Genomic DNA, 243,793 nt, shown 5'->3' on the forward strand with positions numbered 1-243,793 from the left:
TCTGGGACTTGAAATAGAGCCACAGGTGGGCATGGACAAATTTGAGATTCTGGCTCTTTTCTCTGGTGAATTGGAAGTTCAGTTTGGCTTTTGAGTCACTTGAATACTCTGCAAAGAGAAAAAATAGGACATAAAAATCATGTCAGCACCAGTGAGGGCATTAGTTAAAGAACATAAGAGGACTGTAGGCAAACATTACTACACTTTATAATCAGAAATGCCAAGTTACCCAGTATGTAGGGGTACAAGGCCCCAGACTCCAGTATATCTGCTCTCCCTCATGAAGAGACAGTCCCTGCTCGACAGAGCTTACAATCTAATTAGGACAGACAAACAGGACAAACAAGAGAAAAGGGAATATTAAAATGAGGATGATAAAATAAGGGTTCTGAACAAGTGAATAAGGGTTAGGAGTTAAAAGCAGCATCAAAAAGGTGGGCTTTTAGCTCAGATTTGAAGACGACCAGAGATGGAGCTTGACGTACCGGCTCAGGAAGTGTATTCCAGGCATATGGTGCAGCAAGATAAAAGGAACAGAGTTTGGAGTTAGCAGTGGAGAAGAAGAGTGCAGATAAGAGAGATTTTGTAGGCAGTAAGGGCTCACACACTAATCATGTGTTAATTAGTTAGTGTGCGCCAATGTAGCTTCACTAACTGATTAGTGCAGACACACCACTTCTGCAAAAATATTGAAAAACTACTTTCACATACGCTTTGCATACGCACATTCAAAAACTGCCACAGTACACCAGTAAGCATACGTTAGTTAGTGCTTACCACAGCTTAGTAAAAGGACCCCATAGTATTCTATATGTTACATACATTTAAGTCCATGCTCCACTCAGAACCTGCCCATGTGAACACCCGCCTGTGAAATATTTGTTATCAAAAGTATGACCAGGGCTTTTTTTGAGGGGGTACTTGGGGGTACTGAGTACCGGCACCTTTTCCATTGTTTGCTAAAATTGACCCATGGTCTCCAAGTTTTAATGAAAGAGCTCAGGCTCTACACAACAATTCTGCCTTATCATAGGTTCTGTTACTGGTTGCAGGGGGCCTGGCTATTGTGGGGTGGCTCCCTCAGTGATCACTCCCACCCCTGAAGGGTGGCCTGCCATTTGAGTACCGACACCTTTTTCGCTAGAAAATATGCACTGGATATGACGGTTGGTTGAGAAAGATGCTAAGGGAACGCTGTTGCCAATATTTGGATTTTAATGACCAGTTTCTAAGTTTTTTTTATGGTTATTCATGCATATCCTATTTCAAGCACTGTGCTCTCCAGCAGGTGACACTCTAGCCTCACACATGAAATCTGACAATTAAACAATACCGCTGTTTAGAATCATGAACAGCACTACTTGATAGCACTATAAACCTGTCAGGATGCAATGTGTCCTTGCTCATTTTTTGCCCTATAAGACATAAGCATCGCCACACTGGGACAGGCCAAAGGTCCATCTAGCCCAGTACCCTGTCTCCAACAGTGGCCAATCCAGGTCACAATCACCCGACAAGATCCATGGAGCAAAGCATTTTGTACTGCTTGTCCCAGGAATAGTGGATATTTCCCTACGTTCCTTTAATAACATTCTATGGCCTTTTCCTTCAGGAAGCTGTCCAAACCTTTCTTAAACTCTGCTAAGCTAACCGCCTTAACCACATTCTCCGGCAACGAATTCCAGGATGAAATTTTGCTTTAATGCCATTACTAGGGGGTACCTGTTGGAAGATGATCAGCAGGTTGAAGGGCCCTGTGGGGCTCATTTTCAAAGCACTTAGACTTACAAAGTTCCATGGGTTACTAGTGCTTCCTGTATGAGATACCCAGGGCAATATTGGGGGGGGGGGGGGGGGGCATACACACCAGGCAGTAGCTTGAACTATGGCATAGTCAGCATTTCTCCCTTCCCCTCTCTTCTCTCTTCCCAAGCCAGTAACTTTCAGTCTTGGTGAATCACCTTCCCAGTCAGCAGGTTGTACTCTGTCTTGAGCCTTGACCTGGACATCAGATACAGAGGGCCTGACATAAATCTAAAGCAAGTCTAAAATTCATTGCTTTAAATTGCTGAAGGGTGAGTGCCAGCCTTTCACATGGGTACTTACAGGGTGCCAATCAGAGATTTTTAGCAGATTGGAAAGCAGATACCTTACATTGCCGGGGTGCCATGTAGCCAGCAAATGAGTGTGGGTGTGGGGAATTCTTCCTGATCTGCCACCTTTATGGTCAAGCCCAGAATGAAAAGATAATGCAGAAACACAGAGGAAGGATGCACAGATTTTGTTTTACTGCTAACTGACTTTTCTGTTCTACCAGGTCACAACCCTTCTGCTGTGCACTTTGATCTAAAAAAAAGTACCCAGTCCACTCAATCATACCAGAACCAGAATGGAGTGCAAGTCTGACCTTCATAATGACACAGAGATTCTTCGGAAAAGCCAGAAATATGTTCTATTCAGCTGAAGGCAAATCTCCTGGTCATGGCCAGACTTTCTTGCTCCCAGTCCTTATCCCCATACTATCTGATTCTGGTCCTGGTACCCATCTGATGTCTATGGTAGCCTATCACAGAACACTGTGCACAGTATCACACGGCTGTGCATGCTTCAATGTGAGCAATGCACACCATTGGAAAGGGAAAGAGGAGCAGGACTAAGAGGTGCAGAGAAAGGTACTTGTTCTTTCTGCTTCTTTGTACAACTCTGCTGCTGATGCCTCTGTCTATAATAGTAATGTTCTTTGGATACTAGGATAAGAACAGATGATCCGTAACCACAAAGAGGTAAAGGAAAGCCTGGGATCAACTGAGGTACAGATCATGCAGTGGGAATTAAACTGAACAGACTGGCATGGGCCCTGGAACTTTTATTTACCATCACATACTAGATAGCTGTGTATTGGTCAAGAGAGAGAAATATTTCCTTCCAAGGAGAGTCAGAAAGAGGAGAGGGCTGCCACATCAGCTCCTCTGCTATTCTGAATGAGAAATAAGAGGAAAACACCAACCTGATTCAGCAAAGCTGATAATTTCGAAGCTCTGCTGCTCCGAGTTAGGGTTCTCACCCTGGCTGTCCCAGTTGAAGGCTGCCCTCAGCCCCTCTAGCCTCGCCTTCGCCGGGTGCAACCTGCGCAGGGCATTGACCACAGCCAGTCTGGGGATGGGGTGAGTGATGTTCGGTCTCTCCGTCAATTGCAGTTTCTGCAGGATCTGTTGCTTTGCCAGCTCCAGCATGATCTGCCGCTCTGTACCGGGCTCCAAGGAGACAGAGGGTACCCCACATGACGGGCACCCGGCGTTCCTTTCCTCCGCCATGGACGAGGCAGCCCAGGTGGTAACCAGGGCAAGCAGGTAGAACCATGCCCACTCGTGCCAGTATGAAGCAGCCGCTGCCTGAGGATGCAGTGTCAAAGCCATCTGGAGTGATGGGGATTGAGGAAGAAAACTTTAGAGCAAAAAAAAAAGGGAAAAAGTTACAGGGAAGCAGGTAGACAGAGTAGCAAGGAAAGGGAAGTAGACTGTTGTTCTGCAGTGGTCTCTCCACAGATTCCTCTTTCCCCCTGTGTCAGAAGTCTTGCATCTTCCCCTTAAGTACAGGCAGCCTTGCATTAACTGTCATGTGTCAGAGACTGAGGACTTAAGCATGGAGAATTAGCACTAAGTATTCACCATCAGCTGCCAGAATCTTTGACTGAAGGTGGGGAAAGGAGGGGAATACTCCTTAGCTTTGGCAAAGAGAAAGAAAGCTAGTGAATCAGAAACTAGTGCTGTAGACCCAGGAAGCTGGTAGTCTGGGAGTAGCACTAGCAGTGGGTCAAGTTTAAAGTCAGCTCTCTCTGTCTCCGGTCTTATACTGGAGCCTCCTGTACGCTCAGGTGCTCCCAGGTCCCTCTTCAGTTCTGCTCTGTCCCTCCTCCTCTCCTTGTACACCAGCAGCCCGCCCCTGTTCTGTCTGGATTGGCCGTGCAGTTTTCCTTTGACTGATACCTGCACCTAAAAGATAGCAAAGCTCCAAACTCCAAATCCAGAGTGGGGGAGATAAAGAGGTGTCTGTAGGGAATAAATCTCCTAGTCCCAGGTCCTTGACTGGGTGACACTGGCACGGGGGGGGGGGGGGGGGGGGGGGGGGTGGGGGGAGGGGGGATACAAAGAAAAGAAAAGTTTATAAACTTGAGGCCAAGAGAATAATGTGATATTTGAGGACAAATGTCAAACAGTTGGGAACTGGTCTGCCCAGCTATTCATTGCCACGTACTATGCAGTGCCATGCACAAGGATCCTTCTATGAAATCTTCAGTTCCCTGAGTTATCTGGGGATGATGATGCTGTGAAGGTGGCATTCACTGCCCCTAGGGGCCGGGGGAGCTCAAGGGTGATGCTTGCTAGCTGGACTTAGAGCCCACAATTGCAGGATTCTGCATGGAGCCTTAATGCCTGCCCCCACCCTCTTCCCACCTTCACCAAGGACTGTCACCTCAACAACCAGAACAGGTGTGCTGTGAGATGGGATATACAGTAAAACTGATGAAAGTCTCCAGGGAGTTGTGAAAGCAGGCTCATGGCTCTAGATCCCAGCTCTGGGTCTTACTGAACTAAAAACCCAAAGGAGCAGGAGAAAAACGCCAGGTAAAAGAAAAAAAGCTGAGTGCTTTTTTCTTGGGGAAACTGAGGGATCTCTCCAGGGATAGGAAGGATAGCTATATTTGGGTGCCAGTAGTCAGTTGTTTGTGGTGTGTCATATGTTTTTATTTTATTTTATTTTTGACCCACGAGTTTCCTTCTCCTTTAGGGTTTAGCTCAGTCAAAACCATAGTTGGAAAACAGAATCATGAATCTTTTTTCCCATTTTGTATAGTAGTCCCTCCAAACTCAATTTAGTCATTGTAGTGGGCCAGGGACCAGGAATTAGGGCTCCTTCTGCAATCTTGGGTCTTACAGCCTGCCACTAGGTGTCACTGTGAACAACAGCCAGGACACCTGGAGTCTGTGCTGCCTCCACGATTTCACCAGCTTTAGCAGACCAACTGACTTAACTTCCACTCTTCTAATTTAGTAAGCAGCTGCATGCATACTCTGAAACTAATTAGATCAACTTGCCACCTTTTCAAACTCAGTGATCTTTATATTCTGATTTTTGCTTTCATAAGCAGCAGATTGGATTACAGTAATGCTCTGTTGCAAAGGAGTAATCTATTATAAATCATCTACTGTTGCTACACAACACATCTATAAAAAAATAGTTAAATAATTAAAAAAGATGAAACCATATAACACCTTTACTGAATGAGGAACACTGGCTTCCTATTATATATCATTTTAAATATAAGAACGCCTATCTTTCAACATAAATCGGAAGATGGCCGTCCTTCTCACCAGGTCGTCCAAATCGGTATAATTGAAAGCCAATTTTGGACGTCCCCAACTGCTTTCCATCGCAGGGACGGCCAAAGTTCAAGGGGGCGTACCGGAGGTGTAGCGAAGGCGGGACATGGGCGTGCCTAACACTTTGATGTCCTCGACCCATAATCGAAAGAAACAAGGATATCCCTGACAAACACTTGGACGACTTTACCTGGTCATGTTTTTCTTACAACCAAGGTACAAAAAGGTGCCCAAAATGACCGGATGTCCACCGGAGAGAATTGGGGATGACATCCCCTTACTCCTCTAGTGGTCACTAACCCCCTCCCACCAGCCTCTATGCCAGCCTCAGATGTCATACTCAGGTCCATGACAGCAGTATGCAGGTCCCTGGAGCAGTTTTACTGGGTACTGCAGTGCACTTCAGGCAGGTGGACCCAGGCCCACCCCCCCACCGACTGTTACGTTTGTGGAGGAAACAGTGAGCCCTCCAAAACCCACCACAAACCCACTGTACCCATACCTAGGTGCCCCCTTCACCCGTAAGGGCTAAGGTAGTGGTGTACAGTTGTGGGTAGTGAGTTTGGGGGGGGGGTTGGGGGGCTCAGCACACAAAGTAAGGGAGCTATGTACCTGGGAGCACTTTATGGAGTCCACTGCAGTGCCCCCTAGGGTGCCCGGTTGGTGTCCTGGCATATCAGGGGGACCAGTGCACTACAAATGCTGGCTCCGCCCACAACCAAATGGCTTGCATTTGGTCGTTTCTGAGATGGACGTCCTTGGTTTCAATTATCGCTGAAAATCAGAAACAACCAAGTCTAGGGACGACCAAATCTAGGGATGACCAAATTTAAGGATTTGTTTTCAAAACAAAAGATGGGCGTCCATCTTGTTTTGAAAATACGGGTTTCCCCGCCCCTAGATCAGGACGTTTTGCGAGGATGTCCATATCAAAACATGGACATTCCTTTTCAAAATGACCCTCCACGTCTACTACCATGGAGTCCTAACATTCCTGTTTTCATATCAACCATCTTGTCAGTTTTGGTCATCACAGACAAATATACTTATTCACATCACATATAGATTCGGCTGGCAAAAACACGATGTGCAACATTTTGTGTATTTGTTCCCACCTTATGGAACACCATCCTGTTAGATCCAACAGGAGGGTGTTCCATAAGTTTAGAAACATCATATTCATACTTTAAGAGTCGCATAAAAACTTGGGGCCCAATATTTAAAGGACTTAGAGCCCGAAGCACAAAGCTAACCATGCTTGGAACATTTGTTTGAGACTGGTTGTAGCCTGTCTAAAGCAAATGTTATTTACCGTGTAATGCACACAGGTGATTTGCGTCCCTTTTACCGTTCCTTGTAGCAGCTACCGAAAACCCTATGCAAATGCATTGCAACCAGTTCATTAGTATTAAAATGAGCATTCCAAGCAGTGCACAGACCTGAGCACCAACCTTTAACGTGGAAAGTTTTACGGCAGGTATGGACCTGTCCTTATAGTGAGCACTCTGCTTGCACTGTGTGGTGCAAGCAGACTGTTCCCTATAGTAGATGTTCATGAACCCCCGACCTCCTAACCCCGAGACCCCCTGACCTGACCCTCACACCCAAGACCTTTAAAAACTTCCCTGTTGGGCTGGTGGACCCTGACTCCTCCCCACTGCACTCCCTCCTGGACCCTCCCCAGCAAAATATCCCTGGTGGTCCAGTGGAACCCACCCCCACACTCCCTCCTGGACTCCCCTGAGCAAAATATCCCTGGTGGTCCAGTGGATCCTGACCCCACCGCAACCCTCAAGCAAAAAATACCCTGGTGGTCTAGTGACCCCCCTCCCCTCCCATATTCATACCTCTGTTGGAGGCAGGAGGGCAGGAGCAATACCTCCTCCTTTCTACCTCTGGGCCTGCCATCTCAAAATGGCAGCACCCAGTCCCTGTCTGATGCATTCTAGGAATGCACTAGGAGGGACTAAGCACCACATGAGGTTTTTTTCCTTATATGGTGCTTATACCCATCCCACTGCATCCCAGGATGCACCAGGATAGGCACCACCATTTTGAGAAGGCAGAGGCAGGAGGGAGAAGGCATTGCTTTTGCCCTCCTGCCTACAACAGAGGTATGTGTATAGGAGGGGAGGGGAGGGGTGGAGAGTCATTAGACCACCAGGGTAATTTTTGCTTGGGGGGGGGGGGTCAGGAGGGGTGCGGGGGAGTCATGGTCCAGTCGCCCACCAAGGATGTTTTGCTTGGGGAGGACCAGGAAGGGGTGCTGGGGAGGTCAGGGTCTACTGGACCACCAGGGATTTTCTGGAAGGGGGTGTCACTAGACCACCACAGAGTTTTTTGAGTTGTACGGGGGGGGGGGGGCTTGAGAGGGGGTATGCTGGACTCTGATGGACTCCCTCTCAAGACCCCTCCCTCAAAAAGGTTTGTGTTGCCTGCTGTCAATTGCAATTGACACCTTTGAGTCACAAACAGCATCTCATTTGCATGCCATTCCTTTTGTGCATCAGTCGTTGTTTGTGACTTGTTAATTTCTTGCAGGACTGCCATTTTTAATGGGGCCCTTTGTACATTGGCGCCTTCAGCTCCTAACTCAGCTCCCGATGAACAAAACCTAATATTGACTCTAGGAGCAATTAGTGTCGGAACTGCGCACAGGATGCACAAAAAGCTCCAGTGCGTGTGCTAACATGTGCGCTGAAGATTTTATTTATTTGTAGCATTTGTATCCCGCATTTTACCACCAATTTGAAGGCTCAATGTGACTTACATTTGCCGTAATGACGGTTGCCATTTCTGGGTACCAGAATTACAGATGTTATTGCATTGAAGTGGACTCAAAAGAGGTGATTAGGTATTCACTCCGAATGCTCAAAAGACAGCGCAGAAACTAATGCTAGCCTTAATGCCGAAAACACATCACCAGGTCAGGGATAGCATTTGGGTTTTGAGGAGAGGATTTCTTTGGCATTTTCTGTATTAAATTGCTGGCTTTTGGCTTCTTTTGAAAGGAAAAAGGATCCCATGTAGCCTATAGTGCTGAAAGTGAGAAAAAAATGTCTGGAAGTCCGAGCAAAGGCAAGGGTGAGGGCGGGCATTGGTGCCTGTTTTCCTGTGCTTTGGTGTGAGCCTCTCAAACTGCAAAAACATTTGGGGGGGGCTTTTTATATTTCATGGCGCAGGGGAAGGGCATCGATGTGTGCTTGCACTCTCCCAACCTTTGCCCCTATATAATTCCTTTCTGCATTGGAGCATTACGATTCTCAGAAAAGAAGTACTGAGGTGGATCCAGAGGCAAGGAATGTAATGCAATCCAAAGGACATCCCCAAAACAATGACAGATCAGCTCAAAGCAAAACATTCTTACTGCTAGGAAACTCCATTATAAATGGCATTAACTTAGGAACACAGTTCAAGAGTCCCAACCTAGTGAAATGCCTTCCAGGATCCACTGCTATCTAAAGTACCAACCAAATCCTGAATGAGATACCCATTCCCGCCTGAAGAAACTACAATCTTTACGGAATACTGCCATCAGACTTCTTTGCTCTGCCCTTTGATATGATTATATCTCTTCTCTCTTCCAATTACATCATTGGTTTCCAGTTGAACAACATTTAATATTTAAAATCCTTATGCTCACTTTTAAGTCTTTTAGAAAGGTCTCCTTCTATACCTAGAGTCTCTTAAAATTCCGTATTTGCCCTCTCGCTCTGCTCTTTAAATGAACACCGTCTCGTTTTACCAGGCCCTAAACAGGCCCATTTGGAATCCACTTGATGTTAGGCTTTCTTTTTTGTGGCTCATTTCCTATGGAATTCCTTGCCTCTTTCTCTTCAATCTGAATTGTCTTTAAAAAAAAATTTTAAATCTTCTGTAAAGACTTGGCTTGTCCGTCTTGCATTCATTCCTTCATAAGCTGATTGTGGTTCTGGCCTGTTGGATGTATTAACAATACCACTCAATTAGGGACACAATAGAGCTGCTGGAACACACCTACTATTAATTACAAACTCGCTCCAGTCTATTAATTACAAAATATCTTTATTGAACACATATGCTTCAAAACAGCGCACATGCATTTAAAACCACCTATAACAAAAATACTCACTCATACCTTCCATACACATTCGTTCTTTCATAGTACCTGTCTAGTGAATCTATATATATAATACTCATATTGGTCTTACTTATACTTATTGTGCATTTATAATTTATTACAATCTCAAATTATTGATGTTTTCCTAAATTGCTTAACACCACGTAGCACATAAATACTTGCTGTTTCACAAGTCACAGATAATCTCCACAGAATTGGAAAAAAAACCGTCTCCAACACAGTTCTCTATGATCTCTCAATTCCACTATGATTTTCAGGAAGTTGTTATAATAGTCTCTAACACAGTTCTCAAAATGAGTAAAATAACTTTCAGTCGTCTTCAGGTACTTGATGAGCAGAATGAGTATGTCACTCCCACATATACTGTTAACTTGGTCCTTATACAAAACGTCTGTTGGATGTATGCCAGTTTCCTTTACTTTGTTCCCTTCTCTTCTAACCCTCCAGTTCCTATAAATCTATGCTCTTTTTGCCTTGTCTATATTTGCTCTTTTCATTTTTTGTTTCCTCATTTTGCCTTTGCTCTTGACCTAATCTGTTTAGTATAAATGGAATTTTTGCACTTTCCTGGCATTTGTAGTTCTTTCCCTTAAATTGTTATGCATTTTGTTTTTAGATTATATACCAACCTGCTAGTTAGTAAAGACAGTATAGCAAATGTGAATAAACTATAAAACCATAAACTATAAGACAGAGGGTGGCAGTAAATGGAATCCACTCGGAGGAAAGGAAGGTGAGTAATGGAGTGCTTCAGGGGTCAGTACTGGGACCGATTCTGTTTAATATAATTGGGAGAGACATTGCTGAAGGGTTAGAAACAAACGTTTGCCTTTTTGCGGATGACACAAAGATAGCCAATAGAATGAATACCCCGGAGGGAGTAGAAACCATGAGAAGAGATCTCCAAAAACAAGAAGAATGGTCAAAGTCTGACAGTTGAAATTTAATATTAATTTTCGTGGGTGTCCTTTATATATCGGTTTCTCCAATTGCAATGCTCAAACTAGTACAAAAACTTTCTAGATACATACATGTATTTTCTTTATTATATCAACATTATAAAATTTTTATAGTGAATAATGTTCAGAACTGAGTGCATATCTAGATCTGGATCTGGAAACCAACTCTTTGGATAGCACTACTACCCACCATCATAGCACTACAGTCCACCTCCCTGCCTATATCTTTGTTCATGAGTTTCTCAATTATAGCAATAATCAAATAATCAAAGGTCCAACTATCTGCAGGTATAGATGTTCTTGGTGTCTTCTACTGTATATGGCACTCTTCAATATTTTTGGCAGTTGATCACAATCTCTATATTGCTCTCAGTTCATATTTATTTTTTATTTTATTTTATTTTTGTTACATTTGTACCCCACGCTTTCCCACTCATAGCAGGTTCAATGCGGTTTACATATTATATACAGGTACTTATTTGTACCTGGAGCATATCCTTCATGAAAGTGCTGTGCTCATTGTGTGAATTCTCCTCTTCTTCATTCTCTGCATTCTCTACATGCTGGCATGTTTCACCCAATATGGTATCTTCAGGAGAACGTTAACTAAAAGCATAAGCCAATAACTTTGTAAATCCTATGATAACACTACTTCTAGAAATCATCTACAATAAACATATGTTTGACTGGTTGTGAGCCCTTGAGCCCAGGCCGAGGCCTAGCGTAAAATCTTGGCCAAGGCCTAAAGTAGACTAAACAGACCATATGCACAACTCCAGTCACCAAGCCCCGCACACTCAGGACAAACAACTAGCACCACCAGAAAATGGGAGATAGAGCATTCAGGAGGACCTCATGGCTGATCGGGAACCCCCTCGTACAGAGTCCAAGTGTGCGGGCTTCACAGCCGAATGGGAACCCACTCATACACTGGGAAGGGAGAAAGAACAATGGAGGGTCCCCCAAGGGACTGGAACACAAGCAGCGCACACAGCGCTGGCAAGAGACACAAGGGAAAGGGTGAGAGACAGAAGCTTCTAAAGGAACACACAAGGCTGTGCCACAGGGCAGACAAGGATACAGGAAGCCCCACAAGGGAACACACTAGGCTGTACCATACAGCACACAAAGGTAAAGGGAAACCACCTATATAAATACACAAAGCTGGCCCCACAACACAAAAGGATAAAGGGAACTGCTTATAGGAATATACAAGGCTGTGCCACACAGCACTCAAGGTAAAGGGAATCCACACACAAGAATGCACAAGGATGACCCCACAACACACTAGGAAAAAGGGAACTGCTATAAAAATATACAAGGCTGTGCCACACAGCACTCAAGGTAAAGGGAAGAGTAAGCAAACAGAGAAAATTGCCTTAACATACACAGATCAGATAAGGAGCACTGTTCACTGGAATCAGGAGACAGACACAGCAAACAAAGGGAAAACAGGCTAAGGGAAAGGTTACTCCTGAAACACCGAACTGCAGGAAGCAGGGCTACACAGCAGACAAAGGTGAGGCAAACAAAGGGAAACTAAAACAAACAGGAGCAAATACAAGGACGGGGAGGTTGCCAAACAGAGGCAGAACCACAGGGAGCAGAGCCTAAGCTTAGCACAAAAAGGAACACAGAGAGAAAGGGAACTAAGGGCCAGATGCACTAAACTTAACGAGCCAGCAACGTGGTTTTTAAACCAGTTCTATTTATTTATTTATTGCATTTGTATCCCACATTTTCCCACCTCTTTGCAGGCTCAATGTGGCTTACAATACATCATGAATAATGGAAATGTGTTAGGAAATATACATTTAGTATTACAGTAGGATCTTGGGCAACATGATAATTAAGAAACATTATAGTAGTATAACAAGCATATTTTGTAATACAGTTCTGAATATATGTGTAGGAGTTATATATGTTCACATTTGTTAATTTTTGTGGTATGCCTTGTTGAAGAGATGGGTCTTCAGCAGTTTGCGAAAATTCGTTAATTCGTAAATCGTTTTTAGGTTGTGCGGCAATGCGTTCCATAGCTGTGTGCTCAAGTAGGTAAAGTTTGACGCGTGCATTAGTTTGTATTTTAGACCTTTGCAGTTAGGGAAGTGCAGATTGAGGAATGTGCAGGATGATCTCTTCGCATTCCTGGGTGGCAAGTCTATCAGGTCTGACATGTAGGCAGGTGCATCTCCGTGAATAATTTTGTGGACTAGGGAGCATATTTTGAACGTGATGTGTTCTTAAGTGGGAGCCATTGTAGTTTCTCTCGTAGAGGTTTAGCACTTTCATATTTTGTTTACCGAATATGAGTCTAGCTGAAGTGTTCTGGGCTGTCTGAAGTTTTTTGATTATTTGCTCTTTACAGCCGGCGTAGAGCGCGTTGCAGTAGTCTAGATGACTGAGCACCAATGATTGTACCAGGTTACGGAAAACAGTCTTTGGGAAGAAAAGTCTTATTCTTTTTAGTTTCCACATTGAGTGGAACATCTTCTTGGTTGTGTTTTTCACGTGGCTCTCTAGTGTTAGGTGTCGATCGATGGTGACTCCAAGAATTTTTAGGGTGTCTGAAATTGGAAGGTTCAGATTTGGTGTGTTGATGGCAGTGAATTTGTTCTTGTTATGATGAGAGGAGAGTATTAGGCATTGAGCTTTTTCTGCATTAAGTTTCAGCCGAAATGCATCCGCCCATGAATGCATGATCTGGAGACTTTGGTTGATGTCATTGGAAATTTCCTTTAGATCTTGATTAAATGGGATGTAGATCGTTACGTCTGGGTTGAGGTTTTGGTTTGATAGTAGTTTGGCTAAAGGTATCATCATTAGGTTGAATAGAGTCGGCGAGAGGGGGGATCCCTGTGGGACTCCACATTCAGGTGTCCATGTGGCTGAAGTAATCAAATTAGATGTCACTTGGTAAGGTCGTGTGGTTAGGAAACCTTTGAACCAATTGAGAACTTTACCTCCAATTCTAAAGTACTCAAGGATATGTAGTAGTATTCTATGATCAACCATGTTTAGCCAGTCTAGCGAGCAAGTAGTAAAACAAGACATGCACAAAAGGGTTCTCCGAGCCATTTTCCTGTCAACGGTAGCAGCTAACGAAAACAGAATGCAAATGAGCTAATTAGTATTATAATGTGCATGCAAGGCAGATGCACAGCCGTTTTCTGACCCCATGCACCGTGGAAAACCTAACAGGAGGTCTGCACCTCTCGTTGGGGCTGATGTGAGCGGGACCCATACAGAGGAGGATGTCCATCGCAAAAATCAGAAGAAAAAACGTCCAAGTGTTCGTCAAGGACATCCTTTCAAGTGCCTTATACTTGGACGTCCTTCACTCCAAAAAAAAAGGACGTCCCTGACGAGCACTTGGACATTTTTTTCTTCAGATTTTGCGATGGGTGTCCTTCTCTTGGACGTGTTTTTCTTACAACTAAGGTGCCCAAAATGACCACCATCAGAGAGAATCGGGGATCGGGACATGCGAGGACGTCCAAATCAAAAGTATTTGGACGCCCCTTTCGATTATGCCCCTCCAGGTCTCTCTCAGCTAATCACAGCGCGTTTAGCGTGCTAGGGGTGTGTTCAGGGCAGAATGTAGGCGTTCCCAAGACTTAGATGTTTTTCACCTATAATGGAACAAAACAAAACCACCCAGGACTAAAACTTAGACGTTTTGAGCTAGACTTGTTTTTATTAAGAATAAGGCACAAAAAGGTGCCCCAAATAACCAGATAACCACTGGAGGGAATCAGGAATGGCCTCCCCTTATTCCCCCAGTGGTCACTAACCCCCTCCCACCCCCAGAAAATGTGATGAAAACATTGCTTACCAACCTCTATGCCAGCCTCAGATGTTATACTCTGGTCCATTAGAACAGAATGCAGGTCCCTGGAGTAGTCTAGTGTTGGGTGCAGTGCACTGCAGACAGGTGGACCCAGGCTCCTACCTCTCCCTACCTGTTACACTTGTGGAGGAAACTGTGAGCCCCCCAAAACTCACCAGAAACTCACTGTACCCACATATAGGTGCCCCCTTCATCTGTAAGGGCTATGCTAGTGGTGTACAGTTGGGGGTAGTGGGTTTTGGGGGGCTCAGCACACAAGGTAAGGGAGCAATGGTCAGACTTGTACCTGGGAGCAGTTTATGAAGTCCACTGCAGTGGCCCCTAGGGTGCCCTATTACTGTCCAAGGATGTTGGGGGACCAGCCTACTAAAAATGCTGGCTCCTCCTACAAGCCAATGGCTTGATTTTGCAAAATGTCCAAAGTCAGACTTAGACGTCATATCGAAAATGCCCCTCCACGTTATTGTTTTGCCTGGTGCATGTACATGGGAGTTTCAAGGTAAGCGCAGCTCTTGCATATGCATCAGTCACGTTCCTCTCCCTTGCTTTCACTTTACTAGCATGTATAAAATTTGCATCCATTTGCTTTGGGCACCGGAGAGCTAGTTTTCAGTGTTGTTCTTGTGCAATCAGATTGTGCTCTTACCTTTAGCACTGGAGTTTTGAGCATTGGGCCCTTTGAGAGTTATGCCTTCTGAAAATTTGCTAGGGCTGAGTGTTTAATTTATACTCATAACTTCACTAAAGTGGAAAACGTGTCAAATTTAGGGTAAGAAAAAATTTGGAGCTTAGCACTAATTTTTAGCACTAGGCTTATAGATTAGGCTCATAAATCTAGACAAATAAATGGCAGGCCTAAATTTAGAAGTATAGGACTAGATTCTATATATCACGCCTAAAAAATTGGCACCAAAATGAAAAATGCCTAAGTTTAGTCTATAAAGTATGCCTAAATGTAGGCATACTTTATAGAATAAGCCTACAGTTCTATGCAGTTTATAGAATATGCTGAATGCCCATCCATGCGAATAAAGTTAGTCGCAGGCAGTTACGCCAAGTAAAATGTGGTGTAAATCCCGACATATAAACTATGCACAGACCAGGTGTATTCTATAACCATGCACACAGATTTTAGAAATACTCATGACCTGCCCATTCCGCACCACTTTTTCAACAATGCAACTTAGAATTTACACACATCTCTCTATAGAATACGCTTAGACAGTTCTGCGCATAAATTCTAATTAATGCCAATTCTTGTCAATAATTGCTTGTTAAGTAGCAATTATCGTGCTGATTGGCTTGTTAACTAATTAAGTTGCGTGCACAAATCTAGAATATGATTTGATTTGTGCGTGCAACTTAATTTGCGCTATATAGAATCTGGGGGATAAGTCTTATGCTCCTAAATTAAGATGAATTTTTAGATGATGCATGCTCCTATGTTTGGCTGAAAATAGGGTGCAAGTATAGGACCCTAAATTTAGGAATTCAGCCCTTGGTTATTCAGTATGGCCTCTAATATTGATCAGGCCTCTTAATCCTGTCAATTTTTTTTTTTGTTACATTTGTACCCTACACTTTTCCCACTCATGGCAGGCTCAATGCAGCTTACATGGAGCAATGGAGGGTTAAGTGACTTGCCCAGAGTCACAAGGAGCTGCCTGTGCCTGAAGTGGGAATCAAACTCAGTTCCTCAGGACCAAAGTCCACCACCCTAACCACTAGGCCACTCCTCCACTTAACATTTCTTTTGGCTTTGGCATTTTTGAGATTGGGTTACCCTCCTAGGTGTGGTTAGGGTCATGCTGGAGTACAAATATTCAGACTGTGTGGCTCTGTTTGCTTTTTATCTATTTGCTTCATGTTCATTATATAACCTATTTACATTACTTTTTTTGTCTATTTGCTTTATAATTATTGGATTGTCAAATAAGCTTTCTTTAAGTTTATAAGTTTTATATTAGCTCTTTCCTATATGTTATTTTATAATTTGTAAACCACTTAAAGATGTTTTATTATAGATGGTATGTCAAATGTAATACATCACGAACCTGAGCTGAGAATCGAACTGGGCTAGGCTGCAGTGCACTGTTTTAATGTTTCTTTTATAGTTCCCCCAATCCCACCCCATCTTTGTTACAGACAACCTCATCCATAGGGCTGGCCTTAAGCATGAGCATTTGTGCTTGTGGTACACCATACCCCCCCCCCCCCCCACCCACACACACACACACACCTTCTCCAGCTTTTTGGGCCTCATGTATCCATATGAAGCCCTACCATGAATCTCTGTGTAACCCTGGTCCTTGAGGAATGTTGGTTACATAAGTACATAAACATTGCCTTACTGGGGCAGACTGAAGGTCTATCAAGCCCAGCATTCTGTTTCAACATTGGCCAATCCAGTTTACAAGTACCCAGCAAGATCCCAAAACAGTACAATACATTTTATGCTGCTTATCCTAGAAATACTGTCAACCTAAATTGGCGATAATCTACTACCACTACAGTATACACAATATGCAAAAAGGTAGAGTTTAAAGCAAGAGAATCTAGTACTTCCAGATAGATTTAGTAAATAGTATATCGTTCTAAAGGGAGAATCTCATATGGTCACTGGGGCGATATATATAACACCAATGACGGTGAACCCCTATTTAGTGACAATTTAAATCATAGTCTGACCCCCTTCCTACCTCTATTTTTAATTTTTTTAATTTTTTCTCATTTTTCTTCCTTTTTGTATAGTTCAAATATTTTCCTTCAATTCTCATATATAAAGTCATATATCTGGCTGTATACAATTTTCATTAGTCAGACGGTATACACTATGCCGTGGCTGTGCTTAACATTTCATCCCAATGGAAATATTGTACCCAACACTTATCTGTATGTCCACATGCCAGTTCTACCCCAACAGGTGCCTGTTTCGCTCTGTATGGCTTTCTCAAGAGATAATCACACTCTGGACCTGTACAAGTTAAAAACACATCCATCAGCGAGTCTGTCTGGTGTAGTACTCTGGCATACATCGTCATAACTAATGGCTTACAGTCTAACACCTTCCTAGTCAGCACATAACCCTTGGGGTTGAGATGGCAGCAACTTCTTATAGATCAAAAGCGGTACCTACGACATCCGGTTTCCGGTACTGTCTTGAACTCAAAATGTGCCTCACATAAAACATCCCCAATGAATATATGTGTTCAGCCCCCTAGGTTCCAGGGTATCTAGGTGGTAAATCCAAAACGTCTCTTGTTGGAGAAGTTTTCTATTCCGATCCCCTCCCCTGGATATAGGTGTAACATGATCAATCACCATACATCTGAGGGTATCAACTGGATGATTGTATTGGATGCAGTGCTGGACCAACAGCGCTCCTACATTGTGCGCTGAAATCCAAGACCGATGTTCGGTCATCCTAGCATTCAATGATCTACTTGACTTGCCGATGTACACTTTGTCACACGGACAGATGATAATAAAATAAATGGAGTGCGGCAGGTGGTATGATGTCTAAGCTGATATGTTCTATCATTGTGCTTAAAGCTATCAGTTTCAATGGTTAGAATACACGTTCTGCAATTACTCTTATTACATTTCACATGGCCCGTAGTGGTCACCATAGACTGTGGGTCCCCATTGGGTAGTACAGCTGGACTTAATATCTCTTTTAAATTTCTAGCACGTGAGAAAGCAGTTCTTAACTTGTATTGCGCAAACAGTGGATGAGATGTCATAACGTCCCAATGTCTCCTGATGATCTGAGCTGCCCTTTCACCACCTGGGGCAATCCTCATGACAAAAGTCATGACTCGGTCAGCCATTGCATTTCGCTGACCCTGTTGTAAAAGCAATTCTCTGTTTTTGTATCGTGCCCGGATATATGCATTCCTCAATGTCTTCTGCGGATATTTTCGCTGTGTCAGTTTCCTATTGAAAGCATGAGCTTGGGATTTAAAGTCAATATCCGATGTACATATAAGTCTAAAGTGTAAAAGTTGTGAAAAGGGGAGACTATCCCGTAACGCTTTAGGGTGACAGCTATTGTACTCCAGTAGGGTATTCCTGTCAGTAGGTTTCGTGAATACTTTTGTGATGAAATTAAGTTGTGACAAATGTACCTCCACATCTAGAAAGTGGATACAGGTATCCGAGAAAGTCAGTGTGAATTGTATCCTGGAATGACAGACATTCAACCAACAGTGGAACACTTCAAGCTCTGCATTGCTCCCACTCCACAGCATAAAAACGTTGTCGATATAACAAAGCCACAGGTGAATTTTTGCACGAAGCGGGGACACTGCTACCTATTTGTCTTCAAATGCAGTAAGTAATATATATGTTAGCTAGTGTTGGGGTGAAGGTAGCGCCCATGGCAACCCCAGAGGTTTGTAAAAATAATTTATCCTGAAATTGAAAAAAGTTCTTACATAATGCAACCTCAGTAAGTCTCAGCAAAAACTCCGAGGGGACTTCATGTGGTCTAGGACGTTCATCCAATGCACACCTGATGATGTACAGTAACTCATCTTTACCACGTTCTCTGTCAACGAATTCCAGAGTTTAATTACACATTGAGTGAAGAAATATTTTCTCTGATTTGTTTTAAATGTACTACTTTGTAGCGTCATTGCGTGCCCCCTAGTCCTAGTATTTTTGGAAAGAGTAAATAAACGATTCACGTCTACCTGGATCCCTTTTTAAAAATAGGCTTTACATCAGCTACCCTCCAATCTTCAAGTACTATGGACAATTTTAGCAACAAGTTACACATTACTAAAAGCAGATCTGCAATTTCATATTTGAGTTTTTTCAGTACACTGGGGTATATACCATCTGGTCCAGGTGACTTACTACTGTTTCACTTGTCAATTTGGCTCAGTATATCTTCCTGGTTCACTGAGATTTATTTCAGTTCCTCTGCATCATCACCCTTGAAAACCAACTCTGGTACAGGTAGATCTTTTATATCTCCTTCAGTAAAGACCAAGGCAAAGAATTCATTCAGCCTCTCTGCCTTGGCCCTGTCCTCCCTGAGTGTCCCTTTTTCTCCTTGATGATCTTATGGTCCCATGGATTCCTCAAGGCTTTCTGCTTCTGATGTACCTGAAAAACGTTTATTACTATGAGTTTTTGCCTCCGAGACAAGTTTCTCTTTGTATTCTCTTTTGGCCTTCTTTATCAATGCTTTTCATGTAACTTGCCAGTACTTATATTGCTTCTTGTTTTTATTTATTTATTTAGACATTTATACCCCACATTATCCTGAACATACTCAAGTTCGATATGGCTAACAGTAAATAAACAGCAGACAAGGTTTATAAAGCTATAAACAAAATATCAAATATAGACCATTAATGGCCAGTTGCAATCTAAGATACTACATCAATGGATAGAAACCTCTCAAAGAGGAGAGTTTTCAGTCTTTTATGAAATACCAAGTAATCAGGCTGGCCCTTGATTGCTATTGGCAATGAGTTCCACCACTTAGCACCCTGGTATCTAAAGTCAGTAGAGTGAACTGACTTATAACGTACTCTCTTGCAATCTGGAAGATGAAGTCTACTGTAGTCCCTAGAACCAGATGTTACATTGCATAGGTGAATAGTTATTAAGGGTTGCATATAATCTGGTGTCATACCATATAATATTTGAAAGACAAAAAAACATAAGTTACAAATAATTCTGGTTTTAATGAGCAACCAGTACAGCTTGCATAATAATGGAGTGGCTCTATCAAAACATGATACCTTGAGGACAAGCCTAGCTGCAGTATTTTGTGTCATTTGTAGCCTTTTTAAGACACCCTCCTTACATCCAGCACAGATGGAATTGCAGTAATTGAACTGAGTTAAAACTAAGGATTGAACTAGTAGTCTAAAGATGTCTGGCGAGATATATGATCTGATTCTCCTCAGCTTCCAAAGAGACCTGAAGGATTTTTTTCACTACTGAGGAAACTTTGGGTTTGAACATGAGGTGACTGTCAATTAATACATCCAATTCTCTAAGCGTAGAGTCTAGGGGGTATGACACATCAATAGTAAAATTATTGTATGCGATACGGTCAAAGGGGTTGGTTACCCTTCCCTCCTAGGTAGAAACCCCTGGAGACACATCTTTGGACAGGTATTGGCTACAAGATCACTTCTTGCTTCTCCAAGGTGGTGCTCTCCCTTCAGGTGTCCTTTCACCTCCATGGCAGCACAGAGGTTGCCAAACTGGAGATGGTACTATGTCCCTGTAAGCCTCCTCTATTTACCTCTCTGTCTGCCTTAGCTCCTTCAAGTCAGCTAGCTACTCTAGCCTCCAGGGATTGGACCCATTCTCTGTGTACTAGGAGCTCTTTGCATTGAGTACACACATATGACCTCTCACCAACTGGGAGATAATCAAACATGTGACACTCAGTGCAAAAGACTGGATAGCCTCGTCTTGCTGCTGGGCTGCTATCTATATCTTATTATTGATAATCTCTTAATTAAGTTGCTAATAGAGTATAAATTTGTAGACTGAAGTCCCCTACAATTGTTAGTTACATTCTAGGCTATGCTAATATTTAGGGTTTTTTAAAATTATTTTTATTATTTGCATTGTTATTTGTAGATTCCCCTCATTAGACTTAAGTAGATTATTTCTAAGAGCTAATTACTGGCTGATAGAGATGCCCTAATTAGCTTTCTATCCTTCTAACTGGATCAAGGGCCTATAAATCAGAAATCAGACCAGGGGTAGGTGGGAAGGAATTAAACTCTAAACTGAAGTTTCCTGTGACTATCAGCTATGCTGTACACTGATGCTATGGAAAACTCTAGAATAGTCCCTTAACTAGCCTATGGAACTGTAATACATAAGTACACAACTGTGGAACGCACTGCCTAAAACCGTGAAATCAATTCATAACCATCTTAACTTCAGGAAGTCACTGAAAACCACCTTGTTTAAGAAGGCCTACCCCTAGGACCCAACTTAATTTTCTACTTCCTGTGATACAACAAAACTATGGACCGTATTGGACTTTTTATCATATCTTTGTTGCTTTATACTCATCTTATTTATAGGTTTACTACTATTTTGTGTATTTGTATTTTATCAAACCGGAGCCTGCCTCTACGGTATTATGTAAGCCACATTGAGCCTACAACAGTGGGAAAATGTGGGGTATAAATATGTTAAATAAATAAAAATAAATAAATAAATAATACAGACTTTAAATGCTAAACAAACAACCAAAAAATCCTTATTCTTTAAACTGCCTTCGCTTTGTAAGCAGAGTAACTTAAAAAGACACTGAGATTACCTATTTAACTCTTCAGTCTACCTTTCCCCAAGTTTAAAAGCAATTTCCCAGCAGTGAAGTTTTGTCCTGCTCTGGAAGTCCTCACAGCACCTCTTCTGGATATCTAATAGAGGTGTTGAAATTCTCACCTGAAGCTATGCCTCTATTAAATCGTATTTATTATATTCCTATGAAGAAATCTCCAGAAGAGAATTTAGAGATTAGGACTGGAAGCTCAAGAGCCAAAAAGTGAAGTGATGAACGTTTCAGATATACTTGAAACCTCGTTGTCAGCAACTTCTGAACGGGCTACTCTATTAGTTTAATTTGTTTTTGAGCAGGATATGAATGTGGTATTGAGACTCTTTTTCCATAATTCTCAGCTTTTTTCTGTGGTAAGAGGATTTGGATTTATTCTGATATATAACTAAGCAAACTCTAGAGACAAGAAAGTTGTTCCTCGCTATGTGGCAAGATACTGTGAGAACCAGAGAAGCCACAGAGCCCAGAATGCAGGGGGAAAGAGAGAAAAGCCAGAGTGGAAAAACTACAGATCCCAGAATGCATTGCGGGAGGGGAGGAGGCAGGAGCGTAGAAAACACAGATTTCAGACTGCCTGGAAGAATAGGAGAGAGGAGGACAAACGAGTACCTGAGCTGCAGGAGAGGAAAGGAGAGGGGGCTGATTGGGAGATGGAATCAGCTGAGGAGAGGGTGGAACACCTGAGAGAGGGGGTGGAGAATGAGGGGATGGAATGGGAGGAGTTGGAGCAGGTAGGAGGAGAAGGTGTGGAAGAGGAAATGGAGGTGGGAGAGGAAGTGGCTGGAGAAGAAGAGTGACTTCTAGAGGAGCCCAAAAGTATCAAGAAAAGAATAATAGTCAGGAGAGATCCAGCGGGTGGATGTCAAGAGGTATAAAGTGTTGACAAATGAGGGTGGTGGATCTTTAAAGCCTGGCTAAGCCGTGCCGTGTAAAAAGCCTAGCTAAGCTGAACTGTTTGAGGCCTTGCTGAAGAGGGCGGTGTTTGAAAGCTGGGCTAGCTGAACTTTGGAGAGAAAGCCTGGCTAAGCTGGGCTGTGTTTAAAGCCTAGCTAAGTTGAACTGTTTTGAGGCCTTGCTGAAGCGGGCGGTGGGGGAAAGCCTGGCTAGCCGAACTGTGTTGGAAGCCCGGCTAGCAGAACTGTGTTTAAAGCCTGACTAGCTGAACTTTGTTGGAAAGCCTGGCTAGTCGAACTGTGTTTGAAGCCTGGCTAGCAGAACTGTGTTTGAAAGCTGGGCTAGCTGAACTTTGGAGAGAAAGCCTGGCTAAGCTGGGCTGTGTTTAAAGCCTGACTAGCTGAACTTTGTTTAAAAGACTGGCAAGCTGAACTGTGTTGCCCCGCCTTGCTAGCGGAACTGTGTGGCAGTGAGAGCGAACTGCACGGACGAGTGTGGAGTCGGAAGCAGACAGCACGGATAAGGGAGAGAGACAATTACGCGGCCGAGAGGAGCGGCTGACAATACTTTAGCATTGGGAGTAACTTTCCTATTAGCGTATCCTTGCAAATGTATAGTAAAGTATCTGGGGTTAAATTATACATTTTTATCACCAGAACAGCAGAGAGCCTTTCTTGATATGAAGAAAACTGTGACTTGTAGAGTCTAACACCCCTGTTTACAAGGCCGCTCTAGCGGCTGCTGCATGGCAATGCCAACACAGCCCGTTCAAAGTGAATGGGCTGTGTTGGCATTACCACACTGGCAGCCACTAGTGCAGCTTTGTAATCAGGGGGGTACATTTTTAGTGGTTGCATTTGGAGACAGCAGGGGGTTAATCATGCTAAGGCTTTATTGATTTAATGTTTCCTTATTATGTATCTCCTTATCCTGACTGACCACCATCTCTCAAACTGTGATTGTGATCTAAGAAGGATTATGAATATATTACTTTATTGATTTCCTATTTTCTTTTTGTTTTTTATCCATGTTTCTGTTTACAAGCGTTATCTTTTGATTATTGCTTGAATTTATAAATAGAGTTTAAAAAACATTTTTTTAATGCTGACCGAATATTAACCCACTGGAAGACATACGATGGAATTGCTTTCTGAAAATTGATCTCTTGCCTGAAATTTAATTTAAAACAGCATCTGAAGCCTGCCTTTTTTGCAACAACCAGCGTAAAGCGTCTCACAACATGAAAGATTATAATCACTCAATATATCATCTTTAATGTTACAAACACGTTATTATTCTTGTACTAAATCCCCCCATCAGTAAAACTATCCCTAGGCATTACAAAGCAGCACCATTCACCTAAATGGGACTTTTGGTGACATGAAACTATCCAGAATGAAAGATCAGTAAAAATTATAAAACAGTTTCCAAGTTTTTTAGTTCTATTTCCAAAGGTGATCAAAAATAGAACTAAAAAAATAGCAGGAGTGAGTTCCAACAATCCACTGCTATCCCAGGAAAAGCTTTTGGCAGAGTCTGAATAAATATTGGAATGCTTCTTATTCTTCGACTTCAAAAAAAAAGTGTGCATGTCCACATCTATGTGCATGGATTGTTTTGATTTCCTACAAAAACAAATTGAAAAAAAATGCAGCTAAACATGTCTTTTACAGTGAACCACATGTACACAGCATGTGTGGTGCTTTCAAATCATCCTGCATGGATACTGCATCTATAGATTTGTGTAGGACAGAAGGTTGCTGGTTATCCTTGGAACCTGTTTGTGTTATTCGATGCACAAGCCTTGGAACAAAGGGTATTTTGGTTCCAGCATTCGTCAACTAGCTCCAATCTCTGAGTCACTGGAAAATCACACCCAGAGCAACACGCCAAGTGGGTTTTTCCAGTCTCTCTGATTTTCAGGTTAAGAAAGAAGTAGTCTGAGATTTATTAACCTACAAAGTGCCTCTATTGTTTGTCTCCTGTATTTCACAAGTGGTTTGGGGCTTCTGCTATAATGCTGCTTTATGGAGTACAGACCAAACTGTGCTACTATCCAGATGGTGAAGATGTCAAAGCATCAGGGAGCATACAGCCTGTGCTTCACATTCTATTTCCACCGTGCAGTGTTCCAGAGTTTATCAGGGGATTTCTAACTAGAGCACTGAAAAAGTATGACCTGCAAATCACACATATAATAGAATAATAGAGTAGTTGATAACAGAAGACGACTAATTGGTCTATCCAACTTGGCCAGTTATTTCATCTGCGCTTCTACTGGCTGCAGTATGAGCCTGCAAGGAGAGAGCTTCTTCATTTCTCTCATGTATACCCTACTATCTCAAGCAGATGATCATTCAAGATCCCTTACTTCATTCGCACCCAGCACCACATGTCCAGCTGCAAATATTTCTAAAAATCTACATAACCAATGGCAATAATGTGGCAGTTGGTCTAACATTTGGCTTTCTCTGTTCCCTGAGTAACCTGTCAAACAGACCCAGCTGATAAAGGAATCCAGACCTCTCTATTTCTTTACCTTCTCCTAAATCCCTTGATCAGCTTACTTAGAGTGCTGTTTTCAAACAGCCCATATTTTCCGCAAATTTGATAAGTGACACTACCCTGCATCTTTTATCTTTGAAAATTAACATGTGATTTAAAAGACGTGCACTTTGCTCATGATAAAAAAAAAGATATAAAGGAATTGGAGAAGGTGCAGAGAAGGGCTACAAAAATGATAAAAGGAATGGGATGACTACTCTATGAGGAGAGGTTAAGACGGCTAGGACTCTTTAGCCTGGAGAAAAGGCGACTGAGGGGTGATATGATAGAGGTCTACAAAATAATGAGTGGGGTAGAGCGGACGGATGTGAAGCGTTTGTTTACACTTTCTAACAATAATAGAACCAGGGGACACAAGATGAAATTAGAATGTGGTAGGTTTAAAACAAATCGGAGAAAATGTTTTTTTACTCAGCGCGTAGTTAGACTCTGGAACTCATTGCCGGAGAAGGTGGTGACGGCAGCTGGCCTTGCTGAGTTTAAAAGGGGTCTGTATAGATTCCTGAAGGAAAAGTCCATTGATCAATATTAAATTTGGGGTTTTTGCCAGGTTCTTGGGGCCTGGATTGGCCGCTGTCGGAGACGGAGTGCTGGGCTTGATGGACCTTTGGTCTTTTCCCAACGTGGCGGTGCTTATGTACTTATGATATATCTGCATATGGTGGAGGTTAGAGAAAGGAACAAACAAGCGTGCTTACATTGAAAATTGACTCTCTGTGTGTTTTTTAATTGCCCTGACCTACAAATGTGCATAGGAACACCTTTCTTTAATATGGATTAAATCACACATAGTATGGAAGCTAAATGGATATTTTAACTGCATTTGAAAAAGGCAGTTTTCATTTGGGTGAGTGCCTGTTAGTAGTGGCTGCTACATGTCCTTCTGATGAAAACTTGAACTAAAAGCAACATCAAAGGGCTGAGACTTGGTGCAGAGCAGCAAGCACTTCTGTGAGCAGCAGTGTTGCAGGTGACATCATCAGAAGGCCCTCTCTTCAGCCATAAGTAGCCTACCCTATCATGGAATGCGGTCACAGAGATGTGGCTGCAGGCAGGTGATCAAAGGGGTGTGACCAAAGGGTCAGGTTCTGCCCCTTTGGAGCAAATGAAGAGCAAGGAGCAAGGAATTATGCCGCTATTTAAAGGGTAAAAGTAAAGGAGGATGATCTAGAATTGTGAAGACATCATCAGTAAAGGGTCAAATGGACCATCATGTGTGTTCAGTGAGTGGGCTTGTTTCTTCAGGAACAGTAAATGTTATTCCTTCTCCTGAGGTCTTATCATCAGGTGATTGAATCCCACTCTACCCAACCTGCATTTTAAAGGGAGAAATTAGTCTCCTCCGGTAAAGAGAGCACTCTGACCCTAGTGAAGGATTTCCTTTTGGAGGTTCTCTTCCCAAATCTTTGGATTCTAGTGTTGGTGTTCAATTTCTGACTGTTTCTGATAAAATACCTTCACCCATTTCTCTGACATATGATTCTCTACTTGGTGCTCTTTCTCCACCTTCCACCGAAAAGATTGCTTTCAAGGATATATTATCACCAACTATGCGGATAGAGGAACCATTGCAGAGCAATCTCTCACAATTAAGTAAATATACTGAAGATACATCTGTGAAGCTAGAGACAGGATAAGAGAGTAGTAACTCTTGAACATCATATGGATAAAAGTGAAAACCAAATTGTTACCTTGCAATTAGTAGTTACATCAGCTGCTAAGGAGGGCTTGGTTTTACATTTGCAAATGGAAAGGTTGGAAAACGTGACCAGAGCTTGGAACTTAAGACTGCTGAATTTTCCTATGGCACACTTGTTCAAGCCTCTCAGGACTTGTTAGTCTACAAAGTCTTGATATCTTGAAAATATAACCTTGGCACACCAGTACACACCTGAAGTCTCTATTATTTTCTGAAGTTTCTTTATTGAATAAATCACAGATAATTTACTCACAGTCAGATGTACAGAAGTATTGCTCCAGGGCACAGAGACTCCGTAATCCTGAGAGCTGTTTCAGTGGTTGGAGGTGGAGATCTGAAGAGAGAGGTAGCTTTATTGCAGGTGAGACATAGTTGAGCAGATAGAAGTGGTTCAAAGCTGGGTGACTGCAGAGTGCGATATCTCATTAGGGAGGAGATATTCTCAAGGTAAAAAACCAAGTTCATTCCAGGGAGTTGGAAGCAGGACAAGTGCTGGTCTGAAGCAAGAAGGTGAATGCCTCATGGCCAGAGGGACAGGCAGGTCAAGAAGGCTCGCAGGCCCAGGGAGGAGGATGCAAAGACCAATCGGGACAGAGCCTGCCATAAGGTGGCAAGGGAGGTCCAAGAGGATGGCCCTCGATTGGAGGGAAAGGTCATACCTGGCTGATCTCTCAGGACAGAGATAGTAAGAATGACCAGGAAATGATAGCAGGTAGACAAAGGAGCCAAGCTTGGCTGAGAAAGAGAGGAGGTCTAGGCAGCAGCGCAATCAATGATAACAGTTCTTATATAGACAGGCAAGTGTGGCTGCATTTACCTACGAACTACATTACATACAGTGCATTGCTCATGTATCTTTGCAGTGAGAACTGCAGCCATGAAAGTCCTTAGAAATGAGAATAACAGTAAAGGCATTAAACACATTTTAGAATCACATTATAAACCAGTCCAAGGCTGTCAGAGGACAGAACAACACTATTTGGCTCCCCTCAAGCTATTTAAAATGTACTTAAAAGATATATTACAGATTTCTATTGAGAAATTGCAGATTGGGAGCATATGCAGCCCTATTTTAGAAAGGACATAGAAGCGGAAATTGAGACATCTAGGTCATGACATCTCCAGTGTCAGTAATCATTTAGAACAGAATCTAATGACATAGAGGCTGTTCTAAAATGCAGAAGAATAGACATTTATGGGCCAAATACAAGCAGTATAAATATTCATAAGTGTATAGAATATCGACATGTTCAAAGCCACACAAAGCCAGTTATCTGCTGACACATAACGGGTTATGTTGTATAATAGCAACTTAGCCAGTTATCTTTGTGACCTTGGAAACAAAACCAGTTATTATCCTGATGCTGTCACAATGACCAGTTTGCTTGCCAGTTTGGCATTCATGGATGACAAAAACCACTGGAGGATTAAGGGGCAACCCCCCTCCCCCAATCCCTCCAAAGGAGTGCTGCTCAAAAACAGATGTTTATTTATTTATTAGGATTTATTTACCACCTTTTTGAAGGAATTCATTCAAGATGGTTTACCAAATCCAAAACATGTTTGGTAGTCGTGTAACTCCTGACATTGATCTATTAGGACATAGATTTAGACCCTTTCTGAAATGAGGAATAATTGTTTATGAACTTGCTACACCCTTGACCTGTCCAAAACATGCCCAGCCCATGCTCCCTTGACATTTCTATGTACTAGTTTAATAAGTGTATATCCCAGCTTTATAAAATGAGGACTTAGACATTTATGCAAGACGTATGCACGTATCAAATGTGAATAGGGCTTGCAAAACTGAAGGCCTTATTATTTTCCTAGAGGCTCAAGGGTAATAAATCAAGGAGCATTGAATGTAATTAATTCAACGGATAGTTTGGACATTTCCAAATTCTAGAGACCTCATAAGACTTGATTGTCAAGAGAGAAACTTTGTTAATTACTTTGCAATCTGAGGAACAAAAGATGAATGTTCCCATTAGTGCACCATACCTGCAAACAATTAACATGGGAGCACTTACCGCCTCATATTTAGGAGACACTTAAGTGTTCCTGTGTTAACCCTGTGTTATCCAGTTTGCACGCGTTAATCTTAAAGTGCTTGCTGGATAACATAGGAATGCCCACACTCTGTCCGTGCCTCACTCCATCCTAAAAATATTTTTGAAAATAATCATTTTATTAAAGGTTAGGTTCATTCAATAACACAACACATAGATAAAAACAACAAATAGATAAAGTCATCAAAACACCATTACATAAATTTATGTATTTACGTACTTATTTATGATATTTATATCCCACATTTTCCCAGCAACCTGACTTCAATGTGGCTAACAAAACAGTGAAACCACATCATACAGAACACAAAGTGAACATGCTACTAGACTATAATACATAGTACATTGCAATAGAAAGAGAAAGTAAAAAAACAATACAGAGCAATGAAAACAAGATTCAGTAACCAAAAGTTTTTAACAAATTACCGAAGATCATGTAATGCACAGACCCCTAATTGACTTCGGCATGGAGTTCCAAAATTTTATGCCCTGATAAGCAAATCCTGCTGCAAAAACTGATTTGTAAACAATTTTCTTACAACTTGGATAGTGAAACACTAGATAATTTCCAGACCCAAGAACAGCATTAAGTGGTGGAAGATCAACAAGAGAGAACAATATTTGGTAGATAAATGCACAAAGTCTAAAAGTGACCCTTGCTTTTATTGGGAGCCAATGCAGCTTACATAGCAGCGGAGATGCCCTCTCAAAACGCAAAACTTTGCAGACAAGCCAAGCTGTGGTGTTTTGGGCTGTTTGTAATTTTCTTAGCAGCAGTTCCCTGCAACCAGCATAGATTGCATTGCAGTACTCTAATTGTGACAAAACGAGCATCTGCATAAACAGACTGATGATCAAAAGCAAACGCAAGTGCTAGAGGCCTTTAATGCCATACTAGTGCCTGCATGTACCTGTGCAGAATGAGCAGAGAGGTCTAGCATGGCAAACAATGAATACACCAGGTCTTAGCACAGATAGCATGCAAATGTAGTCAAGTTCATGTAAATGAGGTCATTTTGTATTCCTCCCCAATGCTCAGAAAAGAGCGCCTGAAACAAAATTACCTTACTGCTGTAAAAAATAATACCAGGTTGGAGCAGGCGTTAGGGTGTTGGAAGACAGGATTTCCCACGAGTCTAATGCTTCTCTCTTGATTCTTTCTGCAAAATCTGCCAGTTTTGATTGCTTTTGGAAGCAAAAGGAAGCTCATGCAAGCCCTTAAGCACTGGCCATGAGAAACAGCAGATCCAAGCAAAAGCACACATTGGCGTCATAGGCGCCCGGTATAAGAGGCTTGGGGAGGCTAAGCCTCTCCAGCCACAGCAGGATGGATCAGCTGTTTCTATAGAAATGCTAAATAGTAGTACTAGTAGTTCTCCCGCTGCTCTGGGGGGTTTAAATAGCAGCAGCTGCAGTGAAAGCCGTCTCTAGCCTTGTGTATAACCAGTTGTAATTTGATTACCTTACTGCTGGGAGAGCAGATCAGGGGGGTTGGCTGGAGGAGTCCTGGGTTGCCAGGGAGATATTTAACTAGGATGAATTCCTGCACATGAGCACTTCATACCAAAGAGACTTGCACTGACCCCTGAAATTTTAAAAGTGCTAAAAATAAGTTTTAAAAGTATTTGCATTAAATCTAATTGCAGAATTTAGGTGCTAGGAAGTGGGATTGGTGTACTCAAATTTGCTCAAGCCATATGCAAATTAGTCCATTTTTGGGAGGTTCTCATTTGCATATTTATGGGTAAAAATTGTTGGAAATGTTTACAGCCTTAATGTTAGGGCATGGCTCTGATAAAAAATGTGAGGTTTGATTCAAAAACGAAGGGTTTAGCTAGTGTTTTTGACTAAAAATTCCCATTAGAGTGTCTGTATGTTAATCTGCATTCAAATAGAGCTCTCTGATTGGATGAGCAGCTCCTGTTAGAAAATCTGCCCAGGAACAGAGAGGAGAGGAGAGAATCAATGGGTGGGTGGGTGTGGATGGCTGGAGGGGGGGTAGGGGAGAGGAGAGAATCAATGGGTGGGTATGGATGGCTGGAAGGGGGCAGGGGAGAGGAGAGTTGCTGGACATGGATGGAAGAGAGGGAAGGGAGAGAGAAGAAATGCTAGACATAGATGGAGGGGAGGGAAGAGTGAGGAAGGAGATGAGATGAGGGAAAAAGAAGAGAGAAAAACTGCACATGGATGAAGAAAATAGGCAGAAGCTGAATCCACTGGACAGTCAAGTCTGCGGAGGACCCAGCTTTTACTTACAGATGTAGGATAAGAAATGAAGAAGAAAGGCAGAAAGTAAAGAAATAAATGGAAAGGAAGTCCTGGAAATGGAGTTAAGAGGACAGATAGCAGCAGAATCGGATACTGGGCCAGCATGATCAGAAAAACAAAGTCACCAGACAACAAAGGTAGAAAAGATCATTTTATTTTCATTATAGTGTTTGGAATATGTCCACTTTCAGAATCAGGTGCTCAACATTAAAAGTTTATATTTATTTACTTATTTATGGCATTTTATCCCACATTAATCATGAATTAGGGTGTTTTGTGGCTCTACATGAGAATTGTGATGATATGATCCCTTGTTTCGTATTGTTGACGATCTGCATTTTCCATATGGGTGGTATATTGGTGTATTAGGCTCTGCCCAGTGTAATATTTATGGTACAGTAAGGTTCTGAGTGTGTTTTTGCACAAAGTTGTGCATAGTGTTTTGCAGTTGAGCGATTGTGGTTAGTATATGCTTTGAGCAACCACTTTATTCTTTGACATATGATACATATCTAATATCTAAATTTAATAAAAGGTATTAATTGTGACTTTTATTTTTATTTATTTTTTCTGTGTGTTATCAGACAATTATGGATTTAAGCTCCACCCCTGGCCCCACCCCTAACCTGCCCCCTTTAGCCTCCCCAAACAGTTGGGCCACCGACCGCCTATAATTGGCGTCTGTTTTCTGCGTCTAAATTTAAAGTGTCCATGTGAAAAAAATTTAAATGCCTAAAGTGAAAACACACATTGATGTCTGTTTCCTGTGTTTAAATATAAGCGTCCAAGCTAAAAAAAAAAAAAAAAACTTTAAAATGCTTATATTTAAGCCACAGAAAACAGATTCCAATGTGTGCTTCATGTTCAGATTTTACCAGGCGCATGTGCTCATGAGCCGAGCTTACCACAGAACTCTTCTGCGCATGCACTAAGCACAATCCTCCTGCTGAACTCCCTAATGCTCAACGCTATGAGCATGCCTATATTTACATCTCATTAGCTTTCAGCATTAGGGCATTGTTCTGCACAGTTCCAGCAGTGTTTTTACGGCGCTATTCAGAACAGTGCTGGAGTTTTGATCATCTTCCTGTAAGAGTCTGAAGGTCACAGCAGGGAAGAAGAATCTAATTCTCCTCAGTTTCCATAAAGTTTTAAAGGATTTGAACACAACATTGGATACTTGTGGCTCAGAGTTGCCTTTCTGATGACAAAAGATCAGTAACCAAATATCTAAATATTGTTAAGGAGTCTATTGCCTTTCCTGTAGCTCAAGTACTCCAAGACCACCATAAATTAATCTGGACAAATCCTTATTCTATAAGACCTACTCAGAGAGCTTTAGAAAATAAATATAAGGTACAGGACATTTTAGGTCATGGCAAGAATCAACTTCCTCACGCATCACTGGTAGTTAAGTCAGCAATGCGTCTAAATAAGATTCAAAAGGATATAACTAATCATCCTCCTCCAAAAGACTTAAAATGTATGAATACAATGGCAAGAAAGAGTTTTCAATCTGCTATGCTTTCAGTTTGTATTTCAGTTCACACTGTTCACCATGTAGAATATTTATATACAATTATGGATGATTTATCAAAATTGCAGTCCCTCTTGCCTCAGGAAAACATTCCTCTATTTGTATCTATTACGGCAAATTTAGAAGAATGTTCTAAACAAATGATCCGAACGACTCATGATCATTTTGATACCTCTATAAGAGGTGCAGCAACTGCAATAGCAGCAAGACGTTTATCCTGGTTGAGAGCTTCAGCTTTAGGAGAAGACATTCATGAAAAAGTAGCTGATGCTCCTTGTTCAGGTGATTCATTATTTTGGGACAGAGTTAAGGAGTTAATTGAAGGTCTCAAAGAAGATTGTACAACTCTTGATACCTTAGAACAGGATAAACATCAACCGTCCAAATCAAATTATAAAAGGTTACCTTACTACTCCTCTAGAAATAGATTTCAACATCGTAAATCATTTTCTAATCAGCGTACATCTTATAATTTTAAATCTCATAATAACCGTTACAATTTCCATAATAGAAGAGGAAGGGAGAGACGTGCTCAGAAACCAGTTACTACTCAACAACAACAAAAAGTATCTTCTAGTTTTTGACATCACATCTCAAATTCAGGATCCAGTGGAGGGCAGAATTCAGAAGTTTTTGGATGCTTGGAGTTCAATAACATCAGACAATTGGATTTTAGGGATAATTCAAAAAGGTTATTCCCTTCCCTTTACACATTCCCCAGCATTACGATCACCTACACATCTTCATGTCTCAAGGTCCCAAATTCCACAATTACAACAGGAAGTTCACAGATTACTTCAAGAGCATTGTATAGAGTTTGTTCCTGTTCAGGAGAGAAACAAGGGTTTTTATTCCCGATACTTCCTCGTCCCCAAAAAAGATGGTGGCTCGCAAGCAATATCTAAGAAGACTCAACAAATTTATTCCAAAACAAAAATTTCGAATCACTACATTGCCTGCAATACATCCACTGTTATAGCAAAATGTATGGTTCACAGCCCTAGACCTTCAAGATGCTTATCTCCATATTCCCATCCATCCATCCTCCAGAAGAATTATTTGATTTGTACTCCAAAGCCACCATTACCAGTTCAAGGTTCTGCCATTCGGTTTAACATCAGCCCCCAGAGTATTCACAAAGTGTGTTATAGCACCAGTAGCTCATTTACATCAGCAAGGGATCATGCTATTCCCATATCTCGACGATTGGCTAATAGTAGCTCCTTCTCCACAGCAAAATCTTCAGGCTTTACAGCTCATCATTCATCTTCTCAAAAGGTTAGGTTTTCTAATAAATTACAAAAAATCAAATATGATCCCAACGCAAAGATCAACATTCATAGGAGCAGACCTTATTTTTCAGGAATCTCTGGCAAAACTACAGTTATCTCGAGCCCAACTGTTGATACATTTAGTACACCATCTGCAATCAGTACAAATGACAACTGCTCACACTATTGTAACTCTTTTAGGACACGTGGAGGGGCATAATCGAACATCGCCAGCCAAATAGGTCGCCGGCGATCTATTGTGGCGACGGCGCTACAGCTGGCCGGAACCGTATTATTGAAAAAGATGGCCGGCCATTTTTTTTCGATAATACGGTTTAGCCTGGCCAAATGGCTTGGATTTTGCCGGGTTTGAGATGGCCAGGTTTGTTTTTCAGCGATAATGGAAAAAAATACCAGGGATCTCCAACCCGGCGAAATCCAAGCCATTTGGTCGTGGGAGGAGCCAGCATTTGTAGAGCACTGGTCCCCCTGACATGCCAGGACACCAACTGGGCACCCTAGACATGTGGGTACAGTGGGTTTTGGAAGGCTCCCATTACCAGCACAAGTGTTACAGGTAGGGGGGGATGGATCTGGGTCCGCCTGCCTTAAGTGCACTGTGGTACCCACTAAAAGTGCTCCAGGGACAGGACTTGTTGCTGCTGTATAAGCTTGCCACACCAGTTGACACCTGAAGACTAATCTCTTTGAAAAAGTCCTTTATTTGAATAAGCACATTTACTCACAGTTAACTGCAGATCAGAGGTTGTGCCCCACTGGCAAAGAGTCCCCCTGATACTGAGATTAGCAGTAGGTCAGAACTGGCAGAATGCTGGTACAATGCCCTCTTTCAGCCACATTCAAGGTAAGAACTAAGTTCTCTAACGTGGCTAACACATGAAAGGGATCTAAAACTGGCTTACAAACATGGCCACTACCTCATGGACTAATGGAAGTAAAACAGGGCACACTCTGACCCAGTTAGCAGGGGGAAAAGCAGCATGGGAGTACAGCCCAGTACCCTACACCCACCACAATGCATTGCTGATGTGACTCTGCAGTGCACCTAACAGAAAAGGTGTCACACTCACCCGAGAGCCACATCACAACCAGGGAAAGGCTGTCGGAGGATAGAACACATTCTGCTGTCATGGAGGTGGGTACAGCATTTGAGGCTGGCATACAGGCTGGCAAAAAAAGTTTTTAATTTTATTTTTTTAGTGTGGAAGGGGGTTGGTGACCACTGGGGGAGTATGGGGAGGTCATCCCCCATTCCCTCCGGTGGTCATCTGGTCAGTTGGGGCACCTTTTTGAGGTTTGGTCTTGAAAATAAAAGGACCAAGTAAACCCGGCGAAATACTGCTTATCGGCAAAAGCCGGCCATCTGGTAGCCACGCCCATGCCTGCCCACATCCCGCCTTCACTAAGCCGGCGACACGCCCCTTTGAACTTTTGCCGGTGAGGCGACGGGAAAGCGGCGATGCTGTCAAAAACGCAGCTTTCGATTATACCGATTTCGCCGCTTTTCCGAGCTCGCCGGCCATCTCCCAATTTATGTCGGGAAATGGTTGGCGATCACTTTCGATTATAAGCTGGATGGCCTCCACAGTCAGTATTCTTCCACTAGCATGTCTAAAGGTGCGCCCACTACAATGGTATTTAAAGAAAAGATGGATTCAATATCTACATCCTCTTTCTGTAAAGATTTTTATTTCCAATCATATAAAACTACAGCTTTTATGGTGGACACAACAGCAGAATCTGTTGGTGGGAGCTCCATTCCAGTCACCTCACCCTACCAAGATTATACCAACAGATGCCTCCAAAATAGGTTGGGGGGCATATCTGGACAATTACTCAACACAAGGACATTGGGCAGTTCAGGAGAGAACTTATTCCATCAATCTCCTAGAATTAAGAGCAATCAGATTAGCTGTTCAAACCTTTGAACATTTCCTTCACTCTCATGTTATACAAGTTCGAATGGACAATCAAGTAGCAATGTTCTACATAAACAAGCAGGGCGGCATGGGCCTGCATCACCTTTGTTGTGAAGCTGTCAAGTTATGGACTCTAGTTCTGTCTCTGGATTCCACAATTCAAGCGATTTACCTACCAGGATTCGACAATCAAATAGCAGATTCATTAAGCAGGAAATTACAACCGCACGAGTGGTCCATCAAGACCACAGTTATTCAAAACCTATTTCGTCTTTGGGGCATACCGCACATAGATCTCTTTGCATCCCCACAGAACAGCAAATGTCACAGATATTGTTCCAGGTGGTCCACTCAGAACAAGATAACCGCAGATGCCTTTGCTATCACTTGGACAAATGCCCTTTTTTACGCATTTCCTCCAATTCCTCTAATTCCAAGGTATTACAAAAGGTTATTCAGGACAGATCATCTCTAATTCTTATAGCACCATATTGGCCGAGGCAAACTTGGGTTCCAATACTCAAAACATTAGCTATCCTTCCACCATGGACTCTTCCTTTTATTCCAGACCTCATATCTCAAAACAAAGGTCTACTTCTGCATCCAAACCTAAGGAAGCTTCGTCTCACAGCTTGGTATCTTCAAGAGATACATTGGATACTTCAGTTTTTCACAATCAGTCATTAATGTATTGTTAGCTTCTAGAAAGCAGTCAACTAGAAGTTCTTATTCTTCCAAGTGGAACAGATTTCTGTTAGGGTGTAGACCGCGTAGCATTAATCCAATCTCTTGTTCAATTTCTCCATTATTAGATTATTTTCTATACCTTTCTAATTCTGGATTAGCTTGTTCATCAGTTAAAGTGCATGTTGCAGCTAAATCGGTTTTTCATGATCCTATTGATGACACAACAGTAATAAGACATCCTATCACCAAACATTTTCTGAAAGGATAACTTAATCTAAAACCTCCTTTTCAAACACCTCCAATAGTGTGGGACTTGAATTTAGTACTGGAGGCGTTAATGGGGCCTCCATTTGAACCTTTGCAGTCTGCCACCATCCAATTTCTTACCTGGAAGACATTATTCCTAATTTCCATTTCTTCAGCTCGAAGAATTGGAGAAATTCAAGCGTTGGTGTATTATGCTCCATATACTCAAATTCTGCATGATAAAGCAATACTGCGACCTCATCCAAAATGTTTGCCTAAGATAGTCTCCTTTTTTCATATTAATCAATCCATTATATTACCAGTCTTCTATCCACCTCCACATCAGGATACCCATCAAAATTGTCTTCACACTCTAGACTGTACCAGAGCATTATCAATTTACTTACAATGTACATCAAGGGATGATAGACCTTCTCAATTATTTCTTTCCTATAATTTGAAGCATCAACAACCAGCCTCTAAACGTACATTATCATCATATATTACAAATTGTATTAACTATTGCTATTCAACATCATCTCTTCACCATCAGCCATCAACGTCTCATGTCACAGCCCATAAACTACGTTCTATGGCTGCCTCAACTGCATATTTACATAGAGCACCTCTTATAGATATTTGCAGAGCAGAAAGATGGTCATAACTGCATACGTTTTCAAGACACTACTGTCTCGATGTGGCATCATGTGCAGATTCCAACTTTGGACTGACAATTCTTCAGGAGGCAATTTAAATGACAACTATCCTCCTCTTCGTATCACAGGTAACATTTTCATACTGAGTTCAGTTGATTGATTATGAATTTTATCACTCAGTGTATGTTACCTGTGTATGCTTGGGAGTCTTCAGAGGTGTGGCTAGAAGACCCTGTCCATGGAAAAATCTTAGTTTCTTACCTGTAACGGTAGTTTTCCATGGACAAAGGATCTTCTAGCCACACAATCCCTCCCTAAGTTGTCGCAGCTATTTTCATTAAACTGAGTTATCCGTAATGTCACTTTGTATATATACTATGGGTAAGGGCGGGAATCCTCTAATTTGCTCACTTTAACTTTTAGAACATTTTCTATTGCATAGCCGGGTTGGTCACGTCACCGTGATGTATATTCAGAGGTGTGGCTAGAAGATTCTTTGTCCACGAAAAACTACCATTACAGGTAAGAAACTAAGATTTCTGCCCCACTATGATGCAATTTCCTGCTTCCTCAGGCCAGGACAGGTCAGAGGGAGCCTCCGGAGAAGGTACGGGGGAGCCGGCAAGGGAGAGAAATGCAGTGGGGGGGGCATTTAATTTTATTAGTCGTGATACATTTTTTTAAATTGCGACATTAACCGTGGTTAATGTGCTGCCCTAAAAAAACACATGATGCGCAGGTTACCGGGTGCTAACATGCATAATACTGCAAAACAAACATGTTTTGCGGAAGGCCAGGGGTGTAGTCAGCAGTCCATTTTTTGAGGGCCCAAGGGTGGACTAGGGGTGCCACACATTTCCTCTCTGCTCTCCCTCCCCCACCATGTCACTTCCTGTTAATTGTCTTATGTGTTCCATGAATGAAAGTCTAATGAAAGTGAACCCTTTCCTAGTTAGTTTTTGTAGTTCCTTTCACCATATACCTTAGTTTGTCCACCACTAAAGCTGTATAGTAAGTCTCAAATAAATAACATAAAAATACTTTTGCTGGCGGGGATGCCCAAGCTCCACCAACCAAAGAAATTCACTGCCCAAATGCCCCCCCCCCCCCCCCGTGCTGCCTGAGCAGCAAGAAAGTTGGCGGCATGCTTTCCAGCCGGCAAAGCTTGCACTTACTTGCATGCTTAGTTCATGCGCAAGCTAAGTCTACATAGGGAGTGCCAGTGTCAGCAGCTAGAAAGCATGTTGCTGAGTCAGCACGGGGGGGGGGGGGGGGGTCAGTTCAGACAGTGGATCTCTTCGGCTGGCGGGGCTTGAGTGTCCTCGCCAGCCAGTCAAGAGCTGCAGTCTGCAGTCTGTTTGAGCACACTAACCCTGCATTAAGGCCTTTAGTAAAAGAGCTCCTTAGGTAGGTGGGTGTGTAACATGGGTTCTTTAAATTTGAATGTGCCTGATCAGTCATTATTTTGTGAAATTTTATTTGTGGTTATTTCCCTTTATTCTCAGTTTTCTTTGGCAAGCTCCTCTTGAAGTGGACTTGATGTATGATTTTGTTTTTATAACCTGTTTTTTTTTTTTAATCCTTTTTGCACTTCCCTTTATGTTTGGTAACATATGATTACAATTTTGAAATAAAGAGAAAGAGAGAGAGAAAGAGAACTTCAACTCATTTAGTCAATCACTATGTACTATTTAGAGTTAAGCAAGCAGTGGAGGATCATGAAAATGTTGCATCACCCTACACTCTAAAGTACATTCCTTTCTGCAGAGCAATAGTGATGAAACTGAACCTATAGCTTCATCTTTGTAGTCAAGGCAGGTGGCCATCAGCCAGGAACATTGTGGCATTTTGGTACAGAGCCAGATTTTATTTGTGCTTTTCCTTCCCAATACATCCCCACGTGCACAGGCTAATTTTCTTCCTTTTTATTTTAACCATGTGAGGGAAAGTCTCAAAAAATGCGCTTCTTGTATGCTTGTTTTATAAAGGCAACGAAAGTACTTCTGTGACTTTATAAACAGGCTCGTCGGGGAGATCACGTGATGCTTTGAGAGAGCAAGACGTGTCCACCTTGCGCTCCGGGACCTCTGTACACTTTATCACCTATAAGTAACCCGTTTTTACTACACACTAAGCTTTAATGCTGCTGCACTCATCTACTAAATGCACAAATACCTAGAAGCATTGCCGAGTAGTATGGTGGGTAAAGGAATCAAACGGGAAAAAGAGAAATAGAAGGCGTCCGGCAAAATGGAGGGGAAGCCGCAACAAGAAAACCAGCCCTTCTCTGCAGAGCAGTTGCAGCAACTGACATTAGCGGTAGTGGCAGCTTTGGAGCCGAAGCTGGGAAGATTATCGGATCAACTCTCCTCGTTTGAGACCCTTTTAGCTGATATGAATAAACGGGCAGGCGAGCTGGAGCAGAGAGTCTCGATGTTGGAAGACGCTTCCCCTCTGGCTGCAGAGAACATGGTGAAACTTACCAGTGCGGTGCAGGCGCTGTCTGAGAAGGTTGATGACCTCAAAAATCGCTCTCAGCAGTCCAACCTAAGAATCATCGGGATGCCAGAAACTGTCGGCAGTGTGGTCTTGTCGACCGTAGTAGAGCAATGGCTGAAAAAAGAGTTTGCCCTGTCGGACAGCGCGGGGCCTTTGTGTCTTGAAAGAGCACACTGCATGGGCAGGAAGCAAGATGGCCGACAGCCCTACTTTGCTGGTAGGGATGCTGAGCCCTGCCAGCCAAGTAAATAAACTGCTGCTGCTCCCTGCTCCTTGTTTCCAGCTCTGCGCAGCATGCTGGGACTTCTCGTGCATGCTAGAGAAGTCCCAGTATGCTGATCAGAGCTAGAAAAAGGCAGTGGGGAACAGTGGAAGTACATTTATTGGCCGGTGGGGCTTGGCATCCCTGCCAGCAAACATAGGTCTAGCGTGCCCGCATGGGGGGGGGGGAGAGAGGCATGTGCTGCCCCCCCAGTCCAACCTTGCCCCCCCCCCCCAAATTGCAGGGCTGGCAATGCCAGGAGAGAGAGTCCATTATTAAAAATTTACCAGCACACCCCTGCACGTAAGTGTATATTATATGAAGTACACGTGTACATTGCAAACTCCACCCCCAGGAATTCCTATATAGAGAGCACATAGAAATAGACACGCTCTTATTGGAATGTGTATATCCACCTGTGCAATTTTTACACGTGGAAAACACTTTATAAAATTACTTCCCCTTGTATTACTTTCTTAACACATGTAAAAATGATTGTGCCAATAAAGTTATTTGAATCCTGATTCAGTGTTGTAGAGTAGGCTGTTCTTCTACTCTTTTCCTTTTCTGGGACTCTAAAGCATTTAGAAATCCAGACTGCTGAGCAGATTCCACATGAACCTCAGGCAGCTGAGCACCTTGTGGCCTTGCTGTATACATTCCTGAGTCTCCAGTGGTAGCAGCCATGTGACCAAGGACACCTCACAGGGAGTAGCAGGCCCTTTGATACAAGACTTTGCAACTTTATCTCTTCACAGCTGTAGTAGGCGTGGGACATAAATCATCCTATAATGAACTCCAAGGCTAGTTTTCTGACACCTTAGAACTTTAGCCACTCAAGGATTCCATAGTGCAAATAATGGCTGACCAAGGACAGGATAAAGCAGAAATATCGACAGGTACAGCAAAGTACAGGCGTGATTGCCAAACATGCTCCATGCTCATGTCTTCTGCCCAGTGAGAGTTTCCCGTTTTCACCATGTCTCTGCATTTATTATCTTTATTGCTGTAGTAATGTGACAGAAATAGCATATTCCTGCCACCTACTTCCTTCCCTTTCCTTACATCATTCCTTAGCAGAGACAATTTGTTGGAGGATCTTTCCACGACATACATGGGTATAAAGGGCAAGAAACGAAACAATCATAAGCTGATTATTTTTTTTTACATAAATATTTATTATATATATAACTTGTTGGCCTTTATTTCTATGCATTCAAGCGGACTTCTAGGTTTTCACAATATGCTTTTTATTTATTTAGTTAGCTAGTTAGTTATTAGGATTTAACATTGCTTTTGACTTGTAACCACTTGTAACCACTCGCCTCCACCTACCCTCCTCTCCTCCTTCCTGTACACATTAATTGATTTGATTTGCTTACTTTATTTTTTGTCTATTAGATTGTAAGCTCTTTGAGCAGGGACAGTCTTTCTTCTATGTTTGTGCAGCGCTGCGTACGCCTTGTAGCGCTATAGAAATGCTAAATAGTAGTAGTAGTACAGCCTCTTTGAAGGAATTCACTCAAGGCGGTGTACAGCAAGAATAAGTCAGACATAAGCAATAGACAATTACATCAGGAAAAATATTCAAATAACAATACAAAGTATGGCATAGTATGCTATATTACATCAACACACTACGAAATAAAATATTTTAATAGACGGCATAAGGTGTAAGCAAAGATAGAACATATAGATAGGTAAGAGGAAATAGACAATAAGGAGACAAATTTAAAGAAAGTTGCATGTGAGCTCAGAAAGGTTCTTGAATATTATCTCAGCTAGGATAAGATATCCTGCTTTGATTATTGTAGTTCTCCCCTTCTTCCCTCTCTTTCTGTGCTGTTTTGGTTGCTCTTCTCATACTTTTCTGCTTCCTTTATTAGCCTGTAAGGTAACCCCGATAGGTGGGATAGTAATTCGTAAATAAACTTGAAACTAGTGGGCAGATGATCGAAAGCCCCGCGCTGTTCCAAACAGCGCTCTAAAAATAATGCTGGAACAGCACGGGGCTTTACCGCCCCTATGATCAGAGATAATAGCGTGCAAATTTATGCACGCTATTATCTCTGATCATAGAGTAAAGTGCGGGAGGATTGTGCCTGAGCATGTGCTCGGACACAATCCTCCCACACTTATTTGATAGGTCTGGGCTGTTTGACAGGTGATCATCTACACTTGCTTAATACGTATGCCTGCCCTGAACTTTCCAGACTCTCCAGATTCCTGGGAGATCCCATTCGGTAAACAGATTCAGTTTAGTGTGTTTTGCGATTTAAACATCTGAATATTCCAATGAATAAATCACTATTAGTAGCAAGTTCCTCGTTGAAGAAATTAAAGGACCAAAACAAAGCTACAAACCTCCAAAGCAACTAAAGCCAGAGACAAAAAATCTGGGTCCCATTTCTTCTCTGCATAATTGGATCCTGGTTCCATTTTATCTTAAGCAAAATTCCTGTCTGTTTCCAAAAAAAAACCCACTGGCCCCAGGTGCAAGCGAAGATCCCCATTCAGCTGGGAAACCCTATCATAGAATCCAGAGATACCTCCACAGTGTCCGTCCCCCCCCCCCCCTTGAAATCAGTCTGCTCATTAACTAGTTCTCTGTGCCCTACCTAAAATATTCTAATGCTATTACAAACTAAAATGAGACTTACATTACCAGTGTTTGGTACAGGATTTGGTGGGGGAAGGGCGGGAATTAACATACCTTTTTTTATAACCAATTTCACAACATCTAAAGAATATAGCCTTCTACTTTGCAGTGAATGCACTGCTGGCATAAATGCCAGCTCTCTCGGTGCGGTGGGTGCTTGAGCACTCCCAATATTGAGCAAATTCTTTATTGTGTCCAATGTGGGGAAATTTATTACCCCCAGTCATTTTGAAAAGTTGGCTTCTATGGCTGCTGGTATTAATATTAAAAGAAAGCAGGTTCTCTGAAAGCGTGAACAAGTGAACCGTAACATAAACAAAAGGAAATATGTTAGATGAAATTCACTGAGTGGATGTCTTTCTTTCACTCTTGCCTTTTAGACTGTCAGAGCTGCAGAACTGGACCAAAGCAGTTTCTCACTCCCCACCCTTGGACAGAGAGATACAGTAGCAGAAGGCCCTGGGTCAAAGGGATCTAAGTGGCAAGCAGCTGGCAGAGATCAATGAGTCCTTGCAGTTAACTGTCTGACATGGAGATTGGCGATGCAAAGTCCAAACATTCTTGGAAAGAACGTTGTTTGGTTTTGGCATGAGAATGAGGCAATGTGTACACAACTGCCTGTACAACTGGCTGTCTGGGAAAAATGGCCAGCACCGCTGAAGCAGGTGGAGGCATGAGGGCAATGTCCAGGCAGGCAGTCCACAGGCCTGCTGTCTGAGAGGAACACAGGGTATTGCAGCATGCAAGGCAATGGCTGTACTGGGACCAGAAAATCTTGATGCTCGGGCGCTGCAATCAGAAACTCCTTCGCCACAACGTGGCGCATGTAACTGTTATGCCTGCATTACGCATGCGCCCTGAATCCAGTGAAAATACTCACTGTTCACTGTGACACAATCCTAATGCGGTGATACAGTGACTGGCCACAGAGAAGATGACCCCATGATGCAACATGGAGGAGTAGCCTAGTGGTTAGTGCAGTGGACTTTGATCCTGAGGAAATGGGCTTGACTCCCATTGCAACTCCTTGTGACTCTGGGCAAGTCACTTAACCCTCCATTGCCCCAGGTACAAAAGAGTACCTGTATATAATGTGTAATAAACCACTTTGAATGTAGTTGCAAAAACCACAGAAAGGTGGTATATCAAGTCCCATTCCCTTCCCTGCATGGCGCATCCTTTATTTAAATGCAGAGAAGGGCCGACAAAGATGATAGAGGGGATGGGATGGCTTCCCTATCAGGATAGGCTGAAGAGGCTGGGGCTCTTCAGCTTGGAGAAAAGGCGGCTGAGGGGAGATGTTGAGGCAGTGGGCATAATTATACATATATAAGAAGCCATATTAATTGGTGTTTAAAAGTTTGGTTCAGTTCTGCAAGTGATGGAGGAATGTCATCTGGTTTAGATTATTTAGAAATTTTACGTTTGCCAAGCTAAAGGGTAGAAAGGTCAGAGAGAGCAACTTCTTTCACCCTTTGTGAGTGATGGATTGCTAAATGCTGGCACATCTGTATACTATTATGAATGAACAAAGCATGAGCCAGACATACTGTAGTTTAAAGCTGGTTAAATAATTTTAGAAGTTCTTGATATGTAGATTTTGTTATAAGGAATACTGATTCTGTGTATTTTAGAATATGTCTTATTTTAGAATATGTTTATTCTGTGTAGTTAATATGTAGAATACCTTTTTAAATCTAATGTTTGTTCAACTCTTTGCCTTATGTTCTGAGTAGGGCTGCAGTGAAAAGGTCAGCATATGGTTTGCGTTTTCTGCAGTCCTGGCTGGTTTAATGTATGGAACTGATAGGTGAAAAGGGTCAAGAAAAGTCTTGATTAATTATAGGTAAATGTAGGAATGGTCCTGAAAGTAATAACAAACTATAGCTGTATGCCATTAAGTAAGACTGGCCCTTGACCCCTTAATGAATGCCAGAGTTCAGTTAGCAGTTAGTATGGAGTTGACTAGGAATATGAGAAATTAATCATAATAAAAATGTAAGAGACTGGTGCCATATTGTCTGGTTTGAGGGGCCCCAGGTCATAGGTCAGTTTGAGAAATATCAAACCTATGTAACTGATATTTTTAAAGTAATGATTGGCTGAGGCAAGGTAACCAATCTATTCCTTACCATCTGGAGAGTAAGGGGGGCTAGGAGGGGCTTAGGACTGTATTTAAGAGGGAGCAGAAGCAGCTTACGTCAGAAGGAACAGACAGAAGAAAGAGAGCTGGGGGAAGACAGATAGCAGAAGAGAAGGAGCTGAGACAGAAGCCATAACATCCAGAGAGCTGAGAAAGAGAAGAAGAGACTTAATGCTGATGTCCTACTATGTTTGCTGGCAAATAAAGAAGATTTCTCCCTCATTCTGGTGTGTGCTGCTTGACTCCTGAAGTACCACAGATTCTGCTAACAATAGGGGTAATTCATGCATCAATTCCTGCAACAATTCTTGGTGTCAGAAGTGGGATCCTGAACCGGCACCCAACTGACTGAGGAACATTCGCCGGGTATGTATTCTGTATTCTGTATTGTAATCCTAGCTAGGAAACTGTAAACCAGCCCCTCACAAATTGAGGGAAGGGGAGTCTGATCAACTCTCAGCGAAGGCCTTAGTAGCTTTTAGTCTAGTGGAGATTAGAAGCGAAACCGCTTGAGCTTATCTGTATCTGAGAAATTTGAAATTGTTGGGTGGGATTTTCTGTATGGAATGTGTGATGCTTGAATGTTAAAGAGTGCGGACTTCTTATAGCTGCGTTTCCAATTAACGCGAGTTCAATTGGCCAGCGACAGAAGGAAGTGATTGTTGTCTGTCTACCTAGTGTCTCGAGAGTGTGGACCCCTTACTGCACTCTCAAAAACTCCCTCCCTTTTGTGTGTTGTAACTGTAAGCATTATGGGAGGGAAATCGTCTAGACAAATTGCTACCCCCCTAGATTGTATGCTTAAGAATTTCAAGAAAGGATTTTTAATTAATGATTATGGACAGACTTTAAGCTCAAGTACTCTAAGAACCTTGTGTGAAGTTGAGTGGCCATCTATGGGAGTGGGGTGGCCCCCTAGTGGTAGCTTAGATATTGAAGTAATCCGGAAGGTCTACAGCATAATTGTAGGAGAACCAGAATATTCTGAACAACTCCCCTATATAGATTCCTGGGACAGCCTTGTGACTGACCCTCCCTCTTGGTTGAAAACTTATATGGGATCCCCAGTAAAGTTCATGTTGGGCCGTGTTCAAAGAAAGATTAGAAAATCTAAATTGGAAGAGGGAAAGAGCCCTAGGAAGCCTACCACCCAATCGGTGGCTTCCGCCCCTACCCTGTCCGAGAAACCCATACTCTCTGATGACCCCTCAGATCTTGAGCCACCACCTTATGGCCCATTGTTGGGGTTCCGTGCCACCCCCAGAGATCCACGCCGCCCAGCCCAAGCTTCTCCAGCACAGGCTTCTCCGGATAGTTCCTCCCCCTCTGTGCAAAACCCGCCACATCCTAGGTTGGACTTTTCATCCGGCCTCTACCCTTCTGTGCCACATTCTCCCCTGTTAACCTCCGAAGACCCGCTTTGGGCTCCACTTCCTGACTCCTCAACTCCCGACAGCCCAGCCTTTCCCTCTAATACCCCTCCCCACTCATCAGGGGCCCGGCATCCTTTTCAATGGACTGAATCACCTGTGACCACCTCTCAGTCTATGAGTACCCCTCCCCATCCCTCAGGGGTTCAACACACCTCCACTGAATGGGTTAGACCTGTTGCAATCACCTTTGAGCATGATAGGAGGGTAGCTCCTAGCTCTACCTCAGGTTCCATTCCTACCTCCTCGAGAGTTCTGCCCCTGCGCCAGGTAACCACCACTCGACCGGATCCTAATAATGAGGGTCAGGTTATACAGGCACAGGCCTACCAGTATGTACCCTTCACAACCACCGATCTCCTGAATTGGAAGACGCATTACCCCTCTTATACTGAAAAGCCTCAGGCAGTGGTGGACCTAGTGGCTAGCATTATGGCCACCCATAACCCAACCTGGACTGATTGTCAACAACTTCTCCTGACCCTCTTCACAACTGAGGAGAGGCGGAAGATTTTACAAAATGCTGAGGCCATCACGCGAGCGCGTGCCCCCGAGAGGACACCGGACCTAGAGGAATGGGTTAGAACTCGGTTCCCTCGTGCAGCTCCAGCTTGGGATCCAAATAATGAGCAGCATTATGAACTGTTGTCTGGCTATTGCCAGGACTTGCTGGAAGGTATGAGGAAAGGCATAAAGAGGCCCATTAATCTGGCAAAGGTCTCTGAAATTCTCCAAGGGGCAACTGAATCCCCTGGGGCCTTTTTAGAGCGACTAATTGAAGCCTACAGAACATACACCCCATTTGACCCTGAAGCACTAGAAAACCAGAGAATGGTGAATAGCGCATTGGTGGCCCAGAGTATGCCAGATATCCGGAAGAAGTTGCAGCGTCAGGAGGGATTCGCAGGGATGAATACCACCCAGCTAATTGAGATCGCAACCAAGGTTTTCATTAATAGGGATCAGGAGGTGCGCCGAGAGGCAGACCGGAAGATGCAGAAGAAGGCCGACCTTTTAGCAGCAGCCATTACTAACTCCACCCTTAACCGAGGTCGACCTCTAGCTAATGGGAAGCCCAAGTGGGACCCCGGACCACCAGCCAGGCCCCGAGATTCTTTCAATCAATCCCGGCCAAGGGGGGAGAATCCCAGACCAAGATTGGAGAGGGACCAGTGTGCCTATTGCAAGGAAAGAGGGCACTGGAAAGATGAATGCCCCCAGAGGCGCCAGGGACTGAGAAGGGGACCAGGAGATCGAGGAAGCCGAGGCCGAGTTCGAGAGGGAAGGTATGAGCCTCCTGAATCTGACATCATTGGGATAGCCGAGATGGCAGAATGGGATGAATAGGACAGACCGGGTTCCTACAAACTGGGCTCCCAGGAACCTATGGTCAAGTTAACTATAGGGAGCCGCTCAATTCCATTCATGATTGATACAGGAGCTGAACATTCTGTTTTGACGGAGCGATTAGCGCCTGTGTCTGGAAAAACTGTCCGAGTGGTGGGAGCCACGGGGGTGCAGAACTGGAGGCCCTTTCTGACGACCCGTAGATGCCAATTAGGCTCACACACAGTCACTCATGAATTCCTGTATATGCCAGACTGTCCAATCCCTTTGTTAGGTCGAGACCTGCTGTCCAAGCTTAGGGCCCAAATTTCCTTTGACTCTGATGGCCAGACTTCAGTCTCCTTTCGGCCCCCGACATCCAGCCCTAAGGGTATATTGAGTTTCTGCTGCCCTCTTGAAGAAGAATGGCGGCTGCATCAGTCGCATGGCCAAGTTGACCTACCCCTGGCAGACAGCTTTCAGGTCAGTGGGGTATGGGCAGAAGATAATCCCCCAGGGTTGGCCCGAAATATTTCTCCTGTCCATGTAGACTTACTGTACTTCCAAGTGCCCGGCCAATCCATCTTCGCCAATACCCAATTCCCCGAAAGGCTCTGGAAGGGATTCAAGCACATCTGAATCGTTTGTTATCCCATGGAATTATTCGACCTTGTCAGTCTCCATGGAATATGCCACTGTTGCCAGTTCAGAAGCCAGGGACTGAGGACTACCGGCCAGTCCAAGACTTACGAGTGGTCAACAAATCCACTATCTCATTACACCCTGTAGTGCCTAATCCATATGTCTTGCTGGGACTGATACCTTCTGGAGCTACCCATTTCACGACACTAGACCTAAAAGATGCCTTCTTTTGTATTCGGGTGGCCCCCGCCAGTCAACTGCTTTTTGCCTTTCAATGGGAAAACCCAGTAACAGGAAGGAAGCTTCAGTATACATGGACCCGCCTGCCACAGGGGTTCAAGAACTCCCCCACCATTTTTGGGACAGCCCTAGGACAAGACCTTAAGACTTTTAAATCTGAGCCTTCCAGGCGAGTTTTACTCCAGTATGTAGATGACCTCATGATTGCAGCAGTGACTCAGGAAGAGTGTTCTGAGGCTACCAGAGAATTGCTGGAGCTACTCTTGGATGCAGGCTATAAGGTCTCACGCTCAAAGGCCCAACTTTGTCAGTCAGAAGTGAAGTATCTGGGCTTTTGCATTTCCCAGGGAAGTCGGAGACTGGATGTCAGTAGGAAGCAAGCGGTTGCTGCAATTCCCCAACCCAAGTCCAGAAGGGAAGTTAGGGAATTTCTGGGAGCAGCTGGATTCTGCAGAATTTGGATTCCAAATTTTGCACTGATGGCGAAACCCCTTTACCAGGCCACAAAGGGGGGTGAAAAGGAACCATTTGAATGGGGACCTACTGCTCAACAATCCTTCATTGCTATAAAGAAAGCCCTACTCCAAGCCCCTGCGTTAGGCCTTCCTGATGTGGAGAAACCTTTCTCATTGTATGTCCATGAACGACAGGGGGTTGCTCTGGGTGTGCTGACCCAGATGATGGGATCCTGGCAGAGGCCTGTTGCATACCTGTCTAAACAGCTGGATGGAGTGGCTAAAGGATGGCCAGCCTGCATGAGGGCCATTGCAGCAACAGCCTTACTGGTCCAGGAAGCTGATAAGTTGACCTTGGGGCAAGAACTGGTTGTTAAAGTCCCCCACGCAGTTCTCACCCTCATGGAGTATAAGGGTAATCATTGGTTTACAAATAACCGCATGGTTAAGTACCAAGCCAGCTTGTGTGAGAATCCACGGATACACCTGGAAACAGTGGCTACATTCAATCCTGCCACTCTTTTGCCAGCATCTGAGGGACCACCGGATCATGACTGTATCCAAACCATGGATGAAGTGTACTCCAGTCGACCAGATCTTAAAGATGTTCCTTGGAGGGACCCAGATGTAATTTATTTCACAGATGGAAGCAGTTATGTGGAGAACTCCAAGCGATTGGCAGGCTATGCTGTGGTGACAGAGGACAAGGTGATAGAAGCAAGAGCCCTGCCCCAAGGAACTTCAGCCCAGAAAGCAGAACTTGTGGCCCTCATACGAGCTCTGGAGCTAGCAGCAGGACTGGTAACCAACATTTATACTGATTCCAAGTATGCCTTCACAACTCTACATGCTCATGGAGCTTTGTATAAGGAAAAGGGACTCATAAATGCCGCAGGCCAACCTGTTAAGTATGGACCTGAAATACTTCAGCTGCTAGAGGCTGTTTGGGCCCCTAAGAAGGTAGCTGTCATTCACTGCAGGGGACACCAAAGGATAGATACTCCAGTGGCCCGAGGGAATCGCCATGCTGATCGGGTGGCCAAGGAAGCTGCTCGAGGACCCTTAGCAAGTACTGTGACTCCCCTGTTCCAAATTCGACTGCAAGAATGGACGCCTATGTATACCCAAACGGAAGAGAAATGGGCTCAAGAGGAAGGTGCAGTAAGGAGACCTGATGGCTGGTTACATCTCCCTGATACCAGAGTTCTGGTGCCACGCCACCTAGCTTGGCCTGTAGTGTCTCAAGCTCATGATCTGTCACACTTAGGGAAAACAGCACTAGCCCGCCTACTCAGTCGAGTAGTGGTGCTGGAAGGATTGGATAGTCTGGTTGCCACTGCCTCTGCCCGATGTACTCTCTGTGCCCAGAATAATGCTCGTCAGGGACCCCGTATTCCACCAGGAGTTCAGTCTAGAGGACTAACACCCTTTGAGTCTCTAGTTATAGACTTCACAGAAATGCCCAGGAGCGGTAGGCTCCGATACCTCTTGGTCATGGTCTGTACCTTTTCTGGGTGGGTGGAAGCATATCCTACAGTCACTGAGAAAGCCACAGAAGTAGCTCGAGCCCTCCTTAGGGATGTCATTCCCAGGTATGGACTGCCCCTTGCCATAGGTTCAGATAATGGTCCCGCCTTTGTTGAAGCTACACTTCAGGCCCTGTCCCGCGCATTGCACATTACCTGGAAATTGCATTGTGCCTACCGTCCCCAGAGTTCAGGGCAGGTTGAGCGGGCAAACAGAACCTTGAAAAATAGCCTAGAAAAGATTTGTCAGGAAACCCAACTGAAATGGCCACAGGCACTGCCATTAGCCCTCTTCCGCCTCCGATGCACCCCAACTAAAGGAACAGCCCTCTCTCCCTTTGAAATTGTGTATGGGAAGCCCCCAGCCATTCTGCAGGGAATTAAGGGAGACATAGGGATTTTAGGGTCTGCCCAGGTACAGGAGCAGGTAGCCCTCTTGGGCAAGATAATTTCTGAGCTTCAGTCTTATGTGAGAGAAATAAACCCTGTCCCCTTCCAGGCTCAGGTACATTCCTTCCTGCCAGGGGATAGAGTTTGGGTGAAAGACTGGAGGCTCCAGCCTTTGGGGCCCCGATGGAAAGGACCTTTTACTGTTTTGCTTTCTACCCCTACAGCTGTGAAGGTCGCAGGGATAACTCCATGGGTCCATTGGTCTCGAATCAAGTCTGCTGACCAGACTGAGCCCAGCACGGATCAGACGGAGCCTAAACAGTGGAGAGCAGAAAGTGATCCAGCGGAGCCATTGAAGTTGCGCTTGACCCGAAACAAAGAATCTACTAGCTGAAAAGAAGGGTCAACTGCATACTGCAGGAGTTGCTGAACTTCGGCTTCACACTGAGACTCTTTCTTGCCCTGATTCTGGCTTTCTTGGAATTTGAGAGCTTGATCCTTGTCAGTTGAGGGTCTATCCCAACTGGTATAAGAACTCAAAGACTGAGAACATTATATTAGAGTAATCTGTGATTAGCACAGACTGTTGAAATATTATTGCTTAATTAGTTTGCTGTATTTGTTTTAGATTAGGAAGAAAGAAAATGTTAGTAGTTTGGATGCTTTTGTTGTTTTCTACTCCTTGCCTCCTTTTTCCTAGTACCCCAACTCGCTCCAATCTTTGGTTACACTCTGTCCAGGAACTAATTAGCCAGGCAAAGATTACTTCCCCTTGTATTGTGTGTTCCCGATTTTCTCCTTATACTACAGATGTCCCAGCTGTACCTGTCCCTGTGCAGCTCCCAGCTCTTATACCTCCCTACTTTTCGAGTTCAGGCCCTTGGAGCCTGGATTATACTTGGTGGTCCTTTTATAATGCTACTTCCCCCTCTGAATCTTCTCTAAGGCCAGTCTTTACGTCTCCCTATCCAGCTTCTGGAGTGTTTTGTTTAACAAGAAGCATCTCAACTGTTCTTCCCATTCCCTGTAACTATACTAATGTTCTCCCAGAAAAAGGGGAATCTTTGTGGGTAGTCTCTCCAGGTACTCCTATGTGCCCTACTACCATACCTGCAGATTATGACCAGGGTGATTATCTGGCTCCTAACCTTACTACTGAGAAGACTATAGTGTCCCGGCCTATTTTCTACTTTCATAAGTCCCCGGGGTATGAAAGGGTTGCAACATATGAGCAGTCTGTCACAATTGGGGATTGGCACCTATGGTGTACAAAGTCTCCATTTCTTCTTAGTTCCCCCTGGGATAGGGGCTCGCATTATGGGCATCCTAATGTCCATCCTGTGCCAACATTTATTGGGAACTTTCCTCGCCCTCTCCTTGGTCATTACTGGCTCTGTGATAATGTCCTCCACATGATTCTTCCCCCCACATATGATTTTTGTGTATTGGTAACCTTGAATTATTTTCCTAAAGTTATTCCTCTCCTCAGGCCACCATCCCCGCACCGCTCTAAGCGAGAGGCCTTGTCCTTACCTTCCTCCGTTGCCACAGAGGATGAGGCGATTGAATTAGCCCTCCAGTATATTAACTCTACTTATCCTCTGACTAAAAAGAGACTTGTAGCCCTTTCTGCCACGGCCTGGATTCCAATTGGGGGTCCGGTAGCGGGTATTACTGAACTAGGCATGGCTACCCGGAGACTTCAGTCCCTACTCCATGTTTTAGTTCATGAGCTGAACGTGGTAGTCAATGCATTGCAGGATCAAATTAATGAATTAAGTATAGTTTTTCGGTATAACCGTATGGGTCTTGACTATCTCTTTGCAGCCCAGGGTGGCCTCTGCACAGTGCTAAATTCTTCAGAGTGCTGTACTATTGTCATAAATAGGACGCATGTAGTTAGGCATGCCATGGATAAAGTCCTACAGTTGGCCAGCCTTAATGTGGAGGATTACCGAGGAGGATTAGACCTTACCTCCTGGTGGTGGTCATTGACCTCATGGATACGTCCCTTGTTTATTTCCCTAATAGTCTTAGTTTTAGCAGGGTTGTTGTTTTGTTTCCTGGCCTCATGTGCTTCGGCAGTATGCCGTCGAACCTTAACAAGTAGGGTAATGGTGATTCACAAGCCTATTCTTAGTTAGGATCACTATAATCTCCAGAGTTTGAGTTGTGAGACTTATCTCTGCATAAGCTGATTTTAGTCTCAAAGGGGGGAATGAGGCAGTGGGCATAATTATACATATATAAGAAGCCATATTAATTGGTGTTTAAAAGTTTGGTTCAGTTCTGCAAGTGATGGAGGAATGTCATCTGGTTTAGATTATTTAGAAATTTTACGTTTGCCAAGCTAAAGGGTAGAAAGGTCAGAGAGAGCAACTTCTTTCACCCTTTGTGAGTGATGGATTGCTAAATGCTGGCACATCTGTATACTATTATGAATGAACAAAGCATGAGCCAGACATACTGTAGTTTAAAGCTGGTTAAATAATTTTAGAAGTTCTTGATATGTAGATTTTGTTATAAGGAATACTGATTCTGTGTATTTTAGAATATGTCTTATTTTAGAATATGTTTATTCTGTGTAGTTAATATGTAGAATACCTTTTTAAATCTAATGTTTGTTCAACTCTTTGCCTTACGTTCTGAGTAGGGCTGCAGTGAAAAGGTCAGCATATGGTTTGAGTTTTCTGCAGTCCTGGCTGGTTTAATGTATGGAACTGATAGGTGAAAAGGGTCAAGAAAAGTCTTGATTAATTATAGGTAAATGTAGGAATGGTCCTGAAAGTAATAACAAACTATAGCTGTATGCCATTAAGTAAGACTGGCCCTTGACCCCTTAATGAATGCCAGAGTTCAGTTAGCAGTTAGTATGGAGTTGACTAGGAATATGAGAAATTAATCATAATAAAAATGTAAGAGACTGGTGCCATATTGTCTGGTTTGAGGGGCCCCAGGTCATAGGTCAGTTTGAGAAATATCAAACCTATGTAACTGATATTTTTAAAGTAATGATTGGCTGAGGCAAGGTAACCAATCTATTCCTTACCATCTGGAGAGTAAGGGGGGCTAGGAGGGGCTTAGGACTGTATTTAAGAGGGAGCAGAAGCAGCTTACGTCAGAAGGAACAGACAGAAGAAAGAGAGCTGGGGGAAGACAGACAGCAGAAGAGAAGGAGCTGAGACAGAAGCCATAACATCCAGAGAGCTGAGAAAGAGAAGAAGAGACTTAATGCTGATGTCCTACTATGTTTGCTGGCAAATAAAGAAGATTTCTCCCTCATTCTGGTGTGTGCTGCTTGACTCCTGAAGTACCACAGATTCTGCTAACAATAGGGGTAATTCATGCATCAATTCCTGCAACAATGTGATAGAGGTCTATAAGATAATGAGTGGAATGGAACGGGTCGATGTGGAGCATCTGTTTACGCTTTCCAAAAATAGTAGGACAAGGGGGCATGCAATGAAGCTGCAGTGTGGTAAATTTAAAATGAATCGGAGGAAATTTTTCTTCACTCAACGCGTAAACTCCAGAATTCGCTGCTGGAAAAGGTGGTTAAGGCGGTTAAGTTAGCGGACTTCAAAAAAGGGTTGGACAGCTTCCTGGAGGAAAAAGCCATAGAATGTTATGGAATGAACAAGGGAATACAGTATTTCTAGGATGGGCGGGACAAATTGCTTGTTCTTTTGGCCGCTCTCGGTGACAGGGTGCTGGGCTCGATGGACCCTTGGTCTGTTCCAGCATGGCGATGCTTATGTACTTATGTAAATGTGGAGGTGTAGCCTAATGATTAGTGCAGCGGGCTTTGATCCTGGTAACCTGGATTCAATTCCCACTGCAGCTCCGTGTGACCCTGGGCAAATCACTTAACCCTCCACTGCCCCAGGTACAAAAAAAAGATTAGATTGTGAGCCCCCCTAGGGACAGAGAAAGTGCCTGTATATAATGTGTACAGTGCTGCATATGTCTAGTAGTGCTATAGAAATGATTAGTAGTAGTAACATTAAATGGAATTTCTGAAGGAAATATGGACACCCCCTCCCCCACACACATGCACCAGCTATCGCCAGCGGCAGCCTCTTCTAATGCAGCGTTAGTGTCAAGAAACTGATCCTGCATCACACACCATCTTTAGACAAAATACCACTGTTGGCTTGGAATGTGTTTCACATGAACAAATGAAGGCGAGGTTCTGTGTCCCTCCATGCAGTGGCGTAGCAAGGGCGGGGCGGTGGGGGTGGTCTGCCCCGGGTGCACGCTGCTGGAGGGTGCAGAGAGCAGCCGCGCGCCTGTCGGCTCCGCTGGTTCCCTGCTCCCTCTGTCCCGGAACAGGTTACTTCCTGTTCCGGGGCAGAGGGAGCAGGAAGCCAGTGGAGCCGACAGGCGTGCGGCTGCACTCTGCACCCTCCAGCAGTAACTCAAGGCAAGTTACAGTCAGGTGCAATAGCTATTTTTTTATCCCAGGAGGACTTACAGTCTAAGTCTGTATCTGAGGCGATGGAGGGTTAAGTGACTTGCCCAAGATCATAAGGAGATTTAATGGGATTTGAACCTTGCTTTTGCAGCCCACTGCTCTAACCATTAAGCTACTGCTGTACTGTAGTGCAAAAGGGAGTCGCATGCTTTTTGTACTGTTAATCACAATAAGTTGTTAGCCACATTGAACCTGATCTATTGGGATAATGTGGGATATAAATGAAATAAATAAATAAAATGTCACACAGGAGCCATCACTGCATGCTCATATAGCATACCCCAATCTGCCATTTCTTTTTTCAGGACATAGTTACAATTCGCAGTGGCAATACTGGAATAGCTACATGCTGACAATTCAGCAAGCACCATGCTAATGAGGGGGGAGGTTGCATTGCTATCAATATTAAATGGCTGAAGGTGCAAGCAGTTGGGACTACCTGCCCAAGGAAGCGATCCCAAAAGATTATACCTTATCAACATCCATTATCCTAATGAAATGTGAATTTTAGCTGAAATTGGGTGGCGGGGTGAAGAGGGGTTGGTGGTTGAGAGGCTAGGATAGAGGAGGGCAGACTTATACGGGGTCTGTGCCGGAGCCGGTGATGGGAGGCGGGACTGGTGGTTGGGAGGCGGGAAATACTGCTGGACAGACTTATACGGTCTGTGCCCTGAAAAAGACAGGTACAAATCAAGGTAAGGTATACACATATGAGTTTATCGTGGGCAGACTAGATGGACTGTGCAGGTCTTTTTCTGCCGTCATCTACTATGTTACTATGAATCCAGCATTTATTACCCCAATCAATATGAAGCCCAATTTATTATAGGTCACCTAAGATTCTGCTGTTAGTATTTAAGGTGATAACAAACAAAATTTCTCCGGTGAACTCAGCAAATTAGCATTTACAGCAGAGGGCCTGCATCCTCTAATCTGCTTGACGCTCCCTCTTTAAAGACTGTTTTTCTAGATAAATACAGGAATTCTATTTTCTATATTGCTGAACCTAGATTATGGAATCCCTTGCCTGACCAGCTCCAAGCCTTATGTAATTTAGGCATTTGAGAACCCTTTTAAGAGCAAACTTTGGACTGTTTGTACAGTGTTGATGCAGATTTGATTATGATGTGTGTCTGTAAAATATCTTTTTAGTACTGTGAATGTGTATTGTTCCCCGCTCAGGACTGTAGATGTGTAGGTTAGAAATCTTTTAAATAAATAAATAAGAAAAGGGATGTCCAAGTCAGCACATTCACAATTTACAGTGTAAGCCACATTGAGCCTGCAAAGAGGTGGGAAAGTGTGGGATACAAATGCAGCAAATAATAATAATAATAATAATTTTACAAAAAGCTCGTTGAGCATGAAGCCCTTTGTAAGATGCATATAAAATCGGGGGGGGGGGGGGACACTTGTATTTTGTGGTACGTACAGTAGGATCAGCTATTTTGTAAAATAATAATAATAAAAAAAGAGCTGCATCACTCCGGCCTTTCTACCAGTGGCGTAGCCATGGGTGGGCCTGGGTGGGCCAGGGCCCACCCTATTTGGACTCTGGCCCACCCAAAATTGTGCACGCTTGCTATGGCTTGCAGAGGTCCTCAAATCCCATCAGCTGAAGATTTCCTCCTTCTCAGGCAACCAAGTGCTCTTTCAAACGGCAGCTGGCAGCACTTGCCTCGAGCTGAAACCAACACTAGCCCCTCTTCACATGCTTAGTTTTCATGCATGCACAGCCTGCTGGCTGTGGCATCAGCTCAAGGAAAGTGCTGCTGGCTTGTTTGGAAGAGTGCTGACTGTCTGAATAGGAGGGGATCTATAAACCCTGCCAGCTGAAGATTTCCTCCTGCTCAGGTATTTAATATTGTGGGCTTGCAGGTTGAGGGAGGGATGAAGAGCAGAGCAGAGGGGGGCTAGGGACAGGGGGAGGGCATGAATTCCATGCCCACCCACCTTGGACTCAGGCCCACCCAAAATTGGCTGTCTGGCTACGCCCCTGCTTTCTACACGTAGGTGCCAGTATTTACACATGTGAGTATTGGACTTTGCAAAACTGAATAGTCAAGTCAATTAAGGCACCAAGCTCCAACAGTCTAATTTTTTGCCTTTTCAGGTGGTTTTTAACCTCAGAGAGAATAGGGCAATTCTTCCTCCTCAATGACTCCTCCAAACTCAGATCCAAATGAGCAGCTAGCTGGCAGTTATGAGGTGTAACGGTGTAAATGTCTATGTTTACATGTTTTGAAGTATTCGTGTATCTCCATTGTAAAAAGCAAATGCACATTTACTTCTAAGGCCTGCCGAAACCACACTATTTTCAAATCTGTGAACGCTACAGGTATACATGTCTGAGTAGTGTTTTTTCCCAAAATCACAACTTACATATATATGCCTACCCTTTCAAACATCAGGTCCATGGTCTCTTAACTAACTGCATTTCTTGATGAGTTATCTATTTTCTTAAATAAATATGTTGACATTTGCAGCCATGGAGTTCTTCACCTCAGACAGAAAGCGCCAACGCTATTGACACGCTGGAAACTGTGCTTGGACCAGTTCCAATGAAGAACAAGGTCAGAGCAAAGATGCAGAAGAGCGTTGCAGGTCAGTGGAGCTGCACCAACATTCCTTTAATGATACTTACAAGATATATAACCTCATCACTCTTTGACACAACCAGATTAGAGCTGTTCTATCAAGAATTGTAGTTCCTTTTAACTAAATTAGCCTGTAAACCACCTATTTATTTATTTATTTAGATTTTGCTCACACCTTTTTCAGTAGTAGCTCAAGGTGAGTTACATTCAGGTACTCTGGATATTTCTCTGTCCCAGGAGGGCTCACAATCTAATTTTGTACCTGAGGCAATGGAGGGTTAAGTGATTTGCCCAAGATCACAAGGAGCAGCAGTGGGATTTGGCCACCTCTGGATAGCAAGACCGGTGCTCTAACCACTAGGCCACTCCTCCTGCTTGGCTAAATAGAGCAGTATAGAAATTTTGAATACACTATAAACTATTAAAGATTTTCTCCTCCTACTCCATAGAGTCTCAACACCATTTTGTCTTGTCATTCCCTGAGAGCAGCGTCCATATACCTTTGTATATGGTACTCACTGCAGGTTATTTGACTGTAATGATTTCCAACATCCATCATTGTCTCTACGACCCCTGAGGCGGGTTTTCCCCGCCATAACACGGTTCAATGTTAGGTCCATACTGGTGCAAATAAAGGTTTTCTCCTGGACAATTACCTATGTGGGATTTTTTTGCGTATACTCCCAGAGCTGCTGCTCTTGTTCTTTCCTCACTTTGTTTTATTGCCTTTGTGTTCCCGTAGAGGTGGTTTCCTTTTCTCCTTGCTGCTGGATACAATGGGGTCACAATGTGAAGGTACTCAGCAAGACTTGGGGGATAAAACTTTATTCCCTCCCCCTCAGAGATGCACAGCAATCCACCAGTCTATATTGATAGATTTCCAGGGTGGTGAAAGTTTCATATTAGTTCATTCTCACCGCCAGTATAAAACCACTACCCGGTGATACAACTGTAGATTGAGGAGGGATGTACTGTCTCTATTCTTTGGCAGCCAAGGAAAAAGCAGGCATATTTAAGGAATTTTATATCCAGCAAAAAAGTTAGGAGTCCTTTTACAAGGGCGCACTGAAAAATGGCTTGCAGTAGTGTAGGCGCGGGTTTTGGGCAGGTACCGATCCATTTTTTAGTGTGCCTGTAAAAAAGGCCTCTTTTTTTGCCGAAAATGGATGAGCAGCAAAATCGAAATTGCCGCATGTCCATTTTGGGTTTGACCTAGCGGTAAAGAATTTGGGCAGTAATAACCTACGTTTGTCAAGTGCCACTTGGCATACGTCCATTACGCGCGCCCAAAACCAAAAAAATATATTTTTCAGACACACGTATTGGACGCGCACCAAAAATGAAGTTACCTCAAGAGCTACGCGGTAGTCGGGCAGTTACTCCATTTTGGCGTGCATTGGGCAAACGTAGATGCTTACGCGGCTTAGTAAAAGGGCCCCTACACAATCATGTTATTCAGCTCTTTGAAAATACCTGGTGAATTTATCACTGGTAGGTGCTGGAACATGTAAATAAGTGTAGCATAACATTCAGTTAAAGAATGTCAATTGTGCCCTGACAGGAAATTCATAATTTCTGCAATTCTTTAAGATCACGCTTGACTTGAAGAATTATGGGAAAATAATTCTTGGGGAACAAATGATCCAAATATCAGGTTTCTGAGCCCCCTTGGAGTAATTTGAACCTGGATAGATAGCCAGGTGTGACTGGACAGGAATGATTTCACATATGTCAATGTTAATTTTGTGTCCTGAATTTTTACCATAGTTTTCAAGCACCCCTAAAAATGAAGGGGCAGATTTCTTGGGAGTAGATATGAACAATAAAATGTCCTCAGCTTGTAAACACATTTTTGTTCAATTATGCCTATTCAAAAGCCTTGAATTAGATCAGAGATTCTTATAGTCTTTGCAAGCAGTTCTGTGACTAGATTAAACAGATATGGAAAGAGGAGATACCCTCATCTCATTCCTCTGCTGCTGAGATGGAAAACTGTTAATTACACAGGTTCTGAAGTTATGATAAAAAGCTTGAGTCCAGTTTAGAATGTTGACAGGAAAGCTGTATTTCTCCAGTACCTCCCACATGTAAGCCCAATTAACCCAGACAGACTCTTTTTAAGCATCCAGCAAGATGACAAATCCTAGCTGTTCTTTTGGCTTGCTAGTTCTATATGATGTAACATGGCAGCCTTTAATGAATGCTGTCTGGTCATCTTTAACCAACCACAGCATAACATTTTCTAGGTAAAACTTCAGGATTTTAGTTTAATTTTCATGTCAGTATTGATCAATGAAATGGGTCTATATAGGAATCATAATGTTGAGTAGGCATCTTTACCATTTTTATGGATCATAATTATATCTGTATCTAATAGTGATCCCAAGAGTACAGTTGATGACACAGTCAAGAAGGAGGAAAAAAAATAAAGTTTTTTTGGAACCACTCTGTTTGAAAGCCATCAAGCCCTGGACTTTTCCCATTTGGTAACACCTTGGTCGGTCACTGTACTTCCTGTGGTGTGACTGAGGAATCTAGAAAAGTCTCCTGGTCTACTTTTCTCATTGGCAGACCTGGTACATCCAGCTACTGCTTAATATCAGTTAGGGATTTCTTGCTGTCCCTTCTTATATAATTTCATATGTTGTTACCTAAACTCTTCCATGATATTTTTCATCAACAATGTTATGGAATTCTGAGGGTTCTTAATGTTTTCGTGCATTTTTCCAGAATATAAGACTGGCAATTTGCTGGTCCTGTCCCCATCTATATAATATTTTTGCCAAGTCTACATGAACAATTTCTCAATATCTGCAACCTAAAAGTTTTTAAGCTCTTGTTTAACCTTCAACAATTCTCTGTTTGTCCCACAGGAGCAGTTTGCGTAAGCTCTGCCTTTAATTAGGTTCAGGCATAGAAGATCTGTTCTCTGATATCTGGAGAAAAAAATGATCTTCCATCTGAGAACTACATTCAGCATCATCCAAAGTAGGGTAGGTGAAAAATCAGTTTCTGAATGTATAATTTGGAAGCCTCTCACAGCAATCTTTTGTTGAAACTTATCTTTTCCCAAGAGACAGAGAAATTTGATTGCCACAAACTGTTTAGAGAAAACTGTTGCAAGACATTCAGTATGGGTTGGTGATCAGATTTTATGCTGGCAGGCATGGGCGTGGACTGGGGGGGGCGAGGGGGGCAATGCCCCCCAAACGACGAGGCGCCGCCGCGCCAGTAGTTAAAAAAAAAAAAAAACAAGCAGGCACACGCTCCTCTCTGTCCACTTGGCTTCCCTGCCCTCTCTGTCTGCGTCCAGCCCGAAAGGAAATGATGTCAGAGGAAGGCGGGACGCAGACAGAGAGGGCAGGAAAGCCAAGCGGACAGAGAGGAGTGTGTCCGTCTACCCCTCTCTCTTCCTCCCTCCCTCCAGCGCAGGCAGCAGTGTTTTCCAGCGTTCCTGGCAGCGGTAGCGTTGTACACGCTGCCTTTGGCTCTGCCCCGAAGCCTTCTCTTCAAGTTCCTGTTCCCGCATAGGTGGGAACAGGAACTTGAAGAGAAGGCTTCCGGGGCAGACCGAAGGCAGCGTGTACAACGCTACCGCTGCCAGGAACGCTGGAAAAGACTGCTGCCTGCGCCGGAGGGAGGAAGAGAGGGGGTAGACGGAGTCACGATCTTGGACCTCGCGGGGGGGGGGAGGGCAGCAGATGGAAGATGGATGGGACTGGGAGGGGTGGGGAGCAGAGGGAAGGAGCAAGAGATGGATGGGACTGGGAGCGTTGGGAGCAGAGGGAAGGACCAGGAGATGGATGGGACTGGGAGGGGTGGGGAGCAGAGGGAAGGACCAGGAGATGGATGGGATTGGGACAGGTCAGGCACAGCAGAGGGAAGGAGCAGAAGATGGATGGGACGGAGGGATGGTGAGCAGAGGGAAGGAACAGAAGATGCGCTGTTCTTGCAACTAAAGTTTAGGCACACCCTTTTAAGCCACTTAAAACCAGGCCTAAATACTTGCGCCTAAGTTAGTCACACATCAGATGGATTCTATAATGGTGCACATAGCATTTTGAAATGCCCACAAACTGCCCATTCCACGCCCATGGCCACACCTTTTCAACTGTATGCATTACAATTTTGTTTACCGCTTTATAGAATACACCTAGAAATTTGTATGTGTAAATTTTAATTAAAGCTAATTAGTGCTGCTAAGTATTAACTACTAATTATCAGTGCTGATTGGCTTGTTAATTAATTTTCTTTGCGCAATTTGGCCATGTGGCCAAAATAGTGCACACAACTTAAGATGCCATATATAGAAATTGGGAGTGAGTGTGTGCGTAAGTTACAGAATCTGGTCAATTAGACATGTGACTGTTACAGTTAGGGGTAGATGCACTAAAACCATCGCTAAAGCCCTTCCCTTACCAATTCCTTAGTGAATCGGTAAGCAACGGGAATGCATCAAGGAAATCGCATGTAAATGAGCTGGTCGCTGCTAGCTCATTTGCATAGGATTTCCTTCCAAGCCAGTCGGCCAGCTGAGGAAAGGCTAAAGAGGTTAGAATTCTCTAGCTTGGAGGAGAATTGGCTAAAGGGAGATATGATAGAGGTCTACAAAACCCCAAGTGGAATGGATAAGTGTCTTGCAAAAAGTATGCAATAAAATTACTCAATAGCATGTTTAAAACAAATTGGAGAAAACATTTTTTTCACCCAATACAAAATTAAGCTCCAGAATATGTTGCTGGAGGATGAGGATGCGGCAAAAAACAGTGTAACTGAGTTTTAAAAAGGGTGGACAGTTCCTGCAGGAAAAGTCCATAAACCATTATTAACAAGGTGCACTGGGGATAAGCATCCCTGGGAGTCGGCAACATGTGATCTGTCTACATTCTGAGATCTTGCCAAGTACTTGTGACCTCAATTGGCTTCTATTGGAGACAGAATATTGAGCTAGATGGACCTTTGCACTGACCAGTATGGCAGTTCTTATGTTCTTATCATTAGACGAAGTCAAGCTGTAGCCATGTACATAAAAGACAGCCCCCCGTTCCACAAAGGATGCGATCAAGTTAAGAATAGAATAGCACAGGACTATGGATACTGTGTAGCAAGCCATTTCTGAGACTTGTGTGATGGTGAATACAAATCTCGGAGAGAGAGAAAGGATAGTTGGGTGAAGGAGGAGGGAGAAGGGGATAAGGCTTCTATTAAATCTATGTTTTGTACCTGGCTGATAATACATTTTTGTTGTCTGTTTACAAATGCCAGTTTGTTGTAAAGAAAATGTTTAAGAAAAAGATTTAAATATATGGATACTGTGTAGCTCAGTCTTCCCAAAGCAGCAGAATACTGCAGCACATGGAGCACCAATGCCAAGCAGCACAGAAATAAAATGAAAAAGAACCAGAGAATAATATAATGGAGATAACACAACAGTGAAAAGATTGACCCAAAAATTGTTCTACGATGAATTATTCTTAGAAAAAAATCTTGTTTATATAAGTATGTTATTATAAATATGTGAGAATCATAGAGAAGTTCTCAGAGTATAAACTCACCCAAGCGAGGCTACACCGAAGTGAATGACATCTCTAAGGGTGGACAAGTTTCTCGATCATAGAGCTTCTCTTAATTTTTAATTTTTAATCAAATGCACCCAAGTGCTATAAGTGATTCCCAAATAAAAAACAATGCAGCACAGAAGAGCAGGTGCAGATGGGAACAGAGTTGCAACTCAGTTACTAGCATGCCACAACCCTGAGTTTGGCAATTATCACAGGGCAATTCTATAATAACTGAACCTAATCTATAAAGGAGTAGACATCTACTTTCCTTTATAGAATACTAGTGTAACTGGATATATAAGCAGTTGACATATAGGTATAAGCTCTTATGGCTTATAAGTATAAGTATAAGTAATGCCATACTGGGAAAAGACCAAGGGTCCATCGAGCCCAGCATCCTGTCCACGACAGCAGCCAATCCAGGCCAAGGGCACCTGGCAAGCTTCCCAAACGTACAAACATTCTATACATGTTATTCCTGGAATTTTGGATTTTTCCAAGTCCGTTTAGTAGCGGTTTATGGACTTGTCCTTTAGGAAACCGTCCAACCCCTTTTTAAACTCTGCTAAGCTAACCGCCTTCACCACTTTCTCCGGCAATGAATTCCAGAGTTTAATTACACGTTGGGTGAAGAAAAATTTTCTCCGATTTGTTTTAAATTTACTACACTGTAGTTTCATCGCATGCCCCCTAGTCCTAGTATTTTTGGAAAGCGTGAACAGAAGCTTCAAATCCACCTGTTCCACTCCACTCATTATTTTATATACCTCTATCATGTCTCCCCTCAGCCGTCTCTTCTCCAAGCTGTATAGCCCTAGCCTCCTTAGTCTTTCTTCATAGGGAAGTAGTCCCATCCCCGCTATCATTTTAGTCGCCCTTCGCTGCACCTTTTCCAATTCTACTATATCTTTTTTGAGATGCGGCGACCAGAATTGAACACAATACTCAAGGTGCGGTCGCACCATGGAGCGATACAACGGCATTATAACATCCTCACACCTGTTTTCCATACCTTTCCTAATAATACCCAACATTCTATTCGCTTTCTTAGCCGCAGCAGCACACTGAGCAGAAGGTTTCAGTGTGTTATCGACGACGACACCCAGATCCCTTTCTTGGTCCGTAACTCCTAACGTGGAACCTTGCATGACGTAGCTATAATTCGGGTTCTTTTGTCCCACATGCATCACCTTGCACTTGCTCACATTAAACATCATCTGCCATTTAGCCGCCCAGTCTCCCAGTCTCGTAAGGTCCTCTTGTAATTTTCACAATCCTGTCGTGATTTAACGACTTTGAATAACTTTGTGTCATCAGCAAATTTAATTACCTCGCTAGTTACTCCCATCTCTAAATCATTTATAAATATATTAAAAAGCAGCGGTCCTAGCACGGACCCCTGAGGAACCCCACTAACTACCCTTCTCCATTGTGAATACTGCCCATTTAACCCCACTCTCTGTTTCCTATCCTTCAACCAGTTTTTAATCCACAATAGGACATTTCCTCCTATCCCATGACCCTCCAATTTCCTCTGTAGCCTTTCATGAGGTACCTTGTCAAACGCCTTTTGAAAATCCAGATACACAATATCAACCGACTCCCCTTTGTCCACATGTTTGTTCACTCCTTCAAAGAATTGAAGTAAATTGGTCAGGCAAGATTTCCCCACACAAAAGCCATGCTGACTTGGTCTCAGTAATCCATGTCCTCGGATGTGCTCTGTAATTTTGTTTTTAATAATAGCCTCTACCATTTTCCCAGGCACCGACGTCAGACTCACCGGTCTATAATTTCCCGGATCTCCCCTGGAGCCTTTTTTAAAAATGGGCGTTATGATTCATTTGACTGTATATACCGCCTTTCGTTTGGAAGTAGCGAATGAAAGAAGCAAATGCCAGAGTTGGTGCATTAGCACCTAAATGGTCGAGATAAGTGCATAAATTATAATATTCTATAATTTACATGTGTAAGTGTGAGCTGTGCCCATGGCCCACCCATGTGTATGCCTCTCTTGCATATGTGCTATGTAGGTAGGCATTTGCAGAATAGTGCTTAGGCAGAGTTTGGGCATTTATTCCAGTAAATGCCATTATTCTAAACACTGGAGAAAACAAAACACTTCCACAAATTGCAGCAAAACAATAGATTGAAAAGGTCTATTCCAGGAAAAGTGTCATTAAAAAAGTTTTATTGACACACAGTTCTCATAATCCAGTACACAAACTATGTGGATGGACCCAGATTCACAGATGTCAAAATCCAGTATATATGCTATATGGAGGCACCCCATCATGGCCCATGTTTCGGCTTTCAAGCCTTCATCAGGAGGTTAATCTGAAGCAACAATTAGTAAAAAGCAAACTTCTACCAGAAACTCAGAAAAGAAGAGAATGGCACAAGTCCCTGCAATATACCTTGCTGCAAACCGAGCCAGTACATGTCACAGAACCCACAGTTACCCTAGGGATAATAAAGGTTAACAAAACAAAAAAAATTGCACACAATGGCAATGGCACTCTTCACCAGTGTTTGGGAGCTAAAATCCCCTTCCTCAAGTCAGAACAGAATGAGGAAGAGACAGGACTATCTGAAAATAAGCAAGTGATAGTTTGAAGGGAAAAGCTGGTGCGGGAAAGGTAAGTTGATAGATGGCCAGTAGGTAGAAGCTAGAAAGTCCAAAGTCTCTTTTGTTGGGCACCTCGGTGTGCTGTGACCTAGGCAGTGCCTGGTTCACATACCCATTGCCCCAGCCCTATAAATAACACAAACTATCTGTAAAGCATTTTAGAAAGCGGTACTAGTCTCTGTTAAGTGTACAGTAATAATATCCTTTTAATGTTCACTCTTTGACACTGCAGTGGATTCAGATCTTCCTTTCCAGGAGATTCCAACTTTGCAAAAAAGTGTGGGAGCTGCAGAGTTCTACCGGAATATGTTTTGGTTGAAAGCCTATGCTGCCCCCTTGTGGACATAAGCTTTTGTTATCATATGTGTCCTTTTCCTTCTAAATACCTGGCGAATGGGAGGTTATGAAAAGTGGGTCACAATCACTAAGGGGCCCTTTTAGTAAGGTGTGCTGAAAAATGGCTTGCACTGTTGTATTGGACACGTGCAGGTCCATTTTTCAGCGTGCCTGCAAAAAAGGCCTTTTTGGGGGGGACGAAAATTGACGTGCGGCAAAATGAAAATTGGTGCGTGTCCATTTTGGACCTGAGACCTTACCACCACTCATTGACTTAGCGGTAAGGTCTAACCACCCAGTTAGTGATGTATGTCGGAAATTTTCTGGGGCACGTAAAAAATGAAATTACTGCCTGGGCCACATGGTAGCCGAGTGGTGGTTCCGAATTGGCGTGCATTGGGCGCACGTAGGCGCCTATGCAGTTTAGTAAAAGGGCCCCTAAATCTAGATCAGAACTACTTCATAATCTCAGAGTGACTTTGACTCCTTTGTTCACCTTGTTAATTTCCAAATCCAAGAGGTGCAGGTCACCTCAAAGCTGTCTGTTAGACAGACATTCAACTCAGTGTTTCTTAATCCCTACAAGCAATGGCAACTGGCTGTTCCAATTTACCAAGTCAATCCCAAGAGCTAGATGTGCACACAGCTGTGACAAATAGATGGTGGCAAATGCAAAACAATACCCCCCCCCCCCTTTTTTCTTTAAGAATTTAAAACTTCATGATGTTAAAAGTGTTTGGGAATTTTATAACAGCAACATTATATAAATATATTCCAGGGATTGTTTAGTGGCTTGCCGACCGATATTCCAAGCGATTTGAGCAGGAAGGAGAGGCTTCTGCCTGCTCAAATCGCCTTTTCACACCTAACCTTTGAAATTCAGTGGCACTAAAACAGACAATTTATTTATTTATCTCACATCTTTTTCAGTAGTAGCTGAAGGTGAGTTACATTCAGGTACACTGGGTATTTCTCTGCCCCAGGAGGGCTCACAATCTAAGTTTGTACCTGAGGCAATGAAGAGTTAAGTGACTTGCCCAAGATCACAAGGAGCAGCAGTGGGATTTGAATCAGCCACCTCTGGATTGCAAGACTAGTGCTCTAACCACTAGGCCACTCCTCCACTGAATTTCACCTATGACAGTACAGAAGGCAGTGTTAGGGAGCAGCCCTTCGTTATGCGGGTATTGAGAATATTCAGTGCCGACACCTGCATAACTTTGTTTGTTTAAAGAAAAATCCTGATTCCCCCTCCTGGCCCCCTCCTTCCTTCCCCTTTCCCCCAGCCTGCCACCAGAGATCGTGATAGCCATTTTTTCAGGGAAGCCGCAAGGGCCTTCGCTCTTGCCCTTATGGACCAGGAACATCAGGTAGGCTGGGGGGGGGGGGGGGCTATCTAGATAGCAGGAGTTCGGGCGGTTGGGCATTCCAGGGTCATCACTGCAATGAGTTTGGAGGAGGCTTTACCACAGAAGAGAAATCCCAAGGGAGCTGCAAATGAAGTCTTATGGTACCTGATTCCATTTGAGCTGGTGGCCCAAAAGAGCAGTAGGAAACTGCTAACTGAAAACAAAAATTACCATCATGCGGGTCTAACACAATGTTTACATATATCATATAGCTTTAACAAGTCCAGTCTCAACAGCAACTCCAAACCAGTCTATATTTCACAATGCTGTATACTAACACAATTACTATTTTGGTTGCTGTGTCTATTATAAATTTGTTTCCCAGGCTTTAGTTCAGTAAATAACATTAAGAACCAACTGTTAAATTGCCCAAAGTTCCTTCAGATTATGTTTTCATTCATTTGGATAAATAGGCAGCCTTTTTAATAAATGTACTGAACCGATCAGTCATCAGCGAAACCTTTAGAGTCAATGACTCAGAGACAACAATCCTCAGCACACAAAGGAATTATCCCATTAAATAAACCATTGTTCTGTTCTAGGTATACACTCAATAATTAGTTGTATTCCGTATATCATACACTTTCTTCAACAACCGTTGTCTTTTATTTATCAGTCTTTATTATATGCTTAACTCATTAATTAATGTCATTGCCGTTCACATATTTTAAAACTTTTCACACAAACCAACAAACACAACTCACTCTTACTCTCACTCACAGCTACTAACAGAATCACTTCTTATGCTAATTAGAAATTCTAAAAATTTCTAACACAATTGTCACTTTCATGTTCCTCGAAAGTCATTTTCAAAAAATAAAGTTCAGTAATTTCGCCTCTGAAAGAAACAGTCTGTTGCCCAGGAAATAGTTCACTTCAACTTGTAATCCACATTAATCTGTTGTTTAATGCTCTAATAACTCGGAATAAATAAAACTGCTCCTTTCCATCTAGTTGTCTTCAGTATTCAAGGACTTTAACACAATCTTCATGATCCACAAATGACCCGAAAATCACATGATTATTCTCACCACTTCAACTAATGGTGACTGACTCCAAACTGGTTTCTTCTTGTTGTAGCGGTATACCCATATCTACACCAAGACCCTACACGCACGTGTTTCGCTCTGTAGAGCATCTTCAGGGGTCATATATTCTAAATGAACAACAATGTAGTGTTATCTATCTTTCCCATCCTACATACATTATAAAAAATATATATATACAAATCTTATAATACTTACCAGCCACCAAAGGTTGTTGAGCACTCGATAAACCAGTTGCTCGTGAAGACGCCAAAAAGGACGCCCATGCATGCGTGTGGTTTGCAGCAAAGACCCAGTATTTAAACAGCATCACCTAAATAAACCATGAGAAAACCCTTAGTATTTCTGGTTTGAACTAATAACTTTTTAGACCATGAGACACCAGCACACAAGGCCAGTATGAAATGATGACATACCTCACCTCTATGGGCCATGTTTAGAAACTGACAATAGTGATAGCTAACAGGAGATTACACCTAACTAAGAAGAAGAGGGTCTCTGTCTCCCAAAGCCACTACACCTAAAGAGAGCAGGAGGGAAGTGCATCTAACAGAGCCAACAAAGCTGCTGCGTTGTACAAAGGAGAGCTGATAGGGCAGAGAAAGCTTGGTGCATCCTAACATTTCAGAAACATGGCCCTATATTACACAGCATAAAGAACATAAGAGTAACCATACTATGGTCCATCTAGCCCAGTGTCCTGTTTTCGAAACATTGGCCAAGCCAGGTCACAAGTACCTGGCAGAAACCCAGATCATGGCAACACTCCATGCTACAAATCCCAGGGCAAGCAGTTGCTTCCCATGTCTGTCTCAATAGCAGACTATGGACTTTTCCTCCAGGAATTTGTCCAAACCTTTTTTTAAACCCAGATACACTAACTATTGTTACCACATCCTCTAGCAAAGAATTCCAGAGCTTAACTATTCATTGAGTGACAAAATATTTCCTCCTATTTGTTTTAAAAGTATTTCCATGTAACTTCCTCGAGAGTCCCCTATTCTTTGTACTTTTGGAACGAGTGAAACATCGATTTACTTCTACTCGTTGTACACAACTCAGGATTTCATAAACCTCTATCATATCTCCCCTTATCCATCTCTTTTCCAAGCTGAAGATCCATAACTTCTTTAGCCTTTCCTGATACGATAGGAGTTCCATCCACTTTATCATTTTGGTCGCTTTTCTTCTAACCTTTTCTAATTCCACTATATCTTTGTTGAGATATGGCGACCAGATCTGAACACAATACTCAAGATGCGGACACACCATGGAGCGATACAAAGGCATTATAGTATTTTCGGTCTTATTCACCATCCCTTTCATAATAATTCCTAGCATTCTGTTTGCTTTCTTGGCCACCACCACACACTGAGCAGCAGATTTCAGCGTATTATCTACAACAACACTCAGATCTTTTTCTTGAGTGCTGACCCCCAAGGTGGACTCTAGCATCAGGTAACTGATTCAGATTATTCTTTCCAATGTGCATCACCTTGCATTTGTCCACATTAAATTTCATTTGCCATTTGAATGCCCAGTCTTCCAATTTCCTAATGTCTTCCTGCGATATTTCACAGTCCGCACATGTTTTAACAACTTTGAATAGTTTTGTATCATCTGCAAATTTGATCACCTCGCTCGTCGTTCTGATTTTCATATCATTTATAAATACGTTAAATAGCACTGGTCCCAGTAGAGATCCCTGTGGCGTGCCACTGTTCACCCTCCTCCATTGAGAGAAATGACCATTTAATCCTACCCTCTGTTTTCTGTCCAATTACCAATTCCTAATTCACCCCAGAACCTTGCCTCTATCTCATGATTGTTCAATTTTCTCAGGAGTCTCTCATGAGGAACTTTATTAAAAGCTTTCTGAAAATCTAGAAATACTACATCAACTGGCTCACCTTTACCCACATACATAGAGGGGCATAATCGAACATCGCCGGCGATCTATGTTGGCGGTGGAGCTACAGCTGGCCGGAACCGTATTATTGAAAAAGATGGCCGGCCATCTCTTTTGTCGATAATATGGTTTAGCCTGGCCAAATGCCTTGGAGTTTGCCGGGTTTGAGATGGCCGGGTTTGTTTTTCAGCGATAATGGAAAGTTATGTCGGCCATCTCAAACCCCGGCCAAATTCAAGGCATTTGGTCGTGGGAGGAGCCAGCATTTTTAGTGCACTGGTCCCCCTGACATGCCAGGACACCAACCAGCCACCCTAGGGGTCACTGCGGTGGACTTCAGAAAAGCTCCCATGTGCATAGCTCCCTTACTTTGGGAGCTGAGCCCCCCCAAAACCTCTACCCACAAATGTACTGCACCCACTAAATTTGCTCCAGGGACCTGCATACAGCCTCTAGGACTTATTGCTGCTGTATAACTTTGGCACACCAGTTCACACCTGAAGACTAATCTCTGTGAAAAAGTCCTTTCTTGAAACAAGCACATTTACTCACAGTTAACTGCAGATCAGAGGTTGTGCCCCACTGGCAAAGAGTCCCCTGGTACTAAGATTAGCAGTAGGTCAGAGCTGGCACAATGGTGTACAATGCCCTCTTTCAGCACCATTCAAGGTAAGAACTACGTTCTCTAACGTGGGTAACACAGGAAAGGGAACTAAAACTGGCTTACAAAAATGGCCACTACCGCATGGACTACAACAGGAAACAAAACAGGGCACACTCTGACCCAGTTAGCAGGGGGGAAAAGCACCATGGGAGTAGAGCCCAGTACCCTACACCCACCACAATGCATTGCTAATGTGATTCTGCAGGGCACCTAACAGAAAAGGTGTCACACTCACCCGAGAGCCACATCACAACCAGGGAAAGGCTGTCAGAGGATACAACACATTCTGCTGTCATGGAGGTGGGTACGGCATTTGAGGCTGGCATACAGGCTGGCAAAAAAGGTTTTTAGTTTTATTTTTTTAGTATGGAAGGGGGTTGGTGACCACTGGGGGAGTATGGGGAGGTCATCCCCCATTCCCTCCAGTGGTCATCTGGTCAGTTGGGGCACCTTTTTGAGGCTTGGTCGTGAAAATAAAAGGACCAAGTAAACCCGGTGAAATACTGCTTATCGCTGGGGGTTTTTTCCATTATCGGCGAAAGCCATCCATCTGTAGCCACGCCCATGCCCGCCCATGTCCCGCCTTCGCTAATCTACCGACACGCCCCCTTGAACTTTCGCCGGCGACGTGACGGGAAAGCGGCGATGCTGTCAAAAATGCCGCTTTCAATTATACCGATTTCGCCGCTTTTAAGAAATCGCCGGCCATCTCACGATTTGTGTCGGAAGATGGCCGGCGATGATTTTCGATTATAAGCTGGATAGTAACATAGTAGATGACGGCAGAAAAAGACCTGCATGGTCCACCCAGTCTGCCCAACAAGATAAACTCACATGTGCCATTTTTTGTGTATACCTTACCTTGATTTGTACCTGTCTTTTTCAGGGCACAGACCATATAAGTCTGCCCAGCACTATCCCCGCCTCCCACCATCGGCTCTTTTACAGACCGTATAAGTCTGCCCAGCACTATCCCCACCTGTTATGATTGGGGTCAGAACCCCTCTCAAACTTACCTCTTTCCTGGGGGTCAGCTTCTTAGCTGGCTTCTGTTTCTTTTGTCTGTCCTTTCTGAGCTAGCTCTGTCTCTCTATGATGGCAGCTTCCAGCAGCATGGCTCTAATTGTTTCACTATACTGCACCTGTGTGTGTGGACTGAGTTAGCTCTACCTCTCTTTGGGTGTACTGGCTTCAAGTGCTTCACGGTGCTGCATTGGTGTGGGTTGGGCCTCTCTGGGTCAGTGTGCTGTTGCCTGGGGCTAGGGAGTGTGACATCATCAGGGAGGGCCTTGATAAGGAAGTGGTGTTGTTTCCTTCAGAGCCTTTGCAACGGTGGTGTTTGCTTTAGGTAGGGTGGTGCAGTGTGCACTTCTGACTTTGTGTCTAGTTTCCCTGCTTGCTTTTGCTAAGGTCCAGGTTAGTGTTAGTGCAGTGTGCACTGGTGTCTGTGTGTTTAGCTTTCCTGCTTTTCCCTTGTGGTTCTCCTGCTTTTCCCTCTTGGTTTTGGAAGCATTGCTGTGTGTAGGGCTTTGGAAGCTCTGTTACTGTTAGAAGTACTTCAGGGTTTGGTGTTGTTAGGAACACTAAAGATTTTGCTGTTAGAAGTACTCCTGGTGTTTGTGCTATTGGGAGCATTGCAGTCTTTGCTGTTTGGGTTTTGGTGCTGTAGGAAGCACCTTGTTAGTTTGGTGTCTAGCTTGCCAGATTAATGCTTAGGAAGCACCTTGTTAGTTTTGTGTCTCGCTTGCTAGGGTAGGGCTTAGGAACTTCTTGTTAGTTTTGTATCTAGCTTGCTAGAGCAGTGCTTAGGTAGCTTGTTAGTTTTGTGTTTAGCTTGTTAGTGTAGAGCTCTGCTTGTAGCTTGGTGCTTAGTAGCACCTGTGTTAGCTTTGTGTTTAGTTCCCTGCTCTGTTAGTTTAGGGCTTAGGAAGTCCCTTTGTTGAGCAGGGCTTAGGAGCTCCTGTTTAGTATAGGGCTTAGGAAGTCCTTTTGTCAGTTTACTGTTAGGAACACTCCTGCTGGTTTAGGGCTTGGGAGCACGTAGATCAGTTTAAGTTTAGGAGTACTTCTGTTTGCAGTCCTGGTCCCTGTGTCATCCGGTATCCAGTAAGTCCTGCCGGCCACTCGAACCCAAGGGCTCAACCCTTAGGGGGTAGTGGCCAAGCGCAGGTGAAGCTGTACGGACCAGTCCAGTGTGTTCCGGTCCGATGTGTGTTCCCGTCTGGTGCGCTCCAGTCCAGTGTGTTCCGGTCCGGTGTGTGTTCCAGTCCTGTGTCCTCCAGTCCGGGGGATTGCAGTCCAGTGTTCCAGTCCTCTGTCCTCCAGTCCGGGGGATTCCAGTCCATGTGTTCTGGTTCACTGGGCAGTGCCTGCAGTCCCTGCCGGTGTGCTTGCCCAGTGTTGGTTGGTGGGTTTTGCCTGCTGCTGTCGCTCCTCGGCAGCAGCCCAAGGGCTCACGTTTGCTCCAGAGCCCGGCCCCGTGGGCTCTGAACCTGAGAACCTGACACCACCTCCCAACCACCAGCCCTGCCTCCCACCTGTTTATTCACGCCTTCAAAGAAATGAAGCAAATTGGTGAGGCAAGACTTCCCTCAGCTGAACCCATGCTGACTCTGTCCCATTAAGTCATGTTTGTCTACGTGTTCTGTAATTTTATTCTTTATAATAGTTTCCACTATTTTGCCCAGCACCGACATCAGGATTGCTGGTCTATAATTTCCTGGATCAACCCTAGAATTTTTTTTAAAAATTGGCATCACATTGGCCACCCTCCAATCTTCAGGTACTACAGACAATTTTTTTTTTAAATTATTTTATTTATACTTTTTTTCAAATTTACATTTATGCAATACAACATAAATCAATCAAGATGAAATTAAAGGAAATTGAATCAAAACGGAAATTATCCTACATTATATCGACCACAAATTATGATCCAAGATCTAGGAAAATAACCAAAATCAAAAAGCAATCAAATTAAGTGAACAGAGAGAGATGGCGGAGAATCGCAGCCGAATAGCGCTTAATACAGTGCCTATTACAACATTATTCTTTAGAGGTAATAAATTCTTGTAGTTTTCCTGGGTGAAAAAAAATATATGATGTAGATTCAATAGTAATAAACATTTACAAGGAAACCTCAATTGAAAAGTTCCACCTAAACGAAGAACTCTTTCTTTTAGTGACAGGAAAACTTTTCTTCTTCTCTGGGTGTCCTTGGAAAAGTCTGGAAAAATCTGTATTTTTGACCCAAGAAAAGTGGAGTTCATATGGCGAAAATAAAGTCTCAAGATGTTATTACGGTCTGTTTGCAGTGCAAATGTAGCAAGCAGTGTGGTTCTCTCAGTTATGACCTCCATAGAACTTTCCAGGAAGTCAGTCAAATTTAAAGCAGCTTGAGGATTTTGAGGAATATCACCCTTTCTTGCACCAGAAATATATTGTACTCTTATAATAGGAGGGAATCCCTCAGAGGGGACACCGAGTATCTCATGCACATATTTCCTCAACATTTCCAGTGCTGGGATGAGTGGGAATTTAGGAAAATTAAGAAAACGTAGATTATTTATGCGAATTTGGTTTTCAAGGAAATCTATTTTGCGCTGCTGAAAGTTGAAACTTTTCATCAACATTTCTGTTGAAGATTTCACTGCCTTAAAGTCATTGTCCAAAACATTAATTTTAGATGTATGCTCTGCAACTTTAAAAGATATATCTTTTTGAGTTTGCTTTACCTCTGCCAATTCTCCCGTTAGGATTTGGGCAATCTGTTGTACGTTGGAATTTAGGCCTTGTATCGCTTCCCATAAAACTTCTAGGGTAATAGCTGAAGGTTTTTTCAAATCTCCCAGCACAACAGAGGACGCATTCAGATTCACTGTAGGCAATACACTTGCCTGCATCGATGTTCCTTCTGGCGTTGAGGAAGCAGCGGGGTCTCCGCAAACAAGCGCAGGGGACCGACTCCCGGATACCACGCTCCGTTCCACCGCTGAATCCTGCCTCTCTCCTGGCCTTGGGGGTACAGCCATTGGGGGTGGGCTCAACGAGACTCCCTCAGCGCTCAGGTCTGTAAGATTTTCCAGACTGCCCGTAGCGAAACCGCCAGCTCCCGGCGTCAGCAATCCCATCTCTGCCAGAGTCATCTGCCGCAACGGGGCTGGTTCCACCCTGCGCGCGGAGACAAGTGCACTGGGTTTACCCTTTCGCTTGCCCATATCGGCAAGCGAATCTCCGTGTGCAGGTTTCAATGGAGGGAGGAGAGAGCTCGGCGCACATCCGTTCAGCTAGGCGCCATCTTGGATCTTTTCCGCTACAGACAATTTTAACAATAGGTTACATACTACTAATAGCAGATTCACAATTTCATGTTTGAGTTCTTTGAGTACCCTTGGATGTATGCCATCCAGTCCAGGTTATTTACTACTCTTTAATTTGTCAATTTGGCTCAGTACATCTTCTAGATTCACAGAGATTTCTTTCAGTTCCACCGCATCATCACCTCTGAAAACTATTTCCGGTACAGGCAGATCTCTTACATCTTCTTCTGTAAAGACAGAAGCAAAGAATTCATTCAGTTTCTCCGCTATGACCTTGTCCTCCCTCAGTGCCCCTTTTGCTCCATCATAATCTAACAGTCCCACGGATTCCCTCTCAGGCTTTCTGCTTCTGATGTACCTGAAGAAGTTGTTACTGTGAACTTTAGCCTCTGCAGCTAGTTTCTCTTCATATTCTCTTTTAGCCTTCTTTATTAATGCTTTGCTTATGTTGCTTCTTATTTTCTCCATTTGGGTCCCTTTTCCATTCTTTGAAGGACAATCTTTTGGCTGTAATGGCCTGTTTTAGTTCACCTTTTAACCATGCTGGCTGACATTTTCTCTTCTTTCCACCTTTGCAAATACGAGGAATACATCTGGACAGGGCTTCCAAGATGGCATTTTTGAATAACGTCCACGCCTGATTTAGTGTCCTAACCTTTGCAGCCGATCCTTTTAGTTTCTTTTTAACCATTTTTCTCGTTTTATTATAGTCGCCCTTTCGAAAATTAAATGCAGCTACAGTAGATTTCTTTTGCGGGTTCATCCCAGATAGTAGCTCAAACTTGATCATGTTATGTTCACTGTTTCCCAGGGGACCCAACACCACCACCTCTCACACTATGCCCTGCACACCACCAACGACTAGATCCAAAATGGTTCCCCCTCTTGTCAGTTCCTGGACCAGCTGCTCCAAGAAGCAGTCATTTATTACATCTAGAAATTTTATCTCCCTGGCACTCCCTGATGTAAAATTTATTCAGTCAATATTGGGATAATTGAAATCACCCATCATTATAGTGTTACCCAGTTTGTCAGCTTTCCTAATCTCTGTAAACATTTCTTCATCCGTCTGTTCGTTCTGTCCCGGTGGATGGTAGTACAGCCCTACAAGAATACTCCTTCCCTTCACACATGGAATTTCTATCCATAATACAACTTGAAGAGGAGAAACCAATCTGGCTGCTCATGGTATACAGGGCACCTCGTAACAACACAGTATCTGTACCAGAACTCCTAGACCTGATTACTCAAGTGACCCTGAATTACCCTAGGCTGGTGACCATGGAAGACTTCAATCTACAAATCAAAACCCCAGATACCACCACAGCTGCCTTCTTGGACACAATGACAGCACTAGGATTTACACAGGTGATCAATTCTCCAACCCACAAAAAGGGTCACATACTAGACCTGGTATTCTACTAAGGGGTGGATATCCCAGAATTCTGGGATAACAGTATTGAAATAACACCCCTATCCTCGTCAGAACACATTGCAAGGACATAGGGGTATTTGACAAGTTGGTGTACATATAGGCTGAGCCTGAATGCATCATGGGCACGACTCACACCCACTGGATACGCTCGTATCTCCAGCCCTATGGCTGGTGTATGTGCTTGCATCTAAATTGTATTCTATAAAGGAAAGTATGTGCCTATATTCTTTTAGAGAATATGCTTCTATAAGGCATACTCTGGGTTATAGGTGTGGGGTTTTTTCTGTGTGCTAAGGCCATTTTTACTGCAGCAGTAAAATGACTGATTTTCCATTTTATGCATTAATGGCCATGCGCTAATGTCACCATTAGCATGCAATCCACTGCTGGAACCAGGATCACTGCTACCTAATAGCAGTGATCCTGGTTCCAGCAGTGGATTATATTCTATTTATCTACCAGAGACTATTGGATATTTATTGTTTCGTACCATTAGCATGCAACCATTTACAAAAATTACTATTTTCCAACACCTATTTTGTAGGTGGTACGGGCTCACACTGTAATCCTGCACTAATCAGCACATGGTAATGTAGCTGTACTAACTGATCAGCACAGAAATGCCCGCTCTCTTCCCCCAGACATATAAAAAATATTTTATAGCGTGCGCCAATTTGGCATTTACCGCAGGACACTTGAGTTCGTCCCACAGTATGCCATTTAAGGTAACTAAGCACATGCTATCACTAACCGCAGAATAGTAATCTGCATATCCTCACAGCCTTCTCCGAGGTGACTCCCAGGTCCACCCCGTTCCACCCAGGGCTTTTGCTCTAGGTGCCTAGTGCTTCCAATAGCTGCCTTCCAGGTGCTGTGGAGGACTTGCAGCCCAAATGCATAGCCTCACAGCCTTCTCTGGGGTTACTCCCAGGTCCACCCCAATCCACCTAGGGCCTTCACTCCAGGTATTGCATGCCTATATCTTCTCTAAACTGTTTGTATTTTCTCTCTGCTATTTCTTATGGCTCCAATACAGTTCCTGTTCTTGGTACTTTCCCTTCCCAATCTCTTTCTTCATCTGAAACCACTGTATATTGCAGGAACACATTGTCCTTCTTCTGCTTTCATCATCTCACCATCTCACCATCTGTTTTGTCTTCTTCTCAGCTCTCAACCTTCAACGTTTCCTTCCTTTCATTCAACCATCTCCATTCTGTTTGAGTACATCCCATCTTCATCGCTGTCGTCATGCCTCTCCTACTGTTCTCTATATTCTCTTGCTCCTTCTCCTGCTCTCCGCTGGGGATATCAATCCCAATCCTGGTCCTCCACATCACCTCTAATCCTATTCATGCAGGTCACTCAGTGTTGTCTCCAGTCTAATATCTGTTCCTCTCCTCTCTCCTTCTTCTCTGCCTTTCTTATGTGATCTATGGAATACCCGTTTGGTTTGCAACGACCTCTTTATCTCTTCTACTCTCCATCTGCTTGCCCTAACAGAGACTTGGCTTTGTCCTGAAGACTCTGCTTCAGCTGCGGCCCTGTGTCATGGATGCTACCTTTTCTCCCATACTCCTCACCCGGTTGGCCATGGAAGTGGTGTCAGGCTACTACTCTCACTCTTTTGTAGATTTCAGCCTTTTTTTTTCCACCTCAGTCTCACTGCTTTTCTTTCTTCGAAGTCCACTCCATCCGTCTATTCACTCCTCTATCTCTCCAATTAGCTGTCATTTATCGACCCCCTGATAAGTCCCTTTCTTCCTTTCTCACCAACTTTGACTCCTGGCTTTCCTTCTTTCTTGAACCTTCATCTCCTTCCCTCATTCTTGGGGATTTTAACATTAATGCTGATGATCCCTTTGACTCTTATGCTTCTCAGTTTCTCACTTTAACATCCTCTTTCAATCTTCAACTGTGCTCCACTACCCCCACTCACCAGAATGGCCACTGTTTTGAACTTATCTTCTTCTTCAACTGCTCACTCTCCAGTTTCTGCGCCTCAGCTCTTCCCCTCTCTGACCATCATCTGATAACTTTCACATTTAAACACCCTCCCCCCCCCCCAAGTCCTATCCAATCTCAACCAATACATTTAGGAATCTTCAGGCTATTGACCCTTCTATGTCCTCCAGTGTTTCAAATCTCTTCTCAACCACTGTGTTATCCAAGTCTGTTAATGAGGCTGTCTCTTCCTATAATACTACTCTCTCCTCTGCTCTGGATAGGCTTGCTGCTCCCATTCTCTGTTCTGTAAGGCATACTAAACCCCAACCTTGGCTGATCTCTAGAATCTGCTACCTACGTTCCTATGCCCACTCTGCCGAACAACTTTGGCTGAAATCCCTTGCCCATGTTGACTTCATACATTTCAAATTCTTGCTGACCTCCTTCCAGTTGGCTTTTTCACTTGCCAAACAGGACTACTACATCCAGTTGACAAATTCTCTTGGCTCAAACCCTCAACATCTCCTTGCCACACTGAACTCTCTCCTCAAACTGCCTTCACCTCCAACTCCCCCTTCAGACTCTGGCTAAGTACTTTCATGTTAAGGTTCACAAGATTAAACTTGAATTCTCAACCAAGTCACCTCCACTTCTCCTTCCCTTTGTCCATTCTCTCAACTCTCCTTCAACCCTTGCCTCCTTTTTTTCCTTTTCTGAAATCACTGAGAGGAAACTACACATTTTGTTTTCTCCTCAAAACTAACTACCTGTTCCTCTGATCCTATTCCCACTCATCTACTTAGCACTATCTCTCAAACTGTCATCCCTTCTCTCTGTCATATCCTCAATCTTTCACTTTCCACTGCAACTATTCCTGATGCCTTCCAATATGCCATAGTCACACCATTCCTCAAAAAACCATCATTGGACCCTACCTGTCCTTCCAACTATCACCCCGTCTCCTTCCTCCCTTTCCTATCCAAGATACTTGAATGCGCTATTCACCGACGTTGTCTTCTTTCATCTCAAGCTATTCTTCATCCACTTCAATCTGGCTTTCGCCCTCTTCATTCAACTGAAACAGCGCTTGCTAAAGTCTCCAATGACCTGTTCCTGGCCACATCCAAAGGTTTCTATTCTGTCCTCATCCTTCTCACTGTTGATCACTGCCTATTCCTTGATACACTGTCCTCATTTGTACTTCTGAGCTCTGTTCTTTCCTGGTTTTCTTCTTATCTCTCCCATCATACTTTTAGTGTGTACTCTGGTGGATGCTCCTCTACTTCTATCCCCCTATCAGTTTGTGTACCTCAGGGATCTGTCTTGGGACCTCTTCTTTTCTCCATCTATACGTCTTCCCTTGGTTCTCTGATCTCATCCCATGGTGATGAATCCCAGATCTACCTCTCCACACCATAAATTTTAATTAATGCCAATTAACACCAATAATTGTTAGGGCCCAATTATCAGTGCTAATTGGATCATTATTCAATTAAATTGCACCCACACACAAATTTGCATGTGCAATTTTTTTGCACCATAGAATTTGGGGGATACTGTTCAAATTGACATGTCTGATGTTTAAAATGATAATACAGTTTAGCCCCAAAGGTTTAACTGACTTAATTCAATTTCTTCTACCTAGAGAAGAATCTAGGTTGAAAGATACTTACACAATGATTTTTCCTTCTTTTAAAGCTGTGAGATATATAGAAGATGTTAGAATCCTTATTCTCTTACAAGGCAGTTGAAATATGGAATAATCTTTCACTTGTAACAAAACTACAAACTACTTGCCTGGCATTCTGAAAGAGTCTTAAAACTGAACTATTTCTGAAGTGTTGGATTTAATGTTGATTTTTAGTCTTTAAGGAATTTCTTATATTACCAAACTATTTAGAGAGGAAAGGTCCCACTTAACTTTATTTCTGAGAAGTTCTGAGAGGAGAGGGCATTTCTGTGGGTAAGTGACATTATTTTATTCTGTGCTTGGTAACTTAAAGAATGGATTTAAAAGAGGAATTGTAGAATATTGATAAACACAATTAGAATTAAAAAAAAAAAAAAAAAAAAAAGAAGCAGCAAACATTATTAGCTAGTCTCCATACCCTTTTCTCCATAGTTTTAAAACAAATTTTCTGCCACAGCATTAACAGTCTCTAGAATGCACAGTAGGGCCTAGTTCAGTTTTAGAAAAAAAAATATAAAAATAAAAGAGGGAGAAGCAAGCATTATTAATTAGTTTCCATAGTGTATAACCCTTTCCCCCATAGTTTTAAACTGAAACATTCTCTAGAGGTAGAAATTTAACAGCCAAGAGTATAAAAAAAGATAGTAGCAAGGCTTAAACTGTCCTAAAAGAAAGTTATTTTCTGTTCTTGCCTGCTGAAGAGGTAGCAATGCTACTGACCTGAATTAGGTGTTAATAAAGGTGTCAGGAAGTAGAATATTTGCAAAGGTTACTAAGGGCAACCTGATTACTGGGCTAGCTTCAAAGGGTTTGTTTGAAACAGTCTCCTTAGAATCCAAACTATATAGAGAGGAAAGGTCCCACAACTTACTTTCTGAGAAGTTCTGAGAGGAGAGGACATTTCTGTGGGTAAGTGACATTATTTTATTCTGTGCTTGGTAACTTAAAGATTGGGTTTAAAAAAGGAATTTTAGGATATTGATAAACACAGAATTTAAAAAAAAAAAAAAAAGCAAATTATTTGCTAGTCTCCATACCCTTTCCCCCATAGTTTAAAACTTAAATTTTCTGCCACAGCATTAACAGATGGTCTCTAGAAGGCACAGTAGGGCCTAGTTCAGTCCCACCTCCAATCTGCAGCCCCTGTGCTGCCTTGGAGGAGTGAGGTCTTCTAAAAGGAGAGCATCAACCTGTATACAGGACCAGCACACCAAGGGATGCAATATTCTCTCACACTGAGGATGTGTCTCCAGGAGCTACTGCCCAGGAGGGAAGGGTTAAGACAGCTGCTGTTGTAGTTGATGATTCAATTATTAGGCATGTAGATAGCTGGATGGCTGGTGGACATGAGGATTGCCCGGTCACTTGCCTGCCTGTAGCGAAGGTGGTGGACCTCATGCATCACCTAGTTAGGATTTTAAATAGTGCTGGGGAGGAGCCAGCTATCTTGGTACATGTTCGTACCAATGACATAGGAAAATGTGGGAGAAAGGTTCTGGAAACCAAATTTAGGCTCTTAGATTGAAAGCTCAAATCCAGAAGTGCTACCCGTTCCATGCGCAGGGCCCAAGAGACAGGCAGAGCTTCAGAGTCTCAATGCATGGATGAGGCGGTGCTGCAGGAAGGAGGGTTTTAGATTTGAAAGGAACTGGGCAACATTCTGGGGAAGGGGGAGCCTATTCCAGAAGGATGGGCTCCACCTTAACTATGGTGGGACCAGGCTGCTGGCATTGGCATTTACAAGGGAGATAGAGCAGCTTTTAAACTAGAACCTGGTGAAAAGCCGACAGTCATTCAAAGACACATGGTTCAGAACAAGCTATCTTTCAAAGATATCACCAAAACAGGGAAGATAGGATATCCTGATAGTGAGGTTGCAAAAGAGACCATAGTAGATCAGGTGACCTTAAGTAAAAATCAGACAAAAGATTGCAAATTAACACTGTCAACTAATGAGCAAGATGTAAATAGGAACAACAAACATAGTTTGAAATGTCTATATGCAAATGCCAGAAGCCTAAGAAATAAGATGGGAGAGTTAGAATATATTGCACTAAATGAAAAATTAGATATAATAAGCATCTTTGAGACCTGGTGAAAGGAGGATAAGCAGTAGGACACTGTCATACCAGGGTACAAATTATATCGTAGTGATAGGGTGGATCGAATTGGTAGAGGGGTAGCTTTGTATGTTAAGGAGTGCCTTGAATCAAATAGATTGAAAATTCTGCAGGAAACAAAGCACATCTTGGAATCCCTATGGATTGAAATTCCACGTGTAAAGGGGAAAAGGACAGTGATAGGAGTGTACTACCATCCACCTGGCCAGGATGAACAGACAGATGTAGAAATGTTATCAGAAATTAGGGAGGCTAAAAAACTGTGGAACACAATAATAATGGGTGATTTCAAATACCTCAGTATTGACTGGATAAATGTAACATCAGGGCATGCTAGGGAGATAAAATTCCTTGACGAAATCAAGGACTGCTTTATGGAGCAGCTGGTACAGGATCCAACAAGAGAAGAAAAAAATTCTAGACCTAGTCCTTAATGGAGCACATGATCTGGTGCAGAAGGTAATGATGCTGGGGATGCTTGATATCAGTGATCATAATATGATCACATTTGATATCAGCTTTGCAGCAAGTACACACAGGAAATCCAATACGTTAGCATTTAACTTTCAAAAAGGAGACTATGATAAAATGAGAATGGTGAAAAAAAACTTAGAGGAACAGCTGCGAAGGTCAAAAATTTACATCAGACTTGGATGTTGTTCAAAAATACGATCCTAGAAACCCAGGCCAAATATATTCCATGTAATAAAAAAGGAGGAAGGAAGACCAAACAACAGCCAGCATGGTTAAAAAGTTAGGTAAAGGAAGTTATTAGAGCTAAAACAAAATCCTTCAGAAAATGAAAGAAGGAACTGACCGAAAATAATAAGAAACAGCATAAGGAATGTCAAGCAAAAGCAAAGCGCTGATAAGGAAGGCAAAGAGAGACTTTGAAAAAAAAAGATTGCGTTGGAGGCAAAAACATATAGTAAAATTTTTTTTAAGTATATTAAAAGCAAGAAGTTGAGAAAGGAATTGGTTGGACCGCTAGATGACTGAGGGGTAAAAAGGGTAATCAGGGAACAGAAAGCCATAGAGGTGAATTTAAATGAATTCTTTGCTTCGGTCTTCACTGAGGAAGATTTGGGAGAGATACCGGTGCCAGAAATGGTATTCAAAGCTGACGAGTCAGAGAAACTGAATGAAATCTCTATAAACCCGGAGGATGTAATGGCACAATTTGACAAATTAAAGAGTAGCAAATCTCCTGGACTGGATGGTATTCATCCCCAAGTACTGATAGAATTGAAAAATGAACTTGCGGAACTATTGTTAGTAATATGTCATTTATCTTTAAAATCAAGTGTGGTTCTGGAAGATTGGAGGGTGGCCAATGTAATGCCAATTTTTAAAAAAGGTTCCAGAGGTGATCCGTGAAATTATAGACCAGTGAGCCTGACATTGGTGCCAGGCAAAATGGTAGAGACTATTATAAAGAACAAAATTACTGGGCATATTCAAAATCATAGATTAATGAGACAAAACCAACATGGATTTAGTGAAGGGAAATCTTGCCTCACCAATCTACTACATTTCATTGAAGGGGTGAACGAACATGTGGATAAAGGTGAGCCGGTTGATATTGTGTATCTGGATTTTCAAAAGGCATTTGACAAAGTACCTCATGAAAGACTCCAGAGGAAATTGGAATGTCATTGGATAGGAGGTAGTGTCCTATTGTGGATTAAAAGCTGGTTAAAAGATAGAAAACAGGGAGTAGGGTTAAATGGTCAGTATTCTCATTGAAGAAGGGTAGATAGTGGGGTTCCCCAGGGATCTGTGCTGGGACGGCTGCTTTTTAACATATTTATAAATGATCTAGAGATGAGAGTAACTAGTGAGGTAGTTAAATTTGCTGACAACACAAAGTTATTCAAAGTTGTTAAATCGCAAGAGGAATTTGAAAAATTACAAGAGGACCTTACGAGACTGGGCATCTAAATGGCAGATGATGCTTAATGTGAGCAAGTGCAAAGTGATGCATGCGGGAAAGAGGAAACTGAATTATAGTTATATAATGCAAGGTTCTACATTAGGAGTCACCGACTGAGAAAGGGATCTAGGCGTCATCGTTGATGATATGTTGAAATCCTTTGCTCAGTGTGTAGCCGCCGCTAAGAAAGCAAATAGAATGTTAGGTATTATTAGGAAAGGAAAACAAAAATGAGGACGTTATAATGCCTTTGTATCGCTCCATGGTGCGACTGCACCTCGAATATTGTGTTCAATTCTGGTTACTGCATCTCAAAAAAGATATAGTGGAATTAGAAAAGGTACAGAGAAGGGCGACGAAAATGATAAAGGGGATGGAACGACCTCCCTATGAGGAAAGGCTAAAGCGGCTAGGGCTCTTCAGCTTGGAGAAAATACGGCTTAGGGGAGATATGATAGAGGTCTATAAAATAATGAGTGGAGTGGAATGGGTAGACATGAATCGCTTGTTTACTCTTTCCAAAAATACTAGGACTAGGGGGCACGCAATGAAACTATAAAGTAGTAAATTTAAAACGAATTGGAGAAAATAGTTCTTCAGTCAACGTGTAATCAAACTCTTGAATTAGTTGCCAGAGAATGTAGTAAAAACGGTTAGCTTAGTGGGGTTTAAAAAAGGTTTGGATGGCATCCTAAAGGAAAAGTCCATAGACCATTATTAAAATGGACTTGGGGAAAATCCACTGCTTATTTCTAGAAGTGCACAAAGTGGAACCATCTATAAAACGCAGCTATGAGCACATTACGAACATCCATAAAGTGGAAGCGAAGGCTGTAACACTGTGAGCCAGAAGTCGTGATGTTTTTGTACGCCAGAACTTTATTGGACGACAATGTTGATTGGTGTGTACTTTTCTGTTTCATTCCAGAACCAGCATGCGATTAATCCCTTGAAAAAGCCACGGTGAGCGAAACAGGCACCTGTCGGGGCGACACTAGCACCCGGATATATAAGTTAAGTTATAATCCTATATTTGTTATCGTTAAAACAAGTACAGGCTAGTTATATATATTTTTTCAACATCGTCCAACAGATGAATCTATAGTGTGCATACAGAGGTCTTGTATCAAATACCTCCACAATCAAACAAACGTATAACAGAAAAAAAGAAAAAAAAATGGATAAAAAAACCACAAAAACAGCGGTTGGAGGAGGGTTAGTCGATGATTATAACTGTCACAAAGTAGGGGTTCGCCACGATTGGTGTTATAACAACCCCGGTGACTTTATGAGACTTCCCTTAAACTAGAGTAATATCATATGCATAGTAACAAGACGTGAGATACGCCCACTATAATTTCTACCAGTTTTTGTATTGTGTATTTCTAGAATAAGCAGCATAAAATGTATTGTACTGTTTTGGGATCTTGCCAGGTACTTGTGACCTGGATTGGCCACTGTTGGAAACAGGATGCTGGGCTTGATGGACCTTCGGTCTGTCCCAGTATGGCAATACTTATGTACTTCTATGTATATAATATAACTTTTATAATTCTTATTTTAGTGTAAATTGCTCTGGACCCTTTGAGGATAAAGCAGTCTGGAAATGTCTGTTTAGAATAGAAGCTTTATTTGTCAGCTGGTCTTACATGAAAAAAAGCTGCAGCTATACCCCTGAAAACTATAAGCATGTACTTGTATACTCCTGGAGTACAGGGAGACGCTCAAGGATTAGAAAGGCTCTTGACATCCATTTCACTGCCCAGGCTAGCCCAATTAGAGCAATGTAATAGCCCATGCCAGGGACAAGGAAAAGACAGTCTCTCATTTTGGTTGTGTGGTCTGGAGTTGCATATTATCTCCACAATTAATCATACTGATTAATGTTTGGTTAAACATTCTCTCCTGGATAGCTGAAAAACTGCTGAATCCTGTAAGTTCCATGTCTCAGGCAATATGGTTTATTAATGGGAGAAATCTAAAAAAAACAGTAGTCCCTCTCTTTACTGAAGCTTACTTGGACAGCACATAATGTATAATTGCATAATCACATTGCTGCAAGCATAATTGTCCCCAATAGCCTTTAGGCAGAGTACCAGATTCTCAGTTCACACTATGACAAAGCAGCCGACTCTGGTTCCAGGGTCAAATGAGGCAGTATCACTCTCATGTCCTCTGACAAGTTGAACACATGTGTTTTTTCATTATGGGAGACTTGCAGGAATGAATCTGATTTTATTTGTAACCAGTTCTTTGCAAACCACTCTGAACTGCATCTGACTAGCAGCCACTTTCGCAGAGTAATCTTGGAATATAAGCATTCTGAGGTTCAGGTTCCATAGTGTTCACTGTTTTCAATATGCCTACATAATGGCTGTCTTATGCAAAAAAATTAAGAAGTAGTGCTATCACTATCAACTGGCTTAGGTATTTTTCTGCAAAGAGTTCAGAGGTCAGCCACCATTTGAGGAATCCAATCAATTCACTCTCTGCCAGCAACTCTTGGAGCCCTGTGAGCTTGCCGAGACTCAGCAAGCCTAATGACTACTATTATCCAAAGCTGATCATCCATGTTGGCACAAATGATTCTGCTAGATAGACCTCCAAACATGTCAAAAGTGATCTCATGCCTCTGAGAGAGAGAGAGAGAGAGAGAGAGAGAGTAAAGTGGACAGGTGCACAGGTGGTTGTCATGGTTCTGCTGTGCCTTTCACTCTGACGCAGTGACGTAGCCAGACCTGACATTTTGGGTGGGCCCAGAGCTAATATGGGTGGGCCCTATGGGCCTGATATTCAAAATTATTTAACCAGCTAGGAACAGCTTCTGGCCAGTTAAATAGCATTTTAGCACATAACCATGGATATTCAGCAGGAGATAACCTGTCGTCTCCTGCTGAATATCCACGTTTAGCGGCTAGACACTAACTGGCTATATCATGCAACATATCTGGCTAGGCACGAGTATTCAGTGCCAAACCAAGTATGTTTAGCGGTTAGGCCGCATAAATAGCAGGCCTGTCTTTAATCGCTAAGCACTTAATGGGTTAGCACTGAATATTGACTTAACTAGTTAAGTTGCCACAGTCAAAAATGAAACTGGATATTCTATGCCAGACGCCGGAAATGGCTGGAATTGAATATCTGGGTTTAACACTGAATATCAGGGGGTCTGTATATAGGTATGCTTCTTGGGATAGTACTAAATAATGCCTTAGAGTACACGTGATGACGGATTTCTAAATAAATAATCTGCCTAACAACTGTCCTGCATCAACATAAACCACATACATACTTAATGGAAACACTGACATTTTAAAATATAGTTACATTATCCCATAACTTAAACTTGACCAGTCTACTATAATGAAAATACCCTGCAAAATAATTATAGCAATGGCACATATCCTTCAAACTTTGCTTTATAGCAAATGTTCATGTTGATGGCACACTGAAATTTGCAGTCTGTGACAGAACTAAAAAAAAGCCCAAATATAATTTATTTTATTTTTTTAAAAGGGAAGCAAGGGAAATATAAACTGCTGTCAACAGAATTTACTTTCATTTCAATATCAATTCATTTACACACGTTAATACGTTTACATTTTTCACAAATGTTAACCTTAGTCTACACTTCAACACATCAAAAACTGCATGAAGCAAAGCCCAGCTTTCTCACTGATGAAATAAGCAAAATCACACTGTCAACATCAAGATTTTTTTTCCCCACCTATTGTGGAATCTGTACATACAAAATGTTTCCTCTTACAGCTTTCCATAGGAAAAATATATTCAAATTCTGGAGGCACCTCAATAATAGCAACACAAAGTTCCTTCACTACCAGATACTGAAGTAACACTAAATCCTGCGAAGAAGCTTCTCAGAGCCTATGCTGCAAACCTTAACAACAACAATTCTGAACTCACAAATACCAATGACAGTATCTTTAAAAAGGAAGCAGCGCCAGACAAGTCAGACTGATATAGATCCCGACACTAACCACATGCCAGTAGAATATATCAGTCACATGCAGAACACAGATCAACCCTGATCAATTACAGAATAAAGGACCAAAATTTTGAAATTATCCCTACCCCCGCCATTCATCCCTGTAGCCTAACATCAGCCCTACCCTTCCCTTACGCCCACGTCCATATAACCCAGAATCAGCTGTAACCTTTCCTACCCCCACCCCTCCCTGTAACTAGTGTCAGCCCTACCCTATCCCGTACCCCATTGTCTGGCATCAACCCTACTCTTCCCTACCCCCTCCCCCACCCAGAAGCACACTAGCATTAAACACTTTTTTTTTTTACATCCTGGATACTGCAGAGCCCACCTCCACCCAAAAACCCACAATGTATTAAATACAAAACTTTATTTTTTAACCTGGGCAATGCAGACAGAGCCCACCCCCACTCAAAAGCCCACCAGCATTACACAAAACAACTTTTACCTGGGTTTGAGCTTCCCTGCAGAGGTCTACCAATACCACCCCCCCCCCCCCCCCCCCAATGAGGCCCAAGATCACCTGGTGCAAAGTGCAGCCTGGAGAGGAGGCCCAAGATCACCAATCTAATTCCTACAGTGTGCCTGATTTCTCCAGCACTGCTTACCGCTCTGATTTTGCCCTTTGCAGCAGCAGGTTTTCACCAGCCCGCAGTCCTGGAGCTCAATGCTATGCTTAGTTATGATAGCATGGAGGGAGACCGGTTGATGCGGGCCGCGGGGTCACTGGGCAGGCATCGGCATCATCACACTGCACTGCAGAATTGACCGCGAGCTAGGGATGGCGGATTCTGAAGTACGCAGCGCCATGCGGCCGCGGCCACGTCATCTGCCGAAGCAGGTCCCAGTTGGCCCGCCCCAATGCCTGACTCCCAACGCCGACGGACTCCCAATAAAGAACAAAGATAGGACTCGGAGGCGCTGTGGGAGAGCTGCTGCTGTGCTGCTTGTTTGCTGGTGGACCGACTCCCGGAGGCTGCCTTGCACGTCTGCATGTGATGTGACTGCAGCTGTGATTGGTGGTCAAAGAAACTGGGTGGGCCTTAGCTGAGGTTGGGTGCACACGTAGCTACGCCCCTGCTCTGACGCACCTTTTCTCCTGGCAGGTCCTGTGGTGCAGCTGCCTCCGGCATCCTGTGGTGAGGAGATTCTGTGGTGAGGAGATTGCCAGCTTTCCTAGGGGGCTTATGTGAGCTGAAGGTTTGTCCTTATAGGGGCAGTGCACTGGAGTTCCGTGGACGCCTGCTGAAATCCACTTCCGCTCTTTGGGGTATTTGAGGATGGCTCTTGCTTCCCATAAATGCCTTTTCAATGAGGTTGCCAGACTTGTTCCTGCTCTAGTTTTGTTCCAGTTCCTGGTCCTGGTCTAGCTTGGTTCCTGCTCCAGCCTTTTTCCAGCTCCTGCCTTGTTCCTGGTCCTGTTCTAGCTCCTGCCTTGCCTTGCTTTTGGACCTTGCTCTGGACCCTGCATGCCTTATCTCCAAGTTCCTGTCAAGCTCTAAGTCCTACCTGATCTCCGAGTTCCTGCCAAGTTCCAAGCCCTGCCTTGTCTCTGAGTTCCTGCCAAGTTCCAAGCCCTGCCTTGCTTCAGTTTTGTCTGTCTTCCTTTTTGCCTTGCCCTGTTCTGTCTGGATCCAGTTCTTTCCTTGCCCTTGTCTTGCCTGTCTGGACCCAGTTCTAGCCTAGTTTCTTGTCTTGCCTTGTTCTGCCTGGGTTCCAGTTCTAGCCCTGTTGCCCTGCTTTTTCTTGCCTCATCTTGATCCAGTTTTTGTCTTGTCTGTCTTGTCTTGTCTAGCTGTGCCTAGCCTTGTCCTACCTTGTGTAGTCCTGTCTTGCTCACCCTGGTCCTGTCTAGTCTGTCTTGTCCTGCATAGCCTTGTTCAGTCCAGTCTTGACTTGCCTTGTCCTGCCTAGTCCTGTTTGCCCTTATTCCAGTCTTGCCTCAGTTCCTGCCTTGTGCCAGCCCAGGGGACTTCACAGACTCACACATGACAGACGCAAACTCGCACAGCAACTATAAAAGTAATATAGACATTTATTAGCAGATTAAGTATACATCATCAAGTCCAGCTTCATTCTAGGCCAACTTCAGCTGGAGAGTCCTTTTCAGTGATTTCCTAGAAGAGTTTGCTTGGGAACAAAGCTCACGTGTGTCCACGAATGACACCACTAGAGATCTCTCACGACGTATTTTTATAGTCCATTTCTAAATGGCACATGACTTAACAGTATATGGCTAAACAGCACATGACTCATAGTCAGGGACTTTGACTCCTCATGTGATACTCCTTCTTTGTCATTTTCCAGTCCCCAATTGTCATTAACCACAATAGAAGCTGCATTCTGTTTTTCTCTATTTTGTAAAGGTGCTGACCTCCAGGGTCTCTGCAAGAGCTGGATTAAGCTATATATTTTCTGCTTTTAGATAGAGGTCAGATTCCACACTGATCCTACCTTCATACTCCTTACATTACCCCCCCCCCCCCCACCCCATTTGTTACTAGAGAAATAGACCCTATTCCTTGATGCTGTGGGAATCTTTTGGGTCTCATCTTACCTCATGAAGGAAGAAGAAATTTCTATTCGTATGGGGTGAGTACCTGCAGAAAATATCTCCTGCATCCCGATTTCCTAGTATTTAATATGATTCATCTCCTGAGTCTTGAAACCCTTGAGAATGGGGCGGAGGGATTGGATACAGTGGGAAGGCTTTTGCTTCGGTTTTGGGCCTAAGAGTTATGGCCCAGACTGCTTGTTTCTCTAAGGGGATTTGTTATAGGGGAAGGGTTGGATAAGTGGTGTTTGTACTTGATGCTTCTTTATATATGAATAAAAAGAATTTTATAATAATAATTAAGCCACGGGTACAATTGTTGATTTGTAACTCTTATTTTAAATTGTGAATGTTGAGCAAATTAAAGACTTTATTGCCTAGACTTACTTTCACAAAGGTTTTGAGCAGGTTAGATTATTGTAACATCATCTATTTAGGAATGCCTGTCACTTGTGTTCAATCACTTCAGATTGTGCTGAATTAAACGGTAGAGCACAAATAGAGAGGGTACAACAACATACACAACAAGCATACAGAAAAAAGCAACACTGGGCCTTTAAGACTGGGACACTTGAAATTCTTTATTGATGACTCGACACGGGCCATGTTTTGGCGTTAGACAACGCCTGCCTCAGGGGTCAAAGAGAAGCTCGATAATATACACGTGGTATAACTTCAATGCTCGTTCTCCCACCTTAGCTTACGCCGTCTTCCATCCTTAAACAATTGAGTGGAATAAACTGCCCCTTAGAATAAAAAATCAGACTCAATTATCTTTGTTTAGGTGGCAGCTCAAAAAACATTTGCTGTGCTTTGTTTACTACATGCCAGATCTACAATAGGTCAAGGTGGTTTATTTAAAACAACCAAGAAAAGAAAGGAACTACAAATATAATAGGAAAGAATTAGTCTCAAATTCAACCAGATATATACAAATAGCTATATAGGCAGCAAGCAACATAGCTCAGTGGTTCCCCCAGCCAAATCCCCAAAAGCCCTCCTATACAAACATGCCTTCAACAATTACTTAAATTTCTTGGGCGAGATTTCTGCATAGATTTGAACTGGCAGTTTGTTACACATAAAAAATCTCCAAAGCAAAATATCTCAAGAGGAGGAATAGTGTACCCAAACCACCAGACTCCTCTGAAAAATGTCAGACTAAATCAAAATACACAAATTGTACTATATTGAAATAACACTAATAACAAGATTGAGAGACCCTAAGTGCTGAATTGTGTATAGCAGCCCTCATATGAAAATCACTGCTTAACCATCAGCTACTACGCCATTGCAAACATTGTCTGCTGTGGCATTAACCTTAGTCACTTTGCCATTGCAAACTCTACCTGCTGTGGCATTCCCAGGGTTGTAGGTTGATGACTATAGATCATGTAAAAGCAGGCATACACTTTCTGTGCATGCACTTTCTATGTGTGTATAGCCGTAAGCCTCACTTCAATTATTGGAAAAGTAATGGAAGTGATGGTGAAGGAAAGGATAGTGAATTTCCTGGAATCCAATAGACTACAAGATCCGAGACAACATGGTTTTACCAAAAGTAAATCGTGCCAAATTAATCTGATTGAATTCTTTGACTGGGTGACCAGAGAATTGAATTGAGGACATGCGCAAGATATAATCTACTTAGATTTCAGCAAAGCCTTTGAATGGTTTCTCATTGAAGGCTCTTGAATAAACTTGATAAGCTGAAGTTAGGAACCAAAGTGGTGGATTAGGAACTGGTTGACAGACAGATGCCAGAGGGTGGTGGTTAATGGAATTCACTCTGAGGAAGGAAAGGTGAGTAGTGGACTGCCTCAAGGATCAGTGCTGGGGCCGATTCTGTTCAATATATTTCTCAGCAACATTGCTGAAGGGTTAGAAGGTAAGGCTTGCCTTTTTGCAGATGATAACAAGATTTGTAACAGAGTGGACACACAGGAGCGAGTGGAAAGCATGAAAAAGGATCTGCAAAAGTTAGAAGAATGGTCTAATGTTTGGCAATTAAAATTCAATGCAAAGAAGTGCAGAGTGATGCACTTAGGGAGTCTAATCTGCAAAGAACTGTGAGTGGCATTGGCATTTGAGGTGAATGACAATTTTCAGAGGAGACCAAGAGCTAGTTCTCTGATGAAACTATTTGATTCTTTTTGCAACTATCTTTATGGACTAGTTGCCTTTTGTTTTTCATAATTTTTCTTTTGTATATACTTGAACATTGCTAGAGTGTCCATTAAAAAGGCATTTTTATTTTTTTAGTCATAATGGTCTCCAGTCTTTTTCTAATTTATTATGCCTAATTACTCTTCCACTTAATATATTAAGCTAAGTAGCAGGAAACCTTTTACCAGTCTGTGTGCCAAAAGAGAGAAAGTTGGGAGCACTGACGGACATTTTTGGCCTTACTATAATTATTATGTACCTGATTCTGGGGTAACCCTCAGCCCCAACATACAAGAGTTCCATTGCACATACAAACAAAGAATACATCTTTTTATTGCTTGGCATTCTCTTCCTCTCCCATTTCAAATCATTGCTGAACAAAGACCATGGAGGTGGTGGGCAAAACAAATGTTTAGTTTAAGTCAGAGGACATAAATTAAAAATTAGCTCCAACAAATCAAGGCAAAACGAGATATTTCTGGATCAATGAGGTATGAAAAAGAAAAATGCACACAGACCTTTGAATATTTTCTTATTGATATTGGCAAAGCATTCCTGGATACTGCTGATCAGTTAATTAAAAATCATTACTCAAGAAAATTTAAAAAGAGGCTTGCCATAGAGGAAAAAAACTAATACTGAAAACTTTTTCAAACACATTTGAAGCAAAAAGCCAGTGAATAAACCTATTGGAACACTAGACAACCAAAGGGTAAAAGGAGTGCTCAGAAAGGACAATAAATTTTTTTGTCTTGGTTTTTACTAAGGAAGATTATACACCATACCACTGCAGGGGCGTAGCCAGACTTCGTGGAAGGGGGGGTCCAGAGCCCGAGGTGAGGGGGCACATTTTAGCCCCCCCCGGCGCCGCTGACCCCCCCCCAGCCATTATCGATCCCCCTGCCATTGCCGACACCACCGACGCCTCTGCCGCTGCCGCCAACTTTGACGACCCCTGCCGATGACCCTCTCGACCCCCCTCCTGCTGCCAACCCTCCCCCACCGTCGCCTACCTTTGCTGGCGGGGGACCCCAATCCCCAGCAGCCGAGGAGGTCCTCTTCTTCCTGCAAAAGCTTCGTTCTGTTTCTGACGTCCTGCACGTTTACGTGCAAGACATCAGACTCACAGAAACAGAACAAAACTCTGCTGATCTGCAAGGCTTCATTCTGTTTCTGTGAGTCTGACGTCCTGCACATACAACGTGCAGGATATCAGAAACAGAACGAAGCCTTCGCGGGAAGAAGAGAACCTCCTCGGCTGGCAGGGATTGGGGTCCCCCGCCAGCAAAGGTAGCCCATGGCGACAGCGGGGGAGGGTTGGCGGCGGGAGGGGGGGTCGAGAGGGTCGTCGGCAGGGGGGTCCAGGGCCAAATCTACAGGGTCCCAGGCCCCCTGGCCCCAAGTAGTTACGCCACTGCACACCAGAAACATTCTTTGACAGTAATGATTCATTGCAACTAAAGCAAATCACTAAAAATCCAGAAGATGTAATAGAGAAATCACTAGGACTGGATGGCAGTCACCCCAGAATTCTGAAAAAGCTCAAAACTTAAAATTTGCTGATCTTTTATTAGTAATCTGTAACCTATCGTTTAAAATGGCCACATTACCTGAGGACAACTTGTTAAAATGGGCTCTTGGGTGATCTATGATATTGGTTCTGGGCAAAACAGTATAAGCTATTCTAAAATACAGAGGGGTTGAGATTCCATACTACTTAACCAGGCAGGAGAGGCTCCTACCAGTTCAGTAGTATGGCTCAAGTGCTGCTGAATATCAGCTCTGACTACCAAGGCACTATCCGGTTAGTGCTAGGGCAGTCCAGAGCAGAGTCAGGGCAGGCTCAGAAATTATCTGAAAACAACAAAGAGAGTCCAAAATCTCCCGCAAAAAAACAAGAAAACAACAAAACAAGCGGAAGATATCCAGAAGGACCAGACTGAAGCCGCAGATGTTGGAAACCAAAATATTACAAAACTATATATACATGCATTGTTTCCAGCCTGACCCACAATAAGCCCTCTTGAAAACTGTGCATGCTGTGGATGGCCATTTATATATGTAAGCACTGGTATTTAATGTGTTATAATTGGGCAAATCTAAAAATGGCCTTCTTCATCTTTCAAACAACACTACAACAAGAGGACACTCTATGAAAACTAAGGGGTCCTTTTACTAAGGTGAGCTAAATGCAGGGCTTTTTTTTTAGGGGTACTGAGTACCGGCACCTTTTCCATTGTCTGCTAAAATTGACCCTTGGACCCCAAGTTTTAATGAAAGAGCTCAGGTTCTACACACCAATTCTGCCTTTTCATAGATTCTGTGACTGATTGCAGGGGGCCTGGCCATTGTGGGGTGAGTCCCTCAGTGATCACCCCACCCCTGAAGGGTGGCCTAACATTTGAGTACCAGAACCTTTTTCACTAGAAAAAATGCACTGGCTAAATGATAAGATGCCCATTATATTCTTATAGGCAACTTATCATTTAGGGCGTAGTAATCTTTAGCAAGCGCTAAATCTGTTAGCTCACCTTAATTAAAGGACCCCTAAAACAGCAGACTGAAAACAAATTATAGAAAATATTTTTTTTCACATAGCGCACAATTAAATCTGTTGTTGGGAATGTGGTTAAGGCAACTAACATAGTATGGTTCATGGAGAAATTAGTTATTTTCTTTAGTATGAACAGATCAATCCAGGACTTGTAGGTTATGTTTGTATATCAGCAGGTGGAGACAGAGTACTCAGAACTGTGCTGAGCCCTAACAGGCCCTGAGTAGCTCAAACAGTTCAGTATTGCAATAACAAAGCAGAAAGATAGTATAAACTGGATACACTCCCAGAAAGGTCTCCTTCCTCTGTGAACAGCAACTTGTAAAGAAAACCATCAAACAGGCAATGAACCATGATAAAACATCCCCACAGAAAAGTCTTGGAGGAGAGAACTGGAATAAATTGAATAGACATAATAACAATAGGAGAAAACAGGGTGGGTTCCTGGATTGATCTGTTGAGACTAAAGGAGAAAAAATTAACAGGTAAGAACTAATTTCTCCTTCCTTGTTGTCATCACCAGAGCAATCCAGGACTTGTGGGCTGTATCAAAGCAGTCTTCAAGTAGGGTGGGAACTTGCTGCCCCTGCCAAGAGAACTGAAGTCCCAAAATCTTCACCCTTCCTGGCAGCAATATAGTGCTTGGAGAAGGTACACAAAGAGGACCATGTCGCAAATCAATAAATCTCATCCACAGGAGCTGCTTGAGACTCTGCCCAAGAGCTCGCAACTGCCCTTGTTGAGTGAGCTTGTCAGAGAGCCGGTGGCTGTTTCCCTGACAAAGCATATGTAGAAGAAATGGCTGTTTTCATCCTGCAAAATACTGTAGGCTTAGTCACAGTGAAACTCTGTTTTAGGTTCCGCAAAGAGAACAAAAAGATAGTCAGATCTCCTGAACTCATTTGTAACTTCCAGATACCTGAGAAGAACATGATGGATATCCAAAAATTTGAGAAAAGCATAGTCTTTGCCCAAATTCTCTCTATGAAAGGAAGGTGACTACAGGGGCTGATTAACATGAAATGAAAAGATCACCTTAGGAAGGAAAGAAGGAATGGTTGTAACAAAAACTCCAGCCATAGAAAATGACAAAGAAGGGTCCCTACAAGACAAAGTCTGCAGCTCCGATACTCACCTGGCTGATGTAATGGCCATCAAAAGCACAGTTTTTAGAGTAAGATCTTTTAAAGCAGCTCTTTTTAGAGTAAGATCTTTTAAAGTACCTGTTTTTAAAGGCTCGAAGGCCTTTAACACCAAGTTATGATTCCACTGAGGACATACCATAGTAACATAGTAACATAGTAGATGACGGCAGAAAAAGACCTGCATGGTCCATCCAGTCTGCCCAAGACAAACTCATATGTGTATACCTTACCTTGAATTGAATTTGTACCTGTCCTTTTCAGGGCACAGACCATATAAGTCTGCCCAGCAGTATTTCCCGCCTCCCAACCACCAGTCCCGCCTCCCATCACCGGCTCTGGTACAGACCGTATAAGTCTGCCCTCCCCTATCCTCGCCTCCCAACCACCACCCCCTCTTCCCCCCACCTGCTCCGCCACCCAATTTCAGCTAAGCTTCTGAGGATCCATTCCTTCTGCACAGGATTCCTCTATGCATATCCCATGCATGTTTGAACTCTGTTACCGTTTTCATCTCCACCACCTCCCGCGGGAGGGCATTCCAAGCGTCCACCACCCTCTCCGTGAAAAAATACTTCCTGACATCTTTCCTGAGTCTGCCCCCCTTCAATCTCATTTCATGTCCTCTCGTTCTACCGCCTTCCCATCTCCGGAAAAGATTCGTTTGCGGATTAATACCTTTCAAATATTTGAACGTCTGTATCATATCACCCCTGTTCCTCCTTTCCTCCAGGGTGTACATGTTCAGGTCAGCAAGCCTCTCTTCATACGTCTTGGAACGTAAATCCCATACCATCCTCGTAGCTTTTCTTTGCACCGCTTCCATTTTTTTAACATCCTTCGCAAGATACAGCCTCCAAAACTGAACACAATACTCCAGGTGGGGCCTCACCAATGTCTTATAAAGGGGCATTAAAACCTCCTTTCTTCTGCTGGTCACTCCTCTCTCTATACAGCCTAGCAATCTTCTAGCTACGGCCACCGCCTTGTCGCACTGTTTCGTCGCCTTCAGGTCCTCAGATACTATCACCCCAAGATCCCTCTCCCCGTCCGTGCCTATCAGACTCACCAGATAGATAGGAGGCTGCAACTGATTCACACTTCAAAGGAATCGTACCACATTCAGCTGAGCAGCCAACAAAGAATTGTTCAAACAACCCCTACGGCAAGTCAATGCTGCCACTTGAAGCTTGAGGGAATTTAGCAATATACATTTCTTAAAACTCTCTCTTGAAGAAGAGCAAGAATATGTGCCAATGAAGACTGAAAGGGAAACTGATAACAAATATCAGGAATGACATAAATACAATATAAATATAATTCATCACATAAGAAAGAAATTAAATCCCCTCAGTCCTAGTAAACAAATATGTTTTCAAAGCTTTCCCATTAAGCATAATTCATTTGGAAGATTTTCCAATAACGAACAGCTAAAAAGAAAAATGATTGAACATAACCAGCCTTAAACTGAATATTCTTAATAGAAGGAAAAACTAACAATAAATAATTACATCTTCTAGAGACCATCTTTGAATTTAATACAGTCACCAATTGAGACCCACTTTCAGAACACAAATCATTCAAAAATTTAAAAACTAAACAAAGTGCTTTTAAAATAACCCGATATTTCATGGGCAACCAATGCATTATTTCCAGCAAAGGACTTATGTGATCCAGCTGTGTTTTCCGAAATATTAGCATAACTGCTGAATTCTGAATCATCTGAATTCTAGATAGTTGCTTAGAAGAAAGACTCAGATATAATGAATTACCATAGTCCAGTAAAGATAAAATTGTTAACTGCACAATAATCTTAACATGATCTTCCAAAAAGTAAGATCTTAATAAACATACTTGTTTTGATTTAAAATATGCTTTTGTAATCAAACTATTAATCTGTGGTTCCAGCATCATAGATGAATCTAGCACCATTCCCAAAACTTTAGAAGTTCTTTCTACACTAAACCAAGATCCATCATCACCCTTAAGCAATGACCCTCTGGCTCATCCTGCATTCCTCTGCGCCCTAGATGTTATAAATACTCTCAGAAATCCTGACTTGGAAATCATACCAGTGTGTTTAACACTTGCCACCTAACTCACCACACCAGTCCTTGGCTCTGTTTTAGGAGATTCTCCAGTTTTGTCAGTGTTGGGTGTTTTGAGGGAGAGTTACCAACTGGTGAGAGGTCATTAAACAGAGACTGGGTCAGTTCTGATTTTAGCCCCATTGTATCTCTGAACTAGTAGTTATCCTGTTGTTCTTAAGTATGTGAGACCTACAAGTCCACAGAAGTAATAAATGGAACTAGCTGGTAATCCTGAGCTTTTCAGCAGAAGGATGTGGTAGTGCAATTTTCAGTGCCACTATTCAGATTAGTATCTACTTAACTCAGGACAGAAAAAGGCTGTCCTAACTCCTAGATGTATTTGGACTGGCCATCCAAATAGTAACATAGTAATATAGTAAGTGACGGCAGATAAAGACCTGAATGGTCCATTCAGTTTGCCCAACAGTCACATTCATTCTCAGTTCTAGATTAAATCAACAATGAATGTGATATTATATACTTTATCATGATCTTTCTTTGTTGTTTCTGGGACATAGACCATAGAAAATTCTGCTTGACTCTGTCCTTATGTTCCAACTACTGGAGTTGCCGTTAAATCCTATCTGAATCCGTCTTGTCATTTGCAAGACACAGACCTTAAAAGTCTGTCCAGGACTGTTCTCACATATCAAATTACTGGTGTTTCCGTTGAAGCTCTCTCCAGCCCATTCTAAACCAGATTGCTATATGCGGCACTCAGACCGTACAAGCCAGTCCAGCACCAGCCTTAGTTGATACAGCCAGAGTTGTCATCTGAGCACCACTTGATATGTAAACACATATGCAACCCTTTAAGTTTTGTGATTTTTTTATACCATTCATTTTCTAATTAGAGATCCTCTGTGTTCATCCTACTTCATTTTGAAATCCGCCACAGGTTTTTTTTTCTCCACCTGTGAAAAAGAATTTTCTCACATTACTACATATCATTGCTATCCAGATAGCTGCAATACTGACCACAAACTTGGATATTCAGCAGGAGCCACTGGTGTACTCAGCATCAGGTACTAACCATATAAGTCCTTTGTTTTAAAAAGTCTGTACTATCCAATGCAAAGCTTTTGGCTGAACAGCCATTAACCAGATAACTTTATCTATTTATGGAGACCGCACAAATAGCAATCCTACCTGAAATGGATAAGTCAATTTAGGACTGCATATTTGGCAGTCCTATCTAATTGGATAGGGAGAGCCATTGAATATCAGTCACAAAGATATGCAGATAGATCATCCAATTATCTTTATGTAGCAACCATAATTTTTAAATATTGCCTCCACAACTAAAAGATCAAGAAGATGCATCATTAAAAATAATTTCCTCTTATTAATTGAATCCCTTAAACAAAGCAGTGCTACCTGGTGGCATAGAGTAGATTGCACTTTAATATGGTAGACTAACTTTCTTTTTTTTTTTGTAAATATTTTTATTATTCCATGGATGCAGTTACAGACATCGTGAACAGTATCAATACAAAACAGAACATGTCCTCACAACTTTTACCAACAGTCCACTGACATCCATGTTTTATTCTTTTATTTTATTACGTCCCTCCCCCACCCAAACTCCCTCCCCCTACCTTCCCCCCTCCCTCCACCCCCCTGTCCCCTCTCCCTCCCCTCTGCTTCTTGTTGCTTAGACAGCACACAATCTAGATAGTCAGGTTCTTATTCAGGCACCGTGAGTAAGGCGCAAGTTCTCCTCCATAAATCACGATACTGGCGAGTACCCAGGGAAATCACAGATTTGTATCTCAGAGACACCCAGTTAGCCATCTCCATCATACTGTTCTTCCAGGCTGCCAGTACCGGGGGCTCTCTATGTACCCACTGCTTCAACACACATCTTTTAAGCAGGATCATGGCTAGCAATACAAATTTGCACTGTGAGGCTCTGAGCCCCTGCTCCTTAAGAGCCTGTCCACAACCCATTAACGTAATTGAATAATGCCACTCCACTGATCTCTGTAAGATCTCTTCCATGAAGTCTATCGCCCCAGACCACAGTTCCTGCAGGGTTGGGCATTCCATAAAAGAGTGTAGAAAAGTGCCTACCGCTCCCCCCACACTTGTCACACTTGTCACTGTCCCACATCCCCAGAGTTTTCCCCCTTGCTTTAGTGATATGCACCCTGTAAAGAACTCTGTACTGCGTATCTTGCAAGGACGCATTCGGAGTAAGTCTCCGCAAGCCCTGGAAGATTGCACTCAGTCTTTCCACTGATACCTCTTCTACCACATCTTTACTCCATGCTGCTGCTAGTGACGTCAAATGAGGTGCCCGCATTTGCTCCCTGATCATTTGACACCAGCCCGTCAACCTGTTATGAGGCGGGGTCGTTTGTAAAAAAGTATAATCAAGTCTTGTGAATCTCACTGTCGCCCCGCCCCGGCGCTCCACACTCAGTATATAATCTCTTGCCTGTTACTTTCTGATATAACCTGATCAGGTTTATGTAGTGGCTCGGGATGGTTATGCTCCCTAAGAGCATTCCTGAGATCATCAATGCCTCAGCAAAGCTGCTCGAGTTATATATCTGAACACCCCTTCTCAGCAGGCAAAGAGGTTAGAGCTCTAAATCCATTCTTTCCTTTCTTCATAATAATCCATCATGACTTCTACTTCCTAGTATATCCTTTCCTTTAATGTTTTTAGTCTCATGCATTACACCAATGGTCTCTAATGTTTCTCATACCTCACACTAACACTATCTACTTTTGTCTCACCTAGAATGTAAACGGCACTAAACCCTGGAAAGGCGATATTAGCAGTTTACAAGAACTGAATTGAATTCTAATTGATAGCATAGGCTGGTACCCTCCTGGTAGAAATTTTGTGAGTGTATTTGCTATTATATCCTTGGTAGGGTAGTGTTACAGTTCTATTAATCCTTCTTTCTGTGCATTTCTCAGGAGATAATATTTCAAATCTGTATATTTGGTTCTAAAGTTGACTTTTTCAGTTTGTGCAACTGCAATACAACACTGGTTTTCTTCCAGGTCTATGCAGATTTGTTCTGATCTTGGCTGAGGTGTGTGAGCAAATGTTGTAGCCAAATAACTTCTTGATCAGCTTGTACAGTGCTGTTTACTCTGACTCATACTGAAACGCATTATCAAACTCTGTTTTCTACGAGACCAATCGATAAGGCCTCCTCCAAAGCAGAAATAGGCAATGGTTGGTAGACTTTTTGTCGGGACTGTCCACATATTTGCTCAGGATGCATTCACAAGTTGCTGAAAGGGCTGGGTTCCCTTCAGAGAGTAGATTCCCTCTTCACCATATTTCAGTCTTTTTGGCTTAACATTGAGACCTTTCTGCATAAGGTCTCTATTGCTGCTGCAATTTCATAATCTTGTAGTGGTGGCAATATATAGTAGTGTTTCTATTGCCTTTCTAAGATTGATTATTTAGTTGCAATATGCCATGATCTCTGGTTTTGTCCTGGGTCAGCTCTAGAGTTCAGGGATGGGAATCCTAACCACTAGACCAGCTAGTAACCTACAACAAGCGTAGTCTACAGAGAAAACAAATATGTCAGATATCCATCAATCATACCCCTAGGATGGTTATCTGGAACTCAACTAAAAAGGGCTTCTGGGAAACAAGAAGCTGTTTATACCAATCTGGAATTTAACAAGCCAGTTCAGTTGAGCCTCCTGCAGGCAGAATCCATGTTGCCAAGTTACTCTGCTTTAGTTTTCTAATTGTAGTTAACTTTTAGTTCCTGCTGCAGGACACCAGTTCCAAGCCTATTGTTCCAGTTCACTTCCAGGCAATGAGAAGGTTAGGGCTCTTCAGCTTGGAGAAAAGGCGGCTGAGGGGTGATATGATAGAAGTCTACAAGATAATGAGCGGAGTAGAGCGGACAGATGTGAAGCGTTTGTTTACATTTTCAAACAACAATAGCACCAGGGGACACAAGATGAAGCTAGAATATGGTAGATTTAAAAGAAACAGGAGAATTATTATTGTGATGTACCATATTGAGGTGTCAATAAAACAGTTGAAACATAAAAGAAACAGGAGAAAGTTTTTCTTTACTCAGCGTGTAGTTGGACTCTGGAACTCGTTGCCGGAGAATGTAGTGACAGCAGCTGGCCTTACGGAGTTTAAAGGGGGTTTGGATAGATTCCTGAGAGAAAAGTCCATTGAACATTATAAATTTTTTTTTTTTTTTTTGGGGGGGGGGGGGGGGGTTGCCGGGTTCTTGAAGCCTGGATTGGCCGCTGTCGGAGGCAGGATGCTGGGCTTGATAGACCATTGGTCTTTTCCCAGTATGGCAGTGCTTATGTTCTTAATGTCCTTATTGTAGCCTTATGACCTGCGACCTGCTTACTAACACTAGCTCAAGATCTATAGTCCTGGTCTGACTCAAGTTCCATATCAGCTCTTATTATCTGCAAGTTCCAGTTCCAGGCCTCTGTTTAGTGAATGCAGTTCCTGACTCTTAAGAATTTCCCAGCCTATGCCCGGCCCAGCCTGAGCACCTGATTATGGAGCTCAGCCTTGTTTCAAATCCCATAAGAATCTTAAGGGTGGTAATCTGACATTTTTACTGTGAACTTTGTTTCACCTCCAGTGTGGAAGGGCCTAACCCAATTCTGCTGATGGAAACCCTATGGACAGTTTGCCATAATAGCTACAGCAGAACTTCACAGTAGTACAGTGATCTTTGTGGTATGTACTGGCTTTTCAAGATTGCCCAGATCTACCCACTGCCAAGGAACTTTCTGCAAGTATTCTGGCTCTCTGAACTTTCTGGCAGCAGGTTCCCCTTGATTTGTAGTCAGGAAAGTAAGAGGTTTGTAAAATGACTAGGATAGAGCACTGGTTCAAAAAACAACAACAGGGGAAATTATTTACTGTCGGTGGCTAGATTGGCTCTTGCAGCTAAACGGAAAAAAAGTGCATCCACCATTTCTTTTTTGACTGACTTGCCAAAGTGTGGCATACTAATGAGATGGGTTCAAATATTTGAAAAAAAGCACCAAGAGGCTTCAAATACGGAACAAAAGCTCCTTTAATCACACAGCTTAAACAACAATCTTCAAAAGAAGGATCCTGGCATGGGCCATGTTTCGGTGCACAGCGCCTGCGTCAGAGGTCTGCATCAAACACAAACATCAATTCAATTATATTGTTAACAAAGAAAACGTATGAATTAAGAAACCAATGATAAAAGATGATGAGACAAATTATATATATATATATATATATATATATATATATATATATATATATATATATATAAAACATTTAAAATAAAAGTAAAACATTAAAAGATATGTATAATAAAAAAAAAGACATGCATATATAGTATCAATTAAATAGAAAACGACATATGAAAGTTATCTGTCCAATACTTGAAGATGTGAAATTATATAGAAAACGGAGTGAATAAAATAAAAAGACTTACCATAGGAATTATAATATCGAATATGTGCAGTGGCAAGGCTGGCTCCTTAAAGGAATAAAAACAGAACATGCTGAATCTGAGCGGTACTGAGGGTGTGAATGCATGAGTACCTAAGGTGAATAGTCAAAGTAATGCACAAATCAACTGCATATCTCAGATTCCCTGTTTTCGGCGATTGAATGGGAAAAAGAAACCTATCTTGTTATTTAAAACATTAAAAAAGGCGCCAAACCGGCCAAGTATAAGAGACTCGTTAATGTCGGCATATGGATGTCTAGTCAAAAGTTAAAAGCATCAAACTTAAGGTTAATTATTATAGAGTATGTAAAAATGTTAAAATAAAACTTGCTGAGCAGAGCGCTGCTAACAGTAAAACGAAAATAAAAAGACTACTTATCAGCAGTATATAGATAGAACTGGACAGAGCTCTACTACAGACATTCCTTTTAAAATATATTAAAAAGGCGCCAAAGTAGCTACGTGTTGGCGGTATATAAATGAAGTGAAAATGAGTATATAAATAACTGCATGTCAGTGGTGTGTAGATACATTTAAAAGAATAAAAAAAGTACATAAAAATACGCTGTAAACGTGGTAAATTTAAAACCAAGGAAACAATGAGCTTACCTTTGCACATGTATTACAATGAAAGCGCTGTGCCTGAGTGTTAGGGTCAAACAGTGATCCAGCCGCCCGACCCAATATAAATATTAAAAGGACTGATGACATAAATGCAGACGTCCTCTACTACATATATTGGAAACAAAAATCAGCTGATTATCTGGCGTTGGGAAAAGACATTCGTATAAGTAAACAAAAAAGGACAGACGATTCAAAAAATACATCAGGCGCAGCTGAGCGCTGTAAAAAATCTATGTATTTTGTGAGTGGTCAAGGAACAAATAGCTTAAAATATACTTTATACATGTGTGTGAAAGTAAAAAATAGCAAAAAACTGAGAAAATATGTATGTGGAGAACTAAAAAAACAGGGGTGGGGGGTGAAACCTGCATATAACCCATATCCATAAGCATGTAATGTACAGGACTTGTGTGTGCTTGTATATTATCTGTGGAATGATTATTTATAAAAGTGATCCGTATGCACAGATATACATATATATTTAGACAGATAGCACGGGAGAAAAAATAAATATATAAAAAGACATTGATTAAAATGAACAATTTGCAAATCTGTGTGCACAATCACAACTAAATAGATATTAACATGCATGAATCAAAAATCTTACACATATGAAATGTGAGAAACTAAATTTTTCTCTCTGTATATACAAATCAAACAGAAAGAACCATATTCATCAAATATATTAGGAATGACAGTGCAACATAACTCAATTCAAAAATCTAGGATAATGCATGCTGTCACGGATTATATATATCATTCCATGTATATTACAACTGTCATAGCGTATGATAAGATAACAATATATATGAAAACAATCAATACAGATACAAATCTGAAAGAATGTTCTTATGTATAGGTGTGCTCAAAAACAGAAAACATTATGAACATAATTATGTAGAGACAATGGGCAAGACAATGTACTATTGTAAAAAAAAAAATGAGACAGATAAATCCATTGCGTTATTGAGACCAGCTGGTGCAACAGTGTCCATTTCAAAAATGCACCTCTGTTCTTTTTGTAGCAGTAACATGTCTATCAGGCTTATTTTCGAAAGTGATCTCCGGCCATCTTCCAACATAAATCGGGAGATGGCCGGCGATTTCGCAAAAGCGGCGAAATCGGTATAATCGAAAGCGGCGTTTTTACACCATCGCCACTTTCCCATTGCTGAGCCGGCGAAAGTGCAAGGGGGCATGTTGGCGGCGAAGCGAAGGTGGGACATGGGCGAGCATGGGCATGGCTACCAGATGGCCGGATTTCGCAGATAATGGAAAAAAATAAAGCGGCGTTAAGCAGTATTTCACCAGGTTTACTTGGTCCTTTTATGTTCACGACCAAGCCCCAAAAAGGTGTCCCAATTGACCAGATGACCACCGGAGGGAATGGGGGATGACCTCCCCATACTCCCCCAGTGGTCACCACCCCCCTCCCACACTAAAAAAATAAAAATAAAACACTTTTTTGCTAGCCTCTATGCCAGCCTCAAATGTCATGCCCAGCTCCCTGACAGCAGTATGCAGGTCCCTGGAGCAGTTTTTAATGGGTGCAGTACACTTCAGGCAGGCAGACCCAGGTCCATCCCCCCCTACCTGTTACACTTGTGGTGCTAAGTGTTGAGCCCTACAACCCCCCCCCCCCCAAAACCCACTGTATCCACATGTAGGTGCCCCCCTTCGCCCATAAGGGCTATGGTAATGGTGAAGAGTTGTGGGGAGTGGGTTTGGGGGGGGGATTTGGGGGGCTCAGCACCCAAGGTAAGGGAGCTATGGACCTGGGAGCTATTTGTATATATTTTTTTAATTTTTAGAAGTGCCCCCTAGGGTACCCGGTTGGTGTCCTGGCATGTCAGGGGGACCAGTGCACTACAAATGCTGCTATTGCAGATAATTTAACTGAGAGGAAGGGGACAACCAGCGGTCAGCCACCGATGGCCAGCGTTTTATCCCCTGAGCAGAAAGTGCGGGACCGCTGCGCGATGAACTGCCCACAGTTGAAAGGATTGGCGAGCCCTTTGATTAGCGCCGGCGAAGGAGCGTCGACGCTCTTGGACCTGGAAAAAACAATTCCATCGCTCTTGAATTATTGAACCACCATGCCCAAAGGAGTGGAGGAGTGAGTTAGAGGTATATGCTGAAATGGAGGACGTTTACAGCAGAACCCGAATCGGCGGAACCACTCCTAAACACCTATGAGAAATCAACTTGGAGTTTTTGGCTCCCGTGGAGGTTACATTGAATACCATCTGGAAGGCGCTTCGGGACCTAACGGTGGCAGCAAATAATTTTGTTTCAGATATAATTTTATTAGAGAGTTACATGGACAATTCAACTGAACCTTTTGAGAGTAAAACATTGATATAACAAATGATTCTACATGAGCAAGAAGTGGTTATGATTTTGAAAATGATAATAGACCAGAAATTTTGAATAATAAAATGAATATTATTATAGATTATTAATATCAAGATTATTGTTTTTCCCAGAGTTCCGGGTATGACTCCTAAAGTTTTCCTCAGAAATATTTCCTCAAATTATTACTTTAAAAGGAGTGAAGCCTGTGAAAACTGGGATTACTTTAATCAGTGGGATTTGAATTAGAGACTTAAGTATATGTATTGTTAAATAACTTCTGGTTTTTTAAAAGAGAAAGAATGTAATCAGATGTATTATTTCTAACTAATATTGGACAATAAGTATGTTTTCAATGAAATGATTTGACTATACACCGTATTGGCCTTGAAGAAGCCAACCAGATGATCAATGTGGAATAATGAATTAGACAAGTAATATCTGGGGATAATCAGGTTAATACCACGGGTTTTTTTTTCTGTTTACTCTTTAATTGATCTCCTTATCTTGATTCACTCTCCCTATTTAGTGGTCTAAGGAAGAGAATAGAATTACCTGACTGAAATAATTCCTACATATTACTTTCTCTGTATTTCCAGCAAGTTGTTTTATCGCTTGTAAAAATTTAAATGGTTATAAATAAAAAAAATTTTAAAAAAACAAACGCTGGCTCCTCCCACGACCAAATGCCTTGGATTTCGCCGGGTTTAAGATGGCCGGCATTTTTTTCCATTATCGCTGAAAAACCAAACCGGCGATCTCAAACCCGGCGAAATCCAAGGCATTTGGCCGGGCTAAACCGTATTATCAAAAAAAAAAGATGGCCGGCCATCTTTTTCGAAAATACGGTTCTGGCCAGCTATTGCGCCGCTGCCAAAATAGATCACTGGCGACCTATTTCGCCTGCGATGTTCGATTATGCCCCTCTACATCACCACCATGCCATGGAGTTTTCACAACCTGGAAAATGAAAAATCTGAGATCAGAAAAAGAATGTGATAAGTCCATACAATGTTGAACAAGTGGGGCAGTAAAGTTTTCTCTTTGTATGTTACTCCTATGTTCAATCATACATGTTTTGATTTTCCTTTTCATCTTGCCCATGTAGAGTAGTTAACATAGACAAATAATAATGTATACAACCTGCGCTGTATTACGATCTGTTATATTGTGTAGTGAATAAATCTTTCCAGTGCGCATGTGTTAAAAAAACAGTAATATCCAGTGAAGAGGGTCAATTAGAGCAGCCACCACATGGGTGATGGTCTGTCAGTGAGTTCTGCTGGTTCATAGTATCAGGTATTTATTTATTTATTGCATTTGTATCCCACATTATCCCACCTATTTGCAGGCTCAATGTGGCTTACATAGTTTTGATAACATTGTCATTGCAGGTGACATATACATTTATTATTGTGCAGAGGTTAGATGAGGATAGAAAGAAGGAGGAGAGGGGTGCTTAAGGTAGCTATAGTCAATGAGTTATCTTAATTGATTGGATTGTCGGGTGAATTATTGTGGCTATAGTGTTGATGGTGCTATAATTTCTTTGATGTTTCTTCCTTGGGTGAATGCAACAGTAACCTTCTTATTATGGAAACAATGATGATCTTCAAGAATGTGCCAATTTTTATAAATGATCTTCTTGATATCGCCAGAAAGGTTAGAGAACCTCAGACTGCATATGATGTCTAGAGAGTCCTTATTGACACGTGGTATAAGTAGTCCATCTTTATTTGCTGCCCTTGCTTTGAAAAGGCCTTTGTTGATACAATGCAGAGGGTAACCTCTATCTTGAAACCTTCTTGTTAAAGATTTGGAATGCGATTCGAATTCTTCATAATTGATGCACAATCTCCTCAAACGTAAAAATTGGGAGTAAGGGACATTTTCTTTAAGGCTTTGGTTGTGGAAACTGTTGAAGTGTAGAAATTGATTCTTATCTATTGGTTGGTTTTCTATAAATGGAAGTGTGAAAACCATATCTATATTTAGTAATGCAGATGTCTAAAAAAGGAATAAATTCTTGATGATGATGCATAGTGAATTTGAATTTGAGATTGGAATCCAATCTACTTAGATTTCAGCAAAGCTTTTGGCATGGTTCCCCACAGGAGGCTCTTGAATAAACTTGACAGGCTGAAGATAAGACCCGACGTGGTGAACCAGATTAGGAACTAGTTGACGGACAGATGCCAGAGGGTAGTAGTTAATGGAATTCGCTCAGATGAGGAAAAGGTGAGCAGTGGAGTGCCTCAGGGAGCGGTGCTGGGGCCGATTCTGTTCAATATATTTGTGAGTGACATTGCCGAAGGGTTAGAAGGTAAAGTTTGCCTTTTTGCGGATGATACTAAGATTTGTAACAGAGTGGACACCCAGGAGGGAGTGGAAAGCATGAAAAAGGTTCTGCAGAAACTAGAAGAATGGTCTAAGGTTTGGCAATTAAAATTCAATGCGAACAAATGCAAAGTGATGCATTTAGGGAATAGAAATCCACGGGAGACGTATGTGTTAGGCGGTGAGTGTCTGATATGTACAGATGGGGAGAGGGATCTTGGGGTGATAGTATCTGAGGATCTGAAGGCAACGAAAAAGTGTGTCAAGGTGGTGGCCATAGCTAGAAGGTTGCTAGGCTGTATAGAGAGAGGTGTGATCAGCAGAAGAAAGGAGGTGTTGATGCCCCTGTATAAGTCATTGGTGAGTATTGTGTTCAGTTTTGGAGGCCGTATCTTGCTTAGGATGTAAAAAGAATTGAAGCGGTGTAAAGAAAAGCTACAAAAATGGTATGGGATTTCCGTTACAAGACGTATGAGGAGATACTTGATGACCTGAACACGTATACCCTGGAGGAAAGGAGAAACAGGGGTGATATGATATAGACGTTTAAATATTTGAAATGTATTAATCCACAAACGAACTTTTTCCGTAGATGGGAAGGCGGTAGAACTAGAGGACATGAAATGAGATTGAAGGGGGGAAGACTCAGGACAAATATCAGGAAGTATTTTTTCATGGAGAAGAGTGGTGGATACTTGGAATGCCCTCCCGCGGGAGGTGTTGGAGATGAAAACGGTAACGGAATTCAAAAATGCATGGGATAAACATAAAAGAATCCTGTTCAGAAGGAATAGATCCTCAGAAGCATAGCGGAGATTGGGTGCAGAGCCAGTGGTGGGAGGCAGGGCTAGTGGTTGGGAGGCGGGGCTAGTGCTGGGCAGACTTCTACGGTCTGTGCCCTGAAAATGGCAGATACAAATCAAGGTCAGGTATACACATAAAGTAGCACATATGAGTTTATCTTGTTAGGCAGACTGGATGGACCGTACAGGTCCATCTACTATGTTACTATTGCGTGATTTCCACATTCTGCCTGCCGCTAAGCCAGAAACCTCCTTTCCACCATATCCCCCCCCCCCCCCCCCGTCACAACTTCCTGTTTCTGATTAGACAGTGGGACATGGCAGGCAGCGTGTGAGAATCGCTACCACTGTTTAAGCAAGAGCAATGCTTAAGGAAGGGAGATGCAGGACAATGAGAGACCAGCCTGCTCCCTTCCATGCTGCCATTGCCAGGGACCCATTCATAGAAGGAAAGTTGTGAGGTGGGGTAGAGAAGAAGAGATGCTGCACGAGGGTGGGGAAGGTGATAGAGGGAGAATTGCTGCATGGGGGTGTGTGATAGAGGGAGAATTGTTGGACAGGGGAGGGGGATAATTGTTGGACATAAGAGTGGAGGGGAGGGTGAGATGCTGCATGGAGGGTGAGAGGGATGAGAGAGGGAGAAATGTTGCACGGAGGGTGTGAGGGGTGGAGGGGAGGGAGATAGGCTGCATGGGGGCTGAGAGGGAAAAATGGACATAAGGGTGAGAGGGGAGGGAGAGATGCTGCATGAAGAGTGAGAGGGATGGGATAGGGGAGAATTGTTGGATAGGTGGCCAATTCATTCTGCCTAAAGACAGAGCATCTTCTGGTATCAGGAACTGGCTGGGGCTTAGTTAAAAAGAGGTGCTGAGGAGTAGGAAACTGTTATCATTAACATGAAGTCTAACAAGTCCACTTACAGTTGAACTTCTTGCATACAATATCCTTATTGCCAGGTTTCTCTGCCCCAAGTCTCCAGTTCTAGTTCCTGCTGCAATTTTGTGACCTGGTCACTGACTTCAGTTACAAGCCTGCAGCCCTGATACATCTCTAGTTCTCCTCCAGCTCTTACTACTTCCAAATCCCAGATCAGGTCTCTGTCTACCAAGTGTAGCTCCTCACTCCTGTGCATTTCCCAATCTATAACTGGTCGAGCTTGATTGCCCACAATTTGGGCTCACTCAACATATAATTAAACTCTGGGATTTGTTGCCAGAGAATGTAGTAAAAATGGTTATCTTAGCAGGGTTTAAAAAAGGTTTGGCTGGCTTCCTAAAGGAAAAGTCCAGAGACCATTATTAAAATGGACTTGGGGGGAAATCCACTGCTTATTTCTAGAATAAGCAGCATAAAATGTATTGTACTGTTTTGGGATCTTGCCAGGTACTTGTGAATTGGATTGGCCACTGTTGGAAACAGGATGCTGGGCTTGATGGACCTTCGATCTGTCCTAGTATGGAAATACTTATGTACTTATGGTGTCACCCCTCTACAAACACCATAAGTACCTTAAGGCAGTAACCTGGCAGTTTTCAATACTGCCCTTGCATCTTTCAGCCCAAAAGTCTCAGAATTTCTTCTATTTTATTGTCGTTGGCTGAGAAGACAGCTCCTATTCTCTTCTCTCTTCAATATATTCCTAAGTAGTGTATTTTATTTCCAGGTCTCTTTAGCTCAAATGTTCTTAATTATTCCACAGTCATCCCTTCTAACCCAAAACATATCATCAGATTGTCAAAGTGTATTTGCACAAAAATTAATCTGTCACTGCTTTCAATACAAACAAGTGCCCTTTGTACTACTTGTGAAATTTTCTTTTGTGAGCATTTTGTTTATGTGTGCCATGCTCTGGCAGCTTATTTGAGTTGGTATAAACTCACTTGTACTGTATGCATACCTGGTCTAGATTTTCTTAAATCTTAATGGATGTTCTATGTAGATTTCTTATTGCTGCATCACATTTAATAATAATAATAATTATTATTATTATTATTATTATTAGGCTTAATGGTTAGTGCAGTGGGCTTTGATCCTGATATGCTGGGTTCAATTCCCACTGCAGTTCCTTGTGACCCTGGGTGAGTCACTTAACTCTCCATTTCCTCAGGTACAAAAACCGAGATTGTGAGCCTTCTAGGGACAGAGAGAGAACCTGCTTATAATGTGAAATTGTTCTCCGCCTTGAACTTGATGGTTAAGCAGATTATAAATGCCTACAACCAAAGAATGCATTGCTTTCAAAATCTGCACTCTGGTTTACAAAATTATCTACGGTGAAGCTCTGGGATACATGGCAGACTTGATCGACCTACCAACTAGAAACACATCCGAATCAACATGAACGTACCTAAATCTGCACTATCCAAGCTGCAAAGGACTCAAATACAAATCAACTTACGCGTCCAGATTTTCCTACATAAGCACACAACTGAGGAATGCATTACCAAAAGCCTTGAAAACTACGAACGACCACATAAACTTCCGGAAAACACTAAAAACTAACCTGTTTAAAAAGGCATACCCTACCGATCCAACATAAATGCCTGATCTCTGCAACACAACAAAACTAAAGAACGTAATGGACATAACACAACTCTTCCGTTGTACGATTCCCTGGTGTGGTGTGGTGTGAACTTTATCTTACCACAACATCACTTTGTATTAGTTTACACTGGAGTCAGTAACGCCTCTCCGGTGCTATGTAAGCCACATTGAGCCTACAAATAGGTGGGAAAATGTGGGATATAAACACAGGCGTAGTTTGACTGTTTCATTTGGGGGGGCAAAGATGGGGCGGAGCATATTAGCATATTCATTTGCATATATACATATGCAAATGAATATGCTAATATGGAGGAAGGAATTGAAATTTACAGGCAAAATATCACAGATGCACATTTCAAAATACTGACATATTTCAATTAATATATTCTGAATAAAATACTTTTTCTACCTTTGTTGATCATTTAGTTTTTCTATTCGCTTTGGTCCCAGTGTCTTCTGTTTTATGCAGTGTCTTCTTTCCAGTAGGCTTCCCTCTTCTCCCCACCCTCCCAGTCCCATCCATCTCCTGCTCCTTCCCTCTGCTCCCCACCCCTCCCAGTCCCATCCATCTGCTCCTTCCCTCTGCTCACCTCCTTTCCCAGTCCAATCCAATTCCTGGTCCTTCCCTCTGCTCCCCACCCACCCCTCCCAGTCCCATCCATCTCCTGCTCCTTCCCTCTGCTCACCTCCTTTCCCAGTCCAATCCAATTCCTGGTCCTTCCCTCTGCTCCCCACCCACCCCTCCCAGTCCCATCCATCTCTTGCTCCTTCCCTCTGCTTCCCACCCCTCCCAGTCCCATCCATCTCCTGCTCCTTCCCTCTGCTTCCCACCCTCCCAGTCCCATCCATCCCCTGCTCTTTCCCTCTGCTCCCCACCCTCCCAGTCCCATCCATCCCCTGCTCCTTCCCTCGCTCCCCACCCCTCCCAGTCCCATCCATCTCTTCCTCCTTCCCTCTGCTTCCCACCCTCCCAGTCCCATCCATCTCCTGCTCCTTCCCTCTGCTCTCCACCCTCCCAGTCCTATCCATCTTCCCTCTGCTGCCTCCCCTGCCGCGAGGTCCAGGATCGTGACTCCGTTTACCCCTTTCTTCCTCCCTCCCTCCGGCGCAGGCAGCAGTCTTCTTCAACCTTTCTGTGCTCCTGGCAGCGGTAGCAATGTATACACGCTGCCTTCGGTCTGCCCCGGAAGCCTTCTCTTCAAGTTCCTGTTCCCACCTATGCGGGAACAGGAACTTGAAGAGAAGGCTTCGGGGCAGAGCTGAAGGCAGCGTGTACGTCGCTACCGCTGCCAGGAACAAGAATGGCTTAGAGAAGATTGCTGCTGCCTGCGCCGGAGGGAGGTAGGAAGAGAGGGGATAGATAGACACGCTCGTCTCCGTCCGCTTCGCTGCTTCCCTGCCCTCTCTGTCTGCATCCCGCCTTCCTCTGACGTCATTTCCCTTCGGGCGGGACGCAGACAGAGAGGGCAGGGAAGCAGCGAAGCGGACGGAGACGAGCGTGTCTATCTATCCCCTCTCTTCCTACCTCCCTCCGGCGTTTTTTTTTTTACTTCTAGCGCCAGTCCACATCGTCGTCGTTTGGGGGGGCATTGCCCCCCCTCGCCCCCCCCCCAGTCTACGCCCATGGATATAAATGTAACAAATAAATAAATAATGATGAGGAACATCAGTTATACCCTATAGAGTTCCTTCGTGAACAAACTTCAACTGGCATGCCTTGCCATAAACTGCATTTAAAAATTGGAGCCATAATTATCCTACTCAGGAATTTAAATACCAGGAGAGGTTTATGTAATGGAACTCGCTTAATAGTCAAAGACTTGAAACCTAACTTCATTATTAGTCAAGTAATCACTGCGTCAACTGCAAGGAGTACTGCTTTTATACCACGTATTGAACTAGCACCATCTAACATTGACCTCCCATTTACATTACGTAGAAAACAATTTCCTGTGAAATTGGCTTTTGCAATGACAATTAACAAGTCACAAGGACAAACATTTGAAAAAGTTGGCATTTTCCTACCCGAACCAGTGTTTACACATGGCCAACTGTATGTAGCATTTTCACGAGTTCGAAAGTCTTCTGATGCAATTGTAAAAGTCATAGATGGTCCTGAACAAGGAAAGCTTTTCCCTCATTGTAACAAAGTTTTCACTAAAAATATTGTTTATAAAGAAATCTTGCAAATGTAAACAACCATTTTATTTCTAATAAAAATTTTGCAATTTCTGCGTACTCTTTATCTTTTAAAAAATACTATAAATAAAAATCACAAAAAAGAAAGATTAAAACAAAAAAAAACATAGATAAAACAATCCGTATCTCATACCCCTGGAGCATATTACTGATTATACACCCTTCCCAATTATTACTTATCATGATAAAACATTTCTCCTAACGGTTGCCTTAAAAACATAATCGCCATTACATGATAACCTTGCCAGCGCCCGTTTCATTTGTGTGAGAAACGGGCCTTTTTTACTAGTCAGAAATAAATCTACTTTTTGGAATCAGCTAGGTACTTATGACTGGAATAGGCCACCATTGGAGACGGCATGCTGAGTTCAATAGAGACCTTGGTGTGACTCAGAATGGCTTGTCTTATATTCTATTTGAAAACCTAAAGCAGAATAGTGCTACCTGATGGACTTACAATTAACTGCACTGTAACATAAGAAGGTTTAACTTATGATTGTTAAGTTTCTCGACAGGGAAACAGTGCTAGGACTGGACCAGAAAGATATGGGGATGAGTGCTGTGACTGAGCTGGGGATAGAGACAATGTTGTGATTGGGAAGGATGGGAGGAATACTGGTATCAAGCTAGGGAAAGGGGAGACTCCCAAATCTTGCAATGTAAAAAAAGGCAAGAAGGGTGTAGAGATTGAGCTAATGGGGAAGAAGGAACAGTGCTGGGAACAGGCTGGTGAGGTAGGGGTTCACACTTACATACATGGGCACAGACGGGACACATGACCACACCCTCCTCAAATAAAAAGTACATAAAATAAGAATATGCTGTATCTCTGAACCAGTAGCGCAGCTAGACAGATTATTTTAGGTGGGCCCACATTTATTTTGGGTGGGCCTTCCAAACCACCCCACCCCCCCTTTGTCCTACATATCTTTCTTTCTCCTCCACACCTGGATTTGATATTTGTCTCCCGCCTGCAACTCAGCAAATCTCCCTCCCCGTTTACCGTTCCACATTTGCAAGAGGCACCATCAAATCTCCTTGGCAGCAGAGTACATCTGCTGCCTGCGCTGGTCTCTGCAGGCTTCCCTCTGATGCATCCTGCCAGAGGAAACTGGAAGTGGCATCAGTGAGGGCAGGACCCAGCAGAGGGAAGCCTGCAGAGATCAGCACAGGCAGCAGATGTGCGTTGCTGCTGCTGCTGCTTGCAAACGTGCTGAGGTAGATAGGGAAGGAGCTGTCGGGCTGTGGATGAATCCAAGGAAGGAAGAGAGGAAGCAAGGGGAGCCAGGTGGCCGTCCCAGAAGTGTGTTAGGGGACAAGACAGTGTGGGCCTGAGCCACTGTTCTGAACTCAGACTTTCGGTGGCCAAGTTGAATAATGAAACTTAGCAGAGTCTTATCATCCCTACAATTAAGGAGGTTGCCCATGCAAAAATAAGGTGGTGTATCTTTTCAATATGAGGCCCTAAGCTCTGGAACCAACTCCCAGAGCATCTCAGAACTCAGTCTACCCTTGACCAGTTTAAGGTAGATCTGAAAACCTACCTCTTTCAGAAAGCATTTCGCTGACACCCACAGCAGGTACCTCAGGGTTCTGGGTTTGTTCCCTACCTAGTGTGTGTTCCTCATCTCCCGCTTTCCTATCATGATTATTGTAGTTCTCCTTCTTACCCTTCTGCGCTGTCTTTACCTGCTCTTTTTTTCTTCTTTGCCATTAGTGTTTAGTCTGTAAGCCGCCTAGCTGGCATCACTGATATGCGGGATAGCAAGTTCTAAATAAACATGAAGCTTAACATTACAAAAGTTCAAAGTAGGAATGGTAGTATTAAAGATCATCAGTGAGAAGTTATTACCAGAGACAGGTCAATAACAAACTCGAAGACGGAGAAACAGATTGCTGAAACTGGAATGGGGAGAGGGATGAACTATGCTGGGATCATGCCTGGGGAGAAAATGTTCTGAGCATCTCCTCTATTAAATTTTCTCTATGTGAGTGTATAAATAAATAAATGTTTATACACACAGTTTATTTATATGTACTATATATAAAGATATAGATATACTCATCTCTCACTAGCATTACTGACATATTGGCAGATTGACGGGAAATGCTGTTTACTCAGCAAATGCAGACAGTGAAAGAACCCACTTCAGCTGTCAGCAAATATGCCCTTTGCTTCCCAGACGATATTGATCCCCTAGGAGGGGAGTAGCTTCATCTCACATAGCGGCAAAACCTTTTCATAGGTTCCAAGCTTTCCGCCCAGTAGAAGTTTAGTGTCACTGCCAACAATTTTGCCTGGATGTTGGTGAACATTGTCATTGACATCCCATCTATAAGTAGTTGTGCATGTCAAGCAACTTCATTGAAAAAGTTGTATTAATCATTTTGCTAAATTGATTTGCATGCACATTCTCTTCTCTTCACTCACCTCTGCGCCTTGTGATTACCACCTGATTCAACTGACCCCTAGTAGGCTAAGACAGGCCCCACTGCATCTATGGACTTGCAGTTACAATTTTCCTATGGAAAGCTACAAGACAACAAGTCTTTAGTTCCAAATAGCAAAGCCAGGATTGGATCAGACCATCAGCTTGACTTTGGTCTGGAGGCAGCCCTTCTCCACTTCTTATTTACCTAGGCAAGGCTTCCAAAACCTATCCTGTAGACTCCCTAGCCATTGTTTTTTTTTTTTTTCAGAATATTCACATTTGCATACAATGGGTATTCAATGTATGCAAATTTATTACATGCAAATTCATTGTAGATATCTTGAAAATCTTCATTGGTTATTCAATCTCTAGGACAAATTTGGGAGAGGCCTAAAACATAAGGACAAAATGATGGAAGAGAGTGTTCCACTGTATAAAATTGGGGTGGCCATATTTCCGGCATTTATGCTTTGGTTAAATTTTTGGCTAAACATGACACCCCCCCCCCCCCCCGCAACAATAGTTTCATCCAGTTGAATTCAACACATTACACTCGGATTTTTATATGTCCTCATTCCGACACAATGCATAGGTATGGTTTGCTTAATTTAGAAAGGAAGGAAGGGGTAGAGAGGTCAGATTGGTGGGGTGCTTTAAACTGGCTATAAAGACACTACAAGAACACATCACAGGAGCCCATGGACGTTCTATACAGTAAAGAAGCTCTTTAGTTTGAATCACCCAATAAAATTATCATTAAAATTATGGCATCTTTTAAACAATTTTATGTGGTAGGAGTGAAGTCTGGAGTCCATACAGGATGAAATAGAACTCAATATGCATCCAGTACCTGGACTTCTGGAAACATAGGGCCTAATATTCATACCACGGGAGGTAGTCGGGCTGCTTCCCATGGTCAACAATGAGCGTGGATATTAAATGCCGGGCCATTTCCAGTGATCAGAATTGAATATCCAGGTGTATTTTGGCTGGTTTAAATTTAACTGGCCAAGCTGATATTCAGAGCTGGCCGGTTAAGTTGGAAAAACCAAACGATCTGTCAAAACGAGAATAATAGAGCACAGGAGCTGCATTAAACAAAGAATTCCATCTGCACCACTCACTGAACATTGGATTTCTCACAATCACTCTATCGATGATCTTCAATTTTTCATCCTTAGACATTTTATTCAGAGATGGTGCAAAGGGGACATTGACACAGTTTTACTCAGGGAAGAACAAAGACTCATTCTCTTTTTCAACAGTTTACAACCTAATGGCCTTAATGCAGAGATAGACTATCATTCTTTCTCTAATGGCTCCGTCAGCCACTACTTCACCCATACTCATTCACTCTGCTCCCATATCTCCCATGTGGTACTCCATCACTCCAATATTTACATCCTCAAATCAACAATTTTATACTTTTTTGTATATGTATATTACACATGTTTCGTATTCATTTTTCTCCAGAATATTTTTATGTCAAGTTTGGATTTCCTAATCAGGTCATCTCTCATTGGTTTTATTGATTATCATTAATACATTATAAGTGCCTTTATGATTTCCATTTTTTATGCAAAGAAAGAAAAAAAAAATTTTGTACTTCCTTTCACTCTATTTTAGCTAAATGTATTTATTGTATTTATATGTAAGTGTCTTTGTATTTTAGAGAAAGGTTGTTATTTCTTGCCATGGATCCCCTCCTGGGGCAAGAGCCCATGAATGATGCGTTCTAGGAGGTGGTCAAGTTAGCAGTGTCATCTGCTGGGGGGGTTGGCACCAGCCTTCTTCCTGACATCACGCTTTAGCTGGCGCCACTTCCGCTTGCAGTCTTCCACATCCCTGCCACAGTGATATATTGGCATTCTAAAGCTAGGCTTGTGCATGTAAGGACATCACAAAGATTTAAGGAAAAAAATGATAGGTGTCAACCTAGGACTTAGAATTATGTCATGTTGTAATAGGAACTGATGAGTTGGACCTATTAATTGTACAGGGTCTAAAGAATAGGTGACAGAAAAGAAACAAAACAAAGTTAGAAAGGTGGTTAAAAGTTAGAGGAGACATAATGTTAACAATCAGAGAAAATATTAGAAAGTAGGAATTAAGGGCAGGCAGAATTCAGCAACAAAAGATGTATGAGCATAAAAATGAAAAAATAGAATTTAAGAGGACAAAAAATGGGGTGCAGGAGAGAACGATATGTAAAGTATCATGAGTAAAAGTGAGTCCGTGAACAATTAGAACTACCGTATTTTTCGGACCATAAGACGCACCTAGGTTTTAGAGGAGGGAAATAGTAAAAAAAAAATTTTCCTTTTTCCCTCCTCTAAAACCTAGGTGCTCCGGTGCGTCTTGTCCGAGTTCGGGATCGCCCTCCCCTACTTACGTGACGCGATGTTCCCTGGTGGTCTAGTGACGTCGGGGCAGGAAAGAGCCCCCTCTTTCCTGCTCAGCGCGCTGCTCTCCGTCCTCCTGACTGGTTCCTGATGGTCTCGGCGGCCATTTTGAATCTCGCCGAGACCGTCAGGAACCAGTCAGGAGGACGGAGAGCAGCGCGCTGGGCAGGAAAGAGGGGGCTCTTTCCTGCCCCGACGTCACTAGACCACCAGGGAACGTCGCGTCACGTAAGTAGGGGAGGGCGATCCCAAACTCGCTACCTTCGGACTATAAGACGCACCCCCCATTTTCCTCCCAAATTTTGGGGGAAAAAAGTGCGTCTTATAGTCCGAAAAATACGGTATATATTTCTTACACAAGGAACTAACTGAAAAACAAACATAATATCAAAAATTTGTAGAGCCACTTATCGTAAGTAGCGTTCTGCAAACCAGGAGTAAAGAAAGAAACTGCAGTAAGGTCAGTGCTAGAAAATAAACAAAATTTAGCAGGAATAGAAAATCAAGCGTACAGGTTTACAGATACCAGAAGTATTCCCAAGAAGATATGGGTGTAAATGAGTCGAACAATGCCAGAAAATATCTATAGAAAGAAAAACAGCACGACTAGAAATAAAAGGAATAGTGGTCACATAAGACAATACTTGACTTAAGTGTTGACATGTATCATAAAAGGAAATACATAATAAAGAATTCAGTACAGTTAACCGCAATAGAAGAAGAGTTAACCAGTATAGCAGCAGACAGCATATGATACAAAGCATTAGAAAACTAGGCAACAGACATAGTATGAGGAGTATTAATGGTAAGAAGAGAAACAGAGGGTATAGAGTGAGCAACAAGAATAGGAGAAAAACAAATAGTTGTAAGAATAAAAAACAATTTCATTAGTATAGCAAATACTTCATCATGGCAAGAGTCCAAAATATAAAGTCCAAAATCTAAAGTGCAAAAGGCAAAATCTTTGTCATAATCTAACTTATCATCAGTTAGATGGTTACAGGAAGAATGCAGGAAAGATGACGTTGGGGGTAAGAAGCCAAATGCAAAAGGGTCCAGAAGAGACAGGAGCAGGCCGAATCGTGTATAGAACTTGAGCTGAAGGAACTCGGCGTCAAGCTTGAGTGAAGTCCTCCAGCATCCAAATGAAATGATCTTGGAAATTATTCCTTTCCTGATCTCCATGATTGGGGGTCTTGTTGACATTGTGCAAAATCTGTAACAGGAGGGTAATAATAATAAGTATATCACAGTTGTTTCCTAGGACCAACCAGATTATGATCTGTCTGTCAGTCAAGGTCCCGAGTGGTCTCCTCCTTTCCAATCGTCTGAATGGACTCCATACTGTAGTTTCAGTCAATTGTTCACATGGGTCATCTGGGTCAGATGTTAAGGCCTCCATTTTGACCCTAAAGCCTCGCTTGGGTTGTTGGTTTCTTCACCGGGTTTGAGACGAGGGTTCCTATGGAAGCGCCTCCCCTTTGCAGCCGGGCTTACCCTTGCGAAAAGTTGGTCTAATCTGGTTGCCTAATCTCAGTTCCTGATTCTGCTAACTTCTTGCAGTGTGATAGGTGTCAATAGGTGCAGGATATGTGGACACTAGTGACCAACAACAGAAAATGAAAAAAACAGTTAGGATGGAGGCAGTAAAGGGATGCCTCCCCCCCCCCCCCCAATGGGTTTGTGTGTGAACAATTTCAAACAGTTCAAAAGTATCTACCCTTTCCCTAAAGAAGAACCAAGAGCGCCAATCTCTATCTAGGATCTTATATGCGATCAGCCAAAAATATACTAATTCTCCAGCATTAGGTCTAGGTAATGGTATGCTTCCCTGTTAAAGTTTAAGGAGACCAATCCTATTGTTGCGTTCTCGAGGGCCTTGGCATACTGTCAGGTCCTCGAGGCAGGATTGGAGTTTGTGAGCCCTTGGGCCACTGCCGAGGAGCGGCAGTGGCAGGCAAGACCACCTCGGGACTGGAAACACAGAAGAGCAGTACTGGAACTCTGGACTGGAGTAGTACAAGGCAGGCAACTAGAACAGATGAGACAGGAACAGCTTCACCTGCACCTAGCCACCGTTCCTCCGGAGTTGAGCTCCGAAGTGCAGGCGGCCGGTAGGACTTGCAGGATAAGGCAGGAACTGAAGATCCAGAGGACCCACCCTGGGTCTGGGATACACAAGGGCGACAGGGCACGGAACTAGACTCAGACAGTGTGCTGCAGCACAGCCACTAGCAAGACCCGGAAGACAGACCAAGGAACACAAGGCTTACAGAAGCTAGCAGGAGCAAGGACTAGGGCAGCAACACACTAGGCAGAACGGGGATCCGGGAATACCCACAGGGCAAACCCTCTAGCTAGGTGGAGACAGGATACAGGAATAATCACCCAGGAAAACACACTAGCCAGAAAGATACAGGATTCAGGATATACCCTCAGGATATACAAGCAGGGTAGGCACACAGGCTAGGTAAGGCAGGGTTCAGGGTAAAGAGAGCAAACCAGGAATAACAGGCCAAGGGTCTTGGGCAGGCAGCACAGCAAACAGAGTAACCGGGAAGAACAGGCCAAGGGTCTGAAGCCACAGCCGTTCCACACACTGACTGGGGAACCCACAAAGGCTGAGGCTTCGCATACAGACAGAGAACAAACCCGGACAAAGGCTTCACCCCAACCCAGGGTAAGCCAGGAACAGAGGCTTCACCCCAAACACAGGGTAAGCCAGGAACAGAGGCTTCACTCCAAACACAGGGTAAGCCAGGAAGGACCCGCAGTCCACAGACAGACAGTGGCAGGGAAGACCCCCCACGGAAGGACAACAGAGACACAGACATAGAAAGAAACTGGGCTGGAACCCAGAGAGAGGCTAAGCAGTAGTGCAGCAGACACTTACTAACCTGACCTGGCCTAAGAGCATAACACTTATGCAAAGGCCCTGACTGCAAGCACCGCACTTCCTTATGAAGGCTCTCACTGATGAGTCACCAGCAGTAGGGCAGAAGCAGGAAGTACACAGACCCCACAGAGAGGCTTGACACACATAGGAAGTGAGCCCACAGGAAAGACAAGCAGGAGCCATCTTGGAAGCTGGCACAGAGCAGGTGGCAGCCATCTTAGATGCTGGCTCCCTAGAGAGGCATAGCCCAAACAGGTGAGGTCTAGTGAAGCAATCAGCACAGAGACTAGAGACAAGACAAATACAAACACAGACAGAAGCCAGCAGAGCTGCTGACCCCCAGAAAGAAGGTAAGGCTGAGGGTGGTCATGGCCACAGACGTGACACCTATAGAGGTCAAAGCAGACATGAAAAAGGTTAAAAAGTTACTAGTAAGGCAGTGAGAATAACGACAAAAATTAAATAAATTAAAAATCTAGAACCATAAGTTCAGTATGAAGTATGGCTGAGTCAAGTTTAGTTAAACGACATATGGTTGCAGCCAGGGTTGCACACGGGAAACGGCTTGCCGCTTCTGGATGTAGTCAATATAAAATAAGAATAGAGTGAACCTGAAACATGACTCAAAGGAAAGGTAAATAAATATAGTACTTTTGATACCACAATAAACGAAGAGTTAATACAGAGAAAACCAAATACTAAGCAGAGGTAGAATAAAAATAAGAAAAAGTACATAATTGTTCACTAGTAGAAAGCAGTCCAGGGAGTGTCACTTAAAAAACTCATTGCAGTGATTGGCAGACAGTTCTGACACAGTGGTCAGAAAAGAGCAAATCAATTCAGCGACCATCCCATATATGGACAGGCCAGCACGTGGACGTCCTGGCCCATATATGGTGGGTCAGCACATGGATGACCATCACGCATGGATGTCCATCACGTACATGGACCATCGTCACACGTGTGGGGCCTTATATGGATGATTACGTGTTCACACGTGCGGAGCCTTCCTTATATAGATCGTTATCAAGTGTGCGAACCTCTTCAAATATACATATTAAAATATGTATGTTCCTTATATTTCCCGTACCTGGATGTTCTGCAAGTACAGTCAAAAGGACATGTTTCTCGCAGAAATGCCGAAGGATGTCCATCTTACAGAATTGCCGTCCTTCGGCAGCACTGTACTTGTGGAACATCAGAGACATCCAAAGTATAGTAACCAGGACATCACGTAGAACTGCAGAAGGATATTCATATGAGAAATCTACAGTGAATGTAGATTTATTTTGGGAATGTCCTTTGGCGGTTCTGTAAGATGGATGTCCTTCTACAGTTCTGCGAGAAACACGTCCTTTTTACTATACTTTGGACGTCCCTGATTTGGACGTTTTGCACTGCGATTTTGGAATGTCTAAGGACGTCCATACTATTTTTCGATTATACCTACCTGATTTTGGACGACTTCATAAGGACATCCAAATTCTGACTTGGATGACCTTTTGAAAATGCGCCTCCACGTCAACCCTTTGTACTAATCACCTCAATTACTTTCCCCTCTCTCTAATTCTCTCACTAGATCTAGACTTTGCCTGATTGTTCATGGTTTCCACCATCTTGACTCTTTCTTCTGTGTTTTAACCCCTAATTCACCATGTTTCCCTGCCTCCCCAGTCCCTTTTCCACTGCCTCTCACCCACTCATAAGTAATGCTAAGTCAGAAACAAATCCATCAAACCCAGCATCCTGTCTCCAGCAGAGGTCAGTCCAGGTCAAAAATACCATTTCAACAATGTATTCTTCGTGACATACCGATTTTGGAAAGTCTCCTTCTCCTATTTATTATTATTATTTTACTATGCCATTTCTTTCAAAGGTTATTGACACTATTAAATCCGCTAAACTGACTACAGCTCCACATGACCCTATTTCTTCAGTTATCCTTAAACATCATATTACCATCCTAGGTCCCTATATTTATACCATGTTTGCCACCAGTCTTTCTTAGGCACAGGTAACTCACATATGGAAACTTGCTGCCATACATCCAAAAGATAAAGATATTAATCAGCTGGCTACATCATGTGCTAATTTTCATCCAATATTGAATCTGCCGTTTTTGGCAAAAGCATTAGAGCATGTTGTTCATCTTCAACTCAAAGATTTCATTGATGAAACCAACATTTTGCATCCCAATCAGACAGGTTTCAGAACAAACTATAATACTGAAACCTCATTACTTGGAGTAACCACTTCCATATGTTATCATTTGGATCAATCTAAATCAGTGCTTTTGTTAGCTCTTGATCTCTCGGCCGCAGACGACATTGTTGATCACACTATTCTGCTTCAACAACTTCAATGCATAAGCATTACAGGCCATATATTAGATTGTTTCATTCATATCTATCATCCCAGGAATATCAAATATACCACCATGGGACATTCTCCAGGTCCTCTTCTCTTAAATGTGGAGTCCCTCAAGGATCCAAAGTTACTCCAACCCTGTTTGATGGCGCCACTCCTGACATTATTACAGTCTATAGATCTCACGGGTTTTGTTTATGCAGATGACACACAAATCATAATGCCTATTGACCCTACCAACTCACAAGAAATTTGGTTGTTCAATGGAAATCTGACTCAAGTAACTACATGGCTAAATAATAACAAGCTCAAACTTAACCCAAAGAAATCCAAAGCACTTTTGTTCATGCCTTTTTCCAATAAAATACGTCAAACACCAATTCCATTACTGCTTTCAGAAAATGGTAGTGAAGGGACTAAAGTCCAAGGAAGGGCTGCTGGCTACACTTATTGAAAAGCAATGCCTTCATGTGTCTTCATGGATTACATGTTGCATATTTTAAACACAATTATTTCAAACACTTAACACTAAACCACATACAAACCTATGGAAACAATTCAACTGCATTTAAAGATCCCTCATCTTACAGTATCTCATGATTTAAACTTGTTCACACACATGACTGCTACAAAGACAACTACCTCAACATACAATAGATTCTGTAACATTTTCTAAACTCCGTCTGATGTTATGACAAACTAAAATTAGTTTAAAGTTTTGGTGTCCCTTCAGTGTCACCTTGGCCAGAATGGGGCGATGAGGATTATGGAAACCCTGTCCTGGCTGAGTTTCAGCAATGTCTTCCTGATCAGAAGAATGGGAGGATATGCATACAGAAGACCCATTCCCTGATGGAGGAGAAAGGCCTCTGCTGCTAGCCTGCCATGTGATCTGAAGTCTAGAGTAGTACTGAAAGACCTTGTTGAGATGAGTAGCAAATAGATCCACTGAGAGGGAATCTGGAAACATCTTGCGGGCAATGCCTATATTCACAGACTACATGTGTGGTTACATGTCCCTGCTCAGCCAGTCTGCCAGACTGTTCTGTTTTTCCATGTATCTGGACTGGAGCACCATGCCATAACTGGTGGCCAAAGTCCACAATTTAACCTCATCCTGACACAAGGAGTAGAAACCCATACCCCCTGCTTGTTCATGCCAACCTGGTTGTCTGTTTGAATAAGGATAATGTGGTTCATCAACCGATCTCTGAAACCCTTTAGAGCATTCTAAATCACCCAGAGCTCCAGGACATTGATATTCACTGAGGCTTCCTGGGCTGATCAGAACCCCTGGGTGTGAAGCCCATCTACATGGGCTCCCCCAAACCAGGCTGGATGCATCGGTAGTTACAATCTTCTGAGGTGGAAGAATTTGAAATGTAGTCCCAGGGTCAAATTGGAATGAACAGTCCACCAGAGAAATGATCAAGTCAATTTGGGAGTTATATGGATGACATCCGCCAGGTTCCCTGTAGCCTGAGACCATTCAGAAGCTATGGTCCACTGTGCTTCCCTCAAATAGAGGCATGCCATGGGCATCATGTGAACTGTCGAGGCCATGTGGCCTAATAGCCTCAACACCTGCTGATCTATAACCTGCTCACTGCTGTGGACCTGAGTGGCAATGGCAACTAGAGCATCCACCCATACCTGTGAGAAGTAGACCTGAGCCTGTACTGTGTCTAGCAGGACTCCAATGAATTCTAATTGCTCTATAGGTTGTATGTGGGATTTTGGGTAGTTGATCATGGACCCTAGTAGCTCCAACACCAAAACAGTCCTCCTCATGGATTTGTGAGCACCCTCCTTCGATGTGTACTTGATCAGTCAATCATCTAAGTAGAGAAACACATGCACTTGCAGCCTGCATAGCAACACTGTGACTACCACTAGATATGGTAAAGACACTGGGAGCTGAAACAAAGCAGAAGGGCAGAGCTCTAGCAGTAACCCTAAAATTGCATGTAGATTAGGATTTTTAAAGCCTATGAGGAGGGCGTGGACTTGATGGAGAGGGCATCAGCAGTGTTCCCCAGATGCCTCCCTCTTTCTGGGTATGGTGGGTAACGCGGCATTCCAGGCAGGTATGGGGTACTCGGTATTTACCAAGTGGAGAGAAGGGATGTAGGAACTTGGGCCAATTACTTGTAAATGGAGAAGACTCCTTTGTTACTTTTGATCAAGTGAAGGAACATTGAGATCTCCCAAATAATAATTTGTTGTAGTACCTCCAGGTTCGGCACTACTGGTCCTCCCTGAGGGCTGGACATGGAGCTATGTGGACACCGCAAACCCTAGAAAAGATACTCATCCGCATCCCTACGAAGTTGAACAGCTTCTCTACGTGGTATAAAATCTTAAAAATAAATATGCCCCTGGGTGATATGGAGAGGCTGGTAACTCAATGGAATGAGGAGCTAGGCACTACATATACAAGCCAAACATTTGGAGCACTCTTTTCCACTTTATATGAAATGGTCAAGGCAGCCGACTTACAGGAGACACAATATAAGATATTACACAGAGCCTACATCTCCAAGGCAAAACGGGTAATCAAGGGACTTTGGAAGGATGATCAGTGCCAGAGTGGGGGGGGGGGGGGGGGGGACACTTCTCCACTCCTTTTTGGAGTGCCCGGCTCTATTATTGTGGAATGAGGCGTTTCAAGTGCTCAATACTGTTACACAAAGGAAACTAGAGTGGGACTAAACCACGTTGGTTCTTGGGGGACCAGTCGCTACTAGCCGCCCAAGGCCTCACACAACCATACAAGAGATTCCTGTATATTTCCCTACTGTTGATTCGGAGAACTATTCTGCAATTCTGGATCTCTTCTGAGAGTATACCCAGAGAGGTGTGGCTTGTAAAGATGAGGGAGGTAGGCAAACATGAGAGCCAGATTTATTCCAAATCCTCAAAGACAGACAACTGACAGTATGCCCAATTATGGACACGTCTAAATCAGATTACCTAGGGAAGGGAGAGAGAAGGGGAGGGAAGGGCTAGGATGGGGTAGGAAGGGTGATTGATTGGTTGCGTGGGTATGGATGCAGTATACATGCTGTGTTTTGGGGAGGAGAGAGAGGCGGTTTGTTGAGTTGATTGAAGGGGCAGGGTATAATGAAAACTCAATGCGGAGTGTACTTTATACATTGCGCTCTGGCTGTGAACCATGTATTCAAAACCTTATGATATCTACTATAATAAAACGCTCCCTCAACGTTCTGAGGACACTGACGTCACTGCAGGCAATCACACACCGGTTCGTAAGTTCATGGTGGTGAAGCCATCCAACTCACCATGTCTGTGCCCCGCCCTCGCATCAAACGTGGTGACGTTGAGGGCGGAGCACATACACTCGACCAAACAGGCAGGCAAGCAAGCAGGCAGCCAGCCACAACGTCCGAGGGAGGGAGGGACAGAATGAAGGAATCAGCCAGCCACTATTGCCACCGCTCAACACCTCCACCCCCCCAGGTCAAAACACCCACTGCTCCACCCTCCACCCCCCCCCCCCAACGTCGCAACACCCACTGCTCCACCCTCCCCCCAAAACAGGTCGCCGCCGCGCACGCACCCCCGCCCTCTATCCTACATCAGCTGAGCGCCGCTTCCCCCCTCTCTCCATCAGATAGAAAAACCAAATTTAAAAAGTTAACCTGCGAAAATGGTTTAAGGAAGGAATCGGAGCCCCGCAGCCAGCCATGGGTTGAGCTCTGCATCTGCTCCTCCTCTCAGCGTTGAAGTCAGTGCCCCTGGACTGGTGGAGGTGTACCCCATAGTGACGTGAGAGTCATCTGCCGTCATCTACTATGTTACTATGTTACTAGAGGGAAGACATACCTAGCAGAGCACAGAAATGCTGTTTGCCTCTTGAGAGAGAGAGAGAGAGAGAGAGAGATTGATTGGACATTGGGCTAAAACTTTTGCATATAGAGATCTAATACATCTGAGAAACCGAAACAAGAGCTTCAGAATAGCAGAATAAGGCACCATCTTAAGGATTTACTTTTTAATTGTAATCTAATCTAAATCGATACTTCTAACCCACTTATTTCATGTAAAGTTCCGAAGCAGCTTACAAATTTGAAAATACCTTAGTATATTGCAGACACTTATTACAAATTTAAAAAATAAAATACAAAATCACGTTTATTTAAACATCTATATTCACATATTCCTTAAAAAGAAAAGTTTTCAAACCCTTCTGAAATAGCATATAAGAAGGTTAGTTCTTCAGACTGGATGGTAAATTATTCCAAAATTAGACAGCTTGGTATGAAAAAGAATTCTACAGCAGTTTAAATGAAGGACCAATTAATCTTCTTTTGTATGTACTGGTTCATTACTGAAGTGCACATTAAAGGGAGTTTATATTTTAAAGTCAGAGTGCCTCCAGGTCTCTTTTTGCCTCTTATCTTTAGTGTGCCTAATTATTATGCCATTTAAACTTACTACAATGGAACCCTTTACGGTCTGTGTGCTATGAGAGACAAAGTTAATTTAATTTAATACAGTGTCTTATATTCTGCAACTTCTGGTCAAAGACTGTACAGATTACAAACATTAACAGAAACAATCACAATAAACAACAAACACAGGTTAGCACAAGACTACACGTCCCCATTCCCCACCCCTCCACTCACAGAAAAAGAAAACAAACTGTTAAACAAATAACCAGGTCTTCAGTTGTTTCTGAAAAGCAGTAGCGGTAATGGTAACAATACTTATATTCTGCCAACTCCCATATATAGGTTTATTATTAATTTCTTTATTGATTTTCATTTAATACAAAGATACAATCTTTGAATAGATACACCAGTACTTAAATATTCTTGAACAAGAAAAATTATATTAATATAATAAAGTATTGGTTTTAAAAGTCCACAAATAAGGGAGAAAATCTAGAATTATACCAAAGGAAGTTGGTCTAATAATCTTAGTTCTACCAAAGAAAATCTAGCAGGAGGTTCCCCATATCAATTAACCCGCTTATATCTGGTGCTCCTCCTTATTACTTTGCATATTAAGAAAATTTCGCAACTGTTCTGGTTCAAAGAAAACATATCTTTTGTCTTTAAAGAGTAGTAAGCACTTGCAAGGAAATCTCAATTGGAAACAAGTATTTATCCCAATAGATTCTTGTTTCATATCCAGAAACTTCTTCCTCCTCTGTTGCGTCCATCTAGAAATGTATGGCAAAAATGAAACTTTACTTCCCTTAAGTGCAGGATGAATATTCTTTAAAAAAAAAAAAAAAGCCTTAATAAGGCCTCTTTGTCTTGAAGAAATACAAATGAAACAATTAAATTTGCTCTAGTTTCAATTTCCTCTTGGGATTGTTCCAAAAGACCCGTTATGTCCAATGTTTCTAATATATTATTGTAATATATGGTAACATATATTAAATGTTTTTTTCCTGGGGTTCTGGGGGGGGCTGTTCCAGGGTTTTGGTGGATACTGCTGGCTGGAAAAGGTTTAAAGTTAGTTTGGGAATTTTTAATGGAGTTAGCTGAAGAAAGTGTGAGATGTTTCTTAAATATGGTTTTATTTTACAAAAAAGAATAACCCATGATTAAGTGGGGATTGTACTATAAAATGGTTCTTGCTGTTTTGGGTACAAGTCAGGTTAAAATTGACTTTGAAATTCTCTATATAGTAAGTTTTGCATTAACTTCTATGGGGGAGGGAGAGCAGCCAAGATTCTAAACAGATCAGAGAAAAAAAAACCTGTCTTTCTCTGACAAGCTGATTGGTTGAGTGATGTCAGATGTTCCTCTAGGGGGGGTGAGTTGCCAGGGAGACTGCTGAGCACGGTTGCCAGATGGGCAGTTTTCCCGCCCAATTGGGTGGTTTTCCGCAACCTGCCGTGGGAAACTTTTGCCCACGGTGGGTTGCGGTTTTTTGGGCTCGTTTTGTTTTTTCTGTGCGGGTTTTGGGGCGGTTTTTCGGCCGGCGGGGGTGGGGATTAATGGCGTCAGAGGCGGGGTTTGTGACATTTTGGGCGGGGTTTGCGGATGTATTGGGTGGGGCGATGACGGTGAGGGGCGGGGCTGATGACGGCGGGGGCGGGATGATGACGGAAGGGGCGGGGTTGATGACGGCGGGGGTGGGATGTGTGTGGTTTTTGGGTGGGTTTTTGACAGTTTTGTGTGGGAATTTTTTTTTATCTGGCAACCTTGCTGCTGAGTGAACTGAAGACGAGAGCAGGGAATGTCTGGGATAGAAACGTATGCTGAGTGTGTGAAATGTAAGAAATAAAAATATATTTTATGAGTTTAAAGCCTGCGGCTTTTAGGAGTGCAACTGGACACACACCTCCAGCTGGACAATCATGTGCACTTGGTCACCAAAAAAATGTTTCATGCCATGTTGAGGCTTCTGCGTATCAGATACTTCCTTCCTAGAGATTTGTTCCGCACACTTGTCCACTGGCTTGTCCTCTCCCACTTGGACTATTGCAGCGGAATTTATGCGGGCTGCCAGGCCTCTCTGTTGAAATAGTTCCAAACAGTTCAGAACACTGCTGCGAGACTCATCCTGAGAGAGCAACACTTTGCACATGCCGAACCCTTACGGTTCAAATTACACTGGCTGCCTGTTCAGGAGCGCATTGCCTTTAAACTCTGCTCCTTGACCCATAAAATTATCTATGGGTTTGCCCCGGAGTATATGCACCCCTTGATCGACCTCCCGCCCAGGAATGCCAACCCTGCTGCTCGTTCCTTCCTCCACCTTCACTTCCCAAACTGTAAGGGTGTCAAGTACAAGAGGATCTTTGCCTCGTCTTTCCGCTATTGGAGTCCTAAGCACTGGAATTCTCTCCCGCAACACCTTAAAACTCAAGCGGACCACGCCCTCTTCAAGAAGTTGTTGAAGACCTACTTCTTTGCCAAGACCTACTCCTCACTTTATACCGCTGCTTGATGCACCCTCCCTGGCTCCTACCCTGCTAGTTCACCCTGTTAGTTGCTTCTCCCCCTGCATACTCCTTGTATATTCTTCTAAGTTTTCCTATTCTGTATTTTATTTAATGTTTGTAAGCCACATTGTGCCTGCATGAGTGGGAAAATGTGGGATATAAGTGAACAATAAATAAATGTGACATTGAAAAAGGGTACTTTGATATTGAAAGTGAGCTGAGGTGAGTGTGAAGGGTGTTTCAGAGATATAACTGGGTTCCAAGAGATAAAAAGTGAGTTACAATTTTGTGGAATGAGAGTCTGTATGCTAAGGTATTAAGTGGACACATGGCTGCCTACTCTTTTTAGAATAGGGAAAAACAGTTGAGACTCATGTTGAGAGAGACTGGTAGAAGTGTGGGAGACTGTGATTTCTGCTGGTAGTTATACTAAGTGAGAGAAACTATAAGGGTGTCAGGGAAAGAAATGTGCTAGAATATAAAGGGTGATTAAAGGGGAAACTGAAGGTGAATCTGTTATTTGGAGAAAGAAACTTTTAGGCTGTGTCTGTGGAAGGTGTGTTTTGTGCTCATGTTCTGATTTCAGAACACGGTTTGAGGTGGCAGATTAAGCTCTGCTTTTGTATGAGTGTGCTGTATGCTCCAGATTGATCTGATAGCTATGCAGAGTAATGTTATGTATTTGAGTGGGGCTTGTGAGATGAAATGTTGAAACATCATTGGAATAGGGACTGTGTACTGTGTGATGGTTCTGAATGCAGTGTTGAAGCCTGCTGGAGCGTTTAGAACAGGGAATCAACAGTGAGAAATAGGTTTTGTAGTGAGAAAACCTTTAACTTATTTTATTTCAATTAGAGAGTGTGGCCACAGTATTGAGAATTGCTTAATTGTCACCAGAGTGGAGTCAGTTCCTGAACAAGTACAGGGAGTTTAAGATTTTGCTTCCCTGATTATTTTCTTTATAAGTGAGGTTTAGGGAGAAGAGATCGGTGAATTATCCTCTGAAGGGTTCCGGCTCAGCTCCAACGCAAGAAAGACATCACCTAAATAAATCCAAATACAGTTAAGTGACATTGTCAAGGGTGTTGAAAGGAATATATTATTTTTCACAACATCTTAAGGGAAAACCAAGGAACAGAACATCAGATATTAAAAATCCATGAGATCCCTGCAAAGTCACCAATACTGCACACAAAGACTCCAATTTTTACATCAGGAAAGAGAATAATAACAAATATCTCATTTTGATAAAAAGACAATTTAAATACTTATCTGAAAAGATTCTTTTCTGCCTTTTTGGGTGAAACAGAAAAAGTTAAGGGTATACATGCAGTTCTACATTTGAATGTTGAATATGTTATTGCAGTTCTATTAAGCCACACACTAATTGTGAATTAGAGTTTATTTGAATGAAAATTTGCTTGCGTTTGTATTCAATAAAGAAAAAGATATTTTGCAAATCTGAAAGTTTGGTCCTTCCATTTCAGGAACCAATCCTACATTTAGCTTCTTTTCCTCCTTTATTCTTTGAGAGTAAAGGACGAGGTTAGTTTATTTGTTCCACTCCCTCGGCTGTGAGTGTGTGTTCCCTAGATATTCGCCACGACTACAACAATCAGGTATCTGGGAGCACATCACTTCAGTCCAGCCGAGAGGGGTTGTAACATTATCCTGTTGTGTTGGATCATTTTGTTGTTGCTTTGATTTTACTTCTAAATAATAAAGTCTCTGTAGAGGTGGTAGAGATTGTTCTGAGTACTTATAAATCTCTTTTAGGAATTTGAAAAACATATCTCGTGGAGAAACATATTGAGATTGTGGAAAATTTAATATACGAAGATTTAAATTTCTTGACAAATTCTCTAAATTTTCTATTTTCCGATGCAATAATAATCGATCTCCAGAGAATTGGGCTTGCTGTTCTTGTATTTTAGTCATATCTGTTTCCAAATTAGTCTGTTTAGTTAAGACACCTTGTGATGGAAAATATTTAAAAATTGCTTTTCAGTTTTGCTTTAATCGATAATACATTTTTTAAATCCCCTGTCTTTGACCCAAAAGTGACTTTCCTGGCATATCTCAAAGAACAGGCTGGAAGGAATGAGATAAGGCACCTCTCTAAGAACAATGTATGTCCCTGAAGCTAGCTTGGACAGAAGGGAGGTGCAGGAGATAAGGCACCTCTTAAGAACAATGTATGTCCCTGAAGCCAGCTTGTGCAGAAGGGGGGCGGGTACTCTTGAGGTTTGGTAAATAATTCACCTGGCCAGTGGTTTGTTTTCTTGAACCGAGAGAGTATGACGGCATCCCCATGCACATTTCTGGATAAGTTTTAGCTTAAAAAGGGGGCTTTTTGCAGCAGAGCCTTGGGGCTCATTCTGTGGGTGGACGCATCGTGCAGAAAAGACTTGTTCCTGGTTTGGACGCTTCAGGCTGTCGCTGCAAAGGGCCTCCCAGCTGATGAGATAAGGGCCTGAATGATGTAATTCCTGACCAGTGATGATGTATGTATATATATAAATATCTTTCTTATTTTACTTTTCTATAGCCTTCCTTTAAGTAATGTACTCGATTAGTGTGTGTATTTCTTAATCATTGTGATGCAGTAACAATAATGACTTATACACTCTCCAATTAAAGTGCAAATAAAGAGTTTCATTTACCCAATACGAATCTAAAAGAATCTGTAGTATTTTATTCTGTGAGCAGTCTGTGGTGAGCAAGTGAGCAGGCTGCAATACCGAAGCAATACATTAGTTGGCGCTGCGAGCAGGGTTCGTAGAGGGGAATGGAATTGGGAATGGAATTTTTTAAGCAAAAAATTGGGAAAAATAAAGTGGAGAGTGTTATTGAGATCCCAGGATGGGATGCAGTACCATATGATATAATAGCCACTGAGTGGTCAAAATGTGCAGGTTTGTGTGAGGAGTGGGACTCCTGTTTAAAGGGGTTGGAACCCTTAGATGTGGTTAGATGTATGCAAAAAATTAAGATAGAATGTGGGAAGGAACAATATTCTCTCGGAAGGCATGGATGGATTCTGTTAACCACTTATCGGAAAATCCATCAGAACCATGATGAACAGCATAGGAAAATTGCAGAATTAGAGCAACAAATCTGTGACTTGCATAGTCAAAATGTAATGCTTAATTGTCAAAATAAACTGTTAGCTGATAAGCTGGATAAATATCAGACAATTGCAGAGCGTGCCGCAGTAAAGGTGGCAAAGTATAAATGCAAAAAGCGGAAAGGGAAAGTTAAAAAGTGGGGATTAAATGGGGGCAAAGTAGTACGCAGTCAGGAAGCTCAGGTAAATGCTGACAAATCAGCTCATTCTCCCCCTGAGGCTGGAACCCCTAGTGCTAGTGTTAGTGCTAGTGCACCCCCACAAGAGGAAGAGGAATGGCAGAGGTATGAGGATTTGCATCCCTGGAAAGAAGTGCAGCATGTTTAAAAAAAAAAACAGGAAAATATGATTGACAGAATGACCAGGTTTCCACCCACTTAGTGTGTTTAGATTTGCAGCCCCATGTAAAAATAGGTCCTGTCAAAAAGTGCATGCTCTAGTGGATACTGGAGCTGAGGCCACTTTATTATATGGGAATCCTCATAAATTTAAGGGTCAGAAAGCTATCATTACCAGATTGGTGGGAAAACAAATTGAAGCTGTACAGACCTGGGTGGAATTAAAAATTGGAAATTTACCTAAAAGGGATATATAAAGTTATATGATTGTACCTATGCCTGAGTATATACTGGGCATAGATATATTAAAGGGATTGTCATTAACGTTAAAAGATGGGAGGTATCAATTTGGAGTTAAACCTTATATCCATTCTCATTCAATTACTGTGGGAAAGGTGAAGATGACCCCAATAAAGATTCCCCCAGCCACACTGTTTATTTAAAACAGTATAGAATACCAGGGGGGGGCACCTCAAGATCAGTAAAACTATAAAAGAGTTAATGGAGAAGGGGGTTATTAAAACTACCACAGGGCTGGATTCATAGCCCCACTATCTGTCACCGGACGGTGGCAGATCATTTAGATGAGTTTCCTCTAGCTGATCATATGCAAATTGTGCATTATTTAGATTGTAAGCTCTTCGAGCAGGGACCGTCTTTTCATGTATGGTGTACAGCGCTGCGTATGCCTTGTAGCGCTTTAGAAGTGTTAAGTAGTAGTAGTAGTATATTGATGATATTATGATTCCAGGGAAAACACAGGAAGACGTTCAGACTCAGTTGGAGTTGTTAATTTTACATTTAAAAGACAAAGGATGGGAAATAAATCCTCATAAGATACAAGGGCCATCCCAAACAGTGAAATTTCTAGGCATTCAGTGGCATAATGGTCTGAGGGAAATTTAGCCAAAAGCTAAACAGAAAATTTTGGAATTTGTTCCTCCTTGTAATAAAAAGGAGGTACAACGTTTTATTGGATTATTTGCTTTTGGAGACAACACATACCCCCACCTGGGGCAAATTTTAGCACCATTATATAAAGTGACTAGGAAAAAATATAATTTTGAGTGAGGAGAAAAAGAACAGGCTTTTGAAGCAGCATAGTAGGCAATACAAACTGCCTTAGATTTGTAGCCAGTGCAGCCAGGAGAGGTAGAGCTAAGTGTTTCAGTAAATGAAGATTATGCTAATTGGAGCCTTTGGCAGAAACAAAAGACTCGGGTGCCATTACAACTGGAAAATTAATACCAAAAATGTATGGGGTACAGAATTGTGGCAAGACATTTGGAATTATGTACAGACTACTAATGTTACTGTTTTTCAATTAGATGCTCATTGCAAAGGTGATACTCTAGAACGCCTTTACAACGCAGTGGCTGATGAACAAAGCAAAATTTCACCTCTCAAAGTGGAAACTTTGGAAGAACTGGATAATTGCTCAGGTTTGGCAACATGGGCGCACCAGAAATGTGGACATTTGGGAGAAAAAGCCACTTACAGGTGGGCAACAGATCGTGGTATTAGTTTAACTATGGATGTTATTAAAACTGTCATTGCAAAATGTCCAGTCTGTCAACATCAGACTAAGCGATCTGTTCCCCACGTGACTAAGGGGCAATTACAAAGGGGGAAATTACCTGGACAGATCTGGCAAATGCATTTTATAGGACCTTTACCCAATTCACAGGGATGTCAATATGTATGTACAGCAGTAGATACTTATTCTGGATATTTAATTGCATATCCTTGCAGACGAGCTACCCAGATTAATACCATCAAAACTTTAGAACTGATATCCCTTTACTGTGGTATTCCCCTCCAAATTCAGGCAGATAATGGTTCCCATTTTAGGGGTCAAGTAGTACAACAATACGCTTCAGACCATAATATATATTGGATTTTTAATATCCCCTAATTTGTCTGCAAGTGTAAAGGTGTGGGTTACCCAATAAAATGGGCCCCCACAGCCTGCTGAAATGATTGCCCAAAGGGCAGATAATACAGTCTTGATCCTTCGATCTGGGAGAGAAAAATAGACTTATGTTCCAGCAAATAAATGTTATCTCAGAGAGTAACTAATCTGTTAACATGTTTCATTCATAGATCCTTGTAAGAGTCAGTATGATCCTCTTTTTTATGGTGTCTTTGGGTATTGCCATTACTCCTGGTGGACGACTACATCTTACCACCGAAAGACAAGACAAGCTGATTTGGCAATAGAAGAATCAGAGTGAAATCCGAAAACAAGACAATTTCACATGCACAGCTCATCGAGCATGCTCTGTGGTAACTATGGTTTTCACAGGAACAAAGATACATACATAGTTACATAGTAGATGACGGCAGAGAAAGACCTGTACGGTCCATCGATACGATTATGGAAAGGAGTTCAGCCATATGAATGAGCTTATGTTCAACCACAAGATAAACAATTACTTTCTGCTCGGGTTACTAATAACACCCAGATCCGGTGTTGTCGATTTAATATGACTTGCACAGCTAAGTTTCGCTCAAACCAGAGACAGACAATACAAGAATGCTGTCCTAAAATGGCAAGCATTGTGGACATTTATACTACTAATGTATCTTTAGCAAATGTCTATGCACTTTTTTGTGTAAATGCTACACCTATCAAGAACCGTACTTGGTGGGTTGATTATGTTACTATACTTGATTCAAATCCATGGGTACACACTAACAACCTAGTTCGTGTACCTTCTACCTGTATAAATACTGCTATAAAACATCAGAATTATGTTATTCATTTCAATATTACTTTTCCTCAACTGCCCAAATATAGAGTCAAGCGAGCTTGGTATGACACCTTATTGGGAGCTTTTGGTGCAAGTGCAGGAGTAATAAATGCTATTGATTCTGAGACTTCAGCTTATAAAGCTAAGCGTATTGGAACTGATATTAATCAGCTTATTACTTTACAAGCTAAGTGGATACCACCAGTGTTTGAACCACAACAGGTGACTTTACAATATGATAAAAGTTTTTTAAACCTTTTCAATTATACTCAAATAGCCCAATTACAAGTAGATGTCAATATAACATATTTTATGAATTGGACTACATGCACGTTGCAGCATTTATTTGCCCTCATACAAAAGAACAAGGCTCAGGATGATTTAATGACTAATTCTGAATATTTGTGGAGGCGAATCTTTCACCGGTGGATTCCTTCCGCAAATTGGATTTTAATAACTCCAAATACTGTAATATGTACTGACCTCTTTTGTTCTGGGCAAATTTTGCATTTTAATATAACCAAGCAACGTGTTTCGTGCAAATTTATAATTTTGCCTATTGTTTTTGTTAATGAATTTTGGTTACCACATTTTTCTGGAAATTATATTGGGACAGATAATATTACTTATAACTTAGAATTTTGCCAACATACCATTAATGGGGCTATTTGCGGACAACATTCTCCTTTATATGAGCCGTGTTTATTACAGCATTCTATTAATGTTTGCCCTTGGACCATACTCCCTGATAATTTTAGTATGTTTATTGAAATTAATGCTCAATACATTTGTTTAGCTTCGTATGATTTCAATGTGACCCATTTATATAATCTATCTTATCCTTTTTCTGGTTGTTTTACCAATGTCACTCATTTATGGTGGCATGGACAATTATATACTTTTGTACCAGATATGGAGCAACAATTGACCCTATATTGGTATCCACAAGTACTGAATACAGCCGATATTTCATTAAGTTTACAGCCTTTGAGAGATGCTATACAAAAAACTGAACTTTTACAACAATATTTGCAGAAGCGCAATAAAACTTTGCTTCAACACCAGATTGATACAACTCTCACTGGAGATACACTTGTGGACATTTCTTCACGCTTGCAAAAAGCTACCGCCCATAATTGGTGGGATATTTTCTCTGGACATTCACCTTCAGCTACCAAAGCATTAAATTTGCTATTTCATCCTATCTTAATCATACTTTGCATAATCATTATTTTGACTGTATGGAATGGTTATCTTACTCATTATATGCGGAAAATATCTCATAGTTATTCTATTATACCATTATCATATAAGCAAAATTGAAAAGCAAAGAACCGAATGTGATGGAAAATATTTAAAAATTGCTTTTCAGTTTTGCTTTAATCGATAATACATTTTTTAAATCCCCTGTCTTTGACCCAAAAGTGACTTTCCTGGCATATCTCAAAGAACAGGCTGGAAGGAATGAGATAAGGCACCTCTCTAAGAACAATGTATGTCCCTGAAGCTAGCTTGGACAGAAGGGAGGTGCAGGAGATAATGCACCTCTTAAGAACAATGTATGTCCCTGAAGCCAGCTTGTGCAGAAGGGGGGCGGGTACTCTTGAGGTTTGGTAAATAATTCACCTGGCCAGTGGTTTGTTTTCTTGAACCGAGAGAGTATGACGGCATCCCCATGCACATTTCTGGATAAGTTTTAGCTTAAAAAGGGGGCTTTTTGCAGCAGAGCCTTGGGGCTCATTCTGTGGGTGGACGCATCGTGCAGAAAAGACTTGTTCCTGGTTTGGACGCTTCAGGCTGTCGCTGCAAAGGGCCTCCCAGCTGATGAGATAAGGGCCTGAATGATGTAATTCCTGACCAGTGATGATGTATGTATATATATAAATATCTTTCTTATTTTACTTTTCTATAGCCTTCCTTTAAGTAATGTACTTGATTAGTGTGTGTATTTCTTAATCATTGTGATGCAGTAACAATAATGACTTATACACTCTCCAATTAAAGTGCAAATAAAGAGTTTCATTTACCCAATACGAATCTAAAAGAATCTGTAGTATTTTATTCTGTGAGCAGTCTGTGGTGAGCAAGTGAGCAGGCTGCAATACCGAAGCAATACACACCTTCAATCTCTTTGTCACGTTTACTAAACAGGAACCGGGTTTGTGAGCCCTTGGGCTACTGCCGAGGAGCAGCAGTGGCAGGCAAAACCACCCCACACCAGAAGCAAGGCAGAACAGACATACCGGCAAATCCAGGCAAGGTCTCTAGGCAGTCAGCCAGCAAGCAGAAGACAGGTCCAGGCAACGGTTCAAAAGGCAGGCGGCAAGCAAAGCAAAGTCCAGGTCCAGGCAAAGATTCAATAGGCAGGCGGCAAGCAAAGCAAAGTCCAGGTCCAGGCAAAGGTTCAAAAGGCAGGAAACCAGCAAAAACAGAATCAGGTCCAGACAAAGTCTCTCAGGCAGAAGTGCACCAGCACCCATATACCAGGGCCTAAGACGCAATGCAAAGGCAACCGACTGCAGTCTCTAGGTGATTAATAAAGCCCATCCACACCTGAGGTGCAGCTGCAGCAAATCTCAGTACCTATGGAGGCTGTTCCCACAGGAGATCTCTAAGGACCAAATATGGGCTTCCTTCCTGTTCTCGTTACTCCAAGATGGCTTCCTATGATATGATCTATCCAAGATGGCTGTACCCCTTGAGCTATCCAAGATGGCTACGACTCTTGAGCCATCCAAGATGGCTGCCGCCATTGATCCAACCCAGATGATGGCTGCCAGAGATAGGAAACCGAAACAGATCTTCCCAAAGACAGAACTACTCCAGAAAGGATAGGTAGAAGCCAGCTCAGAAGCTGACCCCCAGAAATCAGGTAGAGGCTGTAAGGGGTCACGACCACAGACGTGACACTCTTTTAAATTTCTTACTTGAGTAGCATTATTTAATGAAACTGATATAAAGGAAACACAAACCTTATGCAAAGATTCAAGAGCAGTCCAGATAGATTCCAACGAGACTTCCTGGGGTCTAACAAGCAGCTGAATTGCCATGGCACACAAGGAGCTTTCTTCCTGTAGGCCAGCAGCTTGAATCCCTTCTACCGTTGTCTCCCCTGATGCCATTCCTGGAAGTCTCTGTTCACCCTCCACTGCTTCCAAGATGTTTTCAACTGCTGCTTCCACTGACGAGATCTGCTGCCCCTTCGAGTCGGTTTTTGTTCCGATACTCGGCACAATGGTCCCATCTGGTTGTGGAGGAGGAGGGGTAGCAGGTCCTAATGGGCTGAGCAAAAAATTGCTCTCCTGACCGGGGCTCTTCCTTGCCCCGGTAACGGATATGCCCGCCTTTGTGGTCGAAACCAAAAATGTGGAGATTGAAGACTGTCCCGATAAGGGGGTTATTAGCTTCAGGAGGGGTGGTCCCTTAGGCTAACCCTTCCTTTTCGGCATACTCATTCCAAGAAAAAGGTATATTTTTAGAGTTTGAGAAGAGCATTCATCTCACACAACCTGCTTCGTCGCCATCTTGAATTTTCTCCAAGTCTTCCCAAAGATCTTAATAACCGTGGTAGGGATCTCCCATATATAGGTTTAATGCGGATAACAAAAGATCCAGATATAATCTTACAAAGTTGCAGAATGAAGGATAGAGAAAAAAAACAACCTGAAATGATGACCTAATATAAAAAAATTCAAATATGCTTTTAAACACTTATGGAATAACAAATATGAAGAAATTGTTTTAAGTTTCACAAGTAAAGAGCACCATGTTGAAACTGATTGATAAGGATTGACTTTCACACAAGAAGGATACTAAATAAGGCAAGACTGTATGGCTCATCACAAAGATGGAGACAAAGGAAAAGAAAATACAGAAACTAAATACTCCAGACATATACCCCCAAACATCTTATGAACTCAACACGCCAATTTAAAAAGAATACAAGCCTTAATAGGCAACCAATGGAACTCTCTCAATGTAGGTGTTACATGATCCACCCTCTTTTGTCCCATAATCATTCTAACTGCAATATTCTGTATCACCTGTTATCTGGATGCCAGATTAGCTGAAAGAAGACAGCACTATTGTAATGAATAGTCTAGTTTTGACAAAATCATCACTTGAACCAAAGAATGAATTTTACTGAGACAGTGTAATTTATAAAAGGTAGATTTAATAACTGTAGCTATGTGAAACTGTAAAGATTAAGAAGTGTCCAAATGAACACCAAGTATCTTACAGATGTTTACTACCTTTAACTTAAGTCCCATCAGAGAGAAACAATTCTGAAGGAATGTTTCGACCCCCATGATCTAACCAGTCCCAAGCATTTTAAGCTCTTCAGGAACCTAATTTCAAAACCATGCCACACCACCAGAAAAACAAGTCCATGCTCATACTAAGCAGAATTCTCCAGCAGAGGGTAATGTCAAATTATTAGAATTACTAGACCATAAAGTACAGGCAAGTTGATATGGCTGTAAGAGTCTTCAGATACTGAGATCCTAAATGTCACGGTCATCATCGTCGATGTCCGTGCCTTGCTCATCAGGGCACTCGTCAGTGCCCTTTTCCTCCTTCTAAACTTTCTAAAATTACCTGCAGTTCCAGTCAGTGACCTGTGGGGTCACTGTAGAGTGGTGGAGGCCAAGCTGGTGATGTCATCAGCACTGAACACTTCTTAAGCTGGCTTCTGGGAGTGCTGGCAATTATCCTTGATTAGACCCAGGCCTGCCTGGGGCTCTGCTAGTTCCAACTTCTGTTTCTTTACGATGCCATGGCCTGAAGCTTTGCCTACAGCTTTTCCTTTTTGCTCTGTACCAGTGGAAGTCTACCTCTAAACCTGGTGGTCCTGAGAGGCAAAGCATTGCTACAGCTTTCTCTTTATGCTAGGTTCCCATGGAAGTCTGCCTTCAAGCCTGGTAGTCCTGAGAGGTAAAGCTTTGCTACAGCTTTCACCTAATGCTGTGTTCCTGTGAAACCTGCTTTCAAGCTTGGTAGTCCTGATGGGTAAAAGCTCTACCTACAGCTTTCACCTTTGCTTGGGTCCAGTGAAGTCTGCTGCTAAGCCTGTGAGTCCAGAGCCTCCCGTGCCTCATCTAAGATTCCAGTTGCCCACTGTGAGTCGTTGGTCGCTGGATGCAGCGAGTGGCTTTGTGCTGTGGTTGGGACTGTGTGGGCTGGATGACGGGAAGTGCTGGAGGTGCAGCAGCTGAGGCCATATCTTGAGGTATCTCTAGACAAGAGAGCGGTGCTTGGAGCGTGGAGGGGTCCATGTGGGTTGTTCCTGGCCCTTGGGTGCTGTGCAGGGCCATTGAGTCTTCTGCTTGGGAGAACGGCTCAGGCTTTGTTGCTTTATCTTGCTTGCCTTGGGAGCATTTGGCTTGGGCGCCTCAATGACTGTTTGCTTGTCTTAGGTGACATCCCTAGTCTTCTGTGAGCACAGTGACCCGCTCTGGCCTCTACCTGCGGTGCAGGTCCTCAAGAGACTCTTTCGTTTCCCTTTGTTTTGCTTCTGCTCCACTCTGGTTTTGAGGGAGCTTGCTGCGGTTGTTCAGCGGCTCATCTGAGTGTATTGACAGAATGAACCCTTTTCTTAACCACTAGCGGTGTTATCTCTGTCTGCCAAGTATTGCCTGTTTGTCTTTGTCCCGCTAGGGCGGGCCCTTTGCCTAGCCTATTGTGTTCTACTGTATGCCATATATTTGCATTGCTTTGCTAATATTGAGATGTGCAGCTAGGTTGCTTATGTTTGATTTCCCTATACAGCTAGGCTGTTCTACTTTACCTTTACTGTATACTTTATGCTTTGCATGGTTTCCGCTAGTAGTGAGATGTGCAGCTAGGCTGCTTCTATTTGATTTCCCTATACAACTAGGCTGTTCTACTTTACCTTATTCTATGTTTTATGTTTGCCTTGTTTCAGCTAGGTTAGACTGTATAGCTAGGCTTGGCTTCCTGTTTTCCTTTTTGTGCCGTTGGCTACCCTTTTAGCCTTGTGGTTTTTGCTACTAATAAAGCTGCCTCAGTTCATCTCCACTTGTGGTCCAGTCCAGTTCTTGGGAGTACTCTTAGTTCTGAGGGGACTCGGTCTACCCAGAGGTGTTTGAGTGATTCTCATGCAGCCAGCTCTGGGCCAAGGGCTCATAAACGTCACACTATAATCACAAAGTGCTCTAAATACAAAACAACATAATTTAAAACAAATACAAAACTCAATCAGCAAGGCATAGAGCAATGGAGTAACATGATCCCACAATTTCCGAAAAGTAATCAAATGGGCTGCCTTGTTCTGAATACGTTGTAATTTCTGCAACTGGTATCTAAGAAGACCAACATAAAGAACATTACAATATAGTCCAACCATGTCAAAACCGGCACTTGGACCAGACTACGAAAATCCTATGGGCGCTAAAAAGAACACAGATGCCTCACCATTTTTAAACTTTACCAAAGCATCTTGGGCAACAGAATACATTTGTGACTCCAAAGTGAAAGCAGAATCCAAAAAAAAATGCCAGTAACTTCACCTTTCCCACAAAGCTGGACTAGTAGAGAATGAAAGTGCAAACTTGGCCATAGACCCAACTTATTGATTATTTACCCACCTCTTAACCCTCAGCCCCAGTACACAAGAGGCTCATTACAAGAGTGTAACAATAGAAGAGCTATCATCAAAACTGACTCACCTTTTACTAACTTAGAGACATGAACTTAAATATCAAAAACCAAACAAGACTTAAATGTGTGTACACAGAGTAAACAGAACGCATGAAAACCAGTGAAGTTGAAAGTTAGTAGTGCGAGAATTGATCATCCGAGACACCCTGAATCAGCCGAAAGCAAAACTCAGGCCTTTGTTGGCGTATTCAATGGGACATTAAATCACTGGCATATTAATCAGCAGATAAGTCACATTAAATTTGTTTGAATTTAATTAAATTTAATTTATGTTTGCATTGCACAGAGCGTTGACAGAAATTGAGGAGATTTCTTATGCCTGTGAGGTAGTTGCCTTTAATTCCTTATTGTTCTGCCCTTTCACTGGGTGTGACTGGCATTACTACTACTACTACTATTTAGCATTTCTATAGCGCTACAAGGCATACGCAGCGCTGCACAAACATAGAAGAAAGACAGAGCTTACAATCTAATAGACAAAAAATAAATAAAGTAAGCAAATCAAATCAATTAATGTGAACGGGAAGGAAGAGAGGAGGGTAGGTGGAGGCGAGTGGTTACAAGTGGTTACGAGTCAAAAGCAATGTTAAAGAGGTGGGCTTTCAGTCTAGATTTAAAGGTGGCCAAGGATGGGGCAAGACTTAGGGACTCAGGAAGTTTATTCCAGGCGTAGGGTGCAGCGAGACAGAAGGCGCGAAGTCTGGAGTTGGCAGTAGTGGAGAAGGGAACAGACAAGAAGGATTTATCCATGGAGCGGAGTGCACGGGAAGGGGTGTAGGGAAGGACGAGTGTGGAGAGATACTGGGGAGCAGCAGAGTGAGTACATTTATAGGTTAGTAGAAGAAGTTTGAACAGGATGCGAAAATGGATAGGGAGCCAGTGAAGGGTCTTGAGGAGAGGGGTAGTATGCAGCTTAAACCATAGTATAGAACATCACTATAAGAAGACTCAGAACTCTTGAACCAAAATCATCTTTAATGCAGTAATCAAAGAAGAAAAAATGACTTACAGTTCAAATGTGCTGGACGAGAGTTTTTGCCTTGCAAACTGTCCTCCCTCAGTTTTCTCTCCATGCAAGAAAGAAGCTGGGAGTAATTCAACAACACGCTGAGTAAAGATGATATTAACACTGTTGAAATCTTGATAGCTTCAGAGTAACTTCAAGAGGGTCCCTACAGCAAAATACAGCTTAGGCAGTTTCAGTTCAGAGGAAAATGCTGCAGACTAACTCTTATAGACCTGATGAGGAGAAAGGGGGGGGGGGCAACCAGCTCAGCGTTCGTAGAGAACAAGGCAAGCCAATAGAAAGAATCCCATAACACACAGGGAACTGGGACATGTGCTCTGGAAGAGCCTATTTCAGAGAACTACAAAGTTACAGGGATTTGTAGTTGAAGGGCACAACCTTAATTAAAAGTACAGGCAATGTAACCTCTTACAGGCAATGCTTAACATATGCAACAAACAGTCTCTGCCTCCATGCAGATGGGGGCAAACACTCCCTGCCTGGTATCAGTCCAGCATTTTGTGTCACGTGGAGGGACATAATCGAACGTTGCTGGCCAAATAGTTCGCCGATGATCTATTGTCACAGCCGCGCTACAGCTGGCTGGAACCGTATTTTCGAAAAAGATGGCCGGCCATCTTTTCTTTTGATAATACGGTTTAGCCTGGCCAAATGCCAGAGTTCGCCGGGTTTGAGATCGCCGGTTTTGTTTTTCAGCGATAATGGAAAAAAAGTGCCGGCCATCTCAAACCCGGCGAAATCCAAGGCATTTGGTCGTGGGAGGAGCCAGCATTTGTAGTGCACTGGTCCCCCTCACATGCCAGGACACCAACCGGGCACCCTAGGGGGCACTTCTAAAACTTTAAAAAAATACAAAAAAACCTCCCGGGTGCATAGCTCCCTTCCCTTGGGTGCTGAGCCCCCCAAATCTCCCCCAATCCCACTCCCCACAACTCTACACCATTACCATAGCCCTTATGGGTGAAGGGGGCACCTATATGTGGGTACAGTGGGTTTTGGGGGGGGGGTTGGAGGGCTCAACACTTAGCACCACAAGTGTAACAGGTAGCGGGGGATGGACCTGGGTCTGCCTACCTGAAGTGCACTGCACCCATTAAAAACTGCTCCAGGGACTTGCATACTGCTGTCAGGAAGCTGGGTATGACATTTGAGGCTGGCAAAAAGGTTTTTATTTTTATTTTTTTAGTGTGGGAGGGGGTTGGTGACCACTGGGGGAGTATGGGGAGGTCATCCCCCGTTCCCTCCGGTGGTCATCTGGTCAGTTGGGGCACCTTTTTGGGGCTTGGTCGTGAAAATAAAAGGACCAAGTAAACCCGGTGAAATACTGCTTAACGCCGCTTTTGTTTGTTCCATTATCCGCGAAAGCCGGCCATCTGGTAGCCACGCCCATGCCCGCCCATGTCCCGCCTTCGCTAAGCCGCCAACATGCCCCCTTGCACTTTCGCCGGCGAGGCGACAGGAAAGCGGCAATGCTGTCAAAAACGCCACTTTCGATTATACTGATTTCGCCACTTTTGAGAGATCGCCGGCCATCTCCCGATTTATGTCAGGAGATGGCCGGCGATCACTTTCGAAAATAAGCTCGATAATCATCAAGTGACTGATATGTGGTGGTGTGTGGTTGACCACGAACCCTCGCTTAACAGAAGTGGTGACCGCAAGTTGTTACACCTTAAAAAAAGAACAGGAGTAGATTTACAAGTTGAAATCAAAGGAACCATGTGGACTGAATGAAAAACTTGAGTGACACCACTTCTATTGAAAGAGTGTCTCACTTTGTTTTGTTATCATCAGCGATAGCACCACTGCATGACTGTGTTTGAGTAAAATTGCACAACTGGGCCTTCAAGACTGAGACAACAGGAGTCCTTTAATGAGATAAGACCCGACACAGGCCGTGTTTCGGCGCAAACAATGCCTACCTGCATCGAAACACGGCCCGTGTCGGGTCTTATCTCATTAAAGGACTCCTGTTGTCTCAGTCTTGAAGGCCCGGTTGTGCTTTTTTTATTTGTATGATTTTTGTGTATACTGTATTACTCTCTCTAGTTGCTTTGTGTGTTTGAGTAGAACAGACATGGGTTAATTTTGAGTCCAGGTCTTTGGTTGGTAGGGCAGGACACTGATTAATTTTGAACAAGCATGTAGATTTATCTTTATGTATACTTGTATATACTTATTAGACTATATTTATGTATAGAGGCATGATTCACTATTTAAGATCTGGTTAGGGTGTTAGGGTGGTCGATCATACTATCCTAACCAAACGTTTGGACAAACTTGGGATTGGTGGCAACATCATAAACTGGATAAAAAGCTTTATTACTACAAGATCTTACCAAGTCAAGGGGACCTCAAACTTTTCATCCCCATGGTCATCTGAATGTGGGGTACCGCAGAGATCTCCGCTTTCCCTGATACTTTTTAACCTTATGATGATTCCCCTGGCCAGGTTGCTAGCTAAGCTTGGACTTAATCCCTTCATCTACACTGACGACGTCACCATATTTATCCCCTTTAAATCCAACTTATCAAAAATCGCCGATAAAATTAATATTGGCATGACCACACTCACCTCTTGGGCTTCAAGATGAAATTAAACAAAGAGAAAACAAAATGTCTAGTTCTTTCATCCCAATATTCTTCACCTCTCCCGGCTACTCTTAGCACCCCAGATGTTAAACTATCCATATCAGATAGCCTGAAAATACTTGGACTAACAATTGATAACCATCTATCATTTGAAAACCATGCTAAATCCGTCACTAAAAAAATGTTTAACATGATGTGGATTATGAAAAGATTAAGATCTTATCTTCCCTTGAACACCTTACGGAACTTAGTACAATCAACAGTACTTATACATGCAGACTACTGCAACAGTGTTTTCCTAGGATGCAAGACCCTAATCCTCAAGAGGCTTCAGACTACCCAAAACACGGCAGCCAGACTTATGTTTGGCAAGTCAAGATTCGACAGTGCAACACCTCTTAGAGAGAGGCTTCATTGGCTTCCCATCAGAGAAAGAATAAATTTTAAAGTCTATACTAGGATTCACAGGATTATATATGTAGAATCCCCCAAATACTTGAACAACCTTATTGACCTCCCAGCCAGAAACAGATCATCGTCGTCTCATACCCATCTTAACTTACACCTCCCCAATTGCAAAGGTATTAAGTATAAGACCTTCTATGCATCCAGTTTCCCCTTCTTGGGTAGCCAGCTTTGGAATGCTTTGCCAAGATCCATCCGAACAATTAATGACCATCTATCCTTCAGGAAAATGCTGAAGACTCATCTCTTCAAGACAGCTTACCCGCCTGACCCTACTTAACTTTAAACTCTTGCTCCTAATTTCAGTCCTGATGATCATTATACCTCAGACTACATTTCCCAATCTCCTTATCCTCTTATCTTTTCCCATCCATCCTTTGCCCTTTATCTTTTCCTCTCCATCCTCCATCTCTTCACCCCTCCCAATCCCTTTTCCTTTTGCTTATCCTACCTTTGTTTGCCCCAACATGCTCAATTCACTTATTCATCAAAACCCCACTCTCACTACATTTACTACAGCTTATAATATTCTCTTTAAAGACTTTGTGATTGTAATTATAATTATTTACTATGTAAGCCGCATTGAGCCTGCAATGTGTGGGAAAGCGCGGGGTACAAATGTAATAAATAATAATAAAGATAAATTTATTTTTGTGGGGGCCTCTAGGTGTCAGTGTATCTTGGTCTCAATTTCCTAGGCTGGATGGGATTTGATTTGAATGACGTCACCCACAACCATTCTTAAGAGAGTGGGTAGGTTAGCCTGTGCTGGTTTTGCTTGCTAAGTGCAGCTTTTCTAAGTACGTTTTCATATTTCGTTGTATTTTTCTGTGCTTATTTTTGCTTTATTGCAATGTTAAAGTTTTTCTTTATTCTCCTGGAATTATGGTCCTCATACCCTGAAGCAGCTCCTATGCAAAATGCTGGCCACAGTCGGTAAGGCCATATAGCGCAGCAGTGCAACTGAACAGATGTTTGAATAAGATACATGTTTAGATTAAGATAAAAGATTTGATACTTGCAGTATTGGAAATTTATTCCTTAGACAGATACTTATTGTACACTGTTAAAATACTGGAAGGTTTTTAATGCCGATGAGGTTACCTTAACCAGTGGCGTAGCAACGTGGGGCCACGGGGGCCTGGGCCCCAGTACATTTGGCCCTGGACCCCCCTGCCGATGACCCTCTCAACCCTCCCCCGCCACAGTCGTGGGCTACCTTGGCTGGCGGGGGACCCCAATCCCCGCCAGCTGAGGTTCTCTTCTTCCCGCGAAGGCTGCGTTCTGTTTCTGATGTCCTGCACATTGTACGTGCAGGACATCAGACTCACAGAAACAGAATGAAGCCTGGCTGATCACAAGGCTTAGTTCTGTTTCTGTGAGTCTGACATCCCGCATGTACAACGTGTAGGACGTCAGAAACAGAACGAAGCCTTCGTGGGAAGAAGAGGACCTCAGCTGGTGGGGATTGGGGTCCCCCGTCAGCAAAGGTAGGTGATGGCGGGGAAGGGTTGGTGGCGGGAGGGGGGGAGTCAAGAGGGTCGTCGCCTGGGGTCACCAAAGTTGGTGGTGGTGGCGGGGGGGGGGTCGGCAATGGTGGGGGGTTGGCAATGGCGGGGGGGGGGGCTAAAATGTGCTCCCTCACCTTGGGCTGTGGACCCCCCTCCCGCCGAAGTCTGGCTACGCCCCTGAACCACTTGAACCAAGAGCAGAAGTGTAGGTCTGTTGTGGGTTCTGAGGCTTTTTTCTCCCGAGTACCTAAGCTTGCATTTACACTTTATTACAAACTAGTAAAAGAGGCCTGTTTCAGAGCAAATGAACTGGGCGCTAGCAAGGTTTTCGTCGCCAACACCCCCCCTCCCTCCCTGGCCAACCCCTTCGTTGTTCTGCCATTGCTCCGCCCCCAACGTCATGACGTTTGACGCGAGGGCGGGGCCCGGAGCGATTCCCCCCCCCCCGCCTCCCTCCCTGCAAACCCCTTCGTTGTTCTGCCATTGCTCCGCCCTCGAGGGTGGGGCCCGGAGCGATTTTGGTGGCTTCACCACCACGAACCTTCGAACCTTTATGAAGGAAGTCAGGGCTTGGCTTCACTGACGTCAGTGTCCTCAGAACGTTGAGGGTGAGTTTTATTATAGTAGATGCTTATAAATATGGATGAAACGCTTTAAGTATTAGTTGCTTCTCAGTGTGTTTGGAATTTATCTATTCAATATGATCCGGTACTCCCCTGCTTGTTGCTGTAATACATTGCAATCTGATTCTCCATTTGAATGAGTATAATTTGGCTTAATGGCTGATCTCTGAAAGCCTTTAGAATGTTCCAGATGACTCATAGCTCTAGGAGGTTGATCTGAAAATTTGATTCCTGAGTTTACCAAACACCCTGGGTGTGAAGCCCATCTAAATAAGCTCCACACCCCAAGCGGGATGCATCCATCATCAGCACCTTCTGTGGCTGAGCAACTTGGAATGGAAGTCCCACAATCAAATTGGATCGATTTGTTCACCAGAGAAGGGACTGAGCCAACGCAGGTGTCACTCAGATGACATCCGATAGGTTCCCGGAGTCCTGACACAACTGGGAAACTAGAGTCCACTGGGCAGTTCTCATGTGAAGATGTGTCATGGGTGTGATATGCACTGTGGAGGCCATGTGGCCTAGCAACCTCAACATCTACTGAGCTGTGACCTGTTGGCTGGCTCAAACCTGCGTGGTGAGTGTGACTAGAGTGGTTACCCTCAGTACAAGGAGAAAGGCTCATGCCTGCTGTGTGTCTAGCAGGGCTCCAATGAACTTCAATTGCTGAACTGGGAGCAGGTGGGACTTGGGGTAACTTAAAATGAACCCTAGTATCTCCAGCACCTGTATGGATTCCTGAGCACTGTCCTTCGAAATGCTCTTCACCAGCCAATCATGTAGGGAACACATGGAATCCCAGTCTGTGTAGTGACCCTGCGACTACCACTGGACACTTGGTGAAAATTCTGGGAGCTGAAGTGAGGCCAAATGGCAACATGAGGTACTGGAAGTGAGGTGTTCCCACCCAAAATCTGGGATACTTCCTGTGGCCTAGAATTATTGGGATGTGAGTGTAGGCATCCTTTAAGTCCAGAGAGCATAGCAAATTTTGAGCTTGAATCACTGGGAGAAAGGTACCCAGATGCATCCACCCCTGTTTTCTTTGAGATAAGGAAGTATCTGGAATAGAATCTCTTCCCTTCTTCCCCTGTTGGAATGGGCTCGACTTTGTGGGCCTTTAGAAGGAAGGAGAGTTCCTCTGCAAGTACTTCCTGTGCTGAGAGCCAAAAGAACACGCTCTCAGAGGGCAATTTGGTGGTCTTTGACATCAATGAAGCGCATAACAGAAATGGACAATTTGAAGAACCCACCAGTCTGAGGTAATAGGGGCCACCTTTCTTGGAAAAAACTTAGCCTCCCTTCCACTGGTAGGTTGTCCAGAATAATCACTGGTATGGTGGCTATGCTCTGCTGGAGCCAGTCAAAAACTCATCTTTTGTTTAGACTGGGCCTTAGGCACATACTATTGACAGGAATGAACATGCTGGGGCTGAGCCTGCTGAAGTTGACAAGAAGAAGTAGCATATCTACACCCCCGCCAGCCAAGGTATTTGCAGTGATGGTGCTTCAGTTGGTGGGGGATGGGGGACCCCCGCCAGCCAAGATGTACAGCGGTGGTGGCGAGGCAGCAGGGGCGCAGCAGCAGGGTGGTGACCAAAATGTGCCCCCCCCCCCACCTCAAGTTCTGGCCCCCTTCCACTTCAAGGTCTGGCTACGCCCCTGCTGAACCTGCCTTGAGAAAAAGAGCCATATCCTTGTCTAGAATGGCACGGAGGTGTAGGCTCCACCCTGAACTCCAGCAAAGTTTCCTCCATCAACGTTGAGGGGGTGCCAGCACAGGTGGCTGTTGACACCAGAACCGCACATGGCACTGGTGTTGGAGACCTCACCACAGCCTTGCTGGAAAGCTGGGTTCTTTTTTGCATACATAGGCAAAGAAACCAGCAGGGGAATGTACTGGCCCCAGACATGGAAGACACCAAGAATGTGTGTCTTTCTCAGAGATGGTCCAATTGCACCGGACACAGTGCTTGAAGCCACTGGGACACTTCGAAGATATAGAAAGAAAAACAGCGGTGGCCAAATCAAACTAATTGATGGTGACTTAAAAAGGGGCAAAACATCAGGGAAAAAAAAAAGAGGGAAAAATTTGCAACTGGAGCTCAAGCTTAAGCGGGCCTAAAGAGTGCACAAAAATAACAAGGAAACCTAAACGTGGGGAAAAATGTAACTAAAACAGTACATGAAGGGGGAAAATAATTCCCAAAGGAAAAATAACACAAAACTGAGGAAAGGGCAGGCACTGAAAAGCTCAAAAAATCAGACTCACGCACCACTGAAAGGAGCCACGAGACAGCGCATTCTGTCCTCACAGTGGATGAAGAGAGACTGCTGGTCCTGCGCTCTCACGGTGGGCAGGAAGACACTTGCGCAATCACAGTGGGAATGCTAATGCCTGCTCTTAAAGTAATATACACTTTAAAAGCGCTCCACACTGGGCGACATGGATGACAGCACCCATATGTGAGAATATGGCCTGCTTGTCCTCGGAGAAGCATTTATGCATATTAAAAAGTGTTGAAGATAGTGCAGCCTCATATTTATGGATTCACTATTCATTATATTGGAGAATTTGTTTGTATTTCCATGCAAAAGGTGGAAGAACCTTTATCATTTGTTACTGGAGAAGTTGGGGCTCTAAGGCTTGTTCCTCCTCATACATTCTGCTTTACTCTGTTTCAACATACAGTATTTAAGTCTTGTTTGGTTTTTAATATTTAAATTTATGTCTTTAAGGGCCCCTTTTACCAAGGTGCGGTAAAAGGGGGCCTGTGGTAGTGTCAAAGTGTGGATTTGCCACACGCTGAGGACCCCTTTTACCACAGCGGGTAAAAGGCTTTTTTTTTTTTAAAGAAAAATGAAACGGCCGTGAGGTAAGTTAAGCACTTGCTGCATGGTCATTTCCTGGAGAAGCCCTTACCGCCACCTATTTAGGAGGCAATAAGGGCTCCCATGCTAACCCAACGGTAACCGGGTAGGCCCCTGGTGCAAAAAATGTTAAATATTTTTAAGCACTAGAAATGGTGTGCAGTGGGTACGGGAACTACCACCAGGCTCCTACAGTAGCCCAGCAGTAGTGCCAAATTGGCACATAGCAACCCTGCAGTAGGCTTGACGTGCCTTTTTTAAAAGGGCCCCTAAGTAATAAGAGAGTCAGTTTAGTTGACTGTATTTATTCTCCTCTATCTTCTTCATTAGTGTTATATTACAATAGAGGAGTTATACATTTATAAAAAGAAATAAAGTAAACTTGAATAGGTAGTAAATAAATCATAATAAATAAATAAATAAATATGGCTATAGGTACACTTCTCTGACTGTTGCTATAGCTGCCCCATTCTCTTTGGGTTTATGAAACCAATTAGCCTATAGGTTGAACCACACAAAGGAATAGATGCACTCTTAGTAAATATCCAGTTTTTGGTGAGAGACTTTACACCCAGTCCATGTTTTCTGACATCCCCTTCAGGTGCATGCCCCTTGCTATAGTGCTGAAATCAAATCAGAAAAAAAAGCAGAGACTAAAACAACCAGAATGCACTGAGGATGTAGATCCCAAAATCAGCATAAGCTGAAACTGGATCATTACTTGGTAGCTGTGAAAAATGCAAAAGAAACTTGACAGCCTGAGTTGCCGGAGGATGTGGTAACAGCAGTTAGCATATCTGAGTTTAAAATAGGTTTGGACAAGTTCCTGGAGGAAAAGTCCACAGTCTGTTATTGAGATGGACATGGGGGAAGCCAATGCTTGCCCAGGATTGGTAACATGGAATGTTGCTACTAATTGGGCTTCTGCCAGATACTTGTGACCTGGATTGGCCACTGTTGGAAGCAGACTAGATGGACCATTGGTATGAGCCAGTAAGGCTATTATGTTCTGATGAGTTAAACAGGGCTGTCCTGGAAGAGAGAAAATGGTGTTAGACTTAAGAATAACAATATAACAAATCATGAAATGATGAGTGAAAGCTAATTCTGGAGAGGAAGAGTTTGGAGAAAAGGGGGAAATGATTTGTATGTCCCTACATGGCTCTGCTGCTTCAATACATAATTAAGGACTCTGCTTTTTGACACATTGCTGACATGGCCCTGTGAACAGGCCAAAGGGTAATAATTGCATCCCATTACGTGCCAGGCAATAGCTGGCAGTAGGTCTCTGTGTGGAAACATTGTGCTTGGGGCACAGTTCACTCCAGCCAGTATTACACAATAAACAACCCCCCTTAGAAAATATCTGAGAGAGAGTATTGACATTATTACGCATATGCCTATGCAGTACTGCTACATTACACAGCACTCTGAGTCACTAGTGCTCTGTGAGACCTTTTGTGTGATTTCCCATTGAGGTCTGTGAAGGAAAATGATGCAAGGAGGAGATATATGAAATGATGATGCTACTGATGTACGTTTAGTGAGGGTGGCTCCCTTCCTTATATAAATATGCTCCCCCTGCATCCTCACTATCTGTGTTCTTTTAATCAATGACAGCCCCCTATCCAGACTTCTATATTTATTAATGTGTGCAAGCTCCTCATTATTAATTTTAGGTGTTTTTTTGATCATCAGCAACTTCAGTTATTGGAAACAGACCAAGCTAGTTTTGCTCCCAGTGCATCTCTGTTCTTGGATTTCCTGCCTTTCCTATACAACTGTAAGAGTATTTATTTATTTGTTTGTTTGTTTGTTTATGTATTTATTTATTGAAGACTTGCTATACCACTTTCACTGACTGCAGGGCACAGTGTGTACAGACTAAAATAACATAGCATAAAAGAAAAGAAATACATCAACAGATGGCAAAAGCAATCAATCAAACCAATATTAAGTAAACATACAAATTTCAGGAGATATGCTCAGAGTAACCAGAGCCTAACTGAGTCAGGTGCCATAAGCCTGCTGAAAAATCCGTGATTTAACTGCCATTTTACAACATTTTAAGCACATTTCTCCACGAAACATTAAGGGCAGGGAATTCCACAAAGTCAGGGCCATTTAATAGAACACATTATACTTAATGCTTTCCAACTGGACCAATTGGGGTCCGGGTAAGATCATACGATGGTCATTTATAGACCTAAGCATGTAGGGAATAGTCTAAATGGGGGAGTATCTTTTTGAAACACCTTGAAGGCTAAAAGTAGAACTTTAAACTTCACTCAGTAGTCCTCCAGGAGCCAGTGATTTTGTTTTAGTAATGAAGTGACATGATCCGATTTGCATAAATTACAAAGGAGACGAATGGCCATATTTTGTAGTATCTGAAGTTTTTTGAAAATTGACTTTGTGGCTCCTAAGTTAATGATATTGCAATAATCAATCCTAGCCATAAGGAGTGACAAAATAAATGAGTGAAACAGATCGAGATCAAGGAATGAACGGATTGACGCACATTGATGCAAAACAAAAAAACCAGACTTACATTCTGAGGATGCTAGAAGGGCTAATGAAAGCTGCGAATCCAAGATAACATCAAGGTAGTGGAAGCTATTGAGAGGGGTGATCATAGCACCTAATATTTGTAAACCAAATTGAATATCTATAATGACCTGATAGCCAACAGGATACTGTTTTCTCACAATCTATATAAATAATTCTTACCTCAAACATTCTGAAGCTCACTCTGTGGCAGGGAAACATTGGAGCCCTGCACTTAGGCTGTCACCACTCACCACTCACTGTCACTCAGGCACCACTTACTCTCACTGATAGACCCGCCCCCGCAGCCACGCCCCTTCCACACTACCACGCTACCTCAACTTTCTAATGAAGCTGCAACTTCCGGTTTATGAGGCGGCAGAGATCGGAATTTATCCCCATTACTGTTTGCCCCGCCCTCGCGTCAAACGTGATGACGTCGAGGGTGGAGCAATGACACCACCAATCGCATCACTGCACCCTTGACGTCATCACGTTTGACGCGAGGGCAGGGCATACATCGATCTACGTGAGGACGAACGGAGGGAGTGTGAGGCAGGCAGGTTGTAGGTCACACGCAGCGAGGGAGCCAGCCAGCCACTCTCTATGTCGCGGGGCGGGGCGAGGCACCCACGACCACCCTCAAGCACGGAGGGTAAGTCCAGCAACAAGGGGAGGGGGATGGTAACGAAAGCACCTTGCTAGCGCCCGTTTCATTGCCCTCAGAAACAGGCCTTTCTTACTAGTTTAAAATAAAACAATAATCAGTAAATGTTACAGCTTTACAGTGACTCATGCCAGTGTCTCCCACAATCATCAAGGGAGTGAGGAGAGAGACCGCTTCCGCCTTTCCAGGAGCATCACCTAGCCCCATGGGGAGCAAGCATCTGGAGTGCACGCCTGTGGTTACGTCAGACATGGGCCAACGTTAGGGGATTTAGGCTCTCTGTTCCTGGGCTTTGATGCTTTTGCATTTTTAGCCACCCTTGGTGCCTTGCTGCTCTGTAGGTCCTGAGACGCTACCTTCCCTTGCTGCCAGCTATGCTTGCCTTCTGCTTGAGTGGGTTCCAGCTACATTTGCCTTCTGCTTGTGTGAGTTCCAGCTATGCTGCCTGCCATTAGTAGAAGTGGGTTCCAGTTATGCTTTTGTCTTTTGTCTGTGTGGTTTCCTGAGAAGCTTTCTGCTTCTGTGTACAAGTGGGTTGCTATTGCCTTTTGTCTGTGTGGGTTTCTCAGAAGCTTCTGCTTCTGTGTTTGAGTGGGTTATGCTATTGCCTTTTGTCTGTGTGGGTTCCAGAAAAGCCTCCTGCTTCAATGTGTGGTTGAGTTCCTGTGAAGCCACCAGCTTCAGTGTGTCAGTGCGTTCCTGTGAAGCCATCAGCTTCAGTATGCGTGGGTTCCTGCCACACTACTGCCCACTGTCTGTGAGGGTTCCTGAGTAACCGTCAGCTTCGTTGAGTGAGTGGGTTCCTGTGTAGTCACCAGTGTCTGCCTGCGAGCCTATGGCCTTATTCCTGTACCTGCCTCCAGGGACGCGTGTCTTCTGGTCATCCTCTCCTGATCTACTGAGACCTTTCTGCTTACCTTACTCTGTTGGCCTGAGATCAGTCTATCGTAGGTTACTACAAATTAAGGACTCACAACCCAGGAACATAACAGTAAATTGGTGAAGCTGGACCAAAACCACTTTTTCAACAACCTTCAATAAGTAACAAAGATTTGAGCTGGAAAAGAGGAATCCAAAGTTGGTTTCTTTTAAAATAGGTCTCATAATAGCAGCCTTCCAATTAGAGGGTACCTGACCTGAGGTAAGACTGTCACTGACCAAGGATAAGATACCTAGGAGATGGAGTCCAAGAAGCACACAAGCAAAAGCAAGCAACCAAAAAGAGCAAAAGGAGCCTTCAAGAGGGGGGCATCACACCAGTACTTTATTGATAACACCCAACACGGTCTGTGTTTCGGCAAAACCACCTGTGTCAGGGATCTAAGTAGCAGTCTCAAATTTCTAATATATCAGTCAATCAACAGAGAGATGCAGTCTTGCAAATCTAGAGAAACAGTATAAATGCTCAGCAGAGTGTTTCCTGAAGAGTAGCATTTTAGTTCGCGGAGTACTTTTTAGGAGACACTCTGCTGAGTATTTATACTGTTTTTCTACATTTAGATTTGCAAGGCTATATCTCTCTGTCGGATTGTTTGATACATTATAAGTTTGAGACTGCTACTATACCCCTGACACAGGTGGTTTCACCAAAACATGGACCATGTCATGTCTTATCAATAAAGTACTGGATTGACCAAGGATAGTAATAATGGAAGAAGACCAACTTGATTTATGCAGATTGTATAGATGAAACCAAGGTTGGTTCAACCTTTGCCCGATAATGACCTGGAGCCATCTGGTATCCACAGTGGTAGAACTGGAACAAGTACTGAAAAGCACTATTAAGGAGAGTACAAAGCATAGCAAGCCAAAATTTTCCTCTCGTATGTAATACCACTAGGACCAGGCTAATTTTGTAATGCTTCTCTATGACTTTCTAAGTACAAAGTAATGCCACACTGGGAAAAGACCAAGGGTCCATCGAGCCCAGCATCCTGTCCACGACAGCAGCCAATCCAGGCCAAGGGCACCTGGCAAGCTTCCCAAACATACAAACATTCTATACATGTTATTCCTAGAATTATGGAATTTTCCCAAGTCCATTTAGTAGCGGTTTATGGACTTGCCCTTTAGGAAACCGTCTAACCCCTTTTTAAACTCTGCCAAGCTAACCGTGTCCACCATGTTCTCCGGCAACGAATTCCAGAGTTTAATTACGCGTTGGGTGAAGAAAAGTTTTCTCTGATTTGTTTTAAATTTACTACATTGTAGTTTCATCGCATGCCCCCTAGTCCTACTATTTTTGGAAAGCATGAACAGACGCTTCACATCCACCTGTTCCACTCCACTCATTATTTTATATACCTCTATCATGTCTCCCCTCAGCCGTCTCTTCTCCAAGCTGAAAAGCCCTAGCCTCCTTAGTCTTTCTTCATAGCATCCCCAGTCATACTACTCAAAACTATAAAGCCCACATTAAAAGGTTTTATACTTCTACATTTAAGGAGTGAAGGCGTAGCCTAGTGGTTACAACTTGGGATTTGACACCCAGAAATGCTCAGTTCAAATCCCACCACTGCTTCTTGTGATCTTGGGCAAATCATGTATCCCTCCATTGCATTGGGTTCCAGCTACATTTGCCTTCTGCTTGTGTTCCAGCTACGTTGCCTGCCTTTAGTAAAAGTGGGTTCCAGTTACGCTTTTGTCTTTTGTCTATGTGGGTTCCTGAGAAGCTTTCTACATCAGGTACAAGAATTAGACTGTGAACCTGACAGGGAAATACTTAGTGTATCTGAATATAACTCACCTTCAGCAATTGCTGAAAAAAATGTAAATAAAATCCAAATTAATAAATGAGGCTTCTAAACTGGTCTCTTTGAAAATAGAGCTGAGTTCCTAAATTTATCCTCAATTTCACTAAATTCCTAAATTTAGGTATCTGAAAAGTAGCTGGTAATGCGTTAGAGCAGGGAAGAAGTTGAGCTCCTAAATATAGGCAAATGAATGGCAGGCCTAAATTTAAGTGAATTTTCCGCTTCTGTGCTTGATTGAAAATAGGTATTTGGGTGTCACTAAAGCCAGAAAGAAACTGAGACTGAAGAGCTCACCACCTACCACCTGTTGGAGACTGAGGATACTGGTTCTTCCTCAAGTGAGGCAGGGTTCTTATTGGCTCTCATGAGAGTCAGAATTCTCAGTCTCCACCTGCTGGTAGGTGAGCGCAACCTCATCAGTCATTTCTGGGTCTGTCAGGAGGGACGCTAAGGAAGGTGAATTTTTTTTTCTTTCATGCCCTTTCAGGGATACAATAGCCCTGGAAGCAGAATTAAGGATAAGAACCTGAAGTTCTTCTAGCTGGGATCTCAACAGGGATGTACCCAGGAAGGAAATATGTAGGATCCTTAAGTTTTTATTCCATAATTTTTTTTCAACGAGAAAACTTCAAAATAGAAGTACAAGGAGGCAAAGCTCACAACAGAGAACCCAAAGCAAAAAGGAGAAATAACAACAACATTTTTTGTTTTGTTTGTACAGCATTCATCCAATCCACCCCCCCCCCCCACCGCCCCACCCCATTCCTTCCAACAAAGAATAACAAAAAAGTCCAGATCCAACGGTAGTCATGTCGGAATTGGACTCCCCCCAAACAGACCTTCTGAATTAATCACCTTATTTTCTAACTCCTCTTACTCTCTTACCATCTCTCTGACCTCATGTGCAACTTTCATTAAATTAGTCACCTTACCTCTCTAACTCTTCTTACTCTCTTACCTATCTATATGTTCCATATTTGCTTATACCCTTTACTGTCAATTAAAATGTTCCATTACATATTGTGTTGACATTGTAAGTAGTATACTATGCCATATTTTGTATTATTTCAATATCCTTACTGCTGTAATTGCCTATTGCTCATGTTTGATTTATTCTTACTGTACACCGCCTTGAGTGAATTCCTTCAAAAGACAGTAAATAAATCCTAATAAATAAATAATAATTAAGACCCTAGCTGCATGGCTAATAAGGCATCCCTCTCCAAATGGGCTCTCAGATTTGTTGAAACTTGATCCAATATCCAACATCATGCCAGCCTGCTCAATGCCTCTCAAAAACCATCATAGCATAGACCAGGTTTAACCATTGTGTCATATTTGGCGGGTCTATACCATGCCACTGCAAAAATATACATTTCCTGGGGAGAAGGAACCGAAAGTAAAGTAATTGCTTTTTGGATGCATAAGTAAAATGTTTGATGTCCAAACAATCATAAAACAAAAAAAAGCTGCGGTCTATATGAAATTTGTGTATATAAAACTCTAATGATGTAAAGATGCATCCACTCCTAAAAACTTTGGATGTTTTCACAAGACCAAAAAAGATGACCCAATCTGGCCCCATGTATGCCACATTATAGACAATTGTTAACAGCAGCAATGCCCATCTTAAGGGCTCTATTAGGCACAATATGTTTGAAAAATAAACTTATAAATCTGTTCCTTGAAATTAGTACAGGAAAGAACTCAAACATCCTATGGAGGAACACAGAATAGGAGAGAGAGTGGGATGTATGACCTCTGAAACCAAACACTGGAAAGGTGGATTCTTCAAGAAACAAATGTTTATTAAATCAAAAGACTCGACACAAACGTTGTGTTTTGGCCACTAGGCCTGCATCAGGAGTCTCAGTTAGTGGAGAGCATCTGATACACGGATGTTGAATAAAGTTGGTCTTTAAAAAGACCTTTGCGAAAAAACACAGTGAGCGATGAGTAAAATTTCAGAGTTTGTGTTTTTTCGCGAAGGTCTTTTTAAAGACCAACTTTATTCAACATCCGTGTATCAGATGCTGTCCACTAACTGAGACTCCTGATGCAGGCCTAGTGGCCGAAACACAATGTTTGCGTCGAGTGTTTTTATTTAATAAACGTTTGGAAAAGGTGGATTCTTCAAGAAACAGTGTTTGGTTTCAGTGGTCAAACATCCCACACTCTCTTCTATTCCTTGAGATTAGTATTCACCACTGACCAAAGGATTAAGGACCAATCCTTTAATCATTGTAGGAGTAACCTCCAAATCCAAGTCTTGAGTCCACTTCTGGGCCCAATGTTCAGAGAAGGGGAGGGCCATGATTTAGCCTGTAACATCTTACAGTAAAAAGAAATAATAGTCCTTTCTTAACAAGTAGATAAGCCTCTTCAATTTGTTCAACTGCATCTGTCGTAAGACATTGGGGATCTAAAGAATAAATATAATATTTAACCTGTAAATAAGAATACAGATCCATCAGCCTCTGTTGGTTGGCATCACGTAACTGATTAAGAGGTAACACCCACCTATCAGCATCAGCTACAGTGCCCAATGGAACAAAATAACACAGGAAAGCGAAACTGAGGACGGCTCCCCCTCCAAAGAAACTGAGTAAGTAATTGATCAATCAATCAATAACTTGTCCTTATGCTTAAGGACTAATGGGATGGTCTGCATCACATAGACAACATAAAAACATATTGCTATACTGGGAAAGACAGAAGGTTCATCAAGCTCAGTATCCTGTTTCCAAAAGTGGCCAATCCAGGTCATTCTCATTTTTGTTTTCTATTCCTTTCCTAATTATTCCTAACATTCTATTGCCGCTTGGGTAGAGCACCATGCGATACAAAGCCACCCTACCCAACAATGACAAGGGCAAGCCCTCCCAATTTTGAAAAGTAGATTTTGTAACCTCCAATAAAGGGGTAATATTCATCACATAAAGCTGAGAATAATCTATGAATAATTGGACTCCAAGATATCTAATAGAAGGGCCCCCTCATTGAAAAGGAAAACTCTCCCCTCTCCAAGACTGTGGGTCAATGTTCATAGGCAAGGCTACCATTTTGGTATAATTCAACCTAAAACCCGCTATAGCCCCCAAAAGTGAAGCTTCCACAACACTCATGGCAAAACATTCACAGGATCTGTCAAAAATAATAACAGGTCATCTGCAAAGGCCAAAGTACAAAGCTCAAGCCTTCCCATTTTAATACCCAATATAGAAGGATCCATTCTCAGGCTTTGCAAAAAGGGTCCCAAATAAAGCAAAAATAAAAAAGGAGGTACGGGACAGCCCTGCCTAGTACCTCTACCCATAGAAAAGATAGAAAATAACATACCATTAACCAAAAGGGCTGCCCAGGGCTCTGAATAAAGGGTTCAAACTGTAGGCAAAAATAAAATAAAATTTGAAAACCAAACTGCACTGGAATAGATAGGGCCAGGACACCAAGTCAAATGCTTTTTCAGCATCACAACTCACAATTAAACCAGGGAACCTCCTGTCCAGGCAATACTCCAAGGCTGCCAGCAGCTTACGAACATTAGATACTACATAACACTGCCTCACAAAACTCACCTGATCACTGTGAATTAACCAGGGCAAGATATCTCCCATCCACAATGCTAAAACCTTCTCAAAAATGTGTAAGTCAACATTCAACAGGGAAATTGAGCAATAAGAAGATACCAGGGACCAGTCCTTCCCAGGTTTATGTATGAGTCTAATAAGGGCCTGATTTGCCTCTATCGGAAAGGCTCCTCTGTCGATCACCTCCTGAAAATAAACCTCCAGAGGTCCTCCCAGCCTAGCCCCTAGTAGATGATAAAACCCATCCAGCCCTGCCGTTTTATGTAATGGTAAGGAACAAATCACTGCTTGAATTTCTGGACCCATAATTGGGCCGTTCAAGTGCTGAAGCTCCTCCTCAGTTAACATGGGAAGCCCCAAGCCCTCAAGACTAGACCTACCCTCTCCAGTAGGTAAAAAATCAGTATAGAGCTTTGTAAAAAAAATATTTCAAAACATGCCAAAATATCCTTAGCTTTGGTGAAAGAATGACCATAATCATCTAATATTGACCGAATATACTGTAACAAGAGCCCTCCCAGGTGTGAATCAAATGAGCCAGCAGTTTCCTAGCTTTATTGTCATATTCATAAAATTTATATTTATAATAAGTATTATTTTTCTTTGCCCTGTCATGTAGCAAAGTATTCAAAGTCACCCGAACAACCAACATTCTGTCTTTATTGGCTTGTGTAGTTTGAGCATACGCTCTCTAGCAAAATCTTTTTTCAATTTTAAAATATTTTTGTTTCTTTCTCTTGTTATTCAGGCCATATAGGCAATGGTATCCCCCCCCCCCCCCATAGCACTGCTTTCACAGTTTACCAAAATAATGCAGACTGTTGCTCATGACACCCATTGCGTCTACAAAAATTCCTCCAAATGGGTCATTATATATGAGTGAATCATAATATAAACTTTTGAGAAAGTCCATCTAGCCCTTAAACCTAAATCCACTGAATGGATAAGGTCTATCCAAATAGGGGAGTGGTCCAAGACCACTATGGGCCCTATGTTAGCCCAGATACCCGATCAAACCAAGCACTGGAAAAAATGTAGTCTAGTCAAAAGGCTGAGGCAAGAGCTACAGGAACATGTGTAAATTCATTATCAAAAGGATGTAGGGTTCTTCATGCATCTAAAGTGCCACAGAGGTAGTTCAGCCCTTAGTAAATTCTATCTTCTCTAAGAAGGTAGGAGCCTTGTCCAGGGCAGAATCCATAACCGTATTAAAGTTCCTAAATAACAGTAAGTAGTAATCTCCCAGTGTTGAACACTTATTAACCACATCCACTATAAAGGTATGACCCACTGTATTAGGACAATAAACATTGGCAAGAATAATGTTATGACCCTGCCAGGAAAGCAGCACAGTAAGATAGCATCCCTCTGGGTCTGCAACAGACTCCATTGTACAAGAGAAAATAGCTATTCTCCCGTCTCTCATGAGCAGAAGCTGCAATTACCTCATCAACCCAGTTACATTTTAATTTTTGATGTTCCACCTGGTCAAGCTAAGTTTCTTGTAAACAAGCCAAATGGACCCCTTGGTGTCGCAACTCTTTAGGATCTTATATCTTTTTAAAGGGAGGCCAATACCTGAAACGTTCCATGAGAACGTGTGAGTACCCATCATCAGGCTACTATCGCTGAGCTAAGGATCATAACACAGAGAAACCAGTAAAAAGGTGCAGAGTGCTCAGCCTCCACCTCACACCAGTAGATCAGGGGCATAGGTACGGGGGGGCTACGGGGGCCTGGGCCCCCGCAAATTATGTCTGGGCCCCTGGTTTGGCTGGCGGGGGTCCCCAACCCCCGCCAGCCAAAGCCTTCTTCAGCGCCATCTCCGGCACAGCTGCATTCATGCCCTGCTCTTCTTGCTCCTCCTGTCCTGTGCAAGCTGACGCTCCTTTACATGAAACTGAGAAGGAGCGTCAGTGTGCACAGGACAGGAGGAGCAAGAAGAGCAGGGCAGGAATGCGGCTGTGCCGGATACAGCGCTGAAGGAAGGCTTTGGCTGGCAGGGGTTGGGGACCCCTGCCAGCAAAGGTATTTGCGAGGTGAGGGGGGGTGCGAGTGGCGGAGGAGGGGGAGGTGAGGCGAAGCAAAGTGAGGCATGGCGGTGGGAGGGTGGCGTCGGGGTGGCACTCAAAATGTGCCCCCAACCTTGGGCTCTGGCCCCCTCCCACCATAAGGTCTGGCTACGCCCCTGCAGTAGATATGAAACAATCCCAGAAGGTCTCAAAAATCAGAAAAACTAGTCCCACCCTCCACAACCCAGTCCCTCCACTCCCTTGCTCTGACAACATTCCCAATTCCCAGTACCCCTCCCCTCCTCAATCCCCAGAATTTGTAACACTCCCATAGAAAAAGTCACATGACTGAGACATACATCCTCTACCCAACCCCCCCTTCCAATATGCTTAACTAATAACATGCCACAGTGCAAACAAGTATAAAATTACAAAAAGGTGCATCATATCCTCAGAAATATGAAAACAAGAAAATGAAGATTCTCCCATAGCCAAAGTTAAAGAACCAAATGGATTAACAGCCAAAACGATAGAATTCAAAACCCTCAAATCTCAACTAGAGGCAATATCCCAAAAAAGAAAACGAGTCTCAATTTAAAAGTCACTTAGAAGGTGTGCAGCGCAGCAAAGAGTCTGTCCATCACAGTTCCCCAGGAATAAATGCTTCATGAAAAGAAAGGCTTAGTCGATATGTGAACATACTTACACGCACTAATTCCAAATTTGTCCTCAGATTGAAGCCATTATACTGCCAAAAGAATTTTTTTTCCACAGCAATTAACAGCCCTCCATCTCCAAAGCACAAGTTAAATAATAGGTTTGAGCTGCACAGAAGTAGCCAATACTGCTGCCAATTTGGTTTTTGCCTCCTCCTGGGTCTGAAACACTTGAGGTCGGCCATTGTACATCACAAGCAGTTGGGCGGTGCACTGCAGAGTGAAACGCATGCTGTGTTCATGGAAAGCCTTACAGATTGGAGCAAAACATTGGTGGCAAGTCACAACTCCAGCTGAAAAGTCTTGAAATAGCAAAATCTGTCGACTTTGGTAGGTAAGCTCTTTCTTTCTACAATTACGCATTAATAAATCTTTATATGCACAGTTCAAGATCTTTGCTATGACAACTCGGGGTGTTGTTGCTCCATCCACCGGCTTCCCTAAACAATGGGCATGTTCCACCCGAAGCGGGACCAACTGTGTCTCCGGTAGTAATTCCATTCCCTAGTGAGCCACCCTTCAAGAAACCCAATCAGGTCTGCATCAGTCAATGTCTCATGAAGGCCCATCACTCTAATATTATTATGACATGCACAATTTTCTCTTCACACCTGGCCAACTCTGTTTTCAAATGGGCTATGTCTGCAGTCGCGATCCCCACCTCGTCCTCTGCAGAGCTAACATGCTGTTCTAAATCAGTGGTGCGACCAGTTAAACATTAAGTCTCTGAGTAAGTCCACCAAGTTGTTCAATAAACTGGTCAAAGCATGTATTCATAGCAACCACAACAGCCTCCATAATCTGCTGAATAACTGCTGGATTCAGCAAACTAGATGGGTACTGCACCTCTGCCATCTTTACTCTTTCAGGACTCGCACCACGTGGTTTCTCTCTTTTTCTGAATTTTGTAGTCATATCAATTCCTGACTTCAAGAGAAATTTGTGCATAAGGTGAGCAAGCTGGCTATAAATTCAGCTGTAGCAATCCCAACAGATACCAATGAAGGAGGATTCTATCAGGGATGGCCCCGGAGCTCACCAGAAACCCTTCTCCTCTCCCTCCTTAAGTTATTTAAGGCCCAAGTTTTGGAGGAAACGGTCTTTAGCCACTTTCATGCCACCCATCAATGAGAGTAGACCAGCAACTAGCAGTCTAGGACCTTGTTGGGATTAGGTCCTAAAGAGCCATCTAGGCCTCAGGGTAAAGCAAAAGGAGAGCCATCACAGATGAGGAAATTTTATTCCTTTTTTTCTGAATCTCATAAAGCAAGCTGAGCTCTGAAGGATGAAAAGCTTCAGGTCCTGTAACTAGTGCCAGATCGAGGGTTTGTGGTGCCCTAAGCCAGCTTTTGCTCTGGCGTGCCCACCTCTGTATTGGTTCCCCCCACCTCATACCAGCATGGGCTCTATCTTCCTCCCTCCCTCTGTCCCTCCCATTTTCTAGCATCTCTCTCACCCTCCCCTCTTCCCAAGATCAAGTCTATCCCCAGCCTGTCATCTGGCATCTCACCCTCTCTCTCAAACACCCCCCCCCCCTACCTTAAAATATGTCTTCTCCTGTACAGGGCACTGGTACTGACAGTGATTTACATACACAGCCTGCAGCCAGACACAGACTCTTACTTTTGCTGCTTCCTGTTATGCATGGGTGGGATGTGGCAGAAAGAAGGGTGAGCCACAAGCTGTGTATGCAAATTGCTGCTGCTGCCAATCACCCTCCACAAGGAAAGACACATTTTAAGGCACACTGGCAAGGAGGAGGGAATGTTGAGAGAGTAGGGGAAAGATGCCGGCCCATAAATGGGAAAGGAGGACATTCCAGACCTGGGGGGAGGGAAGGGGAAAGGAGTTAGAGAGATGTTGGATGCCACATCAAAAGTGTCGTAAGTGCCCCTGGCCAAGAACTTTTGATACGCCTTATGCTGCTTGACTAACTGGCGAAAATGCTCAGCGTGCTTTGGATGGAGCACATCCACCAAGTCCGACAGCTGTCACACCGAGTTTCGTGAGTAGATGCTCATGAAGAGCTGGTAGGATTGTATACGGGAGATAAGCATTGAAACCTTGTACATCTTTCTCCCAAAATAACCCAGGATTCTAGTTTCTCTGTCTGAGGGCACCAAGGCATAGTCCCTAGTACTTCTGGCTCTTTTGAGAAGGTCCGGTCTTAGGCAGGGATGGCCTTGCGCCTCCAGGGGCCCCGCGGTGCTTCCTGTCGCTCCCTGCCATATCGTCGCTCAGCTGCTTTCCTTCCAGCCGCCCTGCGTTTTAAAAAGTTGCAGCGGCAGCAGCAGCAGCAGCAAAAAAGCAGGCTCGCCTCTAGCCTTTAAGTCTTCCCCTTCTCTCTCAGCGTGCACTGATGCAATTTCCTGTTTCCGCGAAGGCAGCACAGTGTGCACACTGAGAAAGAAGGGGAAGGCTTAAAAGCTAAAAGCGAGTCTGCTTTTTCGCTGCTGCTGCTACAACTTTTTAAACGCAAGGCGGCTGGAAGGAAAGCAGCTGAAGAAAACTGAGGGCACAGAAGGGGCTGGGGTAAAACAGGTTGGGACCTGAAACTCGGGGGCTGAAAAGGTGGGTAAGTTAAGTTGGGGGCTGGGGAGGGTGAGTCACTGGACATGGAGGGGAGGGCAGAGGAGAATCGCTGGACATGGATGGGATGGGAGGGCAGGGGAAAGAGGAGAGTTCCTGGACATGGATGGATGGAGGGGAGGGCAGGAGAAATGCTGGACATGGATGGAGGTGAGGGAAGACAGGAAGGAGATGCACATGGATGGAGGGGAGGGGAGAAAGAACAGGGCAAGGGACAGAGGAAAAATCACTGGATGTGAATGAGAGGGGAGGATGGGGCAAAGGAGAATCACTGGACATAGATGGGAGGGCAGGGCAGAGGAGAATTGCTGGACATGGATGGGTAGGGAGGGCAGGGGAGAGAGGAGAGTTACTATGGATGGATGGAGAGGAGGGTAGGAGAAATGCTGGACATGGATAGAAGTGAGGGAAGCCAGGAAGGAGATGCACATAGATGGAGGGGAGAGCAGAAATTCTGGATACAGATGGAGGAGAGGGGAGAGTTGAAATGTTGGATATGGATGGAGGGGAGGGAAGAGAGAGGACGTGAGATGAAGTGAGATGAACATGGATGGAGGGAAGGAGAGAGAGGAGTAATGCTGGACATGGATGGAGGAGAGGGAAGAGAGAGGATGGAGATGCATACTGACGGAGATGAGGGAAATGGAAAAGTGGAGAAAAACTGCACATAGCTGGAGAAAATAAGCAAAAGCTGGATTCACTCTATACCTCCTCCAGTCAAGTCCGCGGAGGACCCAGCTTTTACCTATGGATGTAGGGCAAAAAATGAAGAAGAAAGGAGGAAAGTAAAGAAATAAATGGAAAGGAAGCCGTGGAAGTGGAGTTAAGGGAGCAGATAGAGAGCAGCAGAATCAGAGACTGGGACCAACATGATCAGAAAAACAAAGACACAAGACAACAAAGGTAGAAAAAAATCATTTTATTTTCATTTTAGTGTTTGGAATATGTCCAATTTGAGAATTTACATCTGCTGTCTTATTTTGCAATGTATAGCAATGTTCTGTTTTTCTGCTATTGTGCTGCATGCAGAATCTGTATGCTAATTTGTTTTATGTCATTTTAGGTATACTGGAGCTGTAACAGCTTACAGAAATTATTTATAATGAAAAAAATAAGTTATTTTTCTTCTGTACTGGTGTAATATTTTCAATGATTACTGTTTATATGCACCATGGCTGGCAAACGGGTGTGGCTAAATATGCCAACATTGTCCAGTTTAGCACACTATTAGCAGCCAAGTTCATACAAAGTTAATTATGTTCAGTGGAAAATAAATCTGTTGGCTCAGGCTGCTTGCTATCTGAATATTCAATCACAATTTCATTATTGCTACCAAGTATTACATATTATGGGGATTCATTTTAATTCATTTATCTAGTCCTTACATGCACATGGTTTTGCTTTTTAAACCCAAAGGTTTCCTAGTATAGCATTTTTCATGTTTGAATTAGTTTTGCTAATTTGCTTGATTTGTCTTTATTTGAAATAAAAGAAAATGTTTAAAACATATCTTGTCAACAAGGGGTAGGACTTGGTGGGGGCGGGGCTGGGTGGGTGCAGGGCTGGGAGGACTGGAGGGGGGCCCCAGTGAACTGGTCTGCACAGGGCCCCGCAGTTGCTAAGACCGGCCCTGCTTTTGAGAGCATTACCATGGCATTGTGAAGCAACCGAGGCCTATCAAAACCAAATGTACAGTGGATTCAATACTGGGAGTCAATCTTCTAGGGCATGACAGGGACCGACAGAGGGGACTTCCTTGAGTACCTCGTGGAGAGGTGCAGTCATAGCCTCCTTAGGAGGAGATGTGTAGTGCAGGACCTTGAGCACCTTGGGCCTGATCTTATCCTCCATTTCTAAAGGAAATGGAATGGCACCAGCCATTTTGTTTACAAAAGATGGAAATGAAAGGCTGTCCAGGGGAGACCTTCTCCTTTCAGGTGGAGCGGAGGGTTCAGAGAGAGTCCAATAAGACTCATCTAAGGAAAAGTATCTGGGATCCTCCTCTAAATCCCATGAGCGCTCCTCCTCAGTGTCGGACAGAATCTCCCTATGGGATTGATGAGACCAAACCTGCCTCTATGCAGAGGAACCATGTCCTCAAGAGCAGCATCAAGAAGTCAACTCCCACCTCGACTCCGGCGAAGCTTCCCCAACAGACGTCAAGGGAGTGCTGGCTTGGGTGGCAGTCAACACCGGGACCACAAGTGGCGCCATTGTCAGAGGCCACATCGGAGGCTGAGGGCAAGGCAGGACCGCACAGGGAGGTAGAGTAGGCACAAGCTCCCCCAGTACCAATGCACACCGTTGCATAAGGCCATCCAGCAACTCAGAGAGCCAGGCCCGGATTAGCTCATTGAGGGTTGACACCGCGAAAAGCTAGGGTGCCAGTTGAGGCACAGGTTGCAGAATCACTGAGGTTGATTCAGGAGCGGGATCTTGGCTGTTTGGAGACAGGCGCATCGGCACCTCCTTTATGGAGGGGGAATGATCCTCCCGGTGCCAGCGCTTCTTGGGTGCCAAATCCTTCAACACCCTGGAGCTCCTGGCACTATGCATTGAGGGTGACCGATGATGATGCGTCTTGGCCTTCTCCCGAAGCATGTCATCAATGCTCCTCGATGCTGATGACATTTGGCAAGCGGTCCAGAAACTGACGGAAGAGGTGGCAAATTCCACTAAACAAATGTTTATGATAGTGAGTAAATTGACGACTATGTCTGACTCTCTAGATAATATAAAACAAGATCACGCTAATCAAATAGGTCAACTAAAAGAAGAGGTTAACTCAGTGAAAATGGTAGTGGATACTTTGGTTAAAGATAAAGTTTCTTCGGCACGGAAATTAGAACAATTAGAAAATCACAATCGACGACTGACTTTGAGATTACTTAATTTTCCTATATCGTCAATAATGACACCCTGTGATTTTCTTAAGAAATATTTTCAAGAAATACTGAATCTATCTTCAACAGATATTCCTCCTTGCAGTAAAGTTTATTATTTGCCAAATGTTCAAAAAAAAATAGAGAAGTTTCAGAACCAGTGAAAACTATGCCCGCTATTGATACTCAAAATTTAACAGCTATTCTGGAAGAATCAATGGATGAGATCACATCCAGAGGAACTTTGATTATAACTTTAGTTTTCGAACAAGATATAAATATGTTGATGAAACTGTATTTTAAATATTCTTCTAAAACATTTTGTGGCCAGAAAGTGTGGATGTTCCCGGATGTGGCAAAGATTACACAACAAAGGAGAAAACAATTTTTACTTATGAGAGACGAAGTCAAGGGAGTAGGTGCAACATTTATGTTGGCCTACCCTTGTAAATGTTTGATTCGTCTGTCTGGGACAAAATATGTTTTTTTTTTAACCATCTCAACTAAAGACGTTTCTGGACTCTAAAATATCTTCTAGTTGAATGACATTAAGAACTATCAGCAATAATAACTCGGGATAAAGATCAGGACTTACCTATACGTATTAAAATAGTTTCTTCTTAAGTTACATTCTCCTTGAAATTGTACTTACAACCCACTACCCCCCCTTCCTAGATTGTGGTCTGAGGCAGAGTATAAATAATTGTTTTTTGGAAATCTCTGTTAGATTTTCTATGTCTTCTTTTCATTTTTTGTAAATAATTTCTCTGTATTGCCTTACAAATGATTATTCGTTTGTATTATTGAAACTAATAAATAATAAATAAAAAAAAAAGAATTGACCGGTTTTTAGTTCGGGGAGGGGCGTGTGGGAAGGCACCAAGGGTGGTAGAGGTTGATTTCTCAGACCACAAGATGGTGCTGGTCGAGCTGGGGGGGGGGGGGGGGGGGGGATTCACAGATTGGGGAAAGGATTGTGGCGTTTAAATCAGAAATGGTTGAGGGAGGGGGTGTTGTACCAGGAGTATCTGGAGTTTCTGGCAGACCAGGTATCCATTCAGGGTGTCTTCCCTTCCCTAGGGGACTGGTGGGAAGTTTTGAAACACCGCACCAGGGGGTTCTTTCTCCGTCAGGCGAGGAGGCAGGGGAGGGAGGTCACTCGGCTAGGAACTGCTCTGAGGAAGCGAAGGGACAATTTGATTTCCAGGGGTGGGAGGAGGGAGGACATTGAGGCCTTGCAGCAGGAGGTGGAACGGGTACAATACAATCGGTCAGGGCCGTGCTAACCCACTCAGCAGGGTAAGCATGGCAGGGGGGCGCCTGCCTTTCAGGGGCGCCGCCGCCGGCCGAGTCAATTAAAAAACATAAATGTAAACCTCACCTCTCTCACGTAGTCGCGTTGGCGCCTATATGCACATGCGCCGCTGCTGGCTCTGGTTGCTGCCTTCCCGTGCGCAGCGCTGCCTCGTTCCATTGGTGACTGTTAGCACCACCCCCCAGCTCTTCAACGCTTGCGCTTGGAGCCTCGCAGGCAGTCCAACTCTGGAGGACTTTGGGGGGGGGGCATAGGCGCCCCGTATAAGAGGCTTGGGGAGGCTAGCCCACCACTGCCCCGCCCCCCCCCCCGCCGCCCTCCGTACCTTTAAATATTATAGTTTTGCTGAAGTTGCGGGCAGCACCGGCATTGAAGGCATCAGCAGGCTCATCGCGCTTCCAGCAGCCTTCCCTCGCAAGTCGGATGATGGCTCCGCCCTCATAGAAACAGGAAATACGTCAGAAGGGGGCGGAGCCATCATCCGACTTGCGAGGGAAGGCTGCTGGAAGCGCGATGAGCCTGCTGATGCCTTCAATGCCGGTGCTGCCCGCGACTTCAGCAAAAATATAATATTTAAAGGTACGGCGGAGTGGGGGGGGGGTGCAGGAAGGAAACAAGGGCAGACGGGAGAGGAGAGGAGGGTTGCTGCACATGGTGGAAGAAGGGGAGAGGAGAGGGCAGGGGAAAGGAGGGTTGCTGGACATGGGTAGATGGAGGGAAGGGGAGAGGAGGGTTGCTGCACATGGTGGATGAAGGGGAAAGGAGAGGGCAGGGGAGAGGAGGGTTGCTGGGCATGGGAGAGGAGGGTTGCTGGACATGGGGAGAGGAGGGTTGCTGCACATGGTGGATGAAGGGGAAAGGAGAGGGCAGGGGAGAGGAGGGTTGCTGGACATGGGAGAGGAGGGTTGCTGGACATGGGGAGAGGAGGGTTGCTGTACATGGTGGATGAAGGGGAGAGGAGAGAGCAGGGGAGAGGAGGGTTGCTGGACATGGGTAGATGGAGGGAAGGGGAGAGGAGGGTTGCTGCACATGGTGGATGAAGGGGAAAGGAGAGGGCAGGGGAGAGGAGGGTTGCTGGACATGGGTAGATGGAGGGAAGGGGAGAGGAGGGTTGCTGCACATGGTGGAAGAAGGGGAGAGGAGAGGGCAGGGGAAAGGAGGGTTGCTAGACATGGGTAGATGGAGGGAAGGGGAGAGGAGGGTTGCTGCACATGGTGGATGAAGGGGAAAGGAGAGGGCAGGGGAGAGGAGGGTTGCTGGACATGGGTGGATGGAGGGAAGGGGAGAGGAGGGTTGCTGCACATGGTGGATGAAGGGGAAAGGAGAGGGCAGGGGAGAGGAGGGTTGCTGGACATGGGTAGATGGAGGTAAGGGGAGAGGAGGGTTGCTGCACATGGTGGATGAAGGGGAAAGGAGAGGGCAGGGGAGAGGAGGGTTGCTGGACATGGGAGAGGAGGGTTGCTGGACATGGGGAGAGGAGGGTTGCTGGACATGGGTGGATGGAGGGGAGAGGAGGGTTGCTGCACATGGTGGATGAAGGGGAGAGGAGAGGGCAGGGGAGAAGAGAGTTGCTGGACATGGGTGGATGGAGGGGAGGGTGGAGTGAGGAAGGAGATGAGATGATGGAAAAGGAAGAGAGTAGAAAAACTGCACATGGATGAAGAAAATAGGCAAAAGCTGGATCCACTGGACAGTCAAGTTTGCAGAGGACAAGAAATGAAGAAGAAAGGCGGAAAGTAAACAAATAAGGAAGCCCTGGAAACGGAGTTAAGAGGACAGATAGCAGCAGAATCGGATACTGGGCCAGCACAATCAGAAAAACAAAGTCACCAGACAACAAAGGTAGAAAAGATCATTTTATTTTCATTATAGTGTTTGGAATATGTCCACTTTGAGAATTAGGTGTTCAACATTAAAGTTTATTTACTTATTTATGACATTTTATCCCACATTAAACATGAATTAGGATGTTTTGTGGCTCTACATGAGAATTGTGATATTATGATCCCTTGTTTCAATATTGTTGACGGTCCGCATTTTCCGTATGGGTGGTATATTGGTGTATTAGTTTCTGCCCAGTGTAATATTTATGGTACAGTAAGGTTCAGAGTGTGTTTTTGCACAAAGTTGTGCATAGTGTTTTGCAGTTGAGCGATTGTGGTTAGTATATGCTTTGAGCAACCACTTTATTCTTTGACATATGATACATAACTAATATCTAAATTTAATAAAAGGTATTAATTGTGACATTTATTTATTTTTTTTCTGTGTGTGATCAGACAATTATGGATTTAAGCTCCACCCCAGCCCCACCCCTAACCCCGCCCCTTTAGCCTCCCCAAACAGTTGGGCCACCGACCGCCTATGGGGGGAGGGGTGTTGCCGAGCCGAGTGCCGACGCCACGTTAGTGCTGCCCTGCAGGAGAGAGGATAGGCGAGCCGGCACCGCGCTGCTTGGATCCGCTGCTGTTCTGTGGCAGTGGCGTGGACTGGACATCATTGGTAAGGTTTTGCCTGCCCTTGTTGTTGTACTTTTCATTATAATGGCTGCTGGCTGGCGTGGCGTGGTGGGCCTACTTTAAGTACATTTGAGGCTGCAGGTTGGGTGGGGGAACTGGAACCACCAGGCCAGCTGGGGAAGAAGAAAAGAAAGACAAGGCAGGCAAGGAAATTTCTGTGGGGGGGGGGGGGGGGTGGAGAACAAGCTAGAATCAGGGAGGAATGAAGGAGGGGAGAGTAAGGGCAGGAAAGGAAAATAAGAACTGATGGAACAGAAAGGCAAAGAGAAAGATTGGAAAAACAAGGAGGAAATTTCTGTGGGGGGGGGGGGGGAGGAGGAGGGGAGACCAAGGCAGGAGGAAAGGAACAAGGAAGATAAGCTGATGAGTAATAAAATGGATTTTAAATGATAAGCAGTAGTCATCTGCTATAGAGAGATTCTATTCGACATGAGGTTTGAAGTGGTAGTGCTTAAATATAGGTAGCAAGGAGGGTAATCAATCATGTGATAGGCTTTCGGTTTTGTATAATACTACTACTATTTAACATTTCTAAAGCGCTACTATGGTTATGCAGCGCTGTACAAGTTAACAAAGAAGGACAGTCCCTGCTCAAAGGAGCTTACAATCTTAAGGGACAAGAATGCAGTCAATCAAATTGGGGCAATCTGGGTTTCCTGGTTAGTCCAATGGTTACAGTAGGTGCCGAAAGCAACATTGAAGAGGTGGGCTTTAAGCAAGAATTTGAAGATGGGGAGGGATAGATCCTGTGTAGTGTTATTATTTAGTGTTTAAGATGGATGATTACGGTATGCCTTCTTGAAAAGATCTGCACTCCATCTTTCAGCTCCTATTTCCTTTGCATCTTGTGCCAAACTGGTGGGGGGGGGGGGGGGGCGCCAACTGATAGTCTGCAGGGGGGCACCAGAGACCCTTGGCACGGCCCTGCAATCGGTACTCTTCCCTCGTCTATGAGCGGGACGTCGGGAAGCTGCTCAGCCCGAACCCGTATGACTGCTGTAAGGAAAGAAGGGAGAGGAGGGTGGTAGAGGGGTTAAGGGATGAGGGGGGGACGCTCCAGCAGTCTAGGAAAGGTATCTTGCAGGTGGTGGGGACCCACTTTGGGCGGGTCTTTTTGGACCAACGGTTGGGGGAGGAGGCCATGGCGAGGTACATTGAGGAAACCCCAGGGGTGTGTAGGGGGGGGGCCTCATCTTCAGGCCTTGCTGCGGCCGTGGAAGCTGCGGGAGGTACAGGAGGCCATCGGGGCTTTGCGGCGCAGGACGGCGCTGGGGCCGGACGGACTCCCGGCAGAGTTCTACTAGCGGTTTAAGGATCAGTTGGCGCCGGTCTTGTTGGCAATCTGGGAGGCGGCACGAACAGGGGGATCCTTGCCTGAGTCGATGGGGGCATTAGCTTTGGTCCTCCTTAGCAAAGGCAAGGACCCCCAGGATGTGGCAAATTGGCGGCCGATTGCACTTCTGAACACCGACCGGAAGATCTTCGCTCACATGCTCCTTGCCCGCATGAGGAAGATCTCCGGGGAAGTGCTGGCGGCCCCGCAGGGGTGTGGGGGTCCCGGAAAGGGGGGTGCTGGAGGCAGTGGCATGGGTGAGGGAGGGCCTGGAACGTAGTCGGGTGGGAGAGGGCAGACTGGTCATGGCCTTGGACCAGGACAAGGCTTTCGACCGAGTGCAGTGGGGCTTTTTATGGAAGGTCCTAGACCACTATGGATTCCCGGGGGAATGGATCACGCAACTGCAGTTATTGTATGCGGGGGCGCGATTCTTTCCCTGGTGAATGGATGGAGGGGGGCGGAGGTGGGGATCTTGGCGGGGGTGCGGCAGGGGTGCCCGTTGAGCCCCCTGCTGTACGCTTTCGCCATTGATCCCCTGGTGAGGAGGCTGGAAAGGGAGGGGGGGAGGACGGGCTCAGAGGGGTGGAGGTAGGCAAAGGGAATGTGTTGCGAGTCATCGCCTATGCGGACAATGTCACCGTCTGGGTGGCGGATCGCAGGGAGGGGAGGAGGCTGCGGGAGACCCTTGCAGAATACTCCCAGGCTTCGGGGTCTCGGGTAAACCTGGGCAAGAGCACCAGTTTGTGGGTGGGGCCGGAGGGACGGCGGTTTAATTTAGGGGGTGGGTTCCCGGATAGGATAGAGAAAATGAGGGTTTTGGAAGTGTATTTTGGGGGAGGGGATTACGGGCGGAAGAATTGGGAACAAAGGATATTGGAGGCGAGGGAGAAGGTGGACCGCTGGAAGGGGTGGCGGATGCCCATGGAGGACCGGGTCCGGTTGCTGAAGAGCCAGGTGGTCCCCATGTTCCTCTTCCTGAGCTACATCTGTCTCCTGCCGGAACGCTGTTTCATGGCAATTTACAGCGTGTTCTTTCAACTCCTGTGGGGGAACAGGATGAACCCAGTTAGACGTAATATTACTTACCGGTCGCGGGAGGAAGTGGGGGTGGGAATGGTAAACCCAGTCTTGCTATTCTCCTCCCTCTTCATCCAGTTTAACCTGGGGCGGGCAGGGGGTCTGGATGCCCCAGGATGGGTACACAGTGTTGTCCAGTGGTGGGAGGGATTTTGGGGTCCTTGGTTGGGGGGAGGTAGGGTGGGACGGTTGCAGAAAGGTTTCCCGGAGGGGGTAGGCTACTACAAATCCTTGGTAAAGCTGGTTCAGCTGTGGGACATTACATGGGAGGAAGTTAGGGCAGGGCAGAGGGAGATCTGGGTGGAGCGGGTTCGCTCCCAACGCTTCTCCTCTCCCCTGGCTCTTAGGGATGCTCCGGAGCCCGTGCTGAGGCAGGTCCTGCATTTTATTTCATCCAAACGCATCCCACACAAGTACAGGGACATTGCCTGGCTGTCCCTACATGGCAGGTTGTATGTTAGGGCAAACCTTCGGTGTAGGAACCAGCAGGACCGAGACTGCCCGAGGGGGGGGAGTATGCTGGCCGGCTGGAGACCATGGACCACTTCCTGAAGGAGTGTCCATTCTCCGTAGCGGTTTGCCGGAGAGTGGCTGCCTTGCTGGCCATCCCCAGCTTCACGTCCTACACCTATGCCGCCTGGGTGTATGGGAGGCAGGGGGAGACGGGGCGGCTAGAGCCAGGTACCGCCTTTCTAATCTCAGTTATCATCAGATACTGCCTATGGATGGCTCGCTGCAGGGTGTCCCTGGGCCAGGAGTGCAGGTCTGCTGAGCAGGTCTCCTGGGACGTTGTCCGAGCTGTCCAGGAAGTGGCCCGATGGGAACGGGTGGAGGTGGGGGTAAAGACCTTTGGGGTTTGGTGGAAGCATGTACGCTTGAAGTTGAATTGAATGTTTGGGAGGGTTGGGGGGGGACGGTTTTTTGTGTAAATTTTGCATTTTTGTATAAAAGTATAGAGGGCCTGGCTTTATAACTGCACAATGTAATGTATTGAAATTTGATTTTCCGCTTTCATTTAATAAAGGAATTCTCCAGTCTGCCCAACAAGATAAAGTCATATGCGCTACTTTATTTTGATATAGAAATATCTTTATTGTTACCGTAAGCAAAAATAAAGGCCTTGAAAACCACAATACAGCACTGCAAATAACAAAGCAAGCTCTGGAGCACTTACAAGAACATTTTGAATACAACCCCACTTCACAGACCCCTCGAAAATGGTCCACCCCCCCCCCCCCCAAAAAAAAAAAAAAACTCACCTTACATCCCCCCATCCCGTCCTAACAGAAAGAATGATAAACCAAGAAGGTTTAATAAAACAATAGAAACCACACAAGCTTGCTATTGTTTTCAATAATGTCTGCCAATGTTTTGTGTCCCTCAGTGTGGTGGCAAGCTCCGCCCACTGGCTTCATCCTACCCAATTGGCTAGATAGGCTTATGCTATCTCCTATTATCAAACCTCCTTGCTGCACAACTGAATCTTCTCAAGGACCCTGTAACGTAAATCCTCTGTTGAATGGTGATGAGTAAGCCAATAACCACTACCGGTTTTGTTACTCAAATGTTCAAGTATGCGGGTCTTCACCATCTGCTTAGTTTGGCTAATATAAATTAAAGGGCATGCGACATAAAGAACAACAATGGATTTACAAGTGGAATTCAGTTCATCCATATGGTTAAACCACGATATATTGAGTGACAGGCTTTCTTGTAATCTCATTGGTGGAACTATGATGATATCATCTGTATTCCATTGGCTTAAAAGATGGTGGATTTGCAGTTACAAACATGGCTGCTAAAAACGATTGATAAGCCTTTGTGGTATCCCAGCATTAGTTTGACAGTTTGTTATTGTGATTAATCATGGCTCTTTTAATTTCTATTTTAAGGCTTCACTCAGGTGTTTATCAGCCAGTAAAGGCAAGCCTAACTGAATATCCAAACTGCTGTTCACACATGTTTGTCTGGCTTATTACTAAATTGTACTCCATCGTGTTTTTGCTCTGATTATAGTGACCATGTCTCTCAAAGCGCTGAAAAATAGTGGGAAATGTGTAAAGAATCTCATCAGAAAAATGCTATCATTGAAAGATAAACTTGAGCTAATAAAGAAGCCTGAACAGGGGGTTACAATGGCCAGAGTTTGTAAAGAATATGGCATTGCTAAATAGACCTTGTCTGACATTCATAAGAGCAAGGAAAAGTTGTTTAAGTATCAGGATGACATAAAAGATGAGTTAACTGGTTTAAACAAAAGGAAAATTTTGAGGTATGCAAGTGACAGACAAGTGGAAGATTGTAGTGTATCAGGGGGTCTTTTACTAAAGATTAGCTTGAGTTATCTGCAGTAGAGCCCATAGGAATAAAATGGGCCCTGGTGCAGATAACTCGAGCTAATCTTTAGTAAAAGACCCCCCCCCCCCCCTCAGTGATTTGTGGTTATGCATTCTGAAGGTGTATGTATGTGCATCCCAGAAGTTAAAGGTGCTATGAAAAGGTTTGCACTGAAAATCTTCGCTAGTTCTTCATTTACTGCTAGTGATGGATGGGTGTGGCATTTTTAGAAACATCGCAGAATTTCATGAAAGCATGCGGTCAGAAAGTCAATGTCTACTGACATTGATGCTGTCGAACCCTTTCATAAGTGGCATCATCTGTACATTGAGGAAGAAGGGCTCTCTTTGTGTCAACTATACAACACAGATGAGACTAAGCTCTTATGGTGCTCACTTCCTAAGACCACCATGCCTATATGGCAGAAATGAAACACCCTTGCGAGGAATGCAAAGCTAAATTTGTCAGTGCTTCTCTATACCAATGCCACTTGCACCCATGTTTCAAGTTTCTTTATTACTGCTAAAGGGTTAATTACCAACAGAGCAGTTTACAAATTATGACCCCCTTTTACTAAGGCACGCTCATGTTTTTAGCGCGTGCTAAAATTTGGTGTGGGCTAAATGTTAGAGACGCCAATGCATTCCTATGGATGTCTCGAACATTTAGCGTGTGCTCAATTTTAGCGCGCGCTAAAAACTTGAGCACGCCTTAGTAAAAGACCCCCTATATAACTAGCCTACATGTCAGATCTGATAGAATTACCACCCAGGAATGCTAAAAAAATCATCCCGCACATTCCTCAATCTTCACTTCCCCAACTGTAAAGGTCTAAAATACAAACTAACGCATGCGTCAACCTTTTCCTACCTGAGCACACAATTCTGGAACGCGCTGCCGCGCAATTTAAAAACGCTCTATGAACTAACCAACTTCTGCAAACTACTGAAGACCCATCTCTTTGACAGGGCATACCACAAAGATCAACAAATGTGAACTCCTATACAAATATCCAGAACTGCCTTATAATATTTGCTTGTTAAACTACTAATATGTGTTACCATTATCATATAACCCATGTTCCTTCTGTAATGCTAAATGTATATTTTCTTATATGTTTCCACTATTCATGATGCATTGTAAGCCACATTGAGCCTGCAAAGAGGTGGGAAAATGTGGGATACAAATGCAACAAATAAATAAATACATGAGTGAGAGTTACAGAAAGCAACTACAATGGGTATAGGAAAGCAAAAGTTGGAAAAAGAGAGGCAAGAAGGAGAAGGGGTAATTGGCAGGGTAGGGAAAGGACAGCAGAAGTCTTGGCAGATTGTTGTTCCTAATTCCTGTTCGGGGCAAAAAAAGAGAGAGTTAGGTTAAAGACCCATAGAGGGGCATAATCGAATGCGAACATCCATCTCCATGGGCATTTATCTCAGAGGACGGGTCCGCGAAGGGGCGAGCCAGACCATATTTTCGAAAAAGATGGACGTCCATCTTTTGTTTCGAAAATACGGTTTGTGCCGGGCAAGTGCATCACATTTGGGCGGATTTGAGCTGAGCGGTATCAGTTTTCAGCGATAATGGAAATCGAAGGCGCCCAGCTCAAAAACAAACAAATCCAAGGCATTTGGTCGTGGGAGGGGCCAGGATTCGTAGTGCACTGGTCCCCCTCACATGCCAGGACACCAACCGGACACCTAGGGGGCACTTGTAACCATTAAAAAAAATTAAAATACTTCCCAAGTCCATAGCTCCCTTACCTTTGGTGCTGAGCCCCCCCCAAATCCCCCCCCAAACCCACTGCCCACAACTCTACACCTTTACCATAGCACTTATGGCTGAAGGGGGGCACCTACATGTTGGTACAGTGGGTTTTGGGGATGGTTTGGAGGGCTCCCATTTAGCAGCACAAGTGTAACAGGTAGGGGGGGTGGGCCTGGGTCCACCTGCCTGAAGTCCACTGCACCCACTAACAACTGCTCCAGGGACCTGCATACTGCTGTGATGGAGCTGGGTATGACATTTGAAGCTGGCATACAGGCTGGAAAAAAAAAGTTTTTAAAGTTCTTTTGTTTTTGGTGGGAGGGGGTTAGTGACCACTGGGGGAGTCATGGGAGGTCATCCGGGCAGTTGGGGCACTTTTTGGGGACTTGTTCGTGATAAAAAAGGGTCCAAAAAAGTGACCCAAATTTTTGCTTCTGGTGCCCTTCTTTTTTCCATTATCGGCCGAGTGCGCCCATCTCTCCTCAGCCGATAAACACGCCCCAGTCCCACCTTCACCACGCCTCCAACACGCCCCCGTCAACTTTGTCCATTCTCACGACAGACTGCAGTTGGAGGCACCCAAAATCGGCTGTCGATTATACTGATTTGGGCGCCCATGAGAGAAAGGCGCCCATCTCCCGATTTGGGTCGAAATATGGGCGTCTTTCTCTTTCGAAAATAAGCTGGATAGTGATTCATAACAAAAGTAGGTTTTAAGGGCAGTCTTAAATTCTGAATGGGATAATATAATGTGGAGGGCAAGAAGAAGAGAGTTCCAGAATATGGGACCATTTACAGAAAACATGGCTTTCCTGTGGGTAGCCAAGTGTACTTCTTGAGGGGTAGGAACAATGAGAAGATGGTGCATGGCGGAATGAAGAGTCCAAGAGGGAGATTAGCTCTGAAGACACAGAGAGTATGGGAGCCTGGCCAGTAATTAGAGTCTTGTGAATCAAGGTTATAATTTTATATTGAATGCGGACCTACACAGGTAGGGCCAGTGCTCTTGGTGGAGAAGAGGAGCGACGTGGTCATATTTCCAGCTGCTCAGAATGAGTTTAACAGCCGTGTTATCTACTAATTGTAAATGGCACAGCTCCCATTGACAGATACCATTAAAGAGTGCATTATAACAGTTGATACTACTTATGATGAATGAAGAAGTCTGTGATTGTGGCCAGGCAGCCACAAACTATCAAAGATATCATGCATGAGCTGCAAGTGCATTACTATCCATCAAACAATGCCATGTTCACCCATGACATCACACAGGATTGGTTCCACAACCACTTAGTACTAACAAGAAATGGAAGATCTTAAATACATGAAGGAGAACACTAAGGCTGTCTTGCTTCTGGACAATGCAGCTTCACATCTGAGAGCAAATAAAATGGTAAGCAAGTGCGGAAGAATTAAGGTGGTGTTTCTTTCAGGAAATACAATGTCTCTCATACCAACCATGAACCAAGGCATCATCGTGACCATGAAGAGGCTGTACTGTCACCATTTTCTTAACAAAATTTTGCTTGTAGTGGATAATGACCTGGAAGCTGTGAGGGACGTGGACAGATGTGCCTCAAAGATGCTCCAGAACCTCAGTTCCAACAGTATAAGCCCAGTGATCTTCAACTGGACTAAAGCATGGAAATGTTCAGTTGAAGTGTTGGAAAAACAACCTTCTGCATGACATTGATCTTGAATTTGAAGGTTTTGGTAGCACTGACTTTCACAGAACCAGAGAAGGAGGAGACAACAGAAGAGGCTCTGACCTCATAGTTGTAGGAAGATGGTGACCAAGGCTATGACTTCTTAACAGAGGATGACATCATTGCATCTATGATGGGGGGAAGACAGTCGAGCTGTGCAGGAGGGAGATGACCAAAAAAAATGAGGAGGCAGCTGTGCTTACACACCAAGGCTTTTGGAGCTGCAAAAATGTGGACAAGATCCTGGAATATGTAGACTATTCAGATGATTTAGAGGCAAAAAAAAAATTCTACACACTACTACGTGATTTGAGGGAATTAATCATTAAGGGGTCCTTCTACTAAGGTATGCTGGATAATGGCCTGTGGTAGTGTAGACACGTTTTGGGTGCGCGCAGAATCATTTTTCAGCGTGCCTGCAAAAAATGGACATGCGGCAAAATGAAAATAGCCACACATCCATTTTGGGTCTGAGACCTTACCACCAGCCATTGACCTAGCGGTAATGACCTACGCGCATCAAATCCACTTGGCACGCATTCGAAAATAAAAATTATTTTTTTGGATACGCATATTGGATGCACACCAAAAATGAAATTACTGCATGAGCTATGCAGTAGCAGGCGGTAACTCCATTTTGGCACGCATTGGGCAGCTTAGTAAAAGGGCCCCTAAGAGACAGTATTCCACAAAGTGCCAGCTAACTTTGGATGCCTTTTTAAAGCCTATGACCTTCGCCTTCCAAAAAAAAAAAAAAAAAAAAAGTAATAATACACACACACATAAAATGAAGGAGGAGGAAATTTAGGCACATTTTGTAACTTTCAGTTGGAATCAAAGTTCTTTTTTTCTCAGTTTCACTTGTTTCGTAGAACAGGTTTTACACCTTACACAGTATATTATTTTTGAATCTGCTGTGTACCATTTTTCATTAGTTAAAATTTAGAAAAAATCATGCAACCACTGTACATTACTTTTGAATTTTCTGATTCTACACTGTACTGTATTTTCATGAATAAAATTTGGAAAAAATCAGGCATCTGCTGTAAGTTTCACTGGACTTTGGAAACAATGGACTTTCAGAGCAATAGAAACTGCCCCCCCCCCCCCCCCCACACTATAGTCCACTGCTCTGGGACACTTTTCCACAAATACACCACCCTTTCTGTAAAGAAATATTTCTCTAGATTGCTGCCGACTCTGCTCCCTTTCACCCTCATCTTATTCTCCCTGATTCCAGAGCTTCATTTCCATTAAAAGAAACCTGCCTCCTGTGCATTTATATTTTATATCTCTATTATATCTTCACTATTCCACTTAAATGAAAGGCAGCTTTAATCAAAAAAAAGGTTAGAAATAATATAAAGTGACAAATTATTTTGATGTATCAACTGTTCCTTTCTGGTGCTCTCTAATGCTTGTGAACAAGACTTACAGCTCTGATCAGACTCGGGGTGGAGTAAGAAAGGTAGAGCAAGAATTCTAAGCAATTGTACCAGAGCTTCAGAAGCAGGATATGTTGGTCAGAATTACTCAGACAGCCCTTAGAGGAAACAAAATCTTTTGCACACTCCTGTCCAAAAACCTGCTAAGTAATACAGTAGCTTGGATTTATATAACACTTTTTATTCAAAGAAGATACCAAAGGTCTTTACAGTTTAATACTTCAGAAAACGACAAGCACCCACCTCAGAGATGGATGACCTCTGAGTATGCAATATGTGCAGTCCTAGGTTTACCTCATTGCATGCAAGGGTTTGTTTTGAGTTCTTACTTCTATTCCACTGGAAAATGAAGACTACAAGTACCTGCATGCAGGGGCATAAAATCAAGATTGGATCAACCCTGTCCAGCAAAATCTGAAGTCACTAGGTTGCTCTCATGCATAATATTTTCACCATGCAAGGCCTATAACAGAATATTTAGTATGCTAAAGGCTCCCCCTATATTGATTTTTATAAATTGTCGACCTTCTTGGCTGCCCTAATCCTGCTTATAAACATTGACCAATGGTTTGTTGTCTCTGACAGCGCCTAGTGGCCCTACCTAAGCCCTGTTCTATCAATTTACCTTTCTCCACATACTAGTTACACATTGCAACATATTTACCTAGCAACCTGTCAGCTTGTTGGAATTTTTTTTTAAGTCCCAAATAAACTTTGTGTTTTTTCCCCTTTTCTTTTCCAAATCCTTCCTTGTACTTTGGATCTCTGAGAGCCACCAGCACTCCATATGCCGTATTCTCAAAAGTGGTCATATTAGCCTAACATTTGTGTCCCGGTGTCTATAAGGGCTTGTTTCTTTTTAAGTCTGCAAGTATCCTGAGATTTCACTTTGCCATGATCCACGGTGATATGGGAAGCCTGGGAGTTCAGTCCCTGCTGCTTTTGACGGTCTTGGGGCTGACTCATCCTCACAATCTTATGTGCGCTTCTTGCCCAGTAACTTCCACCTTTCAGGTGGAGATGGTGAAAGAGGTATTGATCAGGCTGGCTAAGCAGAATATTCTCAACAAGTTGCATCTGAAAGAACGACCCAACATGACTGAGCCAGTTTCTAGGGCAATGTTGGCCACAGCACTGAGGAAGCTGCAAGGTAGGAGAAGAGGACAGGATCGCATTCTGGAAATACCATGGGTGGAACAAGAGCAAAGGAGTGAGGGCTTCACACCAGAATATGAAATCATAAGCTTTGCTGAATCAGGTGAGTAATATGTTTAAACACAATAGAAAATACTAGTAGCTAAAGAACTTGTACATTTTCTGCAGATAAATGCTTGAAAGCTAGGAGAATCTGGGTTGCCTGCCCAGTTTGCTATTTCAGGTTAGCTGAGTAGGAGGCATGCAAGCACTGTTCTCTTCTGCAGAGTCATGGTTCAGTTTGACCTGTTGGAGTGGAGGAGTAACCTAATGGTTAGTGCAGTAAGCCAGGGTTAAAATCTCACTTCACCCTCCATTGCCTAAGATACCAAACTTGTAGGTCAATATTCAGCCACTGCAATCTGTGTTTTGTTTTGTTTTTTAAATGCTGGCTGCAACAGTCAAAAAGTATCTGGATATTTAAGGCCACTTAGTGGCCAGTGCTGAATACAGATCAGGTGGTTAGCGCCAGAATCTTTCCAGATAGTGGCAATATTCAGTCTGTTATCCTGATAACTTAGAAGGCTGTCCTAGGTTATCCAGATAAGTTATCCAGATAACAGACTGAATATTGTCACTATTCATATAAGTTACAGGATGGCTCCAACAATGCTCCACCCCAACAGTATTCTCATAGTGCATAGGCCAGCGCTCATTAAACATTCTTGGCTACAATGATGACGTCTCTATGGAGGACCCACCCAGATCATGACCACATATGGTCTGTAAAGATATTCAGAGGCAATATCCAGCTACTATATCTGAATAAATATTGCCCCTTAGATTATAAATCCTTTGGAGACAGGGACCTGTACCTGAATACAACTCATCTTGAATGTCTACTGAAAAGGCATGAGTTAAATCAAGGAGGTCCAGATATCCAGCTGGCAGTGAACAGCATTTTGCTGACCGCCATTGGCATTATCCCCAGAAATTCAATGCCAGGCCATGTCCTGCCTCTGTCACTGAATATCCAGGTTTACGGAGCTTGCAAAAATATAGCTAGTTAAATGCAATACTCAGCACTTAACTGGCTTTGGTGAACCGCAGAAAGATGAGTGACTTTTATGCGGTTACCTTGGCCAGTTAAGTGCTGACTCTACTCCCAGAACGCCCCCAAAATAGCCAGTTTTGCATTGGGCGCTACCCGGACATTTTCAGGGGTGCTAACTGGTTATGTGCCACTGAATATGGATGGTTAGCAATGAACAAGCAATTTAACTGGCCAGGAGCCATTTCTGGATGGTTAAATTTATTTTTATTACATTTGTACCCCGCGCTTTCCCACTCATAGTAGATTCAATGTGGTTTACATATTATATACAGGAACTTATTTGTACCTGGGGCAATGAAGGGTTAAGTGACTTGCCCAGAGTCACAAGGAGCTGCCTGTGCCTGCAGTGGGAATTGAACCCAGTTCCCCAGGACCAAAGTCCACCACTCTAACCACTAGGCCACTCCTCAAATCACTTTGAATATTGACTCCTGAGGTTCTAGGCTGCTCAGAGTTAAATCTTCCAAAACTTTATTTATTCAAATGGAGAAAGACTTTTCAAGTTCACGCTTCTGCTAATTACCTAATGCAGCTCAGCAATATAATACCTACCACCATATAAATTAATGCCCCTACACTCAACATATTGTGAAAACGATGAGGCTACTATGATGATGATGAAGCTCCCACCTCAGGATCCCAGGCCCCTCTTTCACTCAGGGTGAGCTGGTTCTCAGTATGCAGATTTATGCAAATTAATCTACCACCCTTTTCTGCTCAGGGTGACCTGCTTCTCAAAAAGCAAACAGTCAGGTTTCACCAATCAGGCTATTTTCATACACAACTTTATTCCAGCCTCTGGGGCACACTTCTTTTAGCTTAAAACACTTTCACAAGCTTAAACCGTTCTTCCAGCTTAAACATTTCATTTCTTTATACTCAGTGCAATCTTCCCTTTTAAACATTTCTTCTTGCACAGTTCAATATCCATAGATTTCTTCCCCCTGAGCCCTCTCACACAGGCCTTTGGGCTCAGTACTAACTCAGTCCCCGGACACACAGTCCCTCTTCACTGTTCTAGACACACAGGCTTTTCCTCTGGGACACACAGTACCTCTTCACTGTTCTAGACACACAGGCTTTTCAGCTGGGACACACAGTACCTCTTTGAACCCATAGTTCTTCAACCTGGCAGTCTAGGGCCTTCTTCTCCCAGCCAGCTTCCTTCTTGGGAACACCCAGTTCTACCACCAGTCCAAAGGGCACAGCCAGTACTTCTCAGGGGGATTCCTCTTTGCTTTAGTTACCAGCTCTCTTTTCCAGCTGTCAGCTCTCCTCTCCCCCTCACTCAGGTGGGGTATTAAAATGGTTAATAGCCAAACAGGACCCAGCCCATAACCTGCTGCACCTGTTTCTCCCTCCAGGACTCTCCCCGGTCCTAACGACCTCCAGCTATCCTCCAGGACTCGCCCCGGTCCTAGCGACCTCCAGCTATACCTCCCCTTTTTGGCTCCCTTCAGCAACTCACCCAGCCCTTTTCCCTGGACATTTTAGGGGAACTACGCCCTCTAGGGGCCTAACCAGGGTAGGACAGCCTCTTCCTTCTTACAATATCTAGTTTTTAAAAAATGCAGTAAAGAGGAAACCATGTTCTCTGAATCCACATCATTCCCTCATTGCCTGCCTGACTATTCCCTCCCCTCTTGCACAGCTCTCTACTCCATTCTTGGAACAAGCACACCCCCCAACTCATTTCTCCAAAGTAGCCTGAGTATGGCAGCAGGTTGTCAGTGAGTGTAAGGAATAAATCAATGTGTTCATTCACTCATTGGCTGCATAATGGTTTTGGGATCTGTGCAGAAAGTGGGGTCTGTAAACATGCGCTTGATCTATCCCTACACTCATGTGCAATCTACTGCTGCCGTCATGGCACATGGTGGCAGCAGTAGGTTGCATGTCATTATGGCTGGAATGAACCTCTCTGGCTTCCCCCAACTCACTTCAGAATGGGTGATCTGAGGAGAGGGAAGTTGAGGGAGACAGCTGCATAACAACTGAATGAAGGCCCCAAAATATCTGTTTACCCACAGCCCAATAAAACTATAATCCAACCTTGGCTGCTGGCCCAAGAAGACAGGACCTAGTTCTGAAGTTGGGAGGATGCTGGGATTTCACAGGCTGATGAAGAGAGCCTGGCTTGGGATCAGAGCAGCAAAAATGGCAAGTATCCTCAGGCCCTGCCAGTTGACACTCAGAAGTATCAGCAAAGCTAGCTGGGGCACCAGAAGCCTGTTCAAAACTGAACCTGGATAAATCTAAGATTCTTCTGTTCAGCTGTTCTCGACAAATATCTCCTCTAATTCAAACCTCCATCTCTGGTACTTTATTCCTATTGTACAATCTACTAAAATATTGGGGATAATTTTTGATTCTTCACTCTCATTCATGAACATTAGTTCTGTGATAAAATCCTGCTTTTATAAACTGCGTCTTATCTATCCAATTCATCGATCCCAAACAACCTCTGCCTTGCGGGTCATTATACATTCTTTGATTGTATCATGATTAGACTATTGTAATTTGCTTCTGATTGGATCATCTGTGGTGGAACTTTGGCTTATATAGAATTCAGCACTTCGTTTGCTTACTAATACACCCAAATATGATCACAATACTCTCTCCTATCTTGCAGAACATTGGCTACTGATACCATTTTGTCATATTTATAAGATACTCTTATTACTCTTTAAGGTTCAGGCCATTGGCAGCCCTGCCTAGCTTATGCAGTATTTAACTCCTTATGTACCTAGCCGCTCATTAAGATTATCCCAAGCTAATTTATTAACAGTGTCTATGTATGCCACCATGCGTTTGATGTATTTTCACAAACGCTTTCTTGATATCATGGGCCCTCAACTTTGGAAGCAGCTTCTGTTTTCTCTCCATCTGGAAGAGTACTTGAATAAGTTCAAGGAAGGCCTAAAAACCCATTTGTTTACTACAGCCTTTCCAAATTGATATTTTAATGCAGTGTGACAAACAGACGGGCTTCCCCCAGTACTCTGTATGCTTTATGATGTTGGGTTTTGTTTGTGTGGTTTCTTTTTGTTCTTTCTTTTCTCTACCTAATATGTTTGTTTACTGACCCTTTCCTATTACAATTGTAGTTCTTTTTTTTTCTTTGCGAATATTTTGTAAACTCACTCAGAAGGATACCTATGATACGGTATATCAAATTGCAATATACTTGAAACTTGTCCCTCTGTTTCCTCTTTGCCAGCACACTGGTAGTGTTAAACATGCTGCCAATGTACTAGCGGAGAGGAGAAGACAGCATTGGGGAGCAGAAGAACATCTTCTGATGCTTAAACAACCTGGGGCAGATAACAGATGCTTGGGGGGGGGGGGGGAGAAAGGCATAATGCAGACACTAGGAGGGAGAGGGAAGGGGGCAGATGCTGAAAGGGAGAAAATGGGGAAAGGCAGATGCTGGGGAAGGAAGAAAATGAAGTGCAAGAGTGGATACTGGGAGGAGGGGGAAGAGAGGAGAGGCAGATGCTGGGGGAGAAGGGAGGAGATAAAGGGCTGGTGAAGGATGTATAGAAGACACAAGGGGCAGATGTTGAGGAGGGAAACAGGGTACAGATACTGAAGAAAGAGACAGGAAGGTGAATACTAGGGCTCCCAAACCCTGCCAACTGAAAAAACTAAAGTGGAGCCAGGGACTCAAGCAACAGCAAATCAGAAATTAATGGTTGGAACTTGAAGTTGAGCAGGTGCAGTAACAAGACTGGGGAGTTCAGTAGCAATTGAATACATAAATATCATTTTACAGTATGTTTTTCCTTTCATTTGCAAGGCAAGACAACACTCAGATCTTTCCAGATCTATATTCTAAACACACCACCTGAAAAAAATCTTACTCTGAGGCTTTAAATTTCATTCACTGAGGTGGTAAATTTCAGTCTTTAAGATTAGCTACCCTTGGCATCTCTGTTCAGCACCATAACTGAGTTCTCTGTAGAGCCCTTTGGTATCCACATTTCTATTGCATTTTATCCATGAACAGCTTAAATGTTAGTGTAATTCCTTCATTTAAAAACTTTGCTTATGACAGAAACAAGCTGATATGCAGCATACGTCCAAGGCCAATGCTTTCATTATGCAAACTAGGGAAACACCTAAAGTACCAAAATTTGGAGGATGGCAAAATCCTATCGGGTGCTGCCTGACCACTTTTAGGAAAGTCCTAAGAAACAAGATGGTAAGCGATCCGCAAAATCCAACGTGGAGACAAAAAAGCAGATCAATCAGTGATATGGTTCAAAACTTTATTTTCAGAGATTCGCCCGACACAGACTGTGTTTCGCCCACAAGGACTGCGTCAGGGGCTCTACAAAAGCAAATAAAATCAAATACAATTAAAAACATATATATTTGTATAATACTATATCATAAAATGTTAATAATGAAAAAGAAACCATATCAGATATATAAAATCAATCAAACACTTGGAAGGAGAAATCAAATATCGTCGAGGAAATAAACATAAATACTTGCATTAATCTATGTTTACAAACATACAAATTTGAGTAACACAAATAAGACATAATCATAAATTCTCTGTTATGCATATAATTGTCTGAAATAGAGATAACTGATTTAGATAGCATAAGAACAATAGTCCAAACAATAATTAACATAATAAAATATCATTTATACTTACATATATAAAGAATCAGACTCACAACAATTATAACAAAATACCTCATACAATTTTATCACTCAATAAAACTCGCAAAAAGAATTATATGGCAATATATATTTATAATACATTTAAAATGTCAGTTATAATCAGTGGTGTGCTGGTAAATTTTTAACAACAGGCTCTCTCCCCGGTCCACCTCTGCGCCCCCCCCCCCCCCCCCACGTCCACCCTTGCGCCCCCCCCCCCCCCATCCACCTCTGCACTGCCCCAAAATTGCAGAGCTGGCTATAGCCGGGGGGGGGGGGGGGGGGCGGCGGCAATGCATTACTCTCTCCAGGAAAAAAAAATTAAATGATCCCAGGTTCCAATCTAATTAATGTTTAATGTGGGATAAAATGCCATAAATAAGTAAATAAATATAAACTTTTAATGTTGAGCACCCGATTCTCAAAGTGAACATATTCCAAACACTATAATGAAAATAAAATGATTTTTTTTTCTACCTTTGTTGTCTGGTGACTGTTTTTCTGATCATGCTGGCCCAGTATCCGATTCTGCTGCTATCTGTCCTCTGAACTCCGTTTCCAGGGCTTCCTTTCCATTTCTTTCTTTCCTTTCTTCTTCATTTCTGGTCCTCAACTTCTGCCTATTTTCTTCATCCATATGCAGTTTTTCTCCTCTCTTCCTTTTCCCTCATCTCAACTCCTTCCTCACTCTTCCCTTCCCTCCATCCATGTCCAGCATTTCTTCTCTCTCTCCCCTCCTCTCCCCTGCCCTCCATCCACCCATGTCCAGCGACCCTCCTCTCCCCTGTCCTCCATCCACCCATGTCCGGTGACCCTCCTCTCCCCTGCCCTATATGCACCTATATACCTAGCGACCCTTCTCTCCCCTGCCCTGCATGCACCCATACCCAGTAACCCTCCTTTCCCCTGCCCTCCATCCACCCAATCCAGCAGTGACCCTCCTCTCCCCTGCCCTCCATCCACCTATACACAGCGACTACCCTTCTCTCCCCTCCATGATCCACCCATGCCCAGCGACTCCCTAGTTCTCTCCCCTGCCACCCCCTCCCGAGTTATTAATAGAATTCTCCTCCCTCCCGTCACCGATCTGACTCCTTTAATTCTTCGGAGCAGGCAGTCTTGCCTGCTCGCTGCAAGCACTGACTCAGTCCCCCGCTGGCACTGCCGGTTCACGCTTCAAAATGGCCACCGAGACTTACAAGGGCGAAGTCTTGGCGGCCATTTTTAAAGCGTGAACCTGCAGCGCCAGCGGGGGAGAGTCAGCACTTGCAGCGGGCAGGCAAGACTGCCTGCCCCAAAGAACTTGTCAGGTCGGTGATGTGAGGGAAGAGGGAGGGAGGAGAGCCGAAGTATTGCCATAGAATCTTTTCTGTGTGGCTGTTATCTTGTTGAATCATATGATTTATTTTGGTCCTTTTAATATTCTATTTTACCTTTTTTGTATATATATAATTATAACTGACATTTTAAATGTATTATAAATATATATTGCCATATAATTCTTTTTGCGAGTTTTATTGAGTGATAAAAATATGAGGTATTTTGTTATAATTGTTGTGAGTCTGATTCTTTATATATGTAAGTATAAATGATATTTTATTATGTTAATTATTGTTTGGACTATTGTTCTTATGCTATCTAAATCAGTTATCTCTATTTCAGACAATTATCATATGCATAACAGAGAATTTATGATTATGTCTTATTTATGTTACTCAAATTTGTATGTTTGTAAACATAGGTTTATGCAAGTATTTATGTTTATTTCCTCGACGATATTTGATTTCTCCTTCCAAGTGTTTGATTGATTTTATATATCTGATATGGTTTCTTTTTCATTATTAACGTTTTATGATATAGTATTATACAAATATATATGTTTTTAATTGTATTTGATTTTATTTGCTTTTGTAGAGCCCCTGACGCAGCCCTTATGGGCGAAACACAGTCTGTGTCGGGCGAATCTCTGAAAATAAAGTTTTGAACCATATCACTGATTGATCTGCTTTGTTTGTCTCCACTTTTAGGAAAGGCCTCAATTGCTAACATTTTTACTTGACACCAGCACTTCTCAATTGCTAATCTAGTGCGTGCACAAGATGTCAGATGTGTTGGCCCACTGATTTTAAAAATGTTTGCAGTGGTAGCACTGTGTCACCAGCAAAACTTATCTCACCAGCAGCCAAAGAGTGCAACAGATCTTCTACACCCCCCTCCCCACCCTCCCACCCCACCCCCAGGGTAGCTGGTGAAGCCCATCCTACTAGCTGTAGACTGTAGGAGATTTGAGATAATGGCAGAACCCATGCCACCAGCAACTGAAGACTGCAGGAAGGGACCTGAATATGCAGCAATTCAGAGGAGAAAGAGGAAATTGAATGCTAGGTAAGTGTAGCTAGTAGAGAGAAAGAAGGTACTGAGTGACTAGGAGGGATGATGATAAAGGGGGTGGTATGGGGAGAGAGAGTGGATGTTGTAGCAAGGGATAACAGAGTGGAGAGAGAAAAAGAGGGAAGGTGCTGAGGAAGTGATAGGAAGAATAGAGGAGTTCTGGGTGGATAAGGGTGGGGTGGAGAGAAGATACTGGACACTATAGAAAGAGGGCAAGGAAATTGGGGTAAGGCTGGTATGCTAGGCAGGGAGTGGAGCAAAGAGAGTAGGAGGAAAGGAAAGACAGCATGCTAGGTCCTATGGGCAGGGGGCAAAGAGAAAATGAAGCTGAGCAGAAGGTGAGAGAAGAGCTTGATGAGAAGCAAAGGCCCACAAAAGCATACGAGTGTGGCCACAAATAACATGGTGGCAGCCATTCGCGATGCTCAGGTCAGTACTCTGCCCTACAAAGCAGGGTTTGGGTCTGGCTAAGAAGAGGTGGCACCTTGCAGGCATCACTGCTAACGTTGATAAGACATTTCTGGAATCCATTGGCGGCCCAGCCAGTTGAACAGCGAGCAGCTCTGAACTGGGCTTCAGGCAGGTCTAAATTACCCATTTATCTCAGGCTTCTTCCTCTTGCTGGCAATCAGAAAACTTTTCTTCAGGGACCAGAGACCAACATTCTTCATCCCACAGTAAGCTTCATCCCACAGATTCCAACCTTGGGAGCCTGCTCCTATCTAAGCCCCTCTGTCGCATGTTGCCAGCCATTCCTGGGAAACCAGGCAACCACCACACATTTTCTCTACAAGCCCATGTATCTCCTCTAGGAAAAGGAAAGTTAACTTTTTCTTCTGCAGATAAAAGGGAAAGATCCAAAGATTCCTTAGTTTCATGTGGTCACTGCCCTGATGCTAGCATCTTTCATTTTCACTTTGACCCAGACTCCACATAGTCTGAGGCAGTGTACCGGGTCCTCTGGCTCAAGCATTTTGCTGGCTCAGGGCATTCTTCTCAGCTGGAGCACAGCCCTATTATATCCATTCTATCTGGTCTGCTAAGCCAGTGTGACCTCCATAACAAGCAGGTTCACTTATAGCTATGCCTTGTCCTCCAAGGAAGCAGACTGTCACTAGCATTAGTCTCTCTCTGTGCACCAAACCACTGACAATTCCCTCAAGTGCTACCAATCAACATCATTACAAGCAAGAGTCCTGCCTGGTGGTCCCAAAGAGGACTCCCCCTCCCAGACAAGGTGTGTATATGTCCAGGAGACAACACAGACTTACCAGAGCACTACATTAATTCTGTGGACCTCCCACTTCCCCACAGAGCTTTGCTCTCTGGACCAACTGCATGACCAAGCTTGTCTACATCCTCTGTGGCTGCATAATCCAGTCCCAGACTCATGCAACAAGCAGGGTATTGAACGTCCTCCCACAGAAGAACTCTGCACCACAGAGCCACCTGATGAGCCAGCCCTGTAATCAGATCTCACTCTAGAAGCCCCACTTCCTGGTGATATGGTGGATCAGTTTCCAGCAGCTGCCGAAAAAATGCCAGCATTAGCTCAGAGATCCATTGGCAGCCCTCTGCAAAGCTGTTGCAGCTCAAGAAGTCATTGCTGTGGTTTGCCAAAGCCCCATCAGAGCCAAGGGTCCTCATTATGCAACAGTAGCTTTCACAAGCACTGTTCCCATGCCTGATCATCAGAGTTATCATCTAGGAGTCAGTGCGGCTTTTCCAGTTCATCTAAGAGACAGAAATCCTCCCAGTACAACAAAGAGTGAAGTTCATGTCAGAGTTATTCCAGCAGCTCTTCCTCCAGGCATTCAACAAGAAGACATAATTGTCAACAAGTCACGCTCCGACTCTAGAGGAAGAAGAAGCAGTTATCGGCGCTCATGTGACCACTCGCACCAGAAATCAAGGCACAGGAGGTGTCACTTAGCTGCTCATGCAGCAGCAACTGCCATTCACCAAGGGCTGAATTAACACCCCATACCCAGCAATGTCAAGCAGCCCAGACTAGCTAAAGCTACTACATGCTGAATATGTGGTGAAAGGGTTCCACCTACACAGGCACCTGTATTATTGGGGACATCTATCAAGCCAGTGTGTACATTTAAATACTTAGGAGTCCTAATAAATCAGCGCCTTTCTAATATTTTGACTGGACCATGGAACTGTTACCTATGCCGGTCTGCCCACCTCTACTTTGAAATATTTGCAAATATTGCAAAATACTGCAATTCGCCTATTGGGTAAAGCTCATATGACCAAATAAGACACCAATTTACCTGCGATACCATTGGTTGCCTATCCCATATAAAATTAAATTTAACTTACTAGTACTATTTACTGGAGTTTGAAACCTATTTACTTTATCAAAATATTTCTTGTTTGCATTATAGTTAAATTACTAATACAAATAACATTTTTTTTAAAATTACTGGTACTAGTACATAACAGGGGCAAAGCCAGAAGTCCATTTTTGGGGGTTCCTAAAGGTGGACTGAGGGGCCCGATATTCTCTCCCCCTTCCCCCTCCCCCTGCAGCCACCACCACAATAAAATATTACCTTTGTTGGTGGGGATGCAAGTTGCTGCAGAATCTGACTTGAGAGTTAATGCACGGATTGGGAATTACAAGTGATATGTTAGAACCAATGGGCTTGTGAGGATAGTTAGTGAGTATTTGTATTAGTTAGTGTTCCCAATGTGTGAAGTTGTATGAATGTAGGGTCAATGAGTACGTATGTAGGATATTTGATAATTGGAGGAAATATATATGGTACATTTTGTATTAAGAATAAAGAGCATTGAGTATAACTGTTTGAGATTTGTATATTAACAATGTAAATATACCTGAGAGGAGAAGTGGTATAAGAGTTCCCCTGAGGAACACCAAAAGGATTGGATCTAAGTTGGAGTTAATATGCTGTTTGGAATGCTTGATAAAGTTTGAGATACTGCCTGTTGCAGAGTTGGAAGAAACAAATGGTCTGAGTTTGCATAAGCTGTGACTACAATGTATCCTTATGCACGAGGGTACAAGTGCCTCCCAAACCCCCGGATCGCTATTCCAGACCATAGACCCACTCCCAAGCTCAACTGCAGGCGAACTGGAATGGATGAGTGAGGTGAGAGTAGCCCTGAATGTGAAACTGAACTGAACTAATCAACTTTGTAATCTGGGGCCAGAGCTAGCACATAGGTGAGACCTGGGTTATATATTTGAAAACCGCCGTGATCACATATGTCCAGGCAATATTGCAAATTTTAATAAACATAAACACTACTCCGACACAAGCTACTATCCTGACACCCAGTGAGTCAATGGAAGGCAGCACCACCACATCCCTTTGCCAGTGCCCTCAGCAGGAGCCTCCAAGGTGGCAGCAGTTGCTACATCACCTACCAAATAGACCCAGCGCAAGGGGAAGGAAGTGGCAAAGCAACGATAAACAAGAAGAACGGTAAGAAGCGCAAACATTCAAAGTGCTCAAGTTTGTCCCACCTACACGACTGTGGCAAAGGTTTCCCCAGTCCTTATGGAAAAAAGTAAAGATGCGGGAGTATATCAATATCTTCAAGTTGTTGGAGGGCTGGCGCCAAAAGAACTCCAAGAAGAAGTCCAAAAACGGTGACTTACTCCAAAGCTATAATAAGTCCATTCCAAGCAATCTTGCCTACTGAATCCTGTCATATGCTTGGATGATCAGCATTGTGTGCTGGAAGAGGGTAGACCAGTTGGATCCTATGCTCTTAGATGCCATAACTAGCATTTACAAAGCACAAGAGGGATACGCATGGCTTAACTATGATAAGAACTTCTGTGACAAGGTGGAGTCCAATCCACTTATGGTGTGGGAGATGGATGACAGAGGGCTCTGGCTCTGGAACATATCTACTACAGGAGTGCCAACTGACTAGTGGTGCTCCTTTACAAAATCTGCTGCAGCAAAGGCAAGGTCAGGGAGGCTGGCCTGTATGCCCTGGGATGTCTGCTGGCAATACAACAGAGTACCACCAACTGCAAGTTCAAGTACACCTGTGCCACATGTGGATTGTCTCTTTCTGCCTTGCTATGTCCAAAGAAGCTGTCTGCAAAACTTCCAGGGAACCCAAAGCCCTAATGTTTTCACGGGCTCCCACACCAATACGAGTGAAGGCAATGCAATCCTGGTTGGTGCTATACCCCAGAAGGCATGATGCTCAAATGATTACGGAAGGATTCTCATCAGGATTTCTCATCCCTTTCCAAGGAGGATTGCCTACCACACCCACCAACATAGTACCACAGCACCTCCCTCACTTGCATCATGCCATTGCTGACAAACTTGCAGAAGAAATCACCCTTGGATGTATCAAGGGACCTTCTGAATCCCCAAGATGTATCTGTCCCTTCTCTCAGCTGTGTCCAACAAGAAAACTGGAAAAATTCACCTAATTCACAACTTGTCATTTCCTGAGGGGTGTTCCATCAATGAATTCATCCCTAATACCGCTTCCTCAGTTCAATACATGTCCTTTGACACGGCACTTGATCTGATCAGAGCTGCTAGGCAGAGTGCTCTGATAGCACAAGCTGACAGAGTCCAGTTTTCAGCTCCTACCAATATACCCAAAATGCTTTCCTCTGCTGGGATTCGTGATTGTTGGACAGTATTTCTTCAACAAGTGTATAACTATGGGTTGCATCGTGTCCTGCAACATTTTTTGAGACAGTCAGCTCCTTCCTGCACTGGGTAGTTGCAAAGGTTGCCTCCTCTAAATACCTAGTGCACTGTCTGGATGAATTCCTCTTCATCAAACCCACGGATTTATGCCTTTTGTCAGAAGCTTCAGAACATGATCCACATGGTCACCTGTGAGTCTGGAGTCCCAGTTGTGCCCAACAAAACAGTGGGACCCTGATCCATGATCACCTACCTAGGCATTGGGATTGCCACCATGACCCCTCATCTACTGCTGGAATTGCTTAATTGACCTGAGAACGAAAATAGTTGGTGCATTGTTCACATTGAAACCCATGCTATATCAGATGTAATCACTCATAGGCTCCATGAATTTTGCCTGTCATGTCATCCCCATGGTCTAGATCTTCGCCTGATAACTAGTCACTGCAAATGCAGGCATCCAGTGCAGGCATCACCATATCCACTTATCTTACCCTATCTAAAAGGACTTCAGAATCTGGCTCCATTTCTTGCAATAATTAAATGGACAGGCCCTGAGACAGTTTGTCCTTATATCTAGCATAGACCTGGAACTATTCATACATTTGGCATTGTGGGGTTTGGAGCATACTATGAAGGAGACTGGTTCGCAGCCCCATGGTCTGATTCCCGGGTATTGTCAGACTTGACCAAGAGTATCTTCCTTTTTGAGCTGTTCCCTATTGTAGTGGCGATGCATGTCTAGGAAAACACATTACACAACAAGAGGGTCACATTTTGGTCTGACAATGAGACAGCTGTCAAAGTGATCAACAGACAGATAACCTGATCCCTGGCTGTGGTCAGTTTCATCAGAATCACTGTGCTACATTGCTTGCAGCTAAAGGTGATGGCCTATGCTAAGCATGTGCCAGATATGGACAGTAGTATTGCTGACTCCTTTTCTGATTTGCATTTTCCCCTCTTTCAACAGCTCGTGCCTCTCGAAGAGATGTGCCAACACCAATCCCAAAGGAGCTATGTGATCTGGAAGGAACACTGCAGCAGTGCTGATTTCCAGATCCCTTGCACCGTCAACATGGAAGGCCTACAGAAAGGCTTTTGTAGATATCTGCTGCTACCTCCGCCAAGGCAGATGGCAACACAGGCCTGTTTTGGATGACCTGCTCGCTAGTTTTTCATAATCAAGGCTTACAACAAGGGACTTTATCAAGCACTCATCAATTCAAGATTGCTGGATTTACTTTCTTTACAAACTCCTTGGCTGGGGAAACCCGCAGGGCAGTTTTCTTCTTCAGACATTGCTGAAAGGCTGGACAAGGAAGAACCAGCTGTGCTAGTCAAGAGGTGGTATATAACATATGACATCCTGTCCATGCTGTGGGAGTCCCTCAATTGCGTCTGCTCATCTGCATTTGAAACAGATCTGTTTATAGCATATTTTATTTTAGCCTTCTTGCTGCACTGCGCGCTGGTGAATTGGTTGTCCAGTCTAAGACCAATCCATCCGGAGAACTTTGTCTCACAGATGTTCGGCTGGTGCGAGATACCATCCACATCAACATTCTCAGGTCAAAGACGGATTACATGACAAGGGGCCATCTCCAGACTCTTCATCAGGTGCCAAATTTGACTCTCTGCCCTGTGTCTAATCTTAGGGCCTACCTCAAAATGCGCCCACTGGGTGGCTCCATCCTTCTGATGCACACAGATCAGAGCCCCTTAACTAGATTCCAATTTGCAGCAGTACTCTGGTGTATTATTTGCAGTGTTGGTCAAAGTACTTAAGTAAAAGTAAAAATTAAATGTATATTTTAATACTTAAGTAAAAGTACAATGAAGAACACATTAAAAAATGTACTTACTGCCCAATATAATACTTTTTGAGTAAAAAGTAAAAGTACCGTAACTACAATGAATGCAACTATTAACATTTTTATCCCAACAATTTTATTGCTCTACAGTTCAATCTACTTTGCTTTTAGTAAAATTAAATTTTGAAAATGATTGTCACTCATGTGAGTGCGCTTATGAGTCTTTAATCCACCACAGCTAAAAAGGTGTTCAACAACTGTACTATCAGGAAGTGGATTGCTGAGTCTGATAAAATGTTCCTTCAAATCAGACCATGCAGCAGTATTACCGATGCCTTTTAACTGGGTCTGCAGGTACTGATCAGCGGAATCTCTGTCTGAAACACCTGACTTCCTTATAGCAAAGAATGCTTTATCATCATTGTTGTCATTATTATCATCTGCATTAGTAGTGGTGCTAATTCATCACTTACATCTTCATCTTCATGTTTGTTATTATTGTCATGCTGTCCAGTTACAGAGAAGGCTTTCACAAAGTTGTCCAAACTATTTTTCGTCTGATGCCAAACACTGAATATCTTCAAGAACTGATGCAAGAATGTCATATGTATGGAAACTCTTCAGTCTCAAGGCCAGACAAGCAGACTATCAATCCAGTGGACTGTCATGCCAATGTAAAATTTTCCATGAGATGTCCAGCAGTCTGTTGTGGTAGAGTCATGTCCACCAAGAACTGCAACCAGCTTCAGCTTCATCTCCACTTTAAAGTAACCAAACTCATCACTGTTCTATTTGGCTGGAGACTAGTAATCAGTTCAACAAGCACAGGCAACTCTACTGTTCCCATAGGCTGTATTCCCTGAACACCAAAATTTAAGATGAGATTATTCACTGTGTGAGTAGGTTTGCAATTGCAAAATCCTGTTCCAGGTTTTGTCGTTTCATTTGGTTTACTGAGGAATCATCATTTAGGTCTCTCTGCCACTTTTACATATTACTTTTAACTGCAAGCATCAGAAGTAACTAGGTAAAAGTATTAAAAATTGATAAAATTATTAGTAAAAGTAACAAACTTTTCCTGCACTTCTTTACAAGTAAAAGTAACAAAACTTTTACTTAAGTACCGTAACTAGTTACATTTACTTAGATACTATTAGGGCTGCACATTTAATGCTTTAATAACGCGATTAACACATTAAATGTTTAATTCATGTTAAAATTTTTAACGAGTTAATGCATCTCTCCCCACCCAGAGATAAGTAAGGGAAGGGCAGCAGCAGTGGGAGAAAGAGAAGATTGAGAGATGCAGGGGAGGAGGGGGGCCATGGCAGGAGAAAGAGGAAAAGAGCGAGAGATGAAGTGGGGGTGCCCGAGAGGTAAGAAGAGATGTCAGGAGAAAAAAAAAGGAAGAGAGAAAGAAAAATGGGGACTGTAGGAGGGGGAGGGGAGGGATAGATACTAGAAGTAGGGGATGGAAGAATCAAAAAAGGCAGATGGTCCCCACAGAAGGGAGAGGAGGAAAAAGAGAAGGGGAAAAAATAGTGATCATGGATGGAAGAAAGGGAGGAGATTGTACCAGGGAAAGGAAGGCAAAGGAGGAGAGGGAGATGGGTGGAGATGGAATCAAAGTTATTGGTTGAATGTTTAGGATCAATTAAAAAAAAAAAAGTAAACCATGTGTACATGCTAAATTTATTTCAACTCTGTTTTACATTTGGATCATGTGATTAATCATGCAATTACAAATTTTAATTGGTGCACAGCCCTAGTTACTGTACAACACTGGTTATTTGTTGTCAGTCTCAGCCTAGTGGACTTTGGGACAGGGCAGCTACTTCTGCCTCTCAGCACAGCCTCTTGGCCCCTATACGGAGCCTGGGCTGTTGGAAATCGCTGGCTTGCAAAAGATACATTCGTCTCCCTAGGCAGCTGTGAAAGGCTGACTTTCTCATACCTCTCTCTTACAGGCACCAAAAAGGAATTATATACAGTCTTGGATTATTGGATACTCTTACATTCTATTAACTGGATGAAGGGCCTGCACTCATCCCCTGGGCACACATCTGGGTCTGTGCCTAAACGTGAAATGGGCTGGAATCACAGGTATACACTGGCACCAACTCCTGTCCTACATATGTGAGTCGCAATGTCTGCACCCCCAGATGCATAGGTTGTCCACCTGGGAGACAATGACATCATGCAAAGAATTAATTTCTGCTGCTGAACAAGACCTCTTCAAGCTGTCAGTCCTCCTTGGTAGAACATGGATTTGTTGGTCCAAAATTATCCTGAGACTGCACTGGATTGCCTCCAGCTTTGGAATAGGAGTCTAAAAAAGTAAAACTGCCAAGTTGACAGTGGAACATTCATGTTGGTGGGGGGAGATTTTGGAATCAATGGACCACCCCTCCAATCAGTAGGAACTGATCAGGTGCATCTTTCACTTGTGGCTTTGGACCGGCTGATCAACGATTTCCAGGAAGCCCTGGAGGCATGTTTTTGATAAAGCTGCCCAACCTAGAACTACTTTAGTATTTAGTTTTTTTGCTGTTTTATGTTAGGGGGACTTAGGCCAGCCTTGTTGTCCCAGGTGTGGTGGAGACACCCAAGCCCAGATAAGCATGCATCTGGGAACAGCATCCAGATAATGGTTTATGGGCCACTGAAATATAAGACTAACACTTACACTGGGCAGTGACCCTGTTTCACATGCCTAAATGGAGCATGGTGGGCATGGGGGAGTAAAGGAGTATGGCTAGAAAACTAAAGCAGTACGTGCCCTAACTGGAGAGGTGCACAAGGTGGGCCAATATGTATGAGAACTATGGCATACCTCCCTAGCTGATGCAAGGCGGGGGTGGCTCCAGTCAGACCACTGACTTCACAGGCTCAGATGCTTCCTCAATTTCTGTTAAATTGTTTAAACAAAGCTGTGGTCTAATAACCCTCATTTGTTTCACCTTCAACCTCTGTATCAATTCTTGTATCATTATGTGAAAAATTTGCTATGTTTTATCTGGTCCAAAGGGAGTGAATGTGCTGCATACCTATGTTATGTTATTCCAGAACCAATGCGGCTCTGTTGGATGGAGCAGACATAGCCAGCAGGAGGCAGTCCTATGTTGGAGCAGCTACTGGTAACTTGGTGGTGGGTGGAGGAAATGCGAGGATGAAGGTTTGCCAAGGACACCTAATGCTCTTATGTTAACTTTCATATCTGGTTTTCAGGGGAGCCTGGATCTTCCTACTTTAAATTTTCTCTGATATTTTTTTGTAAGTGCCCAGAAATTGTAAGATCTGAAGAACTGACCATAGACAACAAAATTAACCTTCAAAATCTAAAGTTTTGAGGTTTGGTTCATTCAAAATCTATTGGGTAAACATCATAAAAAGCCAAACAATAAATGTTATAACAGCAGATGTACAAGATGTAGTTAGTAAAAAAGAAAAAAAAAGAAAGAAAATACACTATGCAGGAGGGGATCATTAGCCAGTCACTTAATCCCAAATCTCCACATCACCACTGTACCTATCTCACTGCTTCTCAACCCAATCCTCAGGGCACACCCAGCCAGTCGAGTTTTCAGGATATCCATAATGAATATGCATGAGAGAGATTTTCATACCAAGGAGGCAGTGCACGAAAATCTATCTCATGCATAGTCACTGTGGATATTCTGAAAAACTGACTGGCTGGGTGTGCCCCGAGGCCTGGATTGAGATGCACTGACCTATCTGATAGTTACCTACAGACATTATGAGGATCCCTTGTCTGGATATAAAATACAAGCTGATACACGCCACCACCTTCTCGTACATGAGCACCCAGTTGTGGAATGCATTACCTACAGCCCTGAAAACTATTGACGAAACAACTAACTTTCGCAAATCTTTGAAGACACACCTCTTCAACAAGGCATACAAAGAGAACTCATAGCCTTACAAAACTACCTCACCAACCCACCCAGTTATTAAAGTCCACCTTTTATACTATCCTGCCTAACACCTTCCTTCTCTCTTCCCTTACTTAATCTTTCTACATTACTAATTGTATCTGACATCCTGGAATGACTATGTCATAACAAAAACCTGTAAGCCACATTGAGCCTGCAAATAGGTGGGAAAATGTGGGATACAAATGCAATAAATAAATAAAAGATATTGCTTCCTTCAAATTAGATCTGATACAAGACAGAAGTGCATTTCATAAACAGAGCAGTGGTAAGGCTTAATGAGGGCTAGAGAAAGTACCATTTGATCAGGGACAAGTGTAAAAACCCTCCTGCAACAGAGCTCCTGATAGCTTGCAGTGCTGCCCAGTGCCAGGAGGGAGACTTTTTGGCCAATCCCGCTATTAAACTTACATCCTAAAGCAGTATGAGATTTGTAGCCCCTGATTCAATACATTTAAATTAGTGCTGCAGATCCCATAATGCACCTTATAGGGTGGTCAGAAATCCAGGCCTCATCTAAAATCTCCCTCCTAGAACTGGGTAACTTGGCATCTTTTTGCTTATAGTCAGTAGAAGTCTGGTCAGAACAACCACTGGGAGGTCTGTATACAGTGGTGGAAATAAGTATTTGATCCCTTGCTGATTTTGTAAGTTTGCCCACTGACAAAGACATGAGCAGCCCATAATTGAAGGGTAGGTTATTGGTAACAGTGAGAGATAGCACATCACAAATTAAATCCGGAAAATCACATTGTGGAAAGTATATGAATTTATTTGCATTCTGCAGAGGGAAATAAGTATTTGATCCCCCACCAACCAGTAAGAGATCTGGCCCCTACAGACCAGGTAGATGCTCCAAATCAACTCGTTACCTGCATGACAGACAGCTGTCGGCAATGGTCACCTGTATGAAAGACACCTGTCCACAGACTCAGTGAATCAGTCAGACTCTAACCTCTACAAAATGGCCAAGAGCAAGGAGCTGTCTAAGGATGTCAGGGACAAGATCATACACCTGCACAAGGCTGGAATGGGCTACAAAACCATCAGTAAGACGCTGGGCGAGAAGGAGACAACTGTTGGTGCCATAGTAAGAAAATGGAAGAAGTACAAAATGACTGTCAATCGACAAAGATCTGGGGCTCCACGCAAAATCTCACCTCGTGGGGTATCCTTGATCATGAGGAAGGTTAGAAATCAGCCTACAACTACAAGGGGGGAACTTGTCAATGATCTCAAGGCAGCTGGGACCACTGTCACCAGGAAAACCATTGGTAACACATTACGACATAACGGATTGCAATCCTGCAGTGCCCGCAAGGTCCCCCTGCTCCGGAAGGCACATGTGACGGCCCGTCTGAAGTTTGCCAGTGAACACCTGGATGATGCCGAGAGTGATTGGGAGAAGGTGCTGTGGTCAGATGAGACAAAAATTGAGCTCTTTGGCATGAACTCAACTCGCCGTGTTTGGAGGAAGAGAAATGCTGCCTATGACCCAAAGAACACCGTCCCCACTGTCAAGCATGGAGGTGGAAATGTTATGTTTTGGGGGTGTTTCTCTGCTAAGGGCACAGGACTACTTCACCGCATCAATGGGAGAATGGATGGGGCCATGTACCGTACAATTCTGAGTGACAACCTCCTTCCCTCCGCCAGGGCCTTAAAAATGGGTCGTGGCTGGGTCTTCCAGCACGACAATGACCCAAAACATACAGCCAAGGCAACAAAGGTGTGGCTCAGGAAGAAGCACATTAGGGTCATGGAGTGGCCTAGCCAGTCACCAGACCTTAATCCCATTGAAAACTTATGGAGGGAGCTGAAGCTGCGAGTTGCCAAGCGACAGCCCAGAACTCTTAATGATTTAGAGATGATCTGCAAAGAGGAGTGGACCAAAATTCCTCCTGACATGTGTGCAAACCTCATCATCAACTACAGAAGACGTCTGACCGCTGTGCTTGCCAACAAGGGTTTTGCCACCAAGTATTAGGTCTTGTTTGCCAGAGGGATTAAATACTTATTTCCCTCTGCAGAATGCAAATAAATTCATATACTTTCCACAATGTGATTTTCCGGATTTAATTTGTGATGTGCTATCTCTCACTGTTACCAATAACCTACCCTTCAATTATGGGCTGCTCATGTCTTTGTCAGTGGGCAAACTTACAAAATCAGCAAGGGATCAAATACTTATTTCCACCACTGTATAGATGACAGGAAATGACTTGAGCTCCATGAGATAATCTTGATGGCAAGGTAGCAATGCAGAAGTAAGCCAAGTAGAAACCCTGAACAGTAAATATATTACTGAAGTAATATTCTCTGTAGTAGCTGGATACAGCGAAGAACCTGTAGCAGGTATTCTCCAAGGACAGCAGGCCTTATATTCTCACAATTGGGTAACGCAATCCCACGTTGCCCGGTCAGGAGCTTCTATCAAGATTTAACAGAGCTTTATGAAGAGCAAGGCACACTCCACCACTCATGCATGTCACGAGAGCTCAGTTATCACAGTTAGATACTACAGCGTAAAGAGAAAAAAGAGGAGACAACTCCAAGGGAAGGTGGGAGGATTTGTGAGAATATAAAGCCTGCTGTCCTCAGAAAATACCTGCTACAGGTAAGTATCTTCACTTTCTCCAAGGACAAGCAGGCAATAATTCTCACAATAGGGTAGCAGTGGAGGTCTCCAGGGTGAATTGGGTACAGAGTTGATTAAAACTCTAGCATTTGCAGACGATTTACTGGTGGTAGTGAGAGACCCGGGAAAGTCTTTGCCCATTACAAATCATTGGACATTTTGGTCACCTGTCCAGCTTTACATTAAGCTTACAGAAGTCAAAGGCTCTCTCAGTGTTACGGGCGGGGTGCCTCCATTGGAGGGGAACATTTCTCCTCACATGGGCGGGGACCTCCCTCAAATATCTAGGAGTTCATATTCCTTGTGACCTAACTCAATTTTACACACTCAATGTTACAAGATTACCTAGTGACACCTGAAATAGATTACAAACCTGGCAGGCCTACCCTCTGTCATTATCAGGACGCATTGCTTTGTACAATATGTTAATTATTCCCAGATGGTTGTATGTTTTTCAAATCCTGCCTCTGTATCTTAAACGTAAATATGAAAAAAAAAACTGAATCACTGTATACGATTCCTATAGCGTGGGAAGAAAGTGAGGCTGCCATTGTCCATCTTGCAAATTCCTGTAGAGCATGGTAGCCTCGGACTTTTAAGTTGGTGGCACATCACCATTGCCAGTGGCATGAGGAACATAACAGATTGGTTTCAGTCAACACAAGAGCTCTCTGCTACTGCAATAGAAACCAAATTGTCTCAGGACATTCATTTTAGCTGTTTACTCCACACAGCGTGAGGACATATACCTCCAGTGCCACACCTGTCTTCTACCTTTCCAACTGCTAGAGCAGTCTGGCAGTGGGTTTGTCGACATCATCACTTTTCCTCACAAGTAATTCCTACTTGGCCATCTGTGACTACCCAGCTTTCCCTCCTGGGAACCTGTATGCTGTATTTCGATGCTGGCAGCAGGAAGGCATTGCCTACCTGTTGCATGTCGTGACGGTGGAAGGCTGGATTAAACAGTTTTCTGACTTACAAAAAGAATACTCACTGCCTTCAGCAGACATTTTTCACTACTACCAATTGAAACATTGTTACTGGTTTGCCTTGGAAGGATCTCTCCGAAGATGTACAAATACAATTTGCTGAAGCTTTTACCCTAGGTGCTCAACAAAAGGTCCCATTATCATTTCATCATCAACATATTTGAGATACTGCACCTGAAATTAACTTTGCAAGACTAACCAGTCAATGGAATTCAGATTTAGGCATCTCACTCACCAATACGCTTTTTTAAGCACACGTGCTGTCCTTGAAAAGACCTCGCTGATGACATCTCATTGGGAACTTCAATATAAGTTCACTCTACGCCTATATGTACCCCTGAGGCATGCCTTCCATATGGGCCTATCGCCCACAGGAGCATGTATGAAGTGTGGCGAGTAGGGTGCAACTTTGGGCCACATGTTTTGGTCCTGCCCAAGAATCACAGTCTTCTGGCAAAACCTCTTGCATCAGACTTCACAAACATGGGCAGTTGGCTGGCATTTTGATCCCTTACTGCTGTTTGGGCACCCCCGTTTGGGACCTCTTGTGCCTTCAGGTTTTCGAGATTTTTGTCTTACGAGTCACCATTGTGCAAAGAAAATAATACTAACAGAGTGGCTCTCCACGTGAACACCACCACTACAGCAATGGCGCACTCACATGATACTCTTAATGAGATTGGAGAGACTGGAAGTGGACACCATCACCTCGGCCAAAGGATTACAGTTCCAACGTAGATGGTCCCCTTTCTAGGAGACCCTCATACCTGCTGCAAAAGGACATGTATTGAATTTATTTATTTATTTATTTATTTAACACATTTATATCCCACATTTTCCCACTTAGTTGCAGGCTCAATGTGGCTTCAGTGGCGTTCCTAGGGTGGCTGACACCCGGGGCGGATCGCTTATGCTCCCCCCTGGGTGCAGCGCCCCCCCCCCCCCCCCGGTGAAAGGACGGACCCCCCCCCCGGGGGCATTTTTACCTGCTGGGGGGGGGTGCCGCGCGCATGTGGGCTTCGCTCGTTCCCTGTTCCCTCTGCCCCGGAACAGGAAGTAACCTCGGTTGGGGGGAAAGTTCATACCTGGCTGACCTCCCAGGACAGAGATAGTGAGAATGACCAGGAAATGATAGCAGGAAGACAAAAGTGCCAAGCTTGGCAGAGAGAGAGAGGAAGTCTGAGCAGCCTCACAACCAGTGGTAACAGTTCTTACACAGCCAAGCAAGTGTGGTTGCACTGCCTGTGAACTACATTACCCACAGTGCATTGCTCATGTATCTTTGCAGTGAGAAACTGCAGCAATGATAGTCCTTAGAACTGAGAATAACAGCAAAGGCATTACACACATTTTAGGATCACGTTAAAAACTAGTGCAAGGCTGTCAGAGGACAGAACAACAATTAATACCTTTTATTAAATTTAGATATTAGATATGTATCATATGTCAAAGAATAAAGTGGTTGCTCAAAGCATACACTAACCACAATTGCTCAACTGCAAAACACTATGCACAACTTTGTGCAAAAACACACTCATAACCTTACTGTACCATAAATATTACACTGGGCAGACCTAATATACCACCATACAGAAAATGCAGACCGCCAACAATATGAAACAAGGGATCATAATATCACAATTCTTATGTACAGCCAAAAAAACACCCTTTTAGGGTGGCTAGTGTTCACAATGAGCTCCTTTTATTAACGACCATATGTAGATCCTTCAAGAGGTAGTGTGTCATGATTTAGGCTCTACACCCTTTCTGATGTTTTGGTGCCACCTCCAACACACAATCTCTCCACTGCAAAACACTATACACAAACTTGTGCAAAAACACACTCATAACCTTACCAAACCATAACAGCACTAATTCCAAGGACAGGACGAGCTACAACCTTATGCATGGAAAGGCAGCCCTATAATTACACCTGGCTCTAAAACACCAGTACAGAACCTAGTGAAACAAAACAAAAAGGGCTGCAAATACTACACGCTAGCAGAATACTGCATCTTGATCACACATGAAAAACACATGACACAACAGATATGAAGGCAAAATACTGAACTGGAAAGCTACCTCAAGAAGTCAGACTCAGCATGCAGCAATACTAGAAAAATTGAAACTTGCATGCAAAATATCACAGATGCACAGTTCCAGGGTCCCCCCTCCCTCACAGACAGTTTCAGGGTCCTCCCTCACAGTTCCAGGATCCGTTCTCCCTCCCTCCCTCCCCCCTCACAGACAGTTCCAGGTTCCCCCCCTCCCAGAGAGTTCCAGGGTCCCCCCTACCTCTGTGCCTTTTGAGAAAGCGTTTGAGCGAAACTCGGCCACAGTCAAGGATGCGCATTAAAAGAAGACTCTATTGAAAGCAGTGGACGCATATTCAAGTTGTCAGGTTCACAGACAGTTCCAGGGTCCCCCTCCCTCAAAGACAGTTCCAGGGTCCCCCCTCCCTCACTCCCAGACAGTTCCAGGGTCCCCCTCCCTCACAGACAGTTCCAGGGTCCCCTCCCTTCGAGTTCCAGGCTTCCTGCAAATTTTAAACATCATCTATCATACTTTGTTGGTGTTAGAGCAGCAGAAAAAGCATTGCCGGCTGGGCATGCTTTAGTTGTTTTGCCTTCTCTCTCTCTCTCTCTCAGCTCTGGCCCGCCCTCAATTCCTGTTTCCGCAAGGGCGGGCCAGAGCTGAGAGAGAGAGAAGCCAAAACAACTAAAGCACGGAGTCCAGCCTGCAATGCTTTTTCTTCTGCTCTAACACCAACGAGGTATGATAGATGACGTTTAAAATTTGCAGGTGGAACTCGAAGGGAGGAGGGAGGAAAGGAACAAACTTGACTTCCGGTGGGTGGAAGGAGTCGGCGCCTATGACTGCAGGGAGTGAGTGAGAGGGATAGACGCTGCATCGGGGGGGGGGGGGGGGGGGAAGATGTGAGAGAGAGAGACGCTTGGGGCTTGCGGCTGGGGAGACTTAGCCTCCCCAAGCCTCTTATACCGGGTGCCTATGCAGGTGGGGGCAATGCCCACTTGCTCCTGCCCAGCGCCGGCCTCCAATTCAAAATAGCTGCCACAACCTCTAGAAGCAGCCTCATTGTACTGCAAGTACTTCAGGTACTGCAGTATTTGAAGTACCATGAGACTGCTACTAGAGATCATAGCAGCCATTTTGATTTGGGGTCTGGCGCCAGGCAGAAGCAAAAGGGCATTGCTCCTGCTCGATTTTCCCCTAGACCACCAGGGACTTCTCCAGGTAGGAATGAGGGAGCAGATATACTTTCTTCAGGCAGTGGGAGGGGGGAACACAAGGGGGGGGGGCTACAGAGGTCAGTGGGATTGGCACAGCCTTCTATTTCTTTTGAGGAGTTGGAAAGGGAGGATTAGAACGGGGAGCCACCTGACCTATTTTTTTTTTTTTATTATTTATGCAGATCCCAGCTGATATTCAGCCGGGACCCGCATAAATGTCTTATGCAGGTCCTGGATGAATATTGGCCAGGACCCGCATAAGCTCTGGCAGCCAAGACATCCATAATTAGCCCCATATATTCAGTGCCAGTGACTGGACATGGCCTGGCACCAACTATCCTGAGCTAATTTAGCTGGCAACGGTCAGCATTTAAATAAAACCACTGACCGCCACTGGTTGAATATTGGATTGTAATTCAGAGGGAGTAATTTACTGTGTAGTATGCCCTTGTGGCCTCTATTACATCGGGCAGACCACGAGGAAGATAAGGGTTCGTATAGGGGAGCACCTCAGTAACATTAGAACCAACAAAAAGGACGTTCCGCTTTCTGCTCATTGGAAGGAACATCAGCATCACATATCAGAATTAAGATTTGTGGTGTTGTTGAAGCTTCAATCTTGTGGCACAATTAACCCTGATTGGTTGATTCAGAAAGAACAGAGATTGATCTACATGTGGAACACGACACAGCTGGAGGGACTTAATAGGGAGATTGAGTGGGATAGGTAAATTGGTATGACGCCTCCTGTGGTATATATTGAGAAAGGAGAGTATGACACTATCAGCTGCCAGTACTGTAAGGTTTCCTGGTTTGAAGACCCATCCATATTGAATGGTTGCTGCAGCATGTAAGCTAACATGATATGTTAAAGTAAGTGTATGGTTTTGGATGTTTATATGATATAGATGGTTGATTAATGAAATGTTGAGCAAGGCAAAGTGATTTGATTTGCATATATCTGTAGGGTATGATACTACGTGCCTTTTGAGAAAGCGTTTGAGCGAAACTCGGCCAGAGTCAAGAATGCGCATTAAAAGAAGACTCTATTGAAAGCAGTGGACGCATATTCAAGTTGTCAGGTTCTCAGGTTCAGAGCCCACGGGGCCGGGCTCTGGAGCAAACGTGAGCCCTTGGGCTGCTGACGAGGAGCGACAGCAGCAGGCAAAACCCACCAACCAACACTGGGCAAGCACACCGGCACCGGCAAGGACTGCAGGCACGAGCCGGAACACCTGGACTGTTATCCCCTGGACTGGAGGACACCGGACCGGAACACACTGGACCGGAGCACTGTACTGGAACACACTGGACTGGAGCACACTGGACTGGTCCGTACAGCTTCACCTGCACTTAGCCACTGCCCCCCAAGGGTTGAGCCTTTGGGTTTGAGTGGCCGGCAGGACTTACCGGATACCGGATGACACAGGGATCAAGACTAGAACAAGCTGGAAACAGAAGTACTCCTAAATCCTAAACTGACATATTTGCTCCCAAGCTCTAAACCAACAGAAGTGTTCTTAACAGTACTAACAGGCCTAAGCACTAAACTAACAGGAGTACCCCTAGGCACTAAGCTAACAGGAGTGCCCCTAGGCACTAAGCTAACAGGAGACAGCAGGGAACCTAATACATAAACTAACACAGGTGCTTCTAAGTACCAAGCACAACAGCTCTACAACCCTAAACTAACTAAGGTGCTCTTAAGCCCCAAACTACCAGCAGTGCTTCTAAGCACTGAACAACAGAAGAGCTCCTAGCCCTAAAAGGGAAAGCAGGGGGGCCACAAGGGAAAAAGCAGGGAAGCTAAACACATAAGCCAAAACGGCTTCCAAAGCACCAAACACAGAAGTGCTTCTAAAGCACCAAACACAGAAATGCTTCCAAAGCACTAAACACAGAAATGCTTCCAAAGCCCTACAACTCAGCAGTGCTTCCAAAGCACAAAGAGGGAAAAGCAGGGGAACCACCAGGGAAAAGCAGGAAAGCTAAACACACAAGTCACAAGTGCACACTGCACTAAGACTAACCTGGACCTAAAGCAAACGTTGCAAAGGCCCTGAAGGAAAGAACACCACTTCCTTATCAAGGCCCTGCCTGATGATGTCACAACTACCAGACCCAGGCAGCCAATATGCTGAAACACAGAGAGGCTTAACCCACACAGTTGCAGTATAGTGAAGCAATTAGAGCTGTGCTGGGAACAGCCAGCACACAGAGACAGAGCTAACCCAGGCAACCCACCCAGGTGCAGTATAGTGAAGCAATTAGAGTCATGCTGCTGGAAGCAGCCAGCACAGAGAGACAGAGCTAGCTCAGAAAGGACAGACAGAAGAAACAGAAGCCAACTAAGAAGCTGACCACCAGAAATAAGGTACGTCTGGGAGAGGTCACGGCCACAATCATGACACAAGTGAAGGAGTTATCTAGTACAAACTCTGAATTTCTGGGGTTCGGAAGTGGATTAAAATTTCAACAATTCATGAACATCACGACAAAGGAAGAGGAGTGGTACACAATGATAAGTTGATTGCTTGCAGTTGATTTGAAGTTCAGTGGATGAGCTTGAGTTGATTTTGTAAGAAGGATTCAAGGTATTTGTCACTCATACAACAGCGTGAGTTGATTTTGTGAGAAGGATCTAAGGTATTTACCACTCACACAACAGTCTTCCCAAGATATTATTTTATCAGAGGAATGAATATGGCTCAGCCTTAGAGCAATTGAGTCAAGTGTTCGTATACATGACTATTACTTGGACTTAAACGGGATTAGACATATGTATTTTTGTGTTTAACATGATTCTCAACAGTGGTTGATTTGTTGAAAAGTTAATTAGTGAATGTTAACTGAGGGGTCCAATGCAATTTAGAGTTGATTATGATAGTGTTTAGATTGAATTAGGACTGTAGTTTTTAAAAAAATCTACATGAATTATTACAATAAGAAGTCATATTTCTGATGAGATAAACAAAATTTTTTTTGATTATTAAGAGCATTTCATAACATTCATTTCTTCCACCCAACATAAAGTAAATATATTATTCAAAGTGTTAAAAGTGTAAGACAAATTACGATCCTGTGAAGTTTATACTAATTAAATTTTAACTGCCAGACCCTCGACCATTTCTCTAACTTTTGGAGATCCCTTCTCATCGTTTCTACTCCCTCCAGAGTATCCACTCTATTGACTATCTTCATGTCATCCGCAAAAAAGCAAACCTTTCCTTCCAACCCTTCAGCAATATCTCTCACAAATATATTAAACAGAATAGGCCCCAGCACTGACTCCCTGAGGAACTCCACTGCTCACCTTCCTTTCCTCTGAGCGGATTCCATTTACCACCACCCTCTGCCACCTGTCGGTCAACCAGTTTCCTATCCAGTTCACCATTTTTGGTCCTAAGTTCAGCCCTTTTTAGCTTATTCATGGGGACCGTATTAAAGGCTTTGCTGAAATCCAAGTAGATTACATCTAGAGCACGTCCTTCATCCAGTTCTTTGGTCATCCAGTCAAAGAAGTCAATAAGATTTGTTTGGCAGGATTTTCCTTTGGTAAAGCCATGTTGGCTCAGATTCTATAACCCTTTGGCTTCTAGAAAGTTAACTATCCTTTCTTTCAATAGCGACTCCATTATTTCCCTACCACTGACATGAGACTTACCGGTCTGTAGTTTCCCACTTCTTCCCTGTCTCCACTTTTGTGAAGAGGGACCACATCCGCTCGTCTCCATTCTCATGGAACCTCTCCCGTCTCTAAAGATCTATTAAATAAATCTTTAAGAGGTTCCGCCAGGACCTCTCTGAGCTCCCTCTGTATCCTTGGATGTATCCCATCCGGCCCCATAGCTTTATCCACCTTCAGATTTTCCAGCTGTTTATAAACTCTTTCTTCCATAAACGGCACAATATCTACTCCATTCCTAGATATTCCCTCCGCAGCCAACCGCGGTTCTTCACCAGGACTTTCCTCTGTGAACAATGAAGAGAAGTAATTGTTTAGCACGTTCACTTTATCCTCCTCACTCTCCACATAGCCAGTCTCATTATCTTTCAGTCTCGCAATTTCATTCCTATTGTTTCTCCTTTCTCCAATATATCTGAAAAAGGTCTTGTCACCTCTCTTTATATCTTTAGCGACTTTTTCTTCCACTTGCGCTTTTGCTAGCCATATTTCCCTCTTTGCTTCTTTGAGTTTAACCTGATAATCTTTTCCGTAATCCTCTTATTGCATTCTTTTGTGTTTCTTGAACAAAGCCTTTTTTGCTCTTATTTTTTCAGCTACTTGTTTGGAGAACCAAGTAGGCTTCCTGTTTCTCTAGTTTTTATTTTTCTTGCATAAAGATCAGTTGCCAAATTTATAACAGCCTTTAACTTTGACCACTAATTTTCCACTCCTCCTACGCCTTCCCACGCTAACAGCTCCTTCTTCAGGTATTCCCCCATTTTATCAAAATCAGTGTGTCTGAAATCCAGTACTTTGAGTTTTGTGTGTCCACATTCCGCCTTTGCCCTTATATCAACCCATATGGGTTGATGATCACTATTACATAGGTGGGCACCCACCCGGATATTGGAAACACTTCCTCCGTTTGTGAGCACTACATCTAGCATTGACCCTTCCCTCGTATGTTCCGTCACCATTTGTCTGAGCAAGGCACTTTGACAGGCGTCCACAACCTCCCTACTTCTTTCCGATTCTGCAGACGGGACAATCCAATCCACATCAGACAAGCTGAAATCTCCCAACAGTAGCACCTCCCCTTTCATACCAATCTTTTGAATATCTTCTATCAGATCCTTGTCTGGCTTCTCCGTTTGTGCCGGAGGTCTGTAGAGAACCTCCGTGTGGATACAGGTTCCATCTTCTCTTTCCAGGACAATCCATAAAGCTTCTTCCTTTCCCCATGTTCCCCGCATTTCAGCCGCTCTGATATTGTCTCTCACATACAGCGCCACTCTTCCACATCTTTGGCCCTCTCTATCCTTCCTAAAAAGATTATAGCCTGGTATAGTCACATCCCATTCATGGGAATCATTGAACCATGTCTCTGTAATAGTAACAATATCCAAGTTTTCTTCAAACATCAGGGCTTGCAAGACTTGAACCTTTTTAACTAGATTACGAGCATTTGTGCTCATTGCTTTCCATGTGCTTAGTGACTTTAGGTGTTTTTCTATATTTAGATGACCTTTCCCTCTGCCATCATGTTTATTCTGGGGGTGACTTTCTAAATTCCCTTGTTTCCTTCTGTCCCCCCCACCTTCTAGTTTAAATGTTTAGAAACATACGGTCTGAATTTCTCCCCAAGGATCCTTTTTCCCATCACAGAAAGATGTAACCCATCATTACAGTACAGCCTGTTATTTTTCCACATATTACCCCATGCACCTATGTATCTAAGACCTTCTTCTTTACACCAAGACTCAAGCCACTTATTGAAATCCACTGTTTTGCATAGTCTTTCCTCTCCCTTCCCCCATATGGGAATTACTTCAGAAAAAGCCACAGTCCAAACCAAAGATTTCAGTCCTTCCCCAAGCATCTGGAACACTGTGCTGTAAACTTGCTATTGTTGGCCAGGTCATTTGTCCCCAGGTGAATTACAACATCAGTATTTGAAGCCTTGCTCTCTTCTCGGATCACTTTCAGTATTTGGTCAGTACATCTGGTAGCTGAAGATCCTGGAAGGCATTTCACTAGGTTGGAACCCTTGAACTGTGTTCCTAAGTTAATGCCTCCGATAGAGTCTCCGAGCAGTAAATGTTTTCTGCTTTTCACCAATCTGTCATTGTTTGGGGGATGTTTCTTGGGTTGTACTACTTTCATTGCCTCTGGTTCCACCACAGTACTTCTTTTTCAGCATCATAATGATGCAATGTAGCAAAAGAGTTTGACAGGAGCAAAGGTTGGGGGGAGGGTGAGTTCTTCTGTGTCACAGATCTTAGTCTACCAGAGCCTACTGTGACCCATCTATTCCTCTGTTGTTTCATTGTATGTGGTAGTGGTGGTGGTAAATTGGCTGGGAATTGAGTAATCTTGGATGCTTTTTTAGTTGTAGCTAATTCCTTCCTGTGTTTGTTGATCTCATCTTTCAAAGCTGATATTTAGAGACAGATAGGACAAGCTCTAAGGTTCCAGATAGTTTGCCTTAGGATTAAAGCAGAACATGTATTGCACTGAATGAAGGTCATATTGATATGATTCACAAGTGTGAAAAGGTGAACTATGATAGGGGATAACAAGGAGTAGGATTGACCAATTATGGTGTAATGTAGATACTTGTCCCTTGCTTACCCTATATAAAGGGAGTTCACCTAGGGGTGGCTGTGTGGGACTATGGAGTCAGACCCTCTGTAAGTGAAAAGACAGTTTTTTTTTTAATATAAGATAGAATAGAAGCAGGTAGAGTCAGCAGTTTATCAGGAAGATATTAAGACACAGGTAACACCAGTTTACAATCAAACCAAGTCTGAAAATGCCCAGCGTAGCTCAGACAGCTCATGAGGTAAACTTAAGTTCTGTTGTTTCTTTTACCACACAGCTGTATACAATTGTCCCTCCTCCAGAGGTAAGCAGTCTATGTAACCAAATTGATTGAATTAAGTCTCTGGTACTGAAGATTCAAAACACAGTTCTTATAAACACACCTTTAAGACAGACACCAGATTCACCAGAGTCACCAAATTCTGTGTAGCCAAATTGATTGGATTAAGTCACTTGGCACAGGTTCAAAACACAGTTCTAATGAGTGCACCTTTAAGACAATTTCAGCATAAAAATATGAAATTACTGGCACAGAAGTTCAAAACACAGATCAATAAAAGCACCTTTAAGACAGTATCAGCATAAAAATATGAAATCACAATGGAACAACTATTTTAAGTTATAGGCAATAGGATGAAGACAGATTAGAAACTTTTAGAGGTCAGACCCTATGCAAGTGAAAAGACAGTGTTTTTTTTTAATAAGATAGAATAGAACAGTGGCGTAGCCAGACTGCCAATTTTGGGTGGGCCTGAACCCAAAGTGGGTGGGCACAAAATTTTCTCTCTACCCGCCCCCCCCCCCCCCCCCCCCCAGCAAAATGTAGTCACACTCAGATGCATTTGTCACACAGGGTAAAGTGCTGCTTTTCAGTGCATCAGATTTCAGACAATTTATTTAATAGCCTAATCCTTTTCAGTGAGCTTTCAGAGGCCAAAACCTCCTGCCTCAGGTCAGTATAATGCTGTTACGGTATCCTCTCCTGACCTAAGGAAGGAAGTATTGGTCTCTGAAACTTTATTAACACCATATTATTTTATCCTAAATTAAAAATAAAATTATTTTCTTTACCTTTGTTGTATGGCCATTTACTTTTTCTCATTGTGTTGCTCCCAGTCTCTAGATTCTGCTTTCCTTCGTTTTCGCTTAACTCTTCTGCCAGGGTTTCCTGGCCATTTGTCATTTTTCTCTCCTTTTTTCTTTGCTTTCTTCAATATTTTTCTGCCTCTCTCTGTGTCCAGATTTAATTCATTCTTACTATCCATTCTTTAATTTCCTTCATCTACTTATGGCTTTTCATCTTTTTCTCACCCTTGTTCTCCCCATGCCCCTTCCTCTTATTCTCCAATCTTTCACTACTCCCCCTTTCCATGCAGCCTCTCCTCTTTCTCTCCCCATCCTTCCAGTGTCTCCCCTCTCTCTCCCCATCCTTCCAATAGTCTCCTCTCTTTCTTTCTGCATCCTTCCATCCAGTGTCACCTCTTTCTCCCTACCCTTCCATCCAGCGTCTTCCCTCTTTCTCTCCCCATCCTTCCATTTTCCCTCTTTCTCTGCCATCCTGCCATCTGTTTTCCCTCTCTCTCCCCATCCTTCCATTTTCCCTCTTTCTCTGCCATCCTGCCATCTGTTTTCCCTCTTTCTCTCCCCATCCTTCCGTTTTCCCTCTTTCTCTGCCATCCTCCCATCTGTTTTCCCTCTTTCTCTCGCCATCCTTCCATTTTCCCCCTTTCTCTGCCACCCTCCCATCTGTTTCCCTCTTTCTCTCCCCATCCTTCCGTTTTCCCTCTTTCTCTGCCATCCTGCCATCTGTTTTCCCTCTTTCTCTCACCATCCTTCCATTTTCCCTCTTTCTCTGCGATCCTGCCATCTGTTTTCCCTCTTTCTCTGCCATCCTGCCATCTGTTTTCCCTCTTTCTCTCCCCATCCTTCCGTTTTCCCTCTTTCTCTGCCATCCTGCCATGTTTTCCCTCTTTCTCTCCCCATCCTTCCGTTTCCCCTCTTTCTCTGCCATCCTCCCATCTGTTTTCCCTCTCTCTCGCCATCCTTCCATTTTCCCCCTTTCTCTGCCATCCTCCCATCTGTTTTCCCTCTTTCTCTCCCCATCCTGCCATCTGTTTTCCCTCTTTCTCTCCCCATCCTTCCGTTTCCCCTCTTTCTCTGCCATCCTGCCATCTGTTTCCCTCTTTCTCTCCCCATCCTTTCATTTTCCCTCTTTCTCCCCATCCTGCCATCTGTATTCCCTCTTTCTCTCCCCATCCTTCCGTTTCCCCTCTTTCTCTGCCATCCTCCCATCTGTTTTCCCTCTTTCTCTCCCCATCCTTCTGTTTTCCCTCTTTCTCTGGCATCCTCCCATCTGTTTTCCCTCTTTCTCTGCCATCCTCCCATCTGTTTTCCCTCTTTCTCTGCCATCCTCCCATCTGTTTTCCCTCTTTCTTTCCCCATCCTGCCATCTGTTTTCCTCTTTCTCTCCCCATCATTCCATTTTCCCTCTTTCTCCCCATCCTGCCATCCATTTTCCCTCTCCCATTCAGGCCCACCAGCCCCAGCTCCCATTGCCGGCCACTGCTGCTTTTCCTGATGAGCAGCAGGGCCGGCGCTACAAAAAGAAGAAGCGCTCAGCTGACTGAGCTGAGCGCCAACGCGTCGCTAACCCGACGAGAAAAAATGTTTAAAAAAAACGCGGCACTGCAGGCAGCCTCGAAGCATTGGCTGCTGGCTCTGCAGGCTCCTTCCGTCTCTTACGTCACTGCCCCTGCTTCGCTACAGGGGCAGTGATGTAAGAGACGGGAGGAGCCTGCAGAGCCAGCAGCCAATGCTTCGAGGCTGCCTGCAGTGCCGCGTTTTTTTAAAAACATTTTTTTCTCGTCCTTAGCGAAGCGTTGGCGCTCAGCTCAGTCAGCTGAGCGCTTCTTCTTTTTGTAGCGCCGGCCACTGCTGCTCATCAGGAAAAGCAGCAGTGGCCGGCAATGGGAGCTGGCGCTGGCGCTGGGCGGGCCTGGACTGAAATTGGGTGCACCCGTAGCTACGCCCCTGGAATAGAAGCAGGCAGAGTCAGCAGTTTATCAGGAACTTATTAAGTCACAGGTAACATCAGTTTATGTGATATTTGTGAGCCCTTGGCCCAGAGGTGGCCGCGTGAGAATCACCCAACCACCTCTGGGTAGACTGAGTCCCCTCAGAACTAAGAATGCTCCCAATAACTGGACCAGACCACAAGTGGAGATGAACTGAGGCAGCTTTATTAGCAGCAAAAAACACAGGGCTAAAAGGGTAGCCAAATGGCACAGAAAGGAAAACAGGCAGCCCAGCTATACAGTCTAACCTAGCTGAAGCAAGGCAAACATAAAACATAAGATAAGGTGAAGAAGAACAGCCTAGCTGTATAGGGGAATCAAACAGAAGCAGCCTAGTTGCGCCTCTCAACACTGGCTGCAGCAAAGTGTACATAAAGTAGCAAGACCCGAGCCAATGCTCCCAGAGCTGGTGAAATAAAGTAGCAAAGCCCAAGCCAACGCTCCCAAGGCAAGCAAGGAAAACAGTAAAGCCCAAGCTGACGGTCCCAAGTCAGGCAAGGAAAGTAACAAAGCCCGAGCTGACGCTCCCAAGGCAGGCAAGGAAAGTAGCAAAGCCTGAGCTGACGCTCCCAAGGCAGGCAAGGAAAGTAGCAAAGCCTGAGCTGACGCTCCCAAAGCAGGCAAGGAAAGTAGCAAAGCCCGAGTCGACACTCCCAAGGTAAGCAAGAAAAAGCTGAAGACAAAGCTTTACTCCTCAGGACTCCCTGGCCTGGAAGCAGACTTCCACAGGAACAAAGCATAAGGAGAAAGCTGTAGCAAATCTTCAAGCCACAGCCTAGCAAATAAACAGTAGTAGGAACTAGCACAGCCCAAGCAGGCTTGGGCCCCATCAAGGATAATTGCCAGAGCACTCTCAGAAGCCAGTTTAAGAAGTGCTCAGTGCTGATGACATCACCAGCTTGGCCTCCACCTCTCAAAAGTGACCCCACAGGTCACTGACTGGAACTGCAGGTAATTTTAGTATGTTAAGAAGGAGGAACACAGCACAGACGAGCAAGGCACAGACGTTGGCAACGACGACCGTGACAGTTTACAATCAAACCAAGTCTGAAAATTCCCAGCTTAGCTCAGACAGCTCATAAGGTCTATAAACAACACCTGTGTGAATACAGATTCTATCTTCTCTTTCCATGTTGCTTCCTCTTTTGCTCAGGTTCCCTGCATTTCAGTCTCTTTAATATTGTTTTTCACAAACAGCACCTATCCTTTGGCACTCCTTATCCTTCCTAAAAAGATTATTGCCTGGTATGGTTGTATCTTACTCATGGGAGTCATTGAACTCTCTCTGATAGCAACAATACCCAAGTCTGTCTCAAACATCAGGGCTTGCAAATCCTTAGCCTTATTACTTAAATTGCAAGCATTTGTGCTCGTCATTACTTCTGTCTATGGAGATACTTACAAAATTGGTAAGGGACCCCTTATACTTTAATCTAGCAGCCCTCAAAACAAGGTGAGTTTAATTGAATTCAAAATGGCATTTAGAGTCCATTTCTACCAGTATTGATAGGGGCATGATACCCCCTTCCAAAATTCTGAATTGTGGGAGGATTAGAGGAGTCTGCTATTGATGTTGCATCAGTCAGCCAGCCTAAAATAGGGATGAGGTTATGCACGATCACTGTCTCTGGTGTTAATGATGGACTTATAGTAGTGGGATGGCTGCCCCCCCAGGTAATTACTTACTCTGCCTATTGGAAAGTCTGCTCCTGCCACAAAAACAAACATGTTTTCTATGGCTTGAAGCTAGTATGCTGCGTGAGCTGTTAGTTTCCATTACCTCTCCTAGGAACAATTTTGACTTTTATAGGTTTGTGGAAAAACAGAAACAGCAGCTACAGATAATGCTCTTCTTTATAAAACCAATTCTTTGTTGTCCTGCATGACTAATCAAAATTGTTCCTACCTTGGGGTTTCAGATATTAACAAAAGTATGAATGCTTGTCAGATGATCTACTATTGATTTCTTGATCTCTCTTCTGGTTTACTCTTCAGAATGCGCTGATGCTCCTCACACGTGTCTGAATTTCCAGCTTCCAGTGGAAAAGACAGAAAATACTGAAATTTTTATAGTGCATATCTGGCTTTTCTTACAAGCATCTCACAGCAGCAAGAAAGTCATTTTAAGGAGTTCCCTCTCTGACAGGAATGGCCTAGAGCAGGTGTTTATCAGTCAAAAGCAACTTGAAGTAAAAGGAAGTGGCTGGCACACGCTCTCCATAATATCATCCACCTATAAGATGCTTAGCAGACAACAAAGGAGACTGAGGATTGAACTGATGTGCAAGGACTGCCAAGACCTCCCATTAATGGTGAACAATGGTGAAACACAGAGATCATTCCTAATAGCCAAGGCCAGAGCAAAGGTAAGGCAACACATCAAAAAAAGGAGTGTGAGTTGTAATGAACATTCAGACATGTGCTGCAGGAAAGACTTTTACCTAGACTTCAAAGAGATTGGATGGAATAACTGGATCATAAAGCCAGAAGGCTACTATATGAACTACTGTGAGGGTGCATGCCCAGTCCATCTGGCTGGGATCCCAGGAATTGCTGCATCTTTCCACACTGCAGTGCTCAATCTGATCAAGGCCAACAATGTCTTTGCCACTGGGAGGTCCTGCTGTGTCCCTACCCAGCGTAGACCTCTGTCAATGCTTTATTTTGACAAGGGTAGCATCATCAAAACTGATATTCCAGACATGATTGTGGAGGCCTGTGGGTGCACTTAATCACTAGCACCGATTTGTTATTCAACCCCTGGCAAACAGTTCAATTTACAGCGAGGTTCAGTGGAACCCCAAAGATATGGAAATGTGACACCTAATTACTGAATTTTAGGACAATTTTATAGGAGCCTTGTCCAGATTAGAATTCATTGCACAGGTATTTAAAAAGACTAGATGATGTAAAGAGGCTTCATGATTCTGAGATAAATAAACCTTTCACCCATCCATCAAAAATGGTAGCCTATATGACATAAGTTATCAATGAACAGGTGTTCTCATTGCTATAGGAAATCACCATTAAGGTTTGACCCTCAGAATCAACGTGTACAGCCCTTGCAGAGGGAGGCTCAGCCATTTCAGTGAAACCTGGGTGTGCTGGGTCATAGGAGGGAGCTATGATCTATAGACCCTGGCCAAGGGCCATCACTGCAATAGCAGGGTTAGTTGGGGGTAAGGGTTGAGGATGAGTATAAAATAAGAATAAACCTTGAGTAGTTGTGAATGAAGGCCTATTAGTCCCATCATCCAATAGAGGCCAATTCTCATTAACCTAGAAGCTCAAAGATGTAAGAGGAAGGTACCAGGACCAAAAAAAATGACCTTCCTGAAACCACTCTTTGGGAGTCTTGGCAGAAAAGAAAAAAAAAAACAGAATGGACATATAGACTGAATAACCCACTCACCCTTGAAGCTGAAATGACAAGCTAATTAAGAATAAAACAGGAAATTGTCTCCAGACCTGTCACCTCCTTACTATTGCACACATATTGTGACCTTCCTTCTTTCTCTCCCCCTATCTCTTCCTATTTTGCGATACCTCTAACATAGAAATATGTTCTCTAAGACAAGATAACAACCCATAAAGCAGACAATTCTTTAAAGCAGCACCTATATTTAGGCACCTATGTGGAGCCTATTCTATAAAGGAAAGTAAGTGCCTACTTTATTTTATGAAATACTAGCCAAATTGAGTATGTATGAATGTGTATGGTTAGATGTGAGCATTTATGCTAACCATAGAGCTGGTGTTAATGTTCTCACCTAGATTCAGGAGAGATGCATGTAAAGCGAAGATACTTACCTGTAGCAGGTATTCTCTGAGGATAGCAGGCTTCTTATAGACGCCATCCCATGTCGACTGATTCGGCAAATATGCCATAGAAAAATCGAGAACTTTTTTAAGCCCGAGTAGCACTCCAGTGCACATCCGCGAGTGCCTTCCCGCCCACAGCGCAAACACGCCGGTCCAATTTAATACAAAAGCAAAAAATACCAAATAAAAACATAAAAAGGACAACTCCAAGGGGAGGTGGGTGGGATTGTGAGAATAAGAAGCCTACTGTCCTCGGAGAATAGTTGCTTCAGGTATATTCGCTTTCTCCGAGGGCAGGCAGGCGTGCTTCTTCTCACAAGTGGGGAATCCCTAGCATCCAGGCTCACCCAAAACAACAAACATTGGTCAATTGGGCCTCACAACGGTGAGGACGTAAGGCAGATTAACCTGAAACTATATACAAACTAGATGAGAGTGCAGTCTGGAACAGAATAAAACAGGTCTAGGAGGGTGGAGTTGGACTCTAGACCCAAAAACAGATTCTGCAGCACTGACTGCCCAAACTGACTATGGCGTCGGTTGTCCTGCTCAAGGCAGTAGTGAGATATGAATGTGTAGACTGAAGACCACGTCGCAGCCTTGCAAATCTCTTCAATGGAGGCTGACTTTACAGTAAGTGGGCTACCGACGCAGCCATGGCTCTGACATTATGAGCCGTGACATGACCCTCCAAAGTCAGCCTAGCCTGGGCATAAGCGAAGGAAATGCAATCCGCCAGCTAATTGGATTTGGTGCATTTCCCCGAAGGCAACCTCCATCCTGTTGAGATCAAAAGAAACAAAAAGCTGGGCGGACACTCTGAAGGGCTTCATCCGCTCCATGTAAAAGGCCAACACTCTCTTGAAGTCCAAGGATAGGCATGAGGACAGGAAAAGAATGTTGGCAAGACCATTGACTGGTTCAAATGGAACTCAGACACCACCTTCAGCAGGAACTTAGGGTGCGTGCAGAGGACTATACTGTTGTGATGAATCTTAGTATAAGGTCCATTCACCACTAAGGCTTGAAGCTCACTGACCCTACGAGCTGAAGCAACAGCCACCAAGAAAACAACCTTCCAGATCAAGTACTTCAGATGGCAGGAATTCAGTGGCTCAAAAGGAGCTTTCATTTGCTGGGTGAGAACGACGTTGAGATCCCATGACACTGGTGGAAGTTTGATAGGGGGCTTTGATAAAAGCAAACCTCTCATGAAGCGAACAAATAAAAGCTGTCCAAAGATAGGCTTATCTTCTGCAAATTGATGATTTATTGCACTAAGGTGAACCCTTATGGAGCTGGTCTTGAGACCAGACTCAAATAAATGTAGAAGGTATTAAAGCAGGGTCTGTGTAGGACAAGAAAGGGGATCTATAGCCTTGCTGTCACACCAGACAGCAAACCTCCTCCATTTAAAAGAATAACGCCTCTTAGTGGAATCTTTCCTGGAAGCCAGCAAGACCCGGGAGACACCCTCTGAAAGGAAGCAAATTCTAGGCTCTCAACATTCAGGCCATGAGAGCCAGAGACTGGAGGTTGGGACGTAGAGGTGACACCTCATTCTGAGTGATGAGGGTCAGAAAACACTCCAATCTCCATGGTTCTTTGGAGGACAATTCCAGAAGAAGAGGGAACCATATCTGCCACAGCCAGTATGGCGCAATCAGAATCATGGTTCCACAGTCTTGCTAGAGTTTCAACAAAGTCTTTCCCACTAGAGGTATTGGAGGATATGCATACAGAAGGCCTGGCCCCCAATGTAGAAGGAAGGCATCCAATGTTAGTCTGTTGTGGGCCTGAAGCCTGGAACAGAACTGAGGGACCTTGTGCTTGATCTGAGTGGCAAAAAGATCTACTGAGGGGGTGCCACATGCTCAGAAGTTCTTGCGGGCTAAGCCCATATTTAGAGACCACTCATGTGGTTGCATAATCCTGCTCAGCCTGTCGGCCAGGTCATTGTTTACGCCTGCCAGATACGTGGCTTGGAGAAACATGCCATGTTGGCAAGCCCAATGCCACATCTGGACGGCTTCCTGACACAGAGAGCGAGATCCGGTGCCCCCCTGCTTGTTGGGGTAATACATTGCAACCTGACTGTCTGTTTGAATTAGAATAATTTAGTGGGACAGCTGATCTTTGAAAGCCTTTAGAGCATTCCAGGTTGATCGGAGCTCCAGGAGATTGATCTGAAGATTTGTTTCCTGGAGGGACCCCCATACCAGGAGAGAAGCATCCATCATCAGCACCTTTTGCGTCTGAAGAATTTGGAATGGAAGTCCCAAGGTCAAATAGGACCAAATTATCCACCATTGAAGAGAGCGTACCAGCTCTGGGGACACTTGGATGACACCTTCTAGATTCCCCATGGCTTAGTACCACTGAGAAACTAGGGTCCAATAAGCAGATCTCATGTGAAGGTGTGCCATGCGTATAACGTACACTGTGGAAGCCATGTGACCCAATAATATCAACATCTGCCAAGCTGTGACCTGCTGCAATGCCTGAACCTTGGACGCTAGGGAGACAAGATTTCCGCATGTGTCTCTAGGTGGTAGGCTCGAACAGTCCTCGTGTCGAGCAGGGCTCCTATGAACAATTGTTGAACAGGATGGAGATGGGGTGGTTTATAACAAACCCTAGAAGCTCCAGCACCTGAATAGTCATCTTCATGGACTCCCAAACACAGTCCTCCGAGGTGCTCCACCAGCCAATCATCGAGATAAGGGAACACATGAACTCCCAGTCTGTGCAGCGAAGCTGTGACTACCACTAGACACTTGGTAAAGACCCTGGGAGCTGATTCGAGGCCAAAAGGCAACACACGGTACTGACACTGTAAGTGATGTGTTCCCAGCCAAAACCGAAGATACTACTGGTGGCCTGGAAGTATAAGGATGTGTGTATATGCATCCTTCAAATCCAGAGAGCATAGCCAATCATTTTCCTGATTCATGGGAAGAAGGGTGCCTAGGAAAACCATTCTGAACTTTTCGCAAACAAGGAATTTGTTCAGGGCACTTAGGTCTAGAATGGGTCCCACCCCCCTTTTTCTGAACAACCAAGTATCTGGAATAGAATCCATGCCCTTCTTTCCCTAGTGGAATGGGTTCAATCGCATGGGCCTTGAGAAGGGCGGAGAACTCCTCTGCAAGTACCTGCTTGTGCTAAGAGCTGAAAGAATGGGCTCTCGGTGAACAATTTGGAGGTTTGGAAAGCAAATTGAGGGTGTATCCGAGTTGGACTATTTGACGAACCCACCGGTTGGAAGTTATGAGAGGCCACCTTTGGTGAAAAAGCTTTAACCTCCCCCCATCCGGCAAGTCATCCAGGACGGACACTTCGACTGCAGCTATGCTCTGCTGGAGCCAGTCAAAAGCTCATCTCTTGCTTTTGCTGGAGAGTGGCAGGGGCCTTGGACACATGCTGTTGATGAGAATGAGCGTACTGGGGCTGAGCCTGAGCAGGTTGGTGGGCTGCAGGAGTGTACCTATGCCTAGAGTAGTAATAGGGAACACTCCGCAACTTGTGAAAATACCTCCTGGATGAGAAGACAGTTGCAGAGGTCGCCCAGTGGGAGACAGAGGATATAGTATCAGTACATTTCTTGATTTGGTCAGCAACCTCCTCAACCTTCTCTCCAAAATAGGCTATCCCCCTCCCTCCCCCCCCCCCCCCCCCCCCACCGGCAAGGTGCATCTGCCAACCTCTGCTGAACAGAATGTTCCAGATCAGAAACATGCAGCCATGAGAGTCTGCACATTGCTATACCTTGGGCAGAGATCCTGGATGCCACATCAAAAGTGTCGTAAGTGCCCCAGGCCAACAACTTGTGACAGGCCTTCTGCTGCTTGACCAACTGGCGAAATGGTTCGGCCTGCTCCGGAGGGAGTGCACAGACCAAGTCTGACAGTTGCCACACCGAGTTTCGCAAGTATACGCTTGTGAAGAGCTGGTATGACTGGATATGGGCGATGAGCACAGAGACTTGATACATCTTCCTCCCAAAAGAGTCCAGGGTCCTAGCTTCTCTGCTAAGGGAGCCAAGGCATAGTCCCAAGTACTCCTGGCTCTCTTGAGAGCGGAGTCAACCACCATGGAGTCATGAGGTAACTGAGACCTCACAAAGCCAGGCTCCTGTGGATCCGATACTGGGTATCAATTTTCTTGGAGGCCGCAGGGTCAGAGGGGATGCTCAGTTCCTAACAAGGACTGCCTTGAGTACCTCGTGGAAAGGAGCCACTACTGCCTCCCTAGGAGGGGAGGTGTAGTCCAGGACCTTGAGCATCTTAGCCCTGGGCTCATCCTCCACTTCTATGGGGAATGGAATGGCCTCAGCCATTTCCCGTACAAAAGATGTGAAAGAGAGGCTCTCAGGTGGAGGGGAGGGCTCAGAAGGAATCCTATAGGACTCATTGGATGAGAAGTACCTGGGATCCTCTTCTGATTCCCATGAGCGCTCTTCCCCGGTGTCGGATAGCACCTCCCTAAGGGACATCCGAGATCAGACCCGCATCAATGCCAAGGAGCCATATCCTCAAGAGCAGCGTTGAGAAACCAGCTTCCATCTGGACTCCAGCAAAGCTTCCTCCACTGACATCGAAGGGGTGCCGGCCTGTGTGGCAGTCAAAGCAGGGCCACAAGTGGCGCCAGCGTTGGAGGCCGCACTGCGGGCTGAGAGCCAAGCGGGGCTGCAGTGGAAGGTATGGCAGGCGCAAGCACCCCCGATACCGATGCACATCACCTGCATAAGGCCGTCCAAAAGCTCAGGGTGCAAGGCCCAGACGCGCTTGAGAGCCACCATTGGGAAAGACTGTGGGGCCGGCTGAGGCACAGGCTACAGAACCACCAGGGCTGATGCGGGAGCAGGATCTCAGCTTCTTGGAGATGCATGCATCGGCACCTTCTGAATGGAGGGGGAGCAGTCCTCCCGGCATCGACGCTTCTCGGGTGCCAAACCCCTTGGTATCCCGGAGCTCCCGGCACCGTGTCAATGGAAATTGGTGACAGTGCTTCTTGGTCTTCGCCCGATGCACATCACCCATGCTCCTTGGTGCCGATGAGGATGACATCGAATCCTCACGTCGCATTGGGGTCGGGTCCAACGATGGACGGTCGTGGGGGACCTACATAGCAGGAGGCCTCGAGACAGGTGGGAAGGCACTTGTGCTCCAAGGCAAAGCGGGATGGTGTCTACCCACTTGTGAGAAAAAGCAAGCCTGTTTGTCCTTGGAGAACTTACAGTATTCTCTAAGTTATTCACTTAAATTTATTTATGTATTTATTTGTTGCACTTGTATCCCACATTTTCACACCTATTTGCAGGCTGCCTTGTGGCTTACAATATTACATCATATCAAGCGTCATTTAAGAGTAGATACACAATTAATTACATACAGAACAATTGTAACAAAATGGATATAATCAATTCAGTAAACAAGAAAACAGTCAGCATATCAAGTGACTAGCGATGTGTTAGAAATCCTATTATTGATTATTATGGTAAGTCTTGTTGAAAAGACAAGTCTTTAATGATTTTCGAAAGTTGATTAGGTCGTAAATAGTCTTCAGATCAAGTGGCAGTGCATTCCACATCTGCGTGCCAATGTAGGAAAAGCTAGACGCATGTACTAGCTTGTATTTTAGACCTTTACAGCTTGGGAAGTGAAGTCCCAGGAATGTGCGTGCTGATCTTTTAGCATTCCTGGGTGGGAGATCAATAAGGTCAGACATGTAGGCCGGAGCATTTCCATGAATAACCTTATGAACCAGAGTGCATACCTTGAACACAGTACATTCTTTAACTGGAAGCCAATGCAGCCTCTCTCTGAGGGATTTAGCACTTTTGTATTTTGTCTTTACAAATATTAGTCTAGCTGCGGTGTTCTGAGCTGTCTGAAGTTTCTTGATGATATGCTCTTTACAACCAGCACAAAGCGCATTGCAATAGTCTAGATAACTTAGCACCAGCGATTGTACTAGGTTGCGAAAGATAATTCTTGGGAAGAAAGGTTTTAATCTCTTGAGTTTCCACATTGACTGAAACATCTTCTTAGTTGTACTCTTCACTTGGCTTTCTAGTGTGAGATTTCGATCAATGGTAACTCCAAGAATCTTCAGGGTGTCTGAGATAGGAAGGGAAAATTTGGTGTGGTAATTGAGGAGAATTTACTTGTGTTATGTTGTGATTTAAGTATAAGACATTGTGTTTTTTCAGCGTTAAGCTTTAATTGAAAAGCATCTGCCCATAAATGCATAATTTGGAAGCTGTGATTGATGTCGTCCATAATTTCCATTAGATTATATTTGAACGGGATGTAGATCGTGACATCATCTGCATATATGTACGGATTAAGGCCTTGACTGGATAGCATCTTGGCCAAGGATGTCATCATTAGGTTGAAAAGGGTCGGGGAGAGTGGAGATCCTTGGGGAACTCCGCATTCCGGTATCCATAAAGCTGACGTATTCGAGTTATTCACTTGGTATGATCTTGTAGTTAGAAAGCCTTTAAACCAATTAAGAACATTGCCTCCAACTCCGAAGTATTCCAGAATGTTCAATAGTATATTATGGCTTACCATGTCGAATGCACTGGACATGTCAAATTGTAGAAGGAGTATGTTGTTGCCAGTTGCAATTGCTCGTTTGAATTTAGTAAGCAAAGTAGTTAATACTGTTTTGGTGCTGTGGTTAGCCCGAAATCCTGATTGGAAGTCGTGAAGAATTGAGAATTTATCTAAATATTTAGTAAGTTGTTTGGTTACTATTCCTTCCATTAATTTGGTTATCAGAGGGATAGATGCTACTGGACGATAGTTGGTTAAATCATTTGTGCTTTTTTTTTTTAGTCCTTAGGTAAAGGGGTGAGTAAAATGTTTCCTTTATCCTTTGGGAATAGTCCATTTTGTAACATATAATTCAAATGGAGTGTGAGGTCAGATACGAATTGTTGAGGAGCTAATTTTATAAGGTTTATAAACTTTATAGAAGAGCTCTCCATGCATAATTGTTTTCTACATGATTTACTGAATCTAGTCCAAAGTGTGTAAAAGGTTTTAAAAAAAAATTATTTCCAACCCAATGGAAGTTGGAAAGAATTATATAAAAAGGGTTGAAAACATCTGTTTGTCTGTCTGTCCATCTAAGGGCAAAATAACTCCCAAAATTTAATGGAACAAACTTTAATGTTTAGGATGAAACTTGGCATGAGGAAAGACCGGTAAAAAGACATGAGTTTGAAAATGGGCCAAATTGGACTGAGGGTACCAGAGAAATAAGCCCCCCCCCCCCCCGCCAAACCAAAAGAAATTGGCCCAGTACATTTCTAGGGGTGAAGGATTTCCAGCTTCTGTAGCATTGAAACTTCCATACAATGAAATATAGGAATTAGGGAATTATTCCTTTCAAACTTCTACTCCCCATTCTCTACTCTCCCAACCTCCCAAACTACTCTCACTCCCCCAAAAATACTCCCTGCATAACTGTTACCACCCCTCTACAACTGCCCCACCACTTTGCAAACTGACTACACCCCAAAAACAATCGCAACTGCCCTGAAAACTGCCACTTTGAAACAGCCTTTGCAACCGTCCCACAACCCAGCAAACTGTCATGACTATCATGCAAAGGCTATTTCAGAGTGGCTGTTTTCAAGAAGGTGGGGCAGTGTTGGGGTAGTTTTAGGGAGAGGACACTTTGCAGAGTGTGGTGTAATTGCATGGCTAGGGCAGTTGTGTGGGGATAGTTTTGGGGAGTCAGACAGTTAACCACTGCAGGCACAGGCAGCTCCCTTGTGACTCTGGGCAAGTCACTTAACCCTCCATTGCCCCAGGTACAAATAAGTACATGTATATAATATGTAAGCCGCATTGAACCTGCTATGAGTGGGAAAGTGCGGGGTACAAATGTAAGAAAAATAAAAATAAAATAAAGAGAGTATTTTTTGAACCAGGGCAGTTCTGAGGGGTTAATTTTAGGGGTAGGGCAGTTTGCTGGGGTGAGGGAGGGTAATTATGGGGGATGGGACAGTTGGAGGAGTAGTGGAGCAGTTACAAAGAACTGCAAACTGCACCACGACTTAGCTACCCCCAGAGACACTCAAATTACTGAAGAATGTTTGAGACCAAGTTTCTGTAATAACCTTAGATAAACAGGTCAGAATATTTACTGGTATGCCCTCCATAGCACAATTTGCCTAAGTTGAAGCAAATCCCTTTAACTGACAGTAAATGTGAATTATTATAAGGTAAAATGTGCTTCTTTTATGGCAACTTGTGTGCATCTAGGTGAAATGAGGTAGTTTTGGTAACCAGGTTTACTTTTATGTAAGAATATAAGATATGTCATGCTGGGTCAGGCTAAAAGGTCCATCAAGCTCAGCATCCTGCCTCAAGCAGAGGTCTGTCTAGGTTACTAAGAAGTACCAGGCAGATCACAAAGCGCAGATCCATTCCTTGCAGCTCACTGCAAAGAAATAAGTGGTGGCTTTCTCAATTCCAATTGGCTAATAATTGTTTTATGGATTTGTTTTCTCTAGGAACTTGTCCAAACTTCTTTTAAAACCTGCTATGCTAGATACCTTGACCACATCTACCGGCAACAAATTCCACAGCTTGATTGTTCTTTGAGTGAAAACAAGTACTTTCTTTGTTTCCCCTAGCCCCAGTAGTGTTTGAAGGAGTAAAGAAATGTTACTATCAGCCTGTTCCCTCTCTATCATATCTTCACTCACCTGCCTCTCCTTGAAGTTAAAGAGCCCTAACCTGAGGGGATCTGTTCCATTCCCTTTACCAAGTTTTCCTCAGAGGGGGTCTGTTCCATTCCCTTTACCATCTTGAATGCCTTCATCTATTCTTTTCCTAGTTCTTTTTTTAATATATCTTTTTTTAATGTTCTTAACACAATGTAATTAATAAATGTGCTTTACATACACTGTGAATCTACTGCACTGCGTTATTAAAAACAGCTTTAATGCACATACAACTCAGAAAATAAAAATCAAAACATTCTCCTTCCCACCCTCTCCTCCTCCCTTCCCTTTTCCTAGTTCTATTATTTTTGAGGTAGGGCAACCAGAACTGCACACAATGCTCCAGTTGTGGTTGCACCGTGGATCTATACAAAGGTATTAGATATTCTCTATATTATTCTCCATTCCTTAACAAATAATTGCTATCAATCCATTTGCTTTCATGACTGCCACACACACTGAGCTGAGGCTTTCAATGTGTTGTCCACAATAAATCCAAGATCCGTTTCCTTGTTTATGACTCCTACTATGGAACCCGTTATACTATACCTGTAGCTAGGATTGTTTATCCCTATGTGCTTCATTTTGCTCTGAAGAAAGTATAAATCTGTGCACATGTATATTTTATAAAATATGTGTGTACATTACAACCCTGCCTCTGCTCCACCCAAACTATACCCCTGGGAATTTTACACAGAAAAGAGGTAATGTATGGAAAAATCATGTCTTACCTGATAATTTTCTTTCCTTTAGTCCCAAAAGATCAGTTCAGAACATTTAGGATATGTCCATCAACCAGCAGATGGAGAAAGAAAGTAATTTGTAATTCACCCCCAAAAAGGTATTATGCAGCCCTTGAACATTCAGTATTCAAATTACAAAGCAATGGAGCTCATACATAGAATTCAGAGCATGCACTGTAAATCATGTAATACTCAAACTATGAAGGCACTACTAATATCAATTGGCTCACATGCCTCCAAACAAAGCAGAAGCTACCGAAGATGAATAATATAGAGTTGACCAACTGAAGCAGGAACTATCATAGTCCACTGACATAGCATTGTATAACTGAAGCACAAGTGACTGAACTGAAGTGATCCACATCCATCACCTAAACCTGTAGCTATTGAAGTCTACTGATCAGAAAACATAGATAAGGCCCCATGAGAACGAGTTCCTGACCAGACTAATTCCATGTCAATCTGTGAAGGGTTACCAACCCTTTTCCATTTTGGCATAGAAGATCTGATGAAGCTGAGAAGCCTCTCTCAAACCATCCAGAGAAGAATGTGCTCTTTTCAATAAATAGGCCTAATGCAAAAATAAAATAAAACTCAGTTTGAAAAAAAAAAGGGTGGTCATCTAGACTGATGTTTTGGGACTAAAAGAAACAAAGTTATCAGGTAAGCCATAATTTTTCCTTCCATATTGTCCCATGGATCAGTTCAGAACTAATGGGATATAGCAAAGCAGTTCACAGAGTAGGAGTTTATACCTGTAACCCAACAAGCTCAATGCAAAGTATAGGGAAGCTTTAGGTATTAAGGTGTCCTTTTACCAAGCTGCGGGGAAAAGGGCACTGTGCTAGTGGTGGGGGCCATTTATCCATGTACTAGGGCCCTTTTTACCATAGCAGGTAAAAAGCCCCCAGACAAACATGACCATGCGGTAACAGAACTCTTACCATGTGGCTATGCTGCAGGGAGCCCTTACCATCATCCACTGAGGTGGCGGTAACCATGCAGTGCGCGATGCCCGATTACCGCCAGGTTCCTCCCCTCCCCCCCCCCCCCCCCAGAAATGGAACATACTTGACGTGGAACTACCACCAGCAGCCATGTTGGGCCGGTGGTAGTCCTGATTTAGCATTCGATAAGACCACGTTGGGCTTACCCACGCTTTGTAAAAGATCCCCTAAATGAATTAAAGTGTAAGCAAAATATTATTTACTAGTATAAAAGGCCCGTTTCGGTAGGCAATGAAACGGGCGCTAGCAAGGTAATCCCCCCCCCCCCCCCCCGCAGCGTCCTTCCTGTCTCCCCTGCAGCCACCCATCTGGTCTCATGATCCCTTCCCCACCAACCCTTCTCCGCCCCTGCAGCCACGCATGTGCAGTGGCCCTCCTCTCTCCCCTGCAGCCACCCATGTCCAGCGACTCTCCTCTCCCCATGCCCCCACCCATGTCCAGCAACCCTCCTCTCCCCCTGCAGCTACCCATGTCCAGCGACCCTTCTCTCCCCTGCCCCCCTGCAGCCACCCATGTCCAATGACCCTCCTCTCCTTTCCCCTTGCCCCCCCTGTAGCCACCCATGTCCAGCGACCCACCTCTCTACCCTGCCCCCCTTGCAGCCACCCATGTCCAGTGACCCTCCTCTCCCCCTGCGCCCCCTGCAGCGTCCCTTCTGTCTCCCCTGCAGCCACCCATCTGGTCTCAGGATCCCCTCCCCACCTCCCTCTTCCCTGCCCCCACCCTGCAGCCATCCATGTCCAGCGACCCTCCTCTCCCCCTGCAGCCACCCATGTCCAGCGACCCTCCCCTACCCTCTCGGCGCATCACCCAAGCCCCTACCCCCCCAGACACATCAACCCCCTCGCCACCCGCAGCCGCCAATACTAACGCTGTCCGGCCGCTGCTGCGTCTCCTGTTCAGCAGCAGCGGTCGGTACAAAAAGAAAAAAGCCCCAAAAAAAAGATTTTAAACCTGAAACACGGCTCCTGTAGACAACCATCTGGCATTGGCTGTCATCTCTGCAGCTGCTCCTCCTCTCCCCTCTGACGTTGCTGCGCTCCTCCGGGGTCTTCCTGCAGGGGCAGTGATGTGGAGGGGAGAGGAGGAGCGGCTGCAGTGACGACAGCCAATGCCAGATGGCTGTCTACGGAGCCACGTTTCAGGTTAAAAATCTTTTTTTGGCTTTTTTCTTTTTGTACCGGCCGCTGCTGCTCCACAGGAGAAGTAGCAGCGGCCGGACAGCGTTAGTATTGGCGGCTGCGGGTGGCAAGGGAGTTGATGTGCCTGAGGGGGGGTAGGGGCTTTGGTGATGCGCTGGGGGGAGGGTCTTGGGTGATGCATCGAGGGGGGGTAGGGGCTTGGGTGTTGCGCCGAGGGGGGGGGCACTGAGAGCTGATTGGTAGGCAGGGGGAGGAGTAGGGAAACACGCGGAGCGTGTTTCCCTACTCCTCCCCCTGCCTGGCTCGTGGTTTTGCAGGGCAGGGGCTTGGGTGTTGCGCCAAGGGGGGGAGGCACTGACAGCTGTTTCCCAGGCAGGGGGAGGAGTAGGTACTCCTCCCCTTGCCTTGGAATCAGCTGTCAGTGACATCACTGACATCAGTGCATTCTAAACTGCCTAGCAGACCACCTCCGAGGGAGCCACGATACCAGGCACATTAGAACATTGGAGGTGAGAATTATTATATAGGATATGAAGATGTTCAAAGCTGTAGATACAGAGAGCTAAAAGTCCCGCAGACTCTAAAAGGCAAAGGAAAGCACAGAATGAGAGGCCTAAGCACCACAGGTACTGTGAGGCTGAAGTACAATTGATATTGATAGACTGAAATTTCGGTGACACTGCAAAGAAAAACTATGGCTTAGATTTTTACACTGAAGCACAACAGCGAGAGTTAAGCTGAATTCTAACTGATCTTGTGAGGCTAATATACAGTCAGTGGAAACAATGAGGTTGAAGCACAGCTTCTACTGAGAGACTAAAACACAGCTTATAGTGATAAAGTAAATTGAAAAAATAAAACAAAGATACTATGAACTAATACAGTGAAACTGAAGCACATGTGATACTAAAAAGCTGAAACACAGATGATACCATGAAAATGAAAGACCCTGCCAATATCATGAAGTGGCAGCACAGTGGATACTGTAAAATTCAATCTGAGGAGATACTGAGAAACTGAAGCACTGCTGGCACTGATAAGCTGAAGGAAGCTAATCCTGTGAGGAGAAACACCCCTGATTCTGACAGAAAAAGAACTACTGCTCTAGAAAAGATAAAGCACAGTTTATTCCCCGAGACTAAAGCAGAGCTGATGAAAGCCAGATAAAGTAGAGCTTATTTTGCAAGACTAAACACAGCTGAATCTGTGAGATGAAACCTAGCTGATGTAATAAGGGGAAACCTAGCTAATTTTATAAGGCAAAATTCAATTGATTATGTGAAGACAAGCCTATCTGAATCCATAAGGGAAAGGGAATTGGACTTATATACTGCCTTTCTGTGGTTTTTCCAACTACATTCAAAGCGGTTTACAAGTTATATACAGGTACTTATTTGTACCTGGGACAATGGAGGGTTAAGTGACTTGCCCAGAGTCACAAGGAGCTACAGTGGGAATTGAACCCAGTTCCCCAGGATCAGAGTCCTCTGTACAAACCACTAGGCTACTCCTCCACATAAGGATAACTCCTCTTAATCTCTTACCTATCTATATGTTCCATCTTTGCTTTACACTTCACTTATCAATTAAAATGTTCTATTATGTATTGTGTTGACATTGTAAGTAGTATACTATGCCATACTTTGTATTGTTATTTGAATATTTTTACTGCTGTAATTGCCTATTGCCCATGTTTGATTTATTCTTACTGTACACTGCCTTGAGTGAATTCCTTCAAAAAGGCGTTAAATAAATCTTAATAAATAAATACATCCAGTTGCTGCTATGAGGATACTCACAACTGAGCCTTTTTTAAATTATTTTATTTATCATTTTACTTAATTACATTCACATTTATCACATAAATATAAGGAAATACAGAAATTAATATAAAAAGGAAAACATTTTCTCTCAACAATATATATTTACATAATTGTCCACAATTGGAAGATCCAAGATCAGGAAAACAATCTTAAAGAAAATAAGAAAAACTCAAAATGGTTAATCTTACACTTCACATTTTCTGAGGGAGGAAGGTTAATCGGTTATTGCAGCTGGTACAGTGGTAACTGAAGGAAGTTGCTGCAGAGGATTCTTCATCTGTTTCCACAAACTCAATAATTTTTTAGGGTCAAACAAATAAGTAATAAGGAAAATAAAACACTTACAAGGGAATCGTGCTAGGAAGGTCCCACCTGGGGCAATGATTCCTGGCTGAAAAGCCAAGACTTCACACCTCCCAGTCTGCGATTCCCTTGATGTGTCAGGAAATATATTCATCTTTGAACCCAAAAAACTATCAACCATATATCGGAAATACAATTTCAAAATGTTGTTCCTATCTAATCAAAGACGAAAGTCACTAATAATATAACTCTATCTATAACTTCTGAATTTTCCAAAATGTCAGTTAAACACATCTCTTTTCTCTGAAGGAATTTAAAGGAAATATAATTTTAGTCACCAAAAGGTGGCTTTCAGAAGGTATTAGCAAAGTATCAGAGAAATATTTCTTCAACAATTCAGTAGCTAATATATAGGATATTATAGGTAAATTTATCACTCAAGTTATTTTCCCTTAATTGGTTCTCCAGAAATTCCAATTTTTACAAGAAAAATAACTATTCTTCATTACCAAATTATCTAATTTTCATAGAGAAGCCATTTCCGTAATCAAAGTCTCTTTTTATATCTTGGACTTCCACTTTGTTAGATAAGTATTAATATAAATTCTTTAACTCACATAGTGAAAAATTTTAAACATCTGAAGAAGACAGTTATTCACATTCTGCTGCAGTTCCTATAGTATGTCCTTTATGCCATTATTGGCTTCACCAAGTCCAATTTCTCCACAGAAACCGCTCCAGATATCTTTGGGGGGAAGACCTCACTCTCCAATCCCCCAGTTGGTTTACTATCCGGAGTCAATACTGCGCCAGGACCTCCTCGGGTCACATGAAAATTCTAACCCACTTTGGGCGTTTCCATTATTGACCTCCATAGCGAAGCATTACTATTTCCGGGTCTTGGAGGGGTCGTGCCAACAGGGGGACTCAAAGTCACTCCCTCCACTGAGATTCGGCAATAAAGCCTTGCTGTTCCCCGAAGCAAGAACCGATATCCCCGACGTTATGACCCCGAATCTCTCCAAAATAGACTGAGAAGTGGTGGGAACCCCAGCCGTGTTCGAGGAGGACAGCACCACGGCCTTGCCTTTTCTCTTCCTCATTCTCTGGGGAGCGCGCCTTCTTCTTCAGGCATTCTGGTGTAAAACGGGAACTCAACTAGCATACGTCCTCCCTCAACGCCATCTTGGATCCTCCAGGTTGGGACACTCTTTGTCTGGTTTCTCCTCAGAGGCCTGTCTGATATGGGTAACCCCACAGCATAGCCCTCTGAGTCATTGAAACACGGAAGCCCCTCCACCACAACTGAGCCTTTGATGCCAAGTATAGCCAATTACTACTACTACTTATCATTTCTATAGCGCTACTAGACGTACGCAGCGCTGTACACTTGAACATGAAGAGACAGTCACTGCTCGACAGAGCTTACAATCTAATTAGGACAGACAAACAGGACAAATAAGAGATAAGGGACTTACTGAGGTGGGGATGATAATTCTGTGATGATAAGCTCAGCCAATTCTGTGATGTTAAGCCTAGCCGATTCTGAGAGATTGTGTCCAGCTAATTGTATGATGTGATTCTATGATGTTAAGTTTAGATGATTCCGTGAAGTAAGCACTGGCGATCTGTGAGGGTACCCCTAACTGATTCTGAGAAGAAGAAAATGGCTGGGTCTGAGCACAGCTGATTCTGTGGGGCTAAGCACAGATAGGTCTGCAGGACTGAGCATAACTGAGTCTGTGAGATTAAGGGTGGCTGAGTCCAGTTGAAATCTGTGAGTGTACCCTTAACTGATTCTGAGCAGGAGAGCACGGCTGGATCTGAAAGGTGAAGTACAGCTGAGCCTGCGGAATTAAGCTTGGTGGCTGTGTCTGCAGGACTAAGCAGGACTGGATTTATGAGTTTAAGCATGGCTGGGTCTGCAAAACTAAGCACAGTTGAGTCTATGAGATTAAGTGCAGCTGAGTCTGTGAGGTTGAGCCCACCTGAAATCTGTATGGGTACTCTCAACTGATTCTGAGCAGGAAAACACAGCAAGGTCCGCATGGTGAATGGCTGAGTCTGCAGGTCTAAGCACAACTGGGTCTGTGAAAATAAGCATGTCTGGGTCTGCAGAACTAAGCGAAGCTGGGTCTGTGAGGTTAAACACAGCTGAGTCTGTGAGGGTAAACACAGCAGAAGCTGTGAGGTAAAGCACAGCTGAGGCTGAGAGGATAGAGTATAGATAATGCTGAAGGTTGAAATAGAGAAAAATAACTGAATCTCAGATGAAAGGAGAGGTAGTGTTATGATCGTGGTCAGAACCCCTCTCAAACTTACCTTTTTCCTGGGGGTCAGCTTCTTAGCTGGCTTCTGTTTCTTTTGTCTGTCCTTTCTGAGCTAGCTCTCTCTCTCTATGCTGGCAGCTTCCAGCAGCATGACTTTAATTGTTTCACTTTACTACAGCTGTGTGTGTGGACTGAGTTAGCTCTACCTCTCTTTGGGTGTACTGGCTTCAAGTGCTTCACAGTGCTGCATTGGTGTGGGTTGGGCCTCTCGGGGTTTCAGTGTGCTGTCTGCCTGGCTCTAGGGAGTGTGACATCATCTGGGAGGGCCTTGATAAGGAAGTGGTGTTCTTCCCTTCAGGGCCTTTGCAACGTTTGCTTTTGCTACTTGCTTTAGGTCCAGGTTAGTGTTAGTGCAGTGTGCGTTTAGCTTTCCTGCTTTTCCCTTGTGGTTCCCCTGCTTTTCCCTCTTGGTGCTTTGGAAGCATTGCTGTGTGTAGGGCTTTGGAAGCTCTGTTGCTGATAGAAGTACTTCAGGGTTTGGTGTTGTAAGGAACACTGAGCTTGCGGAGCTACTACTAGTGATATGCAACTTATCCTTAAAATCGAGCGTGGTTCCGGAAGATTGGAGGGTGGCCAATGTAACACCGATTTTTAAAAAAGGCTCCAGGGGAGATCCGGGAAATTATAGACCGGTGAGTCTGATGTCAGTGCCGGGGAAAATGGTAGAGGCTATTATTAAAAACAAAATTACAGAGCACATCCAAGGACATGGATTACTGAGACTGAGTCAGCACGGCTTTTGTGTGGGGAAATCTTGCCTGACCAATTTACTTCAATTCTTTGAAGGAGTAAACAAACATGTGGACAAAAGGGAACCGGTTGATATTGTGTATCTGGATTTCCAAAAGGCGTTTGACAAGGCTACATGAAAGGCTACAGAGGAAATTGGAGGGTCATGGGATAGGAGGAAATGTCCTATTGTGGATTAAAAACTGGTTGAAGGATAGGAAACAGAGAGTGGGGTTAAATGGGCAGTATTCACAATGGAGAAGGGTAGTTAGTGGGGTTCCTCAGGGGTCTGTGCTAGGACCGCTGCTTTTTAATATATTTATAAATGATTTAGAGATGGGAGTAACTAGCAAGGTAATTAATTTGCTGATGACACAAAGTTATTCAAAGTTGTTAAATTGCGACAGGATTGTGAAAAATTACAAGAGGACCTTACGAGACTGGGAGACTGGGCGGCTAAATGGCAGATGACGTTTAATGTGAGCAAGTGCAAGGTGATGCATGTGGGAAAAAAGAACCCGAATTATAGCTACGTCATGCAAGGTTCCACGTTAGGAGTTACGGACCAAGAAAGGGATCTGGGTGTCATCGTTGATAATACACTGAAACTTTCTGCTCAGTGTGCTGCTGCAGCTAGGAAAGCGAATAAAATGTTGGGTATTATTAGGACAGATATGGAAAACAGGTGTGAGGATGTTATAATGCCGTTGTATCGCTCCATGGTGCGACCGCACCTTGAGTATTGTGTTCAATTTTGGTCGCCGCATCTCAAGAAAGATATAGTAGAACTGGAAAAGGTGCAGAGAAGGGCGACTAAAATGATAGCGGGGATGGGACGACTTCCCTATGAAGAAAGATTAAGGAGGCTAGGGCTATTGAGCTTGGAGAAGAGACGGCTGAGGGGAGACATGATAGAGGTATATAAAATAATGAGTGGAGTGGAACAGGTGGATGTGAAGCGTCTGTTCACGCT

The 243,793-nt window shown here is 43.6% G+C and overlaps 2 protein-coding genes and 1 long non-coding RNA gene across 4 annotated transcripts in view; 1 reads left to right on the top strand and 2 right to left on the bottom strand.

Annotated features, from left to right (window-relative positions):
* Positions 1-3,872, bottom strand: part of LOC115464865 (inhibin beta B chain-like) — a 5,061-nt gene extending 1,189 nt beyond the window's left edge. The window contains exons 1-2 of the mRNA XM_030195223.1: positions 3,008-3,872; positions 1-108 (exon numbers count right to left, since the gene is read on the bottom strand). The exon at positions 1-108 is cut by the window's left edge and continues 1,189 nt beyond it. Of these exons, the coding sequence (XP_030051083.1) occupies positions 1-108; positions 3,008-3,416 (517 nt within the window). The 5' untranslated portion in view covers positions 3,417-3,872. The remainder of the gene's footprint in view (positions 109-3,007) is intronic.
* A 64,836-nt stretch (positions 3,873-68,708) lies between these two features.
* On the bottom strand, positions 68,709-189,696 carry LOC115465850. The gene is made up of 3 exons (XR_003941467.1): positions 189,557-189,696; positions 69,292-69,406; positions 68,709-69,203 (listed from the first exon to the last, which is right to left on the bottom strand). It is a non-coding gene; the product is annotated as an uncharacterized LOC115465850 (long non-coding RNA).
* LOC115465848 (inhibin beta C chain-like) lies at positions 186,535-235,188 on the top strand. Of its 2 annotated transcripts, XM_030196631.1 has the most exons (3): positions 186,535-187,463; positions 224,168-224,538; positions 234,531-235,188. In XM_030196631.1, the coding sequence occupies exons 1-3, from the start codon at positions 187,100-187,102 to the stop codon at positions 234,651-234,653; spliced, it is 858 nt and encodes a 285-aa protein (XP_030052491.1). In that variant the 5' UTR covers positions 186,535-187,099; the 3' UTR covers positions 234,654-235,188. The 2 variants fall into 2 exon arrangements, with proteins under 2 accessions (XP_030052491.1, XP_030052490.1); XM_030196630.1 differs by lacking the exon at positions 234,531-235,188 and having other exon boundaries at positions 186,537-187,463; positions 224,168-225,567.
* The last annotated feature ends 8,605 nt before the right edge of the window (positions 235,189-243,793 follow it).

Source organism: Microcaecilia unicolor, chromosome 3 (genome assembly GCF_901765095.1).
Source record: "Microcaecilia unicolor chromosome 3, aMicUni1.1, whole genome shotgun sequence".
NCBI classification, from domain to species: domain Eukaryota; kingdom Metazoa; phylum Chordata; class Amphibia; order Gymnophiona; family Siphonopidae; genus Microcaecilia; species Microcaecilia unicolor.

Excerpts from the sequence above, each read along its gene's own strand:
- LOC115465848 (XM_030196630.1), top strand. The coding sequence starts at position 187,100 with ATGATCCACGGTGATATGGGAAGCCTGGGAGTTCAGTCCCTGCTGCTT. Across the intron at positions 187,464-224,167 it reads CATAAGCTTTGCTGAATCAG|AATGCGCTGATGCTCCTCAC; the intron begins GTGAGTAATATG and ends TTTACTCTTCAG.